Here is a 288,358-nt window from a genome sequence, read left to right on the forward strand (position 1 = left end):
AGCCATGGCCGCTGAGCTCTGCGCGTCCGGAGCCTGTGCTCCGCAATGGGAGAGGCCACAGCAGTGAGAGGCCCACGTATCGCAAAAAAAAAAAAAAAAAGAGCAAACCCTGGGTTGTCTTATACCTCGTTGCTTACATATCTGTTGAGAGCAATGACCAGGTATTATATTATTCACCTTCCAGGGGTACTGTGAGGTAGGTGCACTGCAATTATTTGGAGGATAAATCAAAGAATAGTCGCCTACTATTCTTATGTAGTGTGTGACTACACACACACACACACACACACACACACTCACACACACACACACACACTCCCTAGGGATTCTCCTCTCCTCTCCCTAAGGAGGAAAGAAGATCCTTCCTGGATCTTAAAACTAAATGCAATTGCAACTCCCTGTGCCACTGAACTGTGTGTTTAAAACAATGTATTTTGAAGACACAGAGGACAGACTTGTGGTTGCCAGGAGTGAGGGGGGTGGGTGGGGAAGGGATGAAGTGGGAGTTCAGAATTAGCAGATGCAAAATATTGTATATAGAATGGATAAATAACAAGGTCCTACTGTATAGCACAGGGAACTATATTCAATATCCTGTAATAAACCATAATGGAAAAGAATATGAAGGATGTATATGTATATATAACTGAATCACTTTGCTATACATTAGAAATTAATACCACATTGTAAGTCAACTATACTTCAATAAAATAAATTTTTTAAAAATAATGTGCTTTGTTTATAAAGATGTTTTATATCATGTTGTTCAGATGTTTTCCTAACACGAATCTCCCTATACCACATACCTATGCCTATGATTTAACAATATAAATAATTTGCACCATATTCATTTGTTTTTATGTTTATACAAACTCCTCAATCCCTGGAGCCCTTAAGCACATAGTTCTCCGAGGAGCCTGGTAAGGTAAGTGGGAAGACTCAGTGAGGAAACCTCAAGCAGAGAAGCCTGCTGTTACTTCTGAGCTGCAGAAGACATGCTTGTTTCTTACAACACTTGTGAAACACCTATCAAGAGTAACAGGATAAACATAGGGAAACCTTAGGTGAAAGGAATTGAACACTCATGTCTTTAAACTTTTGGTGTTTAAAAAAATGAGCCATCTAGTGTATTTCTCCATGTCGATGTTTGAATAACCATGCTGCCTCTTTTATTATCCTTTTACAGTTTGGGTTTTTTTTTTTCCTTGGAGATCTCACAATAACTCGGGGAGACAGAGTAGATAGTATTGTCCCCATTTTATTATGCAACTGAATTGTCAGAAAAATGAAGCGATTTTCCCAAGCTCTTATTGGACAGTCATAGCATGTCGGGAGAGTGGTTTTGTGCCCAGGCTTTGGTGACCACGCTGCCCAGGTCAAATCTCAGTTTTATGTTTACTGGCTGTGTGACCTTGAACAAGTTACTTAGCCTCCCTGTGTCTCAGTTTCCTTATATGTAAGCAGAGATAATAATGACACGCATTTCATGGGTTATTATGATGATAAATGGGTTGGTATATGGCAATCATTAATTCCCTTATTCAATCACTGGAAAAGAAGCCTGCTAACTCATAACTGCACTGTTTTCTCAAAGAGCGTGGGGAATTGAAAAGTGCCTGGAATATTTCAATCACTAATGAAATCGTCCTCTTTTTATCCAGTCAGCCTTAGCCACGGCAGCATTTTCCAAAGTAGATTCAACAAGATAAAATATTTCCTAAGAGATTCCAAGGAATAAAAGAGTTTGGTGGTGACAATTTAGGAAACATGCAACATGCATCCCTCATCTTGGAGTGTCATGACTGCACGTTTGCACAGTACAGGCACTGAATAAACCTTCAGTAAACCACTAGCTTTATTTTAATCAGCACAGTATTCTTCACATTTGTTTGACCGTATAATGTTCATTTCCTCCAAACACCTATTATCCAACAGGATTGGTGTCCTACAGATAATAACACTGACCTAGTAGAATACTGCAGTAGAACATAGGAGGAGCAGCAAGCCTCTGTAAGTGAACCAAAGAAGATGCTTTTGGGTCCTCGTCTTTCAAAAGAGTAAGATGACAGTTCAGCTTCATGTAATATGACTTCTGGTCATGGTTTCTGCCCTGTAGGCCTGTGATACACGTCAGAAAAAATAAAAGAAAAATGTCATGGCACACGTGTTATGCTTTTCCAGGTAGGGAAACAGAGGTTGTTTCCCTACGTAGATTCCCTTGTTTTTGTGCCCCCACAGTTCTCTCCTCCAGAAATGCCCTTCCTGCCCCTCCACGTACCTGCAGACCCGAAGATCTGGCGTGGTGCCGCGCATGTGCCACCTTCCCCATCAAACTAACCTGGATTCCCTTTGCTGACCCTCCTTTGGTGGCTCATAGCATTGCATCACTTGGCCCTTGGTGTAATCGTGGTGTAGGTTCTCACATACTGCTGGGCTTTTAACTTCCTTCCAGGCAGGAGCTGCCTCTTACTTACCTTTCCATTTCCTGTTCCACCTACCACAAGTGGGAACATAGTACACAGTAGAGTTCAATAAATCATTGCTTACTGTCTCTTTCGATGTTGCTGAATAAATAAATCCCTCAGTGATCAACAGGTAGAAGAATGAGTGAGCTTCCTCTACCTTACAAAAAGAGAGTAAAGCATCTGTGTTCTGCCACCGTTGCCTTGAGACAAATGATCAGTATCAGAATGATTATCGTTCTAAGACTGCCCGGAACCGTGTGAATGAGTCCTTTCACCTCCTCAATGTATCCAGTCAGTGTTTGTCTTCACAGAATTAGCTCTGTTTTACCTGAATCCAGATTTGAACCGACACTGCCTCTTTTCTGCACCAAGGGGCTTAGTGAACAAAGCAATGTTTCCATATTATGCATACTTAGCACAATACATACACTAGTATTAGTCCATTTGGGCTGCTGTGACACAATACCACAGACTGGGTGGCTTTATAAACAACAGAAATTTATTTCTCACAATTTTAGATGCTAGGAGTCTAAGATTAGGGTACCAGCATGGTTGGGTAAAGGCCCTTTTCCAGGTCACAGACTTCTCATTGTATCCTCACATGGCGGAAGGAGCTAGGGAGCTCTAAGGGGTCTCTTTTACAAGAGCACTAATACCATTCGTGAGGGCTCTACCCTCATGACCTAAGCACCTCCCAAAGGCCCCGTCTTTTAATGTCATCACACTGGGCATTAGTAGTTCAACATGTGAATCTGGAAGGAACGCAAATATTCAGACCATATCAACTATCAAGGAGATAAATGTGTATGCGTGTGTGTGTGTGTGCGCAAGAGAGCGAGAACGAGAGAAGAAAGGGACAGAGAGTGGGGAAGAGAACAAATGGATAAAGGGAGAGGGATTTGGAATCAGACTAATAGAGTCAGAGATTGAGATGGAGACAGATTAGCTCCAGGTATAAAGTTAAATAAAGAGAAACTAACAACACTTTAAAACTCTAGTGCTTTCCCTATCACTTTTCCCTGGAAGATAATTTAGGATGAAAGAGAAATAATTCAAAGTGGCACAAACTCAGCATTTACATCATGGGAATCATGATTGCGATGGTCCTGGTTTGATCTGCCTCTTATTCTTGGCTCTGCCCCTGCCCGTACGTGCAACGCTAAGAACCTGAGAACTGCCTCTGGAGAGAAGTCCAAAGCAGAGCACAGACTGTTCACTTGACGCTGAGAATAGTGATAATGATGTACACTGCTACCTCTCCCTCTAAAAGTCACAAAGTAGGGACTTCCCTGCCGGTCCAGCGATTAAGACTCCCGTGCTTCCACTGCAGGGGGTGCAGGCTCAATCCTTGGTTGGGGAAATAAGACCCCACATGCCCCGCGGCAAAATAATAATAATAATAAATGGAAGTCACAAAGTATTTCCACTTAATATATCTTTTGATCATCATAGCTATCCCAGAATTTAGGTCTTGTGGGCATTTGAATCCCTATTTTAGAGATGAGGAGTCTAAGAATGAGAAAAGGAAAATGCCGTTCCAAAAACTGGGCTTCCCTGGTGGCACAGTGGTTGAGAGTCCGCCTGCCGATGCAGGGGACACGGGTTCGTTCCCTGGTCCAGGAAGATCCCGCATGCCGCGGAGTGGCTGGGCCCGTGAGCCATGACCGCTGAGCCTGCACGTCCAGAGCCTGTGCTCTGCAACGGGAGAGGCCACAACAGTGAGAGGCCTGCGTACCATGTTCCTTTTCATGCCTGAATAATATCCCATCATATGTGTGTATGCCACATTTTGCTATCCATTCATCTGTTCATGGACGCTTGGATTGTTTCCACCTTTTGGCTATTGTGAATAATGCTGCTATGAAAATTGGTGTATGAATATCTGTTCAAGTCAGCAATGAAATGTTAACCCACAGTATACTATTCCTAGACCACAAATCTCTACGCCCTCAATCCCTTGTCTGGTTGTCATTGACCAACAGTATGACCTTGAACAACTTGCTGAAGCTTTCTGCTTCAATTTCTTCATCTGTGAAGACGATACAGGACACAGCAGGTAGGGTTGCTGTGAGGAGTAAATGTGTCTGGCCCCTAGGAAACTCTCCATAAATGTTAGCAATCATCATTAATACTATTCTTCTTCCACCTTTTCAAGACCACCTTTGATGCCTCCAGTGCCCCCAAATAAGCCTCCTTTGGGCTTTCCTCCGTGCGCCATCCAACCAAGATCTATGGTCCATCTCTTCCATCAGTCTTTTACCAATACTGTCACTGTCTTTGACTCCTTTTGATCTTTTGCCAACCCTGTTACCTTCTGTAATATACAGCATCCTCGTTCCAGGCTGAACACGACTAAAGAAGATCACAAAATTCTGCTGACTGGTGCCACGGTAGGGATAGAGAGGTATTATCAACCCCAGTGCTGTCCCCAAGGCTCTCAGTCAGCTGCTCCTTCGGGTCCCAGGACCGGGGCAAATTTCCCTGGTCTCTTTGCTACCTCCTGCTACCTCCTCTCTCACCAACAGTAATGACCCAGCCTCCAACTTCACTGGAAAAAAGAACAGAAGTTTCCTGGAGGCAACTCATCATCATGCTCACCAGCTCTAGACCCACAACATTCTCTCTCCATATGCCCAATAGCAGATCCCCATATGCCACTCTAGAAGTGTCCCCTCTCCTCTGCAAAGCTAGTGGTCTCAGTCCCTCCTGCTTCCTCTGTGATCTTGCTTCACAATCATTCAGTCTGTCTCCAGTATCTGCCTCTGCTCCACCTCTACAGCAACTTTACCTCTCATGGCAAAAAGCAACTTCCCTTCATCTTATATCATCCTCTAAAGGCTCCCTGTCTCCTTTGCATTTCAACGATTTCCTATTCTTTCTTTAGCACAGTCTGGTTCCGGTCTTACACCCAGAGACCACTCTAATGAAGGTCACCAATGACTTTCAAATTGCTGAATCCAGTGGCTACATTTTGACTTGATCTCTGTTGCACTGGAGGCTCCCTTTTCCTTGAAATTCCTCACCCAAGGACTCTGTGATGCTATTCTACCCAAACTTTTTTTCCCACCTCTCTGGACACTAGGTTTCCATCACTTTTGGAGACTGCTCTTCCTCTTAGTGATATGCAAAGGGAAGGTTTTGTTGGTTAATCTAGGTCTACCCCCCAGATCCACTCTCCACCCTGCTCTGCTGCCTGGGAGGCTGGTCACTAAGGGCTGAATCATCTGAGCTCACTCACCCTGTGGCTTCTGGTTGGATGTGGCCAATGAAGGTACTTGAAAGAAAATAAAGAGTAGCACAAAGGTATGTAGGGTATTTATCCCTCTCCCCATACACACACCACTACCCCCTTCTCCCTCTACCATGATGGTTCTATGACCACAGCTCTTGTTGCATGGCCCATCTTCCATGGCTCCAGTTTTTGCTGGGCTCCAGTAACAGTGTTCTCTCACCTTGTCACTTCAGGCCCAAGGATACAAACAGTTTCCTACCATTGCTAGCTCTGAGTGCCTCACCGTCCCTTACAGTGTAACAAGGAAAAATAAATCTAAGTCCATATTGGACCTTTTTCTTTTCATTTAACCTTTTTTTTCTATTGTTTTTGCTACAAGTCAATCACTAAAGAGTTGCCTATATGCCTAAAGTATACATAATGGCCCATCTCTGGGAACCCTGCCTCCCATGCCTGAGCTTAAGCTAAAATACCTTTGTTTAGCTCACAGGAAACATCCTGACCAGGCCCACCCATGAATGACTGCAGGAAAGAAGAAATTAACACCTTCTTGGGAAACTGGCTGGAACCAGGAAATATTTGCAACAATTTATTGCCTTTTTTACTTTATCTCCTCATCTTCCCCTCTTTGTTCTATAGAAGAAACTAGCATCCAAACCCTAGCAAGATGGTTCTTTGGGACATGAGTCCACCATCTTCTCAGTCTGCTGGCTTTCTGAATAAAGTCACTGTTCCTTGCCCCAACAACTCGTCTCTCGACTTATTGTCCTGTCTTGCGGTGAACAGTCCGAGCTTGGACCTGGTAACAGTAAGTGCCCTTAATTCTGCCCTCACTTCTATAAATGGTCCCAAAATTAAATGCCAAGTCCTGTCCGTATGACTAGCATAGAGAACATTTTAACAGACGATTTTTGAATGCATAAAGGAAAAGAATCTTATATTTTAATTTATTTTAGAATCTCTTTATCCAGTTTTCTTTCTGCTGCCCATGACCGGTAGGAAAGAATTTCAGGGCAAGTGTACATGGTATCCAAAACAACATATCCTGACTACACACACACACCAACACATCATATCTGCTGTAGAAACAAAAACTGACACTTGGCCTTGCGTCCAATGATTAAGTGTCAATACTTCACATGCCACAGTAAGTGGGGTGGCAGGGGGGACACTTTGCACCCTGAGTTAAAAAAAAACTAACAGGATCACCTGACTGGTTTTGTTCCCCCCACCAAAGAATGTATTTTTGCTTACTTTTGCTGTGCTGATGTCTGAAGATATATCACAACCTTTATGAGTATGATAATCATGTAAGGACATTGTTGTTTTCCACCACAAACAGAATAATGCAACCTTAGTATTCTTGCTGATTTGCAATTTTTTCTTTTGAATATTTGTTGTGTTTTTTTATTCTGGCAGGCCGGTACTTTTAAAGCCTGGCTCCCTGCATGTTTTGCAAGTTTTTCTTTCCTTTTCTAAGTGCTTCTGCCTCTGTACTGTCATCTGTTGGGCACAGCCTTGTGTGGGGTAAGAGGGTTGGAAGATGGGTGAAATCATAGTGGGAAATTTTTCACTTGGAAGTTTCTAAGACTACTGTTCCTTGAGAATTTTAATTCCTTTTCTAGGAGCAGCATTGGAACACACACCTGCCTGTCTCTCTTCCTACTTTGGGTAAAGACCACCGACACACCCTCTACCCCAAACAATCTTCGTGAATTAGACATTAAGGGACAAGTCGGGCACAAGAAAGAGAACTATCATCTATAACCAGGGATCTCACCACTCCTTTAATGATGTGTTTGCCTCTGTGATCACTTGTGTACCTCTGTCCCCTCCATGAATCTCAACTCCATGAGGGCAGGGACTGATTGGATTCTGTTCTTCACTAATACCCAGGACCTAGCACAACACTAGGTACCATGTAACTCTGTATTGACATGAACACTGGAGAGCTACTGAGGTTCTATCAATGTCAACGAGTAATACCCAGTACTTCTGAAGTAGAAGTAATAATCTTCAGCTTAGTACTCAGATGCTAAAAGAGCATATCCATTCTAGAAAGAAAATCAGCAATTTTCAAGAAATTATATGTGTTGAATCACCACCCTCACATTGAAGGATCTGTCCCGAGGTAATAGTCTGGAATATGGAGCCAAATACATAAAGATACGTGCAGTGTGCTGTGATAATAATCTTTATAAGGAAACAAAACAAATACTTCACAAGAGGTGACATTCTAGTCACTTGAGGTGTATTAATATGATGAACTGTCATTTTGACATTAAAATTGTTATAATTATAAGGTTTAATACAGTGAGAAAGTGCTTACAATATAATATTAAATGAAGAAAATGAAAAGGCAACATTGCATGTGGAACATGACACCAATTCTGCTACCAGTCTAAAAGGAAACCGTAAACTCTCAATGGTGTTTTAGAGAAAAATGAGAGATGACTATTTTCTTCATGCTTTTCTCCATTTGTCAAACTTTCTGTGAATAATATGTGTTTATTTTTAACATTAAAAATGTTATTACTTTTTTAAATTCCCATTTGAAAGGCAAGGACACTGAAATACATAACATACCCCTAGTTATACAACCAGGAATTGTCAGAATGAGGATTAACACCTAAATATAGCCACAAAATCTGCACACTTGCCAATGATGTTGTCCAAAATTGTTCTAAATCTAGTTATTTATTTATGTGCTTGTTCATTTCCAGACATACCACAACCTTGACTTGGGCTGAGTTTGTTGTTAAGTAGTTAACCTTCCTTCCTTCCTTCCTACCTTCCTTTCCTTTCTTCTCCCTTCCCTTTCTTTTCCATCCCTTTCCTTTTCTTTCTTCCTACTTTCCTTTCCCTCTCTCTTTTTTTTCTTTACCCTAATCTCTTTTTAAAGTCAACCTTTCAAATTTAGCTCATCATTCTAGCCCATTGAGATCTTAAGGAGAATTACAATTCTTTACTCCAACAAATAATCAATTTCTCCCCATTGTCATCTACAAATTTAATGAACATGCTTCCCAAAGCTACAACTGTGCATTAGACCATAGCTCAACGAAGCCACATCCCTCAAGCATACTGCCCTTAATATCCTTCAAAATTTTCTTCAAAATATCAGTCAGTTTTCAAATCAGTTTAAAAATACAAGGCTCTCTGTGTGGAATATCTCTGGAACACTTAAAAACTACGGTGAATTCCACTGCAACAAACAATCACATTGTTTATACAATGGATGTTCAACATACCTGGGATAAAGACTCACCTGACTTCTCAATGCATTCCCCACACCCTCACCCAGACACATACATTTCTCTCTTAATGAACACATATAAGTCATGCTACTTGTCTGTGAGAGCTACATAATTCATTTCCCTTTTTGCCTTAGCTGCTAGGAAGCCCAAAACTAAGTTTTATATTCAATCGCTTAGCATTTCTCAGCCCCAATATCTTCATTTCTATTTAACTTTTGTCTTTTTTTTTTTTTTTTTTTTTGTGGTACGCAGGCCTCTCACTGTTGTGGCACAGGGGCAGACCTGAGAATTTTTTTTTTTTTTTTTTTTTTTTTTTTTGTGGTACGTGGGCCTCTCACTGTTGTGGCCTCTCCCGTTGCGGAGCACAGGCTCCGGACGCGCAGGCTCAGCGGCCATGGCTCACGGGCCCAGCCGCTCCGCGGCATGTGGGATCCTCCCAGACTGGGGCACGAACCCGCGTCCCCTGCATCGGCAGGCGGACTCTCGACCACTGCGCCACCAGGGAAGCCCAATGTAACTTTTGTCTTTTACAGTGCCTTTTATAAGTTGATCTTGATCTCATCGTAGCGAGGGTTTTACTGTAAGGCACTCTATTTTTAGGAGTATTCAAAGAATAATAAATATATTATACAAATAAAAAATTATTCTTGCCTTTTGTGTCTTCATCCAAGGCACTGATGAGTCAGTGAGAAATCTCTCCCCTCTTCACTTCCAAGTTTACTTCTCCTCTGGGGTCTTCTCAATGGGAAAAAAATAACAATGCTGTGAGCTTTAGTTGTGGTTAAACGTCCTCTTCCACCATCTGCTTTGTCCTGCCTTTGCTATTGCACGATTCCTTGCTATGTGAATCAGGAAGCGCCAGACCTCTTCTTACCCAGGAACTATGAACCCTCAGTAACACTGCATCCTCTTTGATGAGTCTCTTTTGTGGCACCAGCACTGCCTCCAAAGACATGGCATTCTTCACACAGAGAGCCCTTCCTTTTCTGTAAAGATCTTTGCATGCTCATCTACCTTCTCCCCTCACTGAGTGTAATTAATAGGACTGTTCGTGCATTCACTTATTTGACAAGAATTTATCTAGCAGCTACCATCAACTAGGCATGGGGTGTGTAACTTGAAAACTGGGTGGATTACACTATGTTTTCTGGGTGTCCCAACAGAGCATGCAGTCCTCTTTGAACAACTCTCTCATACCCATCTCAGACAACCTATGAAATGGGACACATTTCTGTCTCTCTAGGGAGAGACAGAGTTTCCTTCTCTCACCCTCAGCAGTGGAGTGTCTTTTGAAGACTTGTTTGTTGTTAGTATATTTGACATCAACAGTGTCACATCATTAGCTCCAGGAGGTTTAACTAATGTTCTAATTCATTTGTATCTCCACACGGGGAAGCCCCTCACAGGATCAGGAAAGCCCAAGGTCAGTAGGGTTCATTGGTTCATTCCCCAGGGTCTAGACCACACAACAACTCAATCAGCCTGGTCTTCCCTTACCCTCCTTACCTTCTGCCTAGAGAGGCTGGCAGCCACATCCTTCCCTGAGGCTGAGTGAAGCCCAAGGTGGAATCCTCTTCTTAATACCTTGGGAACCATTGAGACTGAATCTCTGAGAAACTACCCAGAGAACTGAGGAAAGCACACATCTAGATACCATTAATCCCTCCCTGCTGCTACATCTCAAGGGAAGAACGTGGGACTTTGGGATTTGCAGAGTCAGAATTCTGGGTTCTTTCTCAACTCTCACCCCTTCTCATCTCATTTCTGGAGAATTCCCTGCCTACTTTGGTTCAACCGAGCCCCAAGAGGCTATCTTAGCTTTTAACTTGACCATAGCCTGTAGGTCAATATTTGAACACAAACAGGAATTGTTTAGGGACATGATATTCTAAACTGGTCTAATTGCTGCTAGACTTAGCTATATTTTAATTATTGCCTAAATTTTTACCCTCCAAGTTTGAGGTAGTTTAGAAAGACATACAGTTTGTTTGTTTTTTAAATTTATTTATTTATTCATTTTTGGCTGCATTGGGTCTTTGTTGCTGCATGCGGGCTTTCTCTAGTTGCGGCAAGTGAGGGCTACTCTTCGTGCGGTGTGTGGTCTTATTAAAGTGGCTTCTCTTGTTGTGGAGCTTGGGCTCTAGGCGCGTGGGCTTCAGTAGTTGTGGCGCACGGGATTAGTTGCTCCGTGGCATGTGGGATCTTCCTGGACCAGGGCTCGAACCCGCGTCCCCTGCATTGATTGGCAGACGGATTCTTAACCACTGCGCCACCAGGGAAGTCCAAGACATACAGTTTTAATTTATTCAATTAGAGGTTAATTTTGTGTACCTAGACAAATTCTACAGATCCTTCAAAACTCAGCCAAGTGTCACCTGTTACATGACGCCTTATTCTGATTCACATACCTTCCCCCACACTCCTCCAAAAACGAAGAATTACTCCCTGCTCCATGCTCCATGATGGCTTTGTGCACACCCCAATTATAGCATTTATCACTCTGCATTGTGTTTATACACTCATTTTTCAACCTCTACTAGGATAGGTCCTCAATGGGAGCGACTAGTTCAACTCAGTTCAATTGCATCTCATCACCTAGTATGGAGCTAAGCACCTAATGGATGTCTAGTATTCATTGATTGCAGAATGTTATAGCACTGGGCATTCCTTTATTTATTCACCAATATCATCCAAGATCCTATCACACTCCCTATAAATTATGTGTTTTATACCAGTGGCCGCCAGTGATTTTGGTCAAGGCCATTATAAAATGTAGAAACAAAATTTTTTCAAAGTTTGGCCATTCACGAACAACCTTCATGATTTATGTTTTATCTAACTTATAAGTATAATTTACTTAATATTTTTCTTGACTTAAATTCAGCTCACTCACTTTTTTAAAAACAATTTTGGCTGCATTGGGTCTTCATTGCGGTGTGCAGGCTTATCACTGCAGTGGCTTCTCTTGTTGCGGAGCATGGGCTCTAGGCGCGCGGGTTTCAGTAGTTGTGGCGCGTGGGCTCAGTAGTTGTGGCTCGTGGGCTCTAGAGCGCAGGCTCACTGGTTGTGGCACACAGGCTTATTTGCTCTGCAACATGTGGGATCTTCCCAGACCAGGGCTCGAACCCATGTCCCCTGCGTTGGCAGGCAGATTCCTAACCACTGCGACACCAGGGAAGTCCCTCACTCACTTTTTTTTTAATGTAACAGCATCATTGTACTGGCTATATTTTTTATCCCTCACTTTTAAATAAATACAAAAAAATGTTTAAATGCTCATGTACGTATCACCGAAAACTTTCATCTCAAGGACAAGTAGCTCTGAAAACTGGAAATATTGTTGAAATGAAGGCCGACAGGTGTATGTGTGTGAGAGAGAGAGAGAGATTGAGAGAGAGAGAGAGAGGAGAGAGAGAAGAGAGAGGAGAGAGAGAGAGAGAGAGAGAACTTGGCAGGAGTTTGTCAAAGCAATCTTGAAAGAAAAATGCAAAAAAATTCCAGAAGAAACAACCACCAGCCACTTGAAAGTCTAGTTGTGTGTATACTGAGCTGGGACATATTTTAGCAAGTATCAGTGGTCCACTCAGAGGAGAACAAACAAAGCCACTCTGTTGCTCTGGAGCAGAGGCTGCAAGCTGCTGACCCACACGTTACACATAGGCGGTGGATGGCTTTTCAGATGGTTCATGTTCAGCAGTTTTGTTACACTGTTCAACACTTCAGAATGCTATATAACAGAACAGCTGCCATGCTGGAGCTGCAACTCCCTTTATTTGGAGTCTAGACCCTTTCCACTGCAGCCAGAGCCACGGTCATCTCTGAGTGACACCGCAGGCCGTATCTGGTGGTCTACCTTTTAATTCCAGCCACACAAAAACTTTTTAACCTTTCTTCTTTAAGTTCTCCATTTTTGCCTCCCAGTTCCATTTCTCCCTCTCTCCATTTCTTTTGCCTTTCTTTCTCTTCTTTTTTCCTAGTCCCCTGTGATTTTCTATTTGCTGAATTTAATGTGCCTATACCTTACAGGTGCTAAGTAATTATTCATTTTTAAAAGGCTGTAGGGAGAAAAATCTACTGACCCTGAAACCATGCCCCATAGGGTTAACAGAAATTGGTGACTCACAGAAATTCTCGAACTTGTCTTAAAGCTTTTGCTAAAAACCCCTCTGCCTGGCGCCTGCCTTCACTGAGCAAGTTCACCTGAATTATTTTGCTGCAAATTGCATACCCTCCAATCTTCACATAGCCTAAACAGTAAGATGTTTGCCCTAGGAACTTGGAGTCAGCTGTGTGTAGTTCTACTTCTAGCTGGCTGAGACTGGTTGGGACCACTGACCCTAAAACTGGGCCTGTGCAGGTGTCTAATGACCTTCTAACATCACAAGGCCAAAAACTCCACCCTCAGATCATGCTTAACACCACCATTTTGAACACACATCCCATGAAGAAGCATGTAACTCAGATATGCCTGTGCGGAACACCAATTACCTCACCTTTTCCCTACCTAAAATCACCTTTCCCCATGTCTAAGACCACCTTGGTTCTTTTTTTTTTTTTTTTCTTGGCTATGTTGGGTCTTCATGGCTGCACGTGGGCTTTCTCTAGTTGCGGCAAGCGAGGGCTACTCTTTCAATGTGGTGAGCGGGCTTCTCATTGCCGTGGCTTCTCTTGTTGTGGAACACGGGCTCTAGGTGCTTGGGCTTCAGTAGTTGTGGCACGCGGGCTCAGTAGTTGTGGCTCGCGGGCTCTAGAGTGCAGGCTCAGTAGTTGTGGCACACGGGCTTAGTTGCTCCGTGGCATGTGGGATCTTCCCGGATCAGGGCTCGAACCCGTGTCCCCTGCATTGGCAGGCAGATTCCTAATTACTGCGCTACCAGGGAAGTCTACCTTGGTTCTTTATCCCGTAAATATCTCAGGCCCCTGGTCTTCAGGGAGATGGAGCTGAGACTGGTTTTTCTGTCTCATCTCCTTTCTTGGCTGTCTTGTGACTAAACCTTTTCTTTGCTGCAAATCTTGACGTCTCAGTGTTTTGACTTGCTGCATGTCAAGCCAACAACCTGGTTCGGTAACAACTCCTTAGTGACACTAGCTTTTAGTCATCTTCTGATCCTTCTTCTAGAATCAGACTCCACGGAGTTTAGAAGAGAAAATGACTGTACCCAGTGAGGCCGCGAAGCTATTTCTTTGACCAATGCATCATTTTCTCCCAGGATGCTCTCCCCATGTTCCCCACTGGTTCACTGAGTCTTTCCAGCTGTCACCGAACCAAAGCTTGGGTCTGCTCGCCCACACACAGTAAAGCCAATCTACTGACACCAGGTTGTGGTGAAGGAAAGTGCAACGCTTATTGTAAGGCACCATACAAGGAGTCCAGGACAGCTAACGCTCAAAAAACCAAACTCCCCGATTGGTTTCAGCAAAGCCATTTTAAAGGCAAGGTGAGGGAGGGGAGTCCCAGGGTATGTGATCAGCTCATGCACAGTTCTCTGATTGGTTGATGGTGAGGTAACAAGGCAGTGTCACCGGGGTTAAACATTATCAGTCCACGAAGACATGACGCTACGTGCTCATGGTCATCAAGTAGTTAATTTCTTCCATTTGGTAGTGGTTTTAGCGTCTGTAAAAAACTCAGGAAATGTGCATCAGATACTATTATCTAGGTACCTCAGAAAGGAGCTAAAGCAGAGGATATGGGGGAGAGGTCTGCCCTGGGAAGGGCCCCTAGGGTCCTGCTCAGGTACACAGCTGACCCCAACATTCAACCTGGTTCTCCCAAATGCAATTGAAAACCACAGTGGACATAGTTGACAGGTATGTGCAGTGTCTCTGTGGGCTGAAGGGGGCCAGTGAACCTTGCTGTTTCTCAGTGAAGCCTTGACCTTTATCCTGACCCAATCTCACCTCTCCAGGAAGAGGAAGCAGAGACAGGCTCCAGCAAATGCTGTGTGGCCCCAAAGATCTTTTTTTTTTTTCCTAAGAGGAAAGATCAGTAGTGGCGAGGTCTCAATGTCACTACAAAAAAATCGTTTCTTCTGTTTGTTCTTGAAGATTTAGTTCCCAGGTCAAACTTATCTGGATAACAATCAAATCTTCAAATATATCTGAAAGGATTTGTGTTTGGTAATGCGAAGAGGGTATGGGTCTAACTGGCTGCATTTTCAGTTTGCTCACCTGTTTTACTTCCTCACAGCCTGGTTTCTGTTACAACAGACTCATTTCATCAAGACCCTGCTTGAGTAAAATAGTGTTTGCGAAAGCACTTCCTGAAAGACATGCTTACCAATCAGGTTCTAATAGTTTTAGGTTTATTCCCTAAACTAAAATCAAGTTGGAACATCAGAGAGCTGTATTCTTCTGTTGACTGTGATCATTCCTTCCAGAACTGCGTTAAGTGACTTGAACATCAGTGTCACTCCATCAGTTTACATTGAGAATTAGCCCTAGAAAATTCATTTCAAATTTACTATATGTTATACTGGTTAAGGTCACAGGCTCTGGAATGAAACGGTGCCAGCACTTACTGCCTGTGTGATCTTGGGAAGATGACTCAACCTCTCAGAACTTCAGCTCTTTATGTGTAAAATGGGGATAATAATGGTACCTATCTCCTAAGACTTTGTGGGATTCAAGTAAGTTAATGTGTACCAAGCACCTAAAACAATATCTGGCTCATACTTCAGGGCTCAATAAATGATAGCTAGTGTTATTATTATAATTGTTGGTATGTTGTTAAATGTGCTGTATTCTCTTTTGAAAAGCAGTAAGAAAAGATTCTTTTACATCTGAGATTTAACCCCAAAAAAGTGTTAAATTTCTCCCTATGTCTAGAAATTATATGACCTTTGAAGCTCTCAAATTTAATTGTATTTTATTTTTTTACTTTGGCTACTAGGGAGCTCAGATACCTTTAGGTGACCACTATTATAAACTGCAGAGAAGCACATGGTTTACATTTCTTTTTTGTTTGTTTGTTTTTGTTTTTATTTTTCGCTGTGTTGGGTCTTTGTTGCTGTGTGCGGGCTTTCTCTAGTTGCGGCGAGCAGGGGCTACTCTTCGTTGCAGTGCGTGGACTTTTCACTGTCGTGGCTTCTAGGCGTGCAGGCTTCAGTAGTTGTGGTGCATGGGCTTAGCTGCTCCTCAGCATGCGGGATCCTCCCAGGCCAGGGCTCAAACCCGTGTCCCCTGCATTGGCAGGTGGACTCCCAACCACTGCACCATCAGGGAAGCCCATGGTTTACATCTCTGCATAGAAATCTTACTACTATATTCTTCCTGAATTTTGCCTTCACCCTGATCTACTTGACTATGTGGGGTTTTTTTGTTTTGTTTTGTTTTTGTTTTTTTTATTTTTGCCTGTGCTGGGTCTTTGTAGCTGCACGTGGGCTTTCTCTAGTTGAGACAAGCAGGAGCTACTCTCCGTTGCGGTGCACGGGCTTCTCATTGCGGTGGCTTCTCTTGTTGCAGAGCATGAGCTCTTGCCGCTCCGGCTTCAGTAGTTGCAGCATGTCGGCTCAGTAGTTGTGGCGCACTGACTTAGTTGCTCCGCCACATGTGGGATCTTCCTGGACCGGGGATCAAACCCGTGTCCCCTGCATTGGCAGGCGGATTTTTAACCACTGGACTGCCAGGGAAGTCCTGACAATGTGTTTTTAACTTTTGTATTCAATGTATTTCTAAGCCGCTTCACATCTTTTGTATAAGGATATTGGGAATAGAATAAATTAAAAATAATTAGAGAAATAACTTAATTTCAACAAATACCATTGTTATCAATAAAATATTTATTGACTCTCCACACTAGCACTATTCAAATTTCTGCATGCTCCTGTACTTTTTTTTTTTTTGCGGTGCGCGGGCCTCTCACTGTTGTGGCCTCTCCCGTTGCGGAGCACAGGCTCCGGACGCGCAGGCTCAGCGGCCATGGTTCACGGGCCCAGCCGCTCTGCGGCATGTGGGATCTTCCCGGACCGGGGCACGAACCCGTGCCCCCCGCATCGACAGGCGGACTCTCAACCACTGCGCCACCAGGGAAGCCCACTCCAGTACTTCTTAATGTTGCTGCCTGGCCAAGGGTCCCAAGAATTCTTGTCATCAGGTTTTCATACTCTTTTTCCCCTTTCTTGTGTGTAGCACAATCAGATATGGAATAGGGTGGCTTTTATCATCTATTGCATTTGCAACATCAAGAAAAGAATGGGGTTCTTTTCCTTTTCTCTTTAAGGATGGCATCTCGGAAGTATCTTTCCCTGCTCTCAGTCCTCCTTCTGGTCCTCTCCACCAATCTCCACGACAGCCCTGCTCATTGGCTATTGTTGTTTTGGGATTCTCCTGCAAGGATCACAGGAGCCAGTCTCCTGCCATGAGAAGCAGATGACTCTACTGCGATAGGCTGGGACCTGGGACCCTTTACCAGAGTGCTCGTCCCTGGACAAACATCTCCTTGAGCAACAGAATTCAAAGAAACTATAAGGGACTAAAAATAACTGCAAGCATGCACAGTTGGGGCGATTATGAACAAGAGGATACAAAAAGGCCACAAACCAACTGCCACTTCTGAGGTGCTGGGAGCAAAAGCAGGGTATTGCGCGTGCTCCATAGGCACGGCACTGCCAAGTGGGTGGGCAGACCCCCTAAGCTACACCTCCTGCCCAACCCATGGACCTGCCCCCGCTCGTTACCGCATTTAAGGACCCAAGCAGCTCCTTTCTGGAGCAAACAAGGGCAACTGTTACTTACTTTCTTTCCCTCACGCTGCAGCACAAGCCCCAATAAAGACTTGCCTGAAATTCTCGTCTGGCCTCTTATCAATTTCTATTGATTAAAGAGTACAAGGGGGGCTTCCCTGGTGGCGCAGTGGTTGAGAATCTGCCTGCCAATACAGGGGACGCGGGTTCGAGCCCTGGTCTGGGAAGATCCCACATGCTGCGGAGCAACTAGGCCCATGAGCCACAACTACTGAGCCTGCGCGTCTGGAGCCTGTGCTCCACAACAAGAGAGGCCGCGACAGTGAGAGGCCCACGCACCGTGATGAAGAGTGGCCCCCGCTTGCCGCAACTAGAGAAAGCCCTCACACAGAAATGAAGACCCAACACAGCCAAAACAAAATAAAACAAAAATAAACAAATGTGGGGTTTAAAAAAAAAAAAAAGAGTACAAGGGCCTGGGTCAGTAACACTTCTGTTACAAAGAAGAACAAACCTGACTCCATATTGAATCTATTCCTTTAGCTCTAAACTTTGTGCCCTGTTGCCTGTGCTTAGTCATGCTGGCTCTGCACCTTTGTAAGAGAACGTTACCTGTAGCCTGAAATGTGCATGATGGCCCATTCTCAAAACGTCTGCTTTATCAACTTCTGTCATCATCTTATCCTTCCATTCAATCATTCTCTCCTTCACTGACATTCCTGTGCTAGTCCTTATTCTAAGCACTATGGTGAAAGAGGAGGCTGGTTTTGTAGGCAATCTAAGGTTTCATCATTGGAATCTAATACAAAGTGGATGAATTAGTACTGATTAGCATTTCACAGGCGAGACAGCCATGGGACAGTCATCTCTCCACTCCCTCCTTTTTCCTTTTGAGCTTCCTGTCCTTCAGATCATGTCCCTACTTCTGATTTGAGGAATATTTTTTCTAAGAAGGAATATTTCTAGCTCCCTGATCAAGTACGTTCTTGCCATAGTCTCCTCACTGCATTAGTCACTTCTTGATTCCTTATGCTATAGACCAAGGGGTTCAGCACTGGTGAGAAAAAGTTGTAGGCAACAGACACTGCCTGGCCCTCTTCTGGGGAGTAGCTGGAGCTGGGGCACAGGTAGATAAGGGTACAACACACATACTGCAGGAAAACCACCATGAGGTGGGAGGAACTAGTGGAGAAGGCCCGGCGCCTTCCCTGGGTTGACTCCATCCTCACGATGGTGGCCACAATGCAGCCATAGGAGAGGCAGATAAGGAGCAAGGCAATGGCCACAGCAGCCACACTGATGGCATAGAGAGCTGCCTCGTGCCTGTGGGTGTCTGCACAGGCCAGGCATATAACGGCAGGCGTGTCACAGAAGAAGTGATAGATTTCACTGTGGCCACAGAATGAAAGGTGGCAGATCAGAATGGTCAAAGGCAGCACCAACAGGAATCCCAGACCTAGAGAACCTAAAGTCTTCTGCCCACAGAGCTGCCAACTCATGATGAGGTTGTAATGCAATGGATGACAGACTTCCACGTACCTGTCATAGGCCATGACAGCAAGAAAGACACAGTCAGATTCCCCGAGAAGGATGGAGAAGAACATCTGGGCTCCACAGCCAGGGAGAGAGATAAGCATCCTCCCCATGGAAAGGACGCCAGCCAGAGTCAAGGGAGCAATGTTGGTGGAGTAGCCAGTCTCCAGCATGGCCAGTGCAAAGAGGAAGAAGTACACTGGGGTATGGAGGGAGTGTTCTCACCAGAGCCCAGTGGTGACATTTCCAATGAGGCTTCCTGGGTACAACAGCAAGAAGGCCATGAATATGAGGGCCACCACTGCCTGGTCTGTTGAGAAGGGGTGGAAGTGGAAATGGACCACTCCCGTCTGGTTGTGCTCTTCCATTAGCCCTGGTACCAGGAAGGACATCATGGGCAAAGTGATCCTCCTGTGTCCTCGAGCCTGCTTGTGTTAGAAGCACAGTTTGCAGTCATTGATTCCTTACCTTCATTGCTCCTTTTGGAGTTCGGTTAAGGTGATCTTGCCTCCTGCACTGCTTAATCTACTAGCTGTGTGACCTTGGAGAAGTTATGGACATCAGCGTTCCCCTTTTAAACATGGGAAGGGTGTGACACACACCTCGGAGAGGTGGTGTCTGAGAGTGTCATGCCCCATGCCAGCCATGCAATAGAACGGTTCTCAACAGCGTTTCCTTCCAATTGCATTTTTTCCTTGATCTCTATTCCTCTGTTGTTGTTTTTTTTTAAAGCAAACCTTCCTGAACATTCTCATGCCTCTTCATTACTATGATTGTCCAATCACCCCCAGGACACCTTAAAAGTACATATTTGTACAAAAAGCATATGATTCTCATATCAACCCTAAAAGGCTGGCAACACAGGTGTTTCCTTTACCTGTTTTACAAAGGTGGAAACCAGAAGCCCAGATAAGTTAAACAGCTCACTCTGCTATCCTCCCCATTCCCAAACTCGCAATTTTGGTATCGTATTTTTTGGTTTTGTTTTTTTTTTCTTAAACTTTGAACAATCCAATTTTGTTCTGTTTTGTTTTACCAAATACTAACCCTACTCTTGTTTTACCTTCTTTCTCATATCTGCCTTCATTTGCATTATTAGGGTGTCCACCCTAAATAAGGCTTTCATCTCCTCATGTTTAGCTCACTGCCCACCAACCCAACTTATCATACTTTTAGATTAACCTCTCTTAAACACTTTTAAAATTATATTACTCTACTCTGACCCTAAACTTAAAAAGCAAAGGAACCTCAAATATATTAGTCAATTATACCTCGATAAAACTGAAGAAAAAATAATAAAGGAATCTCTTATTCTTGTGATATCACATACAATTATCACAAAATAATTTTATAAGTGAAACTAGCATAACTTACCTGGGGTATAACTTCAGGAAATCCCCCAATGACCAAAATCCACTGTCCCATCTCACCCACCACACCTTTGCTCTAAATCGCTCAGTCCTTATGCACGACTCTTAAATTTTCTTTTAATTTGCTGCAAGGTAGACTTGCACATACGCAAACATACTTTCTTGTGTTTATGGATTACCTTTTCAATGATATTCAAACAGCCGAAGGTAGCAGCCTACAGAAGGGTCTTTGCATTGATCTTTTCAGGGGGATTCTCAGAGAGGCTGGGCCATGCCAAAAACACTTTCCTGCTAAAATAGAGGGGCAGGGCCAAAAACATATGCAAATTAGAACGTTCAACCACCATTGTTTTTTTGGTGTAACAAGTGAACCAAGTTTTACCATTGTGTTTTCTTTTGGTTTAGTTGTTAACAATGATCCCCAGCGCTGGCAACATTGTGGACAAACGAGCATTACCAAGCTCGCTGGTGGAGAGGTGAGAGGTTCAACACTTTAGGAAAATAATAATATTTTTAAATGCTCATGTTTTGTCAAAATATTGACAGTTTTCCAAGGTGAGTAATGCATACCTAAGTATTCATAGTACTAACCTCTTAATTTGTGTAGATTTGAAATTTGCCAAATAAAAAATTAGCATTTGAGTTTAGTTATCACACTTCGGGAGTCTAAAATTAGAAATTAATCTGAAATTAGAATGACAATTGCAACAACAAAAACCTTTATATACAAGGTAAAAATCATAGCATAATTTTAATAGGGAATAATGAAGACAACTTAATACGGAATGCTAGATTCAGTTGATGAAATACTATGCAATTGTTTAAAGTTATATTTATAAAGACAATGTAATAACCTGAAGATATCTGTGATATAATACTAAACAGAAAATGAGATTTTAAAAATGAGGATCACCACACTGTAGAAAGAATGCACTCTGAGTGATGAGCCTGAAAAGTGTTTTTCCTGTTCTACATTTTCTAATATTCTTTAATAAACATCAATACTCTTATCATTTTAATTAATTGCAAACTTATAACATGACAAAAGGAGAAACAAGCAGTGTCGTCCTCAAACTGTGGAGTACAATATTCTGCAAAATTTTAAAGCAAAATAAACAATTTATAAAGAAATTAAGAAAAAAGTTTGTCTAACCACAACTGGCCACTATATTTTCAATAAGAAAAGTGTCATTCCATGAATGCACAGCTTATCCTTCATTCAGGTAACTTATCATCAATCACCCCTGGAATGGAACTGAAGGAAGTTTATTTTTCTGGCCAGGCTGCTTTCCCGGAATGCCTACTGCAGAACAATCCCTGTGCATCGGCTATTCTATGGAAACACCTGAACCGAAGCCGTCATGGCCAGAAGCACCAAGCGCCTCAAAGGAAAGTGCTGATTTGGAAGCTTGAAACTGGCTCTTTCACACTTGGTACATGGTCAACACCTTTCACTCTACCCTGTTCACTCTTGAGTTATTTGTGTATATGCCTGTCTCCCTGGCTGCACATTGCACTATTAGCATCTTTGAGGGCAGCTTCTATATTTCGTTTGCCTTAACACACATACTCACACATAATTTGCATATAGTAAATGCAACTCAATTTTTTAAAAATAATGAAGCCAACTTGACAAAGCCTAGTATCCTGAGTCACAGCAGGGAAAACTATAAAACAAAATAAAACTAAAATGCCAGCTAACGGGTATTGAGTGCCTCTTAACGTCCACTGCATTGCAAATAATAATGACTGACATTTATTGGGTGTCAGGGACTATTCCAAGCACTTTATGCCAATTAACTCATTTGCACCTCAAAATAAACTTATGAGGTAGGAGCCATTATGGTCCTTATTTTACAGATGAGAAAAACCAAAGCACAGACTCCAACCCTGGCCAAATACTGCAGGCTGTACACACTTAACCACTACTCCGTGTTGGCTTGCCATGAACATGTCCTCATAGTTGTCTCCTTTGCAGGCTTCAGCTTTGTATGTATGGACTTGGGGAAGAATAATGATTTGCTATATTCTGTCTAGAGGAGACAGTACATCATCTCCTAGTTGGGAATCTTTAAAAAAAAATTAGACACTTAATATTCCTACTGCTGGGAATTAATTCTAAAGAAGTCAAAGGGATGAAAAAGGTATTCATATAAAGCTATTTCTAGTAGTATTGTTTCTGTATCTAAAAGAAAGAAGCAGATCACACAACATATAGGGAACAAAAATATCTAACAGCTCTACAGTCATTAAATAATATAGTGTATGAATTCAGTGCATTAAAAGGCCTTCACTAAGACAAGAATGCAGAAGTAGTGGTGAAAACCTTAATGAGGAGGTAAAAGACCCATACACTGAAAACTATAAAACATTGATGAAAGAAATTAACTATGACACAAATAAATGAAATGATTACCCATGTTCATGAATTGGAAGAATTAATATTTTCAAGATGTCTGTGCTGCTCAAACTTATCTACAGATGCATGCAATTCCTATCAAGATTCCAACGGCATTTTTCACAGAAGTAGAAAAAATAATCCTAGGACTCAAATGGAAGGAACCAGAAAAGATCCCAGAGCAAAAGCAATCTTGAACAGTAAGAACAAAGCTGGAGATATCACACTTCCTGATTTTTTTTTTTTTTTTAAAGAAGATGTTGGGGGTAGGAGTTTAGTAATTTATTTATTTTTGCTGTGCTGGGTCTTCGTTTCTGTGCAAGGGCTTTCTCTAGTTGTGGCAAGCGGGGGCCACTCTTCATCGCGCTGCGCGGGTCTCTCACTATCGCGGTCTCTCTTGTTGCGGAGCACAGGCTCCAGACGCACAGGCTCAGTAGTTGTGGCTCACGGGCCTAGTTGCTCCGCGGCATGTGGAATCCTCCCAGACCAGGGCTCGAACCCGTGTCCCCTGCATTAGCAGGCAGATTCTCAACCACTGCGCCACCAGGGAAGCCCCTACACTTCCTGATTTTTAATTATAATACAAAGGTGTAGAAATTAAAATAGTATGGTACTGGCACAAAAACAGACACATTGACCAATGGAACATATATACATTAGTCAGCCTAATAAAGAATGAAATCCTGCCATTGGTGACAGCAAGCATGAAGCTGGAGGAGATTATGCTAAGTGAAATAAGCTAGACAGAAAAATAAGTGGTGATATCACTTATATGTGGAAACAAAAAAAAAGTTGAACTCATAGAAACAGAGAGTAGAAGTGTGGCTACCGAGGGTCAGGGAGTAGGAGGAACAGGGAGATGCTGGCCAAAGGGTATAAGCTTTCAGTTATAAGATGAATAAACTCCAGAGACCTAATGTACAACATGATGACTAAATTGAAAAATAATGCATTGTATACTTGAAATTTTCCAAGCGAGTAGATATTGTGTCCTCAACACACACAAAGAAACAACTATATGAGATGAAAGTTATACTAACTAGCTTGAGCGCGGTAATCATTTCACAATGTACAACAAAATGCCACACTGTACACCTTAAATACGTACAAATTTTATTTGTCAGTTATACCTCAACAAAGCTGAAAAATAAAATATTGAGCATAAGTTTTTGTATTGGAAGGAAGGTTGAAGAATTGGTAGCTCTTAACATTCTCTGCACCGTATGAATTTTACAGTGTTTTCTCCATAAACCCCGCAATAATCCTTTTAAAGCTAATAAAGTGCTATGTAACATAATGAATACTGCACATGCATTATCTCATTCAATCTCCACAACTTCTCTATGAGACGGGAACATCACTCTCATTGCCCCTTTACAGATAAGGTCACCAAGGCTTCGACCATGTGATTAATGTACCCAAGGGCACACATATAGTCAGTGGCTGAGCCAAGGTTTGCATCCAAGTCTGTCTGAATTAGACCTACTCTTTTAACCGTTCTTATGTATTACCTTCAACCCCCAAGTTTTGAAAATTACTATCTGCCTAACTCTATCTTTTAAACAAACAAAAAAACAAAGAGTAGTAGTAGTAATAATGATACATGTATAGGGCTTCCCTGGTGGCGCAGTGGTTGAGAGTCCGCCTGCCGATGCAGGGGACACGGGTTCGTGCCCCGGTCTGGGAAGATCCCACATGCCGCGGAGCGGCTGGGCCCGTGAACCATGGCCGCTGAGGCTGCACGTCCGGAGCCTGTGCTCCGCAATGGGAGAGGCCACAACAGTGAGAGGCCCGCGTACCGCAAAAAAAAAAAAAAAAAAGATACATGTATAGATGTATCCCAAGAAAATGTATGACATATGCTAGGGCTTTTGAAATATTAAAATTACCTTGAAAACTCCATTAATAACCTTGAAGGCCCTTTGAGATATGGAGATCCAAGATATGGTCACCCACTACATGACCTCTAAAATCCCTTCTAGTTCTATGATTTCATGAAAAACCTTAAAAAAAATTTTTTTAAATAAAAAAAGAAGCTCTAGATGGTCCCCATTTCTCCAAGAGACACTGAAAGAAAACCATCTTTTCAGGTGCTTTACATGAAATTGAACGAAGAATTAGTTTCATCAATGTCAAGTAAAACTTTTTTTTGGCTGCGTTGGGTCTTCGTTGTTGCAGCGAGCAGGGGCTACTCTTCGTTGTGGTGCACAGGCTTCTCATTGCAATGGCTTCTCTTGTTGCAGAGCACAGGCTCTAGGGCACGCGGGCTTCAGTAGTTGTGGCTCACGGGCTTAGTTGCTCTGCAGCATATGGGATCTTCCCCAAGCAGGGATCAAACCTGTGTCCCTGCATTGGCAGGCAGATTTTTAACCACTGCACCACCAAGAAAGTCCCAAATGTCAAGTAAATTGAGAGAGCACCGTCAGGATTTGAATGGTTCAGTACAGAACACCCAAGTAGATGGTGGGTGAAAAGTTCTGGCTTTGATATGTTAAATGTGAGATACTTACTAGGATCCAAATAGTGATGTCAGCTAGACAGTGGATATACTAGTCTGGAGTTCAGGGACAAAGTTAGGCTGCAAATGACATATCTGAGAGTTATCAGCCTGCTTTAGTATTTAAAGACAAACAACTAAACTGGATTACCTACCAAAAAAATGTAAATAGAAAAGAGGGCCTGGGGCCAAGATCCAGCCTGAGTGGGAGTTAGGGCAAGTATAGAAGCCAGCAAAGTAGACTAGGAAGGAATATCAGAGATATGAGAGTAAAGTCAAGAGGAATTAATTTCCCAGAAGCAAAGAGAAAAGGGGATATTGCAGAATATGGAAAAGAACAAAAAAACAATGAATAATGCCGCATGTGGAAATTTTTTTTGAATGTTATTTCAAGGTAAATCAAGTGAAAATAGTAATTTTTCCTTTCCTCAACTGACCTCATCACTGAGTTCTTCAACAAGTGACTAAAAAATAATCCTTAGGGCAGCTGTACCAAATGGAATAATGGAATATAGGAACACTGAATTTAATCTTGTTTTTTCCCAAGCAGACCTTCCCAAGTCATCTCAGGGACCAAGAGTGTCACTTTAGCCAGCTTAGTTATTATGAATGTCATTATTTGATGATAATTTCAAATCCAAATATCAAGGGAACTTCAAAGGTAAGTTCCAGGCTACAGAGATATAAGTATAGCCGGATGTTACCTTATACAAAGAAGCAGCAGGATAGACCATACTCTCAGTCCCAGAATTGATCAGATAAGGAATCAGACCTAGTTTGAGAAGAGCTTTAACACAGTGCCCTGAATCAGTGAGATACGTGAGTCTAGAAGTGGTAAGCATGCCAGCCCACAGATCTTCTGAGGACAGACCACTGGGGTCCTCAGCATTTAGCAAGGGATCCATGTAAATCTGCAACGGCTTGCAGTCCACATGAGTATATTAAAAGGTAAGAATCTCCTTCCAGACTCCAGATTTTAGAAGATTAGGAAAATCCCTAGCTTGTAACCAGGACAGGGCTTGCTGTGGACATTGGCCAAGGAACAGAAGCTAAGTATGGAGTGGAGCTTTTCCCAGAAAGAGTCAAAGTTCAGTTTTGACTCAGAACCAGTGTCCTTAAGCTAGACAGTTTAAGGAGAATTCAAGAATGCATACTGTGAAATCCATGTTCTTCAAAATGATTGATGGCAAGAAGGAGGCTCTGTCCAAAATAGTCAAGGGATCATGCTCTAGATCAGATTGAGTCTGAAACTAACTGGCCTTGAAATATAATGTCAGTACTTTCAAGGTTTCTCCAGTTTAAAAATATATCTGTCATCCCAAATGTCAATAGAAGCTGAAGAATTAGAAAATATCTACTTCTGTTATAAAAGGAATGGCTAGAAGGTTTCTTCTCATTAAGAATCCCCCATATGTTCCGGTACATACAAAATTAAATTTGGTTTTCTCCTGTTAAAAAAAAAAGAATCCCCCGTATGCATTAAAAAATAATTCTAATTACATGCAACTTTTCAAAAACCATTTTTGGAAAAGAGAGATACACCTGCACTTTCCTAACACGTTGTCCTTTTACAACAGCCCTTAGCTGAATTTGACTTGTATTCTTTTTATTACTTTATCTCTCATTCAGTTTTGGCCTCTTTGTGTATTGACACTCCCTCTCGTTCTCTACACTTTTCCCTCTTCTCCTAGAAACTAGAGCTATGCCTTACATAGAGGAGGGTCTTAAAAAATATTTTTTTAAGATTTATTAGAATAAATATTGATTAAATGAGTAGTTGGTGAGAGAGGACGAAAAGAAGGAGCAAAAAGGAAAGAGAGAGAGATTACAGATCAGGGCACTGAGCACAGACTTTGTAAGGATCTGAGAAAGGCTGGTGGTGTGTCACTCTACAGTGAAATAGCTTGTAGATAAAGGACAATTAGAATGAAAGGATTTGTCTCTCTAGGACACCTATCAGTCAGCCTTACACGTAGTGCATTGTTCAGTGAGATACAATTTATTTTTCTGATAGAAGCTTAGACTTGCTTCTGACTGGCCTAGGAATTGTGTTACTTTGCCATTTACTAGCTGGGCAAGTTGGTTAAACCTTTAAGCCTGAGTTTCTTCATCTGAAAAAAATACAGACAATAAAGGTACATGTTGCATAGGACTGAAGGACCCCTTAAGTGAAAGGATGCCTGTAAAATGATTAGCATGGTGCACAGTACCCAATAAATGTTACCTATTATTATGCAGTAGGAGAATAATAACTTTTTGTTGAGTGTCTGAATATGTCATTTGATATACTCAAACTATGCTTGTAAAAGTATTATGCTGAAAAGTATTATGTGGGATTGCCTATATGCTACCATTATTGACTTTCAGAAGCGAATTCTATATGACTCAACCCATTAACAGTAAAGGGAATGATCCAGCAACCCCACTCCTGGGCATATACTTGGACAAAACTATAATTCAAAAAGATACATGCACCCCCATGTTCACAGCAGCACTATTCACAATAGCCAAGACATGGAAACAACCTAAGTGTCCATCAATAGATGAATGGATAAAAAAGATGCGGTACATATATACAGTGGAATACTATTCAGCCATTAAAAAGAACAAAATAATGCCATTTAAATACCATATGATATCACTTATATGTGGAATCTAAATGAACATATTTATGAAACAGAAACAGACTCGCAGACATAGAGATCAGACTTGTGGTTGCCAAGGGAGATGGGGCGGGGGAGGGATGAACTGGGAGTCTGGAATTAGCAGATGCAAACTATTATATATAAAATGGATAAACAACAAGGTCCTACTGTGTAGCACAGGGAACTATATCCAATCTCCTGGGATAAGCCATAATGGAAAAGAATATTTTAAAAGACTGTATATATATGTGTGTGTGTATAACTGAGTCACTTTGCTGTACAGCAGAGATTGGCACAGCATGGTAAATCAACTATACTTCAATTTTAAAAAAAAAAGGAAAAAATAAAAATGAAGTAAAATAAATTTTTTAAAAAATTGTAAAGGGACACGACTTTAGCTCTTCTTTCCAGATGCTGCTGCCAGAAAATACTCTCAGAGTCTCTTCCAGAAAGTAAAAATACTCTCTTCAGACATAATTTCTTCAGATTTACCGACATATGTAAAATTCGTATTTTATTTTATGAATTAATTTTATGAATATTTATGAATTCATAAATTCACATATAAAATTCATTTATATGAATATATAGAAAATGTTATTCAAAGATGTCTTGTAAAAATAAATATATCCATCTGATGTTGGAATCTTCCAGCTGCTATGAGTAACTTCAGGAGAAACAAATACCTGTGCTCCAAGCAGGGCTTTTGTCCCCTGAATGATAGTTGGAATATTATTCTCCCTTCCCTGTTTATCCCACAGTCAAAACTCCCAAATTAAGATTTCATTTTCCTCTTCAGGTGAGTCCAAATTTGTGCTAACAGGTATAACATAAATTTCAATTAGGCCATGTAGATAAACCTAAAGTCAGGACATTTTATATAAACTATCTTTTAACTGTAACAACTCATTTATAAGTAGATGAAACAGTGCTCATCCTTCATTCTACTTAAAGAGGGATTCTGCAATATAAGGTGACACAGGAAACTAGTAGTGGAACCAGATGTAATACAAAATTTCTCCCAGAAAATGTTAGATAGACCGGCCAGGCATTCTGTCTACGCAGCCATGTAAATCTTTTTCAGTCTCAGGATAGATCATGAAGGAATCAATGAATCAATGTACTTTACTGAACAGTTAATATGTGCCAGACATTCCTGTAGGTTCTTTTATGGACATTGTTTCATCTGCACATCATGACAATCTTGTAAAGTAGTGAGGTGTTATTCTGAGCAAATGGGGTCTTAGAGCAAACGAGCTAGCAAGATCACAAAATTAATAAGTAGCAAAGCTGGGATCCTAATACACATCATTCAATTCCAACATAGCCTACCTTCTACCATCTTGCTTGGAATCATCATCTCCCCCAAATTTGTATGCTCTTTTTAATGAATGCATTCTCCTAAAATCTGGTTGTATAATCAAAGAGACAGTTGACTGACTTACGTAAAAGATCACCTTTTCACTACATTTTTCCCCTTGTTATTAAATGTTGTCTACAATTTAAATTGAGAGAAACTGACAAGGGAGGATGGAAGGTGTTGCAAACAGAACAAGAATAAGGGAAAATCTGGCTGACAGTCTTGTCCCTCTGACTCCATGAAGTAGACGGCATCTCAGTCATCTTTGCATCCTCTACAGTACCTTGTATATTTAAATGATGAATTAAAAAATGACCTACTGGGGCAACCTTGAACAAGTCAGGCAATCTCTTTGGAAGAGATGGATCATATAACCTGGCAGAGCTCCGATTCTGTGGGTATGTGTGATCTTTTATGGCCACTAGTCAACTTGTACAGGGTTTACGTGAAGGATGAAGAACTCATGAAGCTTTGTTCTTGGTCACATGATTGTAAACAGTCTCAAGAGATGATAAACCATCTTTCCAAAGACTAGTTAACCCCTGGGAGTTTTCTCTAGGCATATCTATCTTAGAAAGTGTTGACTACTACTTTAGTTGTGTTCTTTGGAATAATAAAGGAGGAGGTGTTCCAAGTCAAGGTTTTATATTTGGGAAGTTTGGGGAATTATATTTTCCACTGAGTAATAGCCAATCTAGGGTCTAAATCAGTACTTTTAGATCTTTTCTACTTAGGTAATCTAATTAGCACGAGAGACAATTTACATTCCTAAGGTCTTGGTGATCAGCCACCAAGAAATCTCTCGGAAATCTTATGTTTTTATCTTCCAAAATTCATGCAGATCTTTTTTCTATGCATACTATCTCCACGTTTTTATTTTTTTATATCCAAAAATTTTCACATTAAAATTGACTTTTTAAAAAAGTTGTGCTATGTTGATGTTAGGACTTCACTTTGTTCTAGACACAGCTCTGTACCTTCTAGATTCTAGACTATATACATTCTAGTCTAGGAAGCACAACATGGATCCCAATAACCCCTACTATCCCTCCAGATTTACATAAAGAATGAAGCAAGCAAAGCACTCAGTTATTTGTTTGCATGATGCCCGACATTTGGTTCAATATTTTGGCATCATTTAAAACAAATATGTTCCAGACCATCTTTTGAAAAATGTGTCTAGTTGGTTTCCTCTTTGCAATAACAAAAGCAATTCATATAATTTAAAGTTGAGATAGCTTCCAGATAAAACATAACTTACAGCTTTAGCTTGTCACAATGAAGAGACCACAATGAGTAAGAAACTTTCTTTTTAAATAAATTTATCCATTTATTTATTTTTGGCTGTGTTGGGTCTTCGTTACTGCGCACAGGCTTTCTCTAGTTGTGGCAAGCGGGGGCTACAGTTCGTTGCGGTGCATGGGCTTCTCACTGCGGTGGCTTCTCTTGCTGCAGAGCATGGGGCTCTAGGTGCACCAGCTACAGTAGTTGTGGCTCTCGGGCTCTTGTGGCACATGGGCTTAGCTGCTCCTCGGCATGTGGGATCTTCCTGGACCAAGGCTTGAACCAGTGTCCCCTGCATTGGCAGGCGGATTCTTAACCACTGCACCACCAGGGAAGCCCCCATCATTTTTAACCAAACACTTTCCCTCTGCTTCTTATGAGAGAAAGAAGGGAGATTTTTTTTGTTGCATTGGCAAGGGCAGTATTTACTAGACAAACCACAGTCTAAATTATAATTATGCTTCTCTTGTCTGGAAATACTGTAATCAAACATTTTTGGTCTCTGATCTTAGGTGCTCTTTTTCCAATAGACCATCCAGAGTTCTACCTATGGCTGAACTATAACCAATCAAATAACAAAACCACTTAGGAGATATAAAGTATAGGGGAGGCAGTGTAGTATAAACAAAGATTAAGGACAAAAGCTCTATAGACAAACTTTCAAATCCCAGCTCTCCCATTTCCAACTTATGTGACTTCAAAGCACCTTTTTTTTGTTTTGTTTTTTTGTGTGTGTGGTACGCGGGCCTCTCACTGCTGTGGCCTCTCCCGCTGCGGAGCACAGGCTCCGGACGTGCAGGCTCAGCGGACACGGCTCACAGGCCCAGCTGCTCCGCGGCACGTGGGATCTTCCCAGACCGGGGCACGAACCCGCGTCCCCTGCATCGGCAGGCGGACTCTCAACCACTGCGCCACCAGGGAAGCCCTATTTTATCTATTTTGTAACTTTGAACTGTAAATTGACTTTATTCATTAATTCATTCAGCAAATACTTCTTGGAAAACTTTCTCTATCAGGTACTATGCTAGGCACTGGAATTAAAGCAAAGATCATCAAAATCCCCACCACTGAGGATTTCTCAGTCTTCAGTACTTGAGGGAAAAGGTGGCAAATGTACACATTATAGTGTTCCATGATCTGCTTTGAAATGAAAGTGTGCACATAATTGCCAAAGTACTTCCATGAATGGAAACGTTGGGAAAGCATCGTATTAAATGAGAGGTACCTAGAGACTGTGTCATCTTTCCTTTTTGTAGGTCCAATGCCATACCCATGGAAGAAATAAATAAAACTGTTTGATACAATCAAACAACTGCTTGATACAAAAAATAAAACTGCAAAGATACAATTCTTATTTCGTCCATTCTCAGCTGACCCAAACATACAGGTGGTGATTTCTGTGGCCTTCCTGGTGATGTGCCTGACCAGCCTCAGTGGAAATGCCATCATTGCAGTTACTGTCCAGATCAACCACTCTCTCGACACCCCCATGTACTTTTTCCTGGCTGACTTGGCAGTTCTGGAAATCTTCTATACATCTTCCATCGCCCCACTGGCCTTGGAAAACCTTCTTTCAATGGGCAAAACTCCTGTTTGTATCACTGGATGTGGCACCCAAATGTTTTTCTTTGTCTTCTTGGGTGGGGTTGATTGTGTCCTGCTTGCAGTCATGGCTTATGACCGGTTTATAGCAATCTGCTACCCTCTACGATACACCCTCATTGTGAACTGGCCCTTGTGTGTGGAGTTGATGGTAGGATCCCTGGTACTGGGGTTCCTGCTGTCGCTACCACTGGCTGTTTTAATCTTCCATCTCCCATTCTGCAACAACCGCGAAATCTACCGCTTCTACTGTGACATGCCTGCCGTCATGCGCCTGGCTTGTGCAGACACGCACGTTCACCGAACTGCTCTGTATCTCATCAGTTTCATCGTCCTAAACATCCCCCTCTCAGTCATCTCCACCTCCTACGTCTTCATCGTGGAGGCCATTTTACAGATCCAGTCAGCAGAAGGGCACCACCGAGCCTCCCCCAACCTGCTCCTCTCACATCTTAGTGGTCCTCCTGCAGTATGGCTGCACCAGCTTTATATACTTGTCCCCCAGTTCCAGCTACTCTCCTGAGATGGACCGGGTGGTGTCTGTGGTCTACACTTCTATCACTCCCATTTTAAACCCCTTGATCTATAGTATGAGGAACAAGGAATTGAAAGATGCCCTAAGGAGGGCACTAAGCAAGTTCTAGGTAGGATGGTTCTACGACTTATTTAAATCAGGACACTTCTGAGAATGAAATGGGATGCAATTAATAATCATGCTGGGATGATGTACATGAGCCAGGACTGTCCTCAACAAACCGAGACATAGTATTCTAGAAGAATAATGAATGCACCGGAGGAAATGAATACTACTAATTGATATAAAGCTTTATCACATAGGGTAACATGATGTCCTGGGCATGGATGGAGGAGCTTCAGCATTTATTAATTGGACCTCTACTGCGTAATAGGTACTTTATGTGGGTTATCTCACTCAGCCTATAATAAGTATCATTGTCTTCATTTTTAGAAAAGAAAACTAAAGTAGCTAACAAAAGACATATCCAGGGTGAGAACACAAGTATTCGGAAATCTAAAGGCTAAGCTGTCTTCACGCAATGACACTCCCCTTGTTCTAAGCTCGCTCTGCCAGTAAGAATATACGTTACCTCGTGCAAGTTTCTCCATCTCTCTAGGCTTCAGTTTCCTTATTTCTGAAGTGGCAGAGATGTGTTCCTTCCAAGGTCATAACATTATATTCTAAATATTGGCCCAGCAGACCCTGAATGGGAAAAAAAAAAAAAAAAAGAGGTTTTGCCGTTAGCCAAAGGAAGGAGGAATTTTTTTTACATTTCCTGTTTTGTTAACCAAAATGAAAACTCATGATTCTGCTCATAACGTTTAAAGAGCACCCCAGTAATAAAAAGCATAGTAATAATGGAGGAAATGTTCTTTAATTTAATAAGTGAAAATATAGGAGAGGAAGAAAGTGGGCATCATTGAATTTGGATTCCTTGAGGATCTCTTCTATCTCAGAGAGTGTTCCAGGCTCTGCTTGAGCTTCCAAGGAGAGAGATCATTAACTTGTAAGACACTCCATTCCTCGCTGGACAACTCCAGTTATTAAAGTACTGTACCCTATCTTGAGCTAAAGTCTATCTACAAACAACTTCCTCCCACTGATCCTGTTTTTCCTCCCTAAGAGCTCTCTTCTACATGACAGCTCTTCACATGTATTAGGATCGAGTGTGCATCTTCTATAAGTCTTCAGTCCTCTTTTCTCTAGAGCAAGTACTCCATCAACTTTTCCTCCAGGATATTACATTTTTTTAAATTTTTATTTTATTTATTTTTTTATACAGCAGTTTCTTATTAGTTATCTATTTTATACATATTAGCGTATACATCTCAGTCCCAATCTCTCAGTTCATCCCACCACCCCCACCCCTCCCACCACTTCCCCCCCTTGGTGTCCATACGTTTGTTCTCTGTATCTGTGTCTCTATTTCTGCCCTGCAAACCGGTTCATTTGTACCATTTTCCAGGAGATTATATTTGAACCCTCTCATCATACAAGTCACCTTCTAGATTTTCCCTAGCTCCATATTCTTCTATGAATTTTCAGAAATAAACAAAATAAACTGGGAAAATTTTGTTCTGGGGAACTGCTACTTTTACCTGTGAACTATATTTCTATTAATTCATCTTGATCCTTTTAGTCTCATAAATATGGTATCAAATATAGTTTTCATATGTCTTTCAATGCTGCCTTATCATAATTTATTTTACTAACATACATGGAGGACTTTTCATTTAACACTGATATATTGTGTTTTTATTAGTTTTGGCCAAGTGACTAAACTGACAAGTCATCTTCAGGATTTATTTTATTCATCATAATTTTGTGTCATGGTCAAAATTGCAATCATATTTCATTTCCTTTGTCTAAGTCATTAACAAATATCTAAAATAGGACAGGATGAATGCAGTATCTATGGTAGTTTTCCTCTGTGACAACTGTTGTCCAACTAGATAGAAACCTGCTCAGTTAACACCATCTGTGGTACACTGTCACAATTATGATCCCCACCCCCTGTCGACCCCATCATCCTGTATCCATGTTTTTAGGTGACCCCTGTCACCCATGGATATGTGACTTGCTTTGTTGCAGGCAGAGGTTTTACCCTTACCCTTTGGTGCCTGTCCTCTCTTGCTGCCCTGAGACTGACGATGTGAAGAAACCAGGCCTAGAATGACATCTTGTAGAACACAAATTAGATGTCAAGTTGAGGCTCCCTAGACCAATTCCAGTCAATCCACCAGATGACTGCAGCCACATTAGTGACCCCAGTAAGACCAGCAGAACTGCCCAGTTGAGCTAGGCCAAAATGCTGACCCACAGAAACCTGGGCAAATAAAATCATTGATATTTTAAGCCCTTAAGTTTGGAGTGGTTTCTTTTGCAGCAAAAAAATAACCAATTCGCCATCCAATCTATAATAAACCATCTCTCCAAGAAGGATATCATAGGAAGCATATCAAATCCTTCCATACAATCAAAATACACTGTAGCACTTATATAAACTTAACCATTTAGAAGCCTTTTTTTTTTTTTTTTTTTTGCGGTATGCAGGCCTCTCACTGCTGTGGCCTGTCCCGTTGTGGAGCACAGGCTCCGGACGCGCAGGCTTAGCAGCCATGGCTCATGGCCCCAGCTGCTCCGGGGCATGTGGGATCTTCCCAGACCGGGGCACGAACCCATGTCCCCTGCATCGGCAGACAGACTCTCAACCACTGCGCCACCAGGGAAGCCCATAGAAGCCTTATTTTTAAAGTGAGGTGCATTTGTCTTCAGTAACTTCCTATGGGCTCTTAGTCATCACCAGGTTTTTCAAATGCTTATAAGTTATCTGCCCAATCATGCACTTCCAGAATTTTACTAGAGATTGGCATTGAGATAGCTATTTTATTGTTTGGAAACCCACTAGTAAAATAAGTCAGAAAGAGAAAGACAAATATTATATGTTATCACTTATACATGGAATATAAAAAATAAAACAAACCAGTGAATATATCAAAAAAGAAACAGACTCACAGATATAGAGAACAAACTAGTGGTTACCAGTGGGGAGAGGGAAGAAGGAGGGGCAAGATAGGAGTAGGGGATTAGGAGGTACAGACTATTATGTATAAATTAAATAAGCTACAAGGATATATTGTACAGCACAGGGAATATAGCCAATATCTTATAATAACTAGAGTATAATCTATAAAAATTGTGACTCACAATGTTGTACACCTGAAACTTAAATAATATTGTAAATCAACTATATCTCAATTTTTTTTAACTAAAGGAAAAAAGAGAAATGAGCGCTCCTTTTGCAGCACATATACTAAAATTGGAATGATACTGGAAAGATTAGCATGGTCCTTGTGCAAGGATCCCACGCAAATTTGTGAAGTGTTCTATATTTTTAAAAACAAAAAAGCAAACTCATAGATACAGAGAACACATGGGTGGTTGTCAGAGGTGGGTGGGGCGGGGAGAGAGGAGGCAAAATGGGTGAAGAGAGGGGTCAAAAGCTACAAAATTCCAGTTCCAAAAATAAATAAGTCCTAGGGATGTAATGTACAGCATGGTGAGTATAGTTAATAATACTGAATTGTACATTTACAAGTTACTAAGAGAGTAGAACTTAAAAGTTCTCGTCATAAGAAAAAGAAATTTGTAACTATGTGTGGTGACAGATATTAACTAGACTTGTTGTGATGATCATTTTACAATATATACAAATATTGAATCATTATGTCTTATACCTGAAACTAATATAATATGTCGATTATATCTCTATAATAAATAAAGAAAATTAAAAATAAAAGAAATGTGCATGATAGCAATGTGGACAGCAGATAACCAGCTAGGCTGTGTGTATGCATGTGTGTGTGTGTTAATTATAAATTACAAACTTGAATATTCTCCATGTGTTTGTCTTGTATGGGACAATTTTCTGATCTGGATTTTGCCAGTCCAATTAGACAGCCTACCTACCCAGGGGTATGGTACTAGATGGTCTTTGACTTTTGCAGTCGATGTACAACTTGTGGAGGCAACTTGGCCTGTACATAATCTGTTCCAACCACCATCCGGTGAGTGTTCACAAACTTCAGAACCTAAAAGAATTTAGACTTCCTAGACTCCCTAACAACTTAGGATGTTATTTAATTTCCACCACTCAGATGCAATCCCTCAAGACATGAATTAAAACTGAGTAACCTGGAGAAAGAAGTGCCCTGAGCATGAGGCTTCCATTTTTGCTGCTGGGAGTCTAGCAGATGAGATGTGGCTCTGGAGCCAAAAATTCCATCAGTGGGGACTCCTTGATTACCCCGACTCTTTCAGATAAATGTCATGTTTCCTCTGGGTGTCCAGTTCTGCGCTATAAAGTCTTTCCTAGAGTCCCAGCCTAGAGCCACCTTCTCCATCCCTTTCAATGATTTGGTAAGCACACATCTCGCTACATCCAATCTTTTCTGTTTAAAATACAGAGGATTGTTAAAACCTAAACAATATACCTCTACGCTTTCCTATTAGATATCTTGTAAAGATATGTATTTTTTATTGAGCTGTTTAGCCCAGCAACACGTCATCTAAAAAGGCTTTCCTGACCACGCTTCCCATGCCAGAACAAGTGACCACACTCTCTGTCATGCTCCCTCTGTACCTTGAGTATAACTCCATCACAGCATCTGTAACATTGTAGTGCTCATGTACACCCTGACCTCTTTGGAGAACGTAACTATTTCTAGTTAGCTTGGTGTCTAGAGATTTCAAAAGCATCAAATTAAGCCATTAATCATTAATTCACAGTCATTCTTTCAGGGCAAGCTCACCTCCACCGTAAAGCCTTACCTGACTCTTATTATCCCTCTGTTCTCAACTATGATAACATCACTTTCAAGGGACAGTCTCACATTGGACTTCATTATTAGAGAAACATTCCTGGCCTGTGTGTTTCATCTCCCAAGTCAGATGCTGACCTCACTGATTCCAGAGACCCTGCCTAATATATCATCAAATATCTCATAAATTTGCCACAATGAATGGGTGACACTCAAAAAAATAATCATCTGGAGAAGTACAGGTTAAATAACCTAACGGAAGAAACTGAACACACCAATCAAAGCACAGAAATACTCCCAAGACTAACAAAGACTATATAAAATACTGTCTTTGTTAGTTATCCACCACTGCTCTTCATTAAACATGTAGGAAGATGCACTATGCTCAGGGTCTAACATCCAACTCTTCTTTTGTGACTGTCTTTCAAGATTCCCAGCCTCTTTGTCATCCTTGCTTTCAGTGATCCCAGGATGGGGAAAGCCCCCAGCTGTGCACAGAAAGAGACTTTCTTTATCCTTAGTAGCTAGGTGCTTGTGGTTCAGTGGCAACCTTTCGATAGAGAAAGGCTGAGTCTCCTAGAAGTAACTTCCTAACAATGTACATTACCAACCTATTTACACATCTTCCAAGATGAAACTCCAGGCAATATCATGTTATTCACACTTCACGGGATGCTTGGGGATATTATTGTTTTTATTATTGAAAGAATGGAACTAGGGAAGGAAGGAAGGAAGTAATGGAGGAAGTGGGGCAGGGAGGAAGAAAATAAAGAGAGAAAGAAAGGTGGGAGAGAGGGAGGGAGGGAAGATGAAATAGAGCCCAGGTCAAAGGCACTTTCTCCACTACCTCTCTTTAGAGAAAGCATGAAGTATATTCTATTTATAATGTAATGTAATGAGTTAGTTCTGCTCCAGTTGCAATGATCCACTGAGTCTTGGTTACAACAATCAATAATTCCTTCCTTCATTCATTCAATGGGTATTTACTGAGTATCTACTATGTGTGGCAACCTGGAACATACTGGGAATGCAGCAGTGAACGAACAGAGAAGATCTTTGCTCTATTGAGTTTACAGTCTAATGGGAGAGACATAGAGTAAACAAAGTAGATAATTACATTTCAAGATGGAATCTCTGTATAGGGTTGCTCAGTTGAATTAAGGTGAAGGATTGCATAAGATGCTATTAAAAGGAGTTGGGTTTTTGAGCACAAGCCACCTGTTCTCCTTGCTTGGCCCTGCAATAAACCTTTCTCTGCTCAAAAAAACAAAGAAAAAGAAAAGATGCTATTAAGAAACAGGCCTGGGCTTCCCTGGTGGCACAGTGGTTGAGAGTTCGCCTGCCGATGCAGGGGACACGGGTTCGCGCCCCGGTCCAGGAAGATCCCACATGCCGCGGAGTGGCTGGGCCCGTGAGCCATGGCCGATGAGCCTGCGCGACCGGAGCCTGTGCTCCGCAACGGGCGAGGCCACAACAGTGAGAGGCCCGCATACCGCAAAAAAAAAAAAAAGGAAAAGCAACAGGCCTATATATGATGCTTCATTGTGAGTTCCGGGAGGAAGCAGTGGCTCTAAATTTTAATCAGGATCCCCTGGTATATAGAGAAGTAAGGAAACGAAAGATGCAATGAAAACAGTCTTTGCCTACTGTACATTTTTGTGTCAATTTGCTAATAAATTAAATTCTGGTGTTAAAACAACAGAAAAGATAATTCTAGACTGTGATAATTGCCATAAAGGCAATCAACATGGTAACACAATAGGAAATAAATGACAGGAACATCTATTTTAGATAAGAATGAGTATGTACACACTGTACTCAGTTTCCCCTATTGGTAACATGACTAAAGCACATTTGTCATAACTAATTAACCAATACTGACACATTCTTATGAACTGAAGTTCTTACTTTATTCAGATTACTTTATTTTTAACCTAATAGCCTTTTTCCATTCAAGGATTCCATCCAGGATACCACATAACATTCAGCTGTCATGTCTCTTTAGGTTCTTCCTGGCTGTGAGTTTCTTAGACTTTCCTTGTTTTTAATAACCTTGACAGTTTTGAGAAGTTCTGGTCAGGTATTTTGTAGAATGTCCTTCAAATTGAATTTGTCTGACAGTTAGACAAGGGGTTATGAGTTTTGGGTAGAAAGACATGGAGGTAAAGCACCATTCTCATCACATCATGTCAAGGGTACATACTGAAAACATGACTTCATTATTGCCGTTGACTTTGATCACCTGACAGAGGTAGTGTTTGTCAGGTTCTCTAGTGTAAACTTACCCTTTTTTCTCCCTTTCCAAATTGTATTTTTTGGAAGGAAGTCACCACTTAAGTTCACACTTAAGGAATAGGGAGTTATCCTCCCCCAAATAGAGAGGGAAGTATCTACTACTTGGAATTCTACTGTATGGGAGATTTGTCTATTCTCCCCCTTTAATTTTATTCAATTATGTATTTGTATCAGCAACTAATTATGAATATTTATTTTGTCCTTTAGGTCATAATCCATGTACTGCTTTATATTTTTACACTGTGAATATTTTTATTTATTACAGGTAAGAATAGGGGGAAGATAAAAGAAAGGAAGGAATGGAGAAATGGGGAATGGTAGGAAGCAAGAAAAGAGATGAATAATAATGAAGAGACTTCTTGGCTCTGTCTTTTGAGCATACGTCCATTTCAGAGAAGAGATGCAGGTCAAAAATTAGACTAAGTGTTCAGGCACTGAGTTCCTCCCCCTCTCTTCTGATTTCATCCCATATCCAACATCAGATATAGTATGAGATCTTGAGACCTAACTGTGGAAAAAGGCATGCTCCTCTCTTTAAGGATCTTATAGTCCAGAGTGGGTAACAAACATGATAACAAACCACCATGATTTGATGCAACAAAGGCTAAACTGAAACATGCATGAAGTACTGTGAGAGGCATGGTGGAGAGTGAATTACAGTCTGGGGTAACCAAGCAAGCCTTCACAGAAGATGTGGCATTGGAGCAGCTGAGGAAGGATGAGCTGGAGTTTTCTAGGAAAATAATTGGAGAAGCACACTCCAGAGAGAGAGATTGACATTTGGACTGCCGTGAGGAACTAATAGAATTGCTTATTTTACCATTAGGGGAAAAAGTATATTTATTTTCCCAAGGCCTCAAGATTACAAGGAATGAAATAATCAGGATACTAGGGCTTTGTAAGACATGAGAAAGAGGGAAAAGAATATAAACTGTACAGTCTTATAAATGAGTTGTGTCAGTGCATGAAACAAGAAAATATCTCTGAACTATTGGCCCCAATATTTGAGAACTGGCATACTTTATTTAGATGTGTGCTAAATCTTTGTTTCCAGTTGTCATCAGAGTTCTCTTTGTTAGAGTTAATTTAATACAAATTCAACTTTATTCTTGAGTCGGATAATTATGCCTTAAGGTGACACAGTGCCATCAGAGAATTATTATAACATGCCCACATATATATCCCTAAAGGTTCTAACTACATTTAATAAACCTCAGGGTAATGAATCCAGGGAGTGGATAATCACTGAACTGAAGCCCTGGTCTCCTGACAAATCTCTTCTTCCAATGTCAACCTTCAAAACTCCAGCTTCCATTTCTGGTTCTTGTCCAGGTTTTGAAACTAATTATTTCTTTTATTTACTTTTTTTTTTTTAACACCCATGGCCTTTGGTTATTCCCTTTACCAGCTTCATTCATTAAAATGAGTGAAAACAGGCAATGCTATGCTTTCAGATGACTCACCCCTGATCGTCAAAGTAGAGACTTTGCATGTGTACAGTACTTTTCCATAAGCAAGGTTCTTCCAAGAATATTATCATTTTTATCCTCTTAACAGAATCCCTATGAAACGGACATTATAATACACATTTGTCAAATTGAGAAATGGAGCATCAGGACACTTTAGGGATTAGTCCAAGGTCACCCAGCTAGTAAGAGACAGGAGTAGAATACCAACTTAAATGTTCTGATTAAGTCCAGCTCACAATGAAGGCAGCATACAAGTTCCCAAAATGATGTTTCAGTATATTGTGTGGTTCTAAATATGAAACTCGATGATCTACTCTGTCATCTACATTATGAAAACTTGGATTCCACATTTTAATTCGTCCATTTCCTCTCAACAGAATTGCGCAGATTTGCATGAATATCAGCCCAGCAGACAGTAAAAAAATTAAGCTAATTACTATAAGCAAATGCTGGCATTTTGCCATCAGTTGTCTGTCATAGATAGGGGACCCTTTAAGATCATCTAACCTCCTAATTTTTACAAAAAAAAAAAAAAGTGGAAAGGACTCTCAGAATGTTACAAGGCTAGTTAATGACAACACCAGACCTAGAACCCAAGCCAACCCGGTCATCAGCCCAGTACTCTTTCCAACTGATCACATGAAACAGAAGAACAAGACAATTCCCCACAGCCTGCTGTCTAAAACATGCTATCATGGTTATCAACCTTCAGATTCTAGCTCAGAAATTGGTCTCAGAAATAATAATAATATCTTACAATTGTATGGCAAGTTTCCATTTACAAAATGTTTTCACGTGCACTTGATCCTCAAGACCAAAATGTTCCTAGTTTGCTATTATATTATCCTCATTTGGCAAATGGGGAGTACACCTAGGTTCTGTTGAGTTTGAGTGATTTGCCCAAGGTCTTCTGATGGCAAGTATATGCTCTTTCTAGTTTTTTATGCTTCCTTTTCAGTAAACTAGTAATAGGAATATTAGGGAAGATTGCATATCCAAATAGGTAAGTTGCCTTGCCCAGGAATTTAAGTTTATGTCTAAATTTGAATTTGGCATCATTATTTTCATTATAAATATAATCCATAATTATTAAAGAAAGTGTTTAAGGGGATAAAAATTAAAAGTTCTTAATCACATTTATTCCCACTACTAAAGAAAAACTGTTATTAACATTTTGTTAAATTTCCATTTGATCTCTTGTTTAGCATGTTTTTAATGTACCTGTAGTCATACATTATCCTCTTTCACTCAAAGTTATATTCATTTCCTATGTCATTACAGACCTATTGTAGACATAGTTTTTGATAACTAAGATTCTATCATGTTCTTAAGAAATTATTTGTTCAAGGGATTATGGCTAATGCTTTTTAAAAAAAAATTACCTCTTAGAGATAGATCCTAAAGTATGTGGTACCTAGGAGTTAAAATAGCCCAACTAGGGGAGTGAATGGAAATATAGATGAAAGAAGGGAAGCCAGGAGTTGATGACTGCTGAAGCTGAGTGATGGGCACCCAGGGATTCATTGAACTCTTCTTGCCACTTGGGTATTTTGACATTACCCACAATAAAAAGTTTTTTTTAAAGAAAGCATCTCACCATGTTGCAGGGAAAAGTGGGGGCATCAGAGGATGGTAATGTCCCGGGTCTCAGGCGAGTCCTGGGACGGCCGCCAAGTGTGGATTCTTGGCTTTGCACAGGAAAGAATTCAAGAGTGAGCCATAGTAAAGTGAAAGCAGGTTTATTTAGAGAGATATAGATTCCATAGACAGAATGTGGTCCATCTCAGAATGTGAGAGCGGCCCTGGGAGAAACACACTCCCCATACGGGGTGTGGGCCATTTCAGAAGGCGAGAGGCCCCGAAATATGGTGTAGTTAGTTTTTATGGGCTAGGTAATTTTGTAGGCTAATGAGTAGAAGGAGATTATTCCAACTATTTTGGGGAAGGGGTGGAGATTTCCAGGAACTGAGTCACCACCTACTTTTTGGCCTTTTATGGTCGGCCTCAGAACTGTCTTGATGCTTGTGGGTGTGTCATTTAGCATATGCTGATGTATTACAATGAGCGTATAATGAGGCTCAAGGTCTAGTGGAAGTCGACTTGTCTGCCGTCTTGGACCTAGTTGGTTCTAAACAGTTTATGTTTGTCCTCAATGGCCATGTCATCCTTTTAAGGACTGTGCCCTACCCCCTTTCTGTCTCAAGCATGTGATTGTAAAAGTGTGTTGTAGATTTAGATTGTCGTTCTCAATTCATTACTCTCTCCCTCTGCCACATAACCTGGCTGTACCCTAGAGGAGGCAGAGTAAATTGGCAGGCTCCATCGACGTCGATCTTGGTCATGTGACTCTCTCTGACCAATGGAATGTTAGCACACATGATGGAGCACAGATTTCAGACATGCTTGCTTGATTTGACTAACCCCTTACCTTCCTGTATCACAATGAGGAAACCATGCCCCAGGAAGCACGACCCTTCAGTTTGGTCCCAAAACAAGACATGTGCAGAAGACCTAAACACAATCTGAAGCCTGAAGCCAAGTCTATCCAACCTTCGCTCCCAAAACAAGACATGTGCAGAAGACCTAAACACAATCTGAAGCCTGAAGCCAAGTCTATCCAACCTTCACCCTGAAGCAGAGCTGCCCAAGCTGGCACACAATCACCTGCACAATTTTTTTAAGTAGATAAATAAATTCATGCTTATAAGTCACTAGGCTTGGGATTGGTTTGCTATACAACATCTTTGCAGCAATCGCTGATTGACACAGAGTCAAACCATTCTCCCCAAACTAAACATTTTAGGTATTTCCAGTTTTTTAATAATACAAATAGTGTACATGTTTTCATACATAAAACTGCTCCCCTTTTTCTGATCATTAAGTTCAGATATGCTGTTATGATGCTGTTTATGTGGGTTGAGAAAGTTTTATTTGTGGCTATTTTTCTAAAAAGGAAAAATATGAAAAGAATTAGAATAAACTCATGCTTTGTTTCTTAATGTCAGAAAGACTGTAAATATAATTTTGTTTTCTTTCTTGACATTCAAAAAGATTCTTTCCTCTTTCTCATGGAACTTGATAAAACTAGCTCATCTGTAGTCTTTCTCAAGTTCTGTCTCTTTCTTCCCAAATTCCAAGAACAAAAAAAGTACAGAGGCCTGATTGTGTAGTAGTAGCATCCCATGTTGATGTGGGTGGGCTTCATTGCAAATAAAAGGGCCCTTTCGTTTGATTTTCTAGAGATTGATCGATCTTAATGGATATATGTCATATGTTCCGTTTACAAAAACTGGAACTGAATCAGTGAATCCCACCTAGATCCATTTTCCACCTGGAAAATTCAGAAATATGTGGCTAACTGCTAAATGGGCCAAAAGGTATTATAGTATCTATGGGCAACAGAGCCCAGTGTCCAATGTTGCAACAACTTGTGAATAATTCCTTGGAGAGAAACTCTGTGACCTCCTCTGAGTCATCACTCTGCTGAGAACTCTAATTGTTCTCATGAAAATTCCAACTATGTTTTGTTACTGTATCTAAAATAAGGAGGGAGTAGAGTAGGGAGAGGGGAAGGAGAAGAGAGAAGGGAAAGAGGAAGAGGAAGGGGAAGGAGATAAAGAGGAGTTGTTCCTGGAGGTCAGGGAAATTATATATATTCTTTCAATACTTAACGCAATAGTTGCTAGAGAAGAAGGAGAAGGAAGAAAATGAGGAGTGAAGATGGGGGTGGGGAGGGGGAGGAGATGAAGGAAAAAAAGGCAAAGTTGAAGAAGGAGCTGTTCCTGGAGGTTAGAGTTAGGGTTAGGGACCAAACTGTGCGTGTGCGTGTGCGTAATATCGAACACATAATTGCTAGACAAAAATGTTAAATCACAGAGGAGTCTGTCTGGCTTCTCGCTCTTCCAATTAATAATATGCAGCTGGAACCAAGTTGGTTCCTCTGCAATGCTACTTTACAACGGCGATCCTCAAAGCGCAGTTCCCAAGGCCAGGAGCATCCACATCACCTGGAAACCTGTTACAAAGGCAAATTCTCAGGCCCTACCTCAGACCTACTTAATCAGAAACTGGAGAAGGTGGGGTCCAGCAACCTGAGTTTTAACAAGCCTTCCATGTGATTCTGATACCTAATAAAGTTTAAGATCCACTGCTCTAGAAAGTAGCCCAGCTGGGACATGATCAACATTCACAGCTATCCCCCAATTTTTACCATCCATTCTCCATCCTCATTCTCTTCCAGGAGACTAGGGTTGGCATGGTTACTGTCACCAAGCCTCAGTAATTTCTCTGGTTATTAGAGTCAAAGTGTGGGGAATTCTCTTACCACCACTACCCCTTTACATTGTGGTTTCAGTGTCAGTTCCATCTTCAGCAACAAGTGATATTTCAAAACAAAAATGTGATATTCAGATACGCTCCACATGTGTTCCACACAGTGGCCAATCTGGCACCTGAAAAGCGATTTACCTGTTAGTTCAGTTCTCAAAGTCTTTAGTATGCTGTTTGGAATCATTTCCACTAGTATGTGGCTCAGGGGTGAGCCCAGGAGTTCATAAACAACCTTATCAGGTCATTTTCCTAAGTTCCTCCCTCTCCAAAATCTCCTTGGTATTTCCCAGTTCCCTAAGGTTCTCCTATTTGGGTCAGAAAGCTGAGGCTTTATTTACCCTACGCTGAAGGGAGTTCCCCTCGACAGCACCCAAGTCTGAGTCCAAGCAGCAGGAAGACGGGAGAGAAGAAATCGACAGGGGTTCACCTACCTTCTAGGACAACAGGTCCTTTGATTGGAGAAGAAAGTACCCTCCCTTGGAGTTCTAGGTGCCTTTGGTTCCCGCTGCTGCCATTGTCACCACCAGCAGGTCCCTTCTCACTCTTCAAGTCTGCACCAGATGGCTTCTCTTGGAGCCCTGCCTATCCTTGTCAAAACCCACTTCTGGGTTTCAGGCTGCCTTGAGTCCAGGCCAAGGAATACTGGAGAGGGAACAAAGTGCGATAAACCAGCCACCAGTTGAGTAGTACTTTTTTTTTTTTTTTTTTGCGGTACGTGGGCCTCTCACAGTTGTGGCCTCTCCCGTTGCGGAGCACAGGCTCCGGACGCGCAAGCTCAGCGGCTATGGTTCACGGGCCTAGCCGCTCCGAGGCATGTGGGATCTTCCCGGCCCGGGGCACGAACACGCGTCCCCTGCAGCGGCAAGCGGACTCTCAACCACTGCGCCACCCGGGAAGCCCAAGTTAGGTAGTACTTAATTCTGGTCTTCTTCCCCAAACTGCCTGCGACTGTTTGCTTTTCAGAGTCTCCAAATGGCTGCTCCTTGCTTTTTGTCCAAGTTTTATAGCCGCATTCGGTGGGAGGGACGGGGTAGATGATGCTTACTTTATTTTGCCCAGAACCAGAACCAATCTAGATATTCCTTTTTTATTGAACTAAAAGCTATCTCTCCATAATTTCTTATTTTTAGTTTTTGTTTTACATCCCGGGGTCTCACAAAATAAAGCTTACTTTCCCCCCACTCAAATCCCTATATCTTCAAGTTTCGTCTTCTCAAAGCTAAAATTAAAAGTGTAATGGTTTTATAAAACTTAGATTTCTCATTTTAGGGTAAATAAAGTCGAACCACAGATGGACTTGGTAGGTACAACTTGTGGGGTATCCAACTTCATTTGCTTTTTTGATCTCCATTCGAAATTGAAAAGTAGACATTGCACAAAGTTTCTTTTCTATCATAAGATATATCAGGATTGGCAGAACTCCTGCATCTGGAGACAACCTTTGTCCCCCACCACCCGGCCACTGCAAATCTGCTCCTTATCTTGGTTTCAAGATGAACCCCAAGAACATCCACTGTGGTCTCAGTCTTACTCCACATAAGTTCTGCAGCAGCTCTGGTCTCTGGTTCCTGGTCTTCTGGAGAAAAAGATAGTTTGCCTTCTTTATGGATTTTGGCAACTCTCTATTGACCTTATATTGACTTTTCTCTCTATTGAAAGCTTCAATGGCTCTGAGCTCGAGAAAATCCAGTTCAGAACCCTGATTTGTTCAATTTGCCTGAAACATATGTACTAACCGGTTTCTTTTTTTTAAGTCGTTCTAATTTTTACAGTAATTTGACATTTTCATCTTTGGCACTTCTACAGCATCTACACATAACCTGCCTAGGTTTTCTCTTGTTTATTATGCTTTCATTAAATGATACCATTTTCCCATGAAGTTTACTTCTGTTAAAATCTCTCCTCTCACTAAGAGCAGTCCCCAATTTTTTCTGTTTCAAAGTTCTGCTCCTTTGGGGGACACTTCCTCTAGGTTCCTGTTTATCTCCACTTCTCAGGTCAGTTGCCTGCTTAAACGCTCATATATCATCTAGCACAAAGAAGATACTCAAAACGAATACTTGTGGAACAAAAATCCACTGTGAGTCTCATGAATGATCAAGGCTTTCCAGTCTAAAGTAGTTCTTCCCATATCATTAGACCTTCTTTGATGTCTCATTATTTATATGCCCATGAAGATTGATTTAAATTAAGTCAAAAATATCCATTAACTACATATGTAGAATTTAAAAAAAAAAGCTCACCATTGTGTTTGATTTTAGTCAGACATGTAGTCAAATAATTTTTAAGTACATAATATTATCTATAATATGAGACAGAATGCCATAAGGAAGGTTTATATAAGTTTAAAGAAAAGCCTGCTCCTGATTATGCTATTAGGAAAGACTTTATGGAGAAAATGGAACAGGATAGAAAGCCCAGGGATAAACCCACACACATATGGTCACCTTATCTTTGATAAACGAGGCAGGAATGTACAGTGGAGAAAGGACAGCCTCTTCAATAAGTGGTGCTGGGAAAACTGGACAGCTACATGTAAAAGTATGGGATTAGAACACTCCCTAACACCATACACAAAAATAAGCTCAAAATGGATTAAAGACCTAAATGTGAGACCAGACAGTATAAAACTCCTAGAGGAAAACATAGGGAGAACTCTCTCTGACATAAATCGCAGTAATATCTTTTCTGATCCATCTCTCAGAATAATGGAAATAAAAACAAAAATGAATAAACGGGACCTAATTAAACTCAAAAGCTTTTGCACAGCAAAGGAAAGCATAAAAAACAAAACGAAAAGACAGCTCACAGATTGGGAGAAAATATTTGCAAATGATGTGAATGACAAGGGATTAGTCTCCAAAATTTACAAACGGCTCGTGAGGCTTAATATCATCGAAACAAACAACCGAATCAAAAAATGGGCAGAAGACCTAAACAGACATTTAACCAAAGAAGACATGCAGATGGCCAAGAGGTACATGAAAAGATGTTCAACATCACTAATTATTAGAGAAATGCAAATCAAAACTACAATGAGATATCACCTCACACCAGTCAAAATGGCTATCATCAAAAAATCCACAAACAATAAATGCTGGAGAGGGTGTGGAGAGAAGGGAACCCTCCTACACTGTTGGTGGGAATGTAAACTGGTACAGCCACTATGGAGAACAGTCTGGAGGTTCCTTAAAAAACTAAAAATAGAGCTACCCTATGACCCTGCAATCCCACTTCTGAGCATATATCCGGAGAAAAACATGGTCTGAAAGGATACATGCAACCCAATGTTCATTGCAGCACTGTTTACAATGGCCAAAACGTGGAAGCAACCTTAATGTCCATCAATAGAGGAATGGATAAAGAAGATGTGGTATATATGTACAATGGACTATTACTCAGCCATTAAAAGGAATGAAATAATGTCATTTGCAGCAACATGGATGGACCTAGAGATTGTCATACTGTGGAAAGTAAGTCAGACAGAGAAAGAGAAATATTGTATGATATCCCTTATATGCAGAAGCTAAAAAGAAATGATAAAAATGAACTTATTTACAAAACAGAAACAGGCTCACAGACTTAGAGAACGAACTTACGGTTACCAGGGGGTAAGGGTGGGGGGAAGGGATAGTTAGGGAGTTTAGGGTTGACATGTACACACTGTTGTATTTTAAATGGATAACCAACAAGGACCTACTCTATAGCACAAGGAACTCTGCTCAATGTTATGTGGCAGCCTGGATGGGAGGGGAGTTTGGGGGAGAATGGTTACATGTATATGTATGGCTGAGTTGCTTTGCTGTGCACCTGAAACTTTCACAACATTGTTAATTGGCTATATTCCAATATAAAATAAAAAGTTAAAAAAAAATAAAGTTCCCCAAATGAGTTCATTGTGCAGCAAAAAAAAGAAAGAAAGAAAGAAAGAAAGAAATAGCTTCTGGGGAAGAAAAACTACAATCCTGCAGCCTGTGGAACAAAAACCAAATTCACAGAAAGATACACAGGATGAAAAGGCAGACAGCTATGTACCAGATGAAAGAACAAGATAAAACCCCAGAAAAACAGCTAAATGAAGTGGAGATAGGCAACCTTCCAGAAACAGAATTCAGAATACTGATAGTGAAGATGATCCAGGACCTCAGAAAAAGAATGGAGGCAAAGATCGAGATGATGCAAGAAATGTTGAACAAAGACCTAGAAGAATTAAAGAACAAACAGAGATGAACAATACAATAACTGAAATGAAAACTATACTAGAAGGAATCAATAGCAGAATAACTGACACAGAAGAATGGATAAGTGACCTGGAAGACAGAATGGTGGAATTCACTGCTGTGGAACAGAATAAAGAAAAAATGAATGAAAAGAAATGAAGACAGCCTAAGAGACCTCTGGGACAACATTAAATGCAACAACATTCGCATTATAGGGGTCCCAGAAGAAGAAGAGAGAGAGAAAGGACCAGAGGAAATATTTGAAGAGATTATAGCCGAAAACTTCCCTAACATGGGAAAGGAAATAGCCACCCAAGTCCAGGAAGTGCAGTGAGTCCCATACAGGTTAAACCCAAGGAGAAACATGCTGAGACACATAGTAATCAAATTGGCAAAAATTAAAGACAAAGAAAAATTATTGAAAGCAGCAAGGGAAAAATGACAAATAACATACAAGGGAACTCCCATAAGGTTAACAGCTGACTTCTCAGCAGACACTCTACAGGTCAGAAGGGTGTGGCATGATATACTTAAAGTGATGAAAGGGAAGAGCCTACAGCCAAGATTACTCTACCTGGCAAGGATCTCATTCAGATTCGAAGGAGAAATCAAAAGCTTTACAGACAAGCAAAAGCTAAGAGAATTCAGCACCACCAAACCAGCTCTACAACAAATGCTAAAGGAACTTCTCTAAGTGGGAAAAACAAGAGAAGAAAAGGACCTACAAAAACAAACCCAAAACAATTAGGAAAATGGTCATAGGAACATACATATCGATAATTACCTTAAACGTGAATGGATTAAATGCTCCAACCAAGAGACACAGGCTCGCTGAATGGATACCAAAAAAAAGACCCATATATATACTGTCTACAGGAGACCCACTTCAGACCTAGGGACACATACAGACTGAAAGTGAGGGCATGGAGAAAGATATTCCATGCAAATGGAAATCAAAAGAAAGCTGGAGTAGCAAAACTCATATCAGATAAAATAGACTTTAAAATAAAGAATGTTACAAGAGGGAGCTTCCCTGGTGGCGCAGTGGTTGAGAGTCTGCCTGCCGATGCAGGGGACATGGGTTCATGCCCTGGTCCGGGAAGATCCCACATGCTGTGGAGCGGCTGGGCCCGTGAGCCATGGCCGCTGAGCCTGTGTGTTTGGAGCCTGTGCTCCGCAACGGGAGAGTTACAAGAGACAAGGAAGGACACTACATAATGATCAAGGGATCAATCGAAGAAGATATAACAATTATAAATATATATACCCCCAACATAGGAGTACCTCAATACATAAGGCAACTGCTAACAGCCAAAAAAGAGGAAATCAACAGTAACACAATAATAGTGGGGGACTTTAACACCTCAATTACACCAATGGACAGATCATCCAAAATGAAAATAAATAAGGAAACAGAAGCTTTAAATGACACAATAGACCAGATAGATTTCATTGATATTTATAGGACATTCCATCCAAAAATAGCAGATTATACTTTCTTCTCAAGTGCGCACGGAACATTCTCCAGGATAGATCACATCTTGGGTCACAAATCAAGCCTCAGTAAATTTAAGAAAATTGACATCATATAAAAAATATCTTCTGACCACAGCGCTATGAGATTAGAAATGAATTACAGGGAAAAAAACGTAAAAAACACAAACACATGGAGGCTAAACAATACGTTACTAAATAACTAAGAGATCACTGAAGAAATCAAAGCGGAAATCAAAAAATACCTAGAGACAAATGACAATGAAAACACGATGATCCAAAACCTATGGGATGCAGCAAAAGCAGTTCTAAGAGGGAAGCTTATAGCTATACAAGCCTACTTCAAGAAACAAGGAAAATCTCAAATAAACAATGTAACCTTATGCCCGAAGGAACTAGAGAAAGAAGAATAAACGAAACCCAAAGTTAGCAGAAGGAAATAAATCATAAAGATCAGAGCAGAAATAAATGAAATAGAAACAAAGAAAACAATAGCAAAGATCAATAAAACCAAAAGATGGTTCTTTGAGAAGATAACCAAAATTGATAAACCATTAGCCAGACTCATCAAGCAAAAGAGGGAGAGGACTCAAATCAATAAAATTACAAATGAAAAAGGAGACGTTACAACAGACACCACAGAAATACAAAGCATCCTAAGAGACTACTACAAGCAAACACTATGCCAATAAAATGGACAACCTGGAAGAAATGGACAAATTCTTAGAAAGGTATAACCTACCAAGACTGAACCAAGAAGAAATAGAAAATATGAACAGACCAATCACAAGTAATGAAATTGAAACTGTGACTTAAAATATTGCAACAAACAAACGTCCAGGACCAGATGGCTTCACAGGTGAATTCTATCAAACATTTAGAGAAGAGCTAACACCCATCCTTCTCAAACGCTTACAAAAAATTGCAGAGGAAGGAACACTCCCAAACTCATTCTATGAGGCCACCGTCACCCTGATACCAAAACCAGACAAAGATACTACAAAAAAAGAAAATTACAGACCAATATCACTCATGAATAGAGATGCAAAAATCCTCAACAAAATACTAGCAAACAGAATCCAACAACACATTAAAAGGATCATACACCATGATCAAGTGCGATTTATCCCAGGGATACAAGGATTCTTCAATATACACAAATCAATCAATGTGACACACCATATTAACAAATTGAAGAAGAAAAACCATATGATCATCTCAATAGATGCAGAAAAAGCTTTTGACAAAATTCAACACCCATTTATGATAAAAACTCTTCAGAAAGTGGGCATAGAGAGAACCTACCTCAACATAATAAGGGCCATATACAACAGACTCACAGCAAACATCATTCTCAATGGTGAAAAACTGAAACCATTTCCACTAAGGTCAGGAACAAGACAAGGATGTCCACTCTCACCACTATTATTCAACATAGTTTTGGAACTCCTAGCCACGACAATCAGAGAAGGAAAAGAAATAAAAGGAATACAAATTAGAAAAGAAGAAGTAAAACTGTCACTGTTTAGAGATGACATGATACTATACATAGAGAATCCTAAAAATGCCACCAGAAAACTACTAGAGCTAATCAGTGAATTTGGTAAAGTTGCAGGATACAAAATTAATGCACAGAAATCTCTTGCATTCCTATACACTAATGATGAAAATTCTGAAAGAGAAATTAAGGAAACACTCGCATTTACCATTGCAACACAAAGAATAAAATACCGAGGAATAAACCTACCTAGGGAGACAAAAGACCTGTATGCAGAAAACGATAAGACACTGATGAAAGAAATTAAAGATGATACCAACAGATGGAGAGATATACCATATCCTTGGATTGGAAGAATCAATATTGTGAAAATGACTATACTACCCAAAGCAATATACAGATTCAGTGCAATCCCTATCAAATTACCAATGGCATTTTTTATGGAACTAGAACAAAAAAATCTTAAAATTTGTATGGAGACACAAAAGACCCCGAATTGCCAAAGCAGTCTTGAGGGGAAAAAAACGGAGCTGGAGGAATCAGATTCCCTGACTTCAGACTATACTACAGAGCTACAGTAATCAAGATAATATGGTACTGGCACAAAAACAGAAACATAGATCAATGGAAAAAGATAGAAAGCCCAGAGATAAACCCATGCACCTATGGTCAACTAATCTATGACAAAGGAGGCAAGGATATACAATGGAGAAAAGACAGTCTCTTCAATAAGTGGTGCTGGGAAAACTGGACAGCTACATGTAAAAGAATGAAATTAGAACACTCCCTAACACCAAACACAAAAATAAACTCAAAATGGATTAGACACCTAAATGTAAGACCAGACACTATAAAACTCTTAGAGAAAAACATAGGCAGAAAACTCTTTAACATAAATCACACCAAGATCTTTATTGATCCACCTCTTAGAGTAATGGAAATAAAAACAAAAGTAAACAAATGGGACCTAATGAAACTTCAAAGCTTTTGCATAGCAAAGGAAACCATAAACAAGACCAAAAGACAACCCTCAGAATGGGAGAAAATATTTGCAAACAAATCAATGGACAAAGGATTAATCTCCAAAATATATAAACAGCTCATGCAGCTCAATATTAAAGAAACAAACAATGCAATCCAAAAATGGGCAGAAGACCTAAATAGACATTTCTCCAAAGAAGAAATACAGATGGCCAAGAAGCACATGAAAAGCTGCTCAACATCACTAATCACTAGAGAAATGCAAATCAAAACTACAATGAGGTACCACCTCACACCAGTTAGAATGGGCATCATCAGAAAACCTACAAACAACAAATGCTGGAGAGGGTGTGGAGAAAAGGGAACCCTCTTGCACCGTTGGTGGGAATGTAAATTGATACAGCCACTGTGGAGAACAGTATGGAGGTTCCCTAAAAAACTAAAAATAGAATTACCATATGATCCAGCAATCCCACTCCTGGGCATATACCCAGAGAAAACCATAATTCAAAAAGACACATGCACCCCAATGTTCATTGCAGCACTATTTACAATAGTCAGGTCATGGAAGCAACTTAAATGCCCATCGACAGACGAATGGATAAAGAAGATGTGGTACATATATACAATGGAATATTACTCAGACATAAAAAGGAATGAAACTGGGTCATTTGTAGACACATGGATGGATCTAGAGACTGTCATACCAAGTGAAGTAAGTCAGAAAGAGAAAAACAAATATCGTATATTAACGCATATATGTGGAACCTAGAAAAGTGGTACAGATGAACCAGTTTGCAGGGCAGAAGTTGAGACAGAGATGTAGAGAACAAATGTATGGTCACGAAGGGGGAAAGCCGCGGTGGGGTAGGGATGGTGGTGTGATGAATTGGGAGATTGGGATTGACATGTATACACTGACGTGTATAAAATTGATGACTAATAAGAAATGTATAAAAAAGTAAATAAAATAAAAATTTTTTAAAAAGTGTGGGACACATAGCCAAGGCTCAGATACACGTGCTGGTGTATAGTCAGATGCTTACAGGGAGAAGTAACGTGGGTACTGGGGTTTGTAGGCACAAGCAGAATCTGAAATAAGTTTAGAAGGGAATATTCAAGGTTTTTTACATCTTGCTCTTAAAAACATATTCATTTCTTGAGAAATTGAAGAAGTTTTCTTGTCTTTTTCCATTAATAATAAAAATAAGATTATATTTATATATATTTTTATATATAGTCCATGAATTTAAACTGCAGTGAGTTAGCTGTCTTTTTTGATAAACTGAATAATCTGTTGTTACTTGTCTGGTGGTCTGTTAATTTGGTGTGAAGAGAGTCTTCTGTTCTTTCGTTTACAGGGTCCCTTTAATTTTGTGGCTCCCCTGGAAGTAATTCTTTTTTTTTTTTTTTTTTTGCTAAAAGGTAACAGAGTTCCAAGTGCAAAACATTTATTTAATTTGTTTAGATTTATTAAACCATGCCCATTCTCCAGGCCTTTGGGGGCATGATCTAGATAAGAACATATGGCATAATTTATTATTTTCTCAACTCTAGTTATGTGGTAAAGCATTGTTTACCTGTCAATGAGAAAATCTCATATTGCTCTCCTTGGAAAAGTGATTTTTTGGATAATGTTCAATTAAATTTAATAAAGGAATATTTTATTTTCTTTAAAAAAATCTAGAAACAATAAATGCTAGAAAGGGTGGGGTGAAAAGCAAACCCTCCTGCACTGTTGGTGGGAATGTAAATTGATAGAACCACTATGGAGAACAGTATGGAGGTTCCTTAAAAAACTAAAAATAGAACTACCATATGACACAGCAATCCCACTACTGGGCATATACCCTGAGAGGACCATAATTCAAAAAGATATATGTAAAACAATGTTCATTGCAGCACTATTTACAATAGTCAGGACATGGAAGCAACCTAAATGTCCATCAACAGATGGCACATATATACAATGGAATATTACTCAGCCATAAAAAGAAACAAAATTTAGTTATTTGTAGTGAGGTGGATGGTCCGTCATACAGAGTGAAGTAAGTCAGAATGAGAAAAACAAATACCGTATGCTAACACATATATATGGAATCTAAAAAAAAAAAAAAAAGTTCTGAAGAGCCTAGGGGCAGCACAGGAATAAAGACAAAGACATAGAGAATGGACTTGAGGACACGAGGTGGTGGGGCAGGGGGAAGGTGGGGGGAAGTGAGAGTAGCATCGACACATATACACTACTGAATGTAAAATAGATAGCTAGTGGGAAGCAGCTGCATAGCACAGGGAGATCAGCTCGGTGCTCTGGGATGACCTTGAGGGGTGGGATAGGGAGGGTGGGAGGGAGGCTCAAGAGGGAGGGGATATGGGGACATGTGTATGCATATGACTGATTCACTTTGTTGTACAACAGAAACTAACACAGTATTGTGAAGCAATTATACTCCAGTAAAGATCTAAAAAAAAAAAGTAAACCCAAAAAAGAAAAGGAAAGTAGTATTTGGAGAATTAATGGAAAGAAACAAAGTATCACTGGTTCAAAACATTTTCATTGATATCCTATCTTCCTTGATGCTACCATTAAATTTTTATTTGTAATTAAAAATAGCAATTTTTAATTACTTAATATTTATTCCTAGTTTTTTTCCATTTCCATGTGAATAAAAGTATTCCATATTACGTGCAAAAAAAAAAAAAAAGGAAATAGTTTCTGGGAATTCCCTGGCAGTCCAGTGGTTAGGACCTGGTGCTTTCACTGCTGAGGACCTGGGTTCAATCCCTGGTCAGGGAACTAAGACACCACAAGCTGCACGGCCAAAAATAATCATTATCATCATCATCCCTTTCCCGGATTGTGTAAATGATGAGGGGAATAGTTCCCAATGCCCCAACCCTCGCTCTGCAATGCTCAGAGAGTCAAAAAGAAATAAGGGGAGCAATGACACTGTAAGCTCCCCCTTCTCTTACCAGTTCAGTAATAGAAAAATGTGCAACAAAACTGGCTTTCTGCTTTTATCTTCCAATGCCATGATCTACCCCAACAAACCATCATATTTCCTCACCTCTAACTCACAGCCAAACACATACTCATACAGGAGAGATGTCCCTGCAACCTGTTCTTACTGTCAAGGCCTGGTCAGCACAGAGCTGCCCCTTCTGGGATCCATGGCAGGAGTGGGGGGCCTGCATGTTCTCTTACTCATTCTTTTTTTTTTTTTAAATTTCATTAATAGCTTTTTAATATGATTTTTAAATTTTATTTATTTATTTAATTTATTTATTTATTTTTGGCTGTGTTGGGTCTCTTGCTGCGCGGACTTCTTCTAGTTGAGGCGAGAGGGGTCTACTATTCGTTGCAGTGCATGGGCTTCCCATTGCGGTGGCTTCTCTTGTTGCAGAGCATGGGCTCTAGGGTGCACAGGCTTTAGTAGTTGTGGCACGCGGGCTCAGTAGTTGTGGCTCACGGGCTCTAGAGCGCAGGCTCAGTAGCTGTGGCGCACGGGCTTAGTTGCTCCAGGGCATGTGGGATCTTCCCAGACCAGGACTCAAACCCGTGTCCCCTGCATTGGCAGGCGGATTCTTAACCACTGCACCAACAGGGAAGCCCTCTTACTCCTTCTTGATTCTCCTTTTAATGGCCCTTCATAGTTTCACCTAGTAAATCTTTTTTCACCTTTAAATAAATAGTATAGGAATGTCCCTGGCAGTCCAATGGTTAAGACTCCGCACTTCCACTGTAGGGGCATGGGTTCTCTCCCTGGTTTGGGAGCTAAGATCCCACATGCCACACAGTGCAGCCAAAAAAAAAAAAAAGTATACAAAACAAACACTTAAACTTTAAAATGTTTTCTCATTATACTATCAAAAATCATTTTGGACACCCCCAATGGTTACCACGTACCACATGTGGTAGGCTGAAAAATGGTCCCCCAAGTCCTAATCCCCAGAAACTGTATGTTACTTTATATGGTAAAAGGGACTTTGCAGATGAGATTAAGGGTCCTGAGATGAGGAGATTATCCTGGATTATGCAGTTGCCCCCACTGTTATCACAGATTATTTATAAGAAGTAGGAAGGAGGGTGGGAGAGAAAAATGTGACAACAGAAGGAGGGTGAGAGAGGGAGAGTTTGGGAGATGCTATGCCACTGGCTTTGAAGATGGAGGATGAGGCCATAAGCCAAGGAATGCAAGCAACCTCTAGAAACTAAAAAAAGGAAGAAAACAGATTCTCCCCTAGTGCTTCCAGAAGGAACACAGTACTACAACCCATTTTATTTATTTATTTATTTGATTTTTTTTTTTTTTTTTTTTTGCGGTACGCGGGCCTCTCACCATTGCGGCCTCTCCCGTTGCGGAGCACAGGCTCCGGACGCGCAGGCTCAGCGGCCATGGCTCACGGGCCCAGCCGCTCCGCGGCATGTGGGATCTTCCCGGACCGGGGCACGAACCCGTGTCCCCTGCATCGGCAGGCTGACTCTCAACCACTGCGCCACCAGGGAAGCCCTACAGCCCATTTTAGACTCTGACCTCCACAACTATAAGAGAATAAATTTGTGTTGTTTTAACCCACTAAGTTTGTGGTAATTTGTTACAGTAGCAATAGTAAACTAATATACTACCATTCAGCACTTAACTCATACCTAATAAACTACCCCCGTCCTGCTCAAGACACTTTACGTAACAGATTATTAACTTTTTACATAATAGACTCTAAAATATATTATTAGCTGTTGGAGGCTGTCATTGAAAGGACATGATCGGGACTTCCCTGGTGGTCCAGTGGTAAAGAATCCACCTTCCAATGCAGGGGATGAGGGTTCAATCCCTGGTCGGGGAACTAAGATCCCACATGCCGAGGGGAAACTAACTCCATATGCTACAACTACTGAGCTCGCGCACCTCAACAAGAGAGCCTGCCGCAAACTACAGAGCCCGTGCGCCCTGGAGCCCACGCCACAACTAGAGAGAGAAAACCCACACGCCACAGTGAAAGATCCCGCATGCCTCAGTGAAGATCCCAAGGGCCACAACTAAGACCCGAGACAGTCAAGAGAAAAGATAGATAAATAAATAATTGAAAAGGACATGATCGTCCATGGAGCCATGAGCTGGACCCTGGCAATTGGATACTACACGCCCCCTCCTCTGTCCTTGTAATGTACACTTTGGCCACCGTTCCCACAGTGGGAGCTACTTTCAAGGACAAGAGAGTAGGATGTTGCTGAGATCACCTGGACAGTGACTGGCCCTGTTCTGGGCTCCAGATAAACTTTTAAGATTCTGGCAGGCGGGTAAGGAGATCTACTTGCTTGCAGCTGCCCAAGACAAGCCCGTATGTAAGTTCTCTTGCTCTGTAGGTACATGCTACCACCTACCAATCTGGAGTGGCTGCCTCTTTCTTCAGTCTCTCCTTGCCCTCTATGTATGGGGGGCCAGTGTGTGAACCAGCATGAGCACGGGCCATTTAGTTATCTTGTTAATGAGAGAACCGGCAGGATGTTAAGGCTGGTTCAAAAGAGATATAAGAAACTATGAACTATAACTAGTGTGGAAGAGAATGCTGGAGGGGGCTTCCCTGGTGGTGCAGTGGTTAAGAATCTGCCTGCCAATGCAGCGGACACAGGTTCGAGGCCTGGTCCGGGAAGATCCCACATGCCGCAGAGCAATGAACCACAACTACTGAGCCCGCGAGCCACAACTACTGAAGCCCACACGCCTAGAGCCCATGCTCCGCATTGAGAAGCCACCACAATGAGCAGGCTGAGCACCGCAACAAAGAGTACCCACCGCTTGCCGCAACTAGAGAAAACCCTCGTGCAGCAACAAAGACCCAACTCAGCCAAAAATAAATAAATAAATAAATAAATAAATTTATTTAAAAAAAAAAGAATGCTGGAGTAAGACTCAAATGTTAAATATCATACCAGTTAATATCCGGCAAGGCAATAAAACTGTCCCCTTTGGGGTTATCTTTTCTATCAAAATGAAATCATCTCGACTGGACAAAATTAATTTGCAATTTAGCAGTCTTCTACAAATTAACATCTAACTTTACTGAGTCTGGTACCTCACTAATAGTAAATACTAAGTCAGACAAAGTTGCCTCCCCTAGAACTTCAAATTATCCTGAAGCAGGCTCGTTAGACAATGTTCTTGTTATAACATAGAAGGGGCGCACAATAACCTTTTTTCCTTATTTCCCAGTTCTGTACAATTTTTCTAAACACACTTGTCCCAGTTACCTATTAGTGAGTAATAAACTACTCCAAAATTTTGTGGTTTAAAACCACAACCATTTGATTATAATACCACAATTTTATGGGTCAGGTATCTGGGAAAGGCTCAGCTGAGTGATTCTTCTGCTTCACATCGTGTTGAATGGGGTCACTCAATGACATTCAGTTGCTAGCTGAGCTGGTCTGGACAGCTTCATTCACGTGTCTGGTGTGGCTGGTAAGCTGGGTATAGCTGGACCCCTCTTCCTCTTCACGTAGTCTCAGGGCCTTTCCACATGACCTCTTCAGCAAGGTAACTGGACATCTTACATGGACTTACACTGTCAATCTTCTTAAAGACTAGACACAGAACTGGCATAGCATCACCCCCCCCCGCCCCCTGCTCCATTGGTCAAAGCCATTATAATCCAGTCCAGATTCAAGGAATAATGGAAGTAGAACCCACCTCTTGATGAGAGAACAAAGAATTTGTATCCTTGTTTAATCTACCACAAGTTTCATCTTATACATTTTTATTTTCATTATATTGCTAATCCTTTTGTCTAAAGTCTGCTGCACCAAGAGTTCCCATAGCTTTCTGGGATGTCCGTCACAACTTTGTTGGCTACATGAGAAATGACCCTCTGGGCAGCCCACCACTCTTTTTCTCCCTCTCTATAACCCTTTGCAAGCACTCATGGACAATATCTTAAAGCAGCGGTATGCAAAGTGTAGTCCAAGAACCAATAGCATCAGCATCACCTGGGAATTTGGCATAAATGCAATTCTTAGGTCCCACTTCAGACCTACTGAACCAGAAACACCAGGGATGGGGCCCAGCAGTCTGTTAGAACAAGCCCTCTTGGCGAGGCTGGGAACCACTGTTGTAGAGCTGTACATTACTTAATGAAAATTAATACAACATCTGAAACTAGTCTCACAAGAAAGTACATTTTATGTTCTTTTACCATGATCTAAAAAAAAAGAAGCATGTAGAGAATCTGTAAATACCACAGTGGATTATTTACAGCCTCTGGAGAAAGGACAGACAATACCAAAGCACGGTGGCTTTCACTAACTGATGTTCTCTCTCAGCTGTGAAAAGCCTTTTCCATATACCCAGGCTCGCAGGAAAGACTTTTCTTCCACTCACTCAAGGGACACTCTCCAGGGGCCTCATATCTTATTTCTACAGAATTACTTGTGAAAAGAATTTGTATCCTCTCTATCTTAATAATGGGCCTATTACACAGCTCAAAAAAATACATTATTCACCTAAAGGGACTCTCATTAATCTCCCTCAAAGGCAGTTGGTGCATGGGAAAAACAGGTAATTTTATTGATTGTCTATATGACACCTTGTTTTCTGTTTCCTTCTCTGCTCTGTATTATTTCTTTCCTTATCTTTTCTTTAAAATTATCCTATAGTTCATTTATATTGAAGCTTTCCTATTTTCTTATATAAACTGCTTTAGCTGTATCCTAAAAGTCTTTATATGTTAATAAGTTTATCATTCAGTTCTAAATATTTTTTGCTTCCCATTATGTTTTCTCAAGTAGTCCATTAATTAGAGGCACGGAGTTTTTGTTTTGTTTTTTTTTAATTTCTGATCTCTAACATAATGATCAGAAAACAGGATCTGCAACATCAGGAATCAGCAAACTCTTTGTGTAAAGGGCCAGACAGTAAATATTTCAGGCTTTGCTAGCCAAATGGCCTCCATTGTAAGTATACAACTCTGCCTTGGTTGCCCTAAAGCAACCAAAGACAATACGCAAAAAAATGAGGGTGGTTGTATTCCAACAAAACTTTACTTACAAAAACAGGCAGCTGGCCAGATTCGGCTGTGGGTCACAACTTGCCAACCCTTGGCCTACATGGCACCAGTTCTTTGGTCATTGTGCTGTTACCTGTACTACATGAGGTTTTGTAATGTTCCATGCATGCTTGAAAGCTAATTATCATCTTATCCTTGGCCTGTTCCACTTTAAGCTTTAGGCCTGGCCCATGCAAACATTCGCTTTTGTAAAACTGTCACAGTGATTAAGAGATTGGATTTTTGGAATCAGAGAGAACTGGTTGTCACTTTCCACTGGGTGGTTTAGGATAGATGAATTAACATCTCTAATCCTCAGGTTCCACATCTGTAGGGAAAATAACAGTACCTACCTCACAGGGTTGGCATGAGGCAGACTTCAGTCATTAGTAGAAGTAGTATTAGAATCATCACTGAACCACTACTCTGTGAGGCAGGTTTCATTAAACCCATTTTACAAAGAAATTAAGCCTCAGACGTGTTTAGATAACCTGCTCCACATCTGACAGCCAATGACAAAGTACTGATTCCCACCCATAACTTCTAGTTCCAAATCCAAAGTTTCCAGTACTCAGACTCTGATTGATCAATCTGGTCATACTAACATGTAAGGAATTTACGCCACTCCTAGGCGAGGCTGCATTTTAAGACACCGGGAGAAAGGAGTTGCGAAATCCACTCTTTAATTCTTCGAATTAATTCTTTGTGGTCCAAGTTTAGTCCTTATGGGGAAAGAAAGAGTTCTCCAGGGCCGAAAGGGCATGCAAGGTGCTAGCGGAGGTATACCCCCCCAAACAGACTTCTGGAGGCAGGCTGCCGAGGCTTACACCCAGGACAAACGTTTTTCTGGGCTTGATCCTCTAAGCAGGTGGTGTCACCCAGCGGCGCACTCAGCCTCGATGACCTTGCTGCCCACGGCTGTGCTGCCCTACTTGGCTCTCCCACTTCACCTGCCTGGAGCGCCTGGGACCTAAAAATACCTCCCTGGTGGAACCTCCCGGAACATGCATTCGGCTTTTTTTTTTTTTTAATCGCCCTCATCACTTTGAGACACACAAATCACAGCCCTGACCCGCTGTCGACTCAGCGGGTGACGTGCCGCTGAAAGTGGCGACGAATTCTGCCCATTTCAATGACCTGAACTTTTATTTTTTCCCCTCCACTCGGCGCATTATCGTATGTCGTGAGGAGTGCCAAGCAAAACCCGCGAAGACCGTGTTGGACGCTGGCAAAACGGTCTAGGAATCTCCCTTTCTCCCAGTCCAGGCTAATCCTGGGACTCTTCAAAGCCTTACCCTGTGACAATCACAAGGCTTTTCTCCGCCCCGTCGGTGACGGAAAACTCGTGACTCGAACCAGAGCGCCGGGCGGGCACACAGAAGCCAGGGGCGGAGCTACAAGTCCAGATCGCGAGGAAGCCCCCGACGGGCGGCGCGTGCGCAGTGTCTCGCCATGGGACCTCCTTCCCGCCGCTGAGACTAGGAAGCGGGACGCCAAATCTGTCCCCGCGCAGCCGCCGCCGCCGGGCGCCGAACGGGGCGGCCGCCCTCCCCGAGGCGCGCCTGCGCACGTTCCCACGCACGCTCCGGCGTACGGCGGCGGCCAGGGGTCGCGAGCCGGTGGAGGACCCGCGCGCGGAGGAGCCCGCAGAGTCAGCGCTTCTTCCCTCCCTCCCCTATTCCCCTCCCCGCTCCCTCCCCCCCCCAAGAATGTTCCGCTACGAGGTGAGTTGTTTCGACCGGAAGTGACCCCTCCCTCCCTCCCTCCCGCACGCGCCCCTCTTTCTCCCTCACCCTCCGCGCGTCTGCCCAGCGCTCCTGGGGGGAGGGGGCGGGCGGCGGGACCCGCGGGACCGAACGGAGTGCGTTGGGTCTGGGGTCGCGGGTTTAATCCGAGGGCTGTGAGCTGGCTTCGGGGGGCGGGACTGTCCTATCAGTTGCCACTGAGGAGAGCTGACCTATGTTTTGGGGTGGGGAGGGACCCTTACGTGCCTTAACCGGACCACCCCGCACCCCCGGAGGAGTGAGGAGTAGAGAGCGTTGCACCCACCCTCGGTGGCTCTTGAGGAAGCTTCACCCGAGAAAGCCCAGAGACGTGTTTCCCGCCCTGGACCCGGAACCATCTCCCCTCCAATTACTTATACACACCCCCTTACAAACCGGCGACCGTCAGGTCCCGGGGGCCTGGACTCGCCCTTTGACTGGGGCCAAAGACCGTTTACTAAAGAGGACTCCGAGTTGGGAAGGGGCGTGTCCAGCAGAAGTTCCTTCTGGGCGAGTGGAGGGGGACGTGGGTTTGGTGACGGTCCGGGTATGTAGCAACAGTCGAGAGTCCTGACAGTGTCACTGGTTCGCTGTATGACCTTTAGCGACTCCTAATCATTGGACAGGGTTTCTGGATTTGTAGAACCAAAGGGTTGGTTTAGATGACCCCTAAGAGTCTTTCCAGTGTAAAAAGCAGTGATTTGGTTAAGTAGATCTTTGTGATTTGGGAATGCTTCTGGAAGTTGCCTGTGATGGGGAGGCAGTTGCATGCTTGCTTTGTGTAAGTTTGGGAGACTTAAGATGGGTAGGATGGCCGTTTGACCTAACCTTTCATTTGGGAACATCCTGGCTAAGAGGTAGCCAGTCAGGGTGTATCCGAAATGTGACTGCAGAGAGCGTGTGGAATTCCGATCCTGAGTGTTTGAAAACTGGGGACACGTATACTTGGTATTTGATAGGAATGGTTCAAGATCAAACTGCCTTTATGTAAACATGGAGAGAGATGATGAGATGCAGTAGGCAAAGTTCCCAAAAGAAAAGAAAACTTGGAAAATAAATCAGTTGAAAACTGAAATGGGGGTGGGAGGGTACGTTTAAGATAGAACACACCTAAGTGGTTAAACTGGTGATATCTAGCGTTGTTTAACAATACCCAATGTTTGCCTAAATCTTTGCCTCATTCGATCCTCACAACAGCTTTCCGAGGTAGGTGGTATTGTCCCTGCATTACCACTTAAGAGACTGTGGCTTAGAGGCTAACACAGCCTGAGACAAAATAGATGCTCAGGGGGTATTGAATGAATTAATCAGAAAGGATGTGACTTGCCCAAGTTGGTATCACTTGTAAGAGTAGAGACACAACTTAAACCTGTCACATCACAGCTTTTCAAGAGTTCACTTAATTGTGATTGAACACTTAGCTTTCTCCTTTATCACCAGAGTTTGGATCTGTAGGAAAACAGAAGGGGAAAAGGAAAATGAAGAGAAAGCTTTAAAAGGGAATAATAAAATAGTTGAAAAGGTGACATGAATATGGGGAAGATGAGAATTTCGTTGAAAAATATAGGTAGAACTCAAGCAAAATAATAAAGTGTTCATTTTCACTTGTCATTATTATTGTAACCAGTGATGGAAAGGAAGTTGGCAGGCCTCATTTCTTGGTTGCATGAGGAAATGCTGTTATTAGATTCTTGATAAATAGAGAAATGGAAGTTTGGGGGAAGAGGTTAAATAAGGAATAGGAACGAGAAGCCGAAGGAAAAGGTACTGAAGTCTTCCAGTGTCAGGGAAATTGGGGGATAGAAAAAATGCCATGTGCACAAAAAGTCATAATGAAGCTATTGTGTTGATCGGGAAGATGAAAACATTTTTTTAGAGCGAGGTTGTGAACTTCATGAATAGCTGATCTCTTTTTTCTCTTTTTTTAGTCTTTGGAGGATTGTCCTCTGGATGAAGATGAAGATGCATTTCAGGGCCTGGGAGAGGAAGATGAAGAGATTGATCAATTCAATGATGATACATTTGGGTCAGGTGCAGTTGGTAAGTGATGTCTTTCTTTTATAATGTCATCTTGGTCTCTTGCTGTTTTCAAATGCTCTCTTTTATAAGTACTTTTGTCTAAGTAGGCGTAACCTCATTCACAAAGTTGGCAAACTGTTCTGTTCTTCACTCCAAGCATCTACCCTCCTCCTCTGGGCTTCTTTTTGCCTCACTTATAAAATCAAGTGTTTTCTAAGCCCTGTCCCTTCCAGCTTTATGATCTATGGCTCTAAGCTGACACTATAAGGAATTCAAATGATTAGAGAAGTGGACATTTTACAAAGGTTTAAATAATCCTAGAAGAAGGAAATTTTTATTTGTGGAACATGGAACTTAAGGAAAACTAGTGGATTAGGAGAAAACTCAGATTCAGATGTATATGTTTTAAAATTCAGTTGATCAATAATATATTGCATGACCCTGCTATTGCCCTATAGTATATTCAATAAATAAAGTTTTTTATTCCAAGAATTTTGGTGATAGAAAGTCTTCATAAGTTAGAAAAGTGTTGTGCACAGATGAAATTTTCTCATCCTTGGGTATAGATAAATATTCCTGGTGTTGGAAGTGGTTAAAAAATTAAAGAGCCAAACTAAACTAGAGGCCACAGTTATAATTACTGAGATGAAAGGTTTAGGGAGCAAGCTTACATAATAAAGTTTGAGAGTTAGAGATCCTGGAACAAGTATACTAATAAGTTAAAATTAAACTGTACTTTGGAAAGATGAATAGGTAAGGGAAGTCCCTGGTGGTCCAGTGGTTAGGACTCTTCGCTCTCACTGCCAAGGGCCCGGGTTCATCTCTGGTTGGGGAACTAAGATCCCGCATACCCCGTGCAGCCAAAAAAAAAAAAGAATAGGTAAGGCCAGAAACTATAAAACCCTTAGAGGAAACATAGGCAGAACACTCTATGACATGCATCACAGCAAGATCTTTCTTGATCCACCTCCTAGAGTAATGGAAATAAAAACAAAAATAAACAAATGGGACCTAATGAAACTTAAAAGTTTTCCACAGCAAAGGAAACCATACACAAGATGAAAAGACAACCCTCAGAATGGGAGAAAATATTTGCAAATGAAGGAACTGACAAAGGATTAATCTCCAAAATATACAAGCAGCTCATGCAGCTCAATATCAAAAAAACAAACAACCCAATCCAAAAATGGGCAGAAGACCTTAATAGACATTTCTCCAAAGAAGATATACAGATGGCCAAGAAACACATGAAAGGATGCTCAACACCACTAATCATTAGAGAAATGCAAATCAAAACCACAATGAGGTATCACTTCACACTGGTCAGAATGGCCATCATCAAAAAATCTACAAATAAATGCTGGAGAGGGTGTGGAGAAAAGGGAACCCTCTTGTACTGCTGGTGGGAATGTAAATTGATGTAGCCACTATGGAGAGTAGTATGGGGGTTCCTTAAAAATCTAAAAATAGAACTACCATATGACCCAACAATCCCACTACTGGGCATATACTCTGAGAAAACCATAATTCAAAAAGAGGCAGTACCACAATGTTCATTGCAGCACTATTTACAATAGCCAGGACATGGAAGCAACCTAAGTGTCCATCGACAGATGAATGGATAAAGAAGATGTGGTACAGATATACAATGGAATATTACTCAGCCATAAAAAGATAGGAAATTGAGTTATTTGTAGTGAGGTGGATGGACCTAGAGACTCATACAGAGTGAAGTAAGTCAGAAAGAGAAAAACAAAAAACAAATACCATATGCTAACACATATATATGGAATCTAAAAATATAATGGTTCTAAAGCACCTAGGGGCAGGACAGGAATGAAAACGCAGACGTAGAGAATGGACTTGACACGGGGAAGGGGAAGTTGGGATGAAGTGAGAGAGTGGCATGGACATATATACACTACCAAATGTAAAACCGATGGCTAGTGGGAAGCAGCCACATAGCACAGGGAGATCAGCTTGGTGCTTTGTATCCACCTAGAGGGCTGGGATAGGGAGGGTGGGAGAGACACGCAAGAGGGAGGAGATAAGGGGATATATGTTTATGTATAGCTGATTCAGTTTGTTATACAGCAGAAACTAACATATCATTGTAAAGCAATTATACTCCAATAAAGATGTTAAAAAAAAACCCAAAACATTGTATAGAGGTAACATTTTAACCACAATTCTGTCAGTATTGTGGGGTTTTGTTTTAGTATTGTTTTAAAATAATTTCTGTAATTGTTTTAAAATATTATCTTGTAGCTTTAATTTTGTCCATTCCATTTCAATAAGATTTGATGAACACATTTGGAAAAAAAAAAAGATGAATAGGTAAGAGTCCATGGAACTCTCTTTGCTTTGACTGTTGGTGTTGAAAAGCAGCAATGACCACATTTATGTTGGGATGTGTGAATATGTGGGATTTCAAATATTCAAGTTAAGTAATAAGAAGAGGAAATTTATCAGTAGTGGGTAACCCTAAAATGTTCAATATCAAAAACAAATAAGAGGTCTTAAAAATGTTGTATTAGGACTTCCCTGGTGGCGCAGGGGTTAAGAATCCACCTGCCAATGCAGGGGACATGGGATCAATCCCTGGTCGGGGAAGATCCCACATGCTGTTGAGCAGCTAAGCCCGTGCGCCACAGCTACTGAGCCTGCGCGCCACAACTACTGAAGCTCACCCGCCTAGAGCCCGTGCTCCGCAGCAAGAGAAGCCACCACAGTGAGAAGCCCGCACACCGCAACAAAGAGTAACCCCTGCTCGCCGCAACTAGAGGAAGCCCACGTGCAGCAACAAAGACCCAATGCAGCCAAAAATAAAATAAAATAGTTGTACTGGTTACTGGTTTTGCACTCACCTAAACAGCTTAAGTTTATTTAAGCTTAGACTGAGTTGAATGAACCGGCAAAAATGAAAGAGCATACTATTTTCAATCAGGGATTACAGAATTCCTTGAAGAGCTAAAACTGCTGCTGTTGGAAGCAGCAAGAGAAGCATTTAAGGTAGAAGCTAGGCTTATTGCAGAAGGGAACCGAAGACCTTTTGGATTACAGCCATAGTTTAGGGGATGAGATTGTCCAAGAGGATGACATGATCTCAGATGCTGTTCTCTATCCATGGAGATCACAGGGAAAGGGACATAGAATAGAATGACGAAAGCAGGGAACTGATGTGAATTGCAAATTATATTTGAAACTTTAGTAAAAACCTATAGAATACAATAGAAGCTATAAACAGTGTGTGCTTGTTTCTGGAGCTCTTTTTCTCTTAAAATATTGTGCTGAATGTTACCATTTTTTAGCAAATTCATCTGTGTTAAAATGAAATTTATTAAAATGAAGTATGTTGAGGTTAGCCAGCATAGTAAATGTCCTCAGTTTTTAACCTGGACAGAAGAGGAATAGTTTGGCCTTCTCATTGACTTCCAGAGTGCTAGACAGTCTTTTTTTCTGAGTTCCTATGTTTCTCACAAGATGAGGAAAGTATTGCCTTAAAAGAATTTTAGAGTGTGCAGAACTGCATTTTATGTGATGGAAAATGAAAAAGCCCCTAGGGTTACACAGTAAAAGAACAGGTGATAAAAAGTAAAGGCAGTTGGGCTTCCCTGGTGGCGCAGTGGTTGAGAGTCCGCCTGCCGATGCAGGGGACGCGGGTTTGTGCCCCGGTCCGGGAAGATCCCACATGCCACTGAGCGGCTGGGCCCATGAGCCATGGCCGCTGAGCCTGCACATCCGGAGCCTGTGCTCCGCAGCGGGAGAGGCCACAACAGTGAGAGGCCCTCGTACTGCGCAAAAAAAAAAAAAAAAAAAAGTAAAGGCAGTGAAGTAGCATATGGTTAGCCCATTTTGTACCCTGAGGCACAAGGATGATTAAGGACTTCTTGGTCAACAAAGTTTATAATGGAGAAAAGATTTCCCAGTGTGAGCCCTTTCCATTGAGAGTATAATATACTTGAATTGTGAAGTTAAAACCTTAGTTCCTCATCTTGATATAAATACTATACGGGTTTATAAAAAGAAAATTGCTTTCTAAGTCAACCTGTGACTTGTTTAATATATTTCTAAAGGTGGATATACAGCTGGTGTAGAGAATTTAAACCAGGAGATAAAATGTCAGACCTGTGACATACATTTTGGTTTGTTGGTTTTTAACTCAAGGAGTGAGTATCTTGAGTAATACCTGTTAGTACAGTAGTTATTTTAAGTCACTGGCTACAGATGCTCTGATGTCACCTTTCCTTAAGAAACTAGTCACTGTCTTCTGCATGGAAAAATGTTTGCATCATCTTTGAGCAGTAAATGGGCCACAGTAATCTCAACTTGTTCTCTAAAAATAAAAGCTTACACTTACAAGGTGCTTATTATGTGCTAGGGACCATTCTGAGTGTTTCATGTATATTGTTAATCCTCGTAGCAGCCTTGCAAGGTAGGTACTATTATTACCTCATGTTAACAAATGAAGAAGGAAAATGCCAGAGATGTTAAGTAACTATAAATACAGTCAATGTAAGCTACCAGTTATGTTTTAACAGTCTCTGGGGGATCTTTGGGAATCTCCTGCCTCCACATGGAAGGGCTCCCCATTCTTTCTACTTCCTTTTTATTGATAGCTGCTAAAATCTTTAGGGACTGAGATTGCTCTAAAATTAAATCACCTCTACTTCCTGTTCATTTTGTTTTTATTCAGAAACAAATATCCCTGAGACAGACTTGAGGGGAATTACCACAGCAAGCATACATTTATAAAAGCAGCCAGGAATTCAGTAACCCACCTCAGGGTATAGGTTAATTAGTTGAAGGAAAACAGTTCTCTCTTTCCCTTCATTTCTCTGTTATTTTTTTCCCCTACCCTTTATCATTTTGACCAGTGTGGGTTGAGGTCAAGCATTGGCATATCTAAGTATGTTTTTAGGTCATTTGAAAAAGATACAGAGTAAGGTATCCTTTTATACTAAGGACGTGTGATCTCTGACATTACTGTTTCAGATGATTTTTCGCAAGAGCAAGAAATATCTAAAATGAACATGATGGTGTTCTGTGGCATAGGTTTCTTTGCTTACATGTTTGAAAAAGTAATTCACAACAGAGCCTTTCTCACAGAATATGGCTTCTTAACCAGCATTTTTTAAATTAATTATTAAGGACAAATAGATTATCATCTTTGGTGGGACCTAGTAAAGTTAGTAAATAGGATTATGAGAAGTGAATGAAATCAATGCAAATTAGAACTCTTTTGCATTAGAATCAGTCTTAACAAATCAGTTTCTTAAATTTGGGAAATAAATGTTTAAAAAAATCCCTTAATTCAGGATTATAGACTCCCTTTTTTTTTTTTCCGGCATTGTTGAGTCAGTAAAATTGCAAAAAGCAGTTAGTCCTTCAAAACATGCTTAGCTTACTCTTCCTTAGCAAAGATGTTACAAATATTAATATCACAATTGATTTTTAATTACACTGTTCTTTAAGCATATATTTTAAATAGCTGATAATTTAAATTAGTGCTGTAATTTTCATCTAAAGTAGATTTTTCCCTTTACCACAAGTAGTACATTCACATCTACCACAGTGCTCAAAGACTAGACAGTGGTTCTGATCATACAAATTATAAATTTGGGAGTCCCACTTACCTCGTTTTTTTTGTTTTTTGGCCGCGGCATGCGGGATCTTAGTTCCCTGACCAGGGACTGAACCCGTGCCCCCTGCATTGGGAGCATGGAGTCTTAACCACTGGACCGCCAGGGAAATCCCTTACCTTTTTTTTTTTGGATCACTAGTGTTATATGATACATTGTTATATAATAAAAGTAGCAATTTTAAATGTTTATAATCTGACCCTGAAAGGGACTTAGGCTACTTAAATTTGTTTTACATCTGAAACTAATGTAATGTTGTATGTCAACTATACTTCAATAAATAAATTAAAAATTGTAAATAATCCAAATTTCCATCAGTAAGGGATAAGTTAAATTACTTTATTAGTAGAGCAGAATCTTATATAGGTATGAAAAAGAATGAGATGATATTATCAGTAGTTATGTGTTCCCACTTTAAAAAATTTAACATACCTGAAGAATTATGGGGAACTTTCACTTTCTAAGTTACATATTTGTGTAATGTTTAAATTTTTTTAACAAACATGTATTTTAACAAGTTGCATATGAGCCCTTCAGAAAGTCTAAATCTTTTTTTAAGTGGCTACCATTAATTACACCCTTAGTATATACCAGGCACTTTTTTTTTCTTTTTTTCTTGTCGTGGTGCTCCCACTTCTTCCTTCTCCTTTCTTTAAATGAGGTATATAGAAAAATATGGGGAGGATTGTCATTAAGGACACTTTTTCAGAATTCTGTGTTTTTATGTTAGTAATTACCTGTTATCTCTCTGTTTTGAATTTTGCAGGACATACAAAACTAAAATAAGAATAAAAATATATAACATTTACAAAAGAATACATGGGGTTTTGGTGGGTTAGAAAGTAGTGCATGTTCAGATGAGGTGAAGGTAGAATTAAAATGAAAAGATTATTTAGGGAAAGCTTCAGTGGGGAGGGAAAGGTATCTGAATTTGAATGCTGAAAGGAGCAAAGTAGTAGAGCTTTTATGATGGAGTCAGAAGGGCATGATGAGCGATGAGGTCGAGGAGAACTGGAATGAGAGAAGTGACGGAAGTAAGGTCTGGTTCTAGAGAAGCCGATAGAAGGTTCTGAAGATTTTCATCTGTGCTATAGCTAGACCCCAAAACAATGCTGTGTCAGCATAAAAAACAAAAAACAACAAAATAACCTAGTGCCAGTGCTACAGATTATATAGTAGTATGTAGAAATAGACAGTTAAAGCAGAAGAGGACCGACGCTGGTCCAAGTCACCCTCACCTTTCCTGTGGCATACTTGTAGTAGCCTCCTAACAGGCCTCCGTGCTTCCAATAGTGTTGCCCCCTTCTCTGCAAATCTGTTTTCAACACAGCAGCCAGAGTGATTCTTTCAAAAAGTCAAGCCACATCCAAACCTCCAGCGGCCCCCATTTCAGAGTGGCTCTAAAGGCCCTGTAGGAGCTCTCCCACTTTGACCTCATTTTTCTTCTCCTCTTCACCCCTGTTCATTCCAATCCAAGCACAGTCCTTGCTTCTCAAAATCGTCAGTCTCACATCTTAAGGCCTTTTTACTGACTGTCCCTCTGCCTGAGACACTCTTCTCCGAGATATCCACATGGCTAACTTATTGATATTTTGCTCAAATGTCACCTTCTCAATGAGACATACCTCTGACCATCCTGTTTAAAGTTTTCAATTTGCTTCTCTTCCACCGTATTCCTGTAGCATATCATCTTCTAATATAGTACCTAATTTACTTATTCGTTATGTTCATTATCTATTATCTGTCTCTTCCCTGCTTAAAAAGCCACAGGAGGGCAGGGATACTTGTCTGTTTTGTACACCAATGTACCCCATGCACCTAAAACAATGTCTGTCACATAATAGATGCTCAAAAAATACTAATTGGATGACACGAATGGATTTAAAAGCTTGTAAAGAAGATGACACTTACCTAAGAGAAAGTTGTACGCTAGCGTGAGTTTTTGCCTGAAATATCACAGAATCTCAAACCAACAGGTTGTACTATATCACCAACTTAGAAATTGGTTTCAGAATATAGTTTGCACATCGTTGCTAATGTATTAAGCTATTACTCCAAAAGTCTGAGTTTATTCCTAGTAGGATGTTAGTTGTTCTCAATAGTGCAAAGCCCACTTTAAATGTGCCCCTTAGTTTAAACCTTATTTCATGACTCTAGATGGATAACAGAAGAATTTTATAAAACTTTCTTATTCCAATATGAACTCTGTTTCTTTTTTATGATTTCCTTATAGATGATGATTGGCAGGAAGCACATGAGCGCCTGGCTGAATTGGAAGAAAAGCTGCCTGTGGCGGTTAATGAACAAACAGGCAATGGAGAAAGGGATGAGATGGACTTGCTGGGTGATCACGAGGAGAATCTGGCAGAAAGGCTCAGTAAGATGGTGATTGAAAATGAACTAGAAGATCCAGCTATCATGAGGGCAGTACAGACCAGGCCAGTGTTGCAAGTAAGTTACTGTGATCTGAGAGCTATAGCAGACTGATAATTAAAGCAAAGTATTGGGCTTGGCTATTTTATTCCACCTACTATACTGAGAGAATTACATGTGCTATAGAAATTTGGTAGATAATTCCTGATGATAGCAATTCTAGAGATGAAGTCGGGAAATAAGGTCGATTCTAGAACACTGTAGTTTCTGTTCTCAAGCAGTTGAGGCTCTTTGGGAGCTTTGCTCACCGAAAGCTGGTAAGTTGCCCAGCGAGCCCGCCCTCTTCTAGACTTTGTGTGTGTGTTTTCCTTTTTTGTTAGCCCCGACCAGGAAGTCTCAATTCCAGCATCTGGGATGGATCTGAAGTTCTGAGGCGAATCCGAGGACCACTGCTTGCTCAGGTATTAAACGTTTTCTCGTTGTATAAAAATCCTAATACCCCAAAGCTGGCTCCTGTTGTTGTCCTTTCCTTACTGGAACAGTGTATGGATGCATATCCTTTGCCGGTCTTAACGTTGATTATGTCGCCCAGCACCCATAGCTGGACCTGTTGACTGTGCCCTCCCCAGACTCTGTGGTAATGCTCACTTGACTGTGCTTTCTTCGAAATGGTTGAAAGGGGCCATTGGGACTCAAATTTGACAGCTTATGATTTGAATTACTTAAAGTCATTTTTAGGCAAAACTATAGGGACAGAGAACAGATCAGTGTTTGCCAGTGGTTGGGGGTGGTAGGAGAGGTTGACTACAAAGGAAGTTTGGGGAGTAATAAAACTTACGTGTCTTGATTTTGGTGTTAGATCCAGGACTCTCTGCATTTATCAAAATTTAATGCTATACACTAAAGAGGGTAACATTTTTACTGGATGTGAGATAAAACTAAATAAAAAATTTTAAAATAATTTCTCAAGATATCTGGCATCTGTAAAGGTTATTAAAACATTTCAAGGTAGCTAATTTTTTTAACACTACTTCCTCAATTAGGAAATGCCTACAGTGTCTGTGTTAGAATATGCCTTGCCTCAGAGGCCCCCACAGGGCCCAGAAGATGATCGGGACGTTTCTGAGCGTGCATTACCGAGGCGGTCAACTTCGCCTGTCATTGGGAGTCCTCCTGTTAGAGCTGTCCCCATAGGCACCCCACCTAAGCAGATGGCTGTACCCAGCTTCAACCAACAGGTACCTCTCATTAACAGGCACTCAGCCCAGGATATTGGGAATCTGGGCAAAATTATTTGGGAAATTGGTGATGCTGGGAGGAGGGTGGAAGTTTGGGGTAGGCATTAGATTAGAAAGAAAAGTAGCCAATTAGAGGAAAAGTTAGTGCAAATAAGAGACACATTCCCCAATGCCCATTGCTGGTGCTACTACTGTTGCTGCTGCCTTTTAATTGGGGGAGAAAAAGGGTAGTGAACCACATTTAGTGTAAATGTCCTTTTTAAAGTGTTTTGCTGGCTGCCCAAAACATTGGCAGAGAGGTAACTGAAAGCTGGGGGGAGTGGGAACACACAGCATTGTCCACATCCCTTTTTACCTTTAAGATATCCCTGCTTTCCCTAGAGCCTGTGCAGTCCTGTTCCATAGACTTTCCTCCACCTGAAACCAGCAGCTGAAAAGGAAGGCCAATTTGGAAGGTATGGGGGGAGGGTGGTATTGGTATGGCCTAGTTAGGCTCAGTATCCTATGAAATGGTGGAGTCACAACGTACACGAAAGAGCTGAGCATGGCGGCCATATCATAGGGACTTCAGAATAGGACTTAGTTAATCCTCCAGCTTTCTTATCATTCCATCTCCCTCACTGCTACCAAAATATATCCTCTTGGAGAGAATTTGCAAGTCAGAATATCTGCTGGTACCTCCCTCAGATAGCATGGAAGGGTGGGGATAACTGGAGAATTAGCTAAATCTTCCTCAGTTAAAAGTGGCACATTGCTTGATATTTGTGAGAGGAAGTGACCAAAGGTTCTGTATGTGGACCAAAGCCATAGCAATTTGCTTGGAAGTAGGGCTTTGCATTGAGTTCTGTGTCTCTGCCAGTACTCGAGGGGAGGAAGAATAGGTAGAGGGAAAGCTGACTTCACTGAGTGTAGTTGTATATATGTTTGTCCTGATAGGTTCTGTGTCCGAAGCCTGTCCATGTTCGACCCCCAATGCCACCACGCTATCCTGCTCCCTACGGTGAGAGGATGTCTCCCAACCAGCTCTGCAGTGTCCCGGTATGTCACTTTACAATCTAATGAAAATACTTTTTGATCACTGCCTAGTATATAGACATCTCCTAAATCTTACATGTTTTTTATAATCTCCATACTTGAATTTCTGGATCTTATAGTCCCCGGGTCAGAAGACATAGTTCATCATGTTCAGCTATTTCTTACCTCAACTCTTTTCTTATCTTAAAAATCTAAACTTGACATGATCCGGTTTCTTGCTATTATAGTCCCTCATTCTACTTCTTTCTCATTCACGTTACATGATCATAGTGCTTTCTAACTTCTAGCATCACTCTTTCATATTCCTTCAGTGGACAGCTCAGCTCTACAATTTGAGAGTTTTTCTATCTAAGTTAATTCTGTATTTCTATTGAGTTCCCCTGTTATTTACCTGTTTTCATGGTATAAATATAATTTTTTTTTTTTTTTTTTTAGAACTCTTCCCTACTGGGTCACCCTTTCCCTCCTAGTGTTCCTCCTGTTCTCAGCCCCCTCCAGAGAGCACAGCTTCTTGGAGGAGCACAGGTAAGCCTAGGGTTAGCTGAGCCCTTAAAGAGCTTTCTCACTTTCCAAAGGTTCACTAGCTGGTGTCCCCCTTTTTTGCTGTTAATCAGCCACTGCCACCTCTTGCTGTTTCCTTTACTTTCCCAGACAGAGTTACTGATGGAAGCAGTATTCACTTTTCTGTGGATAAAAGTAAGGGGACTTGCTGATCAACTGAATCTGAGATCTTGTGCCTCTTGTAGCTACAGCCTGGACGGATGTCTCCCAGCCAGTTTGCACGGGTCCCTGGATTTGTTGGTAGTCCACTTGCTGCCATGAATCCCAAGTTGCTGCAAGGGCGAGTTGGGCAGATGCTTCCCCCAGCACCAGGCTTCCGTGCCTTCTTTAGTGCTCCAGCCCCTGCTACACCGCCTCCTCCTCAGCAGCACCCTCCTGGCCCAGGGCCTCACCTGCAAAACCTAAGGTACACAAAACAGGTGCCTCCGTTTATCCATTGTCATCTAAGCCTCCTGATCATTGACGTTTAGTGCTGTAACATAGAAGTCTGTTGATATTTGCAAGTGATATATTTTGAGATGTTATTTGATCCTCAAGTTGCCAAACACAGAAATGTTTGACCGTCTCCAGGCTTTCTTATGAATCACATTTCCCTCCAGTCACATGCTTCCTGTGTACATTTGCACATTACTAATCACCTTTTTTATTTCTCCTGAAGTTTCTTATGTCTCACTTATTTTACAAACACACACATACTTACGTATGCACGAAGTGTTTGTCATTTAACAAGAATTATCATATACTAAGGAACAGAGAGGAAGTTCCCTGGCGGTCCAATGGTTAGGATTCGGTGCTTTCACTGCCATGACCTGGGTTCAATGCCTGGTTGGGGAACTAAGATTCTGCAAGCTGCACGGCTCAGCCAAAAAGAAAAAAAAAAGGAACAGAGATATAGATGTTGAGTTGTCAGCTAATCTCAGTGCTAGCTAGTTGCTTGCTTCCACTGTGGTTTTATAACAGGAGGGGTTTAAGTTCCTGCTTCAGTGAAATTGTGTTTTATTACATATCGTATTGTATCAGTTAGGATTCTCCAGAGCAGCAGAACCAGTAGGATATAGATAAATAAGTAAAGAAGAAATTTACTGAAAGGAATTGGCTTGCATGATTGTGGGGCTGGCAAGTCCAAAATTCATAGGGCAGGCCAGCAGGCTGGACATTTTGGTAGGAGTTGAGGTTGCAACCTTGAGTCTGAATTTATTGGGCAGGCTGGAAATTCAGTCAGGACTTCCGTGTTCTAGTCTTGAGGCAAAATTCCTTCCCTGGGAAACATGTTTTCCTTTCAACTGATTGGGCAAGCCCCCAGCCACATTATCGAGGGTCATCTCTTTTTTTCTTAAGGTCAACTAATTGTAAATGTTAGTCGCATCTACAAAATACGTTCACAGCAACATCTAGTTGAGTGATTGTCCAAACAACTGGCCAGCTTAGCCAAGCTGACATATAAAATTAACTATCACACATATATGTTTCAGTGTCATTCCCAAATACTTGAAACTAAGTACACTAAATCTATTAGAGACTTCTCTTTAACAGGAGCAAAAAGAAAAAGAGTTAAACTGCTTTACTGCTGATTCATTCTAATTTTATGATTGTCCTCTTAGGAGTTGAGAATTGGCTTTTGTGGAAGACATAAAAATACAGTGGCGTCTTCCTTCTGAAAGATCTTAGAATAGACTTTAGCATTCCCTTGGGTGAACCTGTATGAAGTTATCCTGTACTGACCACATTGTTAAAAACTTCAAGTCATCAGGATGACAGAATTGCACATCTTTTCCCTTTTTGTTTAGATCACAGGCCCCAATGTTTAGACCAGATACAACCCACCTTCATCCACAGCACCGTCGACTCTTGCATCAGAGACAGCAACAGAATAGGAAGTAAGTACTTACCCTACTCCTTTGTGGTTTCTTAATTTAGCTTTCATTTTTGACTGATTTAGTTTACTTTTTAAGTAAATGTAATCAGTATTGCACTTATTTTAACTGGTTAAGTCAGATCATATATGCTGTTATTTTATGTTTCCACTGCACAAATTCTTTTTTTTTTAATTTTTGAATTTTACTTATGTTTTATACAGCAGGTTCTTATTAACCATCTGTTTTATACATATTAGTGTATACATGTCAATCCCAATCTCCCAATTCATCCCGCCACCACCACCCTTCCCCGCCACTTTCCCCCCTTGGGGTCCTCGTCCATATGTTAGTTCTCTACCTCTCTGTGTCTGTTTCTGCCCTGCAAACCGGTTCATCTGTACCATTTTTCTAGGTTCCACATATATGCATTAACATACGATACTTGTTTTTCTCTTTCTGACTTACTTCACTCTGTATGACAGTCTCTAGATCCATCCACATCTCTACAAATGACCCAATTTCGTTCCTTTTTATGGCTGAGTAATACTCCATTGTATATATGTACCACATCTTCTTTATCCATTCATCTGTCGATGGGCATTTAGATTGCTTCCATGACCTGGCTATTGTAAATAGTGCTGCAGTGAACATTGGGGTGCATGTGTCTTTTTAAATTATGGTTTTCTCTGGGTATATGCCCAGTAGTGGGATTGCTGGATCATATGGTAATTCTATTTTTAGTTTTTTGAGAAACCTCCATACTGTTCTCCATAGTGGCTGTATCAATTTACATTCCCACCAACAGTGCAAGAGGGTTCCCTTTTCTCCACACCCTCTCCAGCATTTGTTGTTTGTAGATTTTCTGATGATGCTCTTTCTAACTGGTGTGAGGTGATACCTCATTGTAGTTTTGATTTGCATTTCCCTAATAATTAGTGATGTTGAGCAGCTTTTCACGTGCTTCTTGGCCATCTGTATGTCTTCTTTGGAGAAATGTCTATTTAGGTCTTCTGCCCATTTTTGGATTGGGTTGTTTTTTTAATTTTGAGCTGCGTGAGCTGTTTATATATTTTGGAGATTAATCCTTTGTCCACTGATTTGTTTGCAAATATTTTCTCCCATTCTGAGGGTTGTCTTTTCGTCTTGTTTGTAGTTTCCTTTGCTTTGCAAAAGCTTGTAAGTTTCATTAGGTCCCATTTGTGTATTTTTGTTTTTATTTCCATTAGGAGGTGGATCAGAAAAGATCTTGCTGTGATTCAAGTCAAAGAGTGTTCTTCCTACATTTTCCTCTATGAGTTTTATAGTGTCCAGTCTTACATTTAGGTGTCTAATCCATTTTGAGTTTATTTTTGTGTATGGTGTTAGGGAGTGTTCTAATTTCATTCTTTTACATGTAGCTGTCCAGTTTTCCAAGCACCACTTACTGAAGGGACTGTCTTTTGTCCATTGTCATAGATTAGTGTGTGGGTTTATCTCTGGGATTTCTATCCTGTTCCATTGATCTATGTGTCTGTTTTTGTGCCAGTACCATGTTGTCTTGATTACTGTAGCTTTGTAGTATGAAGTCAGGGAGCCTGATTCCTCCAGCTCCATTTTTCTTTCTCAAGATTGATTTGGCTATTTGGGGTCTTTTGTGTTTACGTACAAATTGTGAAATTTTTTGTTCCAGTTCTGTGAAAAATGCCATTGGTAATTTGATAGGGATTGCATTGAATCTGTAGATTGCTTTGGGTAATATAGTCATTTTCATGATATTGCTTCTTCCAATCCAAGAACATGGTATATCTCTCCATCTGTTTGTGTCATCTTTGATTTCTTTCATCAGTGTCTTACAGTTTTCTGAGTACAGGTCTTTTACCTCCTTAGGTAGGTTTATTCCTAGGCATTTTATTCTTTTCGTGGGATGGTAAATGGGATTGTTTCCTTAATTTCTCTTTCTGATCTTTCATTGTTAGTGTGTAGGAATGCAGGAGGTTTCTGTGCATTAATTTTGTATCCTGCAACCTTACCAAATTCATTGATTAGTTCTAGTAGTTTTCTGGTAGGGTCTTTAGGATTTCCTACGTATAGTATCATGTCGTTGGCACCACGGACAGTTTTACTTTTTCTTTTCCAATTTCCTTTTATTTCTTTTTCTTCCCTGATTGCTGTGGCTAGGACTTCCAATACTGTGACGAATAATAGTGGTGAGAGTGGACATCCTTGTCTTGTTCCTGATCTTAGTGGAAATGCTTTCAGATTTTCACCATTGAGAATGATGTTTGCTGTGGGTTTGTCGTATATGGCTTTTATTATGTTGGGGTAGGTTCCTTCTGTGCCCACTTTCTGGAGACTTTTTATCATAAATGAGTGTTGAATTTTGTCAAACGCTTTTTCTGCATCTATTGAGATGAGCATATGGTTTTTATTCTTTAATTTGTTAATATGGTATATCACATTGATTGTTTTGCATACATTGAAGAATCCTGCATCCCTGGGATAAATCGCACTTGATCATGGTGTATGATCCTTTTAATGTGTTGTTGGATTCTGTTTGCTAGTATTTTGTTGAGGATTTTTGCATCTATATTCATGAGTGATATTGGTCTGTAATTTTCTTTTTTTTTTTAGTATCTTTGGTTTCAGTATCAGGGTGATGGTGGCCTCATAGAATGAGTTTGGGAGTGTTCCTTCCTCTGCAGTTTTTTGGAAGAGTTTGAGAAGCATGCGTATTAGCTATTCTGTAAATGTTTGATAGAATTCACCTGTGAAGCCATCCGGTCCTGGATTTTTGTTTGTTGGAATTTTTTTTTTTTTGCGGTATGCGGACCTCTCACTGTTGTGGCCTCTCCCGTTGCGGAGCACAGGCTCCGGACGCACAGGCTCAGTGACCATGGTTCACGGGCCCAGCCGCTCCGCGGCATGTGGGATCTTCCCGGACCGGGGCACAAACCCGTGTCCCCTGCACTGGCAGGCGGACTCTCAACCACTGCGCCACCAGGGAAGCCCTGTTGCAAGATTTTTAAACACAGTTTCAATTTCATTACTTGTGATTGGTCTGTTCATATTTTCTATTTCTTCCTCGTTCAGTCTTGGAAGGTTATACCTTTCTAAGGATTTGTCCATTTCTTCCAGGTTGTCCATAGAGTTGCTTGTAGTGAGATTTTTCTTGTTTCTTGAGGTAGGCTTATTGTATTGCTATAAGCTTCCCTCTTAGAACTGCTTTTGCTGCATCCCATAGGTTTTGGATTGTCGTGTTTTCGCTGTAATTTGTCTCTAGGTATTTTTTTATTTCCTCTTTGATTTCTTTAGTGATCTCTTGGTTATTTAGTAATGTACTGTTTAGCCTCCATAAGTTTGCGTTTTTTATGTTTTTTTCCTTGTAATTGATTTCTAATATCATAGGGTTGTGGTCGGAAAAGATGTTTGATATGATTTCAGTTTTCTTAAATTTACTGAGGCTTGAGTTGTGACCCAAGATGTGATCTATCCTGGATATTGTTCCATGTGCATTGAGAAGAAAGTGTAATCTGCCGTTTTTGGATGGATTGTCCTATAAATATCAATTAAATCTATCTGGTCTGTTGTGTCATTTAAAGCTTGTGTTTCCTTATTAATTTTCTGTCTGGATGGTCTGTCCATTGGTGTAATTGAGGTGTTAAAGTCCCCCAATATTATTGTGTTACTGTCAGTTTCCTCTTTTATAGCTGTTAGCATTTGCCTTATGTATTGAGGTGCTCCTGTGTTGGGTGCATATATATTTATAATTGATACATCTTCTTCTTGGATTGATCCCTTGATCAGTATGTAGTGTCCTTCTCTTTTGTAACATCCTTTATTTTAAAGTCTATTTTATCTGACATGAGTATTGCTACTCCATCTTTCTTTTGATTTCCATTTGCATGGAATATCTTTTTTCCATCCCCTCACTTTCAGTCTGTATGTGTCCCTAGGTCTGAAGTGGGTCTCTTGTAGACAGCATATATATGGGTCTTGTTTTTGTATCCATTCAGCGAGCCTGTGTCTTTTGGTTGGAACATGTAATCCATTCACGTTTAAGGTAATTATTGATATGTATGTTCCTGTTACCATTTTCTTAATTGTTATGGGTTTGTTTTTGTAGGTCCTTTTCTTCTCTTGTGTTTCCCACGTAGAGAAATTCCTTTAGCATTTGTTGTAGAGCTGGTTTGGTGATGTTGAATTCTTTTAGCTTTTCCTTGTCTGTAAAGCTTTTGATTTCTCCATTGAATCTGAATGAGATCCTTGCCGGGTAGAGTAATCTTGGTTGTAGGTTCTTCTCTTTCATCACTTGAAATATATCGGGCCACTCTCTTCTGGCTTGTAGAGTATCTGCTGAGAAATCAGCTGTTAACCTTATGGGAGTTCCCTTGTATGTTAGTTGTCATTTTTCCCTTGTTGCTTTCAATAATTTTTCTTTAATTTTTGTCAGTTTGATTACTATGTGTCTTGGCATGTTCCTCCTTGAGTTTATCCTGCCTGGGACTCTGTGCTTCCTGCACTTGGGTGGCTGTTTCCTTTCCCATGTTAGGGATGTGTTTTTTGTTTGTTTGTTTGTTTTGTTTCGTTTTGTTTGCGGTACGCGGGCCTCTCACTGCTGTGGCCTCTCCCGTTGCGGAGCAACAGGCTCCGGACACGCAGGCTCAGCGGCCACGGCTCACGGTCCCAGCGGCTCCGTGGCATGTGGGATCTTCCCGGACTGGGGCACGAACCCGTGTCCCCTGCATCAGCAGGCAGACTCTCAACCACTGCGCCACCAGGGAAGCCCTAGGGAGGTTTTTGACTATAATCTCTTCAAATAATCTCTTCATCTCGGATCCTTTCTCTCTCTCTTCTTCTGGAACCCCTAATGCAATTGTTGGTGCTTTTAATTAATGTTGTCCTAGAGGTCTGTTAGGCTGTCTTCATTTCTTTTCATTCTTTTTTCTTTATTCTGTTCCACGACAGTGAATTCCACCATTCTGGGTTCCAGGTCACTTATCCTTTCTTCTGCCTCAGTTATTCTGCTATTGATTCCTTCCGTTGTATTTTTCATTTCAGTTATTGTATTGTTCATGTCTGTTTGTTTGTTCTTTAATTCTTCCAGGTATTTGTTCTTTAATGCTTCTAGGTCTGTGTTAAACATTTCTTGCATCTTCTCAATCTTTGCCTCCATCCTTTTTCCGAGGTCCAGGATCATCTTCACTATCATTATTCTGAATTCTTATTTTGGAAGGTTGCCTATCTCCACTTCATTTAGTTGTTTTTCTGGGGTTTTATCTTGTTCCTTCATCTGGTACCACGTCCTCTGCCTTTTCATTTTGTCTGTCTTTCTGTGAATGTGGTTTTCCTTCCACAGGCTGCAGAATTGTAGTTCTTCTTGCTTCTGCTGTCTGCCCTCTGGTGGATGAGGCTATCTAAGAGGCTTGTGCAAGCTTCCTGATGGGAGGGACTGGTGGTGGGTAGAGGTGGCTGTTGTTCTGGTGGGCAGAGCTCAGTAAAACTTTATTCCACTTGTCTGCTGATGGGTGGGGCTGGGTTCCCTCCCTGTTGGTTGTTTGGCTTGAGGCGACCCAGCACTGGAGCCTACCCACTCTTTGGTGGGACTAATGGTGGACTCTGGGAGGGCTCACGCCAAGGAGTACTTCCCAGAACTTCTGCTGCCAGTGTCCTTGTCCCCACGGTGAGCCACAGCCACCCCCAGCCTCTGCAGGAGACCCTCCAACACTAGCAGGTACGTCTGGTTCAGTCTCCCGTGGCATCACTGCTCCTTCCCCTGGGTCCTGATGCGCACACTCCTTTGTGTGTGCCCTCCAAGAGTGGAGTCTCTGTTTCCCCCAGTCCTGTTGAAGTCCTGCAATCAAATCCCGCTAGCCTTCAAAGTCTGATTCTCTAGGAATTCCTCCTTCCATTGCCGGACCCCCAGGTTGGGAAGCCTGACGTGGGGCTCAGAACCTTCCCTCCAGTGGGTGGACTTCTGTGGTATAAGTGTTCTCCAGCTTGTGAGTCACCCACCCAGCAGTTGTGGGATTTGATTTTATTGTGATTGCGCCCCTCCTCCCGTCTCATTGCGGCGTCTCCTTTGTCTTTGGATGTGGGGTATCTTTTTTGGTGAGTTCCAGTGTCTTCCTGTCGATGATTGTTCAGCAGTTAGTTGTGATTCCGGTGCTCTCACAGGAGGGAATGTCCTCCATCCGTTTCCACCTTCCAAAAACTGGAGCCCTGAACTTTAAATTATGTTATTAGATTTAATACCTGCCTGCATACCAATGCACAAGCTTTAAATGACAAGAGCTTATCAGTTTATTTCCAAGTTACTATAATTCTGAAATACAATTTAGATCTGGGGGGTGCGGAATCAACATTTTATATTCACTGCTTACCAAGTTCTTACCATACTTTTAACTACCTTTTGTTGACCATCTCAGCTCAGACATAATCTTGAATATAGTCTCTAGCATTACATTTGGGTCTTACGTAAAGCCAACAGTCACTCTTTATCTTTGCCTCTGTTTAATCCTCATTCAAATATATATTTATATATGTGACCTCAGCTGTGTACCAGGCACTGTAGTCAGTTTTGGGGATTGAAAGAAGAACAAGACATATCAAACCCTTGCCTTCATGGAGCTTACATTCTATCACCATTCTTATATATAAAATAAGAGAATTAAACATAATTTTGAGGGGTTTTTTCAACCTTTCATTTTATGGTTCTTTGTGTGTAATTTATTTTTTCTTTCAAAAACATTCCAGAATATTTTTTTCAGGGGGAAAAAAACCAATATGGACTCTTAAGACACAAAAAGTACAAACCATAAAGGAAAAGATTAATACATTAGACTGTTAAAATAGGAAACTTCTTGTGCCTGCAGTTAACATGATGGTATTATGTACTTCAGAATTTAAGAGTGTAGATCTCATGTTAAGTGTTCTTACCACCACCAAAAAAAGAGAAAGAAAGGGACACAAGGAGTAGGTGCTGGATATGTCCATTACTTTGTTTACGGTGATGATAACACAAATGTTTGCATATGTCCAAACTTACCAATTTGTACACATTAAATATGTGCACTTCTTTGTGTACAAGTTGTCACTTAATAAAGCAGCTTAAAAGTATTTTAATAAAATTTCAAAAATATATTAAACTTCTGTGTAACAAAAGGCATCAAACACAAACATGTAATTTTCAATAGAGGAAACCTACATGGCTCATAAAAGTGAAAAGATTTTTCAGATTCACTTGTAATCAGAAGAATGCAAATTAGATAACCATTTTATATCCTCAGGCAAAACGTGAAGTGTCTCACCTGTCATTGTTGGCAGGAATGGCATGCACAGCCTTTTGAGAGAGAATTTGGCAATAAATAATAAGGTTGATGATGTGGATACACTGCATCCTAGCAGTTCTGCTTTTCAGTATATGCCTGTGTATGTTACCATCAACATGGATAAATGTGAAAGGCATAATGTTGAATAAGAAACAAGGAGCAGAACTGTATGTCTAGTATCAGTTATGTAAAATGGAATAACACTGTATAATATTTAAAGGTAGATGTACAAGTAATAAAAGTATAAAAACATTTCATGGAGGTTGCATAACAAAGTCAGGATAGTGGTTCCTATAGGAAGGAAGGGAAGGCGGAAACCATGATCTGGAGGGTATAGGTGGGCCTTCAACTGTAAATGTCACACTGTATTACTTTAATATTACTTTTTAAAAGTCTGAAGCAAATTTGACCAAATAATTTTTTTTTCATTAAGTCTAGATGGTGAGTAGATGGATTTTTTTTTAATAGTATTTGCTGGGCTTTTCTATATGTTTGAAGTATGTCATGATTTTCATCAAGTTTTTTTAAAAGTATATAGACTTGGGGTCAAATTGGCATGTGTTCAAAATCTCTCACTCTGCTGCCTGGTATCCTGCTTTAGGCTAGCTACTTGATCTCTTTTGGCCTCGGCTTGTTGTCTTAAGTGGAGAAAATAAATCTACCTTATTACCTCATAGGGTTATTGTGGGGCTTATACAAAAGTCCATAGGTGAAAGTGCTTAGCTTATGGTAAGGCACTTGGATCTTAGTTTTATCTCCTTAATTATGTATTGCACAGCTCTTTCCTTTCAAATTCTGTTAAGATTCGATTCTTTTTCACTCTTTTAACAGAAGCAAAGGGGAACCTTTTTTTCAGTTGGCCTGGTTTACTCCAGTGCTGTTACAAGGCATAATTCATGCATCCACGTGGAGTGAATGTGGCATGTATTTCTTTTTCAGTCAGCATCGGAATCTCAATGGTGCAGGAGATAGAGGAAGTCACCGGAGCAGTCATCAGGATCATCTCCGAAAGGATCCATACGCCAATCTCATGTTGCAGCGAGAAAAAGATTGGGTCTCTAAAATCCAGATGGTGCAGCTGCAAAGCACTGATCCCTACCTGGATGATTTTTATTACCAGGTAAGTACTCTGTGCTAGTTTTGAGGATAGTAGTTTAGTCCCTTACCCTGGTGAAGGTACTCATTTAAATATTGGTAGAATTAAATATTGATAGAATTTTCTTTTGAGGTAGTCTTCAAGTGGATAAGAATTGACTAAGCAAATTCTGTCCTCTTTTCAAGCTGAAGAACCTGTCCCACTATTCACTCAAAGGTTTGCATATATGCCTTTTATTTCTTACCTACGGAGGCTCTCAGACCAATATTTTCAAATCTTTTCGGCATCAGTAATCTGGTTCTTTCAATGAAGAGTATTGGCAGTCTAACTTTAAAGATATTTCCATTGATGATTATTTTGAAGGCTGGGATTTTTTGATAAAGTAAATTCATAGCAATCTAACAAAAATTAAAGATCAATATATTTATAGAGTACAAGTAGTGTTGCTACCACTAGTATAAGTTAATTATTTCATGATAGAGAGAGACCATATTCTGTGCTTGTTGCAACTGAAATCATCTTCTCATGTGGTAGAATTATTTTGAAAAACTGGAGAAACTGTCAGCTGCTGAAGAAGTGCAAGGTGATGGCCCAAAAAAGGAGCGCACCAAGCTCATTACCCCTCAGGTGGCCAAACTGGAGCACGCCTATAAGCCAGGTGAGGTCCTTATCCCCACAGCCATAATGGAGAGGTGTGGTGCTGCTGATAGGATAGAATAAAAATAACTGTAAAGATGATTGGATAGAGATGTTTGAAACGGATGTGTAAAGTATCATTGTCCTTGACAAATGCACAGGTCAGCCTTATTCAAGCATGGAGTGAATGGTTTGACAGATGGCCTTTTAGATCCTTTTCTACTTGAGATTCCATGACTTTTTAAAACCTGTTATAATTTCTAGTATCCATAAAATAGATAAGGGAGAAATACTTCAGATTTTTATTTATTATTACAGCCAAAAAAATGGGAAAGGATAGATGTTGATAAGAGATTGCTTTAGATAATACATAGATTTTTGTAGTAAATTGTTAGGCTCTGTGTAAAGAATAGAGAATATAAAGATCTTCTTTGAAAGCTGTCTGCCTGCATTTCTGAGTTTTTATTTGTTGGAAATTTTTTGTCCCTGCAGTGCAGTTTGAGGGCTCTTTGGGAAAGCTTACTGTCTCTAGTGTGAATAATCCCCGAAAAATGATTGATGCTGTTGTGACATCTCGGAGTGAGGATGATGTAAGTGTCTGTAGAATTGTGTGTTTAAAAAAGTCTGGGTCATCACCACTTCTTTGGGGGTCAGTGGATTGGAATCCTAAGGCAGCCAGGCGGGACCGGGGTGGCAGGAGCCTTTGAACTAGGTCAGTCTGGCTGCAGGCAGCGTCAGCTATTGACTCCAGTTCTTAAAACTATGATTTTCTCTGTGTTTTAAGATTTTCCTATGATATCTTCATCTTCCACTGCATTGTGCAATTACCTTTTGCCTATCTGTGAATTCGGTTTATGTGTGGGTTGATTCAGTCAACTCTATGACCTTTGTCCACATTAGTTTTGTTTTAGAGTATTAACTTTCAAAGAGTCAATATTCTCAAAGTATTCTTACAAATGGAATTACCTATGTGCCAGTAAATTATTTTTAACATGGGTAAGGAGTTCACATTGAGTAGTCTTGTCTTTTTTTAGGAGACAAAAGAAAAACAGGTTCGGGACAAAAGACGAAAAACCCTTGTCATAATTGAGAAGGTAAGTTTTAGAATTTGTTACTGTAGTTAGTTTCAAATAAGGAACCATTAAATGTATGTGTACTCAACAATGGGAAAGTAAACAATCAGTTAGTGTTCCATGATTGTAATTAATGGATATATTTGCGTAAAGTGCCTATTGTGTACAGGGCACACTAGAAAGGAATGTGGCATGCCTCACCTATGGCCTCATGAAAAGAACACTGCAATTAGAAGTCCTGGGTTTTTTGTCCAAGCTTGTTCAGTTAACAACTGTGAATATTTTGGGGCAGGTCATCTTCCTAAGAAAATGAGAATAAAAATTACACTGTTCTGCCTATGAATTTATTCAGTCAGCTCACATATACTTATTGGACATTCCCTGGGTGCTGGGCACTGTCCTGGGTTCTAAGGACAATCAGGTAATATATAAGCAGTTAGTGTTAAAGCATAAATACATATTGCAAGGCATAGAGCATAGGGATTAGGAGCACAGACCCTGGAAACAGTCTACAAATCATGTCTTTTCCATTTCTCAGAGCTGTGACTTGAGGCAAGTTATTTAACCTTTCTATGCTGTCCTCAGTTTCTTTATCTTTAAAAATGAAAACTATAAGAGTCTGTTTCTCACTGGGCTGTGGTGAGTTAGTATGCAGTAAATGAGTACTTGCAGAGTGTTTAGAGCAATATGCCTGGCACCCAGTAGTAAAATTAGCTGTGACCGTTTTTATTAATATAAGGCATTACTTGGAGCAGTGGTACACATTGTTTATCTTACAGTGCTGTTGCCGCTGCTGGAGAATTTGGAAAGTGTGTAATCATTTCACTGTCTGCCTTCTGGATTAGAGGTCAAGGAGGTACAGGGAATGATGTTCAAAGAATTTTTTAAGTCATTCCACTATGTTTTTCTGGGTTTAAAAGAGCACTTTTTCCCTCTCAATCTTATTACAATGCGCTCTCACCCTTTTGTCTTTATCTGGTATTCCTAAACTGTGAAGTTGTTTATCTAATACTCTGAGCTTGCTGAGGCCTGCTTTGTCTCTCACTTAGACCTATAGTTTACTCCTTGACGTGGAGGATTATGAAAGGCGTTACCTCCTAAGTCTGGAAGAAGAGCGACCTGCCCTGATGGATGAAAGAAAGCACAAAATTTGTAGCATGTATGACAACTTAAGGGGGAAATTGCCTGGACAGGAGAGGTAAGAGTAGTGTACTTTGGTAAAAACATAGACTAGCTAGACTCCTTCCTCTGCTACATTGAACTTTATACGTTCTACCCTTTGGATATCCTTCCTTACCATCTCAGTAAGCTCAAAGTCTTTCCTTTTGGCCTCAAATGCCACTTCATATAAAATATTTCATAATTCTTTCCAGCCAGGAAAAAAATCTGTTTATCCTGAATTCATTTTTTCAGCAAGTACCTATTCAGGTATCTGCTAGGAACTGTGCTGGGCACTGGAGATACAGTGGGGAGCATTATTTAGCTTGTGTTGTTGAGCTTACAGATTGCATCTGGTTTATGCTTACTAATGTTCAACCTTGTGATCTTTATGTATTTTCTTTCCTACTAGGAGGGAAAGTATTAACACTTACACTTCCTTGGGATTCCCATACAATACTTATTTGCTATGGAAACCAGTTGGTTTTCCAGTGGAGACTAAGCTCCTTAATATAACTTCTCTATATCTCTCTCATCTCTCTCCCACCCAGTATCTGGAACAGAATCTTGCTAATGGTAAATGTTCTATAAATCACAATATTTATTTGATGAATGCAAGAGGACTGTGTCTCCTAATCACTCCCTTTCTCTTTGCCCATTCAAGAGAATTGATGATTCTTCTAAGCCAGGACATATGCAAAACAGAACTTCAAAAAAGGACCTTCTTTTCGGCACACCTTTTCTGGAGTCGGGCTGACAGGGAACTGGTTGAATAAGTTTGGGTTTATCCATAGATTTGACTGTTATGCAGCCATTAAAATATATGTAGTTAAAGTATTATTTATTGCCATAGAAAAGTGTTCACAAGAAGTTGTTGAGTGAAAAAAGTCAAGTAACAAAGCCATATACATTATATGGACCCTTTCTTTTAAATGAAAGATAAAAATATACAATAGACAGCAAAAATGTCCTCAAAATGGTAACACTAATAAATTATCTCTGAGATTATGAATATTTTATTCCTTTTTTCTTATATATATTTTCAGATTTTGCTGTTTTACCCATGTCATTTGTGTAGTTACTTAAAAGTTAATAAAGGAAATTAATGCAAATAGTTTGATCAATTCTTTAACATAACAATTTTTGAAATGATGATTTTCAGTATTTATGAAACAAAGAATTACTTTTTTTTTATTTATTATTCTTTGAGACTATACCAAAACTCCACAGTAGCTTCTTTATTTATTTAGTTTTGGCTGCATTTGGGTCTTCGTTGCTGCGTGTGGGCTTTCTCTAGTTGCGGCGAGCAGGGCTACTCTTTGTTGCAGTGCGCGGGCTTCTCATTGCGGTGGCTTCTCTTGTTGCAGAGCATGGGCTCTAGGCGTGCGGGCTTCAGTAGTTGCGGCGCGCGGGCTCAGGTACTCCGTGGCATGTGGGATCTTCCCAGAGCAGGGCTCGAGCCCATGTCCCCTGCATTGTCAGGCGGATTCTTAACCACTGCGCCATCAGGGAAGCCCCGAAGAATTACTTTTTATTATTTGGTTGAGAGTTGGAGAAGTAATTCTATTTTGTAGTACAGATAATTGTAGAGTGAAAATAAATGCAGTGTATTCACTCAGTAACATGTAAGAGGAAAAAAGAGATTTTTTACATTATTCTTGCTGGCCTAAGTTAGCATTCTTCTTTCCCTGCAGGCCCAGTGATGACCACTTTGTACAGATCATGTGCATCAGAAAAGGGAAGAGAATGGTTGCCCGTATTCTTCCTTTCCTCTCCACAGAGCAAGCAGCTGACATTCTCATGACAACAGCCAGGAACCTCCCTTTCCTTATCAAGAAGGATGCACAAGATGAGGTGATCCGCCATGTGTGGGACATCTTTCCTTTGGGTCTTCATAGTTGAAAAGATTTCTAGAATCCAGATTTCTTTTTGTCCCCTTTTCCCTTTTGTATTCTTTTATCTTTGGCAGAGTGATAAGATTATTTAAGGCAAAAACTTTACTCCAGGCCTGTATTTTTCATGTCACTTTTTATCCAACAGACCATGTTCCTAAACAGGAGGAAAGCAGTAATTCTGTCTTACTTGAAGTAGTTGTAAAAGCTGTGGTCTGTATCAGAATTGCTTGGGAAGCAGATAATTCAGCCCTACGCCAATCTTGCTGAATCAGAATTTACAGAGAGACGATCAGGGCTTCTGGGTTTATAACAACATCCCTAGCTGAATCTGATGCTCACTAAATTTGCAACTTACGATCTTGCTTACTTTGTTGGATATAAAGTATCATTCATTGGGCTGTTATTAGTAGCTAACATTGACCTGTAGACTTAGTTGAGTGGTGTCCCACAGGAATTGGGCCAGTGCTTTTAAATAATTTTATCTAACCTAAACTGGGCTGGAATTTGAAACATGATTATCAAGTTTATAAGTTAACTCTTGGTAAGAATTGCTCTCTGCTTATGCGTGTCGTAATACTTGAAAGATTAGCACAATTTAAAATAGTCTTAGAATTTCAAAACAAGGAATTGATAAGGTTAGCACAAAGGGCTAGTATTACTCAATGTGAGATTCAGAATAATAGAATTTATGAGCGTGAACCTGAAAGATGTGAAAATTATTCCTCCTGAAATGATAATAGAATTGAAAGAATTTCTTCATTCAGCAAATATTTATTGAATACTTCTATGTACCAGGCACATTTAGGTCCTAGAAATATAGCACCTAGTTCTAGGTGCCGAGAGCTAGGAATCCAAAGATGCCTGCTTTGGTAGAGCTCATCTGCTAGTGAGGAAAACTTGGTTAAGTGTGGAGGCTAAGTTTTTACCTGTATGCGTTAAAGAGTAATAGACCACATCTCTAAACACCCATTTTTTTGAAGTAATAGCGTGTTCCAGGTCCTGAGGCATAAAATGTGCGAGATAATTCTGGAATATCTTGTATCAGAAAGCATGGAAGCTAAAAGATTACTAGGGTCCTGTGTAAAAGATGCACAGACCAATTTGAAGGGGTCTCCTTCTGGTCAAAATGGGATAATTTGCATCAGAAAGAAAAATTATAGGGGTGGGTTGAAGTAAATCAAATATATTTAATTTAATGAGTTCATAATGGTATGAAAAAAATATACTAATCACCTTCAGAGATTGCTAGGCTATCAACTCATTATTCTGAAAAGTGGTAAATAAAGGAAAAGAAGCATTTATCCTGCCGCATTACAACCAAATGTCATGGTGACCAGAGAGTGATAATAGAAAAGTTCTTCTTTATAGAAGGTATATCAGCTAATAAATTCAAAAGAAATGATAAAATTAGAAAATTGCAGTTTTACAGCTCCTAATGGAAAAGCAGTCAATCTAGGCAGCAACCATTCCTGGTGCTACAAAAGCATTAGGTAAAAGGTGGATGGGGACCTTTACGGTGGTTGGAGCAGGCAGGCGACACCTGAACCCACTGATGACTGTTTTTGGTTTTATTTATGTATGTATGTATGTATTTATGGCTGCGTTGGGTCTTCATTGCTGCGCGCGGGATTTCTCTAGTTGCAGCGAGTGGGGGCTACTCTTCATTGCGGTGCACGGGCTTCCCATCACAGTGGCTTCTCTTGTTGCGAAGCACGGGCTCTAGGCACGGGGGCTTCAGTAGTTGTGGCACGTGGGCTCAGTAGTTGTGGCTCGCGGGCGCTAGAGCGCAGGCTCAGTAGTTGTGGCGCACGGGCTTAGCTGCTCCGCCTCATGTGGGATCTTCCTGGACCAGGACTCGAACCCGTGTCCCCTGCATTGGCAGGTGGATTCTCAATCACTGTGCCACCAGGGAAGTCCCCCAGTGTTGACTGTTAACACCACTAAGGGGGACAACCGGACACTATGTGCATCTTGATGTGATGCGGTAGAAAACACACAGCTCTCTCCATGAAGTTTTCTTGCCATGCACCACCCTGACCCCTCCGTTGAACTTGAATTGAATCGAACCTCTAATTATCAGTTTTTATGGGAAAAAACAGAGGATGGTGAAACCTGTTTAGTGACACCACAGGGGTGCAATTAGCCAGATCCAAACTATGGGACAAATGACCCAGTTTCTTCAACAAATAAATGGCATGAGAAAAGGAGATGGACAGTGACAAAGGAGCTATTAACAGATTTTAAAAGCCTTACCAGCCGAATGCAATGTGTGGATTTATTTGAATCATGATTAAAATAAATCAGCTACTGGGACTTCCCTGATGGTCCAGCGGTTAAGACTCCACTCTCCCAACGCAGGGGGCCTGGGTTCGATCTCTGGTCAGGGAACTAGGTCCCACATGCTGCAACTAAGAGTTTAACCATCCCGCATGCGGTAACTAAGACCCAGCGCAAGCAAATAGACAAATATTTAAAAAATAAAAATAATAATTCACATTGCTGGTCCTAGACTGAATGTCCATCAAGCTAGGATGGGCATGTACCATATTGGCCAAAGCATTGAGGAAAGCCTTTGCTGTGTTGGACTATATTAACTGATGGCATTTAAAAAAAAAAAAAAAAAAGAATAAATCAGCTGTTAAAAGACATTTTTGAGACAGTTGGACAGACTGAATTTGGAATAAATATTGGATGATAATTAAGGAATTAAACTTTGTTAGGTGTGATAATATTGTGAGAGATTTTGTTAGCGATGCCAATTGAAGTATTTATGGATGGAATGATCTTATATGGGAAGCACGTAGATTTAATAAGGTTGGCAACCTGTTGTTGATTGAATTGTTGTTGAAGTTAGGTTATGGGTGTGTAGACTTCACTATACTGGTCTTTGTACTTTTGTGTATGTTTAAGAATGGTTTCATTTTTAAAGCTCTGTTTATGTAGATCATGAAGAGGCGTTTTCTGCATCCTTGGATGCTGTTTAAAGTAGAACCAGCCATCGCTTTTTACGCCATGGGCATTGAGTGCTGGAAGCATCCTCAATTTCCTTTCAAGTGCCATAACCTAGTTATACCAGTAGCTCTGTATTTTAACTTCCCAGTCCGGGCCTTAAGGCAAAACGGAATGAGTGGACCAGCAGGCTGGAATCCAGCAGCCTTGGAGTCTGGTTCTAGTTCCTAGCTTTGTAACCGAACACTGAGTTTCTGATCACTTAACTTCTCTAATAATCTATAAAAATTGATTAATCATTTCCTCATTCAGCTTTTATAAAAAGATAAAACAAGGCACAGTTAACTCTGAAAATACTTCTCGATAACTCTGTAGCACTGACAATTTTACCTGTGTTAGAGTCCGTCTCACAATATATTAAAGTTGCCAGTTTACTCATGGCTTCTCCTCTATGCCTTAGACGCCTGAGGGTCTGTCCTGTTTACTATTTGTTTTTACCTCACACGCCTGGAACACATCTAAATGTGTAAAAGCATCTAAATATTTGTGGAGGGAATACTGATGTTTTATCGTGAATCTGGCTATGTATTTGAGAAGGTATGTTTACACCCTTGGTACACACAAGTAATGCTGTTTCCTTTACAAGTTGAGTTGAAAAAGTTCTCAGTAGCTACCATAGAATCCGCTGTTAAGATGCTGGTAGTATCTGCTAGGCTTGTCAGCCCTTTTTGGTTAAATCTTGCCTCGGGAAGTTGAATATACAACTGAGCATCCTTCCATCCGTGCCCACTGATGGGGTGTGACTGAAGTAACAGTTGCCGAGATGTAATGCCTTTTTTTTTTTTTTTTTTTGGTAGGTGCTGCCATGCTTATTGAGTCCCTTCTCTCTTCTCCTCTATCATCTTCCATCAGTGACTGTCACCAGCCTTCTGCAACAGCTAATGAACCTACCTCAGAGTGCAGCTGCACCAGCACCCTCCAATCCTCACCTCACTGCTGTGCTCCAGAACAAGGTGGCCTTGCCCTTTTATGTCCCTGAACTTTGAGAGGCATTTAAATTTGAGTTATGAGTAAAAATAATGACTGCTGTGGCAATTGTAAAAAAAAAAAAAAAAAAAAGGCTTCCTTCGGCCTTTTACATTAAGCTTATAGTGATAAAAACTAGAAATAACAGTGGTTTCAACAAAATAGAACGTTCTGTATCTCATGTGGAATAAATCTGGTATGGTGACTGCATGGTGTCAGGGGTACAGGCTCCTTCAGTTTCCCTTCTTTGCCATCCTTAGCAGTGGCTGCCTTGCTTGTGACCTCTAATGGTCCACGATGGTTGTGGAATTTAAGGTTCCACTTTGCACCAGGAAGAGAGGTGTGTTTAGAAGGCCAAGAGGTGTGGAGTAGCTGTCTGTCCTCCGTATTTGGACCTTTTCCAGGAGCTCTAACCACCAACTTCTACTTAATCTCAATGGCCAGATCTTAGCCACATGCCATGCCTAAACTGCAGGGAAGGCTGGAGAACATCTTTTAGTTCACACCATTGTCACCACAAATAAAATCAGATCTAATAGGAGAAGGAAAGCATACAGTATTAGGTAGATAATTAACGGTCTCTGTCATAAGAGACTATTTCATATTTCATCTATATCAGGTTAAAGACCCAGAGACTCCTGGGGGAAGCAGGATACAGAAGAAGAACATGAGCTTTGAGACAGAGCAGGTTTCCACTCCTTCTCTGCCACATCCTAGCTCTGTGACCCTGAACACATTATTTCACTTTGCTGAGCCACACTTTCCTGATCTGTAATGTGGAGGTGATGAGGTCAGTGTCAGAGTTGTCCTGTTTCTTAGATGAGAAAGCAGCCGTGAACGGTTCAGTATAATGCCTGGTACACAGTGAGCACTCACTACGGGCCGTCTGTTACAGTAGAGGGAAAAGTAGACCCAAGGCCTCTTTCTTCTTCTACCTGAAAACCTGCCAAGCATGGCTCGGAAGGGCCATGAGTACCTCAGAGGCTGAGAGGGTGATGGTGCCTCAGGGGACATAAGACAGGGGTTCTGGGGTAATCAGTTGTGTGCCTTCCATGTTATTTGGTCTCTTAGCTTTAATTTTGATAAAGACAGTAGAAAAGCATGAAGTCAGACAAGGTTATGTAACCCGTTGTTTTTCTGACAATGACATGAAGGGAGCTTTTTTGGAAAGGCAAGGTTATCCTGTATGAGGTGAACTCAGAAAGGAGGGGATAGAATCCCAAAATATCCCCAGCTTCTCTTTATGGTCCATTATAGCTGTGATTCATACATTTAACCTAGGACTTGAACATCCTCTCTAAGCCTTTATATTTCCAGATATGTGTGTCCTTTTTTAAGGTAATTTTCTCTTCATTCCCTGATCATCCCAGTTACCTTTCTTTGTATGTTTTCTCACAGGTCTTAACACCATTTTTCTTAATTCAAATTCTATTTAATGTTTTTTATTCTATGAACTTTAATTTTCTGTATCAAAATTTGTCTTCATTTAACTCTCCTTTTTAATCCATTTCTGTTCTAGTGAACAGGAGAAAAGCTAAATCCCACATTGCCCGTGGCAAGGAGAAATTGTCTTGTCCTGTCAGGGTGGGGTGGGGTGTAGAGTACTGCTGGACACTGGGGCTTCCTGTGTCCTTTGAGGGAGCTTGTTGCTGCTGTGCCAGGAGAAGGACACGGCCTCTCGGCTCGGCCCGATTCCACAGAGCAGCACAGCAGTGGGGTTCTTTTGATCCAGCGCCGTTGCCCATCTAGTGCTGCGGTCCGTGCAGCAGCGGTCCAGGAGGACTGGGTGCAGCGCCGCGTGACGCCCTCTGTCTCCTCTCGTAGTTCGGCCTGTCACTGCTCCTCGTCGTGCTGAGCCGGGGGGAAGACCTGCAGGGCTCAGACCCCACTTCAGAATCAACGCAGAGCAACCAGTGGTCAGTCTAGACTGTGTTTCTTCTCTTATTTTAAGTTCTTTTAGGTAATCTTTTCATTCTTTTTTTATATTGTTATTTTTGATTTTCCCTCTCAGGACGGAGGTGATGTTCGTGGCAACCCGAGAACTTCTGCGGATTCCCCAGGCAGCCCTGGCCAAGCCAGTCTCTATACCCACAAATCTAGTATCCCTGTTTTCTCGTTACGTTGACCGACAGAAACTGAACTTGCTGGAGACAAAACTGCAGTAAGTTGGAAACAGGAGAGTTCCACATCTCACTGAAGTTGGCACTTTAGAAGTTATGTTGAGGCTGGGGGGGGGGCATAAAACTGCATTTGGTGGAAGAGATTAAAGATTTCTGTCAAATACATGAGTATCTGCAAGATATAAAAGACTGTATTGGATGCAACAGAACCCTCATTGTTAAATAAATGCGAAGGGTACAAATATCTTAGGTGTTTTGTTATGAGAGTTCATACAAGGATGTAACTCTGATACAAATGACTGACTTCTGTTTTAACTCATTTATACAGGTTTCCTTTCTCTCTTTCTTTGTACCGTAGGCTAGTTCAGGGGATACGATAAAAGATCTCCACATGTGTCCTGTACCTCCTTTTGGCTGCCACCTGCACTGCTGCCACCACCAATGGAGTGTTGTTTTTAATGAGGGAGGGAAGGTAGCTTATTCCCCAGAGCGTCTTGTGGGACCGATTCCTGTTCACAGGGGTTGGCTCTGAATGCAAGGTATTTCCCCACTGGTCTGTGAAATTTGGCTGGGTGATACTTCTGCTGGTTTCTTCTTACCTTCTGTGTTACAATTCTGCATGTCCTACTTTTACCCAATTCTTCTCAATTTTGCATTTTCTTTGCCCTAGAAACACAAATATAACCTCTCCCTTTATCCCACCACCACTACTCCAGTTCAGAGTAGATTGTAGCTTGCCAAAGGATTCCTTCCCTCATCCTACTGAAGTCTTTTTTCATTGCCCCATATTAATATGACTGTAGGAGAGCCAATTAAGTAGAAGTCTGTATCTATGCGCGCACACACACCCCTATACACACACCTATGTGGTCTCCAAAGGATGCTTAAAGAATGAGTTTTAGATTGGGAAATATTTAGGTGACACAACCCTTCTTTAACCACAAACCAGTTGATGTATTTTTAATCTGATTCTCGTCCCTCTTGTAATGAATTTGGTGGGTTCTACTTGTTTTCATATAAATATAGGGTATGGAGCACGTTTAATAAAACCAGAACTCTTAATTGGCTGCTGCCCAGCTCTAGGCTGAGAAGTTCTTTATCTCCTCCCCACTTGTATTTCCTTTGGTTCTGTCCACCTCAGTGAAAACAGCACACGGTTAAGCCTTTTTCCTGCTACAACTGCAGTGTACTTGAGCCTGTCCCCTCGAGTGCATGGAAGATTGCCCAAGATGACCCTAACCTAGAGCCCGCTTCCACAGTGTAGCTTTTGCACACTCAGTCTGTCTTCCTGAGACTACTTCAGTAAGCCATGCTTTCACTTCTCTCTTTTCTGTTTTTATTTGGTGCCATGGGGAGAAACCTCCACACCTAACCATGGAAGCTAAGTCCGGCCTGTGCTGCTCTTCGGTTTCCTCCACACTGTGGGCAGAGCTGCCGTCCTCGCTGCTTCATCTCACCCAGGTCCCATTCCCAGGCAGCCAGGGGCCTGGGTCTGAATGCGAGCAGGGACAAGCCTGCTGTGACCCTAGTCACTTATCCCTCCCCCATTCAGCAGTCAACCAGGATAAGGGGTTCTGATCCCTGGTGATTATAGCCCTCAAGAAAATTAAATCTGAATTAATTTCACATGACTGTCCTGATGCACATTTTGCTGTTCTAGCCTTTTCGAATGTAGTGGGGGGACAGGTTATGATATTTAATGAGATTTAACATTTTGCACATAAATGTACAACAGTAAGGTCCTCCGTTATATCCAGCTCTCCTTGTTCTCCACCTCCATTTCTTCCCATTCAGTGGCCCTAGGTTCCACCAGCTGTTCCCCATGACATTCCCTAGCTTGCCCTCTGCCATCATTTTCCACTAGGCGCCTTTCCTACCTTCCCTTCACAACCGATCAAGTGAAGGCTTGATTATTATTTCTTCTTTTCTGTGCTTTATCTTTTTTGTTTGGTTTTAATTAATAAAAATGAAGTTTCTAAATTTACATTTTTATAGGGTATTGTAAATAAAAATAAATTGTATACTTGAAAAAAATATGTGCCTCCATTTCTGTTTATTACTTATGAACATGCTTTGTAATGTGTTTCTAGCATATTTAGATAGACCTCTTGGTGTTGTGGATTGGTAAGGATATTATTACCTAATTTTTTATCTTTTTTATTTTGTCATAAGGGAGATAACACATAAAGATCTTATGTTTACATGATAACTTTCCTTTAAAAACCTAGCGTGCTTTCAGGACTTCCCTGGTGGCGCAGTGGTTGAGAGTCCGCCTGCCAGTGCAGGGGACATGGGTTCGAGCCCTGGTCTGGGAAGATCCTACATGCCGTGGAGCAGCTAAGCCCATGCACCACAACTACTGAGCCTGTGCTCTACAGCCCAGGGGCCACAACTGCTGAGCCGACGTGCTGCAACTACTGAAGTCCGTGCACCCTAGAGCCCGTGTTCCACAACAAGGGAAGCCACTGCAGCGAGAATCCCGTGCACAGCAACGAAGACCCAATGCAGCCAAAAATAAATAAATAAATCTATTAAAAAAACAAAAAGCCTTTTAAAAAAAACCTAGGCTGCTTTCGACCATTGTCATTTGCCCGCAACTTTTTCTTTTATATAGATTTATTTGTTTGTTTGTTTGTTTGTTTTTGGCTGCGTTGGGTCTTCATTGCTGTGCGCAGGCTTTTCTCTAATTGTGGTGAGCAGAGGCTACTCTTCATTGCAGTGCGCGGGCTTCTCATTGTGGTGGCTTCTCTTTGTTGCGGAGCATGGGCTCTAGGCACACGGGCTTCAGTAGTTGTGGCTCGCTGGCTCTAGAGCACAGGCTCAGCAATTGCAGCACACAGGCTTAGTTGCTCCATGGCACGTGGGATCTTCCTGGACCAGGGCTCGAACCCGTGTCCCCTGCATTGGCAGGTAGAACCTAACCACTGTGCCACCAGGGAAGTCCCTCCTCTCCAACTTTTTACTACAAAGCAGAATTATAAATTTCAATAGATGGACTGCAGTTCATCTTCATCTCTAGACATATGAGACTTTTAAAAAAATTTTTTGGCTGCGTCGGGTCTTCGTTGCTGTGTGCAGGCTTTCTCTAGTTGCAGCGAGCGGGGGCTACTCTTCGTTGCGGTGGCTTCTCTTGTTGCTGAGCATGGGCTCTAGGCTCACAGGCTTCAGGAATTGTGGCTCACGGGCTCTAGAGCGCAGGCTCAGTAGTTGTGGTGCGTGGGCTTAGTTGCTCCGCGGCATGTGGAATCTTCCTGGACCAGGGATCAAACCCATGTCCCCTGCATTGGCAGGTGGATTCTTAACCACTGTGCCACCAGGGAAGTCCCGGCATATGAGACTTTTTAAAGAAACTTCACGTAGCCCAGTTTGGCCTTAAGCTGCCCTCATGGTTAGTATTTCCTTAGCTCTCATTCATATCTCCTCAAAAGAGGTGGAAAAAGGTTGGTCATTCTTTATAGTAAATTCATGTTAATTATTTCAAACTTATCACAGCATTATTCATAATAGAAAAATTGAAATAGCCTAAATGCCCAAGATCACCATAATGGCTAAGTAAATGATAATCTGTGTCATGGACAATTGGAATATTTAACCATGGAAAGTGTTTATGATCTAGTATGGGGGAAAAGCAGAAAGTATATATGCTTTGAATCCAGTTCTTTTTTTAAGAAAATGTATATATGATGAGAAAAAAATTGGGAGGATATGCCCCTGCAGTTACCCCTGAAGGTGTCCATCTGTAGATGGTGGGATTATGGGGAACTTTCTTTTGCTTTCAGTATTTTCCAAGTCTTCTATAGAGAAAATGCATTGCTTATATTCTTAGAGGAAATATTGTCTTTGAAGAGCTTAGTTACATGGGAAAATACTTAATATAATGTTAAGTATAAATAGTTTTTATATATGTATATGACTTAATCTGTGTGGGGAAAAAAATGGGAAAGGAATGCAATCAAGGGTGATCAGAGAGCAGTGGATGCCTTTAAGGGGAAGGGTTGTGGAGGATTTTGTGTGTAGTTGATTGTTCCTGCTTTTCCATTGTCCAGATTGTCTTCAATGAGCATGTATTGCTGTTACAACCAAAAGGGGGTTATTCTCTAAAAACAGCTAAAATTAGTAAACCCTCTACTTTCTGGTGAGAAAATAAGTTCTAGTGGGACAAAAATGTCTGACCTAGTTGTGCTTGATTTCAGAGCCAGTGCATTTGACTTTGTAGCAGATGAATGCGCTGAAAAAAAATATGTGAAAGCAAGGCAATTATCCTGAGACGTGGTCAGGTATTCCACTATTGAACATTTAAAATGATATACGAGGGACTTACCTGACTGTCCAGTGGTTAAGACTCTGTGCTTCCACTGCAGGGGACACGGGTTCGATCCCTGACTGGGGACCTAAGATCCCACATGCCATTCAGCATGGTGAAAAAATAAAATGATGTACCAGTTGAGGGAGTCGAAGAACCACTTTGATAAGTCCAAGCCATATCTCCCAGTAAGCTTCCATATGTACACGAAATTGCATTTTTTCCTGACTGCTAAATCAAGATGGATGGATCCCAGCTCCATCTCCAGAAAGATCTGCTCAAGTCCATTTTGGTCTAAGTTCCAGTCAGCTAGCTTTTACCAAACCTGCCCTGTCAGTCGTCAGGAAGGCCAAGACGATCTTCTGAATTTGATAGAGGTCACTGGATGCCCTCCACCATCTACTTTTGGAGAGCAATAATGTCCATTGTGTGAAAAGTCGAAGTGGGAGGTTGGAAGGCGTCTTATACTTTCCTTCACCCAGCTATGGTTAAATATATTGATACTGTGATCCTTAAGAAATTTATATATGGGTTTTTAGGCAACAAGTCTTTAATCTGAGGAATCCGTATCTTAAAATCACCATTTACCTTCTTGAAGCAGAGGCACAGTTGTGAATAGATTGCAGGTCTCATAACAGCCTCTACTTTGCCTTTTATTTTGTGAATGTTGCATGTAAGGCTGTTCCAAGGAGCTTGTCATTTATTATTCAGCGTGACTCTCTAAGCTCCCCAATTTAGGCAAGTTCATTCTCCAAGGCAGTATTAACCTAAATCAGACCTGAGAGCTGGGAAACATCTAGAAGGGGGCTAGGTAATCAGTGATGTGTGCACTTTGCCAGTTGCGAATAGAATCTCTCATAAGTTGCTTAGATTTTACCAATCTAAAAAGAATTCCACCACCACCACCACCCTGGAAAAACCATGGCTAACAGTTTGGCATATCGTCCTCTAAGTGATTTTTCTGTGCAATTGCATACATAGATAGAATGGTAGATATTTTTACTTTTTTTCTCAGTACATTGTGGATATCTTTCTGTGTTAGTATATAGAGAGGTATCATGTTTGTTTTAATGGTTGTGTGGTGTTCCACTGTGTGCCATAATTTATTTAACTGCTCCCCTATTAATAGATTCAATCTCCAAATATTTTTTGCCAGTCATTATTGTTCATCCAACAGTGAACAAAGGTAAACCCACAATATCGCCTTACGTTTCTGTAGGTTTTTTTTATAGTGTAAAAAGAACACTAACATTCATTTACTAGTTCAGATCTTCTCTGTAACTTTTTGAAATAGAATGGGCAACTGTAATTGTACAGTACCAAAACGAGATCAGCAAGACCATCCAGCTAGTAAGGGCTAACACTAGGATTTAACCCGTAAAGTTTCAAGCTCCACCTCTAGCGTCCTGGCTACAAGAAGTCTCCTGTTCCGGGACTCAAGTTTCATGTAAGAGCCACCTGAGAAGCTACAAGCGTTTAAGGACACATCTGCAAACCCTTTTGATTGGGTTCTAATGCCTTCATTTTCAGTAGACAGATTAAATAATTCCCTCTCAGTAATGTCCAAAAAGGGTAATTCAGGATTTAACTATTGGAGCCAATTGCAATATATAAGGACCTGAGTTACAGAAAGGCAGCTGTCAGGCATCTGTATGATCCTTTTGGTTTAAGCATCTTGAACAGGAGATTTAAGAAGAGATTTCCTTCCACACCACTTCATCCCAATATTTTGAAATGCATTTTTTATATTAGATATATTCGGTCACAGGTGGTTGGCTCACTCATTAGTTCACTGCGTTAATATGTGAACTCCACAAATGCAGCAGTTGCCTTGTTCACAGCTGTGCCCCAATTCCCAGCACAAGGGCAACACCTAGCAGGCATCCAACAAGCGTCTTGTTCATAAAATAGTTGGGCTGTGAAGAAACAGCTTAAAGGGGTTATTCAGAGGACAGACCTTAATGTAATAAGTTAATCTGTGTGTGCAGGGCCCATTCCACACTACATTGTCACCCATTTTATCACAACAACCCCTAGGTCAGGAACAATTCGATAAGGTAAATCAGACAAACGTTTGTGAATGTCCAGCGTTACTCCAGGTACAGTGGTGACAAAAACAAAGGCTCTGCCCTGGGAGGATAGTTGGTGATAAGTGCTAAGAAGAGAACAAACGAGGGTAAAGGAATGAAGAGTGATGGGATTTGTACTTTAGACAGAGAGGCCAGGAAAGGCCTTGATGGGCATATGATATTTAAACAGGTACATGAATAATGAGAAGAGGACAGCCATGCGAAAGTCTCAGAAGAGCATCCCAAGTAAAATGCAGGAGATGGCCTCTCCCTGAGATGGGTGAGGAGTTCATGGGACCACAGTGGGTTAATGTCGCTAGAGTGAAGGGAGCTGGTAGAGTGACCACACTACCTTGAAGGGATTTATTCACATTGCAACGGGAAGCCTTTGCAGAGTTCTTAAGGAAAAAGTACAAAACATCTGATTTATGCTTTTAAAAGTCACTTTGCTAGCTGGGGGGGTATAAATTAGGAGTTTGGGATTAACAGATACACACTACTGTATAAAATAGATAAACAAGGACCTACAGTATAGCACAGGGGACTATATTCAGTATCTTGTAATTATAAGGGAAATAACCTGAGAACGATTAGATAGATAGATAGATAGATAGATAGATGTATAACTGAATCGCTTTGCTCTTCACCTGAAACTAACACAACATTGTAAATCAACTATACTTCAATTTTTTAAAAATCACTTCGCTGGAAATTCCCTGGCTGTCCAGTGATTAGGACTCGGGGTTCAATCCCTGGTCGAGGAGCTAAGATCCCGCAAGTCGCGCTGCACGGCGAAAAATAAAATAAATTTAAAATAAATAAAAAATAAAAATCACTTTGTTGTATGGAAAAGGAAATCGGCAAAAGAAGGGGCCACTTATGAGACGGCCTCACAACACTGTTCCTGCTCTACAGAATGAGGAGAGCGAGCCTTTAAAAGGCAAAGTGACCGAGGGACTAATTTTTTTTAAGTAGATTGAGGACGGACGTTACCTTGGGGTGTGGGGGGGGCTGTCGTTAAGAGAATGGGATTGGTATAAAGATGTAGGAAATGGGTCATTTATATTTCTTACGTTGAGTTGTGGGTTGACAGGGATTCATTTTATTTTTGTGCTTCGTCACTTTTATATATCGTGTGTTCTGTGAATGTTATGGGCTGAATTTTGTCCCTCATAACTCAAGCTGAAATGCCATTTGCAGCAACGTGGATGGACCTAGGGATCATCATACTAAGTGAAGTAAGTCAGAGGAAGACAAATATCATACGACATCCCTTATGTGTGGAATCTAAAAAAATGATACAGATGAACTTATTTACAAGACACAAATAGAGTCACAGATGTAGAAAACAAACTTATGGTTACCAGGGGGGAAGGGGGGAGGGATAAATTGGGAGATTGGGATTGACATAATCATACTGCTATATATAAAATAGATAACTAATAAGGACCTACTGTATAGCACAGGGAACTCTACTCAATACTGTGTAATGGCCTATATGGGAAAAGAATCTAAAAAAGAGCAGATATAGGTATATGTAAAACTGATTCACTTTGCTGTACAGCAGAAACTAACACAATGTTGTAAATTGACTATACTCCAATAAAAATTAAAAAAAAAAACACCTCAAGTTGAAGTCCTAACCCTCAGTACCTCAGCATGTGACCATGTTTAGAGACAGCACATCTGAAGATGTATTAAGTTAAAATGAGGTCATTAGGGGAATTCCCTGGCAGTCCAGTGGTTAAGACTCTGAGCTTTCACTGCCAAGGGTGCGGGTTCAATCCCTGGTCGGGGAAGTAAGATCCTGCATGGCATGGCCAAAAAACTGAAGTCATTAGGGTGAGTTCTAATCCAATATGACTGGTGTTCTTACAAGAAGTGGTGGTGAGGACACAGGCACAGACAGGAGACCATATGAAGATACAGGGAGAAGACAGCCATCTAAAAGTCAACACCTCAAGACTTCCCTGGTGGGCCAGTGGTTAAGACTCTGCACTTCCACTGCAAGGGGCACAGCTTTGACCCCCTGTAGGTGAACTAGGATTCTGAATGCCACACAGCCAAAAAAAATTAAAAATAAGTCAGCACCTCAGAAGAAACCAACCCTGCCAACACTTTGATCTCAGACTTCTAGCCTCCAGAATTGTGAGAACATGAATTTCCATTGTTTAAGCTACCCCATCTTTGGTACTTTGTTATGACAGTCCTGGAAAACTAGTAAGTTTAGGTGTCAAATATTCCATCATTAATTTTTTTTTAATTTTTAAAAATCCATAGGATAGTAGAAAAGTATGTATCAAACTGTTAACAATGGTCATTTCTGGAAGGTGTGATTATGGGGAATTCTGATTTTCTATATTTACATTTCTGAACCCTTCATATCTTTTATAATGAGTATATTTTGGTTTGTATTTAAAGGAAGGAAGAAAAGGGAGAGAGAGCATGGACATGATTTGTCCAATATTGTAGTGAGTGAGTGGCAGAAAAAGAAAAACTGGATTACATTTACAATCATTTCCCAACATTTCTCCATCTAACAGAGAAGCAGACATGTTGTATGGTACTTCCAAAACTGTTCCTTAAGAGAAAGGAAATTCCCTTTTGTCCTCGTTCCTTCCCTCTTCTTCCTGCCTAGGATGGAGCTGTAATGACTGGAGCTCCAGCAGCCATCTTGGAGCAAAGGATAATCTCAACAATAGTAACAATGCACAGTGGAGGAGAAAGACGGAGTCTGTGTCTCTGAAGACTTCAGTGAGCTACCATACCAACCCTGAGCTGCCTACCTCTGCGTTTCTTTTCGATGTGAGAATAAACTCTTATGTGTTTAAACCAACATAAATTGGACCTCTGTTACTTGCAAATAAACCTAATCCTAATTCTTACAAAGGATTTTTTGTTTGTTTGTTTTTGTTTTTTTTGCGGTACGCGGGCCTCTCACTGTTGTGGCCTCTCCCGTTGCGGAGCACAGGCTCCGGACATGCAGGCTCAGCGGCCATGGCTCACGGGCCCAGCCGCTCCGAGGCATGTGGGATCCTCCCGGACCGGGGCACGAACCAGTGTTCCCTGCATCAGCAGGCGGACTCTCAACCACTGCGCCACCAAGGAAGCCCCATTTGTTTTTGAAGTATAACTGACCGACAACACTATGTTAGTTCCTGTTACACAAGATAGTGATTCGATATTTCTATATATTTCAAAATGTTCACCACAGTAAGTCTAGTTACCATTTGTCACCATACAAAGATATTACATAATTATTTATTCCCCACACTGTACATTTCATACCCATGACTAATTGATTTTGCAACTGGAAGCTTGTACCTCTTAACGTTCCTCATCTATTTCTCTCCTTCCCCCAGCCCCCTCCCCTCTGGCAACTGCCTGTTTGTTTTCTATATCTATGACTCTGCTTCTGTTTAGTTATGTTTGTTCTTTTTTTTTTTTAGATTCCACGTATAAGTGATAACATACTTTCTTTCCTGCCTTTCTCTGTCTGACTTATTTCATTAAGCACAATACCCTCCAGGTCCATACATTTTGTTGCAAATTCAAATTTTCATCCTTTTTTTTAAGGCTGAGTAGTATTCCATTGTGTGTGTATACCATATTTTCTTTAGCCATTCATCCATCAGTAGACAGGCTGTTTCCATGTCTTAGCTATTGTAAACAATGCTGCAGTGAACACGGGGGTGCAGACATCTTTTTGAATTAGTGTTTTCATTTTCTTCAGATAAATACCCAGAAGTGGGATTGCTGGATCATATGGCAGTTCTATTTTTAATTCTTTGAGAAACCTCCGTACTCTTTTCCATAGTGGCTACACCAATTTACATTCCCACTAACACTGCACAAAGGTTCCCTTTTCTCCACATCCTCGTCAACACTCGCTATTTGTTGTTTTTTTTGATAACAGCCATTCTGACAGGTGTGAGGCGACATAACATTGTGGTTTTGATTTGCATTTCTCTGATGATTAGTGATTCTGAGCATCTTTCCACGTGTCTGTTGGCCATCTGTATGTCTTTTTTGGAAAAATGTCTATTCAGATCCTCTGCCCATTTTTTAATTGGGTTGTTTGGCTTTTTGATGTTGAGTTGTATGAGTTCTTTGTATGTTTTAGATATTAACCTCTTATCAAATATATTGTTTGCAAATACCTTCTCCCATTCAGTAGGCTGCCTTTTCATTTTGTTGATAATTTCCTTCGTTGTGCAAAAGCTTTTAAGTTTGATTAGGTCCCATTTGTTTATTTTTTCTTTGTTTCTCTTGCCTGAGGAGACATATCCCAAAAAATATTTCTAAGACTTATGTCAAAGAGCATACTGCCGATGTTTCCTTCTAGAAGTTTTATGGCTTCGGGCCTTACATTTAAGTCTTTAATCCGTTTTGAATTTATTTTTCAATATGGTGTGAGAGGGTGGTCCAGTTTGATTATTTTGCTGGTAGCTGTCCAGTTTCCCCAATACCACTTATTGAAGAGGCTATTTCTCCAGGTTCTAAAGATGCTTTCATTCATATCCATCATACCTACATTGAACATACATACATTGAACAAATACACTGAACAAATGTAATAACTGCTTTTTACTGGTATTAGGTCATCTAATACCAGTCCATTTTCAAATTTCCCCAGTTATCCCCCAAATGTCTGAAAAGCAGTTTTTTTGGATTTTTTTGTTTGTTTGTTTTTTCAGAACCAGAATCCAGTCAAGCATTTGATTGTGTGGGTTTCTTTTTTAAATTAAAAAAAAGTTACAACAATCACCACGAGACTCTTTGTTATGATATCACTTTTCCTTAATCTTTATATCTTATCTTCTGTAAAACCAGTTGTCTTATAGAATGTCTCACATTTTTTATTTACTTGATTGTCTCCTTGGGGGTGTTGTTTATCTGGTTCCTCCAGTCCCTGTGACACCTTACGTTTCTGTAGCTGTTTAGTTTATCAAACACGTTCGTATGCATTTAATCACAACAGAATCGCTATAAGGCTTTATTCCTATTTAACAGAAACGAATACTGAGGCTTGGAGTGCTTAAATGACTTTTCCAAAGCCAGAGAGCCAGTAAGCAGCAAAGGCAGGACTCAAGCATAAAGGGATGCACTTTAGTTGAGTTAAAACAACAACAATTAATCCCAAATAGCCTGCATCTAACTGCAGATTTTCAAAGTGCATTCTCTCTCCAGAATTCAATAGATATTTCTTTTCTTTTAAAAACGTTTTCAGAAAAAGGACCTGTTGTTGTTGTTTGTTTTGTTTTGTTTTTGCGGTACGCGGGCCTCTCACTGTTGTGGCCTCTCCCGTTGCGGAGCACAGGCTCCGGACGCGCAGGCTCAGCGGCCATGGCTTACGGGCCCAGGCGCTCTGCGGCATGTGGGATCTTCCCAGACCGGGGCACGAACCCGTGTCCGCTGCATCGGCAGGCGGACTCTCAACTACTGCACCACCGGGGAAGCCCAGAAAAAGGATCTTTTAAGAAATATTTTATTTTCCTGATACCGTGAAGCACATTGCTAAGAAAAAGGAATTTGTTTTACAACGTCTAACAGCTATTTCTCTTGTCCAGCAAAACTAGCAAAATGTAAGATACCAGGTTCCTCCCAAAGCTACGTTTGTAACAACAGTTCACAACGTCTAAATGTTAAATGAGTTACTGAATTTATGACTTTCATAAATGTGTAAACAAAGTCAATTTATCTAAAAATAACTATTTTCTGTGCAAAGTTAAGCATACGCATGTGCGCTTATGATGCTAAAACCAACAAGGGCCTTTAGGACTGTTAGAGACGCCGTTCGGAACTACACGTAAAGTCAGGTCTTCTCCAGTCTCTTTTCTCCTCACAGCTGGGTCAGAAACTTGTGGAACAGAATCAGGAGAAGCTTATAACAGTCTACAATCAAGAGATAAGGGGTGTGGTGCGACGATGAGCAAACCAGGCAAAGGAATTAGGATGGTGGATTCAGGAGGAAACTGGGGAAGACATTTCTGGGCTCCCCAGGAATTCAGGCCTCCAGCTTGGAGCCAGCTGCTAGAAAGGGGCCCTAGAAGGGAGAGACATAGGCAGGGGCTGACTACTGAGAAACACTCTTCTCAACAAGAAACTATGGAAATCTTAACTCAGAGAGAGGGATTCCCAACACTGCCCATACATCAAAAAACGTTTTTAAGAAGCTGACTCGCTTCCGCCTCTCGCAAACTTCCACAAAGGTGGAAGCACGCCCCGCAAGTGCCCTTCCCTGGTTTTATTGGCTGCCCTGGCCTGCCCCTTTCTTAATCTGTTTCTTTCATTGGTTAGCATTGATATGCTCCTGCTTTCACAGACAATTCCCGGAACCAATCATCTCCAATCACCGCTCCGTCTTTCCGCCGACTTGTGAGTGGCATCCATTCCAACCAATAAAAAATGAAAGTGAGGCTGTGGAGCCTACACTCCTCCCCTTTCTCCTCAACTCTTTCTGCAAATGGTAGAAAAGGTTGAGCAGCTGATACGAACCACCAATCCGTAAGGGCGGAAGAGGGGCGAGGAGAAAAGTGATGGGAGGGGGTGACGTGGCGGTGACGGAGGCATAAACTAAAATGAGTGGCAGAAATACTAGCCAATCGACAATCACACTGGCTGGGTAGTCTGCATTCTAGAGTCCTCCCTGAGCGCCGGAGACTTCGGGAAAGCACCAATGAGCTTTTCATGAGTCTGATTGACCTTCACCTGCACCAATCAACGGCGTGCCTGGCGGAAGCGTCCCACCACGGGCTCTCACTGGGCGCTGGTGGAATGACAGGCCCAAGAGAAATGCCAATGTCCGAGGGGTCTTCCGCAAGTGACACTCAGCATCACCAATCGACTTCCTCCTTCCCGGCGGCAGAGCCCTCCTCCCCGCGGCCGGCCTGGCTGGGCGGGGACGCTGCGCGGCGGCGGCTGATGCGCTAGCTGAGTGGGGCCCTCCGGGCGGCGACGGCGGGTCTCGTAGGCGGTTCCGGTCCTGTATCTCCGGGCGGCGGCGGCGGCTCATGGCGGCGACGGAGCTGAGAGGAGTAGTGGGCCCGGGCCCGGCAGCCATTGCGGCCCCGGGCGGCGGCGGCGGCGGCGTCGGTCCCCCCATGGTGGGAGGAGGCGGCGCCGGCGGCCGCGGAGACTCGGGGCCGAGCTCCGGGATCGCCCCGGGCACGGTGGCCGCGGTGGCTGCGGGCGGCCCGGGCCCCGGGGCCGGGGGAGTGGCGGCGGCGGGCTCGGCTCCTGCGCCGCCGGCGGGGGGCTCGGGCGCTGGGGGTTCGGGCTCGGCTCGCGAGGGCTGGCTCTTCAAATGGACCAATTATATCAAAGGCTACCAGCGGCGGTGGTTCGTGCTGAGCAACGGGCTCCTGAGCTACTACAGGTAACTGCTTCCGGGGCGCCGTCCCCCACTGCAGCCCACAGCCCCTGTGCCGTTACCCTCTTCAGCCCGCGCAGCAGCCAAGGTCGCCCCAGGCCCGTTTTCCTGACTTGCGCTCTTTGACAGCCCGCGACACGAGTCCACCATCACGAAGGTGAACGCCCCAGGACTTACCGCTCCACCTGGGTGATCCACCCTTGGTGCCATACCTTCCTCTCGGTCCTGGCCCTTCCAGTTGTTCGGAGAGCATCTACTCTTCCATTGTGTTTCCAACAGCGCATCGGTGCAGTGATTAATTCTGCAAGGAAGGCGCTGTTGTAGGTGTTTAAGGGACACATATGGGAGGGCAAAGTCCAGGCACCGCTCGCAAGGAACTTACTGTAAAAAGTCCCAAGGCTTAGCTCTCTGTGCCTAGTCTCCAGAATTCAAGGTTATTAGCAGCCCTTGATGTACCCGCCTTTGCTCTCTCCACATTCAGGCACAAGGACACCACGCGTAGGGTGGCCTCGGTATCTGTCCCCTCTCTTTATCTCTCCAAGATTTGCCTAGGCTTTCGCCTTCTGGACAGACCAGAATGGAGAAGTGCACTCCAGTGTTTCTTTTTGCCTGCCCCACGTCCTCCCGTGGGAATCATTAAGTGTTCCATCCAGTATTTTTGGGATCTCTCTGGTCAGTGAGGTTTAAGTTTCATTAAGAGAAGAGTCCATGTCTTTTGTATGACTACTTCTGTTCAAAAATGCTTGTTTTGGGACGTTCAATATATTTTTACGGTGACCCACAATCTTCCCACAACATAACATGCTTTTGGCTATTCATGTTACTATAGATAGAGAGGTTAGGACACTGGATTTGGAGACAGGACATAAACATTTCCTGAGTGCTGGACAGTTTGGATGGGTGTTTAACATACGGTATTCTTTGACTCCCCCAAACAATCTGGAAGTTAGGAGATATTCCCATCTTACCAATGAGGAAACGGAGACTTAGCTTGGGCAACTTTCCCAAGGTCTTGAGTCAGGATTTGAAACTAATTCTTTTCACACCAACACAACCTAAAACCCAGGTTAGTGTTACATGGATCAGTCAGATATAGAGATAACTACTTATCCATAGCTAGTACATTTATAGATCATGATACTATGTATATTTTATACAAAATGTATAGAAGTTCCCTTTAAGGGAGATTTTGCTTAATATAATGGTATTTCTAAGTGAAATCTTTTTATAAAGACCATTCTATTTGGGCCCCAAAACAGTGTTGTTAAGAACGGCTCACTCTATATTTCTTTTCCTCTGCCAGTAGTCACTTTGCCACCAGGAGGGTTTGGGTGAACGACTCTCTTTTCCACCAACTCCATTGTATTGGCTCTTAAAGAATTTTGAGAGGAAATTGAAGATGGGAGTTGGATTGATGGAGAATAAACAGTTTCTAAAAAAAAAAAAAAAATGATGGGAGTTGGAGGTTGTTGAAGTAGGAACACAGGCTTATCTGGTCTCTAACGGTGGAAAATACCTTAGCACATCCTCACTGCTTAAGCCACATTAATTGTGAACACTTGTGTATTACGTTTCTTTTTTTTTTTACGATCTTTATTGGAGTATAATTGCTTTACAATGTTGTGTTAGTTTCTGCTGTATAACAAAGTGAATCAGCTATACGTATACAAATATCCCCATATCCCCTCCCTCTTGCATCTCCCTCCCACCCCTCTAGGTGGTCACAAAGCACCGAGCTGATCTCCCTGTGCTATGCAGCTGCTTCCCACTAGCTATCTGTTTTACATTTGGTGGTCTATATATGTCAGTGCTACTTTCTCACTTCGTCCCAGCTTACTCTTCCCCCTCCCTGTGTCAAGTCCATTCTCTATGTCTGCGTCTTTATTCCTGTCCTCCCGCTAAGTTCACCAGAACAATTTTTTTTAGATTCCATATATATGTGTTGGCACAGGGTATTTGTTTTTCTCTTTCTTACTTCACTCTGGATGACAGTCTCTAGGTCCATCCACCTCACTACAAATAGCTCAATTTCGTTTATTTTTATAGCTAATATTCCATTGTATATATGTGCCACATCTTCTTTATCCATTTATCTGTCGATGGACACTAAGGTTGCTTCCGCGTCCTGGCTGTTATAAATAGTGCTGCAGTGAACATTGTGGTACATGACTCTTTTTGAATTATGGTTTTCTCAGCGTATATGCCCAGTAGTGGGATTGCTGGGTCGTATGGTAGTTCTATTTTTAGTTTTTTAAGGAACCTCCATACTGTTCTCCATGGTGGCTATATCAATTTACATTCCCACCAACAGTGCAAGAGTGTTCCCTTTTCTCCACACCCTCTCCAGCATTTATTGTTTGTAGATTTTTTGACGATGGCCATTCTGACTGCTCTGAGGTGATACCGCATTGTGGTTTTTTTGTTTTTGTTTTTGCGGTATGCGGGCTTCTCACTGTTGTGGCCTCTCCTGTTGCGGAGCACAGGCTCCGGACGCGCAGGCTCAGCGGCCATGGCTCACGGGCCCAGCCGCTCCGCGGCATGTGGGATCTTCCTGGAGCGGGGCACGAACCCGTGTCCCCTGCATCGGCAGGCGGACTCTCAACCACTGCGCCACCAGGGAAGCCCCCTCACTGTGGTTTTGATATGCATTTCTCTAATGATTAGTGATGTTGAGCATCCTTTCATGTGTTTGTTGGTCATCTGTATGCCTTCTTTGGAGAAATGTCTGTTTAGGTCTTCCGCCCATTTTTGGATTGCACTGTTTGTTTTTTTGATATTGAGCTACATGAGCTGCTTGTATATTTTGGGGATTAATCCTTTGTCAGTTGCTTCGTTTGCAAATATTTTCTCCCATTCTGAGGGTTGTTTTTTTGCCTTGTTTATGGTTTCCTTTGCTGTGCAAAAGCTTTTAAGTTGCATTAGGTCCCATTTGTTTATTTTTGTTTTTATTTCCATTTCTCTAGGAGGTGGGTCAAAAAGGATCTTGTTGTGATGTATGTCGTACAGTGTTCTGCCAATGTTTTCCTGTAAGAGTTTTATAGTGTCTGGCCTTACATTTAGGTCTTTAATCCATTTTGAGTTTATTTTTGTGTATGGTGTTAGGGAGTGTTCTAATTTCATTCTTTTACATGTAGCTGTCCAGTTTTCCCAGCACCACTTATTGAAGAGGCTGTCCTTTCTCCATTGTATATTCTTGTCTCCTTTATCAAAGATAAGGTGACCATATGTGTGTGGATTTACCTCTGGGCTTTCGATCCTGTTCCATTGATCTGTATTTCTGTTTTTGTGCCAGTACCATACTGTCTTTATCACTGTAGCTCCATAGTATAGTCTGAAGTCAGGGAGCCTGATTCCTCCAGCTCTGTTTTTCTTTCTCAGGATTGCTTTGGCTTATGTATATCATTTGCATTATTATATTCAGAGTTGATTTTCATTTTAACCCTTTCTAATTACTCATCCAGGACTATCAGTTTAAGGTTAAATCACAAATCTAAAATTTTAGTCTGCTCCAAAGTTTTTCCCCTACTCAAGTTCATGTTTTCCTGTTACACTGGCCATCATTCTAATGTTCAATTGATTCATGTCCTAACTTGGCTTGTAAGTCACTGTTAACACTGATTCCCCATTTTCAAAAGTTGTGTATCAGCTGAAGGCCTTAATGTGTGGTCATTTTTCCTCATCCAAGTTCCTAATCAAATCTACTTTCTAGCCCAGTTGAGTCTTTGATCAGTACCAGTCTTGATCAGTATTGATCTTGGTTGGACAGTAATAACCTATATGTTGCTATCTTTTAAGTACTTGTAACCCCTTTTCACTTCTCTCTTACAGTAGCTAGTGGTACCTGTCTGACTACAGCTAAAACTACTTCCAAAACATATCAAACCACATATTGGGAAATATACCACGGGCCTGTCCTTGCCAGCTGAGATGGTTCCACCCACACACCAACCAAGCAACAGGATCCAAAGTTATCAAATCTACGCACTACCCTCAAAATCACATTGAAGTACTTCCTATCAACGAATTGGTAGTTTATTCTTTCGAACAGGTTCTTTGGGTCCCCATCTCCTTATTTAGCCAACTCGTCTTTCCTCCTGCTTTTCATGCCTCCAAAACCAATCGTATCTTGTATATGCCTTTTACAAAATACTGTTTTCTTTTTAGCTGAGTACTTCCTAGACCCATGCTCTGATGAACTGTCCTAATAGGCTTTGGCAAGCCTTCTTTTTACCTATCCTTTTCTTCCTCACAAAGTTACACAGATGTCCGGTTACTTAAAACCATATGTAGAACCCCAGCTCTCCTAGACACATCATGACAAGCTCATAGTATTAGTTTTCCTGGCTAGCCTCTAGAGACTGAGTTACTATTTCGGCTGGCCTTTTCAGGGAAGACCTTACTAACCAGAAAATACCACCTAATACTGAGGTGCCTAAAGAACTTATCTTGCACTCTGAAAAGCATGTCTTTCTCGCTTCTGCACTCACCATTTATAAGCATAGATGTACCTGCTTGAACCCAAGAGCTCTGAAGTTAAGCCCGCCCTACTTCCAGAGTTCTTTGGTATTTTAAAAACTGCTACAGACGTTATGTGATTTGAGAAACTTCTTTAGTTCATGAAGATGACCCAAGCAGAAGAGATTCCTAGGAAGTGGCTTGTGGAATATACCAACATGTTGTGAGGAGTGTGGTAGACGGTCCAAGCAACACCTTTGGAGTAGAAAGCAAGGGTGAGCTGGCCTGTCAGCTGCGGGTCTGTAATTCAGCCTGCATTATTCATAATGTAACTGAAGCTTGGGGGCAGGGGAGGGGAGGTAAGAATAGAAAAACCAGGGATTCACGTTACAGTGTGGCAGGTGCGGGCGCGATGGAAGATGGCCTGGTTTATTGAGGATCCGTACCCCCCTCCCCCCGCCCCGGCCATCCCATACTGCTCATTTGTGCATCTGAGGAAGAAAAACCAGTTTCATGGGACAAACCGAACGATAGCAAATCTGTCTTCCTAAACACAGCACACAGACTTTCTCAAAGCCACCAAATCTTAGTTTCCAGAGATGGAGTGTGTGTCATCTCTGGCATGCAGGAATTCTGGACGTGCCAGGTATGTTTGGCCGCTTGGCACTCGTGAAAGAGAAACGGCTCTGCTTTGCACTGTGGCAGTTGGCAAAGGACTTTGACCTCTTTATGTTCCAAGTTGGTCAGGGAAAAACTGCAGTCTCAACATGCAGGTCCCTGGGCATAATCAGCGGGTGGGGGAAATTAGCACAGTTTGCCCTGTACTCTCAGTTGTGCTAGCAGCTTGATCTTTTATGCCAGGTCTCTTGTAGCTTGTTGTCACCAACCAGTGCTGTAAAGTTCAAAAGTTAGTCTATTAATAGAACTGTCAGTAGAAATGGGGAAAATTTTTATACCCAGTCCTCTGAGAACAGATTTGCTGAATCTCTCCTAGCTATTAATAGGATGGCTTAGGAGTTCCCACCAATAGAGGTCAGTGGACCTTAGGAAAGAATATATTCCAGAAAGATTATACCACCTGGTGATTCTTTAATGATTATTCTTTCTTTACTCCCACAGAAAGCTAGTTACTCCTATTTCATGTCATTTGAGCTGTAGTCAGTATTTAATATTCTAAACGTCTAAGGGTGCCTTACACTTCTGCAAGATAGTTGTTAAGAGCAGTATGAGAATTTCACTTGGGCTGAGTTATAGTTGGGGGAATGGGTTGTTCAGTACATGTAAAATGGAGCTATTCTTTCTCTTAGAGAATAAGATTATTTTACAGAATTTTGTTGCATGAGTTTATAAAGCACTATTTCGTAATTATGTCTTGCTAAGTAAAAGGTAATTCCTGACTGCAAAAGGGCATGAGGGAACTTTCTGGGGTGATGGAAATGTTCTACATCTTGATTGTGGAGGTGGTAGCACAATTGTATACATTTGTCAAAACTCACTAAATTGTACTCTTAAAATTGTTGGGTTAATACCGTATGTAGTTATCCGTCAGTGAAGCCTATTTTTTAAAAGCTAAGGGTGAGAGGGACAGCAGAGCAATAAAAGCTTACAGGCTCTGAAAGGAAATCCCTACTGATTGTTTTTTGAATTTTAGGGAGCCATTTGAGGGAAATATTAGAACTTCCTAGTTCCTAAGACTGCTGTATTTTCGAAAGGCTTAGAGTTATGAAATGGAATGTGATGAAGGATAAACCACGCATCAACTTTCTACTTAGCTTGTCTTTGGCTTGTTATTGCAGGTCAAAGGCAGAAATGAGACATACCTGCCGTGGTACCATCAACCTCGCCACAGCCAACATCACAGTGGAGGACTCCTGCAACTTCATCATTTCCAATGGGGGTGCTCAGACCTACCATCTGAAGGCGAGCTCAGAAGTAGAGCGGCAGCGCTGGGTCACAGCCCTAGAACTGGCCAAGGCCAAGGCTGTGAAGATGCTGGCAGAATCAGGTAGGGAGCAAAGAATATTGTGTCTGGGGAACATTCTGTTTGCCCCTCTTATGCACGAATCTTATTTTGTCCCTCACTGTCATTGTCATTTAATTAGCAGCTATCTCCTGGATGTCTCAGGCTTCTGCTCACCAGGCAGAATTTCTCCTGGAGTGCTGGTTTTCAGCTGGGGGCAATTCTGCCCCAAAGGGGACATTTGGCGAAGGCTGAGCATTGGTGGTGCTAATGGCATCTAGGGAGTAGAGGCCAGAGATGCTGCTAAACCTCCTGCCAATGCACAGGGCAGCCCCACAGCAGAGAGGTAGCTGGCCCAAAATGCCAGAGTTGTTCAGATTGGGAAACTCTGTCTTAGGAGCATATCAGTTATCCTTTTGGCTCTTAATGCCAACTGACTACCTTAAAATTTTGAGAAATAATTATTTTATTGATAGATCAGTCAGGATTATTACAACTCACACTTTGGATCTGTCCTTACTTTTTTCTTTTCTCCTGACATCTTCTTACTTAACTCTTTTCTGGTTGAATTGAAACCGACAGTCTTCGTAGATGGCCAGAAACATTGTATGTGAAACCCCCTGGCAGTGGACAAAGAGACACCTGATGGGTGGTGCTGCTCTTATATCAGTCTGGGCAGAGGAGTGCCCAGCCCTTTGTTCAACCCAGCTTGGTGCCTGGGCTGGTGGCCAGAGCTGTTTCATGCTTGAGGCACATTAAAAAAATAATAATTATATGTGATATTTTCTGTGAAAAATCTTTATTTTGCTGCCATAGTCTCACTAAAAAGAACAATCTAATTATGTTTTGATTTTTCTTAAAGGAAAATGGTAGGATTTCCCTGCAGTTGTTGATAGTTTAGTCATTCTGAGCTTGTTCACTTAGAGCTGACCAAGATGCTCACCTGCTAACTTTTGTTCATCTCTTGTGTTTCTTATCCCTTGTTCTTTCCCGTGCTGTGTTTAATATCTCTTAAGCAATGAAAGGAAAGTTTACTGCTTTGTAAATTTCCGGGTAACAGGTTATATTTTGACTTTGGCCCTGCCTGTTTGCCTAACAGATAGGGCAGGTCCTTCCTTGTTTCTTTTGTTTTGATTTTAGTGCTGATTTTAGCTCCCCCAAAGGAAGTGACATTGCTGGAAAAGAACTTTGCAGTTACAAGGTGTTAAGGACAAAAGTGATAGCAAGAGGCACAACACAGCTCTCTGCTTGACTTATTATTTGAAAGTCATTTAACAGAAGACCATGCACAGCTTTCAGTGCAGGGGTGGCTTTAGTGTCAGATGAGCTCATCCTGAAGTTCCTGAGTTCTCCTTTAGGAAAGATAAGTTAGTGAGTCTTCTGATCATGTGGACATGGTTTACAGAGAGCATCCAGGCTGCAGTTCTCAACCCATGTCGTGCAGGCCCACCGACCACCCAACAGATAGTGGATTTGCACCAATAATCAGTGTGACTGGATTGGGACCCTCAAGCTAGGGTTAAAAGGCTCAATATTCATTCCCAGCCCCAAGAGCCATATAGCTTCTCCATCCTGTCCTCTGGGTCACTGGTTCGCAAACCTCAGTGTGCATCAGAGTTACCCAGACAGCTTATTCGAAATACAGATTCCTGGACCTTGCCTCACACCAGCCAAATCAAGGTTTTTCTGGGGGTGGGGCCAGAGACTGCACCTTTAAGAAGAACCCCAGGGTTGGGACATGAGGGGATGGAGGAGGGTGGTCAAAAAGTACAAGCTTCCAGAGACTTCTCTGGTGGCGCAGTGGTTAAGAATCCGCCTGCCAATGAAGGGGACACGGGTTCAATCCCTGGTCCAGGAAGATCCCACGTGCCGCGGAGCAACTAAGCCTGTGCTCCACAACTACCGAGCCCACGTGCTGCAACTACTGAAGCCTGTGCGCCTAGAGCCTGTGCTCTGCAACAAGGGAAGCCACCGCAACGAGAAGCCCACGCACCGCAACGAAGAGTAGCCCCCGCTCGCCGCAACTAGAGAGAGCCCACTCACAGCAACGAAGACCCAACACAGCCAAAAAAAAAAAAAAAAAACAGATTAAAAAAGAAAGGTACAAGCTTCCAGTTATAAGATAAATAAGTCCTGGGGATGAAAATACAACATGATGACTGTAGTTAACACTGCCGTTTGGTGTATTTGAAAGTTGTTAAGAGAGTAGATCCTAAAAGTCTCATCACAAGGGAAAAAAACCCTTCTTTTTGTATCTATATGAGATGATGGAGGTTAACTTATTTTAACCATTTCACAATATATGTAAGGTGTATATGCTGTACACCTTAAACTTGTAGCAGTGCTATATGTCAATTATACGTCAATAAAACTAGAAGGAAAAAAAGCGTGAGCAGAAAAATTGCTTATTGTGGTCTGCCCCAGGAAAAAAAAAGTAGTAGTACCCCAGCTGTTTGTGACACAGGTGGGCTGTGGACCACCTGTAGGCGAATCGTCTGGCAATGGTGAGCTCTCGGTCGGTCAGAACGCACAGCCTGAGGAGTGTCAGTTTGGTTGTGGGCAGAGTGGGTAGGGTTCCGACTCTCAGCCCTGGGCTTGGAGTCCTATCACTCACCTTTCCGCCCGTACAGATGAGTCAGGAGATGAAGAGTCCGTCTCACAAACCGACAAGACCGAGCTGCAGAACACCCTGCGGACCCTGTCCAGCAAAGTGGAGGACCTGAGCACATGCAACGACCTGATCGCCAAGCACGGCACGGCACTGCAGCGCTCGCTCAGCGAGCTGGAGTCCCTGCGGCTGCCGGCCGAGAGCAACGAGAAGATCAAACAGGTCAACGAGCGGGCCACGCTCTTCAGGATAACGTCCAACGCCATGATCAACGTAAGCGCGCACATGTCTGCCTTGCTTTTTGCTTCTTTCCCTCTTTGAAATGTAATTCTCCCCAAATGCTGGAAAATTGTAGTTGGTAAAGCATAGGACGTTAGGTCCTGCTTAATCGTTCAAGGGATTTGAGTTACATTTTTTTTGTTGCATGAAATGGAACAGGGTGCACAGATGGAATGACATTCCCGCTCTGCTTGAATGGTCAGGAGGACACTGCTCCAGCCCTGCGTCTGCCACCAGCAGGGCATCTGATGGTGATGTTAGTTGAGTCCCTTCACCTCTCTGGGTTGTGGTTCTATCTGTCTATCTATCAGATATCTATCTATCTATCTGTTTTTCTCTAACTTTATCTATTGGAACTGAAAGGTCTTCATGGGCCCTTTCCACTTCCACGTTCTTTGAGATTTTGGTTGGAGTCTGACCCCTACTTTGGTAACGCACCCTGGCCTACAGTGTGGTAAGTGGGAGCTGGATTAAGTACTAGTGAGAACCTTGTAATCCTGGTTAGTCCCATCTTGAGTCTTGGATTTGAGGGGTAATTCTGGGTAAGACAAAATATTCAACCTTGGGTACTTTTCTTTTCAAAAGAAGGGGCCAGTGCTTCTGCCTCCTTATGACTCCTAGCTCGGGTGCTGTCGTTGCTTTAGGGAATACTTTGGCTGCTTGGGTGCAGGGCTCCAGGTAAACCCAACGTGCCACTGACGTTGGTGACGTGTGTCCGATACTGGGTGATAGGTATGGAGTGAGTGCACAGTTTAAATAGCGCCCTTCTTCCTCTGCTGGCGACTGATCCTCACCCGGCAGGTTCGTCAGCTTCCGCATAGGAACACGAGAGGATGCTTCATACGGCACGTGAGAACACTGCTCTTTCAGGAGGGGCTTGTGCAGGTGTTTTTGTTTTCCTATCTAATCAAATGGGATGAACTTACTCACTAGGGTCAGATTTTTCCTTGTTGGAGGAGTGATAATAAGGCATCTGCTTAGAATTAGTTGTGTCCACGTGGCTCTTAGAGATAGAAGGTCTTTTCCTATGACCAAGGGAAAATTTGTTTTTTTGCACTTAAACCCCTTTGTTTCTTAATAGAAAGTTGTAGTAACTTTTACTTTCGTGTCATTTTCTGAAGCGCTGAACACTCTCTTCAGTGTTCCGACTCCCATGAAGTAGAGGAGAGAAATTATTTTGTCCCCTTAAGGACTGCAGGCAGATCAGTGTCTCCCAGCACCATTCTGCAGACCAGCACTGGCGCTTGTGTTTCTGATGTTGGGTCGTGTGCTCTCTTTCCAAACTCTCGTACTTCTTGGTGCCTGTGTGCCTGTTTTTCTGGTCCTCCTGTGATCAGGAAGACCTCATAAATCATACAGGTCATTTAATCAGTAGTAAATAAATATACTTTTGAAATAGAACAGCTCAGGACACAACCATCTGTTAACCTTTTATCCATGTCAGGTGAACGCCCTGCTCCATGACAATTTTTTTCCTACTCTGATAGGAAAAATTTGCTAAATAAAACACCTCTTGATTTAAAAATGTCTCATAAAACTGGAACTTTATTTTGGACTTTTCTCTTGAAAATATGCTTATCTTCATTCCTGGCGACAGTTCTTTTTCCCTGAGTTCTAGGTATCCAGAGTTTGTGTCAGTTCTCATTCTGTTCTCCCTGGGTGCACTGTCTTTGCCCCTTTTATAGCCAGTTACTGCAGGAAATGCATTTTTTAGCCCTGTGTTATTTCCTTTGTACCTTTTAGGGGATGATGGCAAGGCCTTAAAACTGACATGCTAGCACATCACATCTCTAAACAGGCAGTGTTATAGCAAAGGAAGAATGCACTCATTTCACTTAGTTGCTTGCTTGCTTAGGATATAGCTTTTCTTATTATCAGAGTGAGTCTAAGCAGGGGAGTGCATTTGACACTGTCAGTGTGTGCATTTGCTAATGCAGTGAACACCTATTGAGCACCTTCTGTGTTCTAGGCACTGTGCTGGGGATGTAAAACTAATATGGCTGTGGTCCCTGCCCTCAGGGAGATTACTGTCCAGTGAGGGGCCAGAGAAGTGAACAGATCATTATGGAGTGTGCTGCGTGCCAGGAGAGATGAGCACAGGCTGCTGTGCTGTAGTACCGTGGGATTGTCTAGCTCAGACCAGGAGGATCTGAGAAGGTAACCCCCCAGATAAATTCTGAAAGACCCGAGAGAGTCTTCTTATGAAAAAAAGGCAACAAAGAGTTTGGGGTCCTGAAGTCCAACTGCCCCAGTTCCCATCTCTGTGACCTGGGGCACCCTAGTCCCTCGGTGACCCCAGTTCCTTTTCTGTAAATGGTGATGATCCTAGTAGCTGCTCTCGGTGTGGAGAGGCTTTTCTTAGATAATGGATGTCGAGTGTTCAGTAAAGTGCCTGGCATATAATCTTCTCTCACTAACTTTGAGTTGTGACCCCTGTTCTTCAAAGGAAGTGAGGGAAGAGAGTTGATCCAGGTGTGGTGTGTGTGGATCCCTCCCTCTCTCCCAAAGTCTGGGAACCACTTGCAGTTGACTGTTACCCAAGCAAGGAAGTAGCTAGAGATAAGGCTGAAGAGGAGTTAAGTATGGGGGGTGGGGGGCTGTGTGCAGATCCTACTAAATGGGCTTGGTAGTAGTGGATTAGAAGAGGATAAGACCGATTTTGATGCAGGCTTAACTGTTAATAGATAACACCTTATTGAATGATTACTGTGAGCCTGGTCTAAGTGCTTTACATGTTAAGCAACAACTTTTGAGATAGCTACTGTTGTCATTCTTTGTTTACAGATGAGGAAGATGAGTAACTTGCTAAAAATTCCATAGTTAGATAGTAGGATGGAGCTGTGACAATTCCAGAGTATGTCCTCTATACTGCTTCTGAGTGTGGAGGAACAAAAGAAATGTACAGAGTCCAGAAATATCGAAGAAAAATCAGTAGGATTTGATCATTGGATGTGGGGAGGGAAGAAAACTAAGAATCAAGGATCCCTCTTAGTTTTCTGGCTTGGGCAGGTGGAAGGGTCCTGGAACTGTTCTTGGGATGGAGATGCAGAGTCAGAAACGGAACATGGTGAGTTCATATGGGACCCACTGATTCTGAGATTACTTTGAGCCATTGAGTAGGCAATTGGATAGTCTGGTCTGCAGCTCCCTGAGCGCAGAGCTGGAATTATGATTTAGTAGGCATCAGCCCATAGGCAAAGGTTGAAACCATGGGAGTAGATGTTCTATTTACCTATTAGTTTCTCTTTAACAGGGTATAGACTTTTAAGCTTACATTGCTCCCTTCCTTCATTTATTTATTAAGCAAACTGTATCAGGCTCCCACTATGTACAAAGCAGCTCAGTTAGGAGCTGGAGATAAGTATGTGAATAAGCTATAAATGGTGTCTTCAAGTGGCTCATAATCCATCTGGAGAGAAAGTCACGATACTGCTGTGGATGGTGTAAAATAGAAATATGTGCAAAGTGCTGTGGAAAGTAGAGGAGAGACTGGCTACTTATGAGATGGGGGTTGGGGGGGGGTGTCACAGAAGAGGTAACACTTGCCATAGATCTTAAAGAATGAAGAGGACTTGGCCAAGCAGAGAAAGGGGATAGGAAGGCATTCTAGGCCAAGCAAATAGCACGTGCTCCGATGGGCAGGCCTGAAAGAAATCTGCATGTCTGAGAAAGGGTGAGCAGTTCAGGGTGGCTCCATGGCAGGGTGCAGGGGTGGGTCCAGCTACCTGGACAGGAGGATACAAGGGCCATTTATGTCCATGACCAGTAGTTAGGATTTGGTCCTAATGTCGATGGGGAGCCAGTGAAGGGACTAATATGGTCAGGTTTGTGTTTTGTCTCTAGATTCCTTCTTCGATTCATCAGGTAGGCTTCTAATTTTTAAGATCAGTTATTATCTTAGTGACCAAAATAAAAACCAATTAAATTTCCCCATATTTGGTTTAATTCACTGCAGACTCTCTGTTCTCAGTGTCTGAATTCCTCAGTTTTAGGTGACTTGAGTTTAGTTGAGAATGTATTGAAAGCAATACATGCTTATCCCATGCTTTTCCTCACCTTTTAGTCAATAGGTTTCTTCTTTGGAGCAGTTCACATAGCTGCCCTTTGTGATGTTGCACAAATACTTTGTCTAGGTTTGTTGCTCACTTGGCATTTGTTGTTTGGTCCTCATGACCAGGAAAATATGAAAGAACTATGACAACCACATTCAATATTTTTTTCTGGAGTTGACCTTGACTGTGTCATGGAGCTGGCTGTCCCTGATACTGTGGAATAACAGGGAAGGCCTTTCATTGTAACTTGCTAGTTCAGGTTCCCAGAATAAGGTTACTTACTGGGCTTACAGAGGCCTGAGGGGAATCTCTGACTAGCTGAGTTGAGGTGACCTATATCGACTCTTTCTCCATACAGGCCTGCAGAGATTTCCTTGTGTTAGCCCAGACCCACAGTAAAAAGTGGCAGAAGTCCCTGCAGTACGAAAGGGACCAGCGTATCCGCCTGGAAGAGACCCTGGAGCAGCTGGCAAAGCAGCACAATCACCTGGAGAGAGCCTTCCGAGGAGCCACGGTGCTGCCGGCAAACGCTCCTGGCGGCGCTGCTTCTGGCAAAGGTGAGCTGCTGGCTTGGCTCTTGGACGGCCTGTCTGATCCCAGCCACATGCTTTTCTGCAGCTGATAGAGAGAGCTCCAGATTCTCCAGAATCAGCGACTCATGTGAGATGGAATTCGAGCCCTTTATTCTTCTGACTTCCCCATTGCTTTCTACCATTTGTTACTAGGTTTGTGGTTAATATTTGAAAGCTCCAGCTGTGCCAGGTTTTGGTAAATGCAGCCCAAGGAAACAAATGCGGCTTTCCTCCTTGTAGGTCAGTGCTGCTCCGGCAAAGGAGACGTGAGTGATGAGGATGACGAGAATGAGTTCTTTGATGCTCCTGAGATCATCACCATGCCTGAAAATTTGGGCCACAAGTAAGTCATTCTTGATTCCCACCCCGCGCAAAATGAGCATATCTGGCCATGGAAAGGTTAGAAATGTTTCAGTGGAAGTGTCATAGTTGTTTACTAAGATATGGACTCTTTTCCTTACGTAAGTGGAAGACTGTCAGCTTTTTCACATGAACAAGTTCTCCAGAGATGTCTATTCATACGTACTGCTTTCTAAGTGTCGTCGTTTGATCACTCATCAATAAGTTTGTGCCGTGTCCTTAGCATTCTGCTTTGTAAAGACATGGTGAGGACCAAACTCTAGTTCTGATCTTTATGGTAATTCTCATACGCTTCCCATCTGTGTAGACGTACTGGCAGCAACATCAGTGGAGCCAGCAGTGACATCAGCCTTGATGAACAGGTAACTCTTATTTGGGAATTACCAAGATTGGGAGACTTGGGTGTCATTCCCAAGGATTTGCTTATAAAGCACTAAGAGAAACAGAAAGTACTGGTTTTTTTGTTTTTTGTTTTTTAGCATGGGGGAAGGGAAGCTTATAAATACTGGGTTTTCTGTTCTTTGTGAGTGATTGAATGGCCTTGTTTTTGCGCTTAGTACAAGCATCAGCTGGAAGAGACCAAGAAGGAAAAGAGAACGAGGATACCATACAAGCCAAACTATAGCCTCAATTTGTGGAGCATCATGAAGAACTGCATCGGAAAAGAACTCTCCAAGATCCCCATGCCGGTGAGGGTCTTGCACAGCCAGGCTCTGCCCGGAAGGCCTCGCAGGCCCCGGCCAGAGGAGTGCGGCCGGGACAGCCTCCACCCACTCCTGTGGCAGTTTGTGGCATGGTCCTTGTTACCCTTACAGTCATAAACGATCCCTTAAAACTAGCGGCTTTAATTTTCGCTAGGGATCTGGTATGTTTCCAGATCACCTAGAGTCAGATGCATTTGTTCAGTAACAGTTACTTTTGAGCAAATTCCTATGCCAGATGTGCTGAGGACCTGCAAAGATAAAATTCAGCATCGTTTCTGTTTTCAAGAAGCATGTAGTTCGAGAGACAGACATGAAAACAGGTAGAAAACATTCATTTCTATGATGGGAAGCACTGTGCATACAAAGGTTTGGGGAGACCAAAGCAAAACCAATTCATTCCAACCAGGAAGCTGTGGACCATCTCCCTGGTGAAGGAGGTGTTTGGACTGACCTCCCTGCCTCCTGTCATGCCCTCCTCCAATCTGTCCACACTGTTTTCAAAAGGGATCTTTTCAATATTGCAAATGTAATCATGTCATTCCTTAGCTTAAAGTCCTTTACTAGCTCCTACTGCTTTGAGAGTAGTCCCGATCCCTTAGTGGGCTTGATACTTCCTCACCAAGGACAAGGCTCCGCCCATACATGTGCCCGTGTTCTGGTCTTTGGGAGTTACCTTCAGGGACTCACCGGCATCTTTTTTCTTCTCCCCTCAGGGCATTTGCACACACTGCTCTTTCTGCCCAAACTTTCATCAGCTTCCCACCCACCTATGCCACTTTTCTTTTGTCCTGGCTGAGACCCTTTTTTTCAGGATTCGACTGTGGTGTCGTCTCTTTCAGCAGACCTTCACCCGTGCATCTGGTCAGGGTGAGCCGTCTCTTCCCTGTGTTCCAACAAGTGCCACTGTTTATTTCTGGACAGTGGGTTTAACTTGCTGGTTCACTCCCCAAGAGTTTAATGACTGCCTAGCTGCCTGGGGTTGTATCAGTGTATCAGGTATAGGTTCAGTTTAAAGAATCCAAAATATGTTGGTTTAGACCAGGGGGCAGCAAACTGTGGCCCTGGGGCCACATCTGGCTGCCATCTGTATAGCCTACAAGCTAAGCATAGTTTTTATGTTTTTAAATGGTTGAAAAATATCAAAAGGAGGATAATATTTTGTGATGTGAAAATTATATACAATTTAGATGTCAGTGTCCGTGAAGTTTATTGGAACACAGTAAATGCTCATTCATTTACAGATTGTCTGTGGCTGCTTTCATCCTAGAACAGCAGTGTTGAGTAGGTGTGACAGAGGCCGTATGGCCCTTGAAGCCTAAATATTTACTATATAACCTTTCACAGAAAAAGCTGGCCAACAAATATTAGCTTAACTCATTATCACGTTAAAGTCCAGAAGTAGGTGGTCCAGGGCTGGTACGATACTCCACACTGTCATGACCAGGCTCCTTTCTGTCCTGTTGTTCTGCTGCCTGTGGCCTCAATTCCCAGGTGTTAAGTGGCTGCTCCAACTCGGGCCGTCAGGATCGCATTCCAGTCAGCAGGAAGAGGGAAAGAGGAGAAGGGCATGTCCTGCCTTTTAAGGGTGCTTCCTGGAAATATCATGAACCATTTTGCCTTCAATCTCTTTGGCCAGAACTTAGTTATATGGCCTCAGCTAGCTGGAGAGGAGACTAGAAATGAAGACTTCTGTTCTTGGTGGCATGACCTAGTTAAAAATTGGGGATTCAACTACTTGTAGAAGAAGGGAAGAATGGAGAGTGGGGAATGGCTGCAGGCTCTGCCCATAGCCGGTTGCACGGCATACAGACAGCATTCTCCTAGCCTCTTGGGGCTGATGGACCAGTGAGTGGTTTCTTTCTCTCCATAGACTGTTCTTCACGGGCAGAGACTGGTCTTTATATCCTTGATGCTTAGCCAGTGCCTGGCACATACATATCATTCAGCAAATGTTAAAGTAATTAGTTAACTGAGTCTTGGAAAAAAAATAGATTTGTATGTAAGTGCATAGGATTTCTGTTAGAAAAATGTTGACCTCCAGACAGGAAATGGCCATGAGTAAGCACACTGGAGAAGCATAAAATAAGTGGTTGACTAGGGGCCTGAAAAGAAGCCCCGCTTCTTTGCCTAGTGCCTTGAAGGAAGTGGTGGAGAGGTAGGCTGGAAAGGCAAGTCATTGCAGCCTCAGAAATGCAGTTCCTGCTTAGAGATAGGTTCTGAGTCCAGGTGACCTCTCTGTCCTACTTTACCATTATTTCCTTGTTGACATCGTTACAAGGAATGTGCAGTCCGGTACCTGTTGGCCTGTGGATCTGGTCCTCACCCCTGCGCTGCTCTGTGCTGTGTCACAGGAAAGCTGATCCCTCCAGGCTGTGTTTCTCAGGCTTCCATGCCGGCTGACTCTGGCTGGGCTCCACCAGTGCAAGGCACCAGAAGGAGTTTGGAGCGGGAGGATGGGAGAAGTCCCAGGGCACTCCCCGCCCTGGCTACATTCTCTTGGGCAATGCTCTGGCAGCAGCTGTGTGGCTCTAGTTTCCACTGGACAGGCCCCCCTGAGCTTCTGCGCACGCCTCTGGCCTCTGCGCTGCGGTAATACCACCACTGCTCTTTGTTCCTCCTGCCTGTCAGCAGTTACGGCTTCCTGCCGCTGCTAATCTCCAGGCTGTCATGTTATGCTGCGCAGCTCTCCATCAGCCATATAACTAACGCCCTGCTTCTTTCCACTGTAAATTCTCAGATTTGTTTGTTTCCCTGTTAGCCCTCTGAGGGATAAAATGACCAGTATAAAAAGCTTGGCCCTTTCAGAGAAACTGTGGTTCCTGGAACAGCTGTTGGGGGGCAGGGCTGTGTGTGTGTGATAAGCGGTGATGGGCTAAGTAAGGATATACTGATTCTAGGCCCAGGTGGTGCTCATCTGTCCTGTAGCCACCAGCGGAGCACATCACCTGTCTCATTTTCCTCGAAATGTATGGAAATGTTACTGCATGTTGCCTGCAGTTCTGCCACGGAGAGATTTTGTTGGCATAGTTAATAAGTACCGTCTTTTAAAAAGACACTTGAGGATTTGAGTTCTGTCCAGCCGTTTCCCCTCGGTGTGCATTTTTCTTATCATAGTGCTTTTCTCTGTGCGGACAGCATGGCTTTGGAGTGTGGTACAGTGTTTTTAGCTGAGGCAGGGTAGATCCTACTTCCCCCTTGGGAAATTTTCACAGAGAAATGCTTAGTATATTTCTCAGAAAAAGCAGGCTCTAGTATTTTTTTTTAATGTATAAATGCATAGAAACAAATATGAAACTATTAATAGTGGTTATCTTTGGGTGATGGTATTTCAAATAGATGTTTTCCTTTATACTTTGTTTCCAAAGTTTGTTATAGTGGAAATTACAAGATGTTTCATAATTGGGAGGGCAGTAAGCATTAAGGTAGTATGTGACTCCGAGATTGGGGGGTAGAAGGTTGGATAAAAATGCAGAAAAATAAAAAGAGGTAGGACTGTAGGAAATAAAAGTGTTGTTTTTGTTTGTTTTATTAACTGAAATTTTGCTTTAGGTCAGCTCCATTCAATACAAAGGCCATTTTTTTCTTCCTTCCTCTCTTCTTTGGACTCAACTCGGGCTAGTGATATTCAGGCTTATTTAGCTGTATTGCTGGTTAAATAAGCTTTATGGACTAGCCTGGGAACCCAACCTCTTTTTATAGTAAGTTTTTAAAGTAGTAAAGTCATCATAAATTCCAGACAGTCAACTTAGAAGCTCATTCTTTGGGGGATGAGGGGACAATGTCTCTTTTGTTCACTTCTCTATACCCGCTGAGTTGTATAGGGTCTGGCACACACGAGGGCTCAATAAATATCTGTGGCACGAATGGACATCTTCTGCCCGACAGAGGTACGCAGACACACACTTGGTTCATCCTGTGGCTGAGTGCCCTAAGTTGGCTCCAAAACTTGAAAGGTAGAAGCTCTCAGAGCCCTCTCTTAGCCCCCATCATGAATACTCCAGCTGCAGAAACACAACTGTCCAGCCTCAGAGAAGAAAGCAGAATCCTTGCCTGATGTAGACCTGAACTGAGACTCAGCAGTGGTCTAGCCTGGGAGTGGAAGCTAACTAATGTTTTTTCCACTAGTCAGGACACGACTGCACTTAGAATTTACTACCCTTTCTTTCCTCCCTCAAAAATGTTAAATACCTAACTTCTTCTCTGCGTATACTTGTGCTGAAGTCCATTTCCCCTTTTATTCATTCATTCAGTACCTATTTGATGACAGTTTCTCATGGGCCAGGCATCAGTGGCTCTTGGATATGCAGTGGTAAGCAGAAGAGGCATGGTTCCCATCTCGGAGTGCTTCCAGTTAGTGAAATAAATGAAAATGGAATTTCCACCACTCATTGACATGAACAGTTGGCCGAGGAGAATGGGCTGCTTTCAGGCTAGATCTTGGAGTTGCTCTACTGAGCAAAGGCCTCTTCTTTTCCCAGTGATTTGTTTTATCATCTTGACATCTTGATATGTGTCTCCCTCCGACTGCAAAAAGAAAAAAAAAAGAAAGAAAGAAATTGTCTCATTTGGATGTGCGGACAAAGTTTTTATATCTGCTCTTTTCCTGACAGGTAAACTTTAATGAGCCCTTATCCATGCTTCAGCGCCTTACTGAAGATCTGGAATACCACGAGCTGTTAGACCGAGCTGCAAAGTGTGAGAACTCTCTAGAACAGCTCTGTTATGTTGCAGCTTTCACCGTGTCCTCCTACTCCACTACTGTCTTCCGTACCAGCAAGCCGTTCAACCCACTCCTTGGGGAGACCTTTGAGCTAGACCGATTAGAGGAGAATGGGTACCGATCCCTCTGTGAGCAGGTAAAGGAGCCTCAGGACTGTGACACGTTTCCTTTTTGAAGAAAGGGATGATTTCTTTGGTTGATACCCCTGGGTGTTAACGTTTGCAGAAATTCCAGACCCCGTCATCCCCAACTGCCTTCTTTTCCTTCAGGACTTCCAACACTGGAGGCCCTGGTATTCATCTACTGCTATGGGTGTAAAAATGTCAAGTGTGAATTTGGGGTGTTTATCACCAGTTAATAGGCAGTATCTTTTTTTTCTCCTTTCTTCCTTTTAATTTGAACCACTGATTTCTTCAAGGTGAGTCATCATCCCCCTGCGGCTGCACACCACGCTGAGTCCAAAAATGGCTGGACGTTGCGTCAGGAAATCAAAATCACCAGCAAGTTTCGAGGCAAATACCTCTCCATTATGCCGCTTGGTAAGGCCACCATCTTTGTAAGAATTTGTGCTCCAGGAAGGAAAGCTTTTCTGGCAGGATGGAGGCGGTTAACTGGTTCAGTAGCCAGGAACCTGGAGGTCTGATTCAGGCACTGAACCTTACGAGCTAGCTTTGTGCAGGTCATTTAACTTCTCAGCTGCTGGGTGGGGGGGCGGTGTGTGTGAGACTCTTTAAGGACCCATCCGGTCATAAGTTCTTTGTCTTCTTAGCTATATTTAATGCATCTTTAAGTACTATTTTAGAATACACATTTTAGCATGCATTTAAAAAATTCTTTTAGGTGGTGGTGTTTACCCCAATTCCCTAGCAATCAGCTTCTCTCTATAGATCAGAACTCCTGTGACTGCAAAAGGTTAGGGTTCCTGGGTAGCCCCTCCTCCTCCTCCTCTCCTTTCTCCCCTCTCTCTTCCTCCACCGGAGGGGTTAGGTGTCATTTATGTAACAGCTGAACTCCAGGTAAAATGAAACTTTATTTTAAAAGGTCTTATTGGATTACAAGTTAATTTTGCACCAAGATCAGAAAGGTCAGGCCTGGGAGTAGGAATCCTAGTGTGCAGTGTGTGTGTGTCCGTACTTTAGGGGAAGTGAGATTATTCAGAAAGGGCAGTAGATTCTTGATGCTCTTTTGAACTAGAGCCAGCCACATTTGGCCACGTGTGTACTGAAGAGTGAACGTTGGTCTGCAGAAAAAGAAACACAAAGCAGGTAGAGAGAAAGCAAGTGGCTCCCTAGAGCCAGCGCTGGTAGTAACTCCTGAGCTCTCCATGGCGTTCCATGTCCTGGTTTTAGTCTTTCATGTGGCAGAGCTGCAGTGCTGGGTTATCGCAGTACAGTCTTCTGCTTTAGTAAATCCCCCTTTCTCTCAGAAACAATGTAGCAGGTACAGTGCAAACTAGAAATTAGCCAGAAAAAAATCCGGGGATGTTCGTAACATATTAAAAGACAAGAAACTGAAATGTTAACTCTGTTGCCTCATGGTTAATATGCAAGATGAAAAGGAGACTAAGTGATTTTGGTCTTGATCTTTACTGAGAACCTTTGAAAAGGTTCTAATTGCTTAACTGTCTTTGAAGCTGATAGCTTCCGAAGTGTGTTAGGTTAAGAGTAGTAAACACCTGAGATGTTCACACCTAATCTGCAGAACTAGGGTGTCAGTGGTCATATTGCAGTATAACTTTCATCCATGCAGGAGGGTTTCAGAGGCCCCCTGAGGATTGCCAAAGGGATGGGTTATATGTATTTAATTCTAAGGAAGTTTATATACATTTTAAAAATGGCAGTAAACCTAAATTACCAGCGATGTGCTGTGCATTTTCTCTGTAATTTGACTAATCTAGAATTCTTTGAGGGGTAAATAACTATAGGAACATGATATAAGTGGTAGATCTAATTTTTTAGAGTTAAAAAAATCTTTGATAGGATTTCATTCCTTTGGTTGTTAAGGGTTCATCAGGATATATTATCTTAAGTCACCCCATCTATTAGATACTGAGTATACCTACCACGTACTAGGTGTGGTTCTAAGGTGCTCGGGAAATGCAAGTGAACCAAACAAAGATCCCAGCCTTTGTAGGGAGATTGAACAAGAATTGACGTAGCGGGACTTCCCAGGTGGTGCAGTGGTTAAGAAATCCGCCTGCTAATGCAGGGGACACGGGTTCGATCCATTTTCAGTGGCGGTCAACTCCCAGAGGGTAAATCACTAAGCCAAGAGGCGCCATTGGAGAAAGACAGCTGGACAGGGGCGTGAGTGAGCAGGGAGATGGATGGCTTCTTGCGGTGGTGGAAGGTGGTCTGAGTCTTCCAGTAAAATTGACTGAAAAGGTTAGAATTCTTGCAGTCTGGAAAAAAGAATGCTTCTAGGAAATACAATTGAAGTTTGCAAAATTATGAAGACTGCGGTAGAGGGTAAATATGAGTTTGCTCATCCACTCGTTTTGGAATTGGGTGGTAGCTTCAAGTTTAAAGAGATACATTTAAATAGAGGATTGGAGTTCTCTAACCCAAGAAGAATCACAATTTGATATGATGAATGAAACAGCCACTCAGCCTGTTGATCTCTGTGTCAGTGACACTGCTGGGCTCCATGCACCTTGAATTTGCCCCAGCAGCACTTTAGTCAGAAAGTCCTCCTTATATATTTTATCCATTTTTCCAATTTCTACTTTTTGATTAGAGTGGTTAATCCATTTATATTTATTATAATTACTGATTAGTTAGGATTTACATCTGCCGTTTTGGTATTTTGTTTCTGTACATCTTATGTCCTTTTTGTTCCTCCTCTACTCTGCCGTTCGTTCCTTCTTTTGTGTTAAATAGATATTTTTCTAGTCTACCATTTTAATTCCCTTGTTATTTCTTTTACGGTATTTTTTAAAGGTATTTTTATGGTTATCCTGGGTATTAAAATTAACACCTTCTAATAATCTAGTTCAGATTAATACCAGCTGAATTTCAACAGGATATAAAGACTTTGCACTTACATGGATCTATTACCTTTTCCCTCCCTTGTGCTTTTATTTTCAGGCAAACTATTTTTCTACATTGTAATTCCATCAACATTGTTTTATAACTGTTGCTTTATGTAGTTGTCTTTTACGTCATATCGGAGAAAAAAGTTATAAGCAGAAAATAGATGTATGCTGGTGTCTTTTATGTAGTTTAATTGCTGTTACCTTTACTGGTCTCTTAATTTCTTAAGGTAGATTTAAGTTACTGCCTAGTATCCTTTCATTTCAGCCTGAAGGACTTCCTTTAGCATTTCTTGAAGAGCAGATCTGCTAGCCAGGAATTCTTTCGGTTTTTGTTTTTCTGGGAATGTCTTAGTTCTCCTTGTTTATGAAGGATAATTTTGCTGGACATAGAACTCTGGGTTTGATGGTCTTTTTCTTTCAGCATTTTGAATGCGTCATCCGACTGCCTTCTGGCCTTCGTGGTTTCTGAGGATCACTTGTGTGTGACGCATCACTTCTCTCTCACTGCTTTCCGGATCCTCTGTTTGTCTGTGTCTTTCTAGTTTGATTACGGTCGGTTTCAGTGTGGCGCTCTTTGAGTTGATCCACTTGGCATTCACTGGACTTCTCGGAAGTGGAGATTAGTGCTTTTCGTCAAATCTGGGGAATTTGGGGCCGTTATTTCTTCAGGTGCTCCAACTGTTATCACCACCTGTGGCAGCTGTTGTGTTAAATAATTGCCACGGATTGTTTTGATAATTGCCCCAGCGGGTGCGGAATCAGATCAAATAAAGATAAGCCCAGTGAGTGGGAGTTTACTGGGAGCCACCAGATAGGTCAGCTAATGACAGTACTTTGGAGCTGGGCTTTGGGAGCTTCACGCTGTTCTACTCCCTCCAGTGTTTGCTAGACTGCTTGCTGGTTTTCACGGCTACCATGACTGTGAGGCTACCAGTTTTCAAGGCTACTGCTGAGCTGGGGAGAGAAGGATAGGAACGGGGCAAGTTAAAATGCCACAAAGCTCATTTTGCTTACTGAGAGTCAGCCATTTTTCTTGAGTAAATGTTTCTTGGAGTATTGTAAGCCTTTGGTTAATTTCCAGAGTTACGAAAAAGTTGATTCTGATCACTTTTGTTAGTGTGTTCTTGTTGATTTTACTGGGGAGCTGATACATGGAAGTTCTTACTCTACCATTCTCTAAGTGGCTGTCTTCCCCTTTATACATTTTAAATGGCTCAGTTTTGGGATCTTTAACTAATTGTCAAGTTTTCAACACACAAATAATATATAAACGAAGGTAGTCATAGGGTGTTCTTTATTTTTCCACTATCCCAGTGAACTGGAAGGGACACTGCAGAACAACAGGTACATCATCAGGTTGGGATATAGGGTTATTGTATTGGACTGTACACATTTTCTGCTCTTATTTTGAACTTCAGCCCTAGCTGTCACTAGCTCTGTGACCTTGGGAAAATTATTTGACCTCTCTAAGCTCAGAGTCTTCATTTGGTAAAATGAGGATGTGGTAGGTTGAATAATGCCCCCCTGCCCCCAAATATATCCACATCCTAATCTCTGGAACCTATGAATTTATCACTTTACACAGTGAAAGGAACTTTGGACATGTGGTTAAGGATCTGGAGATGGGGAGATAATCCTGGATTATTCTATGGGCCTAATGTAATCAACAAGGGTATTTATAAGAGGGAGGCCGGAGGTTCAGAGTCAGTGACAACAGAAGCAAGAGGTTTGAGTGATGCTAGGAAGGGTCCACAAACCAAAGAATGCAGGTGGCTTGTAGTAACTGGAAAAAGCAAGAAAATGGATTTTCCCCTTGAGCCTTCAGAAGGAACACACACCTGCTGACACCTTGATTTTAGACTTCTGACTTCTAGAACTGTAAGAGAGTAAGTTGTGTTATTTTTAAAAATTTATTTATTATTTGTTTGTTTTGGGCTGCATTGGGTCCTCATTGCTGCGTGCAGGCTTTCTGTAGTTGCGGCGAGCGGGGGCTACTCGTCATTGCAGTGCGAGGGCTTCTCATGCGGTGGCTTCTCTTGCTGGGGAGCACGGGCTCTAGGCACACAGGGTTCAGTACTTGTGGCACGCGGGCTCAGTAGTTGTGGCTCGCGGGCTCTAGAGCACAGGCTCAGTAGTTGTGGCGCACGGCCTTAGTTCCTCCACGGCATGTGGGATCTTCCTGGGCCAGGGCTCGAACCCGTGTCCCCTGCATTGGCAGGCGGATTCTTAACCACTGCGCCACCAGGGAAGTCCCAAGTTGTGTTATTTTAAGCCACAAAGTTTGTCATAGCTGGTATCAGCAGCAGTAGGATACAAATGTAGCCTGCAGCTAAGGTATCAACCACTATGTGCTGGTAACTATTTCTAGTTGGGTACATAATGGTGAACAAAAGCTCCTTTGCCCTCATTTAGCTTGCATTCTTAAGTAGACACAAAAGTAAGTAAAACAAGTACTTTGATTTTATATAGTGGTGGTTCAGTGAAGAAAATAGAGTAAGCAGAGATGGGGTTAATGATGGAGGAAGGAGAGTGTTGTGTGTTCCCTTGTAGCAGAGTCAGGAACTTCTCTGAAAAGGTTACATTTGAGCAGAGACGTGAGAACAAAAAGAAACAAAACCAAAAGATGACTGGCAGAGAGAACCCCAAAGATAAGGGCCCTGGGGATGGAGCAAGCATAGCACGCATGAGAAACAGCAAGGCCACAGCAGCTGGTTCAGAGTGAGGAGGGGGACGCGGTGGATGAGACCAGAGGGTAGGCGGGAGCCTGCTCTTGTAGCGTCTTGTACACCGTGAAAGGAGTTGAGTTTTATTCTAACTACAGTGGGGAGTAATGGAGAGATTTTACGGTGTGGAAAGTTGATATGACATGTTTTAAACAGATCATTTTGACTAGAGACTTGAAGGGGGCCAGAGTGGAAGCCGGGAGGCCGAAAAGAGGTTTGGGCAAGAGCTGCTGGTGGCTTAGACTGCAGTGGTGAAGAACAAGGGATTTAGGCCATAGTTAGGCAGAGCAGATGTTTTTGAAGATGGCTGTGAAGCGTAAATGAGTGAGGAGAGCCTAGCACAGTGTCCGGTACACAGCAGGTGTCCTCAGCGGGGTTGCCATTGCTCCTGTCAGCGTCGTTGTCACCAGTGTTGTCCTCGTCAGCATGACCGCTGCTGCGGCCACCAGGGCTACTTTAAGCTTTTTGTACAAGAAGGACACGCCTCAGCCACGTTTAGCGTTCGTTTCGTTAGTGGCTACAGAGGGAGTGCAGAGTTATACCGTTACTGGAATTAACTGTATTATTTAATGTGTATATCTTCTGAAATTTTTGGATTATTTTGAATCTCCACTCACCTCTGTTGAAGCCACTGATTTTGGCTTGGTATTCATTTGAGATTATAGGAACAGGAGAGGACCTTACGTACTGAGTGCTATAAAGGGTACAAATCAGGACCAGCCCCATGGAGAGACACATAGCAGGGGGTGTGGGAGGATCCTGGACATGAGTTTCCATGCCCTCTCGCCATGAAATCAGGGCCCAGCACCTTCCTGGCACATTGATGTGTTTAACATCCTAGAAGCTCCACCAGGCTTCCTTGTCCAGAGATTTTATTGGGGTTTCATCATGTGGGCACAGTTGATCAAATCCTTGGCCACGTGACTGAACTCAATATCCCGGCCTCCTTCCCTCCCTGGAAGGAAGGAAATACCATTCCCAGGAGGTCAGGAGGCCAGATCTAGCCCATATCAGGTGACCCGCAGCCGCTGCTCTCTAATGACATGGTTGGTCTTTCTGGCCCACCCTCGTCCTAAGTCATCTTGTTGGCATAAGCTATCTAGGGGCCCACCTGAGGCACCTCATTGGCATATATCACCAGGGCCCTCATGAGTAACAAAGACACTACTGTCACTTGGGAAATTGCAAGGGTTTAGAGGTTGGACAAAGACCAGACAAATTCTTTATTATGCAACACGTGCTCACACATCGAGTGAGTGTTGGAGCTGGTGCCCCTGCTCTATCCACTACTCCCCCCCCCTTTTTTTTTTTTTTTTCACTATTAAGGCCCATAGGTAGACAAGTGGTTTGCTTAAAGTCACACAGCTAGTTACTCACAACAGGGCTTGTCCCCAGTACTGAGCACCAGTGTGTGCTCTTTTCCATATGCTGCTTTATTTTTTCATGTTGGGGCAGATGTGACCTGTTCCTGTGAATTTTGCAGCTAGTATGGCAGGTACAGTTAGTGAAAAGATTGGGGGTTTTGCTTTCATCTTTATTTCTACATCTGCAGAATATTACTTCCCAGCTAAGCTGTATCAGCTGTCAGTGTTTGTCCTCATTAGTTATATTTTATTCATAAATTTTAAAATCACGTGAAAAATTCAGTCAGTGCTTCCAACATTTATAAAGGTTATAAGTCCTTTTTGACTTATTGTTTTCTTTTTAAAAGTAAGAAATATTGATAAAATCAAATCAATCCATCATTATTTCTAGCCAGCATGGTGCTGTTTTTCTAATATTTGGCTTAATTTGTGTACCACTCTCTGCTTCTAGGTAGCATCCACTGTATCTTCCACGCAACTGGGCACCACTACACTTGGAAGAAAGTTACCACGACAGTGCACAACATTATTGTGGGCAAACTGTGGATCGATCAGGTGAGTAAAGGGACTCAGCATGCTTCTGAAGTTCAGAAGAATACGTCCATCTTTGTAGTATTTAGGACGTGTGAACTGGCCCCAGACTGCTGTTACTGGTTTATCAGTTTTGCCTAAGGAATTTCTCTCAGGCAGTAATCCCACCCCCAAACTCCCCGAGTTTCTATACCACAAACTATTACCTATAAATGACCAAGTTACAACATTCATTCAGTGACTACTCTACTAGGGCTGTGTTAGGTACTATGAAGAATACAAGAAAATAATAAACATGGCTCCCATCCTTCATCCTTTCATTATTCATCAAACATTTGTTGCCAAGCTGAGTGCTAGGTCTTGGGAATACAAAGTCATATGAGGCATTGTCCTGCCAAGAGTTATTTTATCATTGGAGATATATGACAGATATGTGTAGGATGAAAAGTATTTGCCAAAATAGACTAGTGTAAGAGCTGTACTAAAATACTATCTAGGGGCTTCCCTGGTGGCACAGGGCTTAAGAATCCACCTGCTGATGCAGGGGACACGGGTTCGAGCCCTGGTCCAGGAAGATCCCACATGCCGCGGATTAGCTAAGCCCGTGCGCCATAACTACTGAGCCTAGAGCCCTCGAGCCACAACTACTGAGCCTGTGTGCCACAATTACCGAAGCCCGCGTGCCTAGAGCCCGTGCTCTGCAGCAAGAGATGCCACTGCAATGAGAAGCCCGCTTGCCACAACTTGAGAAAGCCCGCACTTAGCAATGAAGACCCAACGTAGCCATAAATAAACAAACAGTCAAACTATCTAATTCATTGTCAATTTGCTCTTAAGACAGTGGTTGCAGTAAATTCAGAAAAGAGAGGGAATTCTGTCTGAGCAGTCAGGAAAGGCTTCACGGTAGATGTGGGCATGAAGCTGAGTCTTAAAGAGCTTTTTGGGATTTGCAAGATAGAAAGGAGGAGAAAATGCAATGAATGAAGTGTAGAAAGGCCCACGATATGTAGGGTTGAAACCGTGAGTAGAATACTTTAAGCACAGAGTTCATGAAGGGTACGAGTGGAGGATTGGTTTGGGAAGGTAAATTATTATGTGAATATCATCAGTGTGTGTGCTGAAGGTCGAATTATGCCACTGAACATGTGACACAGTTTTTTAAAAAAAGGTCATTTGGCCTTGATTCCAACCTGGCATACCAAGATTACAAAGGGATTCCACAGCATCTCAAGGTTGGCTAAGACCTGAATCTTAGGTACAGGAAAGCTAGAATGTAAGATTGAAAAGAATTATGATGCATGAGGCTTAGCATGTATTCAAGTCATCCATTCTTAATAAAACCAATCCATGATTCTTTTCTTTTTATAGTCTGGTGAAATTGATATTGTGAATCACAAGACAGGAGACAAGTGCAATCTTAAATTTGTTCCTTACAGCTACTTCTCTCGGGATGTAGCAAGAAAGGTAAGAGAAGTTGAAATTAAAATGTTTTTCACTTAGTGTGTATCCCATAGAAAGTCTGTTCCTTTGGAGCTGGTGTAGGTGGGTGGATTGTGTGTGTTCAAAAAAAAGGAGAGATAAAGGAGAAAGTCAGCAAAAGACAACAAGTTAGAGAATAAAAGTCAAGAGCAATGAGGGATTGGCATTTCCTGGCGGTCCAGTGGTTAGGGTGCTTTCACTGCCGTGGGCCCCGGTTCGATCCCTGGTTGGGGAACTAAGATTCTGCAAGCTGTGCAGGCGTGGCCAGAAATGAAAAGGGCAATGAGATTTGAAAATGGGCAACACCGAGGAAGGATGAAGGAAAGGGTTACCAGAAGAAGGCATGGGTACTTTGAAGTCTGAGTGAGAGTTCTGGTACCACCGCAGTGGAACTGTGCTGTGAGTTTTGATGGGAGAGTGAAGAAATCTGTTTGTGGCTCTCTCCGCTTTCCGGAGAGAAGAATATAACATAATTCTGAGTACAGTCAGATCCTTTTCCTACATATATCATTACAACAAAAATCTGTACAACAAAATGGTAATGAATCCTCCAACTCATGACTCAGTTATTTTAAGCAGCTCAAGAAAACATAACAAAATAATTTGAATGGTTCCGTGGAGTTTGTCATGACAGGATTTAACCAGTATTTACCCTAGGACTTCGGTTTCCAGAGTAGTCAGGTAAGCTAACACAGCGAATGCCGTACTCCAGAGCCCTGCTCTCCCTCTTTGTAGGTGACAGGGGAAGTGACAGATCCATCAGGAAAAGTTCACTTTGCCCTTCTGGGGACGTGGGATGAGAAAATGGAGTGTTTCAAAGTACAGCCAGTCATCGGGGAAAATGGGGGTGACACTCGGCAGCGAGGCCACGAAGCAGAGGAAAGCAGGGTCATGCTGTGGAAGCGGAATCCTTTACCGTGAGTATCAGTGTGAGCCCCGCCCGGGTCCTGCTGTGACCTCAGCCTTGGAGCAGTGTTGCGGCATTTCTGCCTTCCTTCCCACTTAATTCTGTGAGGGGACTGAGCACGGGACATCGGAACCTGGAGATATGACCAGAAGGTGGTCCCCGTGTGGTTGGGTTGTAGCGTGCCTTGTCCCAGGAAAGTTCAAACTACTCAAACCACGTCTGCCAAAAACATTTGGTGTTTCCTAAAGGTCCTTTGGATTGTGATTCCGAAGGATGTTTTTCTATAATTTAGAGTAGAACTATTCAGAAGTGGCTAGAGGAGAAAGATGCTCACCACCTGTGGCCCAAAGGCCTAGCAGCAGTATAAAGGTCCCTGAGATAATGTGCAGGACTTTGGAAAGAAATTAAGGTGGAGGCCATTTGTCTCCTGTCATTATTTAATATGTTCAGTCCTCAGTAATAGCCAAGGTTATCCCAGAAGGAGGTTAAAAAGAAAGCGAAGGAAACAGGAAGAAAGAAGTTTTATTTAGTAGAATGTTTCATCCTTCCTAATTTCACCTGAGCATAGCACAGGCCCAGAAAACTATCCAGTTGAGTGATCCTGGGGAGGGGATGGGGAATGGTCCAGTCGGGTCTCTTAATTAGGTGAACCTGATGTGGTTGGTCCTGGAGTCTTTCCATCTGTAGCACAGCCAGGGTGATGTAGCCCTTGTAGTGAACTTAGCTGGTGCTCTTTAACTAACAAGGGTCTCAGCTCTGGCATTACCCTTCCTCTTTCTCACCCTTTACTTTTAGGAAGAATGCAGAAAACATGTACTACTTCTCAGAGCTGGCTCTAACTCTCAATGCCTGGGAAGCTGGCACTGCCCCCACAGACAGCCGATTACGGCCCGACCAGAGACTGATGGAGAATGGGCGCTGGGATGAAGCAAATGCCGAGAAGCAGCGCCTGGAGGAAAAACAGAGACTTTCCAGAAAGAAGAGAGAAGCCGAAGCTATGAAAGCCACGGAGGATGGTAGTGGACGCCTTCTACTCTGTTTCCCAGTCCCGACGCGTGGCAAATGCCCATGTGTTTTCGGCTCTGATTGTGTTTTTCTTCACCCTCTTTCCCTTTTAGGCACGCCCTACGATCCCTACAAGGCACTGTGGTTCGAGCGGAAGAAGGACCCTGTTACCAAGGAGTTAACCCATATTTATAGGGGAGGATACTGGGAGTGTAAAGAGAAACAGGACTGGAGCTCATGCCCGGACATTTTCTGAACCGGCCGTGACAGAAGGAGGAGGATCCAAAGGAGAAGAGGACAGAGGATGCGCGGGAAAGCTGGCAGTTGTGACTCTTACGGAGAGCTTTCCTCAAGTTTGTCTGTCTTAACCAATCATTTTTTCCAAATCAATCACCAGAAGCAGACACCGTTGGTGGTGATTGGCTGGTTGCCTTAGCTGATTGAAACTGAAATCGACATTCTGGATCCTGTGTGTGTGAGGGAGAGGCGTCCTGGCTGCGTGTTAGTGTCGTCCCGCTTCTGCAGAGTCACGTGCTCTTGACCCTTTCCTCTCCCTCGGCCCCGGTTTGAGATGCTGTCCCTCACCCTCCCCTTACAGAGCCTGCCCAGCCAGGACCTGCGAAAGAGGATGACGCGGGGGCGTTCCGGTGCAGTTCAGAGCGAGAGCTGATTTTAGAGGTTCCCTTTAAAAAGAAACACCACGTAAGACTTAACCGACAGAGGCATCGTGAATGCTCGTGGTGGAGCTTGGGTGTGACGTTATGAAGTGTTCACAGATGGGGTCAATTGAACGGGGTGTCGATGCGGAGAAGACCGTGGCACTGGAACACTTGTGAGAGGGACTGTTTTGCAAGGCCGGGACGTTCAGAGTTAAATTCTTGGAAGTTTCGATCTTCACTCGCGTGAAACACCCTGCTGCTGTTCTCCATCTTCTTTGACAGCACCCGGGACCACTTGGGTGGTCGGTAGGAGGGTTGCGTTATCCTCACAAAGGGGTTTTACGGACTTGCTCAGGCGGAGAACTTCTGAGAACATGAGGCAGGATGGAAGAACACTGCTGGCCACCCTTGCTTTCCCCGCTCCTCCTCTCCCCCATCCTTCATTGCCTTTCCTCTCTTCTCCCTCCGCGCAGTACTGCTTCGGGTTTGTGCCCTGTGGAGCAAAGCGTTACCTGTCCCATTCTGATATACTTCAGAATCTGAGAGAAGGAGTGTATCTGGAATAAGTTTTCACCATCTCTCAAGCCCCATGGACTGGAGCCACCTCTGGAATAGTGCGTTAAGTATCTGTATAGTATATATATGTAGAGAAAAATCTCATTCTTTTCTGGTTTGATTTTCCTTCTTCCCATTAAGAATCTTGATTTTTGATATCACTTGTCTCCCTGGGACTCTCTCTTGGACACACTGATGTGGATTGGAGCCGCCTCTACTTTCCCTCTTTCAGGGGCAGACAGATTCCAAACCTGATCAGGATCCCGCCCAGCGGTTACTGAGCAGGGACCTTGTCCATGGTTTGTATCATGAGGTGCCCACTGCTGTCTAAACTCTGCTCTTCTAATTACCTGACTCTTGAAAATGAAATCCTAACCTCTTTCCTACCTTTTTTCCTTCTCTTACTAGGAAGAGTATGGGTAGAAAGTCAGGAGGGTAATTTCCAGTTTGAGCCTGCCTCTGTCCAAATCTCAGCACACAGAGCTGATCCCCAAAAGAGCCTTCTTCCTAGGAATCGGGGCTAAAAGCACCGTCACGTGGGGTGGGGAAGAGAACTGCTCCTGCTGGGCCCTGGTTTCCTTCATTTTTTTGTTCTGTATTTGTTTAAGTTGTCTTGTTCAGAAATCTAACCCCGCCGTGCCACCCACCCCTGGTTGAGGATCACAAATCGAGGTGCCTTCCTTGTATGCTTTTTGTTAGTGCTTTTTGTTTCTGTTCCTTAACTGCCGAGCCTCAGCCAGTGTGGGTCCTAGGGGGGAGAATCATTCCAGAGGAAGCCATCCCAGCAGGGAACTTGGATCTATACTGGGTAAATAGCACTCTTATTCCTTCCCCGCCATCCCTTCCTTCCTAGCTGTGATGAACTTGAGAGAGGGACACCTCCTGGGGAAGGTCCTCCTGCGAACTCAACTCGATCCCAGCGTAAGCAAGGGATTATTCCAGGGCTGCTTCTTTCAAGGAGGCCCATAAAAGCGTTGATGTAACTGGGGTGGGGGGCGGAGCTTTAGACAGCGGGAACTCTCCAAACAGACGGAACTTCCCTGCTCTGTCTCCCGCCCCCCCTCCCCGTTGTCTGCACTACGTTTCCAGCCTGATCCCCAGTGAGGTTCCTGCTAATGGAAGAGGCGTCGAGTCCTTCAGGTGAAATAAAGTCACATGAAAACAAAACAAAACTATATATATTTTCGGTTTTTTTGCCTTATTGTTTTTTTTCCAAGAAAACTACTAAATTAAATAATTTTTAAAAAGTCATATTGTTTGTCTGATTCACTTCTACTTAAGGAGGAGGCAGTGGGAAGAGGTGGAGAAGTGGCCCCTGGGTGATTTGTTCTTGGCAGTCTGGGAACTTGATCTTCATGGGAGATGGAAAGAAAAACTGGGCGCGGATTTCCAGATGTTTCGACTATTCAACAACATTCCAGAGGACCTAATGACCACATGAGTAGTTTTAACAGCCCCCGGTGCTTCAGTGCCATGTCACTGTCAGGGTCCCACCTTGCCATAGGGGAACGGTTTCTAGTGTTTTTGATACTGGGCCTGTTTCACCTCAAAAAATAAAAGTTCTTGAATTTCATCTCTCTTGTCCATTTAGATTTTCAGGATCTTAGTTAGCTGTTCCGTGTAAGGATTCAAATTCTATATTTTGAAACATAAGCAATTGAGTATTGATTTGAAGACCTTTGGAGAGAAGTAAAGGACAGTGAAAATGCTTGTTCAGTTTTTCTCTGCACACAGTTCAGGGAGGGGAGAAGGTGGCCACAGTGATCGAAGGAGCATGGAGAGGCCTCCGATGAGGGTGAGCGCCAATTCCTGCCCTGCGTCCACAGTGCTGAGACTGGAGCTCTCAGCATTGCCAGGCTTCCGCTTAAACAATTTCAAGAAGTATATTTTTCAATTGTCACGTTGAATATGAGGAAAGGCGCTCAAAAAATAAATTTACTCAAGGTCACATAGCTGATTGGTTAGTCACAGTACTGGAATTCAAAGCTGGGTTGGTTTAACCCCAGAGTTTGTGACCTTTACAAACTTGTGCTCTGTGAGAAACTGGGTTGGAAGGCGGCTGGTAGTTAAGTCATTTCCTCCTGGATTATACATCGTGCAGAAATGCGTATCTCTGTTTCCAGAAGCTTCTTAACGTCGATAATACTATTTTGGGAGTCCCACGTGAAGGAAGGCGCATTGGAGCATTCTTTTTTTTTGGCCATGCCGTGTGGCATGCGGGATCTTAGGTCCCCGACCAGGGATTGAACCCACGTCCCCGGAATTGGAAGCATGAAGTCTTAATCACTGGACCGCCAGGGATGTCCCAGAAGGAGCATTCTTGAAGTTCAGCCTCCTGGCTCCTTGGTTTCTCAAGGCTCTCATGCCCACAAAATCAGCTATGTTGTCAGGGGTCGTCTTTTCTAGCCTGGTTCTTGGGAAGGCCACTTAGCCTTGATGTTAAGTATTGGCAACGTTTTTTTTTTCTGGCAAGCTAAAAACCATGGTAGTCGACCCTTGACGCTTGTGAGAGCTGCATCCTGCAATTTTGAATACCGTAAGGTATGTAATTTCCTCCAATAGGGTCAGTCCAATGTACCTGAAACATTTGAATAATCCCTCCTTTAGTCCTTTAATGGGCTCCTGTGACATGATGGGTTGGGATGTGGATCCCGCGGAGTGTAGCTTACTCATGATTCAAAATTACACCTGTCAGGGACCTCTGAAGTCCCACAAAAATGTTAAACCTATACATTTCAAAGGTCTGCTCCACTTTCTGCAAGATAAGTGAAAATCAACCTATAGTATAGTCCTAAAAGGAAGTGTAGAAAAGTCCAGAATTTATTCACTATAAGGTATATACCTTGTGAAACCCTAAGATTATCAAAATTTAGAGCTTGCATCTAAAAGTTTATAAAGCTTTTGCCCAGTACTGTGCCCTGCCCTGTGGGAAGCATCCCTCAAGCCTTCCCTGGCTTTCCCTTCTGAAGCTCATAAAATAACCTGGTTATGTTCTCAGCCTTTCCTCCCTTCTGTCTTTTCAAGTCGAGCGCTCCTTTTGGGGTTCACAGTGATCCCCCAGGGGAAGGAAGCAAGCTGGTCAGATGAGGCATCTTTAAAGGCAAGAACTAAGGAGCTCAGAATCTTCTGTAAGTAGCCTTGCAGAGGTCACACCTGAGTTTGACCAGGTGATTTAAGAAGTTAGTAAACAACCAGTCGGCCCTGAGAGAGGTATGGCTAGGAATGTCTCCATTCGTTCATTCATTCAACATTGACTTCCAGCTTGTTACATAACATAACATTAGAGATACAAATGGCAAGAAAGAGCTCAGATAAACGGGCAATTACACTCTAGTTTGATAAATGGCATGAAAGCACTGTAGAGGGGCAACAAGCCTATAGAGAGTGGGGGGGGAGGGGATAAAGACATGTCAGGGAAGCCTTCTATTTAATACAACTAGGAGAATGTATCTGAGTTGAGAGTTGCAGGTTTAATAGGGGTTAGGGAAACGGCACCCTGTAAGATGCTGCATGGATAAAGATGGAGAGCAAAGTCGAGGAAAGCATCCTGCTTTTGGATGGCTGTATGAATGGCTGGAGTTTAAGGTCAAGGAGCGGGCACTGATACAGTGATGGAGAGAGGTAAGGCCCAAGTCATGGAAGTCTTCATATACCACATAAAGAAACCTTGGTTTTCGTTTTCAGCAAGGGAGCCAGTGAAAGATTTGTAAGCAGGGTGATGGGTTCCAGTGTGGAAAATGATTGACAGGTAGTCAGATCAATTAAGAGATTGGAGAAGTTGTGAGAATGAAGAGAAGTGCAGGGATTCCAGTATTGACTGGAATGAACAGCACTTGAGTATGGTTATTGGTGGAGAGCAGAGGGAGGGAGGGAGGGAGGAACTTGTATTTTTCTTGCTCAGGAAACTTAGAAGGAAGGTGGTAGCAAGCTAAACAAGTCTAGAGGGAAAGATGGGTTCATTTGGGGGCATTCTGAGTTGGAGGAGCCTGTGGAGAGGTTGAGTAAGCGACTTAAAACATGGGTCCAAATGTAATGGCTACATTTTTGTGAGAACTGAGGAATGAGGTGCTGAGAGAGGCTGCACATTAAAATCACCTGCAAATTAAAAAATATATAATCCTGAGCGCCATCTGCAGAGATTCTGATTCACTTAGGGTTAGGGCTAGTGCAATTTTATCTATATGTATATAAACGCAAGGGTCACAAAATTATGAAATGAGAGGAGGAAGTGGGATAAATCAGCATATTAGGGGATATTATTAAACCACAGCTCGCTTCTCAGAGTTTGAGAGGTCTGAGCCAATTCCACATTTTGACAATGTCTGTATGTTTCAAATTTTTTAAACGTCAAGATGAGATTACAAAAATTGAGGTATACTTTAAATAGGTTTAGCAAATCAATGCTTTTAACATACAGATACAATGACTCTATGTATACTTCATCAGGAGGTAACATTGAAAATTGACATTTGAAATCTTTACAAATGGCCTTCCTGTCTGTCCTCTTGCATACACTTCTTGAGACCACTTTGACAATATCTGAAAAATTCAAAATGTTCATGTATTTTGGCCTTGCGAAATCTGCCTTCTCACAAGAAAAACAAATACAAAAGGATAGTCATTGCAGTATTGTTTTTAATAATGAAACCTAGGGGAAAAAAGTCAAAATGTCCATCATTAGGTATTTGATTACATGGATTGTGTTATATCCATACAATCCGATATTGTGCATGGGTTAAAAAGAATGAAATAGGTCTACATACATAGCTGACATGAAAAAAAAAAGTCCATGATTTATTTTTAACTTTTTTTCTTTTTTGCAGCACGCGGGTCTCTCACTGCTGTGGCCTCTCCCGTTGCAGAGCACAGGCTCCAGACGCGCAGGCCCAGCGGCCTATGGCTCACGGGCCCAGCCACTCCACGGCATGTAGGGATCTTCCCGGACCAGGGCACGAACTCGTGTCCGCTGCATCGACAAGCAGACTCTCCACCCCTGCGCCACCAGGGAAGCCCTCCACGATTTAGTTTTAAATGAGAAAAGCAAATTGCAGGGTAGTTAAAACACAGAGAAAAGTAAAATTATTTATCACATCTAGCTTATAAACAGAGGCCTTGCCTCATCACCTCTAGTGCCTACCTCCAGCTGAACCTATATCCGAATCATTTTTTGCTGCAATGGAACAGATATTATTTCATTATAGATATGAGGAAAACCTCTTCCAAGGAAAGCCGAAATAGCTCAGTTGGGAGGCCATTAGACTGAAGATTTAAAGGTCCCTGGTTCGATCCCGGGTTTCCGTGACTCTTCTCTTCTCAATAACGTGCGTACTCGTCTACCTCTCTGTAAGGGGGATGATCTCAGGCTGCTACCCAGGCCTCACTTGAGCATTGATGATAATGTACTTGGGTGGATGCGGAAGAACAGGCCGGTTTTCTTTCTTTTCTCTGGGAAGGAGGAAACCGTAAAGGGATTTATGTCTTTGCTTTTAAGCTGCTCTGTGTGGCTGCTCTGTGTGGCCGGCGGGCTCTCTCCCCCCACACACGGTGCGCCGTTCGCTTTCGAATTCATCCCAGCCCGCCGGCTTCTTTCCCACCACGTTCCAGGAGCTGCCGGTGTTGGACTCTCTCCCCGCTGGGACGGGCGCGCCGACGCTCCGCAGGGGGATTTGGCGGTCATGGAGCCACCACGTGCGGGGCGCGGGGCTGCACAGAAAGAAATCCTCGATTTCAGCTTGGGGTTTAACAATAACAAGGACAGCTTTTGCTGATGGTGGCGGCGGCGGGGTGGGGTAGGGTTGGAATTCCTTTCTGGTTTATGCCTACACTAGCGTTATCAAATCAAATACAGGACGCCCAATTAAATTTGAATTTCGGAGAAACAATGACTATTTCTAGTATAAGCCTCCCAAAGATTGGCATGGGACATAATACACGTATTAGTTATTTTTCCGAAATTCAAATTTAACTGTATTTTTATTCGCTAAATCGCAAACCACTATTGTACATCATATCCCCACACATCTCTGGATGCGCCCCTCCACCCCACACCGCGTCCCCGGAAAGATACTCAGAAACTGTAGTCAGGACGACGTGGATTTCAGAAGAGACTGGTAATTTCTTATTCTCATCTCTCAGGTTTCAAAATGCATTTGCGTCCATCAGCTAATTTGTTCTCACCACCACCGGACGAGACCTTGGTGGGGATCACCAGGAAACACCCCAGGAATCAGCCATCTCACCTGGTCCCAGGCTTCCAGAACTGTCCGCTCTGGCCTGGGATGGGGGTGGAGGAAAGGGAGATTTGGAAGTTGGAATGAATCTTAAAAAAAAATTGTGTTAAGATGATGAGCCACTCCATTCAAGGCAGTGCAATGGAACACACGCTCAGGGAATGCTTTCTCTTCTGCCAGCTCCCAGGCTGGGACATGGGGAGAGAGGAATGAGACCTAGTCCTCACATAAAAGGCAACATGGAGAACTATTGTTTTTGGACCTATTATTTGTCCTCCCCTTTCTGTTAATCTGTGCCAAGATGCCTGCTGATGAGGGGCTTCAGCCCCCAAAACTTTGCGCTCTTGGGTGGAAGGATGCATTTTGCTTAAGGGACTCTTTGAAAAATTCAATGATCATCAAAAGGAAGGAAAACAAAATGGTGGATGAATAGATGGGGCAGTTCAAACTTTGCATGATGCATGTCGGCACGTGTGATGGTGAATTTTATGTGTCAATTTGGCTAGCTATGGTGCCCAAATGCCAGTCTAGGTGGTGCTGTGAAGGTATTCTTTAGATGTGATTAACATTTAAATCAGTAGACTCTGAGTAAAGCACATTATCCTCTATAATGCGGGTGTGCGTCGTCCAATCAGGTGAAGGTTTAAGAACAAAGACTGGGGTTTCCTGATGAAGAAGGAATTCTCCTCAAGACTGTAACACAGAAAGCCTACCCGAGCCTCCAGCTGGCTGCGCTGCTGAAGCTGGACTCAAGATGCAACATCAACTCTTACCTAAATTTCCAGCTTGTTGGCCAACCCAACAGATTCTAGACTTGACGGCCCCCACAATGCCCTGAGCCAATAAAAAAAATTAAAAAATAAATAAATAAATCTCTATCCACCCAGACAGCATGCTTTAAAGTGTTACACACAGGTAAGAGGGAAGGGTGAGATTTTTATTATTGCTCCCGAGGAAAAAGTGCTCTGAACGAAGGTCAACCACCTCGGGACCATGAAGGTGGGCACCATACTCCTAGGAAATGTTGGGCCTTTGCCCTGAAAGGGCAAACCCTTCCCAGTTTCCAGCCTGAGGAATCCCTTTGGGAAGTATTTGGATACAAGCAAGAAGCTCCGAGAAGAATACAGGTGTGTCTGCCTGCATCACCAAGCTCGCAAGCCTGGCATACCCCTACTCACCTTTCAAGGCAAGGTTCTAATGTCTTTTTTTCCTGCCAGGTTCTGCTCTACCCACCTTCTAGTCATTCCTCGGTGTTACCAAAGTATATATTCCTCTATTAAAGCAATGATTACACGGTCCCAAAGGTCTGCTACCAGCTCTATAGTAGCTCCACAGTGCAGGGGAGGAGACCAGGGATGGTGCGGGTCACCAAGAGCTTCCCCGGTGGGATGGCGGTTAAGCTGAGTCCTCAAAAGTGCTTTGGGCGGACGAGGGGGAAGAAGTGAAAGTGTGGTTGCATTCCAGTTAGAGGGAACACCGTGAGCCAAGGCCCGGAGGATTGAAAAGGTATAGCGAGATCTGTAGTACGACAATAGTGGCGTGTACGCTTGAGAAGTGGAGGGAGGTGGGTTCAGCCAACCCAGAGTGGGGTGAGCGCGCGTGCGCAAAGGCCAGGCCCGTGGGGGCGGGGCTGGCGAGGGTGGCGAGCGGGGCGCGGGCGCGCTTTTAGAGTCCAGGGCGGTGGTGGCTGCCACCACTTCTGGCTGGATCCCGGATCGTCTCTTTCAGCTCATCAGTTTCGTGGGCGCCTAGGATGGCAACAAGGAACTGCGAAGTGGCGCTTCTCGGGAGAAGTAGCAGCTTGGTACCTTTAACACTGAACTGTGGTCTCCGACCCTGTGCGCTTTGGGTTTGGGGCAACGAATCGCGGAGGGGCGGAGACAGTGAGTAAGCGGCTTCTCCTCCCTACGCAGGGTTTTGCAGAAATCAGGATTCACGTTTGCCAAGGGGTCTCTATATAAAAGAGGACGTGTTCTGTTTTATTTGAGAAATCTGTATTCATCTGCCAGAGAACGACTTAATCACCTTCTTTCCATACTCCCCACTTCGCCTGCCCGGCGCCGTGGGATCTCTGGACTGCAATTGGGTCGAATCACACACAAAGGAGGAGTCCGGAAACTCACCCGGTATCCCGCCCATTAGCTGCAGCGCAAACGATTACATGCCTTTCACTCACCGCAGTGCAAAGTATCGCTGTGAGCCCGGATAGCTCAGTCGGTAGAGCATCAGACTTTTAATCTGAGGGTCCAGGGTTCAAGTCCCTGTTCGGGCGGAGTTTCCTTTTTTTAACAGGTATTTTAAAAGTGAGAACTAGCTTTAGGGGCCTCTGATTTTTAGCCGGTTGCCTTTGGAAAAGGGAGTAAAATGTGGAGCGTGTACCCTGCGTTTCCAACCACTTCCCGGGGGTAAAAGGCAGGCAGACACCACGGGCCTTTGTGCAAAGGCCTCCAGGAGATTCGCAGTGCATCGCTGTAGGGTCTAAATAAGCTGGCTTACTCGGCAGCCGCCGACTGGGCTGCTTGGTCTCAACTACTGCTGCAATTAAAGAAAGGGGGACGAAGCCTTCAGGAAGTCGCTGGGGCTCCCGCAGTCGCCGCCTCCCTTCGCTCTCCGTGAGCGAGCCCTGCAGACCCTCTCTCTCGGGTTCCCTCCCTCTGGGTGCCTGAGGATTGTGGGACGGATCCCGCACCCTTCCACTCCACCTTGCTACCCTTCTAGAGAATATTTTTTGCGCTCTGAAAAGGAAGAGGTGCCATCTAGAAACTGAAGCACCAGGCAGGGCAGCTCCCCCTCTCTACCGAGGTCCAGTCTCTCCGCTAACCCCCAAAGTGTGACCCTGAATCCAGGGAGAAGTTGAGGTTGAGACGGCAGCTTCTGCTGGTGGGAGAAGGAGGGTGCCTGCTGGGAAAGCGTGCGTTTGAGGGGCTGGAATGCGAAGTGTCCTGGAGTTCGAAAAACAAAAATGTTAGCTCCCGCTGACTACAAATTAATAAGGACAGCATTTGGCTCCTGAGAAGTTTTGAGGAAGTCGGGTTGTGGACGCAAGAGCTCAGGCATGGATTCACCAAGACTAAACTAATCTTCCCTGTGAGGTGAAGGGACCAGGTACATCCTTGCCTACCTGGAGACTGAGCCTTCCTTGCTTCTGCCAGGCAACAGAAGAAAGTCGATCTTGAACTCATTAACAGGATGGGGATGTGGGCTGATTGAGTCAGCTGCCCTCTTAGGTGATGGACTATGGTACCTAACGTACCCAAAGGACGCTGATCGGTGGGGCAGGGCGAAGGTGGAGATAGAACTCAAGTGGGAGGCAGGGCCTTCACCCCTTCACCCTCCAAGCTGAATGCCTTACCCTGTACCTACACAGACCCACAGTTTTCTTCTCTCCAAAGCACAGCTTCCTCATCAGGAGCAAGGGAATAATAGTAACAGCATCCCTCTCATAAACCTGTGCTGATTAAATGAGGTAACAATGCATGCAACGGTGCTTAGTAGAGTCTTTGCCCCAAAGCGAGCATGCAGTACATTGCAGCTATTATTATTAAAGAGCTTTCAGTCTAGGGAGGGAACAAAAGACACACTGAAACAGGTAAGAAACCATTTCAAAGAAATATGTTCCCAATATGTGAAGATCACGAACCCGTATTCATGTGACTTGTGTTGGTTGGTATGTGCTGAGGCGACAGCAATGGTCACCGACCCAAGGAAGAGTGGGATTCTTTCTGGAAGGAAGTGAATCATGGCACTCAGGTGGCGTTCCAGGGGAACAAAGTAAGGGAGGTGAGGCAAACACTCGGATTTTGCCTCTTCTTCCTGAGGAAGTCCCCTGGGAAGTGAGCAAGTCCATTTCTGGCAACCTTGAAAAGTGGAGTCTCTTTGCTCCGATCATTTCCTGACTGAACAAGAACACACCAGGTGGGGGAAAGGAGAGGACAAGGGGAGGAGAGCACTGAGACCTCCTGGCTCTTTCCTCCTTCCTGTCCTCAAGTTCACTCCCTCTCCCTTTCACCAAGGGGTGAAAAGTGAGAAAAAAGCAAAACAAAACAAAACACCAAAAATTAAAAGGAAAAGACAAATCACAGTCTCTCTCTACCAAGACCTTTCAAGCTTTGGAGCTGAATAGCTCTGCTTCGGTTCTGGATGATTTGAGGGCAAATTAGTTATTTCATTTAAAAATTGTCATTATATCAACCTTAAGGCAGGGGTGGGGGGGTGGGGACTGAACTGACACCACGTAGAGGACGTGCTGGGCACACAGTAGGCACACAGTAGGCACTTAGTAGGCGGCTGTCTTTCCTCTTATTAGGGTCCTGGGGAGACGTAAAAAAAAGCCTTAGGAAGACAAGAATATGTAGCCTGGGACAATTTCCCCACATTGACAGAAATTCTTTTTCTCACTCACTGCCCTCGAAATCTCAGAGCTAAAATAAGATGCAATTTGGAAGGTGAAATTGGGAATTGGAAAGGTAGAGATGAAAGAAAATCTTAGTTTTTTAAATTTTTTTTCTTAACTTTCCTTAACAGGGTCGAGAAGGTTAACATGCTCGCCGAAATAGCTCAGTTGGGAGAGCGTTAGACTGAAGATCTAAAGGTCCCTGGTTCGATCCCGGGTTTCGGCAGAGCTTTTGCTGACCCATCATTGGACGGGACTGGAGTCTGGAGTACCTTCCTTTCCTTACAGTGTCTCCCATGAAGGCTCACCTCCCTCCCCGATCCCACACACTGCGAGGATCCTAAGAGCTTAAACCTCGTAAAGATATCACAAATCATGGAATGACCTGGACCCAGTCCACTTAGACTATGTGTCGGATGTTTCATAGTGTGATGGCCACCACTTCCGGTCTGCACGTAGAAGGTCTTGAGTTTGATGCCAAGTATAGTTACGCTGGGCTTGCAAGCGTTTCTCGTTGACGACTGACATGAAGACTTCAAAAACGTTTGTCTATACACGCAAGTCAGGGTCCTATCAGCGTGTTAGAAATTTGGTGAAGAATGGTTCTCGGCTGAAGATGTGATTTATAAGCACGTGTGTTGACCTGAAATATTTCTTGGAACCCCAGTCTTCTCACCGAGCTTTTAATAAACAGTGTGTGAACTATTATCACTTAGTGCCAAAATGTGCACATTTACTGCCAGGAGCATTACCATCCGTGACTCTGACGATGTTTATTGATGTTTCTATATAAAATAATACATGTTAGTTTTAAGGAAAAAATATCTGAAGACAAAGTATCTATCATACAAGGTTGGAAGAGAAAAGACTGAGGTTGGAAGAGAAAGTTATCAGTTGCTTTCCTCACCTTTCACTTTTTCTGCAAAATCCACCTTTGGTCTGGCCTGGGTTGTAAACTCCAGGAGGGCTGAATGAAGTGTGTTCTGCATAACCTCACACCTGCTCAGCGAGAGTGGTGTGGACGCACGCTCAAACTTGTTTTAGGAGTTTAAAATAACCGCCCGAACAGGGACTTGAACCCTGGACCCTCAGATTAAAAGTCTGATGCTCTACCGACTGAGCTACCCGGGCTCGGAAAGGCAGCGTGGCTCCTAGTCTATCCACAGAAAATAGACCACGTGGCCCTATTCTTTTCCTATTCGAGTAAAATCCTGAGTCTTTTTGTTGATTACGTGAGTGGTGAAACTGCAAAATCAAGGTCGGGAAGGCGTTTGGCGAAGGAATCTTTTCTGATCCCATTACAGAAAGACTATAAAGAATATAGACCGTGCTTCCACGCCAGCAGCGCCCCCGCCCCTCGCGTCCTAAAGGGAACATCCCAGGAGGAATTCTCCAGATTTAGGACGTCTGGATTTCTAAATCCAATCTTGGTCTGTGAAGAATCCCGGAGGGTCTTGCGGGTGGAATCTTATGAGTAATTGATTAGGTCTCCAATCTTTATTAGTCAGAGCACATCCAGGACCAAGACCCGGTCCTGGTCCTCAGTGGGGCGGGAAGGCACGCAAAACAGAAGTCAAGCGCTTTGATGGTGGTAAGCAGGTCAATGCCAGAAGTAAGTGTCCTGCCCAGTATTCAAGCAGGAGGTGATGCCCAGATGAGCTACCAATGGTGACTGGGGCCCTGAAGGCTTGGGAAGAGAATTTTGAGCAGAGGGAACAACAAAAGGAAAAGGACCTTCGCCAGGGAATCTGAACATTTTCCTTGAAGCTCCCATTGAAAGGTTTGGATCCGGCTGGAGTTTATATTTTTAGGAAGTCCCATTACCCTGGCAGCTGTGTCCTGAATATAACTAATGTGGACACACAAAACCCAAAAAGTTTCCTGCCATTTCAGTAAACAACCCATGTTGCCTACCATTCCACTAAACAACGAATGTTGCAGCCATCAAGCCACCAGCCACTGCACCTTCCCTGTTGGTGCGCCCAGAGGGGAATTCAGGATGCAGAAAAACAGGATACTGGCCCTAGAGAGTTAAGATGCATGTCAAAGGAATAATTTCAATGAACCCAGACCCTTGCGTCTTCCCAAACTTAGAAAAGCACTAAAATAATTAACTTGAGATGTCTGTTTTGTGTGTGTGTGTGTTTGGCAGTAATCATTTGATGTTCAACTACATGGTTTTTTTTCCCAGCAAAAAATCCTATATATCCTGGCCCCTCCCTTACCTTCCTGGAACAGTTCCTCAGAGCTGAGAGGCCGATTCCCTGGCTATAGTCTTCAGTAAGTTCCCTGAATAAAACGAAACTCTCAAGTTTTAGGTTGTGTGTTTTTTCAGTTGTCACTAATAAGTGCATTTTTTCATTACTCCTGTTTCTTCATTGCCATGTTATTCATTGAGGCTCTGGATAAGATCCCTTGAAAGGGAAGGGAAAGGAATCCTATGGGGTAGAGCCTCATAACCATTTTAGCTGCCCTCGGATTTCAGAGACACTCTGAACTCTGTTGGGGAAGGATGACGTCTGCAGTCTTTTATGGAGAAATATATCCGTGTAGCCGAGCAGGACCCTAGGGGGCCTTCCTGAGACAGAGACCCCGAACTCCACCTAGTGTGCTCCACCTGCCTCTTGTTTGTAGAAAAGCTTTAGTCTCCCAGGCCTCCCAAGAGTCAGAAAAAGCTAGCTCAAGAGGTAAGGATTGGAAGAATGTGAACCTATAGTAACAAAAGCTAGCAGTTGGGCGAGGAGAACTGGTAAACAGATCAGCCCTATAGGAGTCACAGAATCTTTAGTTCTTCCCTGAAGGACATAGACTCTGATGCACATTCCTGAGTTGTTTTGCAGATACTAAAACCACCACCAGAGGGAAAAAGCTAACTGCATGATGACCAGACCGAAGCCTCGACACAAGCTGCTCCATCTTGGGCAGTACTGAATCTATGACTTGCATACTTCCAGAAATTCGCCTCAAGGAAGTGGAACCAAACAGACCCTGGAGTTGAAGATTAACTGTGCTTAAAACGAGGTGATTCCGACCAGATCACCGCATGAATCATTTTGAGATGATTATCGGAGCTGTCTGTGCTGTTCTGCACATAGCCCACACACCCCTGAAACTTCCTGGTTTTTCCCTATAAAACCCTTTCCCCTCTAACTGGCAACTTGGAGATGGTTTTGGGGACACTAGTTTGCTATCTTCCCAGGTTGCCGGCTTCCTGAATAAAGCACCAACCCTTGTGTCTCTTGAACACTGACTTTTGAGTGAGATCAGCTGAAACTGAGCTCGGTTCCGGCTCCGGTTGGTAACCTCAGGAACTATGAACAAAGTTTAAAAAGTAATCCACTAGGGCAAGATAGTCACGTTATGTTAAACAAAAATGACAGAAGGTGCTAAACCATACGTGTGATATAATATTTGTGGAAAAGTCAAACGATGTGTATATGAATATATATCCTTTAATTATATATATAATTGTATATTTGTTGCTTGCATATACATAAGAGATTTTTTTTTTTTTTTTTTTGCGGTACGCGGGCCTCTCACTGTTGTGGCCTCTCCCGTTGCGGAGCACAGGCTCCGGACGCGCAGGCTCAGCGGCCATGGCCCACGAGCCCAGCCGCTCCGCGGCATGTGAGATCTTCGCGGACCGGGGCACGAACCTGCGTCCCCTGCATCAGCAGGCAGACTCTCAACCACTGCGCCACCAGGGAAGCCCCACAAGAGATGTTTAAGGGTAGAAAACAATCTGATAAAAATGACCACCTTTTGAGGAACGGCAATGAAGTGTGTGAGAAGAGTCTCTCACTGTTTCCTTTACGTACATCTGTATTATTGCATTAAAAAAGCATGTATTGTTTTCAATAATAAAATAAATGAAGAAGAAAAAAATTGTCAGTTCGATTATTCCATCCTTCTGAGATCACGTAGGCAGCCCTTTAGATCAAAGCATCCCTGATCCTGTGTTTTCTACAGATCCCAGCAAAGGAAGGTGAAAAGCAAATTTCCTTCCCAGTAGAGGCTCCCTCCATGCTTCAGGGTTTTGGAGGGGAGTATCTGGTGTTGGGGAGGAAGGACTTTTTTCCTCCATCCTTCTTAGTTCTGGCTGGTCTAAGAATTAAATTGACAAGACAGATTAACAGAAGAAAATTAAACAAAAGTTTAATAATATGTGTACATGGAAGGGACCCAGGAAAATTAAGTAACTTGCCGAAATGTCTGAAAACCTCACCTTAAATAGTATCTTCAGCTAAAGCCAAAAGAGGATGTTGGGGATAGTGATTTGGAACCTCAAAGGGGAAGAAGGAATTGGCATGAATATGGAAAAGCAAATGTTTGGTAAACACGGTTTGCTGGGCCGTGCAGAGGCCATGGGACACAGAGAGGAATGTTAACACTTTTAGACTTTTCTAGGTTTCTCCCTGTCTACCCACCTGGTTCGTGCTATAGTAATCTATGGTGATAACTCCTTTCCTGGAACAGATCCTTCATCTACATTCTTTAGGCAGTTAGGGAGAAGGTCCAAAGTCAAACTTTCTTCCTGAGTCTTTTGGGCCTTGATTGTTTTCAGCTCTAAATAATCCGCATGCCAGAGAGACATTTTGGGGTGGTAAATTTTGCTCCCCTACACTGGTATTGAAAAATCACCAGTGAATTAGGTGCGCTTTTCACAAATGAAGATTTAGATCCCTAAGAATCATATGACGTGGCTGGATTTAGCCAAGAAAAGTAAAAAGAGCCTCCCCCCCGGAAAAAAAAAAAAAATTGCCTGTAAGATGAAGCCAATCCTCTGGGGGAGTTAGTGAGCCTTTGGTCGAACCTCAGCTTCCTACAACAGTTCTGTACTCAGCTTTGAATGTAACGCAGGAGAGCGTGAAGATTTGTTTCCTGTTCCCCTAAGGCAGACTAGATTGACAGGCATTGAACCCTGAGAACAAAAGTCTCAAACTGTGTATAATCAAGTGTTAATGGTGTGGAACCGGGCTGCTTAGCGTAGAGACAGTTAACTGGAGCTGTGTGTAATTTCATTTAACAAACTATCCTGTTTTTTTTTCCTACGCACCACCCCTCCATCCCTCCGTCCGCCATCTTGAAATGCCCCCTCTTCCCACTTTCTAAGTTCTTTGGTTTGGGAAGTTCCTTCTGATCCTTAAAGACAGGGATCAGAACTTGTCGCAGAGATCTCTGCTTGATGCTCTCCAGAGGGGGTTGGGTCCAAGGACTCTGAGACTGTCCGTATTGCTGCTCCCACCACAACCTTCCTTCAACACCTGTTTAATGGTCTGTCTTTCCTCCTAGAATGTCTCTGCTGTGAGGACAGGACTTCTCTGTGCATCTCCACCGTTATCCAAGCAAGCTCTCAAAAACTGCTGAATGAATGAATGGACAGTTGACTGAGGGCCAGGGGTCAGGGAAGGCTTTTCGTGGAGGAGGAGGGGGTAGAACTGGTCCTTGGAAGTTTTTGTTTGGTAGAGAGGGGGGAGAACATTCCTGTCAAGGTGAATGATTTCCATAATCAAATGGAATAAGTTTGTCCTGAAAAAGTTCTATGCCACTCTATCGTGCCACCCCACTTAATTCTTTGTAAGAGCTTATCGCCATCTGAAATCCTCCTGTTTATGAACCACCTCTTCCCTCTGTCCCTCTGTCCTGTAAGTGCTTCTGGACAAAAACCTTGTCGGTTAAGGACCTTCTATTTTTTTTTTTTTCTTTTCTTAATGTGATTTTCTGTTTGGTTTACTTTCTTTTCTTTCAAATCTTTGCATTCCCACAACCTCAGCGTTTAGAGCGGTATTTGGCACATAGCATGATCTTAGATAATCTCTATTTCAAAAAGGGAACGTTTTTACTGCGCAATGTACCCCTCGCCCCCTCCCCTACAAAGTAGTATAGTTTCACGCAGACGTTTACTTTCACTTTCCAAACCGTCGGTTCTGAAGCTATTGCTACGCTTTCTACGTCTGCTATAATCTTTCAGATTAAGTCCTCAGGAATTCGGAAAAAATGACGCATGTCATGTTCAGAAAACCAGACTCACTTGTACCAGAAGTGGGGTTCGAACCCACGAGGATATAAATCCATTGGATCTTAAGTCCAACGCCTTAACCACTCGGCCATTCTGGTATTCGCCGAAATCACGCTTAATTTTACATAACCTGACTAATACTGAGCTACGAAAAGTTGCACAATTTAAAAATTTTATGCCTTATGTAAAAGAACAATACGGGGATTGGGGGGAATGGGAAACTCGGTAACTTTCATCACATCCTGTGATTTCCTCATGTCCAGTCACCAGAAACTGGAGCCACACGAAAGCGATGAAGACTCAAGTAGCAGGACTCCTAACACATTCGCGTCTGAGGACACCACAGGGTACTGGAAGGGGCTCCTTTTCAAAGTGGGCGAGTCTCCTCGGAAATCGTAGGTAATGTGTCTTCCTCCTAGCGCTTTCCTTACAAAACAAAAGCGACTCTGGTGGGACTCGAACCCACAACCTTTGAATGCCTCCATCTAATCTAGAAGTCCAATGCGCTATCCATTGCGCCACAGAGCCCGACGAGTCAAAAATCCTCCGCGTTGCTTACATCAAGGCAGGAGCGGCGTCTGTCTGGGGGACGGTCGCCGGCACGTCGGGTCACGCTTTCTTTCTCGGACAAACTGGGAAGCCCGCGTCGCCAAGGAGAAGCGTGGATGGGCATTGCGCTTGAAAGTCTGAAATGTTTGAAAGTTTCTTCTCGCGAGCGATCGCCAGGCATCAACTCTCAACTTCATTACACATCGGGAGGAAACTCTTTGTGTGAATAAAATGTCTTTATTGTATCCTGGCGCAAAACTGCAACGGGAGGTTCCATAGTGTAGCGGTTATCACGTCTGCTTTACACGCAGAAGGTCCTGGGTTCGAGCCCCAGTGGAACCATAGTATGGATTTAATCTTTTTCAGGGATATTTTAACGTTTCTTTTTGCCAGCCGGAACTTGAGTTTTACTCCAGGAAGTGGGAGACGCTGCCGTTTCCAACCGGGCTCCGCGCTGCGCCCCGAAGCGCAGGCTAGGCTCCAGAGGTGCCCGCGCACATCGGCCACCAAGGCTGCCCCCTCGTGGCGCCACTAGGGAGGTGCAAGCGGCCCCGCCCTGCTCAGGTCATCGCGCGTCTCTGCGCCTGCGCGCTCCCGACTACCCCCCCCCCCCCCCCCCGCAGTTCCGCCTCCAGGTGCCTGGGCAGGAGTCCGGATCCCGCTCCTTCTAAACCCTGCTTTGCCATCTTTCAGTGTTGCTGCCACCACTCAGTTAGGGGTTATCCCGAAGGTCACCTCTCTCCTTTGTTGATTACTTCCAAGTCCACTGACCTCGTACTTCTATTTAAATTAAAAAAACTTTTTGAAAAATTATATGCTCATGGTGGAGAATTCAAACAGCCCCACGTGTTTTACGGTGCTGTTTCCCTCTGGCAAAGAATTTCCCTTTGACTAAACTCTAGCTGGGCTCCTCTGAGCCCTCCTCTCAACTAGGCGGCCTATAAGACTTGAAAAAACAGCACTAATATAGTTTTTAGCAGCTCAAGGCTGCATCCCTAAAGTGACTCTAGTTTCAGTGAAAGTGTCAGCCTGAGAAAACTGAATGCTGCCGCCGCCCCAGCCCCATTTACTGTTTGTTCCAGCCAACAGCTGAATCTGGGGGCCCGGATCAGCAGTATAACTGTACTTTTCCTTTATAAATCACTTACGATTAGTGTACAAAGGTAGCGTTGCCAGAGGTACTGCTCCACGCCAACAATATTCTAGAAATCCTTCTATTTCCTTCTTAAGCCTTCACTCATCTTTTCACTTCCGGTCTTTGGATATATCCTAATTCTTTAGTCTGTGCTTTTTGATGAGCGATTAAATTGTATTCAGTCTTACAGACGATACCGTAGTGGAATTCCTTGGTCATTGGTTTTGGGGTGGATCGCTATGTAGAACAATAATAGCGGAAATCTTGAATAGTCATTACTATCTAACCCATTTTACAAAGGACTAAGAGGAAGCACAGAGAAGTTACGTAATGGCCCAAGGTCACACACTGGCCCTAGACAATTAAGGTGCAGATCAAAGGAATGATTTCAGTAAACCCAGACTCTTGCATTTTCTCATACATAGAAAGGTGCTAAATTCATTAATTGAGATGTCTATTTCTTTAATCACCAGTACTCTTTTGATGTTTGACTATGTTTTTTTTGTTTTTGTTTTGTTTTTTTGCAAAAACTCCAATATATCATGGCTCTCTCTTACCTCTTCAGAACAGTCCCTCAGAGCTATCTGAGAGGCTGTATCTCAGGCTTAAGTCCTCGGTAAGTCCGCTGAATAAAACATAATTCTCCACTTTTAGGTTGTGTTTTTTTCTTTTCTTTTTTTTCATTCGACATAGGTTTTGAGGCTTCGTCTTTGGAAATAAAAATCTCAGTTAAATTCTTAAACGTCTGCCAAAGGGAGAATCATGGAAAAGGAATAGGTCCCTCTAGTGGTGAGAAGACATTATGAAACATTTTGCTCTGTAGACACTGCTCCTAAATTTAAGAGGTTCTTTGAAATACAGCTTCCCAACATCTCCCAAGGTGGGAGATGTTGAACATTTAGCCAAAACGCAAATACCCTGTGTTAGAATCCATATGTTAAAAGATTGTTGTCAAGCAACACGTTCTCATTACATGGAAGGAGAAGGAACACATTTTCATGGGAAATAGATTTTAATGTATACTGCTTCTCTCCAAAGTACTGTGGTCTTTTAGGAACCCAGTAATCAATTAATTGTCTCTTAAAAGTAAGTGTGTGTGTGTTTGTGCGTGTGTTTGTGTGTGTATGTGTGTGAATCCTGGGATAGTCTCAAAGTAAAAAGTGTGTATACATGTGTGTGTGTATTTTTTTTTCCTGGAACTAGTCTCTTGTGAATCCTCAATTCACTATTTGCCTCTAGAAAGTAAAGATTAAGTGCTAAAAGAGGTATGCGAGGGCTCACCTGGTGGCGCAGTGGTTGAGAGTCCGCCTGACGCTGGAGGGGATATGGGTTCGTGCCCCGGTCAGGGAAGAATCCACATGCCGTGGAGCGGCTGGGCAGCGGAGCCTGTGGTCCGCAACGGGAGAGGCCACAACAGTGAGATACCCGCGTACCGCTAAAAAAAAAAAAAGAAGAAGAAGAAAAACCGTCTGTGGAAGGGAAGTTTTTTGGTTTTGTTTTTTTGTTTTTTGGTAATAAAAAATGATTCACAAGGAAGAAAGTAGCTGCTACTGTTGATAAAGGAACATACTAGTTATGGTAGAATATGATTCTGTATTCTTTGGTTCCAAGGGAAGCTTGAATTGTTTTTGACGTTTTTGTTACATGGGTAATTAGGTACACAATTCAAGGCTGAAGTCAAAAGTGTGGTGAATGATTTTAATTCTAGGTAGGAAGTAACAACCACCCCAAAGAAGCAAATGTAGATTTTTAAAAGATCTTCCAACTTTAGTAAAGCATCCATGAGTCCAGGATCAGACAAGAGCAAATGTGAATTTCGTCTATAGCATCTGCCTTGTGTTGCCCCTGCCGCCTTGCTGAAGTGTTCCACCCTTCTGTACCTGGGTCTCTGGGCTACCTTTACACCCCGGACTTGGACTTACCTCCCTCACATGCACCCACTGCAGCTTTCCTGTCCTACAACTCTTCCACTCTGGGATGACACCTGGTGCCTTTGGCTGCGCCAGTAGACCACCTGAAATTAATCCCTAGTGAGATAATACTGAGAATGGATTTAGAGATTTGACTTCCAGTGGACCTTGAGCCTCATTATATGCTCATTGTAATATATTAGCATCTAAATGATATGCCCACAGGCACCGTGACAGTTCTGAGGCCAACCAGGAAAGGCCAAAAAGTGGGCGGTGGCCCAATTCCTGGAAGTCCCCGCCCCTTCCCCAAAACAGAAAAACCCTCCCACTCATTAGCCTTTGAAATCACCCAGCCAAGGAACTGCCTGGTGGTCCAGTGATTAGGATTCCATGCTTCCACTGCAGGGGGCATGGGTTTGATCCCTGGTCAGGGAACTAAGATCCTGCATGCCAAGGCCAAAAAAAAGAAAAAAGAAAAAAACGTTACCCAGCCCATAAAAACTAGCGACCCCATATTTGGGTCCTCTCGCCTTCTGAGATGGCCCACACTCTGTCTCTGGAGTGTATATTTCTCTAAGTAAATCCACTTCTTACCTATCACTTTGCCTCTCACTGAATTCTTTCTGCGCTGAGACATAAAGAACCTGAACTCCCGCAGGTCCTGAAGCCAGGTGTGTGATCTCAATTAAAAGATAGTGGGTTTGCGTCTGGAGCCTGTGCTCCGCAACGGGAGAGGCCACAGCAGTGGGAAGCCCGCGTACCGCAAAAAAAAAAAAAAAAAAAAAAAAGATAGTGGGTTCAAGACCCAATCTGAGTTTTGGCAGGGTTCAAGTGCTGGCGTGAGTTATGTGCTTTCAGTGGCGTTGTATCTAGCTTGAACCCCATGAACTGTGTCTAATTTATGAAATATCCCGCGAACAGGAATTTCAGGGCAACACCAAGGGAGCAGCAGTAGGCAGTGATAGAGCTGGTTGGGAGGGGCTGGATTTTGGAGCAAGTTCCCCTTGTTTGTGTTTCCCTCCTGAATCCCTCTGTGCAAATGGCTCTTTACTTCCCTTACATCTGTCCATCAGACATGGCTGGGAGATTAGACTGGGATATAACAGGCCAATCAGTACTTCCAGTCCAAATTTTAGTTGACTACAGTTTTCATCTATTTACTCGATAAAAATAATAGGTTGCCAGGAGACCCACTGGAATTTATTTATTTATCGTTTCTATTCTCTTAATGCGGAGGCTCTAAAGAAAATGCTAGAAAGAGGAACGAGGAAGAATTTAGAATGGGCTGATTTGTAATCTTCTAGACAATCAGTCCCTGAATAATGGAAAGTCAGTTTATTCTTAAGCCTTTGCTTCTTGTGAACCTGTGACTCAGGCATATTCTAGCGAAGCAGACAGGATAGGGTTCCTTTCTCCCTTGAGTGCTGGCCCAGAATAAATGGCAGGAAAATGATGTTGAAATTCTTAGAGGTACAGAAGCCTTATCATATATACTCCTCGGTCAGATAATGACAACAAAATGTCTTTCATGACATTACAATAGAGGATAAATTTTTATAGACGAGCTTGATGCCCTCGAATCCTGCCTGAGGCAACAGGAGTAGTCAGACATGCATTTAGCTGATGGTCAGAGATCTCAGATCTAGCCTTGCCTGAGCCATTTATTAGCTATGAAAACTTTGAAAAAATATGAAAGTTATCTCAGCTTCTGTAACGGAAACCCAAAGGTTTCCTTAGAAAAACAGAACTCATATCCTCCACGGTGGGCAATGGAAAATTTCCACAAAGGGAGGGGTGGCTGGATTTTATAGCCTGGACTCCTGGTCCCTGGAGATCGTTTTACTAATTATTGCTTGGGCTGCACACATGGTACAGCCACAACTCAAGAACTGAGAGGTAATCTTCTCTCAGACTTCATTTCCTCACCTGTAAAGTGAGGTGTTTGAGTGATATAAGCTTTAGAGTCCCTTTCAGAGCTGACAAGTTACAGATCTGAGACTCTAAGTTGCTGACAACCACGCCATGAGACAATTATTTCAGACCACCCTTATTAGAGGATTCTGCTGTAGGGCAAAGGGAAGACTCTGGCCTCACGATGGTCTGTTGATCGGGGTCTTCTATTATGTTGTGAGAAAATACTTTTCAATTCTGGCTCTTCCAATCTGGACTTCATGGATCTATTTCTTTTTTTTTAAATATTTTTGGCTGCATTGGGCCTTCGTTGCTGTGCACGGGCTTTCTCTAGTTATGGAGAGTGTGGTCTCCTCTTCGTTGTGGTGCATGGGCTTCTCATTGCGGTGGCTTCTCTTGTTGCGGAGCACGGGCTCTAGGCGGATGGGCTTCAGTAGTTGTGGCCTGTGGTGGGCTTAGTTGCTCTGGGACATGTGGGATCTTCCCGGACCAGGGTTCAAGCCTGTGTCCCCTGCATTGGCAGGTGGATTCTTTTTTTTTTTTTAAATAGTGATCTTGGGGTCTTCTTATTTTCTTTATTTTTGGCTGTGTTGGGTCTTCGTTTCTGTGCGAGGGCTTTCTCTAGTTGTGGCAAGCAGGGGCCACTCTTCATCACGGCGTGCGTGCCTCTCACTATCGCGGCCTCTCTTGTTGTGGCGCGCAGGCTCCAGACGCACAGACTCAGCCCCGCGGCATGTGGGATCTTCCCAGACCAGGGCTCGAACCCGTGTCCCCTGCATTAGCAGGCAGATTCTCAACCACTGCGCCACCAGGGAAGCCTGGCAGGGGGATCGTTAACCACTAGGGAAGTCCCCTATGGCATCTATTTCTTCTCGTAAGGTCCAAATCTCCTCTTCAGTCTTTTCATGGCTGACTTCATCTCCTGGTTCCTCAGGGTGTAGATCATGGGGTTCAGGGCAGGAATGATGACAGTGAAGGTAATGGAGACAGCTCTGTCCATGGGGAGGGCAATGAAGGGCCGGGAGTAGACGTAGATGCAGGGCACAAAGTGCAAGGTCACGGTGATGTGGGCTGTGCAAGTGGAGATGGCTTTTCTCCTGCCCTCCCCAGTGTGAGACCTCAGCATTGTCAAGATGACCGTGTAGGACACAAGGAGGAAGATGAACCACAGGGTAGAGATCAAGCCATTATTGGAAATCATTAAGACCTCAAGGGCAAAGGTGTCGGTGCAGGTGAGTTTGAGGACCTGGGGAACATCGCAGTAGAAACCATCCACAACAGTAGGTCCACAGAAGGGGAGTGGGAGTAAGAGGGAAATCTGCACGATGGAGTGGACGAAGCCCCCAGCCAGGAGGCCACAATGAGGGCAGTGCATTGCCCCCTACTCATGATAGTCACATAACGCAGGGGCTTGGAGATGGCCATGTAGCGGTCAAAGGCCATCACAGAGAGAGAGAAAACATCTGCCCCACCGAGGAGGTGGAAGAAAAACATCTGTGTGGTGCAACCATTGAAGGAGATGGTCTTTCTCGTTGTAAGAAGGTCTACTAAGACCTTCGGAACAGTGATGGAGGAGAAGCAGATGTCCAAGACAGAGAGGTTGCAGAGCAGGAAGTACATGGGGGTGTGAAGGCGAGACTCACAGGTCACGGTGACAATGACGAGGAGGTTTCCCATCGCGGTAGCTGTGTACACCAAGGATAACAGAAGAAATAAGACCAGGCTCAGCTCTTGGGGCTGGGTCAGTCCTTGAAAAATAAATTCTTTCACCCTGGTGTAATTTCCCTGCTCCATCGGGTCATGTATCTTCTTCTTCAATTACCTGGAGAGAAAACAGAAAATAGAATATAGAAAATGTATCATTAAAAACAAAAGGAGTGGGAGTTATATGACCAGGCTGCCTTGGGGGTTATTTTTATGATTATTTTTCTTTTGGGCAGGGATGCCTACAATTCTATCTCTAGTAGATGGCATTTTCTGAGTTCTCTCAGAGCAAACCAGAGAGTGGGTTTCCAACGGGTGTAATTAATTGAAGCTCCTAAATCAGTACGTTATTAAATTCTTATTAAAAATTTTACAGGCTCATCATTTTATAGATTCTATATGCCTCTTAAAAAGTCACTGAATGCTCTGAAGGGACTAGTTTTGCTTTTGTTTTCATGCACACTCATGTATCTCATTGTTAGGAAGTGGGAGACACACGCAGGGGAAAAATATAAAACACAGTCTGTGGCTCTAATGGAAGCTTGTAGTTTCTTCTCTCATCTTCTTCCACAGGAGACCATCTGCTTGGCATAGTCTGGCCAGATTTTCATACCAGTGATCAGCTCTAAATTAAGGCCAAAAAAGCCAGTTTACGGTTTACTGTCTCCCTAGGATAAATAGCTTTGCAGCAGCTAAGACAATTTAGTTGAGTAAATCACTGTTTCTTCTTTTTTTTTTCCTCCAGTCTCCCTTCTTTTGGTGTCTTGTTTTCCTCTGATTTCCATGGCCCAAGATTGGGACTTGGCAACTGATAGCTATAGTCCCTGCTCTCCATAATGCTCTTGGCAAGGACTTCACCCTCCAGGACACTGGACAAATGGTTTTCCTTTCTGAGGCTCCCTTCCTTTCATCACTTACATTTGTATGTCACTCCTTGCCGCCTCAATATTTGTAAAGGTTTTAGTTTTGCACAAAGAGCAAAGATGCTAGTATCAGCAGAACTGGATTTGTGTGTGTGTGTGTTTTAAAATTTTATTGAAGTATAGTTGATTTACAATGTTGTGTTAATTTCTGCTGTAAAGTGACCCAGTTAAACATGTATATATATATGTGCTTTTTCGTATTCTTTTCCATTATGGCTTATCACAGGGTATTGAATATAGTTCCCTGTGCTACACAGTGGGACCTTTTTGTTTACATTCTATATATAATAGTCTGTGTCTGCTAATCCCACACTCCCACTCCATCCCCCCTCCCCAAAGCTCCGCAAGTCTCTTCTCTATGCAGCAGACCTGAATTTGATAGACTCTGTCACTTAATTGGTAGGTAGCTCTGAGCCTTAGTTTATCATCAGTAAAAATGCGTATAATCATGTTTGTTTTACAGGATTGTGAAGCTTAAAGAAACTTGTTTAATTCACTTAAACTGAGGTTGGCACAGACCATATTTCCGCTACGTATAGCACAGTTAACATTTTGCAGAGCCAATCTTTTATACACATTGTTTCAGAAATGCTGGCAAAAATACACTTTTTTATTCTTTTCTTATAAAATATGATTCTTTGAAATAATTGCAACTATTATCAAATCTAGCATTTCAGAAGCAGGTACGTTTCATACAATGGGATATTATTCAGTGATAAAAGGAAATGAGCTCTCAAGCCAAGAAAAGACATAGAGGAAACTTTAGTTACATTACTGAGTGAGAGAAGTTGATCTGAAAATGTCCATACTGTATGATCTCAACTATATGACGTTCTGGAAAAGATAAAATTATGATGAAAAGATTAACGGTTACCGGGGGCTGGGTGTGGAGGTGGGGAGGGATGAATGGGTGAGACACAGGGGATTTTTAGGGAATTGAAACTATTCTATATGATACTCTGATTGTGGATACATAACATTATGCATTTACTAAAACCCATAGAAGGTACAACGCTATGAGTGAGACCTCATGCAAACTATGGACTGCACTTAATAAAAATGTATCAATATTGGTTCCTCAATTGTTACCTAATGTAGCACACTAATGCAAGATGAATTAATAATAAATGCATTACTAATAAGGGAAACTGGGGTGGCAGTGGGGAGAGGGGGCACTCTGTACGTTCTAATTTTTATGCAAACCTAAAACTGCTCTAAGTAGTAAAATCTGTTACTCTAAAAACAAACAAACAAAAGTATACCAAAGGATAAAACAATTTAGAACATTTCTAATTTGCAAAGGAGCACAATTTTTTTGTTTTGTTTTGTTATTTTGCGGTACGCGGGCCTCTCACTGTTGTGGCCTCTCCCGTTGCGGAGCACAGGCTCCGGACGCGCAGGCTCAGCGGCCATGGCTCACGGGCCCAGCCGCTCCGCGGCATGTGGGATCCTCCCGGACCTGGGCACGAACCCGTGTCCCCTGCATCGGCAGGCGGACTCTCAACCACTGCGCCACCAGGGAAGCCCAGGAGCACAATTTTTTTAAAACTTTTATTACCAAGCTTCATTTCCTATAAATCCTACTCGATGCTTTTCTCCTGTTTTAAAGAAAACATTTAGAATAATTTCCAGTTCGGGTGTTGACAGGCGTCAGGTTATTGTGATTTTGCCGACTGCTTAAAACAAAACTGTCTTTTGTAGCTTTTTTTTTTTTTTAAATCGGCTTTGTTGCGGTGTAGCTTCCATACAATGAACTGCACACATTTAGAGGTACAATTTGATGAGATTTGACATACATGTACACCCATGAAGCCATCACCACAATTAGGATAAGGAACATCTCCATCACCCCAAAGTTTCCTTGTGCCCCTGAGAACTGCAGAATCTCGGCACCTAATGACTCTGTCCAAACCTGCACCAAGAGGTGACCAGACTGTAGCATGGCCTCTGGCGGCACAAGGCTGTGTCCTTAGGATGACCCCAAACCCCCATGAAAATGCCTTCCTGGGAAAGCACAAAGCTGCCAGGTGAATTTACTGTTTGTTCCAGCCAACATCTGAGATAGGCCGCTGACCTCCTTTACTTAGAGCATTTATGGGAAAGGCCTTGTAATTGTGAATATGTATACCTTGTGACTAACAAGTGTCTCTCTCAAGGACTGAGAGCCTTTCCTCTAAATATGATCAACAGGAAGGAAGGGGCCTCTGTCTCCCAGTCTCCGTGGGGGGATTACTTCCAGCTCCCAGACACAACCAGCCTAATCGCACTGACACTGACTAACTCTTTGCAATTTTTCACTTTTCTGGCTCTACTGAGCCCCAGCTTGTCCCCCTCATTCTCCCTTTAAAGCACCCAATTGTTTTGGGCAAATAGGCTTGGAGCTTAGCCTTTTCGCTATTGTTTTCACTAACACTGGGCTGTGTTCACCTTTGACACTTCTTTGTACCACTTCTCTCTGTATTCTGTCTGTATTGAAGCCAACCTCTCATCCTGCTGTTCATGACTCAGCTCTCCGGATCCCACTGTACTTTATTTTTCATTTTCTCATCAGAACAGAACTTCTATGTTACTAACTTTCCTCCTATTCCCTTTCCTTTGAAGCCCAAGCAACACAAAGCTAATTTTCTTAGCTCACTCCCAGTGATCTATGAATCCATCAATAACTCCCAGAAGATCTCATCCTTTTCAAATATTTTTAGTTTTTAAAAGGGCCAGTTAGGGACTTCCCTGGTGGCATGGTGGTTAAGAATCCGCCTGCCAATGTAGGGGACACGGGTTTGAGCCCTGGTCCGGGCAGATCCCACATGCCATGGAGCAACTAAGCCCGTGCGCCACAACTACTGAGCCTGCGCTCTAGAGCCTTCGAGCCACAACTACTGAAGCCCGTGTGCCTAGAGCCCGTGCTCCGCAACAAGAGAAGCCACCGCAATGAGAAGCCCATGCACCACAAGAAGAGTAGCCCCTGCTCGCCACAACCAGAGAAAGCCTGCGTGCAGCAACGAAGACCCAAAGCAGCCACAAATATATAAATAAATTTATTTTTTAAAAAAAAAGGCCAGTTATTTTCTTCAGAGTAAATGGTTTTTACAGATTTTTAAAAGAAAATGATCAGAACACATGAAGTTTTTTAGATAATGCACAGAGGATTTTTCTTTTTCTTTCTTTTTTTTTTTAATGTTGGACTATGGTGGGAAGCATTGTGGCACAGAGAAAAGATACCAGCTTGGGAGATCTGAGCTCTGAGGCCTTCATGGAACAATAGTGGAATCTTTAAAGGCGTGTAAACTCCAGGATGTTCAGTCTTTTCATGAGTGAAATGGGAGCCTTCACTGCCTTGAGTCCCTTTGCAAGTAGGCAAGTTCTGCACAATAGTAAACAATATTAAATGGATCCATTGATCTAGGTGATTTCTAGACCTTTGGAGCTTTTTTTTTAAATTTTTAAATTAAAAAATTGTTTCTTGTTGGAGTATAGTTGCTTTACAATGTTGTGTTAGTTTATACTGTACAGCAAAGTGAATCAGCTACACGTATATACACATCCCCTCCTTTTCAGATTTCCTTCTCATTTAGGTCACCACAGAGCTTTTTAAAAAATATATACATTTTGGAGGACTTTCCTGGAGGTCAAGTGGTTAGGACTCCACACTTCTACTAAAGGGGGCCCCGGGTTAAATCCCTGGTTGGGTAATTAAGATCCTGCGTGCTGCGTGGTGTGGCAAAAAAAAAAAAAAAAAAAAATATATATATATATATATATATATACATATATATAAATTTTTTTATTGGAATATAGTTGATTTACAATATTGTGTTAGTTTCAGGTATATAAAAAAGTGATTTGGAGATATGTATGTATGTATATATCTATATTCATTTTTTCTATTTTTTCCATTATAGGTTATTAAAAGATATTGAATATAGTTCCCTGTGCTATACAGTAAATCCTTGTTTTTTTATTCTATTTTATGTATGGTAGTGTGCATCTGTTAATTCCACATTCGCAATTTATGACCCCCCCATCTTTGGAGTTGTAATACTCAATTGTTTTAAATAACGTTGCCCTCAATTACCTTGTGACGAGTCTAAGACTGTGTTCCGTCCATTGCTTTTACCAACATTTGAACCTCAATTAACTGTAAACCTCAACTGTTTCTTGATAGTTAACTGATGGCTTATTAGTGGTGGCAAGAAAAACGGCTGCGATCAAGAATTTCCAGGGGCAGTCTACCGTAGTGGTTAGGAGAATGGGCTTTGTAACCCAAATGCACAAGGTTCTGTGCAGAAATTAGTCGTGAAAGTAATCAAGTCACCAATGCAATTGAAAAATGCTGAAAAATGGGTACACTTCCCTGCACAAAATACATGCACAACTAAGAAAGTAAAGATGGAGGGTGAGAGGACAAATGAGAATCCCTCTGTATGTGTGTCTGCAACAGGAAGGAAGAAGAGAAAACAGAGGACTATTGTTTATAAGTTTGCTTTTGACCTTGCTTTTGGCAAGAACGGGTTCAAGATCTCAAGAACTTCTTTAGAAATAGGCCGAGGTAAACCCATTCTAATAAAACAGGCTTGGGAATTTCCTGGCGGTCCAGTGGTTAGGACTCAGGGCTCTCACTGCCGGGCCAGGTTTGATCCCTGGTCAGGGAAATAAGATCCTGCAAACCGTACAGCTGGCCAAACAAACAAACAGAAAACCAGAAAGAAAAACCCAAAACCCCCCAAAACAGGCTTATTGAATTTCATAGAGTCCCCAACTTGAGGGAATCCCCAACCCAATTGTCCACCAAGCATATGTTCCCCTATCCCTCTTGACAAGCTGACCTTCTCTCTATGCTCCTCAAGTTCCCTTCCTAATACTGAAGGACTAATTATTCTGCTCTGCATCACTAAAGTTTTTAGCTTTAATATACAGCATCCTTTACCTTTCAGGAGCATTATTAACATTCAAAATATTTCTGAAATCCACAATAATATTTCAAAACTGGTAGTGCATGGGCACACATGCACAGACGTATAGTCAGACACACAAGCACATAGTCAAAAGCCCCCAATGTCACAAAATAACCTCCCTTAAAGCTCCCGACCTCTAATCCCTACCCAAGAAGCAGTGTTAGCCATTCGGTTGCATACACTGACCTTAGGAATGATTGATTATCAAGGAATACTCCTCTTTAAGGTAGACATGCCTCTGGGGGTTGGTTGGTACAGTACCTTCTCTCCTGATATAGGAGGCAAAGGGTAGGCTCCTAGAATTGCCTCTGAGTGGTCCTAACACACTGCCCCACGGTGCCACTGCCGTGAGCACCAGTCTCTCAGCCCCAATGGAAGGATCCCCAGAGGGAACACTTTTGGAAGTGATTGTTGAACCTGAGTAGCCAGACTTTCCTATTGGGATGCAGCTCCCTAGAGTGTTATTAAGAAATTGAACACACACCGGAAGGGGTATGCAAACATGCACATCTTGGTTTTGAAATTCTCCTAATGCAGGGGAGGAGATGTATCTCCATAGACCTTGGGATTAGAGCCCAAATATCTTTGCCTGAAGGGTTATAGGGGACAAACAGAGCAGTCTGTCTCCTTAAGAGGCGAGAACGTAGGGAAAATAAATAGAACTCCCAGGAGGGTGTGTCTCAGTCCATTTCATTTTTTCTTTCTTACTTTTTTTTTTTTTTTTTTAGGCAGGTGGTTTGCTTGTTGTCTTAATAATATACATAATCAGATGCATCATAAAGACTGGGAAATGCATTTTCTCCTTGTTTTCCACCAAACTTCTCACACAAAGAGGGAATATAGCAGACAAAGGATGGGTTGGTACCATTCATCCATTAAATATTTAATTATAAAATATTTACTGAGTACCTTCCATGTTCCAGGCCCTATAATCCCAAAGATTTCCATTTTCTCTCTCCTCTCATTTCTTGTTTTCTTTTCTTTTTCTTTTCTTTTTTTTTTGCCATACCGTGCAGCACGTGGGATCTTAGTTCCCCTACCAGGGATTGAACCTGTGCCCTCTGCAGTGGGAGCTCAGAGTCTTAACCACTGGACTGCCAGGGAAGTCCATCTACCTCCCCTCCCCCCTCATTTCCAATATCTTTTTTTTTTTTTTTTTTTTTTTGCGGTACGCGGGCCTCTCACTGTTGTGGCCTCTCCCGTTGCGGAGCACAGGCTCCGGACGTGCAGGCTCAGCGGCCATGGCTCACGGGCCCAGCCGCTCCGCGGCATGTGGGATCTTCCCGGACCGGGGCACGAACCCGTGTCCCCCGCATCGGCAGGCGGACTCTCAACCACTGCGCCACCGGGGAAGCCCTGGGGAAGCCCTGGGGAAGCCCCCGGGAAGCCCCCAAATTCTTGTCTTATGCAGTTGCCCTGCTGTAGTTCTTTCTCTGATTCTGGTTTTAATTCTTCTATTTCTTTTTTCCCCCATTTTGCTCTTTGAACCTTAGAAAAATCCTTTAAAGACGACAGTCCCCCAGGCAGCACTTTCCTTTTTATTCATACAGAAGAATAAGAGCCCCTTTTTCCTTTCATTGTCATTAATTTTTGGTGTCTATGTCAACAACATGGAGTGATAAGAATACATGTCCAGAATAATGATCACAGAAGATTTCAGCTCCCCGGAATCCTAAAATTCCCCACACTAACTACTTACCATAACTAGACAGTGGAGAAATCATTCCCAAAGGAGTCTTTGGTTAAAGCTGGAACATAGAAATATTTTAATTGATGACAGCATCTTATTCTAGAATCTTTCTTTTGTATATTGGAACGATAAGTGAATGGTTTTCAAATCTTCTGCTCAGGAAACCACATGACAAGATTAAGAGCTTCTGTGTCACCTGTGCGCTTTCTCCCTCCCTTCTTTCTTTCTCCTGTTTTTCTTTACTATTTCTATTTTCTTTCCTTCCTCTATATAACATTTCCATGACAGTATTAGGGTTCTCCAGAAACAGAACTAATAGGATCTATGTCTATATCTACATCAGCTATATCCACCATATATATGTATATATACACATTTAGAGAGAGAGAGAATTATCATGCAGAATTGGCTCACGCTATTATGGAGGCCGAGAAGTCCCACAATCTGCCTTCTGCAGGCCGGAGACCCAGGAAACCTGAGAGTGTAATTCAGTCCTAATTCAATGACCTGAGAACCAGGGGAGCCACTGGTGTAAATGATGAGATGAGATGTCCCAACTCAAGCTGTGAGACAAGAATAAGGGGGTACATTTCTCCTTCCTCCACCTCTTTTGTTCTATTCAGGTTTTTTTTTTTTTTTTCGGTACGCGGGCCTCTCACCGTTGTGGCGTCTCCCGTTGCGGAGCACAGGCTCCGGACGCGCAGGCTCAGCGGCCATGGCTCACGGGCCCAGCCGCTCCACGGCATATGGGATCTTCCCGGACCGGGGCACGAACCCGTGTCCCCTTGCATCAGCAGGCGGATTTTCAACCACTGCGCCACCAGGGAAGCCCGGGAAGGATACTTTGAAACCGCAAGATTAAGTACATTGCTTTGAAACACAGGCACATAGAGAGGGATGGGGAAGGGATAAAGAAATACAATTTGGGGAGGAGGGATAAATTAGGAGTTTGGGAGTAACATATACACACTACTATATATAAAATAGATAACCAACAAGGACCTACTGTATAGTACAGGGAACTATACTCAAGATTTGTAATAACCTATAAAGGAAAAGAATGTGAAAAAGAATATATATATGTATAACTGAATCACTTTGCTGTACACCTGAAACTAACACAACATTGTAAATCAACTATACTTCAATAAAAAAAGAAAATAAATAGTTTTATGTGTTCTTGCGAGGTCAAAAGAAGGATCATGAGGGCTTCTTAGAAATCACCCCAAAGGGGACCATCCTTCAGAAACAAGCTTACTAAACATCTTTGAAAGAACCTGCAAACTCAGGGTTACACCCATATCCCAGTTTCCTACTAAGAATGCTGCTCCATTCTCTACACTGAGTTGAATCTCTGAGAGATCTCCCATGTCACAATTTTCTCTTTCCCAATACTGAAAAGTCTCTACTCTTGATTGAATCCCTAAAAGTTTTAGGAGCATTTTTCATATTCAGTAGCACATGAGTGCACAGATTATCTAGCCATGAAAACACCTTACTCAAAGCCCCACAAATTCCATTCCCAGCTAAGAAGCAAAGCTGGCCAGCCTGTATATACTGAATTCAGGAATTGCTGTCTTTAAGAGCTGTTTTTCTACAGTAGTCACTTTCTGAGACCTGGGGTATCAGCACTTTCTCGACTCCCTTCAAAACAACTCATACCTCAACATCCTACCAACTGAAATGCATCATACCTCCTGGGGCCAACAGACCTTGTATTTTGCAAGGCACAATTCCCCTCTTCCTAATAATGAAAAACTACCACTTTTCTTTGCTTCATTAAGACTTCTGGTTTCAGTAGGAACGTTCTATACACTTGCAGCATTTCTGAAAAATCAACACTAACATCTTTTCAGTTTCAGAAGTTCGCACATCAGCACTTAACTGACTCAGTCTCCAAGTGATAAATCAATCCTCTTACAATGCTTCAATGCCTCTTAGAAGTAGGTTTTGGGGAAATTCTATGCTTCACGGACAGCCTACCTCAAGGCTAGTGATTTTGTTATACTTTTCCCTCAGGTGGGAAAAGGCAACCTCAGGGAATCACATCATTCTGACTCTTGCACATTGCCTTACGGTGTCTTGGCCACCACTATTAGTCCCTCAGCCACAAGCCTCATAAAGGAATTAGCAAAGGGAATATTGTTGAATATGAATGTGGAGGCTGAGTGGCCAATTCAATTGTGTTCTCTTGGGAGTCATTAAAATGTCACCAAGCCCTCCTCCTTCTCTCTCTTCCCCTCCATCACCCCCTCTCTGCCCCATCTCACATGTATCTGCAGAGACACTAGTGCACATTCAGAACATATCCTTTTCTCTAGAGGAAGCACATGAGACAGTGCTTTATCCTCCTTGGCTTAGGAAGAACATGTAGTGTTAAACCACACCATGGACCATGCAATTTTCCTCCTCACCAAAATTGCTTTGCTTGCAAAGCAAATGAAAATGCTTTCATTTTCATGCAAATGAAATGAAGCTTAAATAAAAGGGCAACAATAGAAAAATCAAAGCTCTGGGGCTACTGTCAGGGTAGCTCTCAGAGGCTGGATGGTGTAGATTTATACATGAAATTTCTGTATAATGAGACATATATATTGCCCCTATGAAATTATTTTAATCTACATCTCTGAGATCCATGGCTCACTTAGAACCTAGGGAGGCAGCATGGTAACAGTTTTTGATATTTATCAATTTAATTACTTCAGAATTATTTTATGTTATTAGGTTCATGGGTACCCAGGGATGTTTATAGTTAAAATGTTTGATTCAAGGGAGTGAGGTAGGAAAGGGTAGTTTGAAAGCTATGTTTACTCCCAGAGTCTGTTGAATTTTCTATGGCTCTTAGCAGCAGAGCTTAAACAACAATAAAAACTGATTTAAATGGGAAAAATGCAGCTCAGCTTGTGATTTTACGTCATCCAGAGAAATGATACATCTCTGTGTAATGAGATGCAATTGATTTCCCCTTCTTCTGAATTACTGAATCAGGTTATACTGTGTGTTTATACATAGTTTGAGGAAGTGTCAGGGACAGTGGTGTGGCAGGGGTTCATGAGTTCCTGCTCCCTTGGGACTATGCTTCTGAGATACAGTGATCCAGACTCCATAGGTCTTCGGTGCCATCCAGTTTCAACATAGCGATAAAACTGACTTGAGTGAGTCTCGAGAGATGGGAAGGAAAGGAAAGGAAGAGTCCATGTGCATGAAATGGACTATAAAGTGGCTTGTGGTATGCATTTTTCATAGGCAGTTTCATAAAGAAAAGCTTAGGGAGTCTGGAGACCAGAGCTAACCGAGCAAATGTAGCAGAACCCTATGAGTGGTGACTTGACAAGTGAGGATTATTCTTAGAATTGGCAAGCTGGATTAATATTGTCAAAAGTTATCAATAGAATTGATTGATCAGGTGGCAGGAAATGACAAGCAAGTGAGCTGATTAGTTAATGGATCCTTGTGAGGCTAGCCCAGATCCAATGAGGGACGTAAGTTAAGCTTGTCTTCAACACTAACTGTCTTTTGGCTAACTCCCCTGGGACTCCCTTCCATCCCCCCCACCCCGAGTCTGCTTTCTTGGTCTGATCCCTCATCTCTACGCTCAAAGCCAAGGTTTATCCTTGACCCATTACATTCTTTTGCTATGAAACTCTCCTGTGCTGTACCTTATCAGCTTCAGGGTGACCCTTCAACCTGTATAAATAACAGGAAAACCTATTGTCATGTTTTAATGACAGAAAGCTAGAAATTTTAAGATGGTAGGTGCTTTGAATTCAATGTACATTCCCATCATTTGCACATCATGTTTTTTTTCTTCTTTTTCTAATAATGATGAAAATGGGCCACATAGGAGAAGAGTATAACAGGATGATGGGGGATAGAATGTGTCAGGCAGAGCAAAAAGGATCATATTAAAATGGATGCATTTGTGGTTTTTACCACGAGATGTAGAAAGCAGTTAGCCCTAGGAGATTTTTAACTAACTGCTTTACACTTTCTAAACTTTCTGCATTTTAGATAAGAAATATGTAATAAGCATAATTTTAAAATCAAGGTATTTTCATTTTGGAAAAGAGAGAAATACAAACACTAGTATAAAAATATTAAATGGGGGCTTCCCTGGTGGCGCAGTGGTTGAGAGTCTGCCTGCGGATGCAGGGGACGCGGGTTCGTGCCCCGGTCCGGGAAGATCCCACATGCCGCAGGAGCGGCTGGGCCCGTAAGCCATGGCCGCTGAGCCTGCGCGTCCGGAGCCTGTGCTCCGCAACGGGAGAGGCCACACAGTGAGAGGCCCGCGTACCGCAAAAAAAAAAAAAAAAAATTTAATGGACCCATTTGCCTTTGACAGTGCATTTACTATCTGCCAGGCATTGTGTGTGTCATATATACCATCTCATCCTAACCTTCACAGCAACTCTATAAGATGGATCGTATACGTACATTTGTATACGTGAACTCTGACCTGTGAAGATTTAACTAACTCAAGATCACATAGCTGATGGATGGCAGAGATGGGATTTGGACCCAGGTCTGTATAACTCTGAAGTTAGAGCTTTCAGCCACAGTGCTTTACTTTTGACTTTAATTTTAATCATATTTTCCCAGACACAAGAACTAGCTTATACTCCTTCTTCACAAACACTAGCAGAGTGCAACATAGACAGCCTGGTTAGAGTTTTACCTTCTTTACCACCTCCTCTTTCTCTCTCCAGTAGGAAAAACGTAAATCGTCAACAGTGAAGCCAATCTGAGATTGGCCCTGGTGAGGCTGCAACTGAAAACCAGTTCTTGAATAATGAGAATGGATTGCTGTTTGTGTAGCATCCCTGAGGTTCTGTCTGTCTTTGTCTAAACTTATCATAAGAACGTGAATGTGGCATGTCTAGCTCTGCATAAGATAAATCCCTGGAGGCCATTATGGGAAATCTTCCCAAGCTTCTTCATTCCTGATAGGAATGCAAGAGTACAACGGTTTGTACCTTTGAGATTCTCACTAGGTTACGAGCCCATAAGGAGTTTAAGCAGGAAGAAATTTCTTAATCTGTGATAGGCCACATGTATTCATATATGTGTATCTCAGAGGCACTGACCATGAGATCTTTCTAGAACAAGATTGCAGTTTGGCATGGACAGGTCCAGTAATGAAATAAATTACATTCATAAGGTGAGAGCAATTGACTGAGTATCTGAAGACTTATCTCTGTAATTAACTCGATATAAGACATGGGGAAAACCACTGTATTCTTCTATTTACTTACGTCTTGAAAAAGGGGTTAGATTCAGTCAGTGTCTTTACCTGCCATATATCTTTCATGATTGGCACGTTGTTATTTTGGTCTTTGAGTGGAAATACATCAATCAACTCAATCCTATAACACTGATACATTGTGCTCACCAGAAGCTTGGGTTACCATCAACCTATTAACTTAAAGTGCAAAATAAATTGTTACCTAGTAAGTGTAGTTGGTTTATTGACAATATATCTGAGTATATAAATATGACTCCATGGGCAAAATAATGAAAGGGGTCCTTGTTGATGAAGAGGTTGGAGAGTCTTACTCTATTCCATTACAGAAGGCATGAGTCTTCCCTTCATTCTCCTCATGGCTGGCTTCATCTCCTGGCTCCTCAGAGTGTAGATCAAGGGGTTCAGCAAAGGGGAGATGACAGTGAAGGTGACAGAGATGGCCTTATCCATGGGGAGGGTGGTGAAGGGCCGGGCGTAGACATAGATGCAGGGCACAAGGTGCAGGGTCACCACGGTGATGTGGGCTATGCAGGTGGAGATGGCTTTCCTCCTGCCCTCCCCCGCCTGAGACCTTAGTAATAATAATATGACCATATAGGACACCAGGAGGAAAGTGAACCACAGCGTGGTGAGCAGTCCGTTATTGGAAATCAGCAGCAGCTCAAGCATAAGAATGTCAGTACAGGCGAGTTTGAGGACGTGGGGGACGTCACAGTAAAATGTGCCAAGAGCATTGGGTCCACAGAAGGGGAGGGGTAGCAAGAGGGAAATCTGCACGATGGAGTGGACAAAGCCCCCCACCCAGGAAGCCACTGTTAACCCAATGCATCGGCCTCTACTCATGATGGTCACACAGTGCAGGGGCTTAGAGATGGCCACGTACTGATCCAATGCCATAGCTGACAAAGAAAATACATCCACCCCGCCAATAAGATGGAAGAAAAACATCTGCGTGAAGCAGCCACTGAAGGAGATGGTCTTTCTCTGGGACAGAAGGTCCACCAGAACTTTGGGAGCTGTGATGGAGGAAAAGCAGAAGTCGGCAATAGATAAATTACAGAGCAAAAGATACATGGGGGTGCGCAGGCGAGATTCACAGGTCACTGTGACCATGATGAGAAGGTTTCCCAGCAGAGTTGTCACATACACCAAAAGCAGGAAAAGGAATAAGACCAGGCTCAGTCCTTGATTCTGGGTTAGGCCAAGGAAAATAAATTCTTTTACCCTGGTGCAGTTTCCCAGTTCTATGGACTCATCCTCTTTTGCTCTGTTTTCTTTGAAGCTACTTCATACGAAAGTGCTCAGCCATTTACTTTGTTTTCTTCTTAAACCCTGTGAATGCAGTTCAGGCGTTCCTCGTGTGGCTGCAGTGTTCGCAATGTGTTGAATTGTCCACATTTTTAAGATTGCAATCAGTTTGGGGATCCAATCAAATCATCACATGGGAAATCACTCAATACTTCTTTTCCTATAAATCTATTTTTGGAAAGAATAAACGTTTGTGTTAAGTAGTGACATTTGCAGTCTGTTTTATTTAATTAATTTATTTTGGTTTTTTAAATGTTATTATTATTTTTAATTTCATACAAATTTATTGATGTCAAGAGCTGTCTGAAGCAGTTTTTTTGGTATTCAAACCATATCTTTGCATTCAAAGATAAGTAAGACACGGCTCCAGCCATTGTGGACTTATAGGCTACAAGTTGAATATTCCTATTAGCAAATATTCTGTTGACTTGCTAAAAAAAGTTGTCTTCTGTCTCTGGTTACAGTGTTGCTGTGCATGGGTCAGTTTCCTTGCTCTTGGCTGTTTTATGCCGAATTTCATAAAATTGCAGCCTCTTATTTTGTGTAGGTAACTTGTCATTGTGGTTACTTTACACTAATGAGATAATTTACTTAACAATTCTTTAAAAATACTTAAAATTTGCTATTGGAAAACAGATTGAAACAATGTGTAAATCCAAATCTCAAAGAATATCATAACTTTTCTTATTGTGGTAAAAACACAAACATGAGAGCTACCCTCTTAAAAATTTTAAGTGCGCAATACAGTATCGTTAACTGTGGCCACAGTTATCTACAAAAAATCTCTAGAACATATTCATCTTGTATAACTGACGTGATTCTTGCTTGAGCCTGGGGGAGAGAAGAAAGATAGTGAGCCACTTCTGAGAGGTGGTCCGTACTGTATCAGGCATGCTCTTCTCTGCCTCTTTCCTTTTGTGGATCAAAGATAAAAGAGTGGAGGGAATCACACAGCAGGAAGAGACATTGGTATTATTAGAATAATGCCCAATTTTATGTAAGCTGTTATAAAGCATTCTCAGGAGATTTTATAATTATTATTTTAAAATTAATTAATTAATTTATTTTTGGCTCCCTTGGGTCTTCGTTGTTGCATGCGGGCTTTCTCTAGTTGCAGAGAGCGGGGGCTACTCTTTGTTGCGGTGCGCGGGCTTCTCATTGCAGTGGCTTCTCTTGTTGCGGAGCACAGGCTCTAGGCATGCAGGCTTCAGTAGCTGCAGCACTTGGGCTCAGTAGTTGTGGCTCATGGGCTCTAGAGCGCAGGCTCAGCAGTTGTGGCACACTGGCTTAGTTGCTCTGCAGCATGTGGGATCTTCCCGGACCAGGGCTTGAACCCGTGTCTTCTGCATTGGCAGGCAGATTCTAAATTACTGTGCCACCAGGGAAGTCCCCTCTAATCATTATTTGTTTCTCCTTATACTTAGCAAGTGACCATTTATTGCAATCTTCAGATGCATGTAGATAAATCGGACTACATTGTCAAAGTGTTTTCAGGCTAACGAAATGAATGATTGTGTAAATTGATGAATGTAATACATGATCAAGTGTGAAATGTGTTATGAGAAGAGAAGAAGTAGAATTGGGTGGAGCAGGACATATGATAGGAGGTGATAGGAGATGTCATGATTTTCAACAGTAACTAAAGCTACTATTTTTTGAGCTTACTCTATGTGGAGAGGTATTAAAAGTATTTAATTTTACCACTATCCTTTAGTAAGGGATAATGTTATTCTTGGTTTTCATATGGAATATATTATGAATTTATGTTTGGTTGAAGGGAAGGAAGAGATGGAAATAGGATGAAAATAAACAAAGAAACTATTTTTTTAAACCTTCAATCATATATATATATATGATTATATCTATGACTATATATATATATATATATTCTAATTTTGTATAACAAAAACGTTTGATAAAGTCTGTCTGAAGGTAAGCATTTGGCAGAAAGGGCTTTGAGAATCACACTGAATGGACCACACTTCTGCATTCTTCTTACCACGACATCTTTCTTCCCATTGGTAACACCCACCTTTGCTGTCTGTGTCACTGAGAAGACCATCTTGGCTCTGAAACATTTAATACAACTGAGAAGTATTAAAGTCAAACTATTTTTACAAAATCAATAAGGACATCTCAGTTTCACTATGCGTAACCTTAACCTTAGCTAGGAGTTGAATGTCTTTACCTCATTCCTTTGATCCTGAAACTCCAAGTACAAATTGTATGTCCTTAGGTTGAGCGCAGAACAAGACACTGGTGACATTAATTCTTGGAAATTTTGTTTCTGAAGGTAAAGCCCTTTGGAGGAGTAAATATCTTAGTGTCTTTTCTCCCCTTTCAAGAAAAAAAGGGTAGATTCAAAGAATCACATCTTCAAGGTTCTTTCACTGTGCCTTATGTACAAATCCCTCAGCCTCAGGTCTCATATAAGAATTGAAAAGGGAATATTATTGGACAGGGAGGGGAAGTCAAATGCCTGGTTATGCCGTTTGTGACGAATTTTCAATGGGAGTTATTAAAAAGTCACCAAGATACACACACACACACACACACACACACACACACACACACGAACATAATTTGGTTGGCCTTCAAATTATTTAGAGGCAATAGATGAAACCTATACCTTTATCGATAGCTCAATCAGAACTTTGTTAAGACATGCCAATTGCTGTTCCTGTGCTAACAAAAGGGTCCACTTTTGTTGGCGTGCAAGACTCAGAGGACACCACAGACAAGTGAGTTTTAATTATATTGCCAAAAAACTAGAAGAGAACTGGCCCCCAAATCCTTTACTATTAGTCCAGTTTCTGATTATACACAGGTTGCTTATAGTCTCATGTGTTCCCTCAGGTAGGGAAATATGACTTAGATGGTGTTTGGGGAACTCACGATTTTCTTGTTTTCCAACCCTCTACTCACATGGAATCTCTAAAGTTCCATACAGCTAGATAAGTACATTAGTAACGCTGTCCACACAATTACTGTTGTTATTTAAGATTAATTCAATTATTAAATGGTTTCATCTCATATGGAAGGTACTTTGTTTCTAGAATGATGATGGGTTTGGATTTACCTGCTTTTAGATTTTGTTTTAGTATGTTAAACTAGTCTACAAAAATAAAAACTGCCTGGGTTAGGGTGTTTGAGATGGGTATTTTTTCCACCTTTATTGAGATATAATCGACATATATGTTGTGTATGTTTAAGGTATAGACAATGTTGTGATCTGATACATTTATATACTGCAAAAATGGTTATCCTAGTAGTGTTAACTAAAAACTCCATTATCTCACATATATACTAATTCTTTTTTGAGGTGAGATCACTTAAGATATACTCTCTTCCGTATTCTAGAGTGAACATGTATTACTTTTGAAACATACTAAAATCAATATCTAAACAAACTTAGAGGGCATGTCTTACTTCTTATGCTTCACGACTGTGAACATACATAAAATTCCTTTTTTTTTTTTTTTTTTGGCTCACGTGCCCAGCCGCTCCACGGCATGTGGGATCTTCCCAGACCAGGGCACGAACCCGCGTCCCCTGCATCGGCAGGCAGACGCTCAACCACTGAGCCACCAGGGAAGCCCCCATAAAATTCCTTTTTAAAGCTGCAAAGGTCAATATGAAGAGCCAGTAGATGCCATAGTAGGTGTCACATTGAACCTCCTGATGTGAAAAATAGAAACAAAGTGAACGGAGTTCAGATTTCTTAAGGTTCCTACCAGTGAACTTTCTGATGTTTTTTAATCCGTTCAATAAATATTCACTGAGCCCCATGTTAATGAGGATTCTTGGGTTGCATGTGACAGAATCCCAAATCAAAACACAAAGAAGAAAATAAAAATTATGTAACCACTCATAAATAAATATCTTGGCATGCCAGTTTCTTTTCTGCATCCATGTTTTTGAAACAAAATTGGAGTTATACTAAAAATAAAAGATGTAATCTCTTAGCAACTTTCAAGTCTATAATACAGTATTGTGAACTATAATCACCGCTTTGGATGTTAGACCCCTCAAACTTTTATTTATATTATAACTGGGAGTTTATACCCTTTGACCAACATCTCCCATTTCTTTCACCCCCAGCACCTGGCGACCAACTCTGTTTCTATAAATTCAGATTTTTAGATTCCACATATAAATGAGATCATACAGTATGTATCTTTCTCTGTCTGACTTATTTCATTAGGACTTATTTCACAAGGTCCATCCATGTTGTTGCAAGTGGCAGGATTTCCTTCTTTTTTATGGCTGATAATATATACATATTTATCCACATATTTATCCATTCATCCACTGATAGACACTTAGGTTGTTTCCATTTCTTGGATATTGTGAGTAATGCTACAAGGACCATGGGAGTTCTGATACCTCTTCTACATCCTGATTTTGTTTCCTTTGGATGTATACCCAGAGGTGGAATTGCTGGATCATTTGTAGTTCTGTTTTTAATTTGAGGAAACTCTATATTGTTTTTCATAGTGGCTGTATCAGTTTATATTTCCACCAACAGTGTACAAGGATTTCCTCTTCTACACATCCTTGTTGACACTTGTTATCTCTTGTCCTTTTGATTATAGTCATTCTAATAGGTGTTGAAAGATATCTCATTGTGATTTTGATTGGCATTTCTCTGACGTTTAGTGATGTTGAGCACCTTTTCATGTATCTATTGACCATTTGTATGTCTTGTTTGGAAAAATACCTATTCAGTTCCTCTGCCCTTTTTAAAATTGGATTTTTTTCCTTCTATTGAGTTTTATGAGTTCTTTATACATTTTGGATATTAACCCCTTATCTGATATATGATTTACAAATATCTTCTCTCATTGTGTAGGTTGTCCTTTCATTTGTTGATTATGTCTTTTGCTGTGCAGAAGCTTTTCAGTTTGATGTAGTTCCATTTATTAATTTTTGCTTTGTTGCTTGTGTTTTTGGTGTCAGATCCAAAAAATCATTGCCAAGACCAATGCCAAGGAGGTTTCCCCCAGTTTTTCTTCTAGCAGTTTTATGGTTTCATGTCTTATGTTTAAATATTTAATCCATTCAAATGAATTTTTGTGAGTGGTATAAGATAGGGGTCCAATTTCATTATTATGCATGTGGTTATCCAGTTTTCACAAAAATATTTACTGAAGAGACTATCCTTTCTCCATTGTATATTCTTGGCTTTTCTCCAATTAATTAATTAATCAGTTAATCATAAATTAATTGATTGTAGTTGTATGGATTTATTTCTGGGCTCTCCGTTCTGTTCCATTGGTCTATATGTCTGTTTTTATGCTACTGCTATGTAGCTTTGATTACTACAGGTTTGTAGTATAGTTTCAAATGATAAGTGTGATGCCTCTAGCTTTGTTCTTTCTCAAGTTCACTTTGGCTATGGAGGGTCTTTTGTGGTACCACACAATTTTAAGGATTGCTTTTCTATTTCTGTGAAAATTGCCTTTGGAATTTTGATGGGGATTGCATAGAATCTGTAGCTATCTTTGGATAGAATGGAAATTTTGTAATAAGAATTCTTCCAAACCATGAGCATGGAATATCTTCCCATTTATTTGTATTTTCTTGAATTTCTTTCATCAGTCTTGTATGGTTTTCAGTGAACAGATCTTTCACCTCTTTGGTTAAATTTATTCCTAGGTATTTTATTCTCTTGATGCAAGTGTAGATGGGATTGTTTTCTTAATTTACCTTTCTGATAGTTTGTTGTTAGTGTATAGAAATGATGTACTTTTTGACTTTGGTGATTTACAGTTTTGCCACAATGTGACTATATGTGGACTACTTCTTATGTATTCTAGGATGATATATTATGAATTTGGGAATTTGTATTTTTCATCAATTATAGAAATTTCCCAGTTATAACCCATAAAATAGTGACCCTTCCTCATTCATATTATTTTTTCATTCTGGAACTCATGCAGATATATTACTTATTAGATTTGTTCATTTTCTTTTCTAAGTCTCCTAACCATCCTTCTGTGCATATATGGGACCAATTTCAGGGAGTTATTCTGTTGGTTATAGCTTTCATTTCTAGAAGTTCTATTTCATTCTTTTTACAAATCTACTTTTTTTCTTTTATTACCTTTTTTTCTTGCTCATTTAAAACACTCTTTTAAGGGACTTCCCTGGTGGTCCAGTGGAGAAGAATCCACCTGCCAATGCAGAGGGCGTGGGTTCGATCTCTGGTCGGGGAACTAAGATCCCACATGCCGTGGGGCAACTAAGCAACTACTGAGCTTGTGCGCCTCAACAGGAGAGCCCACATGCCACAAACTACAGAGCCCACGTGCCCTGGAGCCCGCATGCCACAACTAGAGAGAAGCCCACATGTAGCAACTAGAGAGAAGCCCACTCACTGCAACAAAGATCCGACACAGCCGAAAAATAAACAAACAAACAAAAACTCCTTTAATTTTTTTAGCTTCTTATTCACATTACATTCTGTATATGATTACTCCAGTGTTCAGGTCTTTGAGAGTCTGTTATGCTTTGGTTGTTTCTTTTGATTCTTGCTAATAATGGCTAGTTTCTTCATGAATTTTTAATTTTGAATTATGAATTTATGTTCAGCTACTTATGTGGAAATCTTGGAAGGCTCACGTTCACTGTGCATTCCTTCAGAGAAGGCAAATATTTGCTTCTTCCAGGCATCATAAGTCATTATTAACCCTGAATTAATCTTAGTTAATTTTTCCCTTTGGAGTTTCCCATTTCATGTAGGCAATGCAAACTTGAACCCAAGACTCCTGTCAGGGTTTTGAATTCTCAGAAGAGATGATTTTTTTTCCACTCAAAGCTCAGGTTGAGGCAAACCATTTCATTGTGATCTTTGCTGTGGGATGATTTTTATCCAGTTTACCCTTCCACTGATGGAGGAGTATTCAATTCTCTGGTTTTCTGCTTTATGTTTATTTTTGGTCTTGAGGCTTTCCCTTCCCTTCTTGTGAGTTCTGATATGCACTGAAGTGTATATTTGCAAGAAGCAATGCATGTGCATGTTTAAATCAGGACTTTGCTTCATGATATGTGGTCTTTCATTTTGCCTAAAATAGCACTTATTATACTTTCTCCATGAATATTGGTGGTGTATAGAAAAAAATGATGCATGTACTTTGATTTTATATGTTACCACCAAGTTGAATTCTTTTACTATTTTCAATAATGTTTCAGTGAATTCCTTATAGCATTTTGGGTATATCTTCTCAATATCTGAGAATAATGACTTTTTTTCCTCCAGTTTTCCCACCTTTATATACTTTCTCATTTTTGTAATGTTTTTGAATTGTAAGTGAATTCAAGTTTAATAATTAATATTAGTGGTGATAGTGGGCATTATTGTCTATTTATGAACAGTATTAAAATTGTTTTAATGTTTAATCATTAAGTATAATGTTTGCTATATAGTTCTTCTTGATATTATTTATTGAGGTGGTACACTTTTTTCCTCAGTTCCTGGCTTCTTAGGTGTTTTGTTTCCTAGGGATGTAGGTTGAATTATAGTGAATATTTTCTGCATCACTGAGATAATTGCCTTGTTTCTTCTTTTAATCTGTAATTGCAGTGAATTATATTAATATTTCTCTTTGAATTTCTGGAATAAATTCTACTTGGTCTTGTTGCTATGTAATACACTGCTATGTAACTTCCTAATGTTTTATAAGAATTTTACATCTATCTCTAAAGATGTGATTGGTATGTACACCTATATTAGATATGTGATATTATTAGATCTATTAGGTGCTATTATCTAGTTTGTCAATAGGGTTACGCTAATTCTTATAGAATGAGTTAAGGAGCATTCTAAAATGTATAAAATTTGGAAATTACTGGCTCCTTGAATATTTATTGGAAATCACCTGCAAAGTTATTTAGGCCTAGTATTTTTTTTAACAACTTTATTGGAGTATAATTACTTTACAATGGTGTGTTAGTTTCTGCTTTATAACAAAGTGAATCAGTTATACATATACATATATCCCAATATCTCCTCCCTCTTGCGTCTCCCTCCTACCCTCCCTATCCCACCCCTCTAGGTGGTTGCAAAGCACCAAGCTGATCTCCCTGTGTTATGCGGCTGTTTCCCACTAGCTATCTACCTTACATTTGGTAGTGTATATATGTACATGCCACTCTCTCACTTCGTCCCAGCTTACACTTTCCCCTCCCCATGTCCTCAAGTCACTTCTCTACGTCTGCATATTTATTCCTGTCCTGCCCTTAGGTTCGTCAGAACCTTTTTTTTTTAGGTTCCATATATATGTGTTAGCATATGGTATTTGTTTTTCTCTTTCTGACTTACTTCACTCTGTATGACAGACTCTATGTCCATCAACCTCACTACAAATAACTCAATTTTGTTTCTTTTTATGGCTGAGTAATATTCCATTGTATATATGTGCCACATCTTCTTTATCCATTCATCTGCTGATGGGCACTTAGGTTGCTTCCATGTCCTGGCTATTGTAAATAAAGCTGCAATGAACATTGTGGTACATGACTCTTTTTGAATTATGGTTTTCTCATATACTGGTATATGCCCAGTAGTGGGACTGTTGGGTCATACGGTAGTTCTATTTTTAGTTTTTTAAGGAACCTCCATACTGTTCTCCATAGTGGCTGTATCAATTCACATTCCCACCAACAGTGCAAGAGGGTTCCCTTTGCTCCACACTCTCTCCAGCATTTATTATTTGTAGATTTTTTGGTTACTGCCATTCTGACTGGTGTGAGGTGATACCTCATTGTAGTTTTGATTTGCATTTCTCTAATGATTAGTGATGTTGAACATCCTTTCATGTTTTTGTTGGCAATCTGTATGTCTTCTTTGGAGAAATGTCTGCTTAGATCTTCCACCGATTTTTGAATTGCATTGTTTGTTTTTTTGTTATTGAGCTGCATGAGCTGCTTGTAAATTTTGGAAATTAATCCTTTTTTAGACATAATGCTATTGAACACTTATACACTACAGAATAGTGTAAACATAAATTTTATGTGCACTGGGAAACCAAAAAATTCTTGAGACTCCCTTTACTGTGATTTCCACTTTATTGCAGTGGTCTGGAATCAAACCCACAATATCTCCGTGGTATTCCTGTATTCCCCCAGGATTTTCCCCAAATAAATCGACAATATCTTTCAAGCTTGGGAGGAATAACTTCTCTTCTAAAAGGTTATAGTTTGCACTTGTTCTCCTGGAGCATGCTGATTGATATTGAACCAGCAATAAAGCCTGGTTCGGTGGGTCTTGCCATAAATAGGCATCCTCTTGCAAGGCAACTGCTTCACATGAGGTTAAGAAATGCCACTGAGCAAGGAATGGCTAGTCTGTTCAGACAGGTTAAGAGGGATTGCCTCATGGCTAGGGAAGCTCAGGGTAATTCGCGAGTTCAAGATTATCAGCTTCATTTGAGCCTACTAATAAGTCCCTGGTCCGAATCTCAGGGTCTTGTTCTTTTTCAAACATGTCATTACATTAACTTAAGAGGCTCTGCAACCCGCACAGTTAAACTTGGTCCTGCGTTTGAGCCTTATCAACCCTGAATCTACAATAACTAAAATATTTATTTTAGTTAGAGAGGGTGTGGGGAAAATGGAACCCACCTACACTGTTGGTGGGAATGTAAATTGGTGCAGCCACTATGGAGAATGAAGGTTCCTTAAAAAACTAAAAATAGGGTTACCATATGATCCAGCAATCCCACTCCCCAGCATATAGCTGGAAAAGACAAAAACTCTAACTTGAAAAGATAACACGCACCCCAATGTTCATAGCGGCATTAGTTATAATAACCGAGACATGGAAGCAACCTAAGAGCCCATCGCCAGATGATTGGTTTAAGAAGATGTCACACACACACACACACACACACACACACGCTGGAATATTAATCAACCATAAAAAAGAATGAAATATTGCCATTTGCAGCAACATGGATGGACCTAGAGAATATCATACTAAGTGAAGTCAGTCAGACAGAGAAAGACAAACGTATCACTTATATGTGGAATCTAAAAAATAATACACGTGAATAATACAAATGAATCTATATACAAAGCAGAAACAGACTCACAGATATAGAAAACAAACTTATGTTTACCAAAGGGGAAAGGGAGGAGGGAGGGGCAAATTAGGAGTATGTGATAAACAGATACAAACTACTGTACATAAAATAGATAAGCAACAAGGATTTACTGTATAGTACAGGGAACTATATTCAATATCTTGTAATAATCTATAATGGGAAAGAATATGAATATATATATAACTGAAAAAAAGAATTAAAATAGCCTGTATTGCTAGCTTTATATATATAGCTGGCTATATATATGTATATATATGCATAAAATAGAGGCACTCCAGTTGTCTGGGAAGTGAGCTGAGGGTTTAAAACCCCAAGCGTATCGGTTTTTGCTGTAAGCTCTCTAGTGGAGTCAAAAACAAACAGGCCATCTAGTAGTCATAGTAGTCGTCATTACTAACATAATGATCAAGTGCAGAAGTTGCTTGGTTTTCCAAAGTTTGCCTTCAGTGAAAACTTCATCTGAAGCAATTATTATATAAGCAACATATGAGCAAAGTCCTTACCTTGTCTTCTGTTATGTGTGTTTCTAGCTTCATCAACTGGAATACTAAAGAATGCACTGCATAGATCAATTACAGTAAAGAATTTACTTCCGGTGGGAATGGCTGTTAGTAAGTATGAAGGTAGGAAAAACAGGGTGTTGAGAGATAACAACTTTGTTTATTGCTTGAAGGTTGTTTATTGCTTGAAGATCCTGGACAAACCTCCACCCTTGGCCCTTAGGTTTTCTCACTGGTAAAATGAGGTTGTTACAGGGGCTAGAGCAAGAGATAATGAGGCCTTGAACCTTGTAATCTTCTATTATGGGCTTTATGCCTTGAAGGACTTCTTGACTTATAGGGTATTGATTAATTCTGAGAAGACGTTTTGAAGGATCTATTTGAATCTTGATTGGGAGATGCACTGTGAATTTTGCCAACATCAGTTGGAGATTTTGCCCATAAGGAGAATGGTAGTAAATTCGATAAGGACAAATGATCAGTGTTTCCAGAATCAGCTCTAGTACTGTCACAGATGGAACAAATAAAAGATGTCAAAGTGTCATTTAATTTACCTGGTTGGTTAGTTTGATGACTACTGTCAAATTCTAGGATTATTTCCCCCTTTTGGGAGAAAGAAATTCAAGCATGATACTTCTCTAAGAACTCTCAGGCTAATAAATGGGTGGGGTGGAGGAACTAAGGAAAAGAGGGTGTGTATCTCTCAAAGGGCTTAAAAAATAGGGGATAGGTTCAGAGACAGGAACCTCTTGAGGTTCATTAGAGATCCCTACTATTTGAACTGTTTTAGGACTCCAAGGGAGGGGCTGTTTTATAATAGCAGGGTTGAGCACCAAGAATGTGGCTCTGGTGTCATTTAGGACTGGAAGAGAGTCATCTCCAATCTGGAGAAATGTTTCTCCAAGCCAATTAAGAGGGAGGGTTGGGAAGAGCCCCTGTAGTTCCTTGGAGCCTCATCATGGAGAATTGGGAGGATGCTGGAAAGATTTGTTAGAGAGATGAAAGTACTTAGATTTATAACAATTTTTTTTCCAATGTCCTGGCTCTTTGCAATAACAGAAACTAGGAGGGTTTGGCTTCATTTACTAGAGTTGAAGGTTAAAAATTATGGTGGTCTTTCTCTTAGGTGACTCATCTAGTGTATGAGAGAGCTGGTTTGCCAGATTAACTAAATCTAGGGTGGACATAGTTTCTCATTCCATCCTGGTCCTTTTTACTGGAAGAGAAAGGTCCCAGTTCAGCCCATAAATAAACATAGAGTTAAAGCTACCCAAGTGGAATTAACATCTGAAGGAAGACCAGAATTTTCTTTAAAAATAATCTGAAGTTGATTGTAATAGTTTTGAACAGGCTCATCAGATTTTTGTGTGTAAACCTGAATTTCATTCCAATCAACAGGTTGTTATTTAAAATTTTTGCTGCAATTTTCATTATATCAATGGTTAAGGAATTTTCATTTTATGTGTTAATCAACACATAATTTCCTAATCGCTCATTCTGAGTTTAAGTCTTATCTAGTAATTCCAAAGAGTCTAATATACTCTAATGTTTTCCAGAAGTATAATGTTCACATTATTCATAAGTAGTGTCCCTAATAATATTAATCTCATAATAATAGAAAATTGACAGTGATAGCAAAGGTAATTGTTTATCAAAAATCACTATGCCAAGATTTTCTGAAAATGAAAGTCTTTTTAAAACTATGTCCAAATTAGTTGGCATTTTAATTAAAACATGTAGTTAGCTTGTATTTAATGAAAACATATCGTTAGCTGGGAACAATAATAATATACATTACCATGCATTTCTAATAAACTGGTATCAGAATATTACAGTTGGAGGTATTTCTTCAGAGACAAATGGGAATTTAAAAATCAAAATGATAATCTGTCCTATTTGAATAGTTCTTACATAATGGTTTTCATATGGGTTGTAGATCATATGATCCTCCCACAAATATACAATGTTGACATATTTAGGTGCATCTCACAGATGAATGAAGGGCTTATGTGAGATCAGTTGAGGGTCACAAGACCACACAGATGAAAATAGGCAGGATTCAATCCTATGCCATGTGATAACATTATCACTTTTTTTTTTTGAAACTATGTTGCTCATGCTTTGAGACTGTTCTTTCATTATGTCTTGATGCCTCTTTTTAAGAATTAAACAGTATGATTTGCTTAAAATGGTACTGTGAATGTGTAACTTACCTGTTCTCAATTACATTATCCTTCTGAGAATATATTTGTTTATTAATGTTATTCAACACTTACAATATACTCAGTAAATTCCCCGTCTCCCTGGTCTGGTTTCTTTCCCGAATTAAACTGCATGGAAGTATCAAGCTCAGGTACTTGAGGAGCTCATGGTAGAGTGCTTAGAGCATGATGAGCATATAATGTTTTTGAGGAAGGTCAATTACTACTGCAATGCTGGGTTCTCATGTGGATTTTAGTCCCCCAGTCACCTCTTAAAACTCACCCTACGGGCTTCCCTGGTGGCGCTGTGGTTGGGAGTCCGCCTGCCAATGCAGGGGACACGGGATCGTGCCCCGGTCCGGGAGGATCCCACGTGCCGCGGAGCGGCTGGGCCCGTGAGCCATGGCCGCTGAGCCTGCGCGTCCGGAGCCTGTGCTCCGCAACGGGAGAGGCCACAACAGTGAGAGGCCCGCGTACCGCAAAACAAAAACAAAAGCAAAACAAAACAAAAAAACAACTCACCCTACAATTTAGGCATACTTCTACCAGGTGGTAGCAACATTCCATAGTGGGGCTAAACTAGTAGGCATCTCTGAACATAATGGTTTGTTAATAGTTATCTCAGTTGTAACCATGCTGTTTGGGTTCTTTTTTTATTTTTTCCTCGGTAAGCGGGCCTCTCACTGCTGTGGCCTCTCCCGTTGCGGAGCACAGGCTCCGGACGCGCAGGCTCAGAGGCCATGGCTCACGGGCCCAGCCGCTCCGCGGCACGTGGGATCCTCGCGGACCGGGGCACGATCCCGTGTCCCCTGCATCGGCAGGCGGACTCCCAACCACAGCGCCACCAGGGAAGCCCGAGAAGATAGGCTTTTTTGCAGTTTACCCAACTACCCAGGAGAAAGTAATGCTCATTCATTAATAATAATTAAATCTAGTGCTTAAGATGGGGATTGGCACAAGACGAATAAAGCAAAAATGATCTGGGGTTTACAGTAAGCCAAGTGTTAAATAAAACTTTGCAAAGAAGTTTATTCATTATGGAGCATATACACAGATCAGATATACATCAAACAGAATATTTTTGTCACTAAAAGAATCAGATATTTTATAGCTATTTGAAACAGGACGAGGTACATCTGTCTCCAGGGGGCGGCTAGCTAGCTGGAGATAAATTCACTTTAGTAACATTACCACAACTCAGGGTGTGGTGCTCATTTTGCAACGTCTGAAAATCTTTTCCAGATGGCCTGAAGTTAACCACGCTCAGAATAGCTGGCTGCATAAGCCAGTATGCCATTTTTAGTTTTCAGTGAAGAACAAAGCCCCCAAGTTTGTACTTGTGCCAGTGGCACAATTTTCCCTCTAGTTGAAGAAACCACGTGGAAAGGCAAATTACAGTTGAAAGTCTGTTTGTAGAGACAGGAATCAAAGCAAAGTGGATAACGTATATCAACGTCTGATGTGCCCGGCTACCGCATCCAGATAGGCTGAGGCCCTGGGCCAGGGAGCTACCAATTTTTCTCCCCAAGCATACATTTTTCTGTCTTCTAAGTGACCATCTTCCCTTTTAATCAATATATTATTTACAGATTGACTAATTGACAGCTTTTCCTTCTTTTGATCTAAGAAATATTTTGCCTCTAGAATGCCTGGTTTACACATTTTAATTATCTATTGTGATCTTGTTTTGTGGCTTGTTTTTTAGCATTTCCAGAAACCTGAGTGGTGTCCATATCTACCTTCTACATTTCCCTAATTCTTCGGTAGGTATATATGATTACCCCCCTCCCCCATACACACACTCATTCACAAATTAGTAGCTGATGCATTCAATGAGCTCTGATGAGATTTTCAACTTTTTTCTAAAGATTACTAGTCTCATGTTTCTGACCTTATACCTCGGCAAACCTAGAGTTTGCTTGTTTTGCGCTGATCTACACGAATAAGGAAACATTTGCATTTCACTTCCCTGTGTCCAGAAAACTGATCTGGATTTCCCTGACCTACAACGGAGTAGGGAGAGTCTGAGGTCTTGCCTGCAAGGAGATAAAACACGTATCCCAGAATTCTCCCGTCATCTTGATCTACCACTATTATCGACCAGGGTTCTTGGCCTCCTTAATTAATAGAAATTGATCAGAGGCCAGACAAGAAATTCAGGCAAGGCTTTGTTGGGGCCCCTGCTGCAGCACAGAGGGGAGTGAGAACAAGCAAGAGATTCCCTTGCTTGCCAGCTCCCTGAGCGGGGCGGGGGGGGGGGTGAGCTTGTTCCTTATATGGGTGAGTGTAGGGGTGTGTCCAGGGGTTGGGCTGGGGGGGGTCGCTTAGGTGGTTTGCCCATCCCTTAGGTGGAGTGTTGTGTGCAGGGGGCATGCACAGTACCCTGCTTTTGCTCTGGGCTCTTCAAAAGTGGCAGTTGGGTTTTTTGTCTCTTTGTATGTTTTGTCCAGAATTTGCCCTAACTGTGCATGCATGCAGTTATTTTTAGTCCCATACAGTTTATTTGTATTTTGTTGCCCAAGGAGGGGTGTGTCCCCATGCAAGTGTTGCAGCACTGCAGCAAAGGGTCCCAGGCCCCAGCCTGTCTCAAGTCTACTTTCTCTGAATTTTTGATGCATCTCCTTGTCTGTAACATCTCCTAAATAACTGGGGAAGAAAAACCAACTGTTTATTTTTGTTTATTTTTGTTTTTTTTTTGCGGTACGCGGGCCTCTCACCGCTGTGGTCTCTCCCGTTGCGGAGCACAGGCTCCGGACGCGCAGGCTCAGCAGCTATGGCTCACGGACCCAGCCGCTCCGCGGCATGCGGTATCTTCCCGGACCGGGGCACGAGCCCATGCCCCCCGCATCGGCAGGCGGACTCTCAACCACTGCGCCACCAGGGAAGCCCCCAACTGTTTATTTTTGACATTTGCTGGTTTTATTCCAACCTCACTCTTCATGCTTCCCTATCCCTTTCTAATGATGGCCCAAATCTCCTATGTGCAATACCACATATGGATCTGGCCAGGGACGAGATTCCCTTCATTCCTACAAGTAAAGAAATAGCCATGGCGGGCTCTTGCAGTCATGGCTTGGAACTGTTATAAACTGGGTGTGGCAGCATCTCCCATCAGTGTTCCCAGACTAGATGGCTGGCACCATCTGGTTGGAAGACAGAAAAACCACACAGTTTGGTGGGACCACACTCTAGAAATAAACAGGCATCTGGGATCCAGGGAGACCTCACGGAAGAACAGAGGTTTCATCTCTCTCCAAGTTCTTCTGAAATAGAATCACGATGTCTGATTGGACTTATATATCAACGTAAGTAGGAAAACTGGCATGTGTAAAGTATCACGTTGATATTGTATGGTATATTCTTTATTCTAATAAAACCTCTTTTTTATGCAAAGGAAGGCTGGGTTGTTTTCATCTTACGGAATCCTTAAGGAGCAAAATTGATCCATGTGGACCAGAGGGAGGAGATCCTTATATCAGACACACAATAAAACCCATAGTCCATTTTCTAACAACTATAAGCTAAGGAAGCAGCATAGCAGGGATCGTTTCACCCTTCAACTTGATCCCCAGTCTAGAATACAACCTCTCTGGGGTTGAGAAGCAGCTGGGAGGTGTCCTTGAGCCTAATCAAGAAGAGGTGGGTTCTGGGAAGTCCTGCCTCTCAGCACTCCTACCAGTCCAATCTTTCCCTTACTTATTTCATGTATCCTGTGACATACACTATTTATAATTTGCTGTTACCATCAGTGCTATCTGTCTGGATGACACTTTTTTTTTTTTCCTTGCAGTTCCTCTTTTTACCCAAAGGCAAAGCAAGTATTCCTTCTCTGTTTCACACTTTTGGTGTCTGTGGCTTCCAGATCTCTGAAGGTTCTGGAATTGTTTTTCATCATACGTGCTATCCCTGGTAGTTTTTCAACAGAAGGTCATATGTGAGATTTTCCTGCTTCGGCCAGTTAAACACCTTTGAGGAAAACTCTAGCCTTCTTTATTCATTTGATTTAATTTTGTTTAACAATTACAATTAGGTGTAACTCACTGTGAAGGGGAAAGTGTTTGTTAGTTTGAAGGGGAAAATAACCTTTTCTGTCCTCAGCCATCATTGCTTGAGTGGGATTGGTTCCAACTCTGGGTTTCAGGGTTGAACCCCGACGGGCTGAAGACAATTAGAAAATATCTGAAATGCAAATCGAAACCACAATGAGGTATCATCTCACACCCGTCAGAATGGTTATCATCAAAAAGTCTACAAATAATAAATGCTGGAGAGGATGTAGAGAAAAAGGAACCCTCCTACACTGTTGGTGGGAATGTAAATTGATACAGCCACTATGGAGGTTCTTTAAAAAACTAAAAATAGAGCTACCATATGATCCAGCAATCCCACTACTGGCCATATATCTGGAAAACACACAGAAACTCTAATTGAAAAAGATACATGCACCCTAATGTTCATAGCAGCACAATTTACAATAGCCAAGACATGGAAGCAACCCAAGTGCCCATCGACAGAAGATTGGTTTGAGAAGATGGGTTATTACTCAGTCATAAAAAAACAATGAAATATTGTCATTTGCAGCAACATCCGTGGACCTAGAGAATATCATACTAAGTGAAGTAAGTCAGACAGAGAAAGACAAACATTATATGATATCACTTATATGTGGAATCTAAAAATAATGCAAATGAATGTATATACAAAACAAAATAGACTCACAGATGCAGAAAACAAACTTATAGTTACCAAAGGGGGAAAGGGAAGAGGGATAAATTAGGAGTATGGGATTAACAGATACAAACTACTATACATAAAATACAGAATCATCAAGGATTTACTGTATAACACAGGGAACTATATTCAATATCTATAATAACCTATAATGGAAAATGATCTGAAAAAATATATAACTGAATCACTTTGCTGTACACCTAAAACTAACACAATATTGTAAATCAACTATACTTCAACTAAAAAAAAGAAAACATCTGATAGCCATTGCAACTAGCTTAGTGTCGAAGTGAGGGGTATAGCCCAGTCAAAGCCAGAAAGATGCAAGGAGATGTTTGCTGGGCCTTTTAGAGAGAAATATTTTTCTCTTCTGTGGAAGCTACAAGAAGAGATGCTCTCTTCTTTTGGATGATGTGAAGTGACTCTGTGAGATCTAGAACTTGCACAATTTTGTTACCACGGGATGCAACATTTCTGCATAAGGCAAATGAAACAAAAACGAAGAGACTGGACGTTTATGATACAGTTTGAGCCACTGGATCAGAATTTCTCTCATTACTTGTTTTTTTTAAGCTTTCAAATTGCACATCTTTTATTGAATAGATCAATTATAAAGGTTATTTTTTAATTGCCAAAAGGTACATGAATGAAGTTAAAATGAAGAGAGAAACGCACCGGTAATTCCTATTAAAGAGTAAAACCTGAACGGAAATTATATAAAACAGATTGATACTGATCTACTAACTGACACATTAAATTGGATGTAGAGTATTTAAACTAAGCAAACAGGTGGCAGAAAGCTCAAAGAAACTAAGAGGGCTAGCAGAATGGTACATAAATAACCAGCAAGCCAAATATACAGGAGACGGAGAAAAGAAAACAACATAGTATATATCTGTGATTCTAATATCAATGAAATGAACTGCATTTTAAAAATGAAGCTTTAGTCATTTCAAGAGTCCAAAATATGTACCCAGTAATATCCCTCGAAGAAAGATCTGCATTTAATTTCTTGTTAAATTCTTCACCAACTTCCACTTCTACAGTCCAACATATTATGACTACTTCAGTTTTATGAGCTAATAGATCCACTTGATTGTTTTGATCAGTTCTTTTTTTTCTGTCATTAAAAATGAAAGATTCCTGATTCTGGAAATAATTTTGTAATATATACCAAGAATCAAAAAAATATGATTCTTTTTGCGAAAGTCAACGCTATTCTTAATATATTAATTACTTACTGCTGTGCAAGAAATTGTTACAAAACTTTGTGCCTTGAAACAAAAAGAGATATTTATTATCTCATACAGTTTCTGTGGATCAGGAATCCAGGGGCAACTTGGCTGTGTGGTTCCGGCTCGGGGTCTCTCATGAGGTTGCATTCAGTAGTTGGTCAAGGCGTAGGCTTCTGAAGCTAGATCGAGGCTGGAGGATCCACTTCCAAATAGATCTCTCACATAGCTCACAAGTTGGTGCCGACCGATGACAGAGACCAATATTCCCGGTTGCATGGGTTAGCCCTGTTATATATAGGAAGGGTCTACGTAAGTTCAAGGATCATTGGGGACCATTTTGAAGGCTGCCTGTCCCACTCATTAGAAATGTTTCAGAGTAACTATATTCGAAACATTCATTGAAAATTTGGAAACAATTTATATGCTACATGAAGAAAATGGTTAAATACGTTAAGGTAAATCAGGGGTCTATTACAATGCACATGGGGGAAAATAATATTTGTAATGAACTCATGAGGTTTTGATAATCAATCCACAAACTTAGGGACCCAAGAAATAATTTTTTAAAATTTTTCCATAACATTATTTTTCCTTTGCGCTCCCCTTACTTCTCTACTGGGAAAAAACATTGGTTGATTCAAGGGTCCTTTGCTCTTCTTCCCACATTTGTGTCTAAGTTCTAGAGGGCTTGAATGATGCCAGGACAATGGGGGCTCAGGTCCTTGACCTCTCTCCATAGCAGCATCTCCTGAAATATCTATTGCCTCATCAGATTCCTGGCTGTCAAATCACAAATGGAATTCTGCTGCTGAATGCCATTTATCCCCATGATCAAGACATGTTAGGTCCGATGACTATTCATAGCTACTCTTGGCTAAATGGGAACTGTTGCTCCCATCCTTGACTATGGTTGCTGAGGAGACTCTGTAGAACCCAAGCCGTCACTGCCCAGTGGACCTGAACCACTATGATTATATTCTCTTAAGTGTCTGCCTGCCGACCCAGACTCTATCCATCTTTTGGTTAGGGTGTCTCCATTCTTGGTGTCTCTAAACTTATTTGATAGCTGTGCTATTGCCCTTGGGCTGTGTCTATAAGCCATCCTGAAGACTCACGCATGGTTTTGACCTCATCACCTCTGCTTCAAACTCCTTTTGCTGTCACATCTCTTCTCTGAGGCTCAAAAACATAACAACTTATCTGCTTGAAAGAAGGGAATGGTTAGATATGTGGGGAAGAATATATTAGGTAAAACTTTGAAAATATTTCAAAAATATTCTCTTTAAGCTGTCACATACAGCTAAGCGCAAAATTTAAAAAGAGGGTTGGATGGGAATAAAACAAGAGATTAAAGACATGTTAGAAGCATGAGCAGACCTTATTTCTAATACATCACAACTAATATATTAAAAATAGGCTGGCCCCTTCTATCCCCTCTAAGATGTCCTTCCCATGTAGTGTCTGGGGAGAGAAAAACCAGACCTTGAGGATCAAAGGACAATGGCTGAGTCTACCTTAGTGTCTTGGCTACAAAACAAAAATTACTTCTCTTCTTGTACATTTTGAGAGATAAGACAGCAAAGTGGGGTGAAGGAAGGTGGAAGGACTCCTCGGTGTGTGTTTTGGGGAGATCAGTTTATTATCTTTTCAAAGTTTCCTACACACTTCGCCCAGTTCTCCCTGTTTTTTCCTCCTTGTCTCTACCCTTGTCTCTACCCTTGTCTCTACCCTTGCCTCTACCCTCTCATTCTCCCTTTCCTTCTCTTTCACGCCTTTAAACCAAACAGTTGGATCCATGGGAGAGAAGAGAACTATTTATGTTTCTTATTCCCGATTCCAAATCTCTGTAAGGTCTTTCTGAACATGATCCATCTATGGAGTTCCATCTCAAAGTAAAAAACAAAAACTAAAAACTCATTCAAGATAGGAGAGTTGAGACTCACTCTGCTGTAAAGAATCAGACACAGGGAGTCGGGAAAAAGTCTGGAGCTGCAAAGAGGCAAGAGACTTTTTCTTCCCTCTTTGTTATCTGGTGCGCGAGGAGAGGGGATTAAGAGCGCTGCTTAAGGGAGCTCCAGGGAAGGGCGCGAGCCACGGCCAACAGCGCGGACCCCAGAGACGGGCGCGAGCCGCGGCTAAGCGCGGACCCCAGAGACGGGCACGAGACGCTAAGGCTGCTGCTGCCGCCACCAAGAAGCCTGTGTGCGAGCACAGGTCACTCTCCACACCCCCCTGCCGGGGAGCCTGTGCAGCCCGCCACTGCCAGGGTCCCGGGATCCAGGGACAACTTCCCCGGGAGAGCGCACGGCGGGCCTCAGGCTGCTGCAACGTCACGCCGGCCTCTGCCGCCGCAGGCCCGCCCCGCATTCCGCATTCCGTGCCCCTCCCTCCGCCCGGCCTGAGTGAGCCAGAGCCCCCGAATCAGCGGCTCCTTTAACCCCGTCCTGTCTGAGCGAAGCACAGACGCCCTCCGGCGACCTACACGCAGAGGCGGGGCCAAATCCAAAGCTGAACCCCGAGAGCTGTGCGAACAAAGAAGAGAAAGGAAACCTCTCCCAGAAGCCTCGGGAGCAGCGGATTAAATCTCCACAGTCAACTTGATGTACCCTGCATCGGTGGAATACCTGAATAGACAACGAATCCTCCCAAATTGAGGAGGTGGACTTTGGGAGCAAGATTTATGATTTTTTTCCCCTTTTCCTCTTTTTGTGAGTGTGTATGTGTATGCTTCTGTGTGAGATTTTGTCTGTATAGCTTTGCTTTCACCATTTGTCCTAGGGTTCTATCCGTCCGTTTTTTGGTTCTTTTTATTTAAAAAAATTTTTTTTTCTTAATAATTATTTTTTTATTTTATTAATTTTATTTTACCTTACTTTATTTTCTTTTCTTTTATCTTCTTTCTTTCTACTTTTTTCTCCCTTTTATTCTGAGCCGTGTGGATGAAAGGCTCTTGGTGCTGCAGCCAGGAGTCAGTGCTGTGCCTCTGAGGTGGGAGAGCCAACTTCAGGACACTGGTCACCAAGAGACCTCCCAGCTCCACGTAATATCAAACGGCGAAAATCTCCCGGAGATCTCCATCTCAACACTATCACCCAGCTTCACTCAACGACCAGCAAGCTACAGTGCTGGACAACCTACGCCAAACAACTAGCAAAACAGGAACACAACCCCACCCATTAGCAGAGAGACTGCCTAAAATCATAATAAGTCCACAGACACCCCAAAACACACCACCAGACGTGGACCTGCCCACCAGAAAGACAAGATCCAGCCTCATCCACCAGAACACAGGCACTAGTCCCCTCCACCAGGAAGCCTACACAACCCACTGAACCAACTTTAGCCACTGGGGACAGACACCAAAAACAACGGGAACTATGAACCGGCAGCCTGCAAAAAGGAGACTCCAAACACAGTAAGATAAGCAAAATGAGAAGACAGAAAAACACACCGCAGATGAAGGAGCAAGATAAAAACCCAGCAGACCTAACAAATGAATAGAAAATAGGCAGTCTACCTGAAAAAGAATTCAGAGTAATGATAGTAAAGATGATATAAAATCTTGGAAATAGAATAGAGAAAATGCAAGAAACATTTAACAAGGACCTAGAAGAACTAAAGATGAAACCAGCAATGATGAACAACACAATAAATGAAATTAAAAATACTCTAGAAGGGATCAATAGCAGAATAACTGAGGCAGAAGAACAGATAAGTGACCTGGAAGATAAAATAGTGGAAATAACTACTGCAGAGCACAATAAAGAAAAAAGAATGAAAAGAACTGAGGACAGTCTCAGAGACCTCTGGGACAACATTAAACACACCAACATTCGAATTATAGGGGTCCCAGAAGAAGAAGAGGAAAAGAAAGGGACTGAGAAAATATTTGAAGAGATTATAGTTGAAAACTTCCCTAATATGGGAAAGGAAATAGTTAATCAAGTCCAGGAAGCACAGAGAGTCCCATACAGGATAAATCCAAGGAGAAACACGCCAAGACACATATTAATCAAACTGTCGAAAATTAAATACAAAGAAAACATATTAAAAGCAGCAAGGGAAAAACAACAAGTAACAAACAAGGGAGTCCCCATAAGGTTAACATCTGATCTTTCAGCAGAAACTCTGCAAGCCAGAAGGGACTGGCAGGACATATTTAAAGTGATGAAGGAGAAAAACTTACAACCAAGATTACTCTACCCAGCAAGGATCTCATTCAGATTAGATGGAGAAATTAAAACCTTTACAGACAAGCAAAAGCTGAGAGAGTTCAGCACCACCAAACCAGCTTTACAACAAATGCTAAAGGATCTTCTCTAAGCAAGAAACACAAGAGAAGGAAAAGACCTATAATAACAAACCCAAAACAATTAAGAAAATGGGAATAGGAACATACATATCAATAATTACCTTAAATGTAAATGGATTAAATGCTCCCACCAAAAGACACAGACTGGCTGAATGGATACAAAAACAAGACCCATATATATGCTGTCTACAAGAGACCCACTTCAGCCCTAGAGACACATACAGACTGAAAGTGAGTGGATGGAAAAAGATATTCCATGCAAATGGAAACCAAAAGAAAGCTGGAGTAGCAATTCTCATATCAGACAAAATAGACTTTAAAATAAAGATTATTAGAAGAGCCAAAGAAGGACACTACATAATGATCAAGGGATTGATCCAAGAAGATATAACAATTGTAAACATTTATGCACCCAACATAGGAGCACGTCAATACATAAGGCAAATACTAACAGCCATAGAAGGGGAAATCGACAGTAACACATTCATAGTAGGGGACTTTAACACCTCACTTTCACCAATGGACAGATCATCCAAAATGAAAATAAATAAGGAAACACAAGCTTTAAATGATACATTAAACAAGATGGACTTAATTGATATTTATAGGACATTCCATCCAAACACAACAGAATACACATTTTTCTCAAGTGCTCATGGAACATTCTCCAGGATAGATCATACCTTGGGCCACAAATCAAGCCTTGGTAAATTTAAGAAAATTGAAATCGTATCAAGTATCTTTTCCGACCACAGCGCTATGAGACTAGATATCAATTACAGGAAAAGATCTGTAAAAAATACAAACACATTGGAGGCTAAACAATACACTACTTAATAACGAAGTGATCATTGAAGAAATCAAAGAGGAAATCAAAAAATACCTAGAAGCAAATGACAATGGAGACACGACGACCCAAAACCTATGGAATGCAGCAAAAGCAGTTCTAAAAGGGAAGTTTATAGCAATACAATCCTACCTTAAGAAACAGGAAACATCTCGAATAAATAACCTAACCTTGCACCTAAAGCAATTAGAGAGAGAAGAACAAAAAAACCCCAAAGTTAGCAGAAGGAAAGAAATCATAAAGATCAGATCAGAAATAAATGAAAAAGAAATGGAGGAAACAATAGCAAAGATCAATAAAACTAAAAGCTTGTTCTTTGAGAAGAACAACAAAATTGATAAACCACTAGCCAGACTCATCAAGAAAAAAAGGGAGAAGATTCAAATCAATAGAATTAGAAATGAAAAAGGAGAAGTAACAACTGACACTGCAGAAATACAAAAGATCGTGAGAGATTACTACAAGCAACTCCATGCCAATAAAATGGACAACCTGGAAGAAATGGACAAATTCTTAGAAAGGCACAACCTGCCAAGACTGAATCAGGAAGAAATAGAAAATATGAACAGACCAATCACAAGCACTGAAATTGAAACTGTGATTAAAAATCTTCCAACAAACAAAAGCCCAGCACCAGATGGCTTCACAGGTGAATTCTATCAAACATTTAGAGAAGAGCTAACACCTATCCTTCTCAAACTCTTCCAAAATATAGCAGAGGGAGGAACACTCCCAAACTCATTCTACGAGGCCACCATCACCCTGATACCAAAACCAGACAAGAATATCACAAAGAAAGAAAACTACAGGCCAATATCACTGGTTAACATAGATGCAAAAATCCTCAACAAAATACTAGCAAACAGAATCCAACAGCACATTAAAAGGATCATACACCATGATCAAGTGGGGTTTATTCCAGGGATGCAAAGATTCTTCAATATATGCAAATCAATCAATGTGATACACCATATTAACCAAATGAAGGAGAAAAACCATATGATCATCTCAATAGATGCAGAGAAAGCTTTTGACAAAATTCAACACCCATTTATGACAAAAACCCTCCAGAAAGTAGGCATAGAGGGAACTTTCCTCAACATAATAAAGGCCATATATGACAAACCCACAGCCAACATCGTCCTCAATGGTGAAAAACTGAAAGCACTTCCACTAAGATCGGGAACAAGACAAGGTTGCCCACTCTTATTCAACACAGTTTTGGAAGTTTTAGCCACAGAAATCAGAGAAGAAAAGGAAATAAAAGGAATCCAAATCGGAAAAGAAGAAGTAAAGCTGTCACTGTTTGCAGATGACATGATAGTATATATAGAGAATCCTAAAGATGCTACCAGAAAACTACTAGAGCTAATCAATGAATTTGGTAACGTAGCAGGATACAAAATTAATGCACAGAAATCTCTGGCATTCCTATACACTAATGATGAAAAATCTGAAAGTGAAATCAAGAAAACACTCCCATTTACCATTGCAACAAAAAGAATAAAATATCTAGGAATAAACCTACCTAAGGAGACAAAAGGCCTGTAGGAAGAAAATTATAAGACACTGATGAAAGAAATTAAAGATGATACAAATAGATGGAGAGACATACCATGTTCTTGGATTGGAAGAATCAACATTGTGAAAATGACTCTACTACCTAAAGCAATCTACAGATTCAATGCAATCCCTATCAAACTACCACTGGCATTTTTCACAGAACTAGAACAAAAAATTTCACAGTTTGTATGGAAACACAAAAGACCCCGAATAGCCAAAGCAATCTTGAGAACAAAAAACGGAGCTGGAGGAATCAGGCTCCCTGACTTCAGACTATACTACAAAGCTACAGTAATCAAGACAGTATGGTACTGGCACAAAAACAGAAGGATAGATCAGTGGAACTGGATAGAAAGTCCAGAGATAAACCCACGCACATGTGGTCAACTTATCTTTGATAAAGAAGGCAGGAATGTACAGTGGGGAAAGGACAGCGTCTTCAATAAGTGGTGCTGGGAAAACTGGACAGGTACATGTAAAAGTTTGAGATTAGATCACTCCCTAACATCATACATAAAAATAAGCTCAAAATGGATTAAAGACCTAAATGTAAGGCCAGACACTATAAAACTCTTAGAGGAAAATATAGGCAGAACACTCTATGACATAAATCACAGCAAGATCCTTTTTGACCCACCTCCTATAGAAATGGAAATAAAAACAAAAATAAACAAATGGGACCTAATGAAACTTCAAATCTTTTGCACAGCAAAGGAAACCATAAAGAAGACCAAAAGACAACCCTCAGAATGGGAGAAAATATTTGCAAATGAAGCAACTGACAAAGGATTAATCTCCAAAATTTATAAGCAGCTCATGCAGCTCAATAACAAAATAACAAAGAACCCAATCCAAAAATGGGCAGAAGACTTAAATAGACATTTCTCCAAAGAAGATATAGAGACTGCCAACAAACACATGAAAGAATGCTCAACATCATTAATCATTAGAGAAATGCAAATCAAAACTACAATGAGATATCATCTCACACCGGTCAGATTGGCCATCATCAAAAAATCTAGAAACAATAAAGGCTGGAGAGGGTGTGGAGAAAAGGGAACCCTCTTGCACTGTTGGTGGGAATGTGAATTGGTACAGCCACTATGGAGAACAGTATGGAGGTTCCTTAAAAAACTACAAATAAAACTACCATATGACCCCCAAATCCCACTACTGGGCATATACCCCGAGAAAACCATAATTCAAAACGAGACATGTACCAAAATGTTCATTGCAGCTCTATTTATAATAGCCCAGAGATGGAAACAACCTAAGTGTCCATCATCGGATGAATGGATAAAGAAGATGTGGCACATATATACACTGGAATATTACTCAGCCATAAAAAGAAACGAAATTGAGCTATTTGTAATAAGGTGGATGGAAGAGTCTGTCATACAGAGTGAAGTAAGTCAGAAAGAGGAAAACAAATACCGTATGCTAACACATATATATGGAATTTAAGGGAAAAAAATGTCATGAAGAACCTAAGGGTAAGACAGGGATAAAGACACAGACCTACTAGAAAATGGACTTGAGGATATGGGGAGGGGGAAGGGTAAGCTGTGACAAAGAGAGAGAGTGGCATGGACATATATACACTACCAAATGTAAAATAGATAGCTAGTGGGAAGCAGCCGCATAGCACAGGGAGATCAGGTAGGTGGTTTGTGACCACCTAGAGGGGTGGGATAGGGAGGGTGGGAGGGAGGGAGACACAAGAGGGAGGGAGACACAAGAGGGAAGAGATATGGGAACATATGTATATGTGTAATTGATTCACTTTGTTATAAAGCAGAAACTAACACACCATTGCAAAGCAATTGTACTCCAATAAAGATGTAAAAATATATATATATATAAATAAATCAATAAAGTAAGTACAAATAAAAATAATGAAAAAGTATTTTTTTTAATGTGCAAGATTGTCAAAGAGTAAAGCTAAATAATTATGGGCAGTGTTGAATGGGATGTTAAGGTATATTGTCATAAAATCTTGAACTTGTGTAAACTAGTACCAATTTTTAGACAGCAGTTTGGCAACATCTGTGTGTTTATATTTGCACACATGTGTGTGTGCAGAAAAATTTGCCACAAACTATCATGTATAACTGAGAAACGGGATTCCCAATGTTTTTAAAAATAATTATAATTTCTTACATTGTTTAAAAAAGTTATCTTGACTATGGATAATTTTTGTCCAAAAACATGAGACTATATCCAAAACAAGCATGCTTCATAATATTAAAAATAGACAATCATTAACCCAAACTTCTTCTGCAGTTTGAAGAGACTTCAAGACAAGGGCTGGAGGAAGGAACAATACAAGAGGCACCAAATTTATCCTCTTGGGATTCTCAGATTCTCCCAAGCTCAAGATTGGTCTCTTTTCAGTGTTCTTGGGGACTTACCTCTTGACAGTGGCCTGGAATCTGGGTTTCGTCATCCTGATTAGGATGGACTCCTCCATACATACACCCATGTACTTCTTCCTCAGCAGCTTATCTTTATCCTTCTTAGATTTCTGCTACGTTACTTCTACAACACCCAAAATGCTCTCAGACTTCTTCCGGAAGCCTGAATTCATCTCCTTTATGGGATGCACCATGCAATACTTCTTTTTCGCTAGCCTGGGCCTGACGGAATGCTGGCAGCGATGGCTTATGATCGCTGTGTTGCTGTTTGTAATCCTCTGCTCTGCACAGATATCATGTCCCCCACCCTCTGTGTGCAGGTGGTGGTTGGAGCCTATATAGTTGGATTCTTTGGCTGTGTGCTTTACTTCAGCTCAATTTCTGTGGACCAAATGGTATCAATCACTTCTGTGACCTGCCTCAATTATTAGTCCTCTCCTGCTCTGAAACCTTTTTCCTACAAGTGATAAAGTTTGTGATAAGAGTGATTTTTGGTGTGGTATCCATCTTAATCATCGTGATATCTTATGGTTATATCCCTGCCACCATCCTGAAGATCAGCTCAGTTGAAGGCAGGGTCAAGGCTTTCAACACCTGTGCTTCTCACCTGGCAGCAGTGACGTTTTCCTTTGGATCAGGACTCTTTGTCCGTATGCACCCCAGAACTGATCATTCTCTGGGCTATGACAAGATGGCATCAGTCTTCTATACGGTGGTGATCCCCATGTTGAATCCTTTGACTTACAATCTAAGGAACAAGGAAATCAAAGATACCCTTAAGCGGTGTAAGAAGAGAATGTTTTCCCATTGTCACAGTTAATTAAGGGTCTGGTAGATTAGTGACCCTGTTGACTGGAAGTTTCTAGACTATGTAAGAGAAATGCATTTAACGTCATTCCTGGTGCTCTGGCAGGATTTCAAGTGAGTCAACGCATCTAAATCCAGCACTGGCTCAGTGCCAGGCAAATCCTGTGGCTTCTTTGAGTCTTGACAGTTGACTCTCCTCTCTTACGCCAGCAATGACTTCACAAATTAATATATTAATTTTTATGTCAATATAACCTTCAGTTTCTCAGTGTTTGACCCTTACATACACTTTCAGAATTTCAGACTGCAGGCGGGAGAGAATGGGACTAAACACAGGTCAGTAAATGATCTTTCTCATACACAACATCACAAGGAGAACAACAACCACTTTGTTATAGACTTCAAACTCTCTGGGTGCCTAGGTAAATTCCAGTTGATGAAAACGGGGATGTGGAGAGAAGCATAACTTTAGACTTTGACATAACTTCCTCGCCATAGAAAATACCACACGGAGTTTTGTCTAGAGTTTGTTTTCTGAGTTTCTATTTTTAGAACCTAACACCAATAGGAGAATGAACAAGGGATTTCTATGATACTATCCTGACCTGGGAGAGCCCAAATACAAAGAAAAGAAATGATCATTTGAATTCTGAAAGATATTGAAAAGATTACATTTCTGTTATTACGGCAGATTGAATAGCATAGATGCACCCACCACCGCAAAACTACTAAAGATGTCGGAGAAAATATTTTTTAGAAAATATTTTAAAATACACTTCTGAGCAAACAAGAAAAGAAAAGGAAATCTCCAACCTCCAAATGTAAAGAAAAATCAGGAATCCTGAGAGTAAAGGCAGCTCTGAAGATGACTTTCACATTGGGGGGATCTGCTGAACTCTGGTAATATTTGGCCTGTATTGTGACAAGCACATGAGGCTCGGGGAGAGGGAGACCAAGCCCAAACTCTCGGGGAGAGTTTGATAGGAGACCCAGACATACGTATGAGAGTCCAGTGGACTAGACTTTGATATGAAAGGAAATTAAGGGAAAAAAAGTCTTATCTCGGGCTTCCCTGGTGGTGCAGTGGTTGAGAGTCCGCCCGCCGATGCAGGGGACACGGGTTCGTGCCTTGGTCCGGGAAGATCCCACATGCCGCGGAGCGGCTGGGCCCGTTGAGCCATGGCCGCTGAGCCTGCACGTCCGGAGCCTGTGCTCCACAAAGGGAGAGGCCACAACAGTGAGAGGCCCGCGTACAGAAAAAAAAAAAAGTCCTATCTCACAAAAAAGAAATCTCAACTCTCTCAGGCTTAGTGCTGGGTATGGGGAAAAGCAAACTGAAAATTTGTCACCATGCACCCTCATGGAGGTTTGTGGTCTGAATCACACAACCCCTGCAGATAAAGGAATCTTAGGTGAGAATTAATTTTAAAACAGCCCCAGGTTGGTAGTACCCTCAAGTACCAATCAAAAGCAAATGCAAATCCTTAAGAGAAAATCTTAAACCCAAGCTGAAATAATTCCCCCATACAACTATCTGAAGAAAATCGAGTTGTACAAATCTTAAAGTACACAAGGAAACAAGATCTGATGGATGAAAGCTAGAAAGACCTGTCATGTCAAACCTATAAAGACATCAGGAATGGCAATTGTCTTAATACAAATAAACATTAGATAATGACTGATATGGTCAAAGTTAAGAAGGGGAATTGAAACTATCTTTAAAGACCAGGACAATGGAGGATTTCTGCATCTGGAGGTGTGGTGAATTATATACTATACCTGAATGACTCTTGTAACTGAAACACCTGAAATGTTAAATTTGAAATAAAATCATCTTTTAAATGAACTTCCAGTTAACTTAATGAAAAGGAGTAATAAGCTAAACCCTCAAAAGTAGTGAAACCAGGAACGCAGGAGAGTAAACAAGTGCTGAAAATGGCTGTCAGTTGGAGAGTCTTGCTAAAGGCTAGAGCCCCTGACTTCTACTATGTGGACTGCATGGGTGGTGGAGGCTCAGAAGACGAGACTTAGGACATGCCCCAGGGGAACTGGAAGGCTATAACCTCAGTATAAATTAACAAGAATTCCCACAGATTATGTTCAAGAACAAAAAAGAGCAGTTCATCGTAAAAAATAAAATAAGCACAAACCTCTATCTAGAGTCAAACGTCCATAACTGAGAATGGCAGGGGCAAAATAATCCCTAGAAACAGACCTGAAAACTCTTAAGATATTGGCATTATTGGTAAAGAGGATAAGGCAGTGAGGCCTAGCTATGGGGAAACACAGATGAAATCTCCCCTCAAAAGAGATACCCACCTCCTCAAAGGGAGAAATACTAAAAATAGGTCAGAGACCTGGTGAGTCAGAGCGCTAAAAACTGTAGAACCAAAAGGAAGAAGGTTGCCATTTGCCACAATGTGGATGGAACATAGGGGCATATGCTGAGCCATTAAGCTGGACAGAGAAAGACGAATACATATGATCTCACATGTATGTGGAAGAAAAACAAACAAACAGTCTCACAGACACAGAGAACAGATTGGTGGTTGCCTGAGGTACGGAGTAGGGAGAAGGCAAGTGGGTAAAGAGAATCAAAAAGTACAAACTTCCAGTTATAAAATAAATAAGTCATAATATATATATAAATAATAAATAAATAAATAATGTACAGCCTGGAGACTCTATGTACCATACTGTATATTGAAAGCATTGTTAAGAGAATAAATCTTAAAAGTTCTCATCACAAGAAAAATAATCTGTAGCTATGTGACGATGGACGTTAACTAGACATTGTGGTGAGCACCTCACAATGTATACAAATATTGAATCATTATGTGGTACCGCTGAAACTAATATAATGTTATATGTCAATTACATCTCAAAAAAAAAAGCAAAAGGAAGAGCGTTGGTATATCTGTGCAGTGGAATATTATTGGGCCATAAAAAGGAGTGAGGTGCTGACATGTGCTGCAATATGGCTGAACCTTGAAAACGTCATGCCAAGTGGAAGAACCAGTCACAAAGGACCACATGTTGTATGATTCCATTTTAATGAAATCTTCAGAATAGGCAGATCTATACAGACAGAAAGATTAGTGATTGCAGAGGGATAAGGGGGTGGGGAGGAAAGGGGAGTGGCTGCTAGTGAATATGGGTAAAAATATTTAATGAAAACATCCTAAAATTAGATTGTGGTAATCGTTGAAAAACTCTGTGAATAGACTGCAAGTCACTGAATTGCACACTTTAAAAGGCTGAATTTTATAATACGTGAAGTATACCTCAGTAAAGCTGTATGTTTTGTTTTGTTTTGTTTTGTTTTTTAAAGAAAGAGGCTGGAAAGTGCACAGGACAAAAGGCAAAGTTCTTGGGAAGGCACAATTTCTGTGGTGGGTATTCCTTAAATATTTGGTAATGAAAGAGAAAAAGGAAGTGAGCAGGAAAATTGAAGGTCCTAAGAAAAATTTTAAAATCAAGCAAAACACTCACCCATCTCTGTTCCTGAGTAAAGTGACTGTACAAAAGAATTGCTCTTCTCTGTACCAACAGAAGAGGACACCCTTAAGCTAAGAAACCCAGTTTAACGTTCAAGCCCCATTCCCTGTTTGATCCTCATAGAACCCTGCACAGTCTCAGACCTCAGGCCCTGGTAGAAACATGATTGAGCAATACTTCCAGGATCTAGCAATTCCCCCACCTGTGGTGCTGTGGCATGGTCCAGATATATCATTCACCAACAAGACATATACCGAACAACTCAGTGTTCTTGGGATAGTGTTACCTAACTCAGGTCCGGCTGCTCGCTGCTCAAAAATCCATACGTGAGAGAGAGACAAATGTTGGTAGAAGGGAAAGTTGCTTTTAATCAGAATACCTGCAATCTGGGGAGATGGTGGACTCCGTGTCCCCCAAAAACCATCTCCAAAGATTCTGCTTGGCCATGAAAGTTTTTAAAGGGAAAAAGGGAAGCAATCTCAGTTAATCATTGAGATATGGGGTCAAAGTCATCCGCATACCCCGCTGTGTGTAGGCTTGTGTGCAGGCTTGCTGACTTTTTGTGATTTTTCTTTAGATGCTATCTTTTTCACGCAGCCTGTGAAAGGGGAAGTTAGGGAAGAGATCTGGTCATCTGTTAATTACTTATTCTTCATTTCTATTTCTTTGATCTACAGAAAGAACCAACAGATTAGGCATGGTATCGTGTGGCCAAAATATGTGTGAGGGCCGGAGATGAGTAGAGCGTGGGGGTGCCTGCTTTAAGGTTAGTGACAAGACAACAGGGTCTCCCGCAGAGAGCTCTTTCCTGGGAAAAACCGCTTACAACAGAACTGAGACAAATGAAAGAGCAGGAGGGTGTAGGGAGCCTTTTTGGTCAGAAGTAGAAATGAAGAGATTCACCATAGGTTTCCTTGAAATAGCCATTTCTCTTTATGCATTTAAAATATGGCTTGACTTGTTTAGTTACATATAGATCGTCAAGAATGTATTACATAGCCATAAAGATGACCAAATTAACCAATGAATTTGAAGAGGCAAGTAAAATGGAACAAAGTCTTATATACATAGGGTATATCGGTTATGAGACGCCAGAATGTGATATCCTGTTAGACTTTCATTAACCAGTAGAGGGAGATCCATCAGGAGACTCTACCGTAACTGAGGACTTAACACAAGACAAGGAGAGCAGTGGACGGATTTGACGAGTCACAGTGATGATACTGACTTTAGTGTAACTGTTTACAGTTTGTATCCACAAACATTTGGTCTTCCTGACAGCTTGGCTTTGAGACCCTCATCTTATAGATGAGGAAGCAGAACCTCAGCTCACATTTGGAAAGGTGGCCTAGCAAACGAGCAGCAGACGAGGGACAAGGCATGCACGTGCAACTACATCATCCAAGGGGACAGAATATTAACACGCCTCCCACAGTGGTCCAAATAGGATACCCTTTTCTCCCAGGAGTTGCCCCTTTAGCTGGAATTATCCCTTCAAATATCTTGGCATGGCTGTCTGAGAAAGGCCAAATGCATTCACCTCTGCTATGTGCCTAGGACACATGAATACTTACCTTCAGTACTTCTCTTCACCCCAAGGGTTCACAGCCTTTTAGTCCCTTATAACTGTGAATTAAGATAAGAAAATTCTCACTGTAAGAAAACTCCTCCTTGAACTAAACAGCAAGCTCTTTCCAAGTTACTTCAACCTGGTTTCATCTGCAAAAGGGACGTGAAAATATCCTCCCTCCCAACTTCATAAGATGCAAGATGTGACACTCTCCTTGAAGAGGTGAGTAGAGCTAAAAAACCCCATTATCTTCTCTTACCCTGTTCAGGAGGAAGACAGTAAGCAGAGAACCCAGCCACACTGTGCTCAGAATTCTGACCTACAGAATTGTGAGATAATATATGCCTATTGTTTTTTTTTTTTTTGCGGTACGCAGGCCTCTCACTGTTGTGGCCTCTCCCGTTGTGTTTGTTTTTAAGGTTGGCATTCTTTATTTATTTATTTTTGGCTGCGTTGTGTCGTCGTTGCTGTGTGCGGGCTTTCTCTAGTTGCACGGAGCGGGGCCTACTCCTTATTGCGGTGCGCGGGCCTCTCATTGTGGTGGCTTCTCTTGTTGCGAAGCATGGACTCTAGGCGCGCTGGCTTCAGTAGCTGTGGCTCGTGGGCTCTAGAGCGCGGGCTCAGTAGTTGTGGTGCACAGGGGCTTAGTTGCTCTGCAGCATGTGGGATCTTCCCGGACCGGGGCTTGAACCCGTGTCCCCTGCATTGGCAGGCGGATTCTTAACCACTGCGCCACCAGGGAAGCCCATGCCTATTGTTTTAAGCTGCTAGATTTGTGTTAATTCATTATGCAACAATGGGAAATTAATATCCTCATTTACATTTTAGTTTGCTTCTCCGTAAAACTACCCCCCTCTGAACTTTGCAGTTGATACCCTGATGAAGTTTTAAAAGTTCCTGTATAGAAAAATTGTCCTGTTCAATTCAGGAAACAGTCACTGAGCTTCTGCTTGATGCCGAGCACTGCGATACAAAGATGAATAAGAAGTTGAAGCCCTAAAAGACCTCAAAGAGAAATAATACAAGTAGACACATAACTATTGTCCAAGTCAGAAAGTGATAGATGCCATGAGAGAGTAACGACTACAAGCTATGAGAGTTTAGAACAGGGAGAATTCATATCCAGTTGAGGGTGTCACGAAAGGTTATCTTGGGCTGGCTGTGGGGAATATGATAGGGAGACAACAGAAGGTTCAGGAAGGATTTTACGCAGCACTGAATTTCTTTGTGGGGTTGTAGACCTCATTTAAATAGCTGATCTCACCAGCAACCTAAGTCTGGGAATAGTACAGGGAAAAAGAAGAAAATCATGAGGGGTGGTAGTAGGAATAGCTTAGAGCCAGTAGACTCAAGAACCTGGGAGGGTTTGAGGAACAAAAAGTCACCAAGAATAGGTTCACTGACAGTTGCATAGTGGAAAAAGAAGAAGTTTTGATAAAGGGAAATTTTAGGGTTTGAGATTTTTAAATTTAGCAGTCTCCCATTATGGTGAGGTGTGGGATGGGGCTACCACATTGTGTTACTGGGGTAGCATAGAGGTTGAAGTTGGTGGAGATATAGAGGTCAAGACAGTGTACAGCTAGGGAATTTCAAGGCGTCAACCTTGAAACCATCTGATTTCTCTTTCCGGTTGCCCTTAATCATAGAGAGCTAAATAAATGTTGACTTAAGGAGCAAACAGAAGAATGAAAGAATCAGAGTGAGGTGAAGTCAATCCAGAAATATTTCCAGCATTACTGAGTTCAAAATTTAGTCTTGAGGAGAGGCAACAAATGGGTGAGTAATAGGTTCTTTCTTGCCATTCCTAGCCATGTGTGGTTGCTCTTAAGCTGACTGCCCAAACACATTGGGTTAGAGTGACGTGTTGAGACCTCAATCAGAGATATAATAGAGGCAGTGCACAGAGGGAATCTGTTGGGTTTTCCCTCTATCTTTCTATCTGCCACATCTGATAGAGAGAATTTCAAGACCATTTTCAGATTTTCAGCTCATTAATGATTCAGTAAAATAAACAGATACTTGATACCCGATAGCTGCTCTCTCCTCTCTTCCTCTCTTGCCTCTCCAAGACATCAACATGCATGTAGACTAAAATGTTCCTTATTCATCTGGCTTTCTATGGCCTCATAGACAAGGCCTTTCCCACCATCTGGGATCCAGCTGGATAGCGCTCTTCAGTGAACAGTTATCAACCTGACTGCCTGTATCCAATCACAGCTGCCTTTTCTCCTTGAAATTCAGCCCATTGAAATGTGCTACTTTTAAGATAAAGCAAATTCAGAGTGGTTGTACATTTCCCAAGCAACAACAGCTCTGGGTCATTTTAAGGTCTATTTTAAGGGACAACTCAGCGTTGCAATACACAGTTAATTGGATGCATGATTCCTACTGGCTCCATGCTTGTCCATGTTCTGTGTCCCAGAAAGGCTTCTTTAGGAACGTCTGGGGGTGGGCTGTCTCAGCAGGGCATACCACAGCAATGCGGCTTCCCAGAAGAGCCTCAACCCTTCCCATCACTCCAAACAGCACTGAAGGATCAGAGTCTCTTAAAGAATAGACAACAGACACTGTGTGTGAAGGGTGACATCTGCCTGACACGTGTGGTGGGGCAACTATTTTCTAGGTTTTACAGGGCTGGTTTATAGATCTATTCTAAGACTGAGAATGAATTTCAGAGAATACCTTCTCCATTTACCCTGGACCCAGAAAAGTAAATAAACTTCTATGTAATTTTCAATGAGCTAAAACAACGACTGGCAAAGGCAGACGAGACCAGCTTTAAGCAAAAGCATAACGTCCTATAATTTTGTCCTCTGTGCCGCCTCCTCCCTTTTTAAGCCCCTCCCTTCCTGATTCTGTGTTCCCTGATTCACTGATTACCATTTGCCTCCATTGTTCTCATCCAACCTTCCTTCACCTCTCATGATTGGAGGCACAAGCTTAAATTCTGGCTTCTGCCAATGACCGGCTGTGATCTGTGAGCAGCCATGACTGAGAACTACTGCAGCAGAGTATCCATCTCCAAGGCCTTTCCTTCAGTCTCCAGATCTGTTCCAATGTCCCTAATCGTGAAAATTCTTTCCCCTGACCTTGCCAGCCATGATACCAGCTTTCCCATTTCCTTCTCTTCTTTTACTGCTAAACTGGGATCTCATTTTTTTCTGCACCTGGCTTTACTCAAACCCGCTCTGATCCCCACTCCAGATATCCCATCTGAGATTGATGGGCTCCTATTGAAACTGTGCTGGACAGATCACCACTTCCTTCTTGCCACATCCAATGGCTTTTTATTCATATTTCTCTATCTTTGATTTCCATGCCAGGTTCACCAAGCGTCACTGGGTGGTAAGGGCTTTGAGGGTCAGGGTGAGAAACTTGGGTGTCGTCAGGCTATTAATGAACAATACGAATGAATATTCTTGAGCAAGGAGAGACACGGTTGGACCTGTGTTTAGGGAGGTCTTCCTGCAGGTCTAGGAGGAAGGATTGAATTGGAAAGAGTCTGAAGGCGAAAAGAAAGCAGTTGGAAGACTTTGGCAGATTATGACCAACCAGGTGAAAACTGCCTGACAAAAAGGGACTGGGATGGAGATGCCACGGAAGGCGGACTTTATTCTATTGAAGATATTCTTATTCTGCAAATGTCAAAGAAAGAGAGTCCTTTCTGAAATTTTGCCTTGGGAAGAAGGGAAGGAGATAGGCAGGGGTTTTTAAAAACACCACAGTCTTCCAGTAATTCCATCCTTACACCCTTGACTCTGCAACGAGGAGTAAGAAACTAGAGGGTTTTTTGGGTTTTATTCACATATTTTTTTAATCTAGAAAAGATTAATTACATACGAACGACTGCATTGACCATGGTGACCCTTTCCCCAATGTCAAGCCTTAGAGGGATCCCAAGAATGTAGGCCTAAGGCCAAGAGCTGGGAATTTGGGGAAGGGGTATAATTATTTTAGCTTCACAGTAAGAGATTATGACCCTGATAGGAGAGAAGTGGATGGGGTCTGGGAGTGGAGAACGGAAGAGGCAGAAGATTTTTCTCATCTGGCTGCAGCTTGAAGAGCTGCCAACATAAACAGGGTGTGGCTGCCATCTTTCACAAATCCTCGAAAGGAGCCGCAGAGTCCTGTGGGTTTGTACAATACCCACTTCCTTCTGTTCCTTCCATGTCCTTTCACCAGATACACAAATAGATTTCAAGTCTTTTCAAGTTGGATATTTGATAAATCATAAACAAAACATGGACATGAAGGAAACCTGGCCTTAGTCAAACACCAAAAGTTATTTTTCTTTTAAACTCCCGACACAGTTTTTTTTTTTTGAAAAATGAGACCTATCGAGTGATTTTTTCCTCCATTGCCATCCATTTTTCATGTCCTTGTGGGGGTGGGCGACGTGGGGTATAGAGGACTGAACATGGACTTTGGATTCTGGAAGACCTTAGTACAAATGCCAGCTTTATCACAACCTCTCTGCATGACCTTTGGTAAGCACTTCCCCAAAATTCCTTTTTCTCACCTGAAAATGCATTTAAGAATGCTTTCCATTGGGAGCTAGGAGGCTATTATGAAACAAAGGATACAAAAGGCCCAATCTATACAGCCAAAAATAGTAGTACCTGTCAGTCTTCCTTCCTCTTTCTCCTCATTGTACAAAATCATAGAATCTTAGAATTCTGAAGAACCCATTAGGTCAACTAATTCAGTCTCTCTGTCTCTCTCTCAGATAGCCTATTTATTTTACTTTCTTCCAGTTTTATTGAGATACAAATGACATAACATTGTATCAGTTTAAGGTGTACAACATAATTTGGTACAGGTATATGCTGTGAAATGATTACCACATAGGTTATGTGGTATGATACATCACCTCACGTAGTTACAATGTTCTTCCTTGTGAGGAGAACTTTTAAGATCAACTCTCTTAGCGACTTTTAAATATATGATGCACTATTGTTAACTATAGTCACCATGCTGTACATTACATCTCCAGAACTTATTTCTCTTATAACTGGAAATTTGTTTTGGTCGCCTTCACCCATTGCCTCTGGCAACCACCAATCTGTTCTCTGTTTCTATGACTTTCTTTGTTTGTTTTTAGATTCCACATATAAGTGAGATCATCACTGTCAACTGTACTATCTTCTCCTCACGTACTTCCAGTGATGGGGAATTTACTCCTTTCCAGAACATCCATTCTACCTTTGGACTGTCCTATTGTTTCCTTATAATTTCTCTGTCTCTGTCTCTTTCTCTCTCTCAATTTTACCCATTCAGTCCTAGCTCCAACCCTTGGAGTCATTCAGAAGATATTTTTACATTGAAGAAGTTCTGTAAAATAATTGGTGCTTTACAAAGGTAACTGCCGTTGATGATATAGTTACCTGTTTTGAAGCTGAAATCCACTCTTGGCTTTCCCTGCTCTAGGGATACATTACTGGAACCAGACCAGGGTCTAGAAATATAATGGAAGCAGGGCCAATGGAAATCAACTCCACCCAACCAAAGCTGGCATCCTTTTTCCCTCTGAGCCCTGATGGGCAGCCAAGCTGCCAGTAGGTTCTCTCTGGGATATGTCATACCCCACAACTAGATAGATCCAATGTTACGTCAGAGAGAATGGGCCTTGCTTTAAAGCCCCATCAAGTCCTTCCCTTGGTGGCCAATTTAAAGTAGCTACATATAAATTTTGTTTATCTTTTTGGCCAACACCAGTGTTCCAGGTGCAAGCAGAGATGGGTTTCATTTTTGTTACAAGCTTCTGGTCTTAGCCATCTGACCGAAACCCAGAGTTTACAGAGTTGTGGGTGAGTTTGCCTTTTACCCTTCTTTAGATATGGTTCATGGTGAATTCTAGAATCACAGAATGAGAGAGTTAGAAAGACCCTTGAAAATGAGGAAGGTGGAGCAGGCAACATGCTGGAGTCCTCTTCCCTACTGCTCTGACTTTGACCAGAGGAGCTGGACTTGACCTATTTTATATTCTGGAATTCTGCAGAAGCTCTCATTTTTAAAAAGTTTCTGCTATTTACAAATGGAAATAAGGAAGGAAAGAAAGAAGGAAGGGAAGTGGACTAGAAAACAATGATCTAAGCTGATTTTTTTCTAGTATAGACAGGAGATAAGAAGATTAAAATTCAGAAAGGCAAATATTTTTTCCCAAGGTAACACAGCAGAAAGGTAGGAGAAACAGGACTTGAAGCACTTTTCTTTTTCTTTTTTTTTTTTAAGGTTTCAGTCCAGGGCTTTTTACGCTATTCTAGACTCATGAATATGTGCATGTGTGTGTCTGCAATTAAAAGAAAAATCATATAATTTCCTTGGATTCTCTCTAGTGACCATTGAAACTCCAGGTTTTAGAATAAGGTAAAGCAGAAACAGCTAACCTTGGAGAATGAGATTTAGGTCCTAATTTCACCTCTGGTACCAACCAGCGGTACAGACAATAACTCTCTTTGGCTTCACTTTTATTTTTTTATAATGGACAAAGGCTAGGCTAACTGGTTTCTATCTCTGATATTTTATTATTTTAGGCATATCACCAGAATTTTCTGGACATTCAGGGAGTATTTAAAATAGGGCAGATCCAATAGTCTTGGAATTAGGGAAAGTTTATAATGTCTATATAGTAACTATCTTATAGCCCTTTATTCAGCCAGATGACATATATTCATTGGACACCTATAATCTGCTATGCACTGTAACAGATAAGGAGAAAGAATTGATGAAAGCAGAAAACACATTTCTTTTCCTGCATGTTATTCTCTCTAAGTTTTCTTCATCATACCCTACAAAGTCATCTGAAGTGCAAATAGGCTCTATACCTCAATTATATCATTTATTTGGGAATTACCACATTAGAACCTCATTGCTCTTTATTTTGGTAGTGGCTTAATTTTGTTAAAATATGAATGGACTTGCTCAGGTTGAGGAGAAGAAAACTCTTTACAATGATTTTCAGAATTCAAGTTCCACATAACCGGTCTTGTCCAGTCAGTTGGGATGGGGAAAGTATAATATCTATTGCTGTTCCATCTATACTATGGTCCTATGGATTGCCCAGACCCATGGCCAGATTCTTTCAAAGCACTCAGGAGAAACAGTCTCTAGAGTCAAAGAATCAGGTGTTTAAATCTTGGTTTAGTCATTTAATATCTCCTTGAGCTGTCATAGCTTCAATGAGATTCTTGTCTGTAATACATGTCTTTTGGAATTGTAAATTGAACTCATTCAGCAGATACTATTTAATGTCCACTATGTTCCAGGCACAGTGCAAGGAATTAAGGTTATAATGCCCTCCCAGACTTCACAGTTAAGGATACAGACAGAACAAGTCAGCAAGCAAAGAGTAAATACAGAGTGTGGTAAGTGTTATCAAATAAGCCAACACGTTGCTATAAATATTGGCAATAACTTCCTACATCATAAAGGGCATATGGTTGATGTAGCAATTATTATGTAGAAGCACATGCACCTGGGGTTAGTCAGCCGGTGCAGTGGAGAGCAGACCCTGGATTAGGGATGAAGTACATCTGGGTTCAAACCCTGATAGTGTGGATCCTTTGTTAAATAACAAAAATATTTATTTTTCCCTCCAAAACATGATGTGATTTATTTCATTTACTATTCACAACCTAGGAGGTAGTCCTAGTATTGCCTCCCCTTTACAGCAGAGGGAACTCAAAAGAGATTTGAGAATCCTGTGTCAGTATGAGCAAGGCCACATAGCTAATGAGTAGTGACGCAAGGATTGGAGACTAGCTGTGTCTGACGTCAAGGCCATGCTTTGGAGGACCACCAATACCATGATCGATGTGAAAATTTTGTAGAAACTTAAAAACACTAAAAATAAGTGATGGTGGTTCTCAGACCATGCAAACTAATTTATATATAGTTATTATCATAAGGAAATTTAATGTATGTCTCATACTCAGATAATTCAGGTCAAAATGACCAGGTTATCGATGTAGTAATCATATAAAAGAATTGGCAATTAGCTTTTATCACACTCTAAAAATGTAATAGACTAGGTATCATAGAACCTTGAGGCTGAAGTAGCAAGAATCATGATGAATCTTACTAAAATATACCTTTGAAAACAACTGTAAATGTGAAAAGTGAAGGGGGAGGGACGAGTTGTCTGGCCATATATGGTTTATCTTCTCGACTGCACTGCAGAATGAATGGTGCTGTTACATCTCAGGGAAGGATTCGTTTCTAAATCTACCTATTTTAATTCAAATCATTACCAGCTTTCTTCCCGGCCTTTGAAGCAACTTTCTATTCTTGCAAATTTCCAATCTTCCTTCTCAGCCTTCTTTCACTCTGATCCATCTTTTACACTGCTTCTGCACTGCCCTCAGTTATATTGTTAAACACGTACTTGAGGGCTTCCCTGGTGGCGCAGTGCTTGAGAGTCCGCCTGCCGATGCAGGGGACGCGGGTTCGTGCCCCGGTCCGGGAAGATCCCACATGCCGCGGAGCGGCTGGGCCCGTGAGCCATGGCCGCTGAGCCTGCGCGTCCGGAGCCTGTGATCCACAACGGGAGAGGCCACAACAGTGAGAGGCCCCAAAACCACGTACTTGACAGCTAGTTCCCTGCTTACAAAAAAAAAGTAAAATTTAAAAAACAAACAAAAATAAAATGGTCATGTTTTCCCTTTGGCCATAGGGGAAAGGTCAAACTCCTTAGCATGATATTTATTCAACAAATAGGTATTGAGCATCTACTCTGTGCTAAGCACTGGTCTAGGTGCTTGTGATACTTCAGTGAACGAAAGAGACAAAAATGCCTAAAAATCTTGGTCTTCATTGAGCTTACATTCCTGATGAGGGTGAGAGACAATAATCAACAAACCAATGAACTATATGCAATAGTAAGAGGTGATAAGTCCTATCAAAAGAAGAGGGCAGGGCCAAGGGGACAGAAGCCCAGAAGCGAAGAGAAGGTTGAAATTAAACATGAATATGTAAACACATACATGCAATTATATATAATATAGTATGTGCAATTATATATGGAGTAAATGCAATTACGTATATGAAACATTTCAACAAATGTCCTCACCATCTTTGCTTTTGAAGATCTTTCACAATTTGTTCAGCCCCTGCTGTCTCTCAAAAGTAGCCTTATATTATCTTCTCTTTTTTTTTTTTTTTTTTTTTTTTTGCGGTACGCGGGCCTCTCTCTGTTGTGGCCTCTCCCGTTGCGGAGCACAGGCTCCGGATGCGCGGCTCAGCGGCCACGGCTCACGGGCCCAGCCGTTCCGTGGCATGTGGGATCTTCCCGGACCGGGGCACGAACCCGTGTGCCCTGCATCAGCAGGCAGACTCTCAACCACTGCCCCACCAGGGAAGCCCCTATCTTCTCTTAATTCTATTTAGCCTGTGCTCCTGCCATGCTAATGTTTTTAAGGTGCCTCAAACACTACGGTCTCCTGTGCTTTTACAAATACTTTCCCCATTTTTAATATAAAGCTCTTGAGCCAACCACCTGTCAACCGCTCACACACACAGTTTTCATTCTGGTAACCGCTTCCTCACTGCTGGGCTCTTCCTCAGACACATCTCCTCTCAGAAGCTATGTCCAGGACCCAGGGCACCGTGCAAATGCTACTCTTAGAGCGCTGTCATGCTGTGCTGTGACCTGTCTGTTTCCTGACTATCCTGTACAGTATGTTGAATATTTTCAACTTAATAGGAATGTTTTATTACTTCGTACATCATCCACATTTCTCTATCAAACACATGGGGCAAGGTGAGTTGATAATATTTGTGCAAAATGAGCATAAGCTTTTCACAGTGTTGAACTTTTATTTCCTTATCCCTTTCTTTAATCTCTAAAGGGGATGCCAGTTTTTCAGATCTCTAAGTGCTTCATTCCTCTGCTTTAAGGAAAAAGAACACCTTGACCCCATAAAACCTGGTCAGAACAGACTATGATGATAAGAAACACACAATTACCTCTCTAGGCATTTCTTCTCAAAAAAGAAAAAAAATCTAGTATAAATCTGAGTGGCTCATTAATCCAATCACAATGCTTGGATCAACTGGAAAAAAAAAGTGGGGGTACTTAGTCCAAGTGCTATTAACAACCTCCTTTGATAAAGTCATGACATTGACAGTGAAGGTGATGATCCAGATAATGCAAAAATGCCAGTCTCTTCTGGGACCTGTCACTTCTGCATAAACAAATGAATCAGACCAGGGTGACAACAATCTCTTTGAAAGACCCAATAAATGCTGTAGAGGGGATTTCTGCATTGGATGGAGGTAGGACATTTGCCTTCCACTGTCCCTTCTGGCTCTGGGGCGTCTATGTTTCCATGACAGAACAAAATGTTTTCTTCACCTGGATTTTCTTTGCCCCAGGAATCTCATTTTGGGGCTTTGAAGGCAGCGGAGAGAAGAGAGATGGCCCTGGGAAGGAATATCAGCATGATGACCAGTTTCATCCTTTGGGGATTTTCAGAGCATCCAGAGCGGCAGGTTACCCTCTTTGTACTGTTTCTGGGGATCTACTTCATGACTCTGGCTTGGAACCTGGGCCTTATTGTCTTGATTGCCATGGAGTCACACCTCCACCCCTCCATGTATTTCTTCCTTTGTAACTGTCCTTCACTGATATTTCATACACCTCCTCTATAGCCCTTAAGATGCTCTGTGACTTCTTCAAGGAGCAGAAGACCATCTCCTTTGTGGGCTGTGATGCTCAATTTTTCTTCTTCATTGGCATGGTAAGCACAGAGGGCTGTCTCCTGGAAGCCATGGCATATGACTGGTACGCTGCCATCTCCAACCCTCTGCTCTACACAGCCTTCATGACACCCACCATCTAATGGGGATGGCCATTACAGCGCACGCTGGAGGATTCCTCACCGGATTGGTCCAAACCAGCTCTATATTCTGGCTCCACTTCTGTGGGCCACGAATCATTAACCACTTTTTCTGTGACCTGCCACCGCTGCTGGTCTTGCCTTATTCTAGTACCTTCCTCAGCCAGGTAATGAACTTTCTTGCTGTATGTACAGTTGGTGGGACTTCAGCTCTTGTGGTCCTGGTTTCCTATGGCTACATCATTGCTGCTGTCATGAAGATCCATTCAACCCAAGTTCAATCCATTCAACAAAGGCTTTCAACACCTGTTCCTTTCATCTGACCACAGTGATTCTCTTCTATGGCTCTGGTCTCTTCTCATATCTCCATTCTAGTGCTGGCTACTCATTAGACCAAGATAAGGTGGTGTCCATGCTCTATGGAGCTGTGATTCCCATGATGAGCCCCATCTCCCCATCAAGGAGATCAAAGATACATTGAAAAAGCTCAAGGAGAGAAAGAAGTAGATGTCCTCTCTGTGTCTTATAGTTCCTTGAGTTTAAAAGAAAAAACAAACAAAAATCCCTTAAGTTTTGCTATATGTAATCATAATAATAAATGGCCCACTTATTATTAGTAATAATAGGAATCTGAATAATAATTTAAAGAAACTCTTTCAAATAAGATCTCCAACCTACATACCTACTGTGTAATTAGGCTCTACAAAGGTTTGTTCCTTCCTTTTACTCTTCTTGTCATAGACTGTTAGGGTTTCAATTTTGATCACTTGCAATAGAAAATAAATATGCTTTGCTATGATATTCCTTAGCTTTATGGCCTCAGGTGCTGTGTCCAGGATGCCTTAGAGCCAGCTGGGGCATGGCCTAGGACCATGAGCATTGATTAGAGACCTGTTTACAAAACACTACTCATACCAGTCCATTCACTATTTGGGACAATTTTTTTGTTCCCTTTGCCTTGGATACTTACCTATCCAAAGGTTGATACTGACCAGGAAGGCTGACTCTCTGACCTGAGAGCCCTCATTGAATTGGGTTCAGCAGTGGTTACTCGGAGCCAGCAAAGCAATAGGGTATCTGTAAACCGTGTGTGAAAAGAGACCAGGGTCACATCTGTGGGGTCATGGTGTCCCCTGGGGTCAGAAACAGGGACCTAAACCAGCAGATCCAAAGATGTGAAATCACAGTGAGCAAAGAGCAGAGATAAGGGTAAAGGAGAATCCCTAAAGGAGAGCAGAGTGCCATACCGTTAGTTTTCTTGGCTGAAACTGCCTAGTGACTGGGTGGGACCTGATTTAAGGAACAGAGTCAGAGAAGAGAGTCTTCCTCTGGCAGCTCTGATTCCATATCTGTTCCCTAGACCAGCTTCCACTCTTGCTCTGTGCATATTTGACTTACTCTCTGTTCTCACCTCATCCCCAACTGACTTTCACTCCATATACTAGAGTCTGTATCTTTTCTACTGTTGCTCCGGAATTTGAATGCAGCCTGTTCCGTGATTCTGGCACCCCTGCTTTCATTTTCATGCATTATCTCAGAAGGGGCCCCTTCTATGTCCTATCCCAGATCTCTATGACATGATTTGAGATAGGACAACCAAGTCAGTGAGTTTGCAGCAGAATTGAATGTGGATTTTAATTTGTCTTTGATCCTATTCTACAAGATGGTTCTTGAGCAAAGGACAAACATTTATGAAGTCTTGCTTCTTTAGTGGTTGTGTATATAAATCATGGTGAATCGTGACAGCCTTCCCTAAGCTGCATCAACTTTGGCTGTAACTCTTCTGCTTCAGTCCTTCTTTCAGTTCATGCTGGCATTTGATCCATTCTCCTCTGACCACTTGGATTACTGGGAGTTTATGTATAGGAGGGGTATGACTTTGAAGTTTGTCTGTAAAGCCTTCCTTGGTCCTTGACTCCTCCAGACATAGTAAAGAGTTACTGCAGTGTATTCCCATAGCATCCTCTATTTCATCCATCAGCTCCTACAACACTACTATATTTTCTTGTTTATTTATCTTCCTTCTACTCAAGTTGTAAACTACTCTCTACTGTTTCCCTGAAGCATAAGCTATGACTGGGACAAACTCTGTGTTAATAAATATTTGTTAAATAAGTGGATAAACAAATACAAATTGACTTGGTAGATGATTTAGAGATTCATCTTAGGCCAAAGGAAGGAACTAACACTTATTAGAAGCTTATTATATGCCAGACATTGTTCTCAGAAGCTTTTAAAAACTTCATTTCAACTCTATAACATACAAATTCCCTGTTAAAACAAAATTAAAACACCATAGGTAAAGGAATGTTTAAACCAGAACCCTCAATTTTAATCCCTTCCTGGTCTCCCCGAGAGGTAGCTATGGTTTATGTTGGCAGACATGTAAATTTATACTTTTTCTGCTTAATAACTTTCACATATGTACCAATCAAAAATATATCGTACTGCTTTATGTAGCTCTCTATGTATTCACATAAATGAAATCATATTGAATGATCATTCTATACCTTGATTTTTAAAAATTCAATCATTATTTCCTGGACCTTTTTCCATATTATACACATAAATCTACCTTAGTCTTTTTCATTGTTTCGTAGAATTGATGTGCCAAAATGTATGTACCTATTCCTCCCTCGTGGACATTTAGGTAGTGTCCAGGTTTTGCTAGTTTATTACAAACAGTGTTGCAACATGCATGTTTGTACATACACTTCCTGCTAATATGCACTTTTATGGTAGAAACTGAGAAGTTGAATTGCTGCTTATAGGACATGTATTTTTTAAAATTTTAATAGACACTGTCAAGTTCTCTCTAGAGCGGCTACCAATGGACCCTCCTGTCAGCAATGTAATAGGGCAGCTATCTCTTCATACCCTTGGTGAAGGATGATACTATCAAACTGATTTATTTTTCCTCCCTGATGCCTCTTTAAGTGTATTCTTTTAATCCTTGAAATGATCCTATTAGATAGGATCGTTTATTGTCCTCATTTACTTACTACAGAAAGTCTCTAATATACACCATTTTTTTTCTTTAGTTTTCACAACCACACTATGAGATAGGGGTGTTAATCATCTTTATCTAAGAGATGAGATATGTAAGACTCGGGAAGGAGGTTACATAACATACACAAAGGCACACACTAACAAGCTAAGGAGATCCTAAGTGCATGTCTACATGACACCAAGGCCATTCATTGAAAATACATATTCTTACATGTATGCTTGGCATCATCCAGAGATGAAGAAGGAAATATTAAAGCAAATTCTGTAAAAAAAAAAAAACAAAACAGAAAAACAGAAAACGACTAATTTCTCAAGTCAGGCCTGATTTCAGTGCATAAAGAGAAAGGAGGACTGACTGACTTCTGTTAAATAGTTAGGATTAGTTTCAATAAGATCACCACTTAAGTTCTATACCAGGAGCTTTATTTAAAACAATAATTTAAAAAGCATTATTCAAAAATAGATTTGTTAATGGAACAAATATTTTTTACATCTTTATTGGAGTATAATTGCTTTACAATGGTGTGTTAGTTTCTGCTTTACAACAAAGTGAATCAGTTATACATATACGTATGTTCCCATATCTCTTCCCTCTGAATGGTTTTATTCCCAAATAACTATGGAACAAGGAGAAACCAAAATGTTAAAACAAAACCAAAATTGAATTAGTAATGAATGAATAATGTTCTTCAAAGGTAACAATAGTAATGAAGCTCCAACCCAACTTATAGCATCTGTTTCTATATTCAGATAAAGAAATGACCAGTTGTGCTGTAGGCTCTGGTGAAGGAAAAGTCTTGAGAGGCAATGTATCAAGATATCAGGGTTAGGGGGATAATAAGAGGCAGGGCAGGTTGATGCCTTGAAGTTTCCCTCTGGATTAAGCCAGATAAAAAAGAATTTAGCAGACAACATTGTATCAGCATCCATAGTGAATTGTTTATAGTGGAGGACCCCAGAAGAATTTTACTCTCTAACTGCTTTCCTATCAACAATTTTTCCATATTTGTCCCATTAACACTGTGAATTGCATCATTGAATATGGAAACACAAGCTCTTTCTACATTGATTGCTGAGAAGTTTTGAGTAAAATTTGTGACTCATCTGTAGCAAGAATTTAGGTAACTCTGATGAGCACTTTTATTCTTACTCCTGGCTCTACTCTGCAACTCTACTTTTTTCTTTCACCACTTTTTTAATCTGTTATTTTGTACATTTTATATAACTTTGCAAGCTGCTTGCTCAAACATTTTGGAACCAAGTAGAATATAAAGATAACCAAAGAGTTTGCTTTACCCACCAGGTCGGTGCATTAGAAAGTGAATCCATTTTGGTTCTTTGGGTCACCTATATCTCTAACCTTAGCTGAAATCAAACTTATCTCCCTCATCTGTAGTCATCCAAGACGCCTTTTCCATCACTCTCCCCATTCTCTGTCTCTTTCTGTTTCTTTCTCTCTGCTTCTCTCGTCTGTCTCTGTCTCTCTGTGTCTATCTCCTTCTACCTCTGTGTCTCTCTGTGTCTCTGTCTGTCTCTATCTCTGTCTGTCTTGGAGGACCACCCTGACCCGCTGGTCCAGGTTGAGACCTTCCTCTCTGGTCATTTATAACCCTGTACTTCCTTTTCCATATAAAGCATCATTGTTCAGTGTCTACCTTCCCGTTACACTATAATCTCCATGCAGAGCAAGTGGCACCTGGCATGTGGTCTTTGCACAATGAGTTTCTGTGAGTACATTAATAATTTGCTCTATCTCAGAACATTTTTAGTCGTCAGTGACCTCCTAGTGACTAGTCTATTCCACTCCCCTCTTTCACAAATAAAGAACTGAGCCTCTGGGTGGTGAAATAATTTGCAAATGACTCACAGCTGGCTACTGAAAGCACGTCTCTCTGGCCCAGCAATCTTCCCATGTCTACACAACAGCTGGCCGTTACCATCAAAATCCTACCCAAACTGCGGTGAAAGGTCCTATAAGAAAGAATGCAATATGGTCTAAAAACCATATTGCTTCACAGTTTGGCAGCTTTGACTTCCTGTTTTCAGGGAAATCTTGCCACGTCAGCTCTGTCTCATGAATTTTATGGCTAGGGAAAGTTTTCTCCTTCTCATCGTAACTATAATGCCCCACCTGGAAGAAACTGTAGAAACTGTACATAGACTGGCAGTTTTCCAACTGTATTCCAGGGACCCTGGTGATCTGCCTCCTCCAACTGGTGAGAAGGAAATGAAGCCATTGGGCTTTGGGGCTCTGGCCCTTGTTCATCGGAGGCAGCTCTTCTTTTCCATGAAAGTTTCCCTGAAAGACTGCATTTGAAAATAAGGGTTCCACAGCTAAAATCATGTTTATAATCTACAAATTTAATACAATCCTCTAATTTGGGGAATTAGAATTAGGAAATAAAAGCCCAGAGGAGAGAAGCAATTTGCAAGAGAACAACGAGGCTGGGATTCAAACTGAGTTCTCCCGCCTCCCTGTGTCTTGACCACGCATTTTTCTCTACACACACACACACACACACACAGACACACACACACACACACATACACACAGACACACACACAGACACAAAACCACACATAGACACAGACACACACACTACACACTCATACACACACACAGACACATACACTACACACATACACACAAATACACGCACTACACACACGCACACATACACACACCACACACATACACACAGACACACACACACATGCACACACATACACAGACACACACACTACACACACATACACTACACACATACACATACACACACTACACACACACACACAGACATACACACAGACATATACACATACGTAGACACATACACACACACACACATACACACATACACATACCTATACACACTACACACACACAACACAGGCATACACACACACTACATACACACATACACACACTACACACATATACACACAGACACATGTTCACACACACACATACATGCACTCACACACACTAACATACACAGTCACACACACACACTCACAAACACATACACACACATACACACTCATAAACATACACTCACAATACACACACTCACACAGTACACACTCTCACACACATACACACACATAAGTGTGGAAATGAAGGGGAAGGAGGGAAGGAAATGGTTCTCGTCGACATCCTACTGTCTGTAAAATTGGTCTGAGATCTTTCTCCACCAAAGGACCTCGGCTTCCTCCATGCTTCCCTCCCTCCATCTCACGCGGCAAGCAGCTGCTCTCCGTGCCCCGTGCCTCATGAAACGTTCTGTTCTCGTCACTTCCTGTGGAAGCTGTTCACGATGTTCTCCATCTTTCTCCAGGGGACGCAGGGAGAGGGAGAGCAGAGCACATTAGAAGCCCGACTCTCCCTGCAGAAGGAGAGCTGTCCCCTCTGGAGACAGGGTCTCAGACTTCAGTGAAGGTGTTCTTTTACTGGGAGGAAGGGACGTGACAGCAGGAAAGTTTGTTCTCCAAAGCCCTTGGGCAGCAATGTATGTGCCCGCACCCCCATTATACCTATGAAAAAGTTAACTGCACAAAATAATCATAACAAGAGAGGATTTGGCTGGTTGAGCTGACCCAGGGGAGACTCCCACACCTTAGACACACAGGCACAGACCCATTTCCGCAAACACAAAGATTCAAGCTCAAAAGCAAGAAAGGGAAATCTGCGGGTGCTAGAAAGAGAGCGCTCACAATCAGAGCAGCGAGTGGGTACTTAAGCCTGTGGCTGAGGGACATTCGGAGCCAGATGCCGACCTCAGAGCAGGGTACTGGGGCTTTAAGGGCTGTGGGAGATCACCCAGGCCACTGGTCCTGTGTACAATGTTCAAGGGAGGCTGGAACCATCCTGGGAGTCAAGAAGCACTGCCTCTGCCACCACCTGCAGATGAGGGAAACACCCACGCGCCCGTGGAAAATGGCTAGGATCCCTGCCATCTTAACAGAGATCAGAGAACCCCAGGCATGTGTTGACACAGATGGAAGGTCTTAGTTCACATCGACTGCAAACCAAGAAATTAACACAAACCCTGGTCCAGTATGATTATAAGGCCTCAGCAGAGACAAAATGAAAACCACCTTGGAGGAACAGCTGAACAAACTGGTGCAAACCAGCCTTGCACAGCAAACCTCAGTGGAAAAGGGGCTCGAGTCACATATGTCAAACCACACAGGGAAGTAAGTCACCAAGAGGAAGTTTCAGCAGGAACAACATGGGAGAACATACACGCCATGACTTGTACAAAACAAAATCTTCTAAAACTTTTAAAATAAAAGATCGCAGCCATAGCTTTCAAATTGAGGCAGGTGGTAACTGGAATGCAGACTCGTGCATCATGAAGATGCTGGAAAGGACCTCAACACACCCTCTTATTTTACATATTGGGAAACAGAGAGAGAGAGGGGAAATGACTTGCCTAAGGTCACCAGCAGGTTAGTATAGAATGACGAATAGAATCCAAGTCTCCATATTTCTAACCCTGTGCTACTTTTACTGCCCCACGATGCCCTAATTTCCCAAGATAGAAATTAAAAACCTACCTTCAAGAGAAGACCAGGAGGAAAGGGGGGCAGAAAAGCCTACTTAAGACCCAGGAAACCCCCAAATCAGGGCTCTGACTCTTATTAGCAAAGCTCAGGTTTGGTGTTCGAATAACTAGATTTTTTTTTTGGCCATGCTGCACAACATGTGGGATCTTTGTTCCCCGACCAAGGATCGAACCCGCACCCCCTGCATTGGAAGCATGGAGTCCTAACTACTGGACCACAAGGGAGGTCCTCTAGAAGTTTTTAATAAACCCCTCCTATCACCATTTTGCATCATACTGACCTGTTTTTCTTTCCTATTCTTCCCCTATTTCCCTTAGTCCTTCTCTTGACTGTCAGCAGAATGGAAATGTTATCAGAAATGGGCAAGTCAGTTCTGTGATTGTTGCTCCTTCGTTCTTAACCTCTGTTCTACCCTCCAGGCAAGCCCTGCTTGCACACTGCATAGGAAGATTAGGGAGACGGAAAGGGAAAAGGAATGGGGTGAGGACCAAGTACCCCAAGGCCAGCTTCACTAGATGCAGGTACTTGGCAGGGATGGGAACCAAGGTGGGTATGCAAGCAGGTGTGGGCTCAGTCCTGCAGGATCAGAGCTTTCAATACCAGATCAGATGTAAATAAGGCAGAAGGAGTTGGCACATAGGAACATTCCGTCTGGGCTCTTATGATTCATGTATTATGTAAGACACTAAGCTTACGCCCTCCCAAATTCACCAAGACAATTACAGACCAGAAAACCAAATTAAATTTTGTAATAAGAAATACAAGTCACACAAGCTAGGCTCAGAGTAAGTGCTCAGAGATACTAATGTAAGTTGAAACAAAAATCCTATAATAATTTTGCTTCAGCTCAAGTATTCATTCCCAACCACTCAAGACCTGATTTACTGAGGACATGTTCTAGAAATATTATCAGCTGTGTTGGCTTTATTCACTTGTTTATTCATTCAATAGTAACATATATTGATTGGGTATCTGCTATGTACCAGATATAGCACCAGCCTCGGGTAATACAATGAGGAACCGAAAAACACATGATCTCTTCCCATTAGGAGCTTACAGTTTACTAGGGGAGAGAGTCAGACAAGAAGTCCATTAAAATAGTGATAAATGTAAGGGATGCTATGGAGCACATAGAGGAACATTATAATATTAATTAATACTCTACATTAATTAATGTTTCATTGGGAGGTACAATCCCAGGGCAGCAAATGTAAAAGGAAAAGGGAGGTAAGGCAGCAAAGGAGACAAAGGAAGTCTAAGAGGGTATATTATTGAGCTCATCACAGTTTAAGGAAAGACACAGACAATTGTCTAGTCACGCAAATGTCTTCAGAGAGAGCACACAAAACCACCAGTCCTCAATATAGTCCACTGGAGGGAGAAACGAAGAGCAAATTACGTGCCAGATTCCTCCTATCTCTCAGTGTCACTAGCACAAGGAATTAAGTCCTCTGTATTTCTGGGCTGCGTTATCCAATATTCTCTTACCAACTACTGGAGAAACCACATCCCACATCTGGTGGCCCAGTGCTTCATGTGAGCTCAGGAGTGAGAAGAAGCCAGGCCTCTTTTGGTCCAGTAGTGTTTAGGGTCTCCAGATACAATATAGGATGCTCAGTTACATTTGCATTTTATTTATTGGGTTTTTTTTTTTAGTAATTTTATTTATTTTTAAGTTTTTTTTTGGCCGCACAGCTTGTGGGATCTTAGTTCTCCAACCAGGGATCGAACCCCAGTCCATGTCAGTGAAAGCGCAAGTCTTAACCACTGGACCACTAAGGAATTCCCAAATTTGAATTTTAGATAAACAATGAATATTTTTCTGAGTGTAGGTATGCCCCCAGTGTTGCATGGGACATACTTTGACTGAAAAATTATTTGTTGTTTAACTGGAATTTAAATGGAATTGGGCATCCCACATTCGTATCTGCTAAATCAAGCAAGCTTCCCCTTGCTGTGGGTCAGGTGGAGACTATGCCAGAGTCCAGACCTCCTCCTGGGCGAGGTCAAGTGGTCTTGGAGGTGAGGGGTTGGAGGACCAGCCAGAACTCTTCGCAGGGGAAGTATCTGAGGGTTTGGGAGGCTACTGCAGCTGAAGAAAGATTTAGCCTGGAGAATCTGGGGAGTAGTTCAATCTGAATAAACAGCATTCTCTGCTCAGAACCCAGACAGAGGACTTCAAGTTTGTGTAACTGCCTTTAGCTGTGTTTTTGCCTGCATCTCAAAAGGCAGCTCTTCAGTTCGAGTTTGCCTCTGCAACACCCCAAATAAATACACATTGTCAAAATTTTCTTGCATTTTCACACCCCTCATTCTTCTCTGCCCCAACCCCTTTCTACTTTCTGTCTTTATGAATTTGCTGCTTCTAGGTACTGATGCCGAAACTCGGCCTCTGTGCACCAGTGCTGAATTGCATCTCAGAGACAGAGTTTTGGGTGAAGCAGAAAAGAATAGCTTTATTGTTTTGTCAAGCAAAGGGGGACACAGCAGACTAATGCCCTCAAAACTGTGTGACATGGGCTTCCCTGGTGGCGCAGTAGTTGAGAGTCTGCCTGCCGATGCAGGGGACACGGGTTCGTGCCCCGGTCCGGGAAGATCCCACATGCCGCGGAGCGGCTGGGCCCGTGAGCCATGGCCACTGAGCCTGCGCGTCCAGAGCCTGTGCTCCGCAACGGGAGAGGCCACAGCAGTGAGAGGCCCGCGTACCACAAAAACAAAAAACAAACAAACAAAAAAACTGTGTGACCCAACCTGGTGGGATTTGGTGAGGAGTTTTATAGCAATGGTTCCAGGGCGGGGTCACTGATGGGATCAGGGTGCGTGCAGGGCCTGTACTTCTTTAATCTGGCCTCAGGTGCCCTCCTGATGAGCTTCTGTGGTTCTCGAGGTTATCAAATTGCGACCTCTCTAGAATGAAGAATGTTTCATCAAGTAGTTATCTTCCATTTGTTGTGGGTTTTAGTTCTGCAGAAGAGCTCAAAGAGGAACTTCCCTGGCAGTCCAGAGGTTAAGACTTCACCTTCCAATGCAGGGGATGTGGGTTTGATCCCTGGTTGGGGAGCTAAGATCTCACATGCCTCGAGGCCAAAAATCAAAACAGAAGCAATATTGTAACAAATTCAATCAAGACTTTAAAACTGGTCCACATGCAAAAAAAAAAAAGAAGAGCTCAAAGATATTGTTACGTGTATCCCTTGAGGTTGAACCAGGATCCTGTCCCAAGGCTGCACTATTGTTTCTTGACTGCGCCTCCCTTGTCTCTGTATTCCCTCCCTTCCTTGATTAGCAACTCAGGGAAGGTCATGGAGGCTGAAACCTGTTCCCTACAAACAAAAAATGGGGGACAAAGAAAGGTTTTCGTGCCCAGGAGCCCCACAGGGTCCTGCTCGGTTTCAGTACCTCATATAGGTTGGAACCATATAATGTTTGTCTCTCTAGTCCCAATCTTGACAGGCCTCAGAATGTTGGCATAAAATAATTTCTGGGGTGTGGATTCTTGTCAGCTTCAAATATAAATTAAATGCTTTTCCCAAATGGGATGTCTTGTCCTTTTGCTCCTATTACCTTGGGGCTTGTAGCTGTTCTACCACTGACTATTTTTGAATCTCATTAATAGAGTTCTAGAATTGCACAGTTTTTACATTCATTCATTTATTCAGTTAATCTTTCCAGCAAATATTTATTGACTACCTAGTGGGTGCCAGATGCTCTTCTAGGGAAGGCTGGTGTTCATGTGACTAAGTTGTGAGAATATTGAAGTAATTTCTCCTTCTAAGTTAACACATGCTTCTCTAAGCTCACCCTATCCACCCTGGTCCCTGCCCTGGAAACACCTGAAGTTCCCCATGATCCACCAGTGAAGGAATAATTGTCCCAGCAGGAGGCCCCTAGGACCTTCACACTGTGGTCTTTATCCGTTCTCACTAGTCATTAAACAAGATAGACATAGTCATACTCTCCAGGAGTTCCAGGCTGGTGGGCATCTAAGCCAACAGCCTTCTCTTGCTTGCATCTAGAACGCAACATCACTGTCAAGACGGCCACAGCACAGAAATATTATTTCAGCCGCCAGAGATCACACAGACAATTTGGGCTCAGCTGAAGCAACAGGTTTCTAAGAATCAGAACTGCCACAGACTGTAGGTAGGGGGCCACCCTGCCATGGAGGTATCCAAGCAGAGGGTGGATGACCGCTTTGTAAGACAGTATTGGAGGAGGCTCAGGCACTGGGCTGAGAGATTTCCATAACCCAATCATGGGATTCCATAATTCTATGATTCTAAATTGGATGTCAGTAAACCACAGACCCCAGGCAAAACTCAGCCCCCACTTGTTTTTGTAAAGATTTATTGGAATACAGTCATGCCCATGCCTTTACATAACGTCTACTTTCTTTTTTTTTAATTCATTTATCTTGGCTGTGCCAGGTCTTAGTTGTGGCACGTGGGATCTTTGTTGTGGCATGCCGACTTCTTAGCTGTGGCACTCGGACTTCTAGCTGTGGCGTGCATGCAGGATCTAGTTCCCCAACCAGGGATCGAACCTGGGTCCCCTGCATTGGGAGCGTGGAGTCTTACTCACTGGACCACCAGGGAAGTCCCACGTATCATCAGCTTTTGCAGTACAATGGCAGAGTTGAGTAGTTACCACAGAGACCACTTGGTTGCAAAGCCTGAAAAATTTACCAGCCGTTTACATAAAAAGTTCGTTATTCCCATTCTAAGAGACTCCTGAAATGAACTCTTTGATAAAGCATCCAGTCATTTCTGATTTACCTGTGTTGTTAATCTAGATGGCATGGCTACTATATTGTTTTCCTTAAAGATATGCATATCTTTGTTCAGGATATTAATAAAAAATATTCAGGTGGTCTCTCTGAGTCAGTAGGACTTCCCCTGCTATCAAATGGATGAGCAGAAAAAAGTCAAGTTCCTGAGATGCTCTAATACGGCTTTTCTCCCATTCCCCTCCTGTGAGGATTGAACTACAGAGTCAGTCTGAAACCTGCAGCGACAAGTCCAGCAAAGCTAAAAGCTGATATATAGTAAGCTCTTGCTTGGGTCCTACAGAGCTTTACATGCATGGCTTCTGTTAATCCTCTCAACAACTTCATCTACTGCATAGAGGTAGATGCTATTTGTGTGTCACAGTTGAGGAGCTGGAGGCTTAGGGAGACTCTAGAACTTGCCCTAAGTCACATATGGAGCCAGGATATTACCTACATTTCAATTCTGAAACCTCTGTTTCACATCTATGCACATCAGTGTAGCTGTTGAGATATTTTCGGTGACTGTACAAAGCAGAACAAAGTCTAGAGATTGAATAGACTCACAACCCAGCCCATGCTCTTAATTTCGTATTTAGATCACAAAGAAGTAATAAAGACAATAGGAAAATTTCAGTGGAAGACCCAAAGCTCCCAATTCCACATAATTCCATGATGGAAGAACAACCTCCCCTAACTCACTTGTTTCCATGGTTATTTCAGGTAGAAAGAAAAATGGTGGCAATTTTTACTTCATCTCTGCTTGAAGTCCCTCTGAAGATCCTGCAGGAAAAGATTGAATGTTAGATTGGTTTTGTGTTACCCAATAATGCAACAAGTATAGAAATGTGAACTCTGCCAGCAGTCCAGAGTCCAGATGCCACCCAATCACTTCTTTTGCTCAAATCTTCCTCTGAAGAGGAGTTACGTGACAGGCAATGCTCGGGGACTAAGAAACGAGGGAATAAGAGAAATCCCACTGTGTTTCCAGTCCTGTTGTGGGCAAAGCTCTCTGTGTTTAGCTGCTTTCAGCTGAAGGAGAATATAAGATGCACTCCTGGGCTTCCCTGGTGGCGCAGTGGTTGAGAGTCCACCTGCCGATGCAGGGGACACGGGTGCGTGCCCCGGTCCGGGAAGATCCCACATGCCGCGGAGCGGCTGGGCCCGTGAGCCCTGGCCGCTGAGCCTGCGCGTCCGGAGCCTGTGCTCCGCAACGGGAGAGGCCACAACAGTGAGAGGCCCGCGTACCGCAAAAAAAAAAAAAAAAAAAAAAAAAAGGCACTCTTCATATTAGACTGGTGTCATTAGGAAACCTGAAAGCTGACGGGGAGGGAGCGGGTTGGTCCTAACTGCTTAGTCCAGGGGAGCTTAGCTTGGAGAACAGAAAAAAAGGAAGCAGTGGTTCCAAGGGCGCACCGGCTCAGCCAGACTCTTAAAAGAGCATTAAATCTGACATTGGCTACTGCAAAGACAGTACCTACAATGGGTGCCTGAGTAATAGGTGCTCAATGAGTATTTATTTAAGGGGTGGGTGAAATAGGCTTCCTTTAGAATGTTCTGTGGAACTGGGCTAAGAATGATAATGAGGCAGCCTCAGAGCTCAGTGGAATTAATGGTGAGATTGATCAGTGATGTCTGCCATGACATGCAATAGGGAAGTGGTAGCTTAAAGAGGAAGTCTCTGCCACATTAAGATTTCCTTCTTTAGTGCAGTGGAAGTATCACCTTAAATCACGGACTTGTGCCCTCCAAACCTAAATATGGAAATGGCAAAAAGAGAAAAAAGAGCAGAAGGGGAAAAGTTGTTGAGGAGGAAAAGAATTAGAAACAACACGAGGGACAAATGTTAATAGAGAAAAGAAATAAAATGGTCGAGGTGGCCAAATTCTGGCATATTATTGGGAATGTGTAGAATTTCACGTGGGCTTTCTGGTTTTTTTTTTCTCACAAGATGAAAAGGAATCAAGAAACCACTGTGTTCTGATTTTTGTGGTCAGGACATAAACAGTCCTGCTAAGAAGAATAGTCTCTGAGGAGAAGGAGCTGACAAAGCAATTCTCAGAGCATTAGGTTAGCAATCAACTGTTCAGAAAAGAAAATATCGTCCCGTTGTTACTGATTCCTCCTGGATTTGCCAGAACCAAGTTTATTCCAGAGTCTTTGAGAGTCATAGTTCTTTGAGCCATTTAGGGACTATTTGACTGTCAGATTTCAGACTCTTGCTAAATCCAGTTTCCTAGATTCCTGCTAAAAATAAGCAAGGGGATGGTCCCTGCAAACACAGCCAAACGTTCCTCCCTATTTCAGACCACAGGTGAAATGCAGAAGTAGGGAACACCTGGACCAGCTCCAAGCCCACACAGAACTGAACCTCAGACATGAATCATGGTTTGGCTGTGCATGAGCTGGTGTCAGAAAGCACGTGATCAAACTGAGAAAGAAAGCAGATGTGGGACTTCCCTCTTGCCTCTTTTTGGAGGAAGTGAAATCACTCTTTTGCAACGCAGATGCATAACTTTTTTTTTATTGGGGTATAATTGCATTACAATGGTGTGTTAGTTTCTGCTTTATAACAAAGTGAATCAGTTATACATATACATATGTTCCCATATCTCTTCCCTCAGATGCATAACTTTTGTAGAAAAGTTGCCTTTTTAGAGACCAAAGTTTAGCTTTTAGACACAAGCCCTTGAGAGTGGCCATTTGGAGAGTTTATGCGGTTGCCTGTGCCTTTCAGGACAAGAAAAAGTGGAAGAAGTTGCTGGCGAGCAGAGTAAAGCAAGACAAGAATGGGTGAAATGCTCTGGTCAAACTCTTGGAGGTTGATTCCTCCTATGTGACCATTATGAGCACCAATTGCTGCTGGTGGCATGCAAATTTAAGTTGAGCCGAAATTCCCATTTGCACTTCTTCTTTCATTTTTTCCCCATGAATTGCAAAGAGAACTTCCTTGAACACAGCAAACACAGTCATAGGCTTTGGATCATCTCCAAATGATATATGGTATATGGAATATGGAAATTCCAGAAATATTTGGTTTCTTTTGTTTTTTAAATGTATATTTGCTGCTTACTTTTCTGAGTGCAAAAGTGATGGCTACCCATCCCTGTGTTTGGTACTTGGTAGATTCTCAATAAAAATTTGTTAAATGAGTAAAAACATGCTTATTGTTGAAAACTCAAAATGTAGAGAAGAGTGGAAAAAATTTAAATAATTCATAAAACCTACCTACTAGATATAATTACTGTCAATGGGTCAGTTGGTGTATATTCCTCTAGTTATATTTGTACATGGTTGAGGTCATATTGAATGTATGTCATGCCTTTTTCACATAACATTATGGCATAAGAATTTCTCATGTTATTAAAATTGTTTGAAAATATAATTATGATGGCTGTAAAATGTTTTGTCATATGGATGTAATATAACTTCACTCTTTTTTGGCTCTTTTAGTCATTTTCAATCTTTTTTTGCTATGATAAAAGTGAAGAGGAAGGCTGTTCAAAAGTAAATGACAATGACTAAGTGTTTAGAGATATAGGAACACCTGAATATAGAATTATCTATATTCACCTTGCTTGTATTTTCACTGAAGAAGAGTGAAGTCTCATCAGGATCTATTAAAACCAAAAAAAAAAAAAAGTAAGAAATTGTCAGCATGTCTTCATAACAATGTAAGTGAGTTTTCTAATTCTGATGAACTAGCCCTGAAACAGTTTGAAGAGAAGTATTTGGATATTTCAACAGACATACTGGAAGTACTCAAGGGCTTTCAACTCTAATTTTTCTAATTCTAGGATCACTCTACTGAGCTATAAATTTATAACTAACTGATTTATAAATTAACCAGAGGCTTGCTTCTCTAGCCAAGTAGAAAATGGACACTGGTTCATAAATTAATCCCTCTTGAATGTAAGTGAATTCCCCAGAGCATGATAACTGAGGCATGAATAGACCCAGAATGTGGTATTTCTGGGTTCACAGAATACTATCAAGGTTTTTTTTTAAATTTATTTTATTCAAGTATAGTTGATTTACAATTTTGTGTTAATTTCTACTATACAGCAAAGTGATTCATATATATATATGTATATATATATATTCTTTTTCATATTCTTTTCCAATATGGTTTATCACAGGACACTGAATATAGTTCCCTGTGCTGTACAGTAGGACCTTGTTGTTTATCCATCCTATATATAATAGTCTGCATCTGCTAATCCCAAACTCCCAATCCATCCTTCCCCCACTGCCCCTCCCCCTTGGGAACCACAAGTCTGTTCTCTCTGTCTGTGAATCTGTGTCTGTTTCATAGATAAGTTCATTTGTGTCGTATATTAGATTCCACATATAAGTGATATCCTATGGTATTTGTCTTTCTCTGTCTGACTTACCTCACTTAGTATGATAATCTCTAGGTCCATCCACGTTGCTGCGAATGGCATTGTTTCATTCTTTTTATGGCTGAGTAATATTCCATTGTGTGTATGTACCACATCTTCTTTACCCATTCATCTGTCAATGGACATTTAGTCTGTTTCCATGTCCTGGCTATTGTAAATAGTGCTGCAATGAACATTGGGGTGCATGTATCTTTTGGAATTAGAGTTTTCTCCAGATATATGCCCAGGAGTGGGATTGCTGGGTCATATGGCAGCTCTACATCAAGGTTTTAATAACTAGTGGTGCTCAGCCTGTGAAGCTAGGCAACTGGCCTCATTATTTCTGAAAACACTTGTCAGCTGCATCAGTGACAATCTGTGGTAATTCAGTTGCTTGAAACCTTCTCTCCAGAATGCATACATGTGACCTGTAAATTGAAACATGACTTTTTCAGTCTCAGCACTGCATCCGTTTCATGGTATGGTTTAGGGAGCCATAAGGGTGAAATTGGGAGTTTCCATTAACTCCTCTGGATTCCCTGGTTCCCACTAAGTGTACTAGTTGTCCCAAAGAATTGACAGAGCTGGGCTTCAACTAAACCTGGTTCTAGATCAATGGCCTGGAAACACTGCTCTGAATTATGGGGTTTAATAGACTTAGCATTAGCATACAGAAACAAATTCAGGAAATTATCTTCTCCTAATAATATAATAAATGAATTGTTGCTTTAAAAAACTGAGTAATGAAGAGCCCCATTCATTTTTACGCACCTATCCTGGTTACATGCACTTAACAATGGAATGAAAAAATTAAAGTTATAGTAGTAGGTACCAACTTATTGCCAACTGTACACACAGGAAAAGGAAACTGGTATTGAAGTCCCAGAAGAGAGTAGTCAGGGAAAAACTGAAACATCAAGAGAGGGAACAAAACCAAAGCTTTCTTTCAAAGCTGGAAAACTCTCCTGGGGGTAACAGCAAAGTGTGTGGTTGCACTTTTTCTGAGTGCCCAGTACTGCTGCAGAGTAACCAGCCCTGGGGGAGGTGGGGGGCAGTTAGGGTAGTTAACTGGTAAGGGTATAGGGCTAAGTTTCCATATCTAGTACCACACAACTTTTTCAAAGTCCCGATTGACCTTAATATTCCAATCGACTCTCATTTCCCCATTTTGCGATTAGATTAGCCTAAAGAGGAGCTAGTCGCTTTAGGAGAACTGCTGAACTTTTCGTTTCAGCAACGGCTTTCTTTCCCATCAGTTCAGTCTGCCCCAAGCTTGCTGGCTGCCACACTTAGTGCTAGTGTGTCAGGCTGGGGCTATCTGAGCCATGAACAGCTTCAGGGGTGCCATCCTTATCTGGGCAGTGGCAGCATGGGCTAAAATGAACAAACCTCTGGGAGACACAGATGAAGATGGATTTCAAAAATGCAAGATTGCCTTAAAACTACCTGTTCTGGCAGTCTTACCTGGAGGCGGCTGGGATAATCTGAGGAATGTGGACATGGGACGGGTGATGAACTTGACTTACACCTACTGCAGGACCACAGAGGATGGACAGTACATCGTCCCTGATGAGGTCTTTACCATTCCCCAGAAAGAGAGCAACCTGGAGATGAACTCAAAAATCCTGGAGTCCTGGGAGAATTACCAGAGTAGCACCTCCTACTCCATCAACATGGAGCTCTCCCTTTTTTCCAAAGTCAACGGCAAGTTCTCTCCTGAGTTCCAGAGGATGAAGACCCTTCAGGTGAAGGACCAAGCTGTAACTACCCAGGTTCAGGTAAGAAACCTGGCCTACACAGTCAAAATCAACCCAGATGCAGAGCTAAGCTGGGGGTTTAAGAAGGAGCTCTTGGACATCTCTGAGCGTCTAGAGAAAAACCAGACGCGGATGGCCACCTACTTGGCGGAACTGCTGGTCCTCAACTATGGTACCCATGTCATCACCAGTGTGGATGCAGGGGCTGCTCTCATTCAGGAGGACCACATCAGATCTTCCTTGCTCCAGGACAGCCAGAGCAGCCGCAGTGCAGTGACAGCGTCCGCTGGAATCACCTTCCTAAACATCGTGAACTTCAAATTTGAGGAGAACCACACCTCACAGAACGCCTTCACCAAGAGCTACCTCTCCAACCGAACCAACTCCAGGGTGCAGAGCATTGGAGGGCTTCCTTTTTACCCAGGCATCACCCTCCAGACCTGGCAGCAGGGCATCACCAACCACCTGGTGGCCATGGACCGAGCTGGCCTGCCTCTGTATTTCTTCATCAACCCTGACAGGCTGCCTGACTTGCCAGGACCCTTGGTGAAAAAGCTGTCTAAGACAGTGGAAACTGCTGTAAGACGCTATTACACGTTCAACACCTACCCCGGCTGCACAGATATCAACTCGCCCAACTTCAATTTCCAGGCCAACATTGATGATGGCTCTTGCGAGGGGAAGATGACCAATTTCTCCTTTGGCGGGGTTTACCAGGAATGCACCCAGTTCTCAGGGAATGAGGTTGTCCAACTCTGCCGAAACTTGGAGCAGAAGAATCCACTCACTGGGAATTTCTCCTGCCCCTCTGGCTACACCCCAGTCCAGCTGCTCTCCCAGACCCACGAGGAGGGTTACAACCACCTGGAGTGTTCACGGAAGTGTACCCTCCTTATCTTCTGCAAGACGGTGTGTGAAGATGTCTTCCGGGTGGCCAAGGCAGAATTTAGGGCTTTTTGGTGCGTGGCTAGTGGCCAAGTACCTGAAAACTCAGGACTACTTTTTGGTGGCCTCTTCAGCGATAAGAGCATCAACCCTTTGACAAATGCACAGTCATGCCCAGCTGGCTACTTTCCACTGAGACTTTTTGAAAACCTCAAGGTATGTGCCTCTCAGGACTATGAGTTGGGATATAGGTTTTCCGTCCCATTTGGCGGGTTCTTTAGCTGTGCAATCGGGAACCCCTTGGTGGATGCTGCCATGTACAAAGATTTAGGGGCACCTTCTCTAAAAAAGTGTCCAGGGGGTTTCAGCCAACACCTAGCCCTCATCAGTGATGGGTGCCAAGTGTCTTACTGCGTCAAAGCCGGGCTTTTTACAGGAGGGTCTCTGCCTCCCGTCAGGCTCCCACCTTACACCCAACCACCCCTCATGAGTCAGGCTGCCACCAACACTGTCCTAGTGACTAATCTTGAGACTGCAAGCTCCTGGATTAAAGATTCCCAGACCCACCAGTGGAGGCTCGGAGAGCCTCTCGAGCTTCGCCGGGCCATGAAGGTCATCCATGGGGACGGTAGTGGTCTCTCTGGAGGGGCAGCAGCCGGGGTCACACTGGGGGTCACCACCATCCTGGCAGCTGTCATTGCCCTGGCCATCTACGGCACCCGGAAGTACAACAAGAGGGGATACCAGGCGGTCCAAGACGAGAGGCAGAGTTTGGTTACAGGCACGGCTGTGAATGGAGACGCCCTTGACCAAGAACAGGCGCAGAGTCCAGCCTAGGCTCTCCCAGGAAACTATTTCTCTTGTCTCCGGCCAGAGCTTCAAACATGTCTTTCAGTTTTTCTTTCCACTTCTGCTTTCCTAAGTATTGATGTGGTAAATGCAACAAAAGGCAGGTATAACTTTGGGACTTTCTTAGGTCTTTGGGCCAGAAAATGAATAGAGCTACGTGGACAAAGTTGTGGGAGAAGTGGGAGAACAGTTGTGACTTTTTAAGCAAAAGTACTCCTGGAGCCTAAAACACTAGGGAGGTGTCTTTTCTCTACCTGCGTCAGTAAGTATCTTCACCTGAATGCCCATGTGTAAAAAGAGAGGAGGGAGAATGTTGATATTTGAATTTGAAGACGCATTTAATCTGAGGTCAGCCATGGTTTCCAATTCATGAGCTCTAAGAATTTATGCCCTTACGTGTTACCCTCCCACTATTTTGTGTTTTTAAAAAGCTGTCTGGATTTCATACTCCTGGAGGCGGACAGCGCCCCCAGAAGACACAGGAGGTCCTGCTTGACTATTGCTTTTCAGCTTTGAGGGCTCTGAATTGATGAACTAACTGTGTCATCTCCTCTGGGTCCTCTCAACATCATCTGAACCGAGAGATGGTGCCTATACTAGGCCCACTTTCTCCAACTTCACCACAGTTAAGACTTACTGAGACCAGGCCGCTCTTGGGCTTCAGACTAGGGTCATAAAGTCCTCAGAAAACATTTTAACATATAAACTTCTATTAAGAGGTCAAGGGAGAAGGGATGGTTTGGAGACCAGGAGTGAGTGAAGAAAGGGTAAAAACTAGAAAAGATTCTGGTGCTCATGGGAAATTGAAATTCTTACCCACAGCCAACTACTTGGTTTTGTCCTCTTAGCTCATCATAAATGGGCAAAGAAAGGAGCTGCAGGTTTGGATAGATCAAGCATTACCATCTCATTTTCTGTTACCAAGGTACAATCCCTTTCTCTTCCATGGATGGCCATCCCCCCTTCAGGTCGTCCCCATCACATGCACACACATCCTCAAACACACACACACCACATTCCAACAAGAAGTCTGCATTTTTCTGGGGGTGGGAGACAAGAAAAACACAATAAGTCAAAGTAAGCCCACACCTAAGTATCACTTCATCCCTAAAACCTAAACAGAGTAAAAAATTACCAATTAGGTACCCTACCCTTATTTTTCTTTTCCAGCAGAAAGGGTGTTGACATGATCAAATCAATTCTTTTAAATGAAACGAAAAAGCCATCCAACGTCATTTGTGACACATTTATTTCAGTTCCAGGCTGACTTCCCTGGGTCATGTAGCATGATACATGATTGTTACTTGGCAGTTGGGGCTTTGCCCAATTTTAAAAACAGTGTCACCTAATTGTAATTATTAGGGTGAATCTGTTAATATTCTTCTGCAACGTTTTTTAGAGTTACATATTTCTTCACCAAATCAAATGTCATTGGTGAGTTATCTTTTATGAAGGATAATTTGTCCTCATTAACATTCACAGTCAAGAGTTTAGGCTTATATTAGATCCTTCTTCTGAGTAGCTTGAAGCATCCCAGACTGTGGGGAGATGGGAGGGGGCGTCACACATTCACCTCTCACTGTGATACAGGGAAGTGATTCACAGAATTTGAGTCGTGCTCTCAGCCAGAGACATCGATTTCTACAACCTCTCTACCAAACCCCTGCTTCTTAAGCATTAAAATGTTCTCCTTAAGCTCTGGGTGTTTTGTGGGTATGTTTCAGCCAAGCTAACCACTTTCCTGCCAATACTGACTTCCCCGTGAATTCTTTGAAGATTACTGAGTCAGAGAGACCAAGTATAGCTAAAGCCTCCCAGACTTTTTTTTTTTAAAGAAGATGTTGGAGGTAGGAGTTTATTAATTAATTAATTTATTTTTGCTGTGTTGTGTCTTTCGTTTCTGTGCGAGGGCTTTCTCTAGTTGTGGCAAGCGGGGGCCACTCTTCATCGCGGTGCGCGGGCCTCTCACTATCGCGGCCTCTCTTGTTGCGGAGCACAGGCTCCAGACGCGCAGGCTCAGTAGTTGTGGCTCACGGGCCTAGTTGCTCCGCGGCATGTGGGATCTTCCCAGACCAGGGCTCGAACCCGTGTCCCCTGCATTAGCAGGCAGATTCTCAACTTCACCAACTTATATTTCTAACAACGTTGCACATAAATACGCATCCAAATGTATACTTAAGGAATACTCTGTTCGACTGTTCATCCACAGGAAATCAGAATGAGGGAGTCTGTGGCTTACATTCATCAATTCACTTTACAAAATCAGAACCTCCATGAGGGGTTCACAGGCTCCGCTTTCAGAATCCTGCTTTCCTGACCGGCTAGCTCAGGCTGGCATCTGTGGAAAGACTAACCACACTCCACAGACTATCAGAAATAGAGACACATTTGGGTGACAAAGGCGGCTTTGCAATTGCATTTTATTTTTGTGATCTCATTAGTATCGAGATGATCAATACTAAACACGTATTTGAAAAACAACAGCCTGTAAACTATTGAAACATACGCGATATTGTAGTCAGGTGAAGGGAACTTTAAGAAGCAAACGTTCATGGCTTTTAAGACGGTCTTTCCCCCACAGTTTCACTTACTTACTTCTCCTGCCACATGGTCTGTTCCTTTAGAGGAACAAGAAATCAAGCTAGGTAACTTGGTCAAACGTGTGGGTAGAAAAGATGTGAAAAAATTAGAAAAATGGACTCTCCCGTTCAGTGGAAGGGCTTGTGGTTGCTTACGGACTTAGGGAGGTAACCCCAATGCCTCACAGGTCGGTGTACTGGTCTACAGAAAGCAGGTTGACGGCAATTTTGTGGTTGTTCATTTACCATTTATTGTTCTGCACATACACCTCATGAGCACCAGGTGGCGATGTCCTCTCACAGAGCAACACCAAGGACGTCAAAAGACGCTGGTTTCAAACAATGATTTGCGACAGGACATTCACCTGCCCTCTCCCAGACCCACCTCCTCCCCACTCCCCACCAGTGTCAGTGGCCACAAACAAGGAAAGAGGACAGGGTCCTTTCTTGTACCACACGGGACCTTCCCGCAATCCTCTCATGCCCACAACAGTGCAATACCAGGACGAGCACTTTTGACCAAGTATAAAACCACAGAGAAGTCCAAGCTTTACAAATGGGGGACGAAAACACAAAGGCACACACAGCTACACATACACAATTCATCTTTTAAGGGATGAGCATATAACAAGGTTTGTCTCCAATCCCATGTGTCATCCCTGGAGACTCAGGAAGGGAGAAACCAGGCTGCTGGTGCTAAGACGATGAAAGGAAAGGCATGAAATTCCCTGCACGGGGCAGGGAACACAGCAGGGCTTCCGGTGGGAGAACTTCCTGTGTCAAAGTGATGGATGCACAGGGCCTCTGCTGGAGGGGGTTCTCACCGAACCCGAGACTGTACCTTTCCAGGTTGGCACAAGAGAGAGGGCAAAGGAATGCCTCCCGCCTTGCCTGACACAGTGTTAGAAAGGAAGTTTAAGATTCCTTCTTCTGAGAAGGTCCCACAAATAGAGCAGCATGAGGATGAGGTAGTCCCTACTGAGCATCCTTAGAGAGCAAGAGACACGGGGTGCCGATACTATCAGCGCCCTAGGGGGGGAAGGCTTGAAGGTACGAAGATGAACTCTCAAAGGGGTATTGCCCCTGGCACACTGCCTGCCTTACATGTTCCCTGCATCCTCTTCTTTCTGCTCCTGGCCGTCCCCTTCTCCACCCACACCTTCTTCTGCCTGATCCAGGGAAATCAATCTCTCCCCACGGCCCTCTGCCGGTTGTCAAAGCATTCTTCTTTCTTTCCCATCTCCTACTGCAGAGCTCTATCTACCCGCTGACGCTCAGTCTATTTCCTCATCCCCTGTGGGTGAGGAACCCAGGGGATACTTGACAAGGGTGCTGAATGAAGGTAGGGATGGTACGAGGCTTATAATGTGGCTCATCTCTGGCACGGCGTAGCCTTAGCCTGGCAAAGGGCATGGACGTGACATCAAAAGCTGCAGGGATGTCTCTTCCGTTGAGTTCAGATGTTTCCTTCCCCACTGTGGCAGGAAACTGCCCCATGGTGCCGTGAACTCAGGCCCTGGTCTGCTGGTGAGATAAATGACGGATGAGCGAGACTGGAACTCAGCCAGCAGGAGCAATTCCTCCTGTCAGAGCTCCCTCTGCTGGAGCCGATTAACACCCCTATAGCCATTTGGAAAAGGAGGGGAGCGTGACCCAGAAGCTGGGTGACACCCAGGTGAGCCCACTGGCCACCCGACAGTCAAAACGTCTGCAGGCGTTTGGAGCAAGCAGCTCGGGGCCCGCTCTCAGAAAAGCTTGGCTTCTGCTTCTAACTTAAATACCATTTTTGAAGGTTCTTCCATTTCCACCTTTCTAGCATCGAAAACCTTCCAAATACTATGAAATATATATGCATATATATATACGTTAAACCCCCAAACGTGAGGTATATAAATTCAAATTAGAATCCAGAGGAACTTCCCCCAAACACGTAGTTCAAAGAACCCACTTTCAAAGGGAGGATTGGGTTTCCCTTCTTGGTCCCCCTTCTCTCCTCCCTGACACACAATCCCTTCCTTAACAGGAGCTGAAGGGAATGTCAGGGAGGGGATAGACAGGTTCTTGGGACACAACCCAGACGCAGGTTGGACTGGACCCTAATGTGGCCCCAATCCTGCTGGGAATGGGCTAGAGTCTCCCTCACGCTCTGGGTCATCCTGTAATCGAAGAGGGAGGTGAGGGGCCCAGCACCACCTCCGGGCTCTGATTAGCAAATGTGCACGGAGACAGATCGAAGCCCTCGTAGTCGGGCTCAGATCTCATCTTGAAAGAGATATACAAAGGGGTCAGTCCAGCCCTCACCTTACACATCTTCCCAAGCATAGTTCTATCTTCTTCTGGGTCCAAGTTTACTATGGGATGGGCTGGCAAAGGGTGAGGCAAGTCAAGGGCCCACAGCCTGGCTGCTTCACCCCCATCAGAATGGGGGCTTGACATCTTGCAAAACAGTGTGGGAACACGATGGGACCCTCCACCAACCCGGCCCAGCAGTGCACACACGCGCACACACGCACATGCACATACACATATATGCACGCACACAGATGGCACAGAGCCCGGCCTGGGCTCCACTCACAGTGACTGTATGAAACTCATGGAATCTTTGAGCTGGTCTGGGATGAGTTGGGAAGAAGGCTATGGGCTCCTCTCCCTGAGGACTGTGCAGACGCTAAGTTGGATGCAGGCTCGGATCTGATCAGCGAGGGGCCGGAGACACCTTTGGATGCGGCCCCAGAGAGGAACCCCAGAGCCTATCCACCTGTATGCCTCTTTGGACAGGTCAAATGTGGGAGGAGGAGGGAGGGCCCAGAGAAGCCAGGGCGATGATGAGAGCTGAGCCTGCTCCCGGGAGCCTGTGCCACCCTGACCCTCTTGGCAAGACGTGCTTCCTTGCTGTACACCGAGGCACGGATTTCTGACGTCACAGCAGTTTCGCGGTTCACCACTTTGCCCCCCAGTCTTGCACAGTGAGAGCCCCTCACCTCCAGCGGAGGAGAGAAAAGCAGAAACTCCGCTCTCGAAGCAGAGTGGAAGCAGCAAGAAACCGGCTGAGGCATGAACCTCCGGCTTCACAAGGCCAGGATAAGGAGTGCCCATACCCTAAGCGTGCTGCCCGTGCCCCCTGCTTAGGGGGGTGAGTGGGGTCCCTGCCTACCCAGCACCGAAAACTCCATGGGAACAGACTGAGGATGGCCCTCATCCCACGTCCCCTTTGCGTTGGATGCGGTTTGTGGATGACACCACCTTATTCATTCTGACTGCTGCCCCCAGCCTGGGGCTGGGAGGGATGGGGGGTGGAGACAGGACAGGAGGGGAGACAGGGAGTTGGGAGGGCATGGCGCCAACTTCCACGTTGACTCTCCCCACTTCCTGACCTGGGGTCCCATGGCCTCTCCCACCCCAAAGCCCCTCCGGTTCAGTCCGCCTCCTGGGCAGTACTGTCCTCAGAAATGCCCTGGGCAGCCAGTTCAGCCAGCACGTTATCCAGGTAATTGGCATCTGGGTAGCCGTGGCCAGTGAGATTAGAGCCAAACTCTGTCTTGTGATGGACCTCATTCCAGATGACGGTATCTGACTCGCCTGTGGTGCTGGACGTACCGATGGCAAAGATGAGACGGCGATCCCAGGCCACAAGCAGCAGCTTCAGGACCTAAGAGAAAAGGCAGGAGATCAGAGTCAGGCATCCAGACTATCCCTTGGGAAGTGGAGAGTCCTCCCAAGGGTCTGAGCCCCTCCTGCATCGTGATGCCCTAAGCAGCACAGTGAATAGAAAGGGATTTGTAAATGGAGTCAGGGACCTGCAGGTTAAGTCTTGACTCTGTCGTTGACTAACTGTGTGGCCGCGGACAAGTTACATCACCTCTCTGAGCTTTCATTTCCTTACTTATAGAAGGGCAATGGTACACTTTACCCCTGAAGGTTGTGCACAACTTAGGGAGTACTATGTGAAAAGCACTTTCACAGTAGTGCTTGGCACACCTACTCAACAAATGCTAGGTGCGAGCATCATAGCTGCATTTTAAAAGCTGGGATCTAGGCATCCAAGGCACTTATGATCTGAGATCTTCTGAGCTATGCCCTCCCCCCTGCCATCACCAACACCTGAATGTGGTATTAATTGATCCACAGCTAAAGTTGTGGAATATCTCTCCAGGGACATGGTGGAAGCGTTTTGACCTCTTCCAGGCTATTTCATATTTATTTTCTCATCTGATCCTCACAGCCACCCTTTGAGGCAGGTCTGGCAGGTACTAATATTATCTCTGTTTTGTAGGTGAGGCTCAGAGAGGCGTTAGGGCTTGCGGAATGTTCTAATTCAGCTGCATTAGAAAAATCTTTGTTAAGATGAATGCCTGACACCCTGACCAGCATGAAGAAGGCACCCGATTAAAATGCACTGGGTTCAAAACTGAATGACTATAACCATGGTGCGAGCTGGAGGTGGGGAATCTTAATAGTAAAGAGTAGCAGGCTTTGAAACCAAGAGTTACCATTTCCTGAGTGTTTACTTACTAATGCCAGGCACTGGGTCATGTAATGGTTATAATAATTGGCCAAGACAGGATACTCATTATCCCTTCTCCGCAGAAGAGGAAACAGGCTCAGAAGACAAAAGATTTGCCTTGGTCACAGCTAGAAAGTACCAGAGGGGGCCTTGGCTTCAGGACTGCTTGACTTTCCCATCCCTGCTCTCAGTCATGTCTCTGTTGACTCTCAGGTGGGGCTCAGTATAGATTCCATGGAGGAGGCTGCTTCTGAGCTGATCTCAGAGAGAGGGGAGGATATGAGGTATATTAATAGAGCAGGACGTATAGACACTGGAAATACATATCATCCAAGGCATGGATAATTAAGATTGCTGCCACCACGCTGGGCATGTTACAAACGCGACCTTCATTTAATTCTTACAACATCCTGTCCATACAGCTAGAAGTGATCACCATTCTTTTATAGATTAAGTCAACTTTACGTCAGTTCCCACAGCTGGTAAATGGCAGAACTAGGATTTGAACCCAGGCTCGTCTGGCTCCAACGCCCATGCTCTTATTACTTTGCTCTGCAAAGGAGCCCAAGGTTAGCATCGGGGAACAGCAGACAGGAGGGATAAGGGTGAGGAATTGGTGAGAGGGGACCCACACTGTAGTAGGTCTTGTATATCAAGCAGAGAAGATTGTCCTTGTGAAGAAGGAAGGGAAAGCCATCCTAACAATTTTGTATTGTTTTCTCTCACTTTATTTCTGTTAAGCAAGGAGAGTGATGCCAGAAACTGTGTTTCAGGATTACTATTCTGGTGACAGATAGCTAGGTTGGCAGTGGCAGGATTAGAAAAGGATTCAAGCGGTTTGGAGGGCAGTGCAGGGAGAAATGTGTGGTTCAGAGCCAGAGTCCGAGATGTTCATGTGTCCAATTTGGTCCCAGGGATGCAGAGTATGTCATTAACATGAAGAGGGAGCCCTGGCAGAGGAGCAGCTCTCGGCAAGAGGATCCTAACTTTAACTGCAGGACTTGATGGTGGAGATGTTTAGCCAGCAGTTGGAGCTGTAGATCTCGAGCGTAGAGACGTGGCTGTTCAGGGCGAACAGGTATCAGGACTGGCCCTGCCTCCTAATCTGGGGACACTGAACTGGGCACCTCTTCAGGACGATACGGTTGATTCTCTTATTGTGCCGAACTATCTGATTCTTCCCCTCTGAGAGACTATAGCCACACTCTTTGCTATGAGCCACACTCTTTGCCAAGGGGCCTCCCTGTAGGCAGGGCACCAGCTCCTTGTCTGGCTTGTCCGTGACTTGCTGGGGCCTATGAAAGGTGAGTGGAAGTAACAAGCTTCCAGGAGCGGCTTTAATGGGATTGTACACTACTGCTTGGATTCTCTCTTGGTCCTCTGCCTCATTCCATGGGAAGGGGATGGACCACGGAAGGGCTGCTCCTTTGACCTGGATTCCAGAACAGGAAGCCACATGGAGCAGATGAAAGCTGACCCACAGCAGCAACTGAGACACAGCCACTAACATGCAAAGTACATGAGAAATAAACAGTGGTTGAAGGAAGCCACTGAGATTTAGAGGTTGTTTGTTACGCAGCGTGACCTAAAGAGAGCTAAAAAAGGCACACCTCTTGTTCAATAAATCAACGGTTCTTTTCACTTTTGAGATCAGGGAATGTTTTGAGAATACAATGATTTTCTGGCCTTATCCACAGGAAAATGAACATGAAATTTTAATTCTAATTTTAGAGTTCATGGAACCACTGAAGCCTCACCGGGAATCACTAAGAATGCAGAAACCCAGTGATTTTTCCCTCTACTCTTTTGGGGAAAATAAAAGTATTCATTAAAAATAAATAAGCAAATAAAATTCCACAAATTAAGATCCCTGCCCCAGAGCAGTGCTTCTCAAGCTTTAATATGCTGTCAGATCACTTGGAATCTTGTTAAAATGAACTAGGTCCTAAGGTTCTGCATTTATATCAAACTCTTAGGTCTTGTCACTGGTGCTGGTCCCAGGACCTGCCATTAGGCGGCAAAGCTCTAGAGGAAGGATCCTAAAATAGATGAATTATTGCCAGTAAAATCCAGGAGAGGAAAAAGCCAAAAGCCCAGGCCCCACCACCCTGCAAAAATAAAATTCTAAACATATCCATCCTACTTCTAGTTGACTTGACTATGACTTTGCTACATGGGCATCTAGAGTTACAAGAGACCCAGTTCTGTTTAGCATCGTAGGGAGCAAACTTGAGGCCCTAAGAGACAAGTAAATTCCCCAGCCCTTCGCTGAAACCTGCTCTCACCTTTCTCCCTTTCTCGCTGTCTGGAAGGTAACAGTGTCGTGGGAAGCCACGGGCGCTGAAACTTTTCCCAGGATTTGGGTGTTCTGGCCCCTGAAAGCAGAAAAAAAAAGAGAGCAAAGAGCATTTTTCAAAATCTTTTGGATGCAGGGGGTGCAGGCTGTGATTGATTCAAATAATGATGAATACTAATGGCCACAGAGTCTAGACAGAGAACGGACCCAAACAGCGGTGGGAGTAGTGGTTTAACACATACTCGAGTCCTTGGACCTGGCTCTGGACCCAGAGCTGCTGCCTCCCAGCTGTGTTAGCTGGAGCTGCTCTCCCTTGGGGTGTTAATTCCCCACCCCTTAAATAAGGAAGATGTGGGACCGTTATGAATGTTAAGGCGCACGTTCAGAGCTGAGCAGCTGTTTATCACCTTCATCATCGTCTATTCTGGCTCTTTTGTTTTACCAGAGAGGAAAACTGCAGCCCCAGACGTTAAATGACTTCCGTTATGTTAATGGCTTTGCCCAAACTTAAGCCCAGGTTTCCTGAAGCATACTCTGGACTTTTTTAACCTCTAAACTACTCAGAATAACATAAGTGCCTGTGAGCTTTGAGCCAAGAGCCATGCGATCAGAATTATCTGAATGATTCTTGGGGATTTTCTCCTTTGTCCTCATGGGTTTTGGTTTGTTGTCTTATTTAGCAATATACATTGGCATATTCACGACTAAAAATCTTCTGACATTTCAACTGTCATCAACTGTCATCCAATACCCCTATTAAGCAAGCGGTCTCAAGCCACCAGGTGGGAAAGAAACTGAAGCAGAATTTAGCCAACAACAAGGCTTCCTAATCAGGGTTCAGACTGGTCTACAGGTCCCTTTGAGAAGCTCATGAAAAATGAGGGATTTTCTCCCAGTAACAATGCACATATTTTCCCCCTACACACAATGTTTGTCTATAATTTCTGAGCACCCCTGGCCCCCCTCAGAGTCTGTGAAACCCTTTTTAAAAATCCCTTCTAGATGAAGCCAATATAATATTGATAATTCCACACAGCTCCTGGTACAAGCTCTCACACCGTAGATCAGTAACCGTATCCTGGCTGAACAAACGAATGAGCGAGTGAATGCAGGAATGAATGAATGAGTGACAAAACTTCAAGAAAACACAGATTTTCCATTTTCTCTTACTATGGACGACAGTTCCAAAATGATTTTAAAATTTTGTGATTAAAACAATCTTGTTCAATAGCACGGTTCAGGATCATGTATGATTTTGCAAACTGAACAGCACGATAGGTACAGTGGAGTCTCAGAGAAAGGAAAGATCACAGGGAACGGAAAGAGGCAACAGTGTCTTCTGGGAGACGCGGGACTTGAAGGTTCTGAATTTCACATTCTTACGAAATCACATTTACAACATTCCCACGGCCACGGCTGTTTCTAAGCCAGGCTGGACAACTGATGGCCGATTCTCACGACGGTTCTGCCCGCTCCTCTCCTGCCCGGGACTTGCCTGTTATGCGGCCAGCACAGACACCTGCTTGGCACCAGCAAGGCTGTGTGCTCCCCGCACGGTGCTAAGCTCAGCACTCACGACTCTGCCTTGGCCCCGCTCAGAGTTTCTCCCCCAGAGAATCATCGTCTGCAGTGAAGGCAGAGCTTACAGGGCCTCACTCCTCATGAAAGCCCAAGCTGTGCGGTCCCTGGGGTCTCCAGGAATGGACTTTGCCCTGAGGGTTCTGCTACCGACTCTCACGGGTGGTCTACGGAACGGCTGTAAGGACAGTGCACGGACGCATTTCCTTTGACACAAGCTTGGGGTTTTCCTAGGGGAGCCATGGCACCTCCAGAGGCAGCAGGTGGGCACCTCTATACCCTAGTGCAGGCTCCCCGTTCTTTGGTCCTGGGGTCCGGGAACAAAGAACATCCTCCAAAGTGGTTGCCCCACCCCGACTTTGCCCACGTCAGTCTGTCCTACTCCCCCCCCAAGGCCATTGGCTGTTTCTCGGGACTCCCGTACTCTCATCCTTGGCCCTATTATACCCTCCCTGGCAGCCCTAGAATCAACCCAGAAGTCTCACTTGCCCTCACATCCAACCATATCTCCCTGGTCCCGGCCCCTCCCTTTTTCATGACTGGAAGCTAAATTATCGCAGTGGTCTCCCAATTGGTCTGTCAGGTCACCCCCCACTCTTTTGCCAGACTGGCCCTCCTAAAGCAGCTCCCCAATCACACGACCTTCCATAACCCTAACCAACGCCCGACCACCTCGAGGGACGCCCCGCCACCAGCCTGTCAAGGAGAACCTACAGCCTTCACCCTGGTGTCGAAGGCCTCCTGACCTGGCCACAGTCCCCCTTCTCTGCCCGCTCTCTCACATCCTCCTTACTCCCTCCTTCCGTCGCCTACTTTGGCAAATCTTAACCCAAATTAAACTCTTCCTGATGGGCCTTCCACACCCACTCTTTCTCTCCCTTGGCAACTCTGTTGTGTCCTCCAATTAAAAACACTCTCCTCCATTTCTTCATGTCTTTCCTCTACTAGTGAGTACCCTGCTCCCAGAAAGTCTCCTCCAACCCTCCCAGACAGGCAGACGTAGGCCCTCTTCCTTACCCTGACATGTAAGATACTCATTAATGATGGAGACCAGGTACTGAGCACCTTGGTTCTGTACCCTGGACCACAATATGCACATATAAACATTATCACCCATCTTTACAAAACCCCCGCACATTAGCTTCCCGGCTGTGCAGATAAAGCAACAGGGCTCAGGAAGGTCAAGTGGTCAAGGTCCAAAATCACCAGCTAAGGAGGAATCAGCCTGGAATTGGAAGCCAGGTCCTGGCAGACTCTGAAGCCCTGTGTTGTCTGTCCGCCCTGCTTCCCACAGCTTGTATCAGTGGTGCACATCAGTTTTTACTCTATAGTTTAGTGATGTGTATTTATTTCTGCCTGACTGGTTGATACGTCCTTCAAAGAAGAGCCATGTTTTTTAATTCAATTTTTTACGGACTATTACATCTCCCTGTTTTATTTCTTCCTTATCTCACTAGAAGGGGGACTTCAGGGAAGCAAGGGCTGTGTCTGTTTAGCTCACCATTCTTTCTCTAGCATCTAGAACATGTCTGGTCCCCTGTCCACACTCAAATGTTTGTTAAACAAAAGACAAAATGGAGGAAGGCAAGGAGGAAGGAGGAAAGGAAGGTAAACTAATAAATATTTGTTAAATAAATGAATCCAGTGAACACCTTAAACATTTAGAAAAAGCTTCAATGTGTGAAGGAAGGGACACGTTTGTGTTTACTGCCAGGAAAATTGTTCAATTTGTTCCTTAGGGCTGTCTTTTGAAGAATCAAAAGAAATGTCCACAAAAGTCAAGGACTATCTATCAAATTACAAATGCAAATACCATTTGACAAAAAAAAAAAAAATCCACTTCTAGAAAATTATTCTACAGATATACTCACATGTGTGCAAGGTTATTCATGACATTTTGTTGTAGCAAAAGATTGGAAACAATCCATATGCCCATCAAATGGAGATGGTTGAATATAAATTATGGTACATTTATACAAGGGATGATTATGCAAAGCTAAGAAAGAATGTGGAAGTTCTCTCTATACTGACATGGAAAGATCTACAGACTGCATTGTTCATTGAAAATGCAGGGTGCGTCCACGTCCTGGCTATTGTAAATAGTGCTGCAATGAACATTGTGGTACATGTGGGAAGCAGCAACATAGCACAGGGAGATCAGCTCGGTGCTTCCACGACCTACAGGGGTGGGCTGGGGAGGATGGGAGGGAGGCTCAAGAGGGAGGGGATATAGGGACATGTGTACGCATATGGCTGATTCACTTTGTTGTACGACAGAAACTAACACAGCACTGTGAAGCAGTTATACTCCAATAAAGATCTAAAAAAAAAGAAAGAAAGTGCAGCGTGCAGAACAATATGTCTGATATGTCACCCTTTGTGTGAAGATGGGAGGAGCGGATGAAGTGTTTGTTGCAAATGCACAAAGAACCCTGAAAGGGTACATAAGAAAGTGAGAACGGTGGCGGAGAGTCGGGGAGGGTGAGACTGGGTAGATGGGGGACCGGAGTGGGAAGGAGACTTTTCATAGCATAACATTGTCTTAGCAGCTCTGGCTTTTATAAGAAAATAACATAAACTGGGTGGCTTGTAAACAACAGAAATTCATTTTTCACAGTTCTAGAGTCTGGGAAGTTCCAGATCAAGGTGTCGGCCGATTCAGTGTCTGGTGAGACACCACCACATAAATTGTTTTGTTTCACAGGTTCATAGCTGGAGAGGAATTGGCCTCAGAATGAATTCTACCTTGAGTCTCACCCTATCTAATGTAGATGAAATTTAGATAAGACTTTGGACTGAAACTTTAAAGTGGGTGCTGGAATGTGTTAAGACTTGGGGGCTATTGGGATGGAGTGAATGTATTTTGTGTGCAGGAAGGACATGAATTTGGGGAGGCCACGGGTGGAGAGCTGTAGACTGAAAGTCTGGGTCCCCCCCATAAATTATTATGTTGAAATCTAATCCCCAATGTGATGGTATTAGGAGATGTGGGGGGGTCCCTTGGTGGGTGATTAGGTTTTGAAGGTGAAGCCATCATGAATGGGATCAGTATCCTTATAGAAGAGATGCCAGAGAGGCTGCTCATCCCTTCTGCCATGTGAGGACACAGTAAGAAGACGGTGTACAAACCAGGAGGCGGGCTGCCACCAGACACTGAATCTGCTGGCATCTCAATCTTGAACTTCTCAGCCTCCAGAACAGCGAGAAATAAAGTTCTGTTGTTTAAAAGTCATCCAGTCTGTGGGTTTTTTTGTTTGTTTGTTACAGTAGCTTGAATGGACTGAAGACAAACATTTACCTGCAAACATTTGAACTTTAAATGATAAAAGCCAGTGGCTAAGGGTGGGCTCACCTGAATGCCAGGGGGGATGCTGTAGATGATCCGGATGGTTTTGCAGTCTGGGTGGCCAGGCAGAGAGTGGGGAATGAGGTGGTACTCCATCTTCCCTGGAGGCTGGGTACCTGTCTTCACCCCATAAATGGTCTTACAGGTTGGACACTGCAAACTCCCATCCTGAAGAGACAAGGTCAGAATAGGAAACAGTTTTAGTAATGACCTTCCCACCCAACCCCAAAAGGTACCAGAGATAAAGGGCTGGGGTCGGGGGCAAAATGCGCCCAAATGAGTAACAGACCTGAGTTGCCCCCCTGCTTGGCCACTGAGGCCATTGAAAGCTGAAGCTTTCTCCAAAATAAGAGGAGGAAACTTCCACACCAACCCCACGCTCCACGCTAAGGGACATGTAAGAGAGACCCCATCCTTCATAAGGAGACCGGGCTTTGCCCTGCATCTCAGGACTCTGATGGGGGGATGGTGGGGGACTCTGGGTACAGTGACGTGAGGGGTTGTGGTTTCACAGCAGGACCTGGTGACGTGTCTTCTGGAAGGATAGGAGGAGAGCTTGGGAGAGAGCCTGGACAGTAAATCCTGTTCCCAGCTTGCAAAAAGAAAGGGAGTGAGGAGAAGGAAAGCGTGGGCAGGGAACAACGTGTGTACAAAGTGCTGTCACACAGCGGGGACCAGAGCTCTCCAGGACATCCAGATCTCCTCGGGGAAGACTGGGATCCTCTGCGGGGCTATTTAAGGACGTTTCCATTCAAACTCTACTCATTTAAAGGAACAGCTTGTATTCAGGGCAATGGAAGTTACTCCGTGTGATCAAAGGATAGGAATCCAAGGCCAGGGTCCCACTCTCTGTTCTGGCCTTAACTTGCTTCGTGACCTTGGATGAATCACTCCCTCCAATAAATTCTCTCTGGGCCTTTTCACCCCGCTTCTCTGTAAAGAAGATAAAAACTGCGTGCTTCAAAGTATTAGTGCAAAAGAGAATAAAGGATAGTGTCTTCAACATTTTTGAAGCACCATGGAGGTAAACGCAAGAGTCCTAGATTATTCTTGAATACAGTTATCAAAAAAGGGAATACATGTTCTAAGAAACCTCTTTAAACCCAAAATAACCTCTTCAAATGCCAAATCCCGATGAAACCTTTTTTCTTAGGGTCAGGAAATTGGGCAAGGGATACAGACACACATCGTTCACGAATAATTGAGCTCTCTGAGACAGAGAAAGATCCCAAGATTGGCACTTCGGGAGTTTCAACCACAGGGCTATATTAGGATGAAGGGAAAAAACATACAGCCATAATACAAAGGAGATACCAATTTGAATAACAATGCTAACAGCACTCTATAAAGTAGGGATTGTTTTATCTCCATTTTCCAGATGGAAAATGAAATGTCCGGGAGGTTGCAAATCTTGCCCAAGGCCATTTGGCCACTAAGCCAGGGTTTGAGCTTAGGTCTGCTGCCTTTACTCTTTTCCCACAGCAAGAGAAGTACAGAGCAGCCTCTGAAAGCCAAACATTTTTTTGGATGAATAAGCAGTTGGAGGATATCACAAAAATCTCAGACTCTGAGGCAATCCAAGATGGGCCTGGAGAAATAAGTAGAATTCAAATTCATGCAGATGGGGTATGAAGGTTATTCCAGGCATGGGAGGGAACATGAGAAAACTCAATGGCTTAGGCATTGTAAGCAGAGAGTTATCATCTGAGGACACTCCCAGATTCCTGGAAACCAGCTCTCTTGGACAAGACAAGCATCACAGACAGCCTTCCCCTCCTCGAACTAGGACCCTAAGGGACTTCCAGTTATACCTTGGTAAAATCTTTAGTGCTTTTGAAGGGGCGGTGGAAGGTGTTTTGAAATTGTCCACCGAAAATGAATTGTAACTGAAAATCATTAGCCCTGGGAGAAGGAAGGGTGATGGGAAATCCATCCATGCCAGTATGACTGGATACATCATCATGGACCACTCCCCCCTGGGACTCTCAGGGACAGAAGTCTACACCTTTCAGACCACCACTCAGTGTGGATACAGGGGGAGAGTCGGGTAGCATAGACCAAAAGGAAGGTAAAGACAGAGTTTACCAACATCATAATTTCGTGGAAAATTGATCCTGCTGAGAACAACCAAGTTCATCACTCCTGCTGCCCTAGGATGCCTTTGAGACTCCCCAAACCACCTGCGTGCCACTCCAATAAGGCCTCCATGCTCTCACACCCCAGGGCCCACGTGGGAGGTGGCAGCAGCCCCACGGGCTGGCACTAACCTTGTTGCCGTTGTTGTACATGGCGACCAGGCAGTAGATGTGGTAGATGTGGCCGCATCTGGACAGCTTACCCACTAGCTCAGGCTTGACCGTCGGCTGTGGACCCTTGTAGCCCGAGGGGGCCGTGAGGCGCTCCATACAGATGGTGCAGTCCTGGGGGTGGGAGGGGACAGAGGAAAGAGGACATCAGCTCTCAATCAGCCTAGGAGGCCAAAGCGTCTCCAAGGTGGTTCCCGCATGATCTCAGAGGTCAGGTGAGCTATTTCTTCTCCTCTTCTAGAAAGCCCACAGACCAGGGTAAACATGCCTTTGGGAATCTAAATAGAATTCTGCCCTGCTCTGCACAACAGAGAAATTCCTGAAACAATTCCTGGTGGTGGTACATGTTCATTTGGGCTGGCCAACAGAATGATAACCTCCTTGGGGGCTGTGACCGACTGTCCTTCCTTGGTATCCTTCAGTGGCTTGTGGAGGAAACCAATGCTTGCTGAGAGACTCACCGACAAGCCTTATTCAAATGGAACATCTGTAAAGGAATTGTATTTGAAGCGTCCTGGAGAGGCTGCTTTTTAAATAAGTCTACATCAGGATTTCTCAACCTTGGCACCATTGACATTTGGGGCCAGATAATTCTTTGCTGTGGGTGCTGTCCTGGGCCTTCCTGGGCATTGTAGGGTGTTTAGCAGCATCCTTGGCCTTTGTCTACTACATAGTATCAGCATCCCCTCTCCCCTCCAGTCATGTAAAATCACCTCTGGTTGAGAACTGCTGGGACGTCAAGCCCCTTTTAAAGTCAGTGCCCATAGCTTATCATACTGCCTTTCTTAAATTCAGACTCTCACGTTAAGGCAGTTTAGAATCGGTCAGCAGTTTGCTGAATGGGGAGGTGGGCGAAGTTAAGCTGCAGCTGTCGCTCAGGACCATGAACCCGGAGCCTGGGCGTCCGCTCTGACCAGCTCTGCACCAGTCAGGACTTAGAAAGCAGCTCCTGCCGCATCCTGTGGAAAACTCCAGCAGAGGAGATGCTTGTGGGTGACGGAGAAGGTGAGCCCCGCCCTGGCTCCCCTGCGGTCACCTCGTCTGGTGGATGCCGGACTTTCTGCAGATACTTCTTCAGCACCTCTTCTGGGGTTTTACCTGTGGGGACAAGATATTCAGTGGGCCACCAAGACAAGCTGGATGTGCCAGAGAGAGGGGAGTCGTTAGCCAGGCTCAAAGCAGAAAAGGCAAGCAATTCATTGCACAATTGGATTTAAGAACTGAAAGGGAACAGAGTGGTAGAAGATGCAGGGAGGTGGTCTGAGGAGGTGGGAGGTGTTCACATCCGCTTTTATCTCCTTAGGTCACTTCCCTGACAGCCCCCTGCCTAATTTCAACAAACCCACTTTTTAACTGATGGAGGTTGAGTGGGTTTCTCTTCCACATCATCGAAGAGCCTGGACCCGCCCAAACGATGCAATGAGATGACAAATGAAAGCACTCTGCATTGCAGCTCTATGTACAACAGCCCAGAGGTGGAAACAACCTAAGTGTCCATCGTCGGATGAATGGATAAAGAAGATGTGGCACATATATACAACGGAATATTACTCAGCCATAAAAAGAAACGAAATTGAGCTATTTGTAATGAGGTGGATGGACCTAGAGTATGTCATACAGAGTGAAGTAAGTCAGAAAGAGAAAGACAAATACCGTGTGCTAACACATATATATGGAATCTAAGAAAAAAAAATGTCATGAAGAACCTAGGGATAAGACAGGAATAAAGGCACAGACCTACTAGAGAATGGACTTGAGGATACGGGGAGGGGGAAGGGTAAGCTGTGACAAAGCGAGAGAGAGGCATGGACATATATACACTACCAAACGTAAGGTAGATAGCTAGTGGGAAGCAGCCGCATAGCACAGGGAGATCCGCTCGGTGCTTTGTGACCGCCTGGAGGGGTGGGATAGGGAGGGTGGGAGGGAGACGCAAGAGGGAAGAGATATGGGAACATATGTATATGTATAACTGATTCACTTCGTTATAAAGCAGAAACTAACACACCATTGTAAATCAATTATACTCCAATAAAGATGTAAAAAAAAAAAAGAAAGCACTCTGTAAACTGTTACACATTTAAAATCATTAGGTAGGCTTATGGCATTCCTTTTACAATGTGCTAAGTACTGTCTCAATCGGTAATGTGGAGTCAAAGTGCTATTATTTTTATGGGAAACCAGGAATTTATGACCACAGCTTCAGGACGGTCTTCTTGCTGTTGATGGCATGATCACTGCCAGCAGAGGTAGCCCAGCAGTAGGGAAAGGGTGATGCTCTGGGAAGCAATTACCTGACAGTTGCATTGATTCTGGAATTTGGGGGAGGGGAGGAACTGGACCCCTAAGGCTAGGCAGCGTAGCCTAAAGGCAGGGGATGGGATGATACGGACTCACAAAGAGGCATAGAAATTTGAAAAAAGGCTCAGTGCCTCCCCTGGGTGACCTTCTTAACGTCTCTAAGATTCTGTTTTCTCACCTAGGAAATGGGCAAGAGCAACCACTAGCACCTACTGAGAGCGATGCTCTGACAATTAAATGAGCTAATGGGTGTACAGTTCTTTGGCACTTTACCTGCTAAGAGTCTGATATATGCTATTAATAACAGGAAGAGTGGGAAAGTGCAAAATCCTGCCGTTTCCTATGAGACTACAAGCAAGGCGATCAAGTTTATTTAAGCAGAGAGCTTTTGATAGACTGGAAAAGTAGGACAAGGGTTTGAGGAAGTGGATCCTGCAACATTCAGAAGCTGGGATGCAGGCCCTTCCTTTCCACTGCCCTGCTTCTCTTAGAAGAATCAAGCTTCTATTAACTGAAAGCCTATTGCTTGCCGGGCTAAGTCACAATATACATATGATCCCACTGAAACTTCATAACAAGTTTGCAAGGTGGGGACTTAGGAGTGATGGTGAAATCATTTAACAACCAATACCAGAGACTAGAGAGACCAGCCACAGAGCTGAAGTGCCCTTGGTGCCCTGATAAGCACAGGCATTTGACCTCCTAGTTGTAGGATGTGAAAAGAGAGAATGGAGCTCCTAAAGGGGGGTTTGAGGGGCCAGAGCATCTGGTGTCTAGAGAGGGACACAAGACAGTGGTTACTTCCCCAGTGACATGGATGCATTACAGGACATACCTGCCGGGTACCAGTTGTGCCCATTGTAAAGGTGAGAAAATAAGAGACTGGGGTCACAAGACTGCAAGGGACAAAGTTGGGATATGAGTCAAGTCTGTTTGGGTTCCAATGTCAAAGCGATCTTTCTCTCTAATGTATTGATATTTTATCTGTGTCCGCATCCTATTTTTATGTGCCTATATTTTTGCGCTGCATTTTTATATTTCTCAAGGTGTCTCCATCTGATCCATACCTCATCCACTTTGGTGTAGTCACCAGAACAGGTGCTAGGTAGGCCCATTTAGCAGATGCAGAAATTAAGGCACAGTGGGGGAAGGCATGGGTATGACCCTCAGTGGTGGAGGCAGAGCCAGGGCTGGGAGCCAAGTCTGTGACCTCCCTGCCAGGACCGCTTTCGATAAAGAGGCCGATACCTTTCTTGGCTTGTTTCTTGGTGGTCTTGCGGCTTGTGTTGGAAACCCCTGGGATGGACTTTATTTCGCTCTTGCTGACAGGGGGTGGGTGGAGGGCCAGCTTTGGTGGCCTGGTGAGACACACAGGCAGCCCTGCCGCACTCATGAGGATCCCAGTGATTCCTGGAAGGGCAAGAGCATGAGAGAAGAAGGACTGGAGAGTCAGGCCCCCCCCCCCAAGTAACCTCCTCGCCTCCTTTCCACCAGCATTCTCATAACTCATGGATTCTCTACGTAGTCTCTACTTTTCTCGGAAACATATCCATTCCCTCATTTTCAACAGCAAGCTGTGCTTTTCACGATCAATTCTTCCCAAACTCTTCCTGCCCTTCCAACCCAACTCCTCACATCCTCGTGTGTCTTAATCAACATCTGAATTCTCTCTCTTTTTACAAATGCTCACCATACCTATTTCATTGCTTTTGTTTTTCTACCTTCAGCCGGGGGCTTCTCTTACCTGCCAAGGCAGGGTTGACAGGACTGGACCCACTTAGGTTCTTCACTGGGACAGTGGGGACCCTGAAAAAGGAGAGAACAGACACATCATGCTTTTGACAAGTGGGACAAAATGGGCCAGTGGTGGGGACCCCAAAACTTCACCCACTGAGGGGTTCCCCTTTCTTACAGGAACTACTTATTCCTACTAAAGATGCAGTAAGTTCTTAGCCCCTCAGCCAGAGCTGATACCTTCAAACCTTGTCAGTCCACTCCACAGAACCTCAAAACTCAGAATGGCTCCGCAGTTCCCTCAGAGTCCCAGGAAGGCCCACACAGCCCTGCCTGAGCTGCCAAAATCCCCCACCCCAATCCCCCCAGCTCTCTGGCCTCTCCTCAAGTCACTCGCCTCTTTACTGCACTCTAGCTGTTCCTCCTACTGGCCAAGAACACTCCTGCCTCAGAGCCTTTGCATAGGCTGTTCCCTCTGCCTGAAATGCTGTTCCACCTGACACCTACTTGGTTCCCTCCTACAACTTCTTCAGCCTTGGCTCAAATGTTCCCTTCTCAGTGATGTTCCTGAGCCCATCTTATTTAATACTGCTACCCACCCCTCTATCCCACCCTGAGACCCCCCCCACACAAGCCCTCTTACCCTGGTCTTTTTTTTTTTTTTTGGCCACGTCCCATGGTTTGTGGGATATTAGTTCCCCAACCGGGGATTGAACCTGGGCCCAGGGCAGTGAAAGTGCTGAGTCCTCACCAGTGGACTGCCAGGGAATTCCCACATATGATCTTTGAAAATAAGTTGTTGCTTCTTATCTTCCCTCCTAAAATCTAAGCTCTACCAGGGCAAATATCTTTGTCTGTTTCATTCAGAGCCTGACACTAGTAGGCATTCAACAAATATTGGTTGAAGAAATGAAAAAAACATAAAGAAGCAAGTTCAAACTTGGGTGTACAGTCACCTCAGAAGCTTTTGAAAAGGCAAAGCCCCTTGCCTGCATCAGAAGCTCTACCTGTGGGCCGGGAGAATCTGCATTTTGACAAGCTTCTGCTGAGAGGATGCAGAGGCAGCCGATCCCTAGTCTAACATTTGGAAACCATTGCTCTAACAGCTGTCACTTCTCCTTTTCCCTGAGAAGCATAAATCAGGCAAGGCCTCCTCCCTTTTCTGTCCTTCTCCCCAGCAACTTGAGCCAGGATGGAGAGAAGACAGCACAGCTGCCTGGGAAAGTCGAGGCCTCCCACGGTGCTGAATGGAAAAATATGAGACGCACGGGGCTAGGTCTTGCACCATCCCCCTTGCCATCCAGGCCTCCACAGCTGGGCTTGGAAGGGGATGTGGGCTTGGAGATGGACTGGGTCACCGACGACTCCAGGAACCAGAGTTTCTGCTATGGGGGTAGGGTGGTGCTGGGAAAGTAGGGGGAGGGGAAAAAGCACTTGTTTATTTGTTATTAATTTATTTGTCCATTCATACTGAGCCCACTTTGTGTCGGATACTCTGCTGTATGCCAGGGACACAGCAGTGAACAAGATAGCCCACAGCCCTTCATCCCTGTGTTAAAATCGCTAACAAGAGTAGAGTCAGGCACTTAATCCCAGGCACCGTTCTACCTGCTCACAGTATATACATCCATCTGATGCTTCCAACAACCTATGCAAGAGGTGTTATTATTATTAACTCCGTTTTACTAGGCAGGGAAGGTGAGACACAGAGAGGTTAAGCAAACTTGACGAAGGTCACAGGGCGAAGGATTTGAACCCGGGAAATCTGGCTCCAGAGCCCATTGTTTTAGCCACTCACTAGGCTGTGCTCTTGTGTCTGTGTGATCCTCATCACACCCCAGGCTGCAGACAGAAAACACGAAGTTCCAGGTTTAAGGAATGAACCCACAACTCAGAGGGGAGGTTGGAATGTCACCTCAAGGCTGAGCACTGGGTCTGTCTGTCCCCCACGTGCCCAGAAGGATGGGTGCTTGCCTGGCCACGCTGAGTCTTCTGGGGTCTCTGTCCCTTCCCAGGGATGATGACGTGTGCACCAGGGTTGTGAGAAGGATGTGGAAGTAACAAATGTGGGTGTGTTTGTGTCTCAACAGGCCACCAAAGGCTACTTGTCCTCAGAAACTGTCCCCAGGATAAGTCAAATCCCGATGGGACGAGGTGAAAGCTGAATTCAACACAAAAGAAAGACACCAAGAAAAAGAGGCACAGACTTGATTCCGGACCCTGTAACCTGCCCCACAGGGCCAGGCATGGTATAGCGGATGGGGGGGTCAGAGAAATCAGCTTAAAGACCCAGTCCTGCCAGTAACAATGTCCATCAACTTTTCTGAGCCTCAATTTCCCTATCTGTAAAGCTGTGAAAGTCTTGGGTTAGAAGCTGCCGAGGAGACTTCCTGATGATTTCCCACCCCAGTACCTGGGGACCCAAGGTGTAGTCTCTGCCCTGGGTCCCCCACCTGGGGCCGATTCTCCTCCCGCCTCTCTCTGGGGAGGTGGGGTGGGCAGGGTCCCTCCTCTGCGCCTGCTCTCTGGATCCACACCAGGGGGCAGTGGGCGCCACCCAGCCCAGCACCTGCCCTCCCCCCTCACCATCTCCAAGGCCCCCACTTCAGCTGATAAGTAGCTGTGATCTGGGTGACAAAAGCCACCTTTGTTCCCACAAACTGGACTGGCAGGTTTCCACACCCAACCTGGTTAACCAGGAAATAGTCCAATCCCCAGAGCGCACATCCCGGGCAGCCCGAGAACTCAGAGTTGGGGGCAAGGTCTGGGGAGAGGGAGGGTGTGCTGGTGAATACTGCGGAACAGGTGGGTGTCCCTGCCACGCCAGGAAAGGGACAACATGGCGGAAGGGCTTGTCAGGAGGCTCTGGATGGTGGCAGCAGGGCTTGGGGAAGAGGGGATATTTGCTTATGAAATACAGAAGTGTCCAGCGGAAGGGGCCCTGCAAGGGGGTCAGGATATCTGCTTCTAGCCCAGCTCTGCACCGACTTTGTGCCTTTGGGAGAACCGTGCATCCTCTTTGCCATTCAGGACCGCATCTGAGTTACCACGCAGTAAACAGGGCACCCTAAATCCCTGTCCCTGGGTTCCCAGGGAGGGAGGATTTAGGATCCAGGTCGAATACTTTGTAAATAGCCAAGCCCTATGCAAATTTGGGTGATTGTTTACATCTTTTGGTTCCCAAAGGTAAGAGGAAGTTGGGCTTGATATAAAGCCTTCTCCTGCTTAATATTCCAATTTTCTCAGATTCTTGAGGATGTCAGGTGTAAAGTGTTAATACAAAGTTGAGTGCTGGGCAGATCGTTGAGCAGGCAACACTTGACCACCCTTCCCCCACCGTTCTTGGTTAAAATGAAAACCAAGGAGAACAGCCTGTATGGTCCACACCGGGCACACCCTGTCGGGGCCCCCAGGGTTATAGGTGCCTGAGTCCTTTTCCTAGAGATCAGTAACCCAAAGGCAGGTGAGCATTCACATCCTCCAGGCAACTCAGCTCAGCAAAAGCTGCCTGACCCAACTACTCGCGGGCCAATCAGCAGACACCCCCTGGCCCCGTGCCGTGGGGAAGTTCCCAGTTATGGAGGGTGCACGTTTTAATTTCTGTCTCTAACATACAAAACTAAGAAAAGAGAAGAGCTGGCAAGGTGGCAGGGGAAGGGGGGTTTGATGAGGGGAGAATAGCTCTGCAGATACCATGGTGAGAAGTGTTTTTCTGGGAGTTACGAGCCAACCCAGGAATCCTCGGCGGAACAATGGTCTTGTCTCTCCAGCAACTGAGGTCTCGCTGGAGATAGAGAAGCCTCCATTCTGGAAAAGACGGCCAGAGGGGCGACTCCCGCCCCCCTCAGCACAGCCCTCCTCTCTCCTCTTTAGAAACCCCCTGCTTGTGTCTCTGAATAATTCACAGGATCTTTTGTTCCCCCCAAACCCTTCTCTCCATCCCACCTCTCCCGCCCTCCCTGGTCTTCCTTTTTTCCGTGGGAAAGTTACTGGAAGAGGTCATGGGCAGAGAGGGGAGGGGGAAGGGGCCGTTGGACGACAGAAGGTCGATGGCAACGGCAGACAAAGGGAATAAACACGCTAATTAAATGGCCAAGAAAGACTGGAGGAGAAGATGGTAGTGGGGGTGAGGGAGGTGGTAAGAGGTGAAAAGGAGAGGGCTGGAAGACAGAGAGGGTAGGGAGGGGCCTCCCTTGTCAGGAAAACAGAGCAGAGAAAAAAACAACTTGTTTCTATAGCCCTTTTGAAATTGCACTGCCCAGACCTCCGCCCCAATTCTGCTGCTCGGATTCTATTGGCAGGCAGATCCTCAAGCAGAGAGATAAAGAGCTGCCGACTCCTTCATTGACATTTAAAGCGATCTGGGGTTCCCTTCCCTCAAGTGTGGCATGGGGTCACTTGGCTTTTGTGTAGGGCGCCAGAAATGAAGTAGGGTGGTAGATTCGACTCAGTGACTACAGAGCGCATAGATACTGTTCGTAATAGTAATAGCAGCTAATACTGAAAAGACTCTTATTATGTGCCAAGCACTGTAGTAAATCCACACTGAATATTTCATTTAGTCCTCATGACAAACCCTATAAGCAAGGTACCATTCCTATCCCCATTTTACAGATGAGTAAACTGAAGATAGAGGATGCAAAACTTGCCCCAAGTTACACAGCCAGAAACTTGGGTTCCAGCCCAGCCAGTCAGATTCTAAAGACTGTGTTCTTACCCACTATAGGAGCCTCCCTCTGCCATGCCAGCAGTCGCCCCGGAACTCCGTTAGAGGTCCTGGGATGCTGCTGTACGCCAGTGTGGAGAAACTGTGCAGCGGCATTGTGCGGGTACCCCTTCCCCTCTGCCAAATACTTCTGCAGGCTCAGAGGAGGTCATGAAAACCCCAGGCATCTGACTAGCATCTGACCATTTATAAATTGCCTTCGAATACAACGAGGAGCTGGGCTTTGGCCCAAAGAGCGGCAGACTAGGAGATGAAAATCTAGGTTCCAGCTCCCACTCTGTAACACGTGGGCTGTGCCTCTCTCCTTGGGGAGTTAATTCCCAGCTGAGTGCCCATGCCTGACACTTGCATCACGGCGTAAGGTCATGAGTTAATGCCGGCGAGCGCATCGGGTCAGCTGTTAAGGGGTGACTGCTCTTAGCTGAGGTTTTGACACTGACTCCATGGGGTAGGCAAGGCAAGCATGATGATCCCCATTCCACACAGGGGGAACATGGACCTTGCAAAGAATCCGTGCCTCACCCAGTGGCAGAGGCAGGAGTAAAGGCCCGGCCTCATGGTCTGCAAGCTACCCTCCTTCCTGTCTCCTCCCGGCGCTGAGCCTCTATGTGCAGAGATCTTCCTCTGGGCAGCCTGACCTTCACACTCTTGGGTCCAACCTACCTCTGAACCATCCCGAATGTCTGGGGCTTGGGTGGCAGGCAGGGCCAGGCTCCTCCAGAGAAAGGGAAGATTGGACAGATATAAGAGGCCAATCTCACAAGAAGTCAGGGGCTGGCAGGCAAAGGCTACGGGTACCACGTGGACCTGCATCTCTCCCATTTTATGATCAGGAAGGCCAAGAGGATGATAAAAAGGAGTCATAACAGAATCTACAACATCCCCAAGTTGTCACAGGAATGACTGAGACGGTGCATGGGAACTGCCTGGGAGGTAGTAAGTACTCATTAAACACGGGCTGTTATTCCAATCTGGAGGCACCAGAGGAAAGGGACTAACCCTCACTTGGCACCTGCTGTGTGCTGGACACCGTGGTATGTGACTGACAGGGAAGCAGCATGGCTGAGTGGGGAAGAGTCTGGGCTCAGACCTCCTGAAGTCTGAATCCCCTTCTCTACCCATGATTAGGTACGTGCCCTGGAGCGAGTGAAACTCTCATGTCTTCAAGGGTAAAATGGGATCAAAAATGCTTACTCCAGGGGCTTCCCCGGTGGCGCCGTGGTTGAGAGTCCGCCTGCCGAAGCAGGGGACACGGGTTCGTGCCGCGGTCCGGGAGGATCCCACATGCCGCGGAGCGGCTGGGCCCGTGAGCCATGGCCGCTGAGCCTGCGCGTCCGGAGCCTGTGCTCCGCAACGGGAGAGGCCACAGCAGTGAGAGGCCCACGTACCGCAAAAAAAAAAAAAAAAAAAAGCCTACTCCATAGACTTGTTGTAAGGATTAAGTAAAGTGATAAAGCCCCCAGACTAGAACATGGTGGGAGCCCCTGAATGTTGCCTGCTATCTCTCGGTAGGCATCACCTCCTTTAACGCTCACTGCAACCCTAACATGAAGATTACGGCCAGCATTTACAGATGAGGAAGTTGGGGCTCTGTGAGGTTAGGGATCCGCCCCTATCACAGGGCTAGGAAGAGGCAAGGTCTCCATTAGAATCCAGATCTGCTGGATCCCAAAGGCCACATCCTTGCTTACCCACCACACCGTGCTGCCTTCCACCTGCAGCCAGGGGGTCAGGTGAAGACGAGGAGGACCTTAAGCCTTGGCAGCCCTTCCTTCATCTCTGACCCGGATGATCAGTGACGTCTGATGCCCCTGATCAGTTGATGCTCAGAGGCAGCCATGGAAGCACCTACCCGGAGGCGATCAGCACCCGGGACTGGGCGATGGCCAGTCGCTGCAGGTTGGTCCGATTCAAGGTCGCCAGGGCCACCCTTCCGGTCTTGCCATTGGCTCCGGGGGGGCTAGCAGGGGAGACCGCATTCGCCCCTGCCGGCGTGCTGGAGGCTTGTCGCCGGATCGCCTGAGATGGGACCATCTTCACCGGGCCTCGAATGGTGCCCGTGCTGTCCAGTGGCTTGGCCCCGGGGCCTGGTGGGGGAGGCACCTTGACCGCTCCAGACTCCGGCATGTGCTTGCGGGCAGCCGGGGGCTGCAGGGGTCCGGCGCTCCCATTGGCCACCGCGGCCTTGACGCTCATCACCAGGACGCACTGCGGGCAGGAGCAGGGCGCGGCGGGGGGCGCGGCGGCAGGCCCGGGGCTGGCCGGCCAGGACTGGGGCTTGGGCAAGGTGCCAGTGACCATGGGGTAGATAAGATCTAGCCGCCGGCGGACGCGGCGCTGGCGCTGGGTCTGCCGGTTGATCTGGCCCATGGTGCTGAAATCAATGACGTAGCTGAAGCCGATGGAAGTGAGGTCGATCCAGGGGTGCTGCTTCTCGTAGGCGTGCTGGATGGTGATGCCCACTTCCATGTCGTAGGGCGTCCAAGAACCATTGTCGTTCTCCCACTCCCACACCACGCCCTTCCCAGGGGCCGAGGTCGGGTCGTAGTAGTTGCGGCGAACCGGACGGAGGGTCCCTGCCAGAGTGGGACAGAGGAGAGGATCAGGGTCACCAAGGGATGAAACTGAATCGTGTTACGTTAAAAGGCAGACATTAAACGAGTCCTACAGTGTGCCGGCACTGGGCTGCCTGTTGAGATATCAGCTTTGAATGAGGCTCATTCCTGCCCCTTTGAAGTCCAGCAGTCACAGGGGGGTGGAAGCAGACGGGTTACACGGGGAAGGATGTTGGAGATAGTACAGGGTACCAGAAAGAGCACTTCCTGGTTTGGAGTCGGGAGACCTTAGTTTGCAGGCAAATTTGATCACTTAATATAACACCCCACAACCTTCTTTTCTCCCCCAAGAAACAAGATGATAACTCCTTTGCCGAGTTTTTGTAAAATTAAATGTGGCTCACTCAATCAACGAATATGCATTTGTCTGTGGCAGGACCTGGATTTTTCATGCGCCCTGTACTCTGCAATAAGGTATATAAAGCCCTTGACACGTGCTAGGTGCGCAGAAATATCATTTCCCTTCTTCCTTGATTCTCCACATGCCTCAGCGCCGAAGGCTACAGAGGAAATGAACACAGGGTCATGGGACCCTAGAGGATAGAGGAAGACTCTGCCCCCAACCCAGGAAGGCTGCCCAGGGCTGGGGGCGATGGCTGGCTCTCTGGACTTCTTTGGGTGTGGTAAAAAAAAATAAAAGGTCAGGTTGGAAGAACTCTCTCATACTTCCCAGCATTAAGTCTTATATCAACAACTGCAAGAGTGATCATAAGAATAACTTTCTATTTACCTAACGTCTTCCCCCCCGCCCCCCCGCCGCCAGAAGCTCAACCGTCCTAAAGATAGGAGAGTCTCAACTTCGACAGTCTCACAGTGGGTGGGATGGGAGGTGGTGAGAGCAGGGAGGAGATTAGGGTTTGTTGCAGGGGAATAGGACAGCAGAAATGAACCTGCAGGACTGTCAGGGAAAACTAAACCTGTAACTGTTGCCTCTTTCTCCTCTATCTACCGGAACCTTGAATTCAGATCCATGCCCAACCAGGGCTCATTTCGTGGATATTAACATCAAGGCTGAAGATGCCTGGTTCAAGGCCGGGTAGGGAGACTGGGGAGAGCTCCAAGGATGCTGGAATCTCTGCATCCGTCAGCTTAAGCTCTATCCATCAAAGTGGTGGGAAAAGGCTCCCCTTTCCTGGCCTCTGACCCACCTCCTCCTCCAACCCAGAGGGAGACACCAAGACTGGGGACAGAATCTCATTCAAGGGGGGAAGAAAAGGAACAATGACTATTCAGGCCTTTGCCAGGTCATAACCCCCCCGCCCCCATCTCCAAGCCCCTTAATGACCCCAAACATCAACAGTCAGAAGCAGGAGGGAGAAGCAGAACAATCCCCTCCCTATTCAGCGCCAGGAGGTCTGCTGGATGTGGGGGGAGTGAGAGAGCAGGAGGAACGGGGTGGCCAGTAGGCCCCTGGTTTGCCGCCATTTCCTTCCTAAGGCGCCAGCTTGCTGGGGGACAAACAGCGCAGCCTTTGGATCCAACAGCAGAGTTTCCGTCCCTTCCAGCTGTGTGATTAAGCCTTAGTTTCCTCATCTGTTTGGGTCCTGGGTAGCTTCTTCAAAGGGTGGATTTGAGGATTAAATGCAGGAATGAATATAAATGCTAAGATAATACCTGTTGCTTGGCAAGTGCTCAATAAAAGTTGGTGATTATTATTGTAATTTATCTTCTATTGTATGTCTTAGCAGGATGGAGAAGTCACGGGGAAAGTTTAGTCCAGGGGATGTGAAGTGTGTGTGTATGTGCGTGTGTGTGAGAGAGACAGAGACAGAGACAGAGACAGAGACAGAGAGAGAAGAGGAGGACCAGAGAGAGAGTTTAAACTCCCTCTTTGCACAATCTTTGTTACTTAGAAAACAACTTCAGCTATCCTATCTCATTTGATCTCCCTGGCAATCCTGTGAAACAATGTTTAAAGATGAGGACGTTAAGTTTAGAGAGCTTAAATGACACTATTTTATTCTCTCTCCAGGGTAGCAGGGACAAACAATGCGCTTGACCAATTCTCATAAATGTGCTTAAAAGGCATTTTTCACAATGGTGGCGTCAGTCCCAGCTATGCCTGAGAGTTGCCCCAGAATTTCTGGAAACTCTGCCCTGCCTCTTTCCAGGTGTATCCTCCTCTCTGCCCTGGACAGATGCCCCCTTTTCCTCCTGCATTCCCTCAGTGTTCCCTGACTGTCCGCTGCCCCTACTATTCACCAGGTCCCGTCTATCAAAATGCCCTCCTTTGCTGTTTTGATCTACTGAAACTTTCCTTATCGTTCAGGTCCTATGCCATTTGCCATCCATTTCTTGAAATGCTCTCCTAGTCCGGGCTCATCTTCAAGGAGTCTGGGGTGCACAGCTGCTTATGTCTGATGGATACAAGCATCTTGGCACTTTTCATATCAGTGTCTAACCCAGAGTCGGCAGTAACGAGGGCTCCACAGACGTGCTGTGATGGGGTGAGGACTTCTGGCTACGTTGGCATTTGATCATTTATCCCACATTATGCATTAGCTGCTGTGGGGAATGCAGATTCAGGCGCTCCTGAAGCACCTCCCAGTCTAAAACAAGACAAGTGCCTAGTTATGAGGCAGAATATGCCACCAAAAAGGGTGTCAACAAATGCAATGTTAGCAGAAAATGTAACCACAACCCCACGGTGCTTCGATCCCTTCCATGACTTCCTTGTAGGTCAAGACCAAGATGCTCTCCACCCACAACCTCTGTGGTCTCCTCGAATCCTAATACACTCTGCCCACATTTCTGCCCCACTGGCCTCCTGCAGACTCTCGCCACTGCCTCTTCTCCTCTCTGGGCTGCTTCACAATCTTGGTCCCTCCCCTCACACACTCTGGCATCCTCCTGGCTACCCATCCTTCAGATTTCAGCTCACTTCCTCGAGGAAAGCTCTCTGGGTTGTCCGACCAGGTAAAACTCCTGCTCCTATATTTTGCACTGTCTTGAGGTGCAGTTATTGTGTGATTCATTTGATGAATGTCCACCTACCTCATGGGACTCCCAATCTCATGAGGGTGGGCATCCAGGAGTTTGCTTGTGGCTGTAGCCCCCATGCCTAGCATGTCCTGAGGGCTCAATAAATATCCACTGAAGAAAGGAAGTAATCATAATTTGGAGAACATTTCAAGAAATGGAGAGTATAACAGAGAACATAGGGCCTGAATGAGGAGAACCTCAACAGGTGAAAATGATGAAGAAGGGCATCTCAGGAGAAGGGACCTTGTGAATAGTTGGCGGGAGGGTGTCTAAGGGAATGCCTGAGAATAAAAGGCGCATCTGTTTGGCGGGAGTAGAGGAAAATATGGGCATACAGGAAGATAAACTTGGAAAGGTGCGTGAGAGCCAGGGCATAGATGGTCTGGACTGCCAGGCTATGAGGGCTTTTATTTACAGGCCACGAGGAACCAGTGAGGTTTGTGACACAGAGAGGTGATGACACCAGAGCTGCTCCGTTTATTAGTTCCAAATGAGAAGTAATGGGGGGGGGAAGGGGGAGGGTGCTGGCAGCAAAAATGAAAAACAGGTGATAGGCCAGAGGGACCCTACGTAATGGGTAGGACCTGACCACAAGTAGCTGAGTGCATTCCAAGTGATCCAGGATCACGTGTTTTCGAATCTCCTGGGGAATAGATCGGCAACACCCTCCAGACCTGAGGGCCGGCATCCCTGGGAGCTGGGCCCGGGAATCTGCATGTGAACAACTGCAGAATGTTCATCGCGTATGCTCAAGTTTCAGCTTCCACACGCCTGTATATGCGGGGCATCCAAAAAGAATGACGAGACGAGTCAAAGACCCCTGAGGCTTGGACCACGAGCAAGCGGTAAGGCAGTGACGCCATTTAACAAGAAGAGGGGTGTCACAAGGAAGAGCTGATTTTTGGAAGGAAAGATGCTGCGTTCAGTTCAGCCCTAGAGGGTTAGTTAAAAACAGAAGGCAGACCTCAGCACGAAAGTCGTGGGACAAGAGAGATGGTGGGATTACATTCTCTGATTATTCTGAGATCACTCCATCTGACATGGGCGAGTCCTGGACCTTTCTATAGTCAGGATCCTGAATTAGATGATCTGAGGAAATCCACTGGGTCCTAAGATGCAGTGTGACCCAAGGACAAGGCTTCTAATGGCACAGGGATAAAGGATTTCACAGACTAAGGAGGAAGAAAGAGGAAAAAAGCTTCTTCCAGCAACTCAGACACGTACATCCCAAAGCACCCAAGTTGTTCTGGCTCCTGGGAAATGAGAGACAACACCTTTCAGGCATGACCCTAGGACTCCAGGGCATTTCACCCACATCCATACAACACTGTGCTCCTGTACCCAGGAAATCCCAGGCCTCTCTTACCAGCACCCCTCACCCTCACTAGAATGTTCCATGAGGGCAAAGACTTGGATGGTTTGCTATTGCTATATCCCACAAGCCTGGAACAGTGCCTGCAAGAAGTAGGTGGTCCATAAGTGTTCACCAAATGAAGGAGGACATGGGCGCTTGGTTCAGAATCTCAGCTCTGCCGTGGACTAGCTGTAAAACTTTGAGCAACTTCATCTTTTTCAACTTGTTTCCTTTCCTATGAAATGAGAACAATGGGTCCTTCATAAGATGGCCGAGGATGAAACCAGATGATGTGTGCAATGTGCTTGGTGCCTCCCTCATACTGGAGCTATCACGTGGTCGTGACATTTGCTCCCACCACTCTTGTGCTCGCTCAGGGTGGGGAGTATAGTTGGTGGGGGGGGGACTAAAAATCAGCTTCTATCAAACCCTTGAATCGCTCTCCATCTGACTCTTGTCACTGCGTTAAAGACATAAAAGAGGCAAAATTTGCACAGAAAACTGAGCTGGAAAGAACCCTCCCTCATACCATGTTACTTCTAATTAGCGTCATCACTGGCGCAGAGTCCAAGAGTTCAGAGTTCAGAGTTCACCTGCCGATCTGCATGATGGGAGGAAAGGAGCCAGAAGGAACCTTAAGGCTGCTCTTCATTCTACGAGGGAGAATGAGGCCTGAGCAGTTGAGGCACTTGCTGAAGGCCACAGAGTAAGCCAGTGGGTCTGGAATGAGACCCTGAGTCACGTCTCCCACTGCCAGCCCGGGTCCTCCCCCATCCTGTTGCCAGGCCCTGAAAATGGCAATGATCAGGTATGTTGGAAGATACAGAGCACAGGGATGTTGGAAGTTACAGGGGACAGAGCTCCAGCCACTGCCCTACAACAGAAAAAAGTCAGCCCAGTCAAGGTGAATGATCGTGGGTGGAGAGGACCCAACAGAGGCTTTTCGAAGCAGCCAAGACTCCTTCACCTCTATCTAGTCCTGTCTCTTCCCTTCTTCCCCATTCTCTAGCCCAAAATGCCTAGAGGAGACCAGCATAGAATGCAAATAAGCGCAGACTCAGAGACGGTCTGGGGAAGGAGAAGGGCCCAGGACAAACAGAGGTGGGCAGAGGGTATCTGCAACCTCCCAGCCATCTCCCTGGAGACAGACTGGATGAGGTCGGAACCCAGGGGAGTGGAGAGTCTGAGGACTTCCTTGGCAGCAGGGCAGGCAACTTCTGAAAAAACACAGCTCCCATGTCAGGAAATGTCCCCACACAGAGGAGGCAACAACAAAAAAAGAGAGGAATCGCCTCTGGGCAGGGGACTTCCAGCTCTCCTTTGTTTATGGGGATGTTTCTGGTTCCCAGCTTCAAACTGTGGCTTGGGGATGGTGGGCAATTTAATTAAACGTTGCCAGGGCTTGGCGGAGGTTGCCTGGGAGCCGGTGGTTTACAGTTCCTACCCTGTCACGGCTTCATCAATGAGCTATATTGAGAGGAACTGTGTGTCTGTTGATGGAGAAGACAGAGGAGGGGGCTGTGAGCCCAGAAACCCAGAGATTCTATTCTGCTTTGACAAGCTCCCCGACAGACCCAGCAGTCCTGGGAATTCAGCCCAGTGCCTTCTCACCCAGCGCACCCAGCGCGGGGCCTGGCGCTGAGGATGGAGGCTCTCAGCCCACGTTGGCCGATCAACCATTAGAATGAGTGGATGACACCAAAGCAGTCTGAATCCCTCAAAGACAGACAAAAAATGTAAAACACACCCTGAGGCAGTTTGAAAAATGATCCAGGGCCAGGTCGGGTCTAAAATCTGAGGAGCTCCAGCCTCCGACTTAACTGTGAACCACCAGGCAGTGGGCAGCCTGTCCTCAGGGAAGGGTGGTCAGACCTGGGAGAAGTAGCAACTGTCCTTCAACCCAGTTTTCTCCAGAACTTCATTTCTGCAGTAAGAGCCCTTCAGGCCATGACCCTTCCTAGGAACCACGCCCATCTCAGACATCCCTAAACACTGATTAAACTTTCCCCCTTCTCAAATGTGGGACAAGGCCTGGGACCTTTATTTCACCAAGGTGTCTCTCCATCTGCTGCTGGGATTTAGTCTGAAATAGAAAAGCTAACACCTGCCCGTTTATTCTGAGCAGGATTGGAGTCCCCTGTCAGGTAGGTGTCTTGACTGTCAGACTCTCTGACCCCACCTACAGGGCTAGCTTCCCCCTCCCCAGTCTGATGCCTCCACCCGCACCTCTCGGGCTTCTGTCCAAAGTACACAGTTACCTTCTCCCCTTTCCCCCTTGGCCACACTTAATCCTCTTTCTCGACCTCCCCACATTCCTCCTTATTCCCTCTTCCTCCCGGTCCCTCTCAGCTCCAACCCCCTCCCTTTCCCACCAAGGTTTAAGCCCCTCCAGATGCTAACGCTTCTGGAATCCTTTCCCCAGAAAGCTTCACTCAGTCGGTCGGTGTCTACAAAGTCCTTGGCAAAGAGGTTGTTAGGAGTTATGACTAAAGATGAGGACACGAGGGTGGAAAGATACCCCTTTCCCATGACAATCCTAATTAGCGCACAGGATGCGGGGGCTTTCCAAGGAGGCGGAGATGCCTTTGCTCACACAGCTGTTCTCTGACCCTCTGGGACTCACCCGGTCCTCCCCTCCGGTCCCTCCCTTCCACACCTGTCTCTCCAGTCTCCTGGGTCACACTCTCGGGAAAGCCGAGCCAGAATCCCCAAAATAACTGCCCACCTCTGTGAAGAGGCTACTGGAGAGACAGACCTGTCCCAGGTAAATTAAGCCTGGGCACCATGCGTGGGCCACGCAAAGAGATGCAGCCCCCCCTCTGCTCCTCACGTCAAGAACCCGCCACCCTGACCTCCAGCCTGCAGGCTCTCTTCTTGGCTCTGACCTGGAAAGGCTGGCCAGCTGGGATGTGGGATTTGCGGTGGCCACAGTGGCAACTTGATTCTCACAGAAAGATAGGAGTTTAGTGTCCCCCATAGGGGACCTTTACGGGGTGAATCTTGGGGACAGTTTCTTTTTAGGAATCCTTCTCCTCCAAGGACAAAGCGATCAGCTTCCCAGCCAGGCATTCCGGAGCTGTGTCCCTCCCCCCATTCCCTCCATCTTCTCTGGCCTGTTGCTTCAACGCTTGGAGTGCCCAAGCAGAGGCACTCACCAATGCCACAGCAACCCAGGCGTTTCCTGCCCTGGAATCCCCCAAGTCCATCTCTGTTCCCAGAAAGGCCCCTCCCTGCCCGTACTAGACCACAGTGAAAGCCTCCCGGGAATCCCTTCTTCCTCCCCCCCAGGATGCAGCTGTGGGAAGCCATCCCACCGCGGAGGGGTAGAGGCAGCAAGGTGGTTGACCAGGGGAACGTGCGGCAGGCCCAAGGGCGCCTGAGGTACAGTAGGGTCAGTCAGCCAAGGTGATGTGTGAGGAATGAGAGCAGCAAGCCTTTCCTATCAGCTGGGATTGCTTGTGGGCTGGTGAGCCCCGGAATTTCTACAAGAGCCACCAAGCGTTTCAAAGGGGGGCGTGAAAGGGGGTTTTTTAGGAGCCAGGTTGAAGCTCGGTTTGCATAACCAAACCACGGATACTATTTGCATGGACGTTTATTGCAGGGGGTATCTTAAGAGCATCGTGGGGCGTCAAGCGCCCCCTCCACGACCCCCTCTCGGTGACACCAGTGTATGGAGATGCGGACAAAGGTGGGCCCCGGTGGGCTCGCGACGTGGGAGACCTCAGGGCAGGCAGGGGAGGAGGCGCGGGCGGGGCAGGGGCGGCCGGCTCACCGGTGTCCTGGCGAAACTGGTTCATGGACTGCAGGTCGATGATGTAGGGCGCGAGACGGCTGTCCACCTGGCCCAGCACCACGCTGCCCCCGGCGCGGGGGCCGGCGCGAACCACCGCCTCGATGTGGTGGCTCACGGCCGGGCTGTAGGGACGCCAGCGGCCGTGTTCGTTCAGCCATTCCCAGACCACCACGGCCGAGGCCAGGAGCATGGCGAGCCCGGGGCTGCGGCGGCGGCAGCGCTGCGATGCCTGCCTCCCGGGCCCGGCGCGCCCGCCCTCCTCCGCTTCCTCCTGCGCCGCCGCCTCCGGGCCTCGACCGCGCCCCCCGCCCCGCGCCCCGACACCCCGGGCAGCCTCAGCTCCGGCCCATGGGCCGCCCCCCAGCCGCGCATCCACCGGGGCCCGGAGACCAGGGCCGCCGGGCTCCGACCGCGCGCCGCCGCCGCCGCCGCCGCCCGGGTCCGCCGCTGCTGCCGCTGCTCCGTGGGGTCGAGTCGCTTCATGCAAATGTCCGGCTCTCTGCAAACTGGCCCCCGCCTAGCAAAGCCACCCGGCGGGCGCGCAGCCGGAGCCCCGGCGGCCGCGAGCTGGGGCTGACGGCGAGGCGACCATCAAGCCCTCGCACCAGTTGCGCCTCGGGCTCTGCAGACGCCGGGGTGGGATCTCGCCGCGCGATCGCGCTCGGACTGGCACGCCGAGTTCCCTCCTCTCCCTCCCCACCCTTTCACCGCACGTTCAGTTGTCGCCGCCTGGGACAGAGCTCCCCCTCCCTGTGGCTCCGCTCAGCTGCTTCTAGAATGAGTCGCCCCTCCCAAGCCCGGCGCTCGGGCAAACCCGCGCCAGCGGAGGGTTTCTCCGGTCCCTAGACGCGGAAAAGCGACCCCCCAGGACAAAGCCCCGGGACTGCAGCTGTCGCCGGCCGTAACTTTGCAGTCTCCCACCCAGAAATGGAATTTTCTTTTTTCTTGTCTTTCTTTCTCTTTAATGCAGTGTGATCGGTGTCCGGACAGCGAGCTCCGAGACACTTAGTGTCTTGCACACTCACGCTCGCACGCACACGCGCCCACAGCCGCACGCTCTCCTTGGTGTCGTTGTATTACCTCATCTTCGTCCGCATCCTCAGCTGTCCGTCAAGGATGCAGAGCCACGCCCCCTGACGACTAGAGCAGGTGCCCTGGAGCTCACGCGCTCCCTGCTGGCCTAAAGAGACGCGTGCCGGCCACTGGCCACACACCAGTTAGCTCAACTGACTGGGCCTCTCTGCTTACGAGACCCAGTCCAAAGGGATGCAGCAATTTGAGAGGTGATGGATTAACACTGTCTATGGTAGGGAGCAAATGTGGTTTTTCTGGCCTGCTTAGACGTTACCGGAATCAAGAAGACACATGCTAAATTGATTTATTTTGCAGGATTTCTATGACCGAAATAATGAGACACTAAGACAGACACAAGCTAGACTTGGTTGTTTTGGTCATCAATAGTCAACGTGGAAAATAATCTAAAATGGGTGCGTTCTGACTAAAAAGGTAGATTGACATCGGGCTTACATATTAATCTTGCCAGAAAACACAAACTTTGTTTTGCTAAAGTTGCAGCTACGTAAAACAATGAATTCATACGCTCAAGAGCCAGGATAGGATATAGAAAAATAAAAGTAGACTATGTGTTAGGAACCGGGATTATGAAACTTTCTGAAATAATCGTTTTCTTTCGTAATATATGATCTCTTTTGCTTTGGAAGATTTGCTTTCCCTCCCTGTTTCTTGCTCTCTCTTGAATTATACCTGTCCTTTCTCCCATCACTAGTTCTTTCCAAATCTTTTTCACCCCCTACCTTTATTTACCTCCCTCCTCACTGAGTTCTAAGTACAAAATAAAAGGAAAAATATCAAACATGCTCATCTTCGGGCCTCCAAAAGCACCAGGCTTGAGGCTACCTCTGAGCTCTGTTCTTGCTGGTCCCCTTTCCCAGAAATCTCCCCAGGGTGACCTCCAGAATCTCCAGTAAACCTCTTCCCTAAGGCCAGTCTCCCAATCCAACTCAATCAACACCATTCATTAAAACATGGAATTTTAGGGTTTGAAGGACAAAAGGAAAAGGAGTTAAGCCTACCTCAGTTAATCCTAACAAGAGTCACTATTATTCCCATGTTATAAATGACAAGGCTTAGGGAATTTGAGCAGTTTGCCCCAGTTACATGTTTAGCAGAGGGGAAACTGGTATCCAAAAATTAGTTGGGCAAAAAAACCAAACCAAACCAAACAAACAAGCAAACAAAAAACTCACCTTGTTCCATAACGCAAGTTACACCTTGTTCCATAACGCAAGTTATATGATGAGGAGATGGTGTGATAAGAGGCAAGATATATGGCAATGTAAAAGTGCCTCAGTGTGATAAGAGGCAAGATATATGGCAATGTAAAAGTGCCTCAGTGTGAAAGAAAGGAAGGGAGAAAACGAGGATAGAGTGTTCTGAGAGGACACAAGTAGAATTGAAGAAAAGGTCATGTAGGGCTTCCCTGGTGGGGCAGTGGTCGAGAGTCCGCCTGCCGATGCAGGGGACACGGGATCGTGCCTCAGTCCGGGAAGATCCCACATGCCGCAGAACGGCTAGGCCCGTGAGCCATGGCGGCTGAGCCTGCGCGTCCGGAGCCTGTGTTCCGCAACAGGAGAGGCCACAACACTGAGAGGCCCGTGTACCGCAAAAAAAAAAAAAAAAAAAAAGTCTTGTAAATTTGTATTGAGCTATTTTTACTTCCAATCATGAGACCAAGTGTATGAAGACCGTGGAAACTCTCTTGTGGTCTGGGAGGTACAGATCCAGAAACTATAAACTATCAGTAACGACTGAAGGGGAGGCTGGAAGTACCAGGCAGAAAACAGCATCTGACCAGCTAAACCAGAAATTCCCAAGTAGAAAAAGCCTAAACCTGCTAAAAGGGGTATGTTCTATGGGTGCTCAAAAGTAATGTGTATTCTATTGTTGAGTGAAGTGTTCTATAAATTTTCATGAAATGCTATTGGTTGATGACTTTGTTTCGTTCTTCTTTAGCGAGGCTGTTTGTATAGTTGTTCTATAAATTATTATTATTATTATTTTTTGCGGCACGCGGGCCTCTCACTATTGTGGCCTCTCCCGTTGCGGAGCACAGGCTCCGGATGCGCAGGCTCAGCGGCCACGGCTCACAGGCCCAGCCGCTTCGCGGCATGTGGGATCCTCCCGGACCAGGGCACGAACCCGCGTTCCCTGCATTGGCAGGCGGACTCTCAACCACTGCGCCACCAGGGAAGCCCTCTATAAATTTTTGAAAGAGGTGTATTGGAGTCTCTAACTACAACTGTGGATTTGTCTACTTCTTTTAGTTCTATCAGGGTGTGCTTCACCTTTTTTTTGCCACTTTGTTGTTTGTGCTTTGCACATTTTAGATTGCTACATTGTCTTGGTAGATTGATCCTTTTATCATTATATAGTATCCTTCTCTGTGGTAATTTTCTTTGATCTGAAGTCAACTTTACCTAGTATTAAGATAGACACATGTTTTTCTTTTATCCATGTCTTTGTGATGTATATTTTTTCCATCCTTCACCTTCAATCTGCCTATGATGTTCAATTTGAACTGAGTTTTTTTGTAGACAGTTTATACCTGGGTCATGTTTTAATCTACTCTGTCAATCTCTGCCCTTTAATTGGTGTACTTAAACCATTCGCATTTAATGTAACTATTGATAAGTTAGGGCTTAAGTCTGCCCGTTTATTTTTTGTCTTCTGCTTGCTCTGTCTGTTTTCTTTCTCCTGCAGGTAACTTGCACGTTTTGAAGATTCCATTTTGACTTATGTATAGTGTTTTTCAATGTTTCTTTTTGAATAGCTTGTTTAGATGTTGCTCTAGGCATTACACTATATATTTACAACATCACAATCTACTAATGTAGTCATTTTGGCAGTTCAAGTGAAGTACAGAAATCTTACTTCCCTTTAACTCTTTTTACCCTCCCCCATTTATAATTGCTCTATGTACATTTAGGACCACATCAGTGTTACGTTCTGTTGACTGATTATTTTTTCCCAGTTAGTTGGCTCTCTTCTTTTTCCTGCAGTGTTATATAGTGCCTCCTCACCGTGATGTGAATCGTCCTCTGAAGTTAAGGCAAATCAGGTGGGAGAGTCCTGATCTGATTGCTGTTTCCAGATATGTAGTCAACTGAGTCACTGAGATGAGAAACAAATTTGGGTTACTTTAACTGTAGTGCTTATCAGTTTCCCAAGGCAAAGAGCATGGTAGAATATATTTTCCAGAAATGCCCTCAACAATATTTCTGGTCCCATATGCTCTTCCAGAACATTGTCACTCCTTTATGAAGAGGTTCCATCTGTGGGATCCTTAGCTGCGTTGTCTAATAGGGCACCACAATAGAAATGACATTATCTGACATTCATGGGTAGGTTATAAAAGACAATAAAGTATAAAAGCCAATATGGGATTTCAACTTCTGGGAAGAAGAAGAAGTAGACATACTTTTCCCTATGCCTCTAGCTAAGTACAACTAAAAATCCTGGCAAACCATGTGAAGACTCTGAAAGTTGGAGGAAAGACAGATCATTTAGGGACCTTGGGACCCAAGGAAAAAAATGGTGGTGTTTCCCTAGTTTTCCTTTTGCCTCATATACCCAAGACTTGGATTGGAAGAAGCCAGCAACTTGGAAATGCCATGGGCATGGACCCAAAACAAAGCAAAACGAACAAACACAACACGGAAAGCCTACTCTCTCTAATCAAAAAAACAAAGAAAGGGGCAGCATAGCAAAGCTGAAAACTTTTAGATAGTAACCACTCTACTCTAGCCAAACAGCACAGAAAAACTGTGGTCCCATCCCCACCAGTGACCACAAAGGCTGAGTGGGGAACCTATGTCCTTGCCAGGCTGTCATGAGACACCCCAACGCCACCAGCTCCTTGCTGATTTTCTCCTTCTGTTTTGACAGCTGAGTGACACATACATGTTTTCACTTTCATCACTTTTAAGCTTGCCTTTACTTTTTCTGCGTTTCATGTAGTTTGTATCCAAAGCAGTGGTTATTTTCTCCTTTTAAGGAGTTGTCTGCCCTTTGGGATTTTCCTCAGATGAATATAATCCTTGAATGTGAATGCCAGTCATCTTTCTTGAACTTTTCCTGAAGCCTCTCTGACCAGAAACAGAAAGATTTCTTTGAGAGTACCTGACTTACCTTAATTGTCTTCGGAGTCCTGAAAGTAAATACTTCACGGATCTAAATTCCTAAAGCAACGGAAACTTTTGCTTCTATTTTGGTACATGATGTACAGTTTTTTCTGTGGAACGTTCAGAATAAATCTCAAAACCTGGTGAACAAAATCTGATCAGAGTTGGACGTGGGACCTAAACTACAGACTAAGTATCCCATCACAACCTCTGTTGCAGGTAGGGTTCTCTAGAAAGCCAACTCTGAGACAGAGCTTAGTGAGCAGAATGTTTATAAAGGAGCATCCTTTGGCTTAACACCTAGGAAGGAAGGAAGGAAGAAGGAAGGGAAGAGGGGGCAAGGATTGGGCAAAGGGAGCTGCGCTGGAATGCAGGTTCTGTGGGCAATAAAGCATTAATTGTACCCAAAGAAAAATTTGGCCCTTTGCCCTTGGCTCCTGGGAGGTAACCTCTAAGCCTTTGGAATGTCCTGATTGATAAGAGTGTCTTTGTTTACCTGGCGGGCTTGGGCCATGACAGGTAGTTTATACTAACACACATGATATATGGTAGAGGACTTAGGGCACACAATATCAACTTGACATTTGGAGGGGCTGGCGACTAAGGTCAGCCTCATGGGTGGTCAACCACGTCTACATGACAAGCCCCTAATAAAAACTCTGGACTCAAAAGTTTGGGGAACTTCCCTGGTTAGCACTACTCATGCATATTGTCACAAGCCATTGCTGGAGAAATAAACACAAGCCACACAAATCCTCTGGGAAGGGACTGACAATGGACAGCTCCACACCTGT

At 43.2% G+C, this 288,358-nt stretch overlaps 10 protein-coding genes and 9 non-coding genes across 22 annotated transcripts; 12 read left to right on the forward strand and 7 right to left on the reverse strand.

Moving 5' to 3' along the window:
* Nucleotides 1–9,253: 9,253 nt before the first annotated feature.
* On the reverse strand, nucleotides 9,254–63,766 carry LOC111183919 (olfactory receptor 10V1-like). The gene is given in 3 exon segments (XM_089914764.1): nucleotides 9,254–20,832; nucleotides 33,434–33,546; nucleotides 63,286–63,766. A coding segment is annotated over 1 exon segment (954 nt). The 5' UTR covers nucleotides 19,567–20,832; nucleotides 33,434–33,546; nucleotides 63,286–63,766; the 3' UTR covers nucleotides 9,254–18,612.
* On the forward strand, nucleotides 32,020–34,029 carry OR10V1 (olfactory receptor family 10 subfamily V member 1; the record flags this gene model as incomplete). Its single annotated transcript, XM_022591897.3, is given in 2 exon segments — nucleotides 32,020–32,757; nucleotides 32,759–34,029. Coding segments are annotated over 2 exon segments (951 nt in total), but the record flags the coding sequence as incomplete, so codon positions are not given.
* Nucleotides 36,135–36,240, forward strand: LOC115804149 (U6 spliceosomal RNA). Its single transcript, XR_004025001.1, has one exon. It is a non-coding gene; the product is annotated as a U6 spliceosomal RNA (small nuclear RNA).
* On the forward strand, nucleotides 63,396–99,783 carry PATL1 (PAT1 homolog 1, processing body mRNA decay factor). Of its 2 annotated transcripts, XM_022591884.2 has the most exons (19): nucleotides 63,396–63,714; nucleotides 65,682–65,793; nucleotides 73,648–73,865; nucleotides 74,168–74,248; nucleotides 74,831–75,025; nucleotides 75,962–76,063; nucleotides 76,496–76,585; nucleotides 76,807–77,027; nucleotides 78,409–78,498; nucleotides 86,724–86,904; nucleotides 87,415–87,538; nucleotides 88,009–88,106; nucleotides 88,551–88,610; nucleotides 89,639–89,787; nucleotides 91,442–91,601; nucleotides 95,449–95,604; nucleotides 97,442–97,533; nucleotides 97,629–97,778; nucleotides 98,096–99,783. In XM_022591884.2, the coding sequence occupies exons 1-19, from the start codon at nucleotides 63,700–63,702 to the stop codon at nucleotides 98,115–98,117; spliced, it is 2,316 nt and encodes a 771-aa protein (XP_022447592.1). In that variant the 5' UTR covers nucleotides 63,396–63,699; the 3' UTR covers nucleotides 98,118–99,783. The 2 variants fall into 2 exon arrangements, with proteins under 2 accessions (XP_022447592.1, XP_089770888.1); XM_089914762.1 differs by lacking the exons at nucleotides 87,415–87,538; nucleotides 88,009–88,106.
* An 11,099-nt stretch (nucleotides 99,784–110,882) lies between these two features.
* On the forward strand, nucleotides 110,883–144,699 carry OSBP (oxysterol binding protein). 3 transcript variants are annotated; one of them, XM_022591901.3, is made up of 14 exons: nucleotides 110,883–111,487; nucleotides 117,733–117,941; nucleotides 120,527–120,777; nucleotides 125,194–125,392; nucleotides 125,648–125,750; nucleotides 126,075–126,129; nucleotides 126,325–126,456; nucleotides 131,082–131,327; nucleotides 131,610–131,730; nucleotides 138,764–138,867; nucleotides 140,212–140,307; nucleotides 141,058–141,239; nucleotides 142,025–142,245; nucleotides 142,348–144,699. In XM_022591901.3, exons 1-14 carry the CDS (start codon nucleotides 111,123–111,125, stop codon nucleotides 142,488–142,490), a joined length of 2,427 nt encoding a protein of 808 aa, XP_022447609.1. In that variant the 5' UTR covers nucleotides 110,883–111,122; the 3' UTR covers nucleotides 142,491–144,699. The 3 variants fall into 3 exon arrangements, with proteins under 3 accessions (XP_022447609.1, XP_089770887.1, XP_089770885.1); XM_089914761.1 differs by lacking the exon at nucleotides 110,883–111,487 and adding an exon at nucleotides 111,511–111,638; XM_089914759.1 differs by lacking the exon at nucleotides 110,883–111,487 and adding an exon at nucleotides 115,329–115,508.
* On the forward strand, nucleotides 118,513–118,654 carry LOC115804183 (small nucleolar RNA SNORA48). Its single transcript, XR_004025034.1, has one exon. It is a non-coding gene; the product is annotated as a small nucleolar RNA SNORA48 (small nucleolar RNA).
* A 3,977-nt stretch (nucleotides 144,700–148,676) lies between the features above and the next one.
* On the forward strand, nucleotides 148,677–148,749 carry TRNAF-GAA (transfer RNA phenylalanine (anticodon GAA)). The gene has a single exon. It is a non-coding gene; the product is annotated as a tRNA-Phe (tRNA).
* A 3,128-nt stretch (nucleotides 148,750–151,877) lies between these two features.
* TRNAK-UUU (transfer RNA lysine (anticodon UUU)) lies at nucleotides 151,878–151,950 on the forward strand. Its single transcript has one exon. It is a non-coding gene; the product is annotated as a tRNA-Lys (tRNA).
* Nucleotides 151,951–154,224: 2,274 nt separating this feature from the next.
* Nucleotides 154,225–154,297, forward strand: TRNAF-GAA (transfer RNA phenylalanine (anticodon GAA)). Its single transcript has one exon. It is a non-coding gene; the product is annotated as a tRNA-Phe (tRNA).
* An 832-nt stretch (nucleotides 154,298–155,129) lies between these two features.
* Nucleotides 155,130–155,202, reverse strand: TRNAK-UUU (transfer RNA lysine (anticodon UUU)). Its single transcript has one exon. It is a non-coding gene; the product is annotated as a tRNA-Lys (tRNA).
* Nucleotides 155,203–160,105: 4,903 nt separating this feature from the next.
* Nucleotides 160,106–160,188, reverse strand: TRNAL-UAA (transfer RNA leucine (anticodon UAA)). The gene has a single exon. It is a non-coding gene; the product is annotated as a tRNA-Leu (tRNA).
* A 343-nt stretch (nucleotides 160,189–160,531) lies between these two features.
* TRNAR-UCU (transfer RNA arginine (anticodon UCU)) lies at nucleotides 160,532–160,618 on the reverse strand. The gene is given in 2 exon segments: nucleotides 160,532–160,567; nucleotides 160,582–160,618. It is a non-coding gene; the product is annotated as a tRNA-Arg (tRNA).
* Nucleotides 160,619–160,908: 290 nt separating this feature from the next.
* On the forward strand, nucleotides 160,909–160,981 carry TRNAV-UAC (transfer RNA valine (anticodon UAC)). Its single transcript has one exon. It is a non-coding gene; the product is annotated as a tRNA-Val (tRNA).
* A 5,476-nt stretch (nucleotides 160,982–166,457) lies between these two features.
* Nucleotides 166,458–167,407, reverse strand: LOC111184100 (olfactory receptor 4D11-like). The gene is given in 2 exon segments (XM_022592284.2): nucleotides 166,458–166,939; nucleotides 166,942–167,407. Coding segments are annotated over 2 exon segments (930 nt in total). The 5' UTR covers nucleotides 167,390–167,407.
* Nucleotides 167,408–180,375: 12,968 nt separating this feature from the next.
* Nucleotides 180,376–183,421, reverse strand: LOC111184101 (olfactory receptor 4D10-like). Its single transcript, XM_022592285.2, has 2 exons — nucleotides 183,414–183,421; nucleotides 180,376–181,388 (listed from the first exon to the last, which is right to left on the reverse strand). The coding sequence occupies exons 1-2, from the start codon at nucleotides 183,419–183,421 to the stop codon at nucleotides 180,419–180,421; spliced, it is 978 nt and encodes a 325-aa protein (XP_022447993.2). The 3' UTR covers nucleotides 180,376–180,418.
* A 657-nt stretch (nucleotides 183,422–184,078) lies between these two features.
* Nucleotides 184,079–210,229, forward strand: LOC111184053 (olfactory receptor 5AN6-like). The gene is given in 4 exon segments (XM_089914229.1): nucleotides 184,079–184,155; nucleotides 209,200–209,552; nucleotides 209,555–209,677; nucleotides 209,680–210,229. Coding segments are annotated over 4 exon segments (1,017 nt in total). The 3' UTR covers nucleotides 210,144–210,229.
* A 15,014-nt stretch (nucleotides 210,230–225,243) lies between these two features.
* LOC111184027 (olfactory receptor 5A1-like) lies at nucleotides 225,244–226,540 on the forward strand. The gene is given in 5 exon segments (XM_089914772.1): nucleotides 225,244–225,807; nucleotides 225,810–226,031; nucleotides 226,034–226,296; nucleotides 226,299–226,479; nucleotides 226,482–226,540. Coding segments are annotated over 5 exon segments (996 nt in total). The 5' UTR covers nucleotides 225,244–225,536.
* Nucleotides 226,541–243,966: 17,426 nt separating this feature from the next.
* MPEG1 (macrophage expressed 1) lies at nucleotides 243,967–247,944 on the forward strand. The gene has a single exon (XM_022591902.2). The coding sequence runs from the start codon at nucleotides 244,084–244,086 to the stop codon at nucleotides 246,235–246,237; it is 2,154 nt and encodes a 717-aa protein (XP_022447610.2). The 5' UTR covers nucleotides 243,967–244,083; the 3' UTR covers nucleotides 246,238–247,944.
* A 653-nt stretch (nucleotides 247,945–248,597) lies between these two features.
* DTX4 (deltex E3 ubiquitin ligase 4) lies at nucleotides 248,598–282,553 on the reverse strand. The gene is made up of 9 exons (XM_022591903.3): nucleotides 282,343–282,553; nucleotides 273,472–274,195; nucleotides 266,904–266,965; nucleotides 266,408–266,569; nucleotides 263,895–263,956; nucleotides 262,820–262,972; nucleotides 260,559–260,720; nucleotides 255,618–255,707; nucleotides 248,598–252,477 (listed from the first exon to the last, which is right to left on the reverse strand). Exons 1-9 carry the CDS (start codon nucleotides 282,551–282,553, stop codon nucleotides 252,244–252,246), a joined length of 1,860 nt encoding a protein of 619 aa, XP_022447611.1. The 3' UTR covers nucleotides 248,598–252,243.
* Between the last annotated feature and the right edge of the window lie 5,805 nt (nucleotides 282,554–288,358).

The sequence above is a fragment of the Delphinapterus leucas genome, chromosome 7, assembly GCF_059928025.1.
Source record: "Delphinapterus leucas isolate spDelLeu-1000000601 "Yukka" chromosome 7, BTC_Dleu_Yukka2, whole genome shotgun sequence".
Classification (NCBI taxonomy): domain Eukaryota; kingdom Metazoa; phylum Chordata; class Mammalia; order Artiodactyla; family Monodontidae; genus Delphinapterus; species Delphinapterus leucas.

Bases quoted from the DNA above. Each gene is read 5' to 3' on its own strand.
- PATL1 (XM_022591884.2), top strand. The intron at 97,534-97,628 runs GTCAGTCTAGAC...TTTCCCTCTCAG, and splicing joins TCAACGCAGAGCAACCAGTG to GACGGAGGTGATGTTCGTGG. The intron at 97,779-98,095 runs GTAAGTTGGAAA...TTTGTACCGTAG, and splicing joins TTGCTGGAGACAAAACTGCA to GCTAGTTCAGGGGATACGAT.
- DTX4 (XM_022591903.3), bottom strand. From the start codon at position 282,553: ATGCTCCTGGCCTCGGCCGTGGTGGTCTGGGAATGGCTGAACGAACAC. The intron at 262,973-263,894 runs GTGACCGCAGGG...TCCCACCCCCAG, and splicing joins TCCGGCATCCACCAGACGAG to GACTGCACCATCTGTATGGA. The intron at 252,478-255,617 runs GTGAGAGCAGGT...CTTTTCTCTTAG, and splicing joins ACAGCGAGAAAGGGAGAAAG to GTCCTGAAGCTGCTGCTTGT.
- OSBP (XM_022591901.3), top strand. From the start codon at position 111,123: ATGGCGGCGACGGAGCTGAGAGGAGTAGTGGGCCCGGGCCCGGCAGCC. The intron at 125,393-125,647 runs GTGAGCTGCTGG...TCCTCCTTGTAG, and splicing joins CGGCGCTGCTTCTGGCAAAG to GTCAGTGCTGCTCCGGCAAA. The intron at 141,240-142,024 runs GTGAGTATCAGT...CTTTACTTTTAG, and splicing joins TGGAAGCGGAATCCTTTACC to GAAGAATGCAGAAAACATGT.
- MPEG1 (XM_022591902.2), top strand. From the start codon at position 244,084: ATGAACAGCTTCAGGGGTGCCATCCTTATCTGGGCAGTGGCAGCATGG.